This window comes from Oryctolagus cuniculus, chromosome 13 (genome assembly GCF_051225735.1).
Source record: "Oryctolagus cuniculus isolate XC-2025 breed Fujian yellow rabbit chromosome 13, ASM5122573v1, whole genome shotgun sequence".
Taxonomy (NCBI): Eukaryota; Metazoa; Chordata; class Mammalia; order Lagomorpha; family Leporidae; genus Oryctolagus; species Oryctolagus cuniculus.
In genome coordinates, this window is record NC_142879.1 from 74453469 (window position 1) to 74741826 (window position 288358).

Genomic DNA, 288358 nt, shown 5'->3' on the forward strand with positions numbered 1-288358 from the left:
CAACTGCTAAGGAAAAATGTGTTTATTCAGGCAAAAAATTGCAGGGAATACAAAGTTACATTATACTTCACCTAGAAAAATTAACCTTATTATTGTTTAAAGATTCATTCATTTGAAAGGAAAAGGGATAGGGAGAGAAGAGGAGGGGGGGAGGGAGAAAGGAGAGAGAGAGAGAGAGAGAGAGAGGGAGAGAGAGAATGAATCTTCGCTCCATTGGTTCACTCCCCAAATAGCTTGCAACAGCCAAGCCTGGGTTAGACTGAAGCCAGGGGTCAGGAGCTCCACATAGATTCCCCCATATGGATGGCAGGAATCCAAGTAATTGAGCCATCTTCTGGTGTTTTCCCAGGCACATGGAAATATTAACTTAAATGAGCACCTTAGTCTTAATTGTTAAGTGATAACTTGTGTTTGGGAAAACAGAAGTAATCCAAAATGAAAGTATCCCCATATGATTTGACTTTCTGTGCCTGGTTTATTTCACTTATTGTAATGTTCCCTAGGTAGTTGCAAAATGACAAGATTTCCTCCTTTTATAAGGTTGCTATTCAGTTTTTAAATTTGCATTTTTGGTCAATAAGTTTAAAATTATATTAAACAATTAAATTTAAAAATATATATTAGCCATCTGGTTGCTTTGTCTTTTGGGATACTTGTTCATATCTTTTTTATCTTAAAAATAGAATCTTGATATTTTATTTTTAAGTTAATATTTTATTTATTACTTTAGAGATGATAGTTTAAATTTACATGATGGTTAAATGCTTAATGCTCCACTGAATAAAGAGTTCAACAAATAAAAAATTAAAAGACCTTAGTTCAGCAGGAAAATGGACAAGGGTTATAAACAATATTTCTTACTGATTTGTGGATTTTCTTTATAGATTCTGAATGCCATTCATTTCTATGTGACATGTGTTATAATTTTAATTTTACATATTGTAATTTGTTTTTAAAATATAATATTGTAGCCTTACTAATTTTTAACTTTTTCTGTAGGAAAGTTTATTATAGCTTCGTAAGACAGACAAAACATGCACTACTGGATAGAAAAGCAAAGTAATAATAATTAAAAGAAGGCAAGAAGAAGGAGAGAATGCCAACAAATAGGCTGGATGCCATATATTACATAAAATGATGTGTTATATATAATTAATTTGGGGTAACTGAATGAATATAATGGTTAACAGGCAAATTTTTCTAGTTTCAGACTAGAAGACAAAAAATCATCTGCAGCTTCTGAGTGACAAACTTAAATAATCAGAATGCACAAAAGTTTAAAACAAGTTTGAAGACATGCAATGCAAATAAATATAAATCCATCAGACTGTAGTATTGTTATATCTAATTAGTCTTTAAGCCCAAGACCTTAATTAGGGATGGGAATACCTCCTCATCATAATTTTATGACATTAACAATGATAGTATACAGGACACATGAAATTTGTAAGGATTATACAATAGTTAAGTAGCTTCCATAGATATAAAGCAGACTTAGAATTTAAAGAAGAAATAGACAAAAGCCATTATCTATCCTCTTCTTCACCTAAGTGTTATACTTTGTCAAATGGTTCATCTGCATTTATTGAAATTATCATATGCTTCTTTTTTATCTTCTGGCTATGAAAAATTAAATTGATTTATAAATATTTTATGCTTGGATTCAATGTGTTAATCTTTTGTTTAGGATTTTAAAAATTTATTCAGAAGGGATATTGGTCTATAGTTTTATTTCTTCTATTTTAATCAGGTTTAGTTATTCTCATAAAATAAGTTTAACATAATTCTATAGTATTCTATAGTACTCCCCTATCTATAAAAATTTGTGTAAGCCTGGAACTAAATATCTCATAAATGTTTTTGCAGAATTCACCAGTAAAACCACCTAGGCCTGGACATATATTTCCCATCACATTTTGCAATGACTCTTTCTTAAAGAAAACTCAATTTCTTTAATGAGTATATTGTCCACTTAAAACATTTTATTTGAAGGGCTGGAATTGTGGGGTTAAGCTGCTGTCTACAATGCTAGAATACCAGGTGGGTGCTAGATTGTGTACCAGCTGTTCCACATCTGTTCCAGCTTCCTGCTAATATGCCTGGGAAAAGCAACGGAAGATGTGGGAGACCTAGACGAAGCTCCTAGTTCCTGGTTTCAGCCTGGCTCATCCCTGGCCATGTGGCTCCTTGAGGAGTGAACCAGTGGATATAAGATCTCTCTCTCCCTTTCTCTCTTTCTCTCTGTCTCTCTCTCTCATCCTCTCCATGTAAATCTACTTTTCTAATAAAATAAATAACAGTTAAAGAAAACCTTTTTACTTAATTTGTGTTATTTGATGATTTTTTTTAGTTTTAAAAAATTATTACCAAAAAATAGATAATATTTTTAACTTTTTAAAAAATCCTTATCTGTTGATTTGAAAGCAAAGCTTGAGAGAGAGAAAGAGAGAGAGAATCTTCCACTCACTGGTGCAATCCCCAAATGGCCACAATGGCCAGGGCAGAGCTAGGAGGGCTAGGTCAGGTCAAAGCCAGAGCTAGGAGATTCATTCAGGTCTCCCATGTGGGTACAGGGGTCCAAGGTCTTGGCCATCTTCCACTCCTTTCCCAGGTGCATTAGCAGGGAGCTGGATCAGAAGTGGAGCAGCCAGGATTCCAACTGGCACTCATGTGGGATGCTGATGCTGCAGGTGGTGGCTTAATCTGCTGTGCCACAGCATTGGCTCTGCTTTTTAACTTGTTATTGTCTAGTTTCTGTGTATTCTCCTCATATTGAAAAGTTACATTTATGTCTCTCTTATCAGTATTGTAAGAGATTTACAATTTTACTAACGTTTTTTCAAATGATCAATTTTGTTTTATTATTTTGGTCTACTGTTTGCTCTGTTTGATTCCTACTCAATTCTTTATAAGTTTTTCTTCCTTCTACTTTAGGTTAGGAATGTTTCCTAGCCTTCACTAATTTATTAATCAAAGATGTATTTATTTACTTCTTTGAAAGAGTGCGAAAGGTAGAGAGGGAAACACATGCAGAGAATCTTCCATTTGCCAGTTCACTCCCCAAATGGCTGCAATGGCAGGGACTGAGGCTGGGGTTGGGCAAGGCCAAACTAGGAGCTGGGAACTCCATCCTCATCTCCCACAGTGGGGGCAGGAATCCAAGAACTTTGGCCATCTTCTGCTTCTTTCCCAGATGCATTAACAGGAAGCTGGATTGGAAGTGGAGCCGCCAAGACTTACACAGGACTCCAGTATGGGATGCTGACATCACAAGTGGCAACTTAACCCACCGTACCACAGTACTGGACCTCACATACACCTGATTTAGAGACTGACCACTGAGTCGAGACTTTCTTCTGTTACATGATAAGCATTGAAAGAGTCAAGTTTTCTTCTGAGTTTCAATTAAGCCACATTCTACATATGCTGGCATATTATATTTTCATGATGTTTCTGTTCAAAATATTTTCTCATTTCTCTTGTGATTTCTTCTTTGACATGTATTATTTAAAAATATGCTATTTGGGGTTTTTATTAATATTTCTTCACGATGACTTTGTGTATTACTTTTTTAGTCAGATAGCATCTATAAGCATTTAATCTTTTCAAATTTATTGTGTCTTGTTTTATGCCACTCATGTAGATTAAATTGGTGAATATTTTATCTGTATAGAAAAAAATGTATATTTTGTGTTTTTTTAGTGTTTAATACACTACAATTAGGTCAAGGCATTTGACATTGTACATCCAATACTCTATATTGTCACTGACTTATCATCTTATTCTATAAATTATTTAAATGCAGGTATTAAAATATTTAACCATGAGTATACACTTTCTTACCCTTTTAAAATAATTTTTATGCTTTGTATTAACAGAGTATAGGACACCAGGATGGAGTTCCTGACTCCTAGCCTTGGCCTTCCCAACCCAAGAGTATAGAATTTCTAGAGATCACAATTTTGCCTTCATTTTGTGGTGGTTAATTTTAGTAGGTGTAGAATTTATTACTAAAAATTGTTCCCCAGAATATCAAGATGCTGATCCCTTGAATTGTTTATTTTTCTTTATTATTACAATATATCTCGGTGTAATTCTCAAACATTTATGTTTGAGAAGGTTTTTTTTTTTTTTTCAGAAATATCATGTAATATTCTCTTTCTCCTCTTCTTCTGGGATCTCAATTACATGTGTGCCAGTAAGTAACTAAAGATCTTATTATATTTTTAAACTCTTTTAGTTAGAATAGATCGTTTCTGGGGCTGACACTGTGGTGTCGTAGGTTAAGCCTCTGTCTGTGGTGTCAGCACCCCATATCAGAGCCAGTTCGAGTTAGCTCTCTTCTTATGGCCTGGGAAAGCATTAGAAAATGGCCTAAGTGCTTGGGCCCCTTCACCCACATGGAAGACCTGGAAGAAGCTCCTGGTTCCTGGCTTCAGACTGGCCCAGATCCACTTGCTGTGGCCATCTGGGTAGTGAACCAGCAGATGGAAAACCTTTCTCTCTGTCTCTTCCTCTCTCTATAACTCTACCTCTGAAATAAATAACATATATATATATATATGCACATATATATATTCTTAAAAATAATACATCATTTCCATGAATACATACTACATATTCTAAATATTCACTGAAACTAATGATTGTCTTTTCTGTTGTCTGTTTAGTGAACTTTTTATTTCAGATATTTTAATTTCATCTTGGAATTTATTTTTTGTAGGATATTCAGTTGTCTGTTGATATTCTGCCATATGTTCCATTTTTGTTACTGTATTTTTATTAATTTTTTACTAATTTTTCTGCTAATTCCAAGACTCATATTAAAATCTATTTTAATAGGCTTCATTTTCTTTGCTGACAAGGGTCATTTTTGCCTGTTTGCTTGCATGTGTAGAAAATTTTATCATATACTGAAGACTGGAGCTAATGCATTGTAAAGCTCTGAATTCTATTTTCTTCTTTTAAAAATGCTGATTTAAAGCCAGTGAGGTGGCATAGTGGTAGAGCCGCCGCCTGTAATGCTGGCATCCCGCATGGGCACCAGTTTGTGTCCAAGCTACTCCTCTTCTGATCTGGCTCTGCTAATAGCCTGGGAAAGTAGTAGAAGATGGCCCAAGTCCTTGAGCCCCTGCATCCATCTGAAATACCTGGAAAAAGCTCCTGGATCTTGGCTTCTGATGGATCAAGCTCCAGCCATTGCCTCCATATGGGGAGTGAACCAATGGATGGAAGACCTCTCTCTCCCTCTCTTTCCTCTCTGCCTCTCTGTAACTCTGCCTTTCAAATAAATAAATAAATCTTCAAAAAAAAAAAAAAAGAATGCTGGTGCTTTTTTTCTAGCAAGCAGTTCAGATGTTTGTGTTCAAACTCCTATTCTATTTCCTCTGTTTTGGCAGTAGAGAAATTCTCTAGTCTGTTGTTTAAGACTTCCAGCTTTTAATTTCTGCCCAGCCTTGGATTCTTCTTGCATTCAGAACTCAGTTTCCAATTTATAAGATGATTTTTGTGTTACTCTTTCTGTGTCTCCCTCTTTTCCTTGTTTCCTACTCTAACCACTGCCCTCAACCACATGCATACTAATTTCCACACCCTTTTCTCTTTGCTCCAAATTCTGTTACTTAGTCCATAAACCATAAGATGTCTCTTTCTGATTGAGTCATCATCACCTGATTAAGATTCGCGGGTACTCTGAGCTGGAAAACATTGTAATCTGAAATATTCCTTCATGCATTTCATTTCCTTCCAGGGTCAATCATTTCTTCTCTCTTTGTTCACTGTCAACTGCCTCCAAATAGCTCATTTTTATATTTTGTCTCGAGTTAATAATTGCTTTATGTGAGTTAACCTCGAAGAGGTTAGTCAGATACGACTCATTGTGCATTACCAGAAGTGAATCTTTCTTTTTGACAATAAATTAAAGTACCTGAGCAGGTCCCTCTCATATTCACACACAAGGCTTACTGAGTCCCTTCTTTGTTTATTCTTGGTGAGTCACACAAAGGAAGTCCCACGTAAAAATAAAAATACACATCCATTAAAATAGCAAGAAAAGAACCTATCTCAGATGGGTTTGGTCTGTCGAATTTAAATGTATGTGACAAAAGAATTGACCAAGACACATATCTAGTGAGGTCTGCCTGGCAGGTGCTGCATTATTCTAAAGGATCTGTTGATTCAGGCAACCACTGAATCGGAGGACTCATTTTCTTATACTATAAAATTTGAAGCGTTAATACACACTTTCACGCAAAAGGATACCAGGTATAGATTATTGCTGGGTTGAAAATATTTGATTTTCTTTTAGAAAACTACTAGGCAAATAGATGGTATGCCCTATAAGACAGATCATTTTATTCTGTCTTCAAAACAATTCCCCCAAAGCCCTTTCTATTGATGCATAACTGGTATTTAATACAATACTATTTGCATTTTAAATTACACTGTGTGCACTGGATATTTACTCTGATCCTAAGATGTATATTGCCTTGGGCGTGAGAGGGAGGCATTTATTCTGTGGTCATAATTAACTCAATTAAAAATATTATGTGATCTTATTTAGAAAATAAAGCCACTTTGTTAACAGCACTGTATGTGTTTTTCATCATACAGTAGAAAATTAATTCATAATTTTCTTTCAATTTTTAAAATATTTTCTACCATTTTCTTAAACCAAAGTTATACTTCCTTCAGTTATGCTATTGCTTACTGAATTGAAAGCAGAGCATTTCTCCCATTATAAACTTAAAGAATTTTATAAATTTTTTGGAATAAATCTACTTTCTGTCTCTTTGTCATAATACCTCAATAGAGTTTATAATAAAATTAATAGGTCCTAGTCTATCCTGCTGCTTCTCTTTTCCAAATAATTTTAACAGTACTCCAGTTCACTACCAAAATACTCTATGTGAACAGTACAGCTTTAGTTTATAATTATAACTCAAAATTTCCTCACTTACAACATCTTGCTAATCCAATATGATACCAATATTCATGCGATAAAACCACCTGTTGTATATATTTTGTTAAATTCTGGGAAGAATATGTTTATTGTATATGTTATGTTGTAAGACATAGCAGCAAAAATAAGCTAGAATGACAAATATATATTTAAGTGTGTGGAATAATTTTATAAATATGATAAGTTGAGTTACTTTTATAGTGATACAATAAACACTTATTATTCTATTGTTATAAAAATGTGTAACTAAAAAATAGCGATGAACTATTATATGCCAGACATATTCTACACAATATTAAGATAAAGTAAATCAGTGCAGTGCAACATCTTTGACATTTTTCCATTTATGCTGTTAATGTATAAACTAATATAAATTCAAGTCATTACCTGGAACAGGAGACTATCATATGCAATATTCCTTAATTCTAAAAATTAATTTGCAGATGTTTATGTTTACACTGAATGGAAATACATGCCGTTTGACCAGCAGTACTGGTATGGCTTTCCTATTTAACTAGTAAATAATCAGGTTTCTTTTAAGGTAAACAATTCAAACTAGTGATGTTGTGTGCTATGTCACACAAAGCTTCCTCTTTAGACAGCGAAGAATGGTTTTTGTTCTCTATAGTTAACATTTTACAGAAAAATTCACTAGAATTTTAAACATTTCACAGAAAGCAAGCATTATTTTGAGTAAGGCCATAGCATACATTTCTTGAGAAATCTTGGGTGTCAGTATGTCGACTCTGTCAGGTACACATATATTCAAGCTCATAATCATATTTTGGGAACAGACAAAATTAGAGTTCAAGTTCAAGACACAATTATAGCCTTTTCATTATCAATGGTTACAGAAAATTGTCATGTACTTGGGTCACAATAACTTCTTTTTCATTAAATGTAAAATACATACTGGACATGGTGGTTTTGGAAGCCAAAACTACAAAAAATTAAGTTAGAGTCTTTTAAAACAGGAAGTGGCTCTTCTATAATAGTTATAGAATAATGCAGAGATTGATAATAGAGAGGAAAAAGGGCCAAAATGCTTTCAGAGTTATGGTAGGCTCTGAGAAAGAAGTATGTTTGAAGTGACACTAGAAAATCAATCTAGAACTGTGGTGTGGAAGGTCTTGATAAAATTTGGGAAGGAATTTATAAATGAATTCAACAGTTCTAGGGATCTACTAAACATTGTTTGAGCTGAAAATTGACGTTGTACATTCTTGATTAAATTTAAATATTCAATCTCAGTGGTTTTGCTGTTACTAATGCCTATAAGTGAGAGTTTAACAGTATGGTATTCAATGCTTTTGATTGTAGACATAAAATTCATTGTAAAAATGCTATATTATGAACTGAAATGTGAGCAACAGAAAGCATTCATTTATGTTGAATGGGGAAAAAATGTAAAATACATTTTTTGGTCCAGTGGCTACACTAATAATAACAGATGATCAAGGAGAGTAACAGCAAGAATATTCTCTTTAAAAAATGTATAAGGTGTGCTGTCTTTTATCTGAGATATAAATCCAGTTTTCAGTCTCTTAAAACATAAGACAATCCCATTGAACTCATAGTTGAGTGACACTTTTATTGTCATCAATGATTTTCACAGTATACTTAAATAAATCCTGCAAGTGTCAAGCATTCATTCCTAATTCATGAACTAGAGACTACTAGGTGAATCCTATCATCACTTAGAAGTTTCCAATGAAATGCAACATAATGATCATTGCTAATGTTAGTGTTTTTACCTGAGCAGTTTTCTGCATCACATTTAGAATAATATTTTCCATTGCATACACAGTCTTCATAATAGATGTAAACTCTCATGTAAAAAGACTTTCACTGCTGAATTATCGGGAAATTTACCATTCAAACATTTTCACAGAATCATAAATTTAATTATTTCGTTTAATTATTGTACATTATAAATTTCAATAAGGGATTAAGTAAGCCACAGCCTTTTATTAGTTTACTTAATCACATAATTTATATATATATATTTATCAGTTATATTTTCTGCATAATCTGACATAGGAAACTGATATGTATTTCATAGAATTCACTGATAATTGAACTATGATTTTTTTGACCAACTATTCTTGTACTATGCTAAAACAGATCAATTGCTATTCTGCCTAACCTAAGATATTCTTTAGTAGGAGCATATAAAAATAACCCATATAGACACAGGACTTGTGAAGAACTTAAAGGCAGTGAAAGTAAAACATCTGACTCCACCATCTTCCTTTTTGACTCCTCATCTCTCTTCCTCCAAAAATTTGGCACAGCAATGACATTGTCCTCCCTTTATGCTGATTTTGAAAACATAAACTGACATATGCCTCTGGTTCCTAAGGCAGGCTGTACGTTATACCTCTCCTCAGATATACCCTGTGCCTACTAGGCAGCGTCCATAGGAATGGGGCTCAGGCATAGTTTTGTTGCTGTCATTGTTGTTATTGTTTTTGTCTCCTCTCTAGGTAGGCCAGCTGATAAAAACATACAGCCATGGGTTAGAAGCTCTGGTGCATACAGGGACTGAGCAAAGAAGTCGCTGTTATAGGCTTGTGGGTTTTTGTTTTCCACTTTTTTTTTTTTTTTTTTGACAGGCAGAGTGGACAGTGAGAGAGAGAGACAGAGAGAAAGGTCTTCCTTTGCCGTTGGTTCACCCTCCAATGGCCGCCGCAGCCAGCCTGCTGCGGCCAGCGCACCGCACTGATCCAATGGCGGGAGCCAGGTACTTATCCTGGTCTCTCATGAGGTGCAGGGCCCAAGCACTTGGGCCATCCTCCACTGCACTCCCTGGCCACAGCAGAGAGCTGGCCTGGAAGAGGGGCAACCCGGACAGAATCCGGCGCCCTGACCTGGACTAGAACCCAGTGTGCCGGCGCCGCAAGGTGGAGGATTAGCCTAGTGAGCCACGGCGCCCGCCAATAGGCTTGTTGATATCATTTGCATCAGCCCTTCTCCAGTGAGATGCGCATATAAATAGTTTTCCCATTGCTCGTTACCTGCCAGAACTCTAACTGCAATCGGGTATCGTTGACACCCTTGCACTGTGTGATCCAAGGTACTTATAAGGTAAGTTAATGTGAGATTTACTGTGTAGAATTTTGCAACAGAGAAGAGGAGAAGAGCCATCTTTCACATTTGAGGCAGGATGTTTAGTGATTAAGAGAGATGGTATTTAGTCCAGGCCTGATTCTTGGTATTACTTGAAATATTTTTCACTTTTTTAATTTCTGAACAGCCCTTACTTTATGTGTTAGAGGTCATGATTCACTTAAAGCACTTCGTATATAGTGCATTTTAGTCATTTTCCTGGTGATAATCACATTGTCAAGTCTATGCACATACATTCAGAGGTTCATGCACTTACCTTCTTCCTACCAATGTAGAAACTCGCTAGGATGCTATACAAAGCTTACTCCACTTTGAGTTTATTTGATAGTAATGGATACTCTTTGGAACATTCAGAATTCAGAGAATTCTAAGATCTAGCCATGTGAAACCCTCTGATTTTTCTACAACAATTCAAAAGAAAAAAAATATGCTATATCATTTTCAGTTATAATAAGGCATGACAATAACATGCTCATCACCACCACTGAGGTCACATTTATTTTTCTATCTATCCACATCTCTACCTACAGAGCTTCTGTGCAGCTCATTTAGCATCCACATGAATTGCCTGTCTCCTCTGTGAAGAAGTGACGATTGCTCCTGCCTATACTACACTGTTCATACCACAGCTGCTCTAACAGCTGGATGTGATGATAATCTCTCAAATCAGTTAGTTTATAATATAAAATTTAATGAATATACAAGAGACTAGACAAGACTATTTTCCATTATGAATGAAAGGAAAAAGCTATCTACTGCTTGAATCTAAACATAGTTTTAGGACATTCAATCAAAACCCATAATAATATGTTAAGCCAGAGTTGTGTAAACTATTGGAATGATATCTCTTCATGTTTTCTGTTCAAGGTGAGAATTTCAACCTGCCTAATATTGCTCAGATATGAACTTAGGGCAAATTAGGTCAAGAAAAAATTAAATAAATTATACAAAATTGTATAGGAAATAGTGTAGGAACTGCATGACAGTTGCCAACTTATTCAAGTTGGTTGAAAAAGAAGTTATAAAACTGAAAAATTGTGAGTAACTTGCCCATATGGCATGTCCCTAATGTGAGCTTTGGGAGTGTTCTACAGGGTTTGCATGCGATCACGGAATTTTTGACCTACTGACACCAAAGCTACTGCCTCCAGAGATATATCAACGAGTGTGGTATTTTTCCACATTTTTTTGTGTGTGTTCCATATAAATTTCTACTCTGTCTATATGACTTCGTCATCCATTATTCATCATAAGAACCTGGCAGATGCTGACTATGTGAACTCCAGAAGCTACATTCCATTATGTTTGACTGGAAAGCTGGGATATTTTATATCATCATAACAATAACTCAATTCATATGCTTTCTTGTGGGAGGCCAGCCCCAAACAAAAGTCCCATGTTAGCTTTCCTACCATAATGCCAGGATACCACCTTTAACTGAAATCCTCATTATTTGAGTCACAAAAAGCATTAAACTGCAAAGCCTGGTCATTGTCTTCTGAAGCTGCCATTGTAATATACCTGCACAGGGGAAATATACAAGAATGAGGAGATTTTTAGGAACACTGCCCGGAACCAACACATTTCTGCATAAGAAGTATCAGGGAAAGGGCAGAGAGGAAATGTAATCATTAGATTGACTAGTTTAGAAATAAGGGCAGGTGTTAAATTAATTCTTCTGTGGACTAACACAAATTGCTTCTCATTTTCCTGTCTTCATGCTTTAAACTCATCACAAATATTTTTATTTTTAATCACCAAGGTGGCTTTTGTTCTTCTAATTTTTAGATATGTAAAATTACGTATTTTTGAGAAACCTTAACAGTACTTCCATTTATTTGTAGACAATGATCATTCTAATCAATCCATAAGAGACAGGTTTAATTTATTAATTAAAAATAGCAAGTAGGGGGCAGTGGGTATTTCATCTAAGTGGTGACATTGACTGTGTCCTACATGGGAGTGCCTTAGTTTGGTGTCTGGCTTTGGCTCCTGACTCAAGCTTCCTGCTAAAGCAGACCCTGGGAAGCAGTGGTGATGGTTAAAAGAGTTGGGTCTCTGCAATCCATGTGGGAAACTTGGATTCAATTCCTGCCCAGGCCCGGCACAGCCCTGCCCTGGCCATTGCTGGCATTTGGAAGTGAACCAGCAGATGTGAGTCTTCTCTCTGTGTCTTTCTTTTTACATATAACATATTTGTAATTTACATATTTGTAAATAGTAAGTGCTGATGTGATGCAATCATGACTATTTTAATTGTTCCTTTCTGAGAAACTCAGGGGATAGATGCTAGACATAATCTTCTGGTTACTGAATAAAGGCAAAGGCTGAATATTTTTCATGCTATGACATTAGGAAACCAAGTTTTAATTACTTGCTTTTCAATGTTCATCCACTCTTAAATTCTTAGAGAAAAAAACTTGAATAAAAATATAACTCAGCTGTCTATTCTATCATATACAATTCATGAATATCAATTCCATTTTCCATAAATAGTGCTGTCTACTTATTTAAATCTGGAGAGTTGCAATGATGTTTCTGGAATCAAAACTAGTAAACAAGGAGTGCCAATGCCATGATGCAATATTTGAAAATGCAAGAACTTTAAACTGTTACCTAATAAATCTGTTTACTGTGCACAGATTTAATCATATGAAAATTTGGACAGGCTTGGGGGAAGAGAAATACCATTTATTCTACTTATGTGCTTTCAGCTTTCATGTATATCTTGTCTTTGTTTTTCCTATATAGAGCATGGGAGAAAATTTGAATGCGAAATTTTTTTCCCACATGTCTTTTGAAAGATGATAAGACTTCTTTTCTCATAACAAACATTTAGTCACTTACATTTATGTAAGGCTTGCCTCCCCTCCTCAATGGAATTCTCCTTCTTCCCTATTTCTAACTATGGCTGTTTATATGCCATATTACATTCTCTAATTTCCTTTTATCTTTTCGTTATTTTGCAATGTCTCAGCACGCGTCTTTTTAAGACAAGTTAATTTAGCAAATTACTCCAGTTTGGTTAAAGATAAAATCTTTAATTTATCCAGCCCTCCCTTTATTCTTTCTAGGATACTCTTTCCATTAATTTCATGAAACATTCTAATTCTGCAGTTTAAGGAAAGCTAATATCATCCACATACCAATGTGTGTGAGCACACACATGTATGCAGGCACTCAGATGCAGAGCTGTATGTAACCATAATTTCAAAACTAATTTTTAACTGTAATTCAGTGCATTTTTTACATATTCAAGGTTTATGAAATAGTAATAAATTTCTTTTTTAAAAAAGGTTTCTTTGGTTATTGGGGCTGGGCCAGGCCAAAGCTAGGACTAAGAGCTCCATCCAGGACTCCCATGGGGGTTGCAGGAACCCAAGTAAAGGGGGCATTGGCTGCTGCCTCCCAGGTGTATCAACAAGAAGCTGTTTTGGAAGCAGAGCTGGGACCTGATCCCAGGCCCTCTATTATTGGATGCAGTCATCCTAAGCAGTGGCTTAACTGGCTACATCACAATGCCCACTCTAGAAAGAGAATTTTAAAGTGAGAAATCAATGATCATTATTTGTGTGTTACCCTTAATCTGATTTAACACATTTACATTTTAGTAAAGCTAATCTCCAGTCTTCTCTTGAGAGACTATTTTGATACATCACAGTGAAAGGAACCACGTGCCTGAGGAATATGTGAGGAATTATTAATGAGAAATGTAAAATGAGCAGTACTGAGAACCAGGAGGCACTTGAGATAAATAAGCCATTGTTTTCATTTGTCCATTCATTAAAATATTGCACATACTTATTACAATTTAAGGTAAAGGTGCAGTTGAAAACTGATCATCAAGTTATGGAGAAGCATACGAGATACACAAAACAATATGGTATTTGCTATAGAGTACATATTGGGGAGTGACAACCTATCTGGCACAAGAGCAAAAAAAAAGGGGGACATTTAAGACAGAAACAGCTTTAAATTGCCTATTTTGTTGATTTTATACTGCTGCTGTTTTATATTTAGTTAATCATTAATATAGACATTCCCTGACAGTACAATTTGACATGCTTAAAATGATTGCATTCTCATTTGCATATGCACTATTTCTGCTTCTAAAGTAGATAACCTGGAAGAGATCGTATTTTTATCAGGTACCACATATTTCCTTTCTAAATGTGATATTTTCTTTCATGTATACATAAGCTTTTAGTTAATACTTTATAAAGAATGAATTGAAAATAATCTATCCAATACATAACTCTATTGATTCAGATCTGAATAATATCGAGAACACACAAAGTATAGAATCAATAACTAAATATTTCAAAATTGTATTTCTAGCTCATTTAAAATATTTGAGGGTCGCAATATTTGAATACCTTCTCCAATTCCCTTGCCTGTCTCTTTCCGGACTCAGTCATATTTTGTTCCCTTTAATGATGAGAGTTCTGTGCTTGAACTTCTTGATGAATTGTCAGCATTTTAGTCTTGTTTCAGGCTCTACTTTCTAGAAAGCCAAGGTCAACACAATCAGTGCCACCGGATAGAGCTTTGGAGTTGGATTACTTAGCTCCCTGAAAACAAAAACTGCCTGCATTAAGTGACATCATCATCATTATGAAGACCATGTTATTTATAACATTTATAATATGGGGAAATTGCTATTGACAACAGTAAATCTTTACAGAAACAGATGCTCCTGGGCTTATGGTGGGGTTACATCCTGATAAATGCATCGAAATTGAAAATGCATTGCTCACACCTAACCTACCAAACATCACAGCTTAACAGCACACTGCACTGCAAGTATCATGTTTCCCCTTGCGATTTTGGGACTTTCTGGGAGCTCCAGCCTCCTGTGGCTGTCCAGTATCACAAGAGTACCACAGCTCATATCACTAACCTGGGCAAACATCCAAGTTTAACAATCAAAATAACATTTTTACTAAATGTATCTTCCTTTTGCACCATTGTAAAGTAAAAAAACTTTAAGTCAAACCATCATAAGTCATAAGGGGCCATCAGTATTAGATTAAAAGATGCTCTCCATATTATTATATGTTAAAAGATGCTTTCTATATTATTCCATGTTCCTAAATCCAGAGAACACTAAATTTCCAGTGTTAGCTGTTTTCCTATGAAAAAGTTAGGAATTTTGAAACAGAAAATTTTCAAACACTAAGATCTAGGAAGGGAGCAATAGGTAGATGAACTTGATGATAGAGAACCTTGTCTATGGGATGGGACATGTTCTTTAGCACCTCCTTTCCTGGACATTGCAATGAACCTTACATTAAGCAAGTGTCCCACAATATGACACTTATGCTACCCTCACACTCCTACAGGCTGTAATCAAAGCCAGATCTCAGCGCAGCCTCAAGTGATAGGTCAAGGTAAGAGTAATCTTAATTAGTACATTCATGGTAGCATCTGGCCAAACAGGGACTGTTCGGGTCTCAGTCTTGACACTTTTAAAATGGGAAAAGAAGTAGAATATATTCAGAATCTCATTAATCAGGATTAAATATCTTAGAAAGGACTCCAGGAGGTGGCTCTCATAATTTGTTGAAGTCTGGACTTTGTGATGGGCAGGAGTACACAAAGTCCAAATGCAAAAGTTTCTATGGAAAAATGTTTATACCATACTGACTTTAATGTTTAGCTCAAGCATCCACACACAGCGAATTCCCCAGGAGTTAATAGTGTTGGGTACAAGAGTCTTGCTTGTACCGAAGTCAGTGTTCTCCGCAGGTCAGGGTTTGAGTGTGGAATGCAGCCATCAACTTTTCTCTATGTTCTCTCTAGGAAAACATGGATTCTGGAATGACTTTATAAGCAGCAATTAATCATAAGTACCAAAATGGAAATAATCACCACAGTAGGGCAGAGTGGCAACAGATCATGATTTTCCCATGAGGGAGAAATCACCAAATGGACAGCTGACTAGGGTGCCGCATGATTTACATATTTGAACAACAGTCAAGAGCAGGTTAACAGAAGGCAAATGGAAAATCATGACTGCTTTCCCAGTTGCCAAATATAAGTTGTGCCAGATACTCAGGATTCATTGATGGAAGGGTAGGGTGGGTTACCTTGAGCAAAAATGTTGTATGTATATACCATGAGTTTTTGCTAATCATTCTTAGAAAGAATTATGTAGTTCTTTGCCAAGGCAACTGCATACTGGAGAATGGGAAATATGCAGACATGATTCAAAGAATGTTGGGTATGGAGTCCCATACCCAACTTGGAGAGAGTCCCATACCCCAAATTTGGAGATTTGGGGTATCACCATGGTTGACCAGCTAGAATGGAGGTTAAGATCAAAGGGCAAATGTAATTCTGGTTTGAGTTCACTTTACAGGTCTTTGTATACAGGAGAGGAGATTAAACACATTGTATGAGTTGCATAGTGGTTAGGCTGCCACCTGTAAATGCTGCCATTCTAGTATCCCATATCGGAATGCTAGTTTGAGTTCTGGTTCCTCCGCTTCCAATCCAGCTCCCAGTTAATATGCCAGGGAAAGCAGAGAAGATGGACCAGTATTTGGGCCTCTGCTGCCCATGTGGGAGACCTGGATGGAGCTCTGGACTCCAGATTTCTGCCTGGTCAAGCCCTGCCCATCTTGGTCATTTGGGAAGTGAATCAGCTAAAGGAAGATCTCCCTCCATGTCTCACCCTCTCTCTGTGTCACTCTACATTGTTCAAATACGTTGTGCATTTTTTAAAGATTTATTTATTTATTTAAAAGGCAAAAGCACAGAGAGGGAGAGAAGGAGGGAGAGGTGGAGAGAGAGAAATCTTCCATTAGCTGGTTCACTCCTCAAATGGCCACCGTAGCTTGGGCTGGGCCCAGGCTGAAGCCAGGGGCCAGGAACTTCATCAGGCACAGGAGCCCAAGCATTTGGAGTCATCCTCTGCTGCATTCCCAGACACCTTAGCAGGAAGCTGGATGGGAAGTGGAGCAGACAAAAGTGAAACTGGTGCCCATTTGGGATTCCATTCCTGCAACATACTGTAACAGTATTTAAAGAGCAATGGATTTAGCCACTTTTTAGTCAAATAGGTGTTTTTGTTGTGGTGGTAGCTGCTTTGTTGTTGTTGTTGTTGTTGTTGTTTTGTATTTCACAAGTATTTCACATGTTCTGGTGGGTCAGAGTTATTGAGCTTGGAAAATAAAAACTCAGCATCATTTTTCATTCAATTTGACACAGAATAGACTATAACTAGTCAATGCAGACAAAACATTAGACTATCCCATATTTTTTCTATTTCATGTCATTTGTTCTGTCATTCAGTTCTTTTGGGCATTTTTAGATTGACAAGCTGAATGAGAATTAGTGCACATTCCTCTTCTTACCAGTAACAACTCTGTCACTTTCTCTTTTTAATTTCAGTCAGTTCTGACTAAGCAATGTATCAGGTTCTTCCTCTTCCAACAGTGCCATTTCCTCTCCTTCAGTCTCACTCACTCTCATTGTTATCAGGTAACCCAAGATAAAACATTTAGCCTGCACAGACTTCATAGGCAAAGTGATTCGTGTGCTAATGTTAAAGAGCAGGTGAGCTGAGGGAGGCAGGCGGATGAAGCTCACAGGAAGCCTTATCCACAGAGTCTGGTGAGTGGAAGCAGGACAGAGCTCTTCCACTGGTGGACAGTAGGTCAGAAATCAATCTTCAGGTATTGATGAAGGATGCTAGAGGATGGCAAACAGTTTTACTGGAAGGCCACAGAGGTTGACCAGAGATATAAATGCCAAAGAGAATGCTTGTGTCTTCAGTGAAAAATAAAAGTTCAGGGAAGCTATGATATGCTCATTCACATTGCCCTATAAGTATATTCCACCTTTTGTAGTTCAAAGAGCAAAAAGAATCCAACAAGGCCAGCACTTTGGCTTAGTGGGTTAAGCCTCTGCCTATGGTGTTGGGTGCCAGCTCATGTCTCAGCTGCTCCTCTTCTGATCCAGCTCTCCTCTATGGCCTGGGAAAGCACTAGAAGATGGCCCATGTCATTGGACCCCTGCACCCATGTGGGAAAACCAGAAGAAGCTCCTGGCTCCTGGCTCCTGGCTCCTGGCTTCAGACCAGCTCATCTCCGGCCGTTGTGGCCAACTGGGGAGTGAACCAATGGATGGAAGACCTTTCTCTCTAGCTCTCCATCTCTTTGTAATTCTACCTCTCAAATAAATAAATAAATAAACTAAATAAATAAATATTTAAAAAAATAGACTCCAACAAGCAGGCTGTAACATGACATAATGAATTATAGTTCAGCAGAAGCCAATCTATAAGTAGATGGCCCATGCAGTCAGTGAGAATGTGGTAGCTGGTGTATTATAAATTGAAGCCCATTGTCTTGACTGTAACCTTGAAAAGTTACCAACTGAAGCATGGATGATGTCTTCCAAAGCACGCAAACAGCAGCTTTGGCTATCCATGCCTTTATGTTGATGAGTTAAAATTCACTACCAGTCCCTAATGTATTGGGGAAAATTTTAGCAGCAATAAACCATAGTAGCTAAGCTTACCCTAAAGTCAGCACAAATGATACAAGTGCACTTACTGTGACAGATGAATTCACTGCCAATAAAGATCGCATTCTGAAGTTGGAGGCAGGCATGTAAATATGTGGGATTCCTACATTAAACAGGATTAACTATTCAGTAATTAAAGAAAAGTTGAAGGAAACATTTATTTCATTTGTAAAGAAAACATGAAAAATCAAGCATAACACAGAAAATAATACTAAGGCAAGAAATTCTTTTTAATTTCCAGGAATAGTATAATTTAGTATTATGAAACTGTCTGACAGAGATAGAACTGTGGTTTGCAATTTTAGAGAGTTGATTACAAAGTATGTTATACACTCCAAAACTAAAGTGAAGGCCATATCTCAACCACACCAAGAGGGTAAAATCAAACTTGTTTGTTATTATTTTAGAGTTACAGTGAAAATGAAATCTTTCCAACCTTTTTTTTTTTTTTTTTTTTTTTTTTTTGACAGGCAGAGTGGACAGTGAGAGAGAGAGACAGAGAGAGAAAGGTCTTCCTTTGCCATTGGTTCACCCTCCAATGGCCGCCGCTGCAGCCGGCGCACCGCGCTGATCCGATGGCAGGAGCCAGGATCCAGGTGCTTTTCCTGGTCTCCCATGGGGTGCAGGGCCCAAGCACCTGGGCCATCCTGCACTGCACTCCCTGGCCATAGCAGAGAGCTGGCCTGGAAGAGGGGCAACCGGGACAGAATCCGGCGCCCCGACCGGGACTAGAACCCGGTGTACCGGCGCCGCAAGGTGGAGGATTAGCCTATTGAGCCACGGCGCCGGCTACAAATCTTTCCAACCTTTAATTCAGCAACTACAATGATTGCTGTTTAACATTCCTAAAGTTTGAGTATATAACACATACTTTTTATGTCCATACTGAAAAAAGATTATAATCACTCAAAAATAATCAAACATTTAGAGTAATAAAACATGAAGTTCAACTGATCCTTATTTTTTGTTGTAAAATATGAGATTATTAATGACAACATTTTATAATGGTAAAACATAACACTTTATAATCCTTGAAACTTCACAACATTGCAAGTTGTATCTTCTTTAAATTTACAAAATAGTGCTAGGTAATCGCTAGCATTGTATATTGACTAATGCATAATGATAGTGAATGATCAGGACATATTGAAAGTAGAAACTTAAGACTTTGCCAGAAAATTAATACTCAAAGGAAGCTTGGCTTAACTAAAGATAAGAGATCAATACATTGCAATTAAAAATATATATTTTCATTTGTTTTGTAAACTTAGAAAACTAGTCAAGAATATTAGAAATACTGTTCTATTTAGATAATTGTCCCAATATCTGTTTTCTAGTTAATATATGTTTGCTGGTTGTTTGCCTTGGAATGCCTAGTTATCACTTGACCAAATCTTACCCATTCTTCTAAAAATCTATTAAAATATCATTTCCTTATTCGTCCATCTGCTAATTCATTCTTTACAAACTTATTGAATGACTTCTATATATCAGAACCTATATGTTACATTCAGTGAATGGGATAAAGTAGGAATTAGCTTGATGTCATGTAAATAACATTTATGTGGAGGCCTCAGACAGTTCACAGGTAAACACATGGATGTGTTCTGTAACTCCAAGTAGCCATAAGTTCCGTCATGAAAATGTACTGAGACAGGGGGTTGAGATAGGGTAGGGTCATGAGAATTATTTTAAGCAGGATGGTCACTGGGGGCCTTTCACAGGAGATGATACATACAAGGAAATGAGATCTGAGAACACATTCAAGGCCCCGAGAGGAGAAAAAGCTTTGTTCAAAGGACAGAGAAGACTTTGTGGAGAGGGTGGTGTAATCGGGTAGGGGAGTATAAAGTATGTATTTTTAAAGGTATTCAGCTTCAGATCGCACGGGGCTTTGAAGGTGAGAGTAAAGTGATTGAGTCTCATTTTAAAAGTATTTGGAAGAATTCTAAGAATTTTGAACAAATTTGTGATGAAATCTCATGTATAATATCTTTTTTTAAAAAAGATTATTCATTTATTTGAAAGGCAAAGTTCCAGAGAGGAAAGAGAGAGAGAGAGGGAGGAAGGAGGAGAGAGAGAGAGAGAGAGAGAGAGGTTAACCATCCACTGCTTCACTCCCGAAAAGACTGCAATGGTCGGAGCTGGGGCAAGCCAAATCCAGGAGCCAGGAGTTCATCGGTGTCTCCCACATGGGAGTAGGGGCCCAAGCACTTGGGCCGCCTTCTGCTGATTTTGCAGGTATGTTTGAAGGAGCTGGATCGGAAGAGGAGCATTCCAGACTGGAAACAGCGCCCATATTGGATGCCAGCTTTCCCTGCTATGCTACAGTGATAACCTCTCATGTATAATTTCAAAAATCACTGTTGCTGCTGTGGAGAGGAAAGATTGTAGGGATCAAAAATACGAAGAGGAAAATTGATAACTAGAGTGAAAGACATTTGTGGGGATACAACCATCTCTTCAGGGTCTGAGACAGAGGTGGTGTGAAGGAGTTCTATAGAAATCTCCGTAGGTGCTGTCTCTCCAGCACCGGGTGAGAAATGTGGATATTGGGGGTGAGGATATGCACACTGATGGAGGACTAATTGTGGTCATCATCTTGGTGTTGCTCAGAAAGACATAGGTGCTCATGTGAGAGCCAGCAGACCATTCTGCTTTAGGGAACTCCTATGTAATCCTGAATCTTCTTTGATCTCATTTACGGGGAGTAGGAGGCTAGGAGGAACCAAGGTGTAACAACACTCAGTACTAGAGTTGTACTTTGAACTATAACAAAGAAATAAGGGAAGAAAATGATTGCCCTCAAATTGTTCTGTGGCAGAGAACAATGCTGTTCACCAAATCTCATTGACTCTTCCTGAGAACCCAGCTAGACATTTTTGTACTGTGAATAGGGGACTGAGTTCTGTTCAGCGGAATATGGGGGACAGTTGTATATGCGACCTCCAGGCCTGGTGGTTAAAATCTACAGTGTGGCTGTCCACAGAGGAGTGTAAGACGTCATCTGTCTCCACAACAAACTGGAGTGGGCTGTCTCAGAGTCAGAAATGACCCTCTAGTATGTGACTTTACTAAGATTTGGGAGTTGCTGATTGGGAGAGACAGTCTATTCTGTGGAATGTGGAAATCTAAATCTATTCTTTTTCTTAAATATGTACATTGAAAATGACTGTTAGTTTTAATTTCTGCAGGTAATAATTAGAACAAAATGAGATAACAAATTATTAAAATCTAGAGAGTGGTAGAGGGAAGAATCTCTTTCTTTATATAACTGAGTCATTATTGTCTGTATTTGCTTAAACTGAAACATGAGAAACATGTTCAATTCTTTTAATAGCAAATTAGAGTCCTGAATTCATTCCATAAAAGTTAATTCTGGTGACTGAAATGGATAAACTAAACTTGGCCTCTTAAAAATATGACAAGTAAGAATCATTCTCTCAAAGAAAATGTCATCACTGGGGGTTTACATTTGGGGAACTATTCACTTACTCCATTTTCTTATCACTGATTACTTTATTAATTATTATATACTAATAAGCATAAACATAAATGAGTAGGAATTTCAAATGGGCACTCATTAACTTCCTCTAGACTGATTATGCAATGCCACTTTACTATATACACATGACACATGATTACATGTTCCTTTCTGCAATTTTATGTTAATTATTAAACTTAGAATTAACTACTCTGAGTAATTATTAACATATTCTATTCATTGTGACTATCATTCATATTTTTATAACAAGGCTGCATTCTAGAAAGAGAAACCTCATTACATTAAACATCATTTCTGCACTCGGGGCTGCAACTATTTAAAATATAAGGAGAAATAACTAACATATTCAAGGGCAATTTAAAAATTGCCCTAATAAAATAATAAGAAAACAAAAATTTTCATGCTTTTTCTTATTTTCAGACATTATTTTCTTGATATTGACACCACAAAAATGCAGGTAGTGATTAACATTTTTCCATAATCAAGCTGAACATTAGTTTATGATAATAGCTATGTAATGAGAAAGCTTTGTTGGATTTTCATTCTGTGATTTGTCCTGTCAAAGAAAACATTGCTTTGGATTTTTCTTCTGAACAATAAGGCAAAATTGTTTCATTAAAAGAAAATGAAGAGATATTGAAGAGTGCAAATGCAAATTATCTTAGTGTTCATAGTAACTAGCAGTATGAACAGAAACCAGTTTTTGTTTTAGGTAGTACATAGGTTTCAGGAAAAATGTATTAGGTTGAAAGATATTTTATTGATATAGAAAAATCACATCCACACCAAATAGCTCTGAGTAATATTTGTATAGAAAATGATTGCCCATAAGACATAATTATGAGTAAGAGGACAAAGTTGTAGGAAGAAAAAAAGTAGGCTCAAAATAAAGAGGGAAAACAATTAACTATCTCTTAAACTAGAATGAATTACCACTTGAGGTAGCAGGCTGCATTTTACTGTAGATAATTAAGGAGGTGATAATTTGTTGGAGGTATCATGGATGTGTAGCTACATATGCAGACTGCATGCAAACTTGAACGGGGTAACCACTGAGGTCTCTTTTACTTCTTACATTCTGAGGCTTAAAAATCAGAAAATTCTATTTTGCTTTCAATTATGTGAAAGAAATGTTAATTGTTGTCATCAAATTCATCATCAAATTGACCAGAGATGGAAATCTCTCAAGTATTTACATTGACCTGCCAGGTTTGCATGGATTTCTCTTTATCCTCAATAACCTAGTAAAGCACCATGCTATATTCTCTATTTTTTCCCAGTAATATGCTTCTTTTATTTTTGTGCCTTTATCTTAATAATATATTTAAACAAGAAACAAAGTTAATATTGAATTTTCTCATAAAATTTGCTTTCTTATTTATAGTGTTACATTATAAATAGCATTCCATTATACACAAATTAAAGACTGTGCATTACTGTATGTTCTCTTTACATAATCATTCATAATATAGTACATACAGCTCATAACTATGCAATATTTAAGCTTAGAAAAACTTGAGGAAGGAAGTACAAACTTTATCAATAAGACAATTATTTTAAAACGTTCTGAGCTTAATTCTCTGCTAGATTGTTTCACTGAAACTATTCTTTGTTAAAGAAAAATGCCCCATATGAGGGATGAGAACAACAGTTTAAGTTACCACTGGCTCCACTTAAACAAGTTAACAAATAAAAACTCCTTATTATTTATCATTGCTTTTAAATGGAGCACTACCACTGTCAAATCATTTAAACAAGTAGGTTTACTCTTCAATTCAGACACATTACATCAAAGACAGTTGGTACTTCTTTATGAAATAAAAAGTTTTCTTCAACTTTAGATTTTCCTTGTAAGCAGTTAAAGCACACATTTTGTAAGACGATGTGATCATTCCTGGTCTTAGGTTACACAATGGAGAATTTCTATTTCATCAGGGGAGAAGCAAATACAAGCACTACACACACACACACACACACACACACCATTCCCACTCAACTGCCAGAGGCCCACACATCACTAAGCATGAACTAGCACTTGTGTCTCGAGCGGTACACGAGGTTGCTGTCAGAATTTTTAAAAAAACGAATATAAAACACCCAACTTCAGTTAAAAACCCCCAAAAGCTCAGGTTCTGGAACAGCTTTCATTTGCTTCCTTTTCAGCCTGAACTGTCAGCTCACTGGGCTTTCCAGGTGGCAAATCCCACCTTTGATGGCCACTGACTATCTTGCCACCCTCACCAGGAGGAAGACTTGAAATGTGAATCTTGGCCTTCCCACCCTGGGCTGACATAGTTCCAAAGCACATGCTTTCTGTCGTGTGGCTCCAAGAAACTCCATGTTTCCTACTGGTCACAGGAATCTCTGAACTTCTCAGGGTCTGTGGGGTGGGGTCCAGGATAAAAAAGAAGAAATATATGCAGACGAGTCAGCCTCTGCAGAACATCTGTATGATCGGCGAGCAATCACTCCACCAAGCACACTGTCTTCATTGGCAAGGAAAGGTGAACTGATAAACTTGTTTTGCATAGTCTCCAACAGAGCTTGGTGAGCATCTTCAGCTTGTAAAGCGTGTCAACATTCTCTAGCCAGTATGGTGCGCACGAGATGCTCCACACATCCTGAGCTACTCACAGCTGTGCAGTAGAGATTATGAACGCCAGTATTTTCCGCCCAGCAGCCACATCCATAAAGAGCAGCCAGTGCAACTCTCCCTGGATATTCCAGACCAAGCCTCCACTAGAGACAGCAGTAGCAACGTTCCCTTCATGGTCTACAGCCACAGTACTCATTGTGTCCAAAGTGCCTGAATCATTTTCCTTTTTACTTGATTTTCATCTTTTCTTTAGCTGAATAAAATCTGTTTCTACTCTTTGTGCCAGCTCTAGTTTCCTCTTGCTTCTTTTAAATGCAGCTAAACTGAATCTTGTGTTCATTTTAGGAGGACAACAAGGTATTCTATGATCTGCTGCCCACCTATAGGCTCCTTATCCAACTAAGAAGCTGTCATAAACTTACAGCAACCGGCACACTTAAGACTAACCAAATATTTCTTCCTTAAGATCACAAGCAACTCAAAGATGTGCACTTTCATACTTCCATTCCTTGTAGCTTACAGCCAGTGCAATAAGACAGGAAGAAAAGGAAAGAAGGAAGGAAGGAAGGAAGGAAGGAAGGAAGGAAGGAAGGAAGGAAGGAAGGAAGGAAGGAAGGAAGGGAGGGAGGGAAGGAGGAGGAAGGGAGAAAGGAGGGAGGGAAGGAGGGGGAGGGAGGGAGGGAGGGAGGGAGAGGGCAGCTATATTCTCTACACTGCTTCATGAAGCTATAACATGGACACATAGGGAGATATGCTCCTTTTTTCTCTTTTCAACGAAAGAGCCATTGTTCCAAGTTTTTGGAATGAGGTCACCGGGAAGCCTTCAGCTGTTACCCTCTACAGGGATGGCCGTGGGAACAGGCAGAGAGCTTCCTTGCTGATGCTGACAGGATTTGTAGGGCCCAGTCATTTTGGCTCAGTAAGGGACATTTTACTTCCAGAGCTACTCTTACGGATTAGACACGCCAGGGTTTCTCAAGCTTGTTACTATTGACATTTTGAGCTGTATATCTGCTCTGGGGTCTATCCCATGTTTGACATCATTCCTGCCTTGTACCCACTAGATGCTAATCGCAACTAAACAGCCCCACCTGGGTCATGATAACGAAAATTTCACCCAAAGTGGGGCAAAATTGTCCACCATTGAGAACCAGTAGGCTAAAGCTGTCAAGTCAGTGAATTCGCCCACGTTCCAATCTTCCCCTGGCCCTTAATGTTGATTCCAATGCCTGCAAACTAAGCACTTCAAACACTAAACCTTGTCCAGATTCACAGAAAAATGAAAATGCTGTTTAAATCCAAACTAAATAGTCACTAGATTCTTAGGAAGGTGACTATAATTCACCTAATCTACTTGAACTCCTTGCAGAGGCTGTTAAATAAAGCAGAAATTCAAAGCTGAGCCACACTTTAGCAAGCTACTTTAAGGAATTTCTAAGTATGTAGAAATACAGGTTGATGTAAATTTAGCGGGTGGATGAATTTCTCTGCACAATTTAAAAAAAGATTTTTGTGAATTTATTTGTGGTCACATGAGGCAACAGCATAGTCAGGAAAAAGCATGGTGAAGAAAAGTTTGGGAGAGGCAGGGTTCTATGGAAAATTAAGCTAAGCAAGAATTGAGTTGGCCTTTAATTAGATTGTTGGTGTTGTCATGACATAAATAAAATTTTTCCTTCACCCTTCTATAAAAACGTAACAAATTCATAAGGAAATTGTAGGTATGGGGTGTGTGTGTGTGTGTGTGTGTGAAAATTGAGGGAAAAGGACTACATTTCACTCTATAGGCAACCTTTCAGAGATCAGCACACACAGTAAGAGGGTGTTGATCTCTAAAATGACTGTCTTCAAGAGGAGCCTTCAGTATAGTGCTCATAGGGAAATGCTTAAGTCCTCAGGCTGCCCCCAGATTTCAGGAGAGATATCAGGGAACATAGCATTCAAGGGGAATCCATATCAATTTAATTAAAATTTGAGAGGGCTGGCCACCTTTTCTGACATCCAGATTATAACAAAATATAGTGAATAATTTTATGTCGCTTCACATCTTCTAAAACATTTTGACTACAGCATCTCAACTGAGATATACCTTGTATGATAGTTTACATTTTTGTTTTTAACACAAAAATCATTGTTCAAGACCTAACCAATGGATATCCTCAGATACTTGAGTCCTGTTCCATCAATCTCCATTTTCTTTTACATGTGTTTATTTATATTTATTTCATTTTAAATGTTTTCATTTGAAATCCATAGAGGAGGGAGGAAGAGAGAGAGAGCTAGTGCTTCACACTCAGGTTCACTCCCCAAATGTCTACAGTAGCCTGGGTTAGGCCAGGTCAAAGGCAGGAACTGGTGGCTCCATCCAAGTCTTCCACGTGGGTGGTAGAGTACTTGAGCCATCATCTCCTATCTCCCAGGATTTGCATTAGCAGGAAACTGAATTGGAAATGTAGGTGGGACTTGATCCAAGGCACTTGGATATGGGATGCAGACATCGCAAACAGTGGCTTGACCTGCTGTGCCAACATGTCTATTTTCCTTACACATATTTCCATCAGAGCACTTATCCCATAAAATCAATAATTGTTATAACGTATATTTTCCTGTAATAAAATAGTAACTGATCAGAGACAAGCATTGCATTTTGCTTTGTCTCGTTAAATCCTAGGACAGTACCTAAATATATGCTAAATATGGCAGGTAATGCTGCCACCTGCAGCACTAGCATCCCTTATGGACACAGGTTTGAATCCAGGCTGCAGTGGAGAATGGCCCAAGTGCTTGGGCCCCTACACTCAGATGCAAGACCCAGATGAAACTCCTGCCTCTTGGCTTTGGCCTGGCCCAGCCCTGGATGTTTCAGCCATTCGAAGTATGAATCAGCAGATGGAAGAACTCTTTCTCTCTCTACCTTTTTTTCTTTCTTGACAGGCAGAGTTAGACAGTGAGAGGGAGAGACAGAGAGAAAGGTCTTCCTTCTGTTGGTTCACCCCCAAAATGGCTGCTACTGCCGGTGCACTGCGCTGATCCGAAGCCAGGAGCCAGGTGCTTATCCTGGTCTCCCATGCGGGTGCAGGGCCCAAGCACTTGGGCCATCCTCCACTGCACTCCCTGGCCACAGCAGAGAGCTGGACTGGAAGAGGAGAAACCGGGACAGAATCCGGCACCCCAACCAGGACTAGAACCCAGAGTGCCGGAGCAGCAGGCGGAGGATTAGCCTAGTGAGCCGGAGCACCGGCCTCTCTCTCTATCTTTGCTTCTGCCTCTCTATAACTCTCACTTTCATATAAATAGATTAATCTTTTAAAAAGTGATTTCAATCTAGTTTTTATAGATGCATTCAAAATAAAACTTATAAAATGTGTTTTATACTGTTATTCCATTACATTTGCGACTATACAGATAGTCAAAACTGAAAAAATAGGAAAGAGATGAAAAGAGAAAGACTAAAACACCTACTTATGTGCATGCTAATATATATGCATTTCTGTAAGTTTTTAAATATGCATGCTTACAATAGGATTAACCATTGAAATGTTTGGTCCTTTTAGTAGTGATAAGTAAGTGCTTCATGGTTGCAATAGTAGTTATAGACAAGAAAAATATGAACATAACTTATTTTCGTTCATGAAGATTTTGATTCCAAGTTTGCCAGTGTAGGCTTGGAAAAATGAGAAAGAAAGAATGCGTTGGAAGAAAATTTTTTTGCCTTATTAGTAACACCTCATAAAACATTGTTCTATTACTGGTGCAAAGTGACTTCCAAATATTTGTAGCATCAGATCATACCTTTCCTGTAGTTACGAGTTGCTGGCCCCAAGGTACATTTTCATGTAGTTAGTTACATGCTTTATCTTTGATCTCCAGCCAGATATTCCTCCTTTAATCACTGTGGTTTTATGTGTGGGGTAGACTGTTGTTCGGTTTCTGTCTTTATTTTATTTTATTTTATTTCTTAATTGGGGGAGGTGTGGGTCAGAGTTGGGATTACTCTTCTCTGAACTTCTTCCAAACTGTCTGGGGCTTAGATGCCTGACACTGAATTTCAGCATCCAGGTGTGGTATTCTCAGAATTTCAGAGGCTTGTCAGTCTGTGATGAGATGAAACATGTCTTCATTTGTCACTCTGCTAAGTGAACTTCTTTGGGCAAATATCACCAGACTAGAATATGTAACACCTCTGTCATGTTGATTTTCGTACAAAAGTAGAATTCAGGAGTGTGGTATATCTATGTGTTTTAAATACATCTTGCATAGTGGTTCCTTTTTGTTAAGTTGTCCATCCACTTATTGTTGTGTAAAAAATTAACCCACATCTTGGTGGCTTAAAACTGTGTTTTATCACATGATTTGTGGGTCAGGATTTGTGAAAGAGCTAAGTTGGGTGCCCATCACCAATCCACGCGATGTGCTGAGGCAGGCAGGCTGGACTACACAATTTTGAAGATGACACCTTCATGCACACATGGGATGCCAAGAGGATCCTTGGATTCTTTTTTCTTTTCCCTTTCTCCATACACTCACTTTCTCATGATTTCTCATTCTCCAGTCCTCTGTGAATGGCTTAGATTTCTAACAGCTTCAGCTGCAGAGAGAGTTTTGTTCCTTTTACCAAGAGCAATTTTAAAGAACTTCAGGGAGAGACCATTCAAGTGCCAACCCTCCAGCTTTACAGACCCTCCACACATTATGGCCAGGGATGCAGGATGCCTGTTCACATGGAAAATTCCACATCAGCCTCATCAATGGAGAAAATATTAAGTCATTGGACAAGAGGAAGGGCATCATATCTCTAATATGCCCTTTAAGGTGAAAATAGAATTTTAATATGATAAACAATCTGTTCACTTCCCTCAAGTAGCAGTACAGAAAAGGATATAAAATTTTGTGTATAAATGACAAAATTATACACATGCACCACATTCCTGCTCTATGTGGAACTCTGTTTAAAAATATGTTCTCTTTATTTATTTCACCTTTTACTTTTTCTATAGGTTTTATTATTCCATTTTTCATATGGTCATTTCCTGAGCATTTGCTTTCCAAATATAACTCATTATGCTACTTGGAGGATGGCTTGCTACAGCCTTTGAAAATGACAGTCAGGATCTAAGGTCCTGTGTGTATGGGAATCTATAACTGAATGACTTGCAGAAAGCAGGGAGGCACAATGTGTTGCACTGTCTCTCCAACAGGAACTAAACAACTCTTCCCATTTGGGGAAAACTGCAAAGAAAACTTCTGGCCTACCTGAGGTCCTGGGTAGAAAGGAGTCACCCTTAAAAGAGAGAAACCAGGGGCTGGCATTGTGGCATAGCAGGTGAAGCCACTGCCTGTAGTGCCGGCATCACCTATGGGTGCCAGTTCTAGTCCCAGCAACTCCATTTCTGATCCAGATCTCTGCTACAGCCTGAGAAAGCAGTAGAAGATGGCCCAAGTCCTTAGGCTCCTGCATCCACATGGGAGACCCAGAGGAAGCTCTTGGCTCGTCGCTTCGAACTGACCCAGCTCCGGCCATCGTGGCCATTTGGGGAGTGAACTAGTGGATGGAAAATCTCTCTCTCTCTCTCTCTCTCTCTCTCTGCTTCTCTGCCTCTCTATAACTCTGCCTTTCAAATAAATAAATAAATCGTAAAAAAATGAAATGGGAAGCTCAAGCTGGTGTGGGATCCAGTCAGATCATGTATATAAATAAATATACCATACATCAAAAAATGAATATAAGAATTCATCAGCTACTGATGCATTTCTCCTGTCAAAGATGAAGCAAATAAAAAAAATATTAGATTACACAGAAGAGACTCCTGTAAAGAGTTCTGTTTTGTGTCACATGTAGATCACACAAAAGGAAGTTTTTAGGGAGTTTCAGTAGAATCAAATCTAAATTAATAAAAGTATTTAAAAAGCCTTTAAAATAGAACTGCTTGAAGTATCTATTAAACAATCGACTAGGCACAGCCAAAGAGAAAAGGTATATTTATATACAGATTGTTTTAAGACAAATAACCTTTCTTTTCCAGATCTAAAATAAGAAATAAATGCACAGATTTAAGCCTTTACCAAACTCTAAACAAGATGAATGTAAAATAGTACACAACTGTTAAGAACAGAATGAAAGTAGAACTTCAAAAGCAAAAAGAAAAATCTTGAAACTTGGAGACAGATTTCCTATTTTTTAAAAAGAAAATACCAATTAGTTTGACTGTGATTTTAGCATCAGCAAAACATTGGGGTAATTTTTCCAAAGTGCTCAGGGGAAACTTTGGCATTATGATTTTCTGAGAATTTTGTATTGGCTGTCATTCAAATTTGAGGGGCTAATATAACAGTTTTTGCCTCTCAACCAATTTTTATTTTGAACAATTTTAAATATTCAGAAAAAATTATAAAGTTGTATAATGAACATGGTATTTTGAATAACTGAAGTCAAAATCATTAGTGGTATCTATACTATTTTTATTTTTTGCTCTATAGATTTATTGATCATCTATCTCCACATATATTCCTTCTCTAAAGCTTTTGCAGATTTCTTGCATACTCTATGACAGTTCATTGTTAACTACTTATGCATTAAATTTCCTGAAAATAACGATGTTCTCCTTCAGAGAAAAATACTGCAATCATTGTAAACCTATATATTATACAGTTAGAGGTCAAGTCTACCTCATGGTGTAATAATGTCTTTTTTAAAAGTTTATTTAAGTTATACATATTTCATTTTTCATATATATAGATTTAGGAACATGGTGATACTCCTACTCACACTCTCCTGCCCAGCTCCAACCCTCTTCCTCCTCCCTCCCACATTCCCACTCTTAAGCTTTTCAAAGATCAATTTTCAGTTTATTTAGTGATTATATAGTCAAGCCTACACTAAGTAAAAGAGTTCAACAAATAGTATGAAGAAAAAAACACTTTTTCAATGTAAGAGACAAGGGCTATAAACAATTGTTGAATCTCAAAATGTCTATTTCACTCCAATACATTACATTCCATGTACTCTATTAGTTACCTCAGATCAGGGAAAACATATGATATCTGTCTTTTTGAGACTGGCTTATTTCACTAAGTATAATGATTTCCAGTTGTATAATGATTTCCAGTTGTGTCCATCTTGTTGCAAAACAGTTTCATTTTTTTTTTTACAGCAGAGTAGTACTCCATAGTGTATATATACACCATAAATTCTTTATCCAGTCAACATTTGATGGATATCTGGGGTGATTCCATATCTTAGCTATTGTGAATTGTGCTCCAATGAAAATGGGGGTACAGATAACTCTTTCATATGCTGATTTCTTTTGGTTTGAGTAAATTCCCAGGAGTAGGATGGCTGGATCATATGGTAGGTCTGTATTTAGATTTCTGAGGTATCTCTATACTGTCTTCCATAGTGGCTACACCAGTTTACATTCCAACCAACAATGGACCAGGGTACCTTTTTCCCACATCCTCACCAGCATTGTTTCTTGTTGATTTTGGCATGAGAGCCATTCTAACTGGAATGAGATGAAACTTCACCATGGTTTTGATTTGCATTTCCCTTATGGCTAGTGATCCTGAGCATTTGAATTTCCTCTCTTGAAAAATGCCTGTTAAAGTACTTTGCCCATTTCTTAACTGGATTTTTTGTTTTGTTGTTGATTTCTTGAGCTCTTTATAGATTCTAAATGTTAATCTTTTTTCAGTTGCATAGTTTTCAAATATTTTCTCCCATTGTGTTGGTTGCCTCTTCACTTTGGCGAGTATTCCTTTGTGGTGCAGAAGCTTCTCAGCTTGATGTAATCCCATGTGTCAACTTTTGCTTTGAAAATCATAACATGACTCTTCTTTGAGCACAATAGAATCTAACTGGAAACCAACAAGTAAAGAATTACTAGGTCATATGGAAACACATGGAGACTGAACAACATGTTCCTGAATGAACAGTGGGTCATAGAAGAAATCAAAAGAGAAATCCAAAAATTTCTGGAAACAAATGAGGATGACAATACATCACATCAAAACTTATGGGATACAGTAAAAATAATGTTAAGAGGGAAGTTTATAGCAAACAGTGCCTACATGAAGAAATTGTAAAGGTACTGAATAAACAAGTTTTCAATGCATCTCAAGGACCTAGAAAAACAACAACAAACCAAACATAAAATTAGTAGGAGGGAAGAAATAATAAAATTAGAGAAGAAATCTACAAAATTGAAACAAAAAATTATGAAATATCAGTGAAATGAAGAACTGGTTTTATGAAAAAATAAATATAATTGATACACTATTGACCCTAGTAACCAAAAAAAAAAAAAAAAAAAAAGAGGCAGAAATCCAAAATCAATAAGATCAGAGATGGAAAAGGAAATGTAACAACAGATACCACAGAAGTAAAAAGAATCATCAAGAATTACTACAAAGAGCTGTATGACAATAGGTTGTGAAACCTAGAAGAAATGGATAAATTCATGGACACATGCAATCTACCAAAACCGAGTCATGAAGATATAGAAAACCTAAACAGACCAATAACCAAGAAAGAAATTGAATCGGTAATAAAGACCTTCCCAACAAATAAAAGCCCAGGGCCTGATGCCTTCACTGCTGAATTCTACAAGACTTTTAAAGAAGAATTAATTCCCATTCTTCTAAAGCTATTCAAAACAATTAAGGGAGAGAATACTTCCAAACTCCCTTTATGAAGCCTGTATCACCTTATTTCCCAAGCCAGAAGAAGATACAACAGAGAAAGAGATCTATAGACCAATAACCCTGATGAACATAGATACAAAAATCCTCAAAAAATATTAGCTAATAAAACCCAAAAATATATCAAAAAGATCATTCACCCAGACCATGTGGAATTTATCCCTGGTATGCAGGGATGGTTCAACACTCGCAATCAAACTGAAACATCAAGCTGAAGAACAAAGCCATATAGTTATCTCAATAGATGAAGAGAAAGCTTTTGATAAAATACAACATTCTTTCATGATGCAAACCTTAAGCAAATTGGGTATAGAAGGAACATTTCTCAACACAATCAAGACAATTCATGACAAATCCACATCCAGCATCCTATTGAATAGAGCAAAGCTGGAAGCATTCTCCCTAATATCAGGAACCAAATAAGGATTCTCACTCTCACCATTGCTATTTAATGTGGTCTTGTAAGTTTTAACGAGAGCCACTAGGCAAGAAAAAGAAAGCAAAGGGATACAAATCAGAAAGGAGAAAAATCAAGCTATTGCTATTTAGAGATGACATGATTATATATATGTGTGTGTGTGTGTATTCCAAAAGACTCCATCAAGAGGCTATTGGAACTCATAAAAGATTTTGCTAAAGTGGTAGAATATAAAATCAACACAGAAAAATCAGGAGCCCTTGTATACACAGACAATGTCATGGCTGAGACAGACCTTTTAGGAGCTGTCCCATTCACAATACCTCCAAAGAATTAAATACCTTGGAATAAATTTAGCCAAGGATGTCAAAGATCTCTATGATAAAAATTACAAAACACTAAAGAAAGAAATAGAAGAAGGCATTAAAAAATGGAAAAAATCTTCCATGTGCACAGATTGGAAGAATCAACATCATCAAAATGTCCATACTACCAAAAGTAATTTATAGATTCAATGCAATTGTAATCAAAATACTAACAGCATTCTTCTCAGATCTAGAAAAAATGATACTAAAATTCATATGGAGACAAAAGAGACCCTGAATTGCTAAAGCAGTCTTACACAACAAAAAAGATGTCGGAGGCACCCGCAATACCTGATTTCAAGACACACTACAAGGCAGTTACAATCAAAACAGCCTGGTACTGGCACAAAAACTGACATATAGATAAATGGAACAGAATAGAAACTCCAGAAATCAATTCATGCATCTACAACCAACTGGTGTTTGACAAAAGGCTAAAATTTATCTCTTGAGCAAGGAAATTATCTTCATCAAATGGTTCTGGGAAAACTGGATCTCCTCTTGCAAAAGTATGAAACTAGACTCATTAACTAACACCTCACACAAAAACACACTCAAAATGATCAAAGACCTAAATCTGTAACCTGACACCATCAAATTCTCAGGGCACATTGAGGAAACTGTGCAAAACATCGTCATAGGCAGACTTCTTGGAATAATGTCTTTTATAGTTGTTCAGGTCCAAGATTATCCATAGTGCAACAAAAAATATTCATTGTACTTAGTTGTCATGTCTTAATTTAGATTCCTTTAATTTAGAATTGTCCATCTCTTGGTCTTTAACCTTTAGATATGTACAGGCCAATTTATTTTAACATTGCCAATTAATGAGGATTTGTTCTATTGAAAACAACATCAATTCACTGAGAAATTTCTCATGTTTGATATAACTGTAGTTCTCAGCTGTATACCTACAATGCTGTTCAGTTAGATTGCTTCCATCTTGTGTTTGTTTTTGTTATTGTTAATGGTTTAGAGTGCTTTTTAGTTTTCCCTGTTTCATATTTATAATCTTCATTTTTCTATAGGAGAAAAATAATTATCACAACACCATCAACATATTTTCTTATTTGTGTGTTCAATTCTATAATGCACACACAAAGCTTTTGGAAATTCTACTTCTTGAACACTATCAATTGTAAACCTGGTGAGGAAAGTTTTTCCTTTACTTGTTCTATATGTTTGCTCTTCAAATATGTTCCACTGAAGGTGTTCAGCAGGAGTAATGTGTTTTGTGCTAGATTTAGTTGCTTTTTCTGTTTCCGTTGTTAATCTGATAAATATGTAATTATCAAAGAATTCTGTTTTAAGGCTTTAATTCATCATCTAAGTAAATTTCATCTTCTGAAATAGAAAAATCATTCAAGTATTAAACATTACAAAACAATATGGACATGTATTGAATCCGTATTATTCTCTTTCCTATCCTCTGCATTCCATTTTCACACAATTGTCACAGAGAACACACACATCCTTCTTTCTTCCTGAGTACACAGTATTTTGTATACATATATGCACAAAAATAAACATTTTGTCTATCTGTGTACACACAGACATATATATGTATTTCAAAATGTACATGAATGAATGGAATTAAAAGATAATACACATTTTTTTTTTTTGACAGGCAGAGCGGACAGTGAGTGAGAGAGACAGAAAGGAAGGTCTTCCTTTACCGTTGGTTCACCCTCCAATGGCTGCTGTGGCTGGCGCACTGCAGCCGACGAACTGCACTCATCCGAAGCCAGGAGCCAGGTGCTTCTCCTGGTCTCCCATGCAGGTGCAAGGCCCAAGGATTTGGGCCATTCTCCACTGCACTACTGGGCCATAGCAGACAGCTGGACTGGAAGAGGGGCAACCGGGACAGAATCCAGCGCCCCAACCGATACTAGAACCTGGTGTGCCAGTGCCGCAGGTGGAGGATTAGCCTACTGAGCCACAGCACTGGCCTGATAATACACATTTTCCATGAATTTTTTTAAGACTTAGAATATGACACACACACAAATACACACACATAGACATGTATATTTATAGATCTGTGTTGTTTCAAATATTTCTATTACAATAACAGTGTCACAAAAAATATCATGTGCAAAGTTATCCCTATTATTGGAGGTACATTTTCATGGCAGATTCTTAAAAGCAATATATCTATGTGAAAGGATAAGTTTCATGAACAAAACAGTAAAATAATAAAAAAATTAAAGAAAAATTTCTCAGAAAAAAACTTACGCTAAATCAATAGCATGGATTCATATTTCCAGTATTGTTATTTATTAACTGTGAGATGGGGGAAATTTTCTAAATCAGGTGTTTGTCAAAAAAGAAAAGAGAAGACAAGGGCAAATTGTGAGACTCAGGTTGGAAGTGATGTAAATACTAGGAGGTGAGCAAAGGTCTTACACTACGAAGATAGCAAGGCAGTTAAAATATCTAATAGCATTGCTTGCTGCTAAAAATAAAAACATAGAGATTCAGAAAGTAAAACTCACATGTGCACAGGGACAAGGTCTTTTATATTGACAAGTAGACATTCTTTGTATATGTGTTTTGTGCACCTATATTAAATGCATTGTAGCAATATAGCCTCTCAGAAATATACCCAAGTTATTGCACTTATCATAAAAACAAAAATATGGAAGACAACTTTGCAATATCACTTTAACCTTGAATAATTCATTTAAACTTTCGAATATTAAGTTCCTTATCTGAAAAATGAAAATACTCTATAATAACTCCTATCTAAAAAGATTTTTTAAGAATAAAAAGAAAGTATTAATATGTAGGACAGGGTGGCCGGCGCCGAGGCTCAATAGGCTAATCCTCCTCCTAGCGGTGCTGGCACACCGGGTTCTAGTCCTGGTCGGGGCGCCGGATTCTGTCCCGCTTGCCCCTCTTCCAGGCCAGCTCTCTGCTGTGGCCTGGGAGTGCAGTGGAGGATGGCCCAAGTTCTTGGGCCCTGCACCCCATGGGAGACCAGGAGAAGCACCTGGCTCCTGCCTTCGGATCAGCGCGGTGCTCTGGTTGCAGTGCGCCGGCCACGGCGGCCATTGGAGGGTGAACCAATGGCAAAGGAAGACCTTTCTCTCTGTCTCTCTCTCTCACTGTCCACTCTGCCTGTCAAAAAAAAAAAAATGTAGTACAGGGGCATTGTTGTGGTACAGTAGGTTAAACTATTGTCTGCAATGCCAGCATCCCATCCGGATGCTGGTTCAAGTCTGGGTTGCTCGGCTTCTGATCTAGCTCCCTGATAATGTGCTTGGGAAAGGAGAGGATGATGGCCGAAGTACTTGGGCCCCTGCATTCATGTGGGAGATCCTGGATCCTGGCTTCGGATCAGCCCAGCTTCAGCCATTGTGGCCATTTGGGGAATGAACCAACAGATCGAATATCATTCTCTCTCTCTCTCTCTCTCTCTCTGTCTGTCTTTCCCTCTTTCTCTGTAACTCTGCCTTTCAAATTAATAAATAAATCTTTTAAAAATGTAGTGTAAAATAGTCAGTACAATACAAATACTGGTGAACCCTTTTGTTATAAGCATTAAATAGTAGATACATGGACACATAAAATTTATGAGGATCATGGCATTTTACTGGTACAGGCTATTTTGCTTCCTATCTAGTCTCTACACTAAAAGTTATATCTGAGTATAGTTGGAAAAATTGAATATCTTTTTCAGGGGCCGGTGCTGTCATGCAGTGGGTTAAAGCCCCAGCCTGCAGTGCCAGCATCTCATATGGGTGCCGATTTGAGTCCCAGCTGCTTCATTTCCCATCCAGCTCCCTGCTAATGTGCCTGGAAAAGCATAGGAGGATAGCTCAAGTCCTTGGGCCCCTGCACCCATGTAGGAAACCTGGAAGAAGCTCCAGGGTTTGGATCAGCTCAGCTCTAGCCTTTGTGGACATTTGGGGAGTGAATCAGCAGATGGAAGACTTCTCTCTTTCTGTCTCTACCTCTCTGTAACTTTATCTTTCAAATAAATAAAATAAATCTTTAAAAATATTGTGTATCTTTTCAATGTGCAAAGGAGTATTTTGATTTATCTATACATTGTGAAATGGTTAAATCAAGCTTGTCAACATATCTAACATTCCTCATTCTCATCATTATTTATTGTGGGAACATTTAAAATGTGCTGTCTTAGCAATTTTTAAGTATACAACAACCAGTTGTTATTTATTGAGATTTGCTTGTCTGTTTTTTATGTATATCACCCCTCTTAACACAGCACTCCTATAAGACATGTGAATTAAAATAATTCCTTTTGTACAGATGAGATAGACATTATGGCGAGAGTAAAACAGTTCTTAGGATGTCAAGATAGTAAGCAAAAGAGATGAAATCAGCCTTGGCAGGCTGCTCAAGGGCTCCCAAATCATAGTCACAGTAATTTTCATCACCCTCTAGGATTCAGGGCTTGTGAGTTCTTGAGTGTTTCAAAATCAACTGCTTCTCTGTTGTGCAGACTGGAAGGCGTGTTCTCTGAATTCCTTTAAAACAGAGGCATAAATTCTTGTACCATTGCATCCTTAGAGTTTCTGTTAACTTATGACAATTTGATTTTATTGTTTTCTCTTTGGCTGTAACTATTTCAATTAGCAAGCTTTTTCTAGATTGTACCATTTCCTTTACTTCAAATCATAGAAAAATGGTACTATAGTCTTCGAATTACACATTTGTTATCCAAGTATCTTCCCAGTTGCTAGGGTTTCTCTCCCATTCTTTCTACTGAACAGATAGGGATCTCATTCTCATAAAGGAGTTAGTGCACTGACCCTTCTTGTGCTACAAACCTCCTGCAACTTGCAAAAGAGACGCCACAGGAGGCTTCCCTGTAGAAAGCTATAAAGTTGGTCCACCACCACACTGGTTCCCAAGGAAGAGCTTGTATATAGATGTGACTCCTCTTAACCTTTCTCCATGAACACAACTTTACATTTGGTGTGAAGTGAAGCTCCAGGGTCAGCAGGAGCTGCGTGAAGGATCCTGGGAGTATCAAGAAGTAACAGCAGTATTGAGGGTGGACAGAGGTAGAATTATCAGGAGAGGAGCTCAAGAAGCATACACCAGCTATGGCCTCCTCTTATCAAATAATCATAAATAATTAAATTGGGAAAGGGAAAATGACTATTTTTAAACAAGCACAGAAAGTGTTATTTTGGAGACTGGTAGAATGCAAGTGAGCCAGCTATTCATGTCATACCCAGGGGCTCAGACAGAACTAAATTATGCTTCAGATTAATGTATCGGTCAGTTCAAAGGTTAGACAAACAGCTGTTTCTCAAGGAGGCACACTACAAAGCTTAACTGTTCATTGGAAGGTCTGCAATGGTCTCAATGGATTCCCAAAGGAGGCACTGTTATTTGTTTCTGATTGGGAGATACCCAAAACTGACTCCACGCTACCGATGACCTTTATCGCTGGGGCACAAGGGCGAAACTCTGGAGCCAGTGTGGTTTTTACCAGTCTCTGGGAATAAAACAGAAAGAGAGAGAGGAAAAAAAAAAAAAAAAAAAAAAAAAAACACCAACCCATCCCCCACCACCATCCCCACACACAATGTGTCTTCAGTGATTGGAAGATTGTTCAGAAACCTGCAGTTTGAATGGGTGACAGAATGCTGGAGAGTCAGGAAGTCTCCTTGCTCCTTTCTACAGAGCATAAATAACTCAAAATAGGAAGCTCTTGGAGAATACTGTGTGTAGTCTGGTTTGATGTGATGCATACTTCCATAACTGCTAGTAAAGAAAAGGAAAGAAAGAAGTTGCATCTTGACTCAATATTTACCATAATTCCCTTGATGATTCTCAACTACTCTGGAGGAATAATTCTTCATATGACACAGCAAATTGAACAGGATAAAACAAAGTAAAGCTGTAAGAAAGACACAGAAAAAAGGGGAGAAAATTTAGAGTAATAGATTGGGATATAATATGTATTTGAATGTGACTTTACTTAAAGTTTTAATAAAAATAAGTTACACTTTGTGTTTCTGTGTGGGTGCAAACTGATGAAATCTTTACTTAATATATACTGAATTGATCTTCTGTATATAAAGATAATTGAAAATGAATCTTGATGTTAATGGAATGGGAGAGGGAGTGGGAGATGGGAGGGGTGTGAGTGGGAGGGAAATTATGGGGGGGAGCCATTGTAATCCATTAACTGTACTTTGAAAATTTATATTTACTAAATAAAAAATTAATAAAAATAAGTTCAGGTCTTAGAAAGATAATATAAACTCATGAAGAGATCCTGAGATAATTTCAGGACTTCCATTAATTTATTTCTCAAATATTTCCACATTCTATCCAAGAGTGATGGTGTTAGAATATACCCTTTCCATTTATAAATAAAGATATTAAAATTCATGGTTTGTATCCATGTAAAGACAAGGTGGCATTAGAAATGGTGATTTAGAAATGAGATTGGCGCTTGGGGAGAATTTGGAGTATGTTGAAGGAAAAACTTGACTGAGGATACTTCAAGTTTGGGTACAGAATAGTGTTGCCTGTGAAAGAAATAAGGGTGTGGAGAAGAAAATTGGTCTGCAAGAATGTGAGTACCAAATTAAACACACTAAGTCCAAGCAGCGTTTTCACACGCAGATGAAGATACCTGAAACTGGGAAAGTAGAAAGACCTAGTTATGTGTTGACAGTTTCACCAGAGAATCAGCAAGAAGTTAAAGGATTTCTGAAGAGCAAAGATAAGCCAATTTCAAAAGTCTACATTTGTAAAAAAAAAAAAAATCATTTTCCAAGCTGCACCTTGGACTCCACTTCCAAAGAAAACTCATGATCAAGGTTAGCTGGGTCTGGCAATGGTCATACTGGAAGATCTAGTGGTTTTCCCTGACCAGGTATAAGACAGGGTTGTTTTCAGGTTAAGACCAAGTGGTCTGAGTCGTGAAGAGTGAAAACAAAAATCGGAAATCTGCCTCATATTTCATATGTATCGATCAGCATCAGGTGACTAACAAGGTCAATGAGGTGGAAGAGCAAGCGCGATTAGGATTGACCAAGAGGAGGAAATTAGCAGAACGAGGTACGATTATGGAACAGGGTAGAAGGTAACTGGAGAGGCACTGAGTGTGGCTTTTCAGTGATTCTCTCTCCAGGTTTTTCTTATTTGTAACATAAGGCTACTTTATAGATAAAATGAAACAACATAGAAAAACCCACTCTGCATTTGTTAACTTGTCTTATATTATTTGTTCTTCTAGTGTAGTGACAAAATTCTTCCCACTGAATAAATGATCACTAAAATCTATGTAATTAATAAATTGTGTCTGTTGTAGGAGGTGGAGTGCTCTGTGCTGAGACCTTGTGCTGCCATTCAGCATTAGATTGGATTGTTGGAGCTGTGCTCTGTCTGTGTGTGACTGGTGTCAGGGAGACTGGATATCAAAAACTACACTCATGCTCTCAGAAATGCCGTCAGAAATAACACTCAGGGTTATAATATAGAGTAAAACATGAATCAGGTGCTGAAGTTAGGTGAGGTGAACCTGGACTGGGTCACGAGTGCTATACTTTTGATTCTGAATCCCTAAGAGCCAAGAAGTATGCCCTATTCCTACTTATATCCAGGATCATAAATGATACCTATCACCTTAAAGCCTTTGTTAGTTATTAGAAAAAGCCTATGATATGGTTTGATGGTGTTTCCTCAAATGAAGAGATGTATTGTTGTTGTAGTAGAAGCACAAGGGGACCAAAAGCCAGATCTTTTCTTAACACTCACATCCATGCATTCAGTCACAGATACTGACTAGATACTTACTATGTACTATACACTGTGCATATCTAGATGAGCAACATAAACAAAGTCCTTGCTATCACAGAGCTTAATTTCATGGAGAAGACATAAAGTTAATATAAAATGCAGTAAATTAAGAAAAGGTAGTTAAACTTCCTGAAGCATGGTAAAGCATTTGAGAAAAGTGAAGTTTAAGGAAAGATGAGGAGATGGTATGAGATTCACAAGGAAAAGATTTATGAAAATCAAATTTAACAGCAGTGATGAAATATTATTTTCAACAAGCATAATCAATTGATCTGGTGTTAGATCAAACAACGGGCTATGCATTTGATCAGTAGTTCCAAATCACCTGAGAACTTGTGAAACATGCAGATTCCAGAACACATCCCTGGAAATACTGATTCAGTACATTTTGATGAGGTCTCAGAGTACAGCGAATGAATACTCCTTATAGTTCTGAACTAGCTGATCCTTGTTTCTTTGAAAATGTTTGAACCACATTCACAATTGTTAAGGATCTAATTAGGAGTATGACTGCTGTACTGGTTAGGAAAATGGACATGCAGGAATTTAGGTTGATGCCTTTCAGTGCCAGAAATGGGATGCACTTGGCACTTGCTGGCCTACATGGATGCATAGCTGCTCCTGAGTTTGTTTTTCTCCTAAGTTTCAAGTACCTTCAGTGTAGACTTGAATGTTGCATATAGTACAAGATCTTAAAACTGCACTTTCTCAGCCGGCGCCACAGCTCACTAGGTTAATCCTCCGCCTTGTGGCACCAGCACACCGGGTTCTAGTCCCGGTCGGGGCACTGGATTCTGTCCCGGTTGCCCCTCTTCCAGGCCAGCTCTCTGCTGTGGCCAGGGAGTGCAGTGGAGGATGGCCCAAGTGCTTGGGCCCTGCACCCCATGGGAGACCAGGATAAGTACCTGGCTCCTGCCATTGGATCAGCGCTGTGCGCCGGCCGCAGTGCTCTGGCCACAGTGGCCATTGGAGGGTGAACCAATGGCAAAGGAAGACCTTTCTCTCTGTCTCTTTCTCTCACTATCCACTCTGCCTGTCAAAAAATAAAAATTAATAAAAATAAAAAATAAAAAAACTGCATTTTCTGAGAAACCTAAGGAAAAACACCTTCTGTTTATCCATTAATTATGCATGGGTACTTCTTAGAAAATGTTATTATAGGAAGAGAAATACAGTAAAAAGGGAAGTAAACCATGAATACCAATGTCTTTCTATTCTATTTGCTTTATATTTCCTCCAGATTAAAAAAAAGTTTTACTTTATATGTAAAATTTCATTTTACTATAGAAGTTTAAAACACTGTAGTACAGTTAATTTTAAGTTTATAAAATTTAGAAAGCCTCAACAGAAAAAAATACATATGAATTGATATCATATCTCAACTTGGTATCTATTTCCTAAAAACAGCTAGATAGTTCAGGACAAAGGAGAAACCTCTTTTGTGTTCAATATTCACTTACTTCTTTCAAAAATAAGACAATATTCAGAACGTTTTATTGGCATGACTACTATTCAATATTTTTCATTTGTAGCATCTCCAAATATATTTCTGCATTAGATGACATCGATTTGCCTTTACATGTAAGAATAATATAACCTTCTTTTAAACTCAACCAACCAAGAAAAGTGTTATCAAATCCATGTCCTATCTCCTTCAAGTAGATTGTTGTATGGCTACAAAGTCTCAGACTTTACAGGGCTCCTGAAGATATTAATGATTAACCAAAAGGAGGCACAGGATGAAACAATTTGGAGCCTTAGGACAAGGAGTCAAAGAACCCTCTCCTCATTTTCAATGAACATGGTGATAGGATTCAGAAATCTTGATAATCTTCCAAACTCTGCCCCAGTATCTTTCATGAATCTAAATGAACACAAAGACATTGTGTTCTTATCTCCTGGAGGATTTGCCCAGATTCTTGAAAAGGAAAATCTTAATCCAGCACTCAAAAATGAGTGAATGAGAACAACAGCAAGAAATTAAAAGGAGATTGTGTTACGTCACTTTGTTGCCTACCTTGACTAGCTTTAGCTTGTCAATTCCCGGATACAAGTTGATTTCAGCAAGGCAGATCAAAAGAATGGAAGACTTTCAATTTACAACCATTAAAAAAAGGAGGAGCATCATTTGTAGAACCACTTAGAGTGGGTAGATTTTTGTGCTGTTAATAGTCTGGTAGCAAATTGCATATTTTAATATTCAAGTAAAAAACTGTTTAACAGATATTAGCTTTTGGTGTGACAAAAATGTTTCAAAGTAGGGAAATATCACATTTAACAGATTTTAAACACAGCAAAAAGGTCTTAAGCCTGGGGTATGATAACACTTAACAATTTGTGACTATAGATGCCACAGAAAAGTTAAAATATGATGAAATCATCTTACATTGTAAGTGGAAATATTTTCAAAGACGTCATAGGCTATAGTTGCTTTCCTAGTCAATTTAGAAGTTTCTAAAATTCTTTAGTTATGTTAAGTGTGATTTTTTACATTGTTAAGCTAGTTGGCAGTTGAGTCCATCCTTCAATTATACAATAAACTACAAAACGTAAGAGAACTCTAGAGACCCTTAATGAGTACATTTCCTATTTATGAAACATCTAGTTTCTTCAGTCACCATACAGATTTTGACTTGAGAGTACCATAATCAGCACAGCAATGGCATCACATTCCCTTTCTAACCCAGCCTAAATCAGGAGCAGGAATTCACAGAATCCCTGCTGGTGCAGGAGACAAGGGTACTTTATGAGCAGAGCTTTCGTGGTTGCCTGTAAGTCAGGTTCTTCTTTTTCCCAGTTCATGGCTCACTTCCCAGCCCTTTCTTCTCACATTTTCCATGGCATGGTGCTAGTTCTCACTTCTGAAGGAAGAAAACAAACCAGAAGAGCCCTCTGTTCTGGATGGAAACCCTGATTGTGGAGAGTCACAATAGCTTGTCCTGCTGACCACAGTGCAGACTCTCCACTCTTTTTGCAGAGGTCTGAAGATAAAGAGAGTTTAAAATCCCAACTGCCTTCCAAATCCTGGGGATTAACGCTGTTGCTATTTGCTCTTCATGACAAGCCAGTTGGGAAGAATGGGCAGGGCCAGTCAGTGGGATAAACTCAGTAAATAGGGACGACTACTCAACTTCCCTCACCCTCACTGAGTGCAATGATGACAATGTGACTTTGATTCAAAATACTGAAGGCTTCCACCTCCTTATGTGTAACCGTAAGATGATAATAACTCTGGTAACTCAGGCATCTAAGGCAAACGTTGAGTGGTTTGTAAAAGTTCACAGAAAGACAGCAGTATCACAACCAGAATTGGAATAATTTCAGAAAATGTATTTCCTGCCCTCAGCCCTAAATAAGAAACCCTGAATTTTTAGAAAAGGTGTTAGTAAGAAGTTAGATAATGTTTTATTTTTATTTTTTACCTTTGGCATGGCACAGATGAATGGGTTAATTTATCTTAATGTAGTGCTTATTTTATGTTTTAAATAACTAGATAACCCAATGGATTGATTAAAATTCTAAAACAACAAACGATCCTATTACTGCAAGGTCCTGACTTGCTGTAAAGTCTCAGAGGTAAAAACACTTTGAGCCGACGGTGAAACTCCATCCTCTTGTACTTAGGTATGGCTCCTGGTAAGGCAGAGCATGTCTGGTGCCCTGCTGTTTGGAAATGACCCAAAGGCAGAAGTGGAAGATGAGGTTTCAGCAGGAGAGACTGAGCATCTCAGAGGATTTGCGCTGCGCTGCAGAGACGCCTGCCTGTGAGTTACGATTTCCAAAGAAGACTTAGCTGGTAGTTCTGAATCATTGCAACTGTTTAGGTCATTCACCCTGAGATGGAAGGGATCTCTGTAGTTAATATATTGTGGTAACTCTGGATGGCAACTGTGGACAATTTTAGAAGCAGGGAAATATTATGAGGAGACTTGAAAGATCTAATTCAGACATGCAAAACACATTTTCTTTGACATTCCTTTCTCCCTCTCTCTTTTCATACTTTACTTACCCCCCACCCCCACCCCCTTAACAGAATTCGTGCATTGCATGAAATAAAAGTGGGGCTGGTGTTATGGTGCAGTGGGTTAAGCTGCAGTTTGTCATGCCAACATCCCAGAACAGATCCTGGCTGCTCCCCTTCTGACCCCGCTTCCTTCTAAAGTACCTGGGAAAGCAGTAAAAGGTGGTCCAAGTACTTGGATCCTAACCACCCACATGGAAGACCAAGATGAGGATCCTGGCTTCTGGGTTTGGCCTGGCCCAGCCCAAGCTGTTGAGGACATTTGAGGAGTCAACCTGTGGATGGAATATCTCTCTCTCTCTCTCTCCTCCTGCCCCCACCTCTCTGTCTTATAAATAAACAAATAATTAAATAAATAAATATTTTTAGAAAAACTGGATCTCAATGGTTTTCTCTTCCAAATATGTGTTCCTTTTCACATATGGCTGCTGAAATTTGAGATTCCTCTGAATAAATTAAGTTATAACAGAAAAGCTTCAAAGCTGGTGGTATCTACATGTTGAAATTGATCATTTACAGACTGGCTCCTGCTGGGTGATTTTAAAGCTTTAGTACTGAGGACATTAAGTTGCATTTACAGGGACAGTGCTGGCTTGCAATTGTGAAATAAGCACTTTGAGATGAATTTGGAATTAGGTCCCTATAGGAGGTGAGGTTCTCTGGTTGCCTGAAGTATCAGTTGGAAGGGTAAAGGGAGGAAAGTTGTTATACTGTAAAGCTTGCACACAGGCCAGTGACAGAAAGAATCCTCCATGGTGGCATGGGATGAGAGCCCTGCCTTCAGCTCAAGGAGCTGCTGAAATCTGATCATCCCAAGGCCATTCCACAGGAGGCTGTCATCGCCTTGCCTCAGAGTTTGCAAAACTTAAAAGGGAAAACACTTTCACTTTCAGGGCTTTTGTAGAAGAGACAATTGCTACTTCTCATACTGAGGCATTGCAACAAGTCTCATTGTCTGATTGATTTGTAGTTTGAAGATTTTTTATTCTCTTGTTGGATCGTTCATTTCTCTAGAAATCTCTGTCTTGGGCCGGCACCATGGCTCAATAAGCTAATCCTCCGCCTTGTGGAGCCGGCACAACGGGTTCTAGTCCCAGTCGGGGCGCCGGATTCTGTCCTGGTTGCCCCTTTTCCAGGCCAGCTCTCTGCTGTGACCTGGGAGTGCAGTGGAGGATGGCCCAGGTGCTTGGGCCCTGCACCCCATGGGAGACCAGGATAAGTACTTGGTTCCTGCCTTCGGATCAGCGTGGAGCGCTGGCCACAGCGCGCCGGCCGTGGCACCCATTGGAGGGGTGAACCAACGGCAAAAGGAAGACCTTTCTCTCTGTCTCTCTCTCACTGTCCACTCTGCCTGTCAAAAAAGAAAAAAAAAAAAAGAAATCTCTGTCTTGTATACTCTTAGCACCCAAAGACTGGATCATTAGGGAGGATAAGATCTCCTGCAAGTCCTTTCATTCTGGCTGTCTTCCCTATCTGGCTCCCCTTCTTCACTCCAGCTGCTGTGTTACCAGCCCAAAGCTCCACCCGAGTTTTTTTGTGAGGGACTCACAGAAATGTTGGCCTTCAAATGTGTGTGTGTATGTAAAACGTGTATCCAGTGAGCCAGTATTTCTCAGAGGGGGCATCTTCCCCATGAGAGCACAATAAACATATTCCACAATCATACCTCTGAGAGCATTTCTTCCTTTACGTGGGTTGATTTTGAGATGGATAAAAATCTGTATTAAGAAAAGTTGCTCTAAAACTTTGTGAATATTGCTTACAATGTGCTATTTAATTCCACATTTTAAAATATTTTACTGATATAATATTTGCTTCTTCTGCAATATAAATTTTAACTGTGGGATGATGCACTGACACCAACTTTCAAAACAACATCATCGTGGGTATTAGAACTTCTACATGTACAGAAGGGATGCATTGTTGGGGATTTGAAAACAGCCAAAGCTTGTCTTTGATGTTTTAAATGTGTTAATATGCATTAGACTGTTATGGAGTAGAAGAATGAGTTGTTGGTTTGTAGTTCTTTCCTGTTTGGTGTGAGATTTAAATAAAACACTGGTTGTAGAATGCCCAGCACAGGACCTGGAATCTTACATACTCGATATTGTTCATTGAATCTGAACTTGAATGGTTTGAGATTCCAGATACAACAAACATATAACATGTAACTCAGATTGTGACTATGAAGCATGTCTAAAATACTAGAAATAGAACAAAAATGAAAAATATATTCTGTTAGTTGTCATCAATACTATATTTATGATGATAATATTCTGCCAGCTCACTTAAAAATTAGAGATGATATAAAATTTTAAATGTGATTGAATTGGATTGGATTAAATTGGAATACCCTGGCATGATCCCATCAAGGTGGCATGTACCAATGCCATCTCACTAGTCCCAGTGATCATAATGATAGGTTCACAATTGATCAAAATGATAGGTCTAAAAGTCAAAGGAATCACATAAACAAGACTAGTGTCTGCTAATACTAACTGATAGAATTAAGAAGGAGAGAATGATCCAACATGGGAAGCAGGATACACAGCAGACTCATAGAATGGCAGATGTCCTAAACAGCACTCTGGCCTCAGAATCAGCCCTTAAGGCATGCAGATCCAGCTGAAGAGCCCATGAGAGTATTTTTGACATGGAAAGCCAAGATACTCTGGAAAAAAAAAAGAGAAAAAAACAACTGAATGAAAGATCTCTGTGAGTGAGATCCCAGTGGAAAGAATGGGCCATCAAAGAAGGAGGTACTTTTCTCTGAAGGGAGGAGAGAACTTCCACTTTGACCATGACCTTGTCTAAATAAGATCAGAGTTGGTGAACTCAAAAGGCTTCCATAGCCTTGGAAACTCATGACAAATGCCTAGGGAGATTACTGACACCTTAAACAAGAGTGTCAATTTGTTAAGTCAACAACAGGAGTCACTGTGCACTTACTCCTCATGTAGGAGCTCTGTCCTTAGTGTGCTGTACATTGAGATTTAATGCTATAACTAGTACTCAAACAGTATTTTTCATTTTATGTTTCCGTGTGGGAGCAAGCTGTTGAAATCTTTACTTAATATTTAGTAAATTGATCTTCTGTATATAAAGATAATTGAAAATGAATCTTGATGTGAATGGAATGGGAGAGGGAGCGGGAGATGGGAGGGTTGTGGATGGGAAGGAAGTTATTGGGGGGGAAAAGCCACTGTAATCCATAAACTGTACTTTGGAAATTTATATTTATTAAATAAAAGTTTAAAAAATTTTAAATGTGGATCTTGAAAAAGAATAAAGAGGAAGGAGAGAGGCAGAGGGGAAAGAAGAGAAGAGAAAGAGGGATTAAAAAATAATTATGTGTGATGCTTGGCATTTGAAGGGGGAAGTATACAGCATAATAGTTTTTTAAAAAAAGCGAATGAGAGTAAGACATCTTGGGTTCAAACCTGAGCTAATACATAAGAAGTCATCGATTTGAGTCAAATAATTTAATGCTTCCAAGCCACGATGTTCTCTTCTTTGAAATGGGAATGTAATAGTACCTGCCTACTTGGGTTATTGTAAGAACAAATTAAGATAATGAGTCCATTTAACAACATTTAACTCAACAACATTTAAATCAGCAACAGTACAAAAAAGCTGTATTAAAAGATGGACAAAAGATTTCAATTTCAACTTGCAAATATATGAAAAGATTCTCAATATCACTAATCATTAGAAAAATGCAAATTAAAGCCACAATAACTGCAAAAAATCCACAGAAAATAGTAGGTTTTGGTAAGAATCTACAGAAATTGGAAAACTTTTGGCACTATAGGTCGGAAAATAAAATGTCGTAGTTGCTGTGGAAAACAGTATGTAAATCTTCAAAGAATCAAAAACAGAATTATATGAGGCTGGCACTGTGGCATAGTGGGTTAAGCCTCCATCTATAATGCCAGCATCCCATATGGGCATTGATTTGAGTCCTGGCTGCTCTGCTTTCAATGCAGCTCCATGCTAATGCACCTAGGAAAAAAGTTCCTGGCCCAGCTCTTGTCATTGCAGCAATCTGGGGAATGAACCAGCAAATGTAAGATCTCTCTCTCTCTCTCTCTCTCTCTTTTTCTTCCCTCTCTCTCTCTTCATCTCTTCATGACTTTCCATAACTCTACCTTTCAAATAAATAAATATTTTTAAAAAGTATAATTAATGTATGATCCAGAAATCCTACTTCTGGATATACACCCTAAAGAACCGAAAGCAGGATCTCACAGAGATATTTGAAAACTCACATTCATTGCAACATTACCCACTATAATCAGGGATGAAGTAATCCAAATATCAATAGATAGAAGAATTGACTTTGTCAACAAAGTATATAAATACAGTGGAATATTTGTGAGTAACATGCTGCAACATATGTAAACACTGACAATATCATGCAAAGTATAAGAAGCCAGCTTCTAAAGACCGCCCTTATAGTGTTACCTAAAGTAGTAAAACTTAAAAAAGAAAGAATGATGGTTACCCAAGCAAGGGAAAGGAATTAAGGAGTTTTTTATTCAATGAGTACAGAGTGTCAGTTTTACATAGTGCAAAACTTTTAGAGAGGTGTTGTACTGCAATATAAATACAGTTAACACTACTGAGTTGTGCACTTATGTTTTCCTTGACCACAATTAAAAGTAATAAATAAATATCAATTTATATAAATATAAACTATGAAACATTAAGAAAATTGAGAGAAGGCTTAGTTTGGCAATGAGGCATTGAAAGAAAGCATATGAGGTACAATATTTTCCAAATTAATGTTGAAAATTATTTTTACTTAAATTCCATCCCACCAGGCATTTATGAATTTTATTGCATAGTTAAATACTCAGCATGCAATTGAGTATTTTTTTTATTTTCTGAGTAGATAAAGCGCTAGTGCATATATTTCAAAGTTATATTTCCAATGATTGTATCAAACTTTCCCTATTAAAAAAATCTTTGTTAGTATTTTCTCCAAACCTTAAGGGGTTTGTTGGTTGGTTGTATTACTATTTTTTTAAATTAAGCTGATAAAAAATTATTTGGGAGAAAGCTATTACGAATATAATAAATTAATTCAAATAGGGGGAAACTTACATGTTGTACCACATGGACATATAATAGTGCTTGGTGTTTTGCAAAAGAAAGATCTTGGGATGAGAGAGATGAAAAAGTACAAAGGAAAATTCTAAAACAGGAATAAAGGATGAGAAAAAGCAAAAAGGAAGAGGTATATGGGTAAAGACAGCAACAAAAATAGATAGAGGATGATTAAGTTTCAATTAAGAAAAAAATATCCAGGAGTTGGAGATCAGATTGAGATATTACAGTATTTAAAGTAAACTCCATTGGACTGAACTAGATGCAAAAATTGAACAGAGTGTGAGGTGTTTCTTCTACTTAAGGTGGAATTATTAGATATGAATTAGAATAGTCAATTTCTGGGGAACTTCTTCACAAACTGACAGATGAAGACTTAAACTGGTTCTAGAGAAGCTAATATAATACAAATTATTTCATATCAAAATATGTGTTTTAAGCATAAAAATACAGGAATGAAGATAAAGTCAAAATATATATTTTATAAGACTTATATATATATGATTGTGACAATTAAAAAAATTGAAGGACTTATCTCCATACCCTAAGCTGTACAAATGTTTTGAGAACCACATGAATGACAGGTGGGGTCCCTGCCTACTACCAGAAAGCTTGAAACTCATCTTGGAAGCAGAAGTCCTAAGTCTCAGTTATTATTTCAGAGAGAGCACACAGTATGCCTCAGATACAGAATGAGTAAGGACAAAGATACAGTGAGGATAACACAAGTTTTCATCTCTGTGACACATTGAAATCTTTGGGAAAATACACCTGACTCTAACCATGGCTAAAAATCCAGTTCAGCTCATTTCCCACATTGGAGTGTCTGAGTTCAAATCTCATCTTCACCCCAGACTTCAGCTACCCACAGTGCATACTCTGGGCATAGTGTTGGACCTACAACTCAAGTTCCCTACCTGAGAGACCCAGATTGAGTTTCTGGCTCAGCCTCAATTGATAGATGCATTTGGGGAATGAACCAATGGGCGGGAGATCTCTGAAACTCTGTTTAATTCTCTTCTGTCTTTGTCCCTCCACCTCTCAAATGAAGGAAATAAATGAACATATTTTAAAATCAGTAGAGCAATTTTCCCCATGGCTGTATGTGTTGGCCCTGTGTCTTGTCTCTCCTTTCCTCCCTCCCTCCCTCTTCTTCATCCCACTCATTTCCTGCCTCAGAAATCTTTCTTTTATTCTGCTGTAAGAGACAGATTTAAAAAAAAAAACCATATTTTAATAAGACCATAAGTTGCATTTTTAAATCATCTTTATTTGAAGCCTCAACTGTGGCTGGGGACTTGACTTTCACTCTATTTGCTCAGAAACCTGTTGAAAAGTGGAACATACAAGGGTCTGATCTCTGAAGTCTCAGCTAGACTCCATCTTGTGAACCTGCAAAGAGAAAGATGAAGCAGAGCACTCTCTCTTTGCAATCTGAACACAACTTCCAAGGCAGATCTGTTGTAAAGCAAGCATCAGTTGTAGAAAAAAGGAACAAACAAGTTATGAAGTGAAGAAGTGAAAGAATAGGCGGTATTTTCAGAAATATTTTAACAAAACTTTAAATATTTACTGAATGGGCTGGCCCTGTCGCATAGTTGATAAAGCCACTGCTTGCAGTGTCATCATCCTATATGGACGCCAGTCAAGACTCGGCTACTCCACTTCTGATCCAGCTCTCTGCTCTGGCCTGGGAAAACAATAAAAGATGGTCCAATTTCTTGGGTCCCTGGACCCCCATTGGAGACCCAAGAGAAGTTCCTGGCTCCTAGCTTTGGATCTGCCCAGCTCTGGCCGTTGCATCCGTTCAGGGTGTGAACCAGTGGATGGAAGACTTTTCTCTCTCTCTCTGCCTCTGCCTCTCTATAACTCTGCCTTTTGGATAAAAAAATTTTATTTTTAAAAATAATTACCGAAAATATGTGGCTGAATTCTTACAGTGTTTCTTGATAACCTGCCTATATACTAAATTTATTTTTTTGTTGAAAGCATCTAAGACTCTTTTTCTCTTTTTTTTTTAACTTTTATTTAATGAATATAAATTTCCAAAGTATGGCTTATGGATTACAATGGCTTCCCCCCCATATCGTCTCTCCCACCCACATCCCTCCCCTTTCCCACTCCCTCTCCCCTTCCATTCACATGAGGATTCATTTTCGATTCTCTTTATATACAGAAGATCAGTTTAGCATACAGTAAGTAAAGATTTCAACAGATTGCTCCCACACAAACATAAAGTGAAAAATAATAGATGATTTTTTAAATGATGATGAAATCAGATCAGACCTATTGTCATGTTTAATCCCAGTGAGAGTCAAGTTGGGAATTGATAATTTCTTCTTCTTCTTCTTTTTTTTTTTTTTTTTACAGAAGATCAATTTAGTATACATTAAGTAAAGATTTCAACAGTTTGCACCCCCATAGAAACACAAAGCGAAATATATTGTTTTAGTACTCATTATAGCATTAAGTCTCAATGTACAGCACATTAAGGACAGAGGTCCTACATGAGGAGTAAGTACACAGTGACTCCTGTTGTTGACTTTACAAATTGACACTCCTGTTTATGGCATCAGTAAGCTCCCTATGCACCAGTCATGAGTTTCCAAGGCTATGGAAGCCTTTTGAGTTCACCGACTCTTATCTTGTTTAGACAAGGTCATAGTCAAAGTGGAGGTTCTCTCCTCCCTTCAGAGAAAGGTACCTCCTTCTTTGAAGACCTGTTCTTTCCACTGGGATCTCACTCACAGAGATCTTTCATTTAGGGTTTTTTTTTTTTTTTTTTTCCAGAGTGTCTTGGCTTTCCATGCCTGAAATACTCTCATGGGCTTTTCAGCCAGATCGGAATGCCTTTAGGGCTGATTCTGAGGCCAGAGTGCTGTTTAGGACATCCACCATTCTATGAGTCTGCTGAGTATCTCGCTTCCCATGTTGGATCACTCTCCCCTTTATTTATTCTATCAGTTAGCATTAGCAGGTACTAGACTTGTTTATGTGCTTCCTTTGACTCTTAGTCCTTTCATTATGATCAATTGTGAACTGAAATTGATCACTTGGACTAGTGAGATGGCATTGGTACATGCCACCTTGATGGGATCAACGGTAGACTGGATAAAGAAATTATGGGATATGTACTCTTTAGAATACTATACCACAGTAAGAAACAACAAAATCCAGTCATTTGCAACAAAATGGAGGAATCTGGAACACTTCATGCTGAGTGAAATAAGCCAGTCCCAAAGGGACAAATACCATATGTTCTCCCTGATTGGTGACAACTGAATGAACACCAAAAAGGAAACCTGTTGAAGTGAAATGGACACTACGGGAAACGGTGACTTGATCAGCATAGCCCTGACTGTTAATGAACAACTTATACATTATCCCTCTTAGTAGTTTTTTTGTCTGTTCTACTTAATATGACTGGTTTAATTCTGTAATTAATACACAGTTATTCTTAAGTGTTGGAATTTAACTGAAATGTGATCCCTGTTAAACATAAGAGTAGGAATAAGAGAGGGAAGAGATGTACAATTTGGGACATGCTCAAGCTGACTTGCCCCAAATGGTAGAGTTAGAGACTCTTTTTCTCTTACTCTTGCTTCTACAATCATTCTCAAATTCTTTCTCTTGCCCTGAGCAAAGTAATGCATCCATTAGTCAAGCTAACATCCTCAAGGCATTGCAAACACCTGAGTATTTATATATATATATATATATATATATATAAAGTATATGAGTGAAATTTACATTTTGAGACTTGGTCATTGTTTACTGCTCCTGTCTGTACTCCTGAGCAACACTGGTTTTTCTACTTACTACTTGTGGAATTATTTATTTAGTGGAGGGTTAAGCTTGTGATTGCAAAGGAAGTTGAAAACATGTCATTGTAAAAAGTAAAGGAAAAATAAGAAAGGAAAAAGGAGAGAGGGTGGGAGGACAGGATGGGAAGTATCATTACATTCTTTTTTTTTTTTTTAAAAAAGATTTATTTATTTGAAAGAGTAACACAGAGAGAGGAAAGGCAGAGAGAGAGGGAGAGGTCTTCCGTCTGCTGGTTCACTCCCCAATTGGCTGCAACAGCCAGAGCTGTGCTGATCTGAAGCCAGGAGGCAGGAGTTTATTCTGGGTCTCCCACATGGATGCAGGGGTCCAAGCACTTGGGTCATCTTCTACTGCTTTCCCAAGCCATAGCAGAGAGCTAAACCAGAGTTGGAGCAGCCAGGTCTTGAATGGCACCCATATGGGATGCAGGTTCTTCAGGCCGGGGTGTTAACCCGAAGCACCACAAGGCCGACCCTGTATCATTATGTTCTTAATATTGTATATATGAGGCCAGTGCCGCAGCTCACCAGGCTAATCCTCCACCTTGTGGCGCCGGCACACCGGGTTCTAGTCCATTCTAGTCCCGGTCGGTGTGCTGGATTCTGTCCCGGTTGCCCCTCTTCCAGGCCAGCTCTCTGCTGTGCCCAGGGAGTGCAGTGGAGGATGGCCCAAGTGCTTGGGCCCTGCACCCCATGGGAGACCAGGATAAGTACCTGGCTCCTGCCATTGGATCAGCGCTGTGCGCCGGCCGCAGTGCTCTGGCCACGGTGGCCATTGGAGGGTGAACCAATGGCAAAAGGAAGACCTTTCTCTCTGTCTCTGTCTCTCTCACTGTCCACTCTGCCTGTCAAAAAAAATATTGTATATATGAAATTCATGAAATTTCTTCCCCTTATGCATATTTCAAACATTTGTTTAAAAAGGAAAACACTGTGATTTCTTTAAGCTACCAAAAAGACCTTTATGAAGGAATCTCAGCTTATGCTTGACCATGGGACCCATTTGATGTTGGAACATCAATGGCAGTACAATGGTAATAAAAAGCTAGTAGGGCGGGCGCCGTGGCTCACTTGGCTAACCCTCCTGCAGCACCGGCATCCGGGGTTCTAGTCCCAGTTGGGGCACTGGATTCTGTCCTGGTTGCTCCTCTTCCAGTCCAACTCTCTGCTGTGGCTCAGGAAGGCAGCGGAGGATGGCCCAAAGTGCTTGGGCCCTGCACCTGCATGGGAGACCAGGAGGAAGTACCTGGCATCCGGCTTCGGATTGGCGCAGATGGCCATAGCAGCCATTGTGGGGTGAACCAACAAAAGGAAGACCTTTCTGTCTCTCTCTTTTTCACTAACTCTGCCTGTCAAAAAAAAAAAAAAAAAAAAAAAAAAAAAAAAAAAAAAAAGCTAGTTGGGGCTAGAGTTGGGGAAGAGGGATGTGGTACCCAGTCTCTCTCCAATCCCAGCTCCTGCTAATTCAGATCTTGGGAGGTATCAGGTGATGGCTCAAATTACTGATAGTGTTCATGCTACCCATGTGAGAGTCTTGCACTGAATTCCCAACTGCCTTCTGGCTTCTGGTTGGCCTAGCCTTGACTGCTTTGGGCATTTGGAGAGTGAGTCAGCAGATGGAAGATTCTCTTCCTCCCTCTCTCAAAATAAATAAATAAAATTTAGCTTGTTACACACACACAAAGGTACTTTAAAAGGTTCATGGAAGGGCCAATGTTGTAACACTAGGATTCAGCCATGTGTGATGCTTGCATCCCTATTGCAGCACCAGTTCAAGTCCAGGTTGCTCTGCTTCCAGTTCACCTCCTTGCTAATGTGCCTGGGGAAGCAGTGGAAGATGATCCAACTACTTGGGCCCCTGCCATGCAAGAAGGAGACCTGGATGGGGTTCCTGGCTCCTGGCTTTAGCTTGTACCAGTCCTGTCTACTGAAGCCATCTGAGGAGTGAACCAGATGATAAAAGTTCCATATCTTTCTTTTGTCCCACTCTTCCCTTACCCCTCCCTCCCCCTCTCCCTCCCTCTCCTTTTCCCTCTTTGTCACAACCTTTCAAATAAATGAAATAAGTCTTCCATCTGCTGCTTCGTTCCTAAAACAGTTGCAGTGGGCTGAGCTATGTCTATCTGAAGACAGGAGCTAGGAGCTTCCTCCGAGTCTCCCACGTGGGTGCAGGGGCCCAAGCACCTGGGCCATCTTCTACTGCTTTCCCAGGCCATAGCAGAGAGCTGGGATTGGAAGTAGAGCTGCTGGGACTTGAACTGGCGCCCATATGGGATGCTGGCACTGGAGACCAGCGCTTTAACCCACAGGGCCTGAAATAATTTTTTTTTAAAGTTTATGGACAATATGTATTATAAAAAATTCACACAGATTCATGAAAATTTTACAACAAAATAAACTTATCTTTTAATCATACTGCCTTTGTGGAAAACAGTATGACAATTCTTTGAAAATCTAAAAATAGAACTACCATGTGATCCAGCAATATCCCTCCTGGGTGCATTTCCAAGGGAAGTGTAATCAGTTTATGAAAGAGACATCGACAATCCTAAATTTACTGCAGCACTACTCACAATATTCAGAAAACACAAACCACCTGAGTGTCCTTCACCTGGTGAATGGGTAAAGAAAATGCAGTACATGTACACAGTGGAATGTTACGTAGCCATTAATGCATGAAATCCTGTCCTGTACACCAGCATGGATGGAACTGGAGGCCGTTATGTTAAGCAAAATAAGCCAAACACAAAAGACAATTATCACATGCCCTCATTCCTATGTGGAGTCTTAAAAAGTAAGTGGTCTCATAGAAATTAAACATGCAATTGTGGTTTCCAGATGCTGGGGTGGTAGGAGGGGAAGGAGCGACTGGGAAAGACTTTCTCAATGGATACTTGGTTATAGCTAGATAGGAGTAAGAAGTTCCGGGGCCCTACCCTATTGTACAGTTGGGTAAAGATGCATAAATGTTAATTTATTGTATTTTTCTCTATAAAAACCCTAAAAGATAGGATTTGGGGAAGTTTTCATTGTGAAGGAATGTTAAATGTTGGAAAGTGTATCTTTGTTTTTGTCTTGATTGAACATTACACAAGGTAAAATTTCTATAAAACATAGCACCCACAAAAATGTACAATTTTATGTCTGAAATATTTATTTAAAAATGATTTCACTTTTACATACAGATTTCAAGTTTTTCACACCAAAATGAAGTTATCTTTTAGTTCCTTTTTTCCACAAACTTTTTGATTTACCCTATATTCCAGCATAGGACTGATAAACACAAATCAACAGTCATTCTTTTTTTCTTTATTGTCCTATTTGCTTCATTATTACTGGGCAGATATGTTTCTGTTGACCAGGGTGCAAAAGTTGTGGAAAAGGTTAGCATAGAGGAGGCTCAAGGGACATGTTCAAGATTAACTTTTTCCAATGAATAAAATAAGCTAAATGAGCCGGCGCCACAGCTCAATAGGCTAATCCTCCACCTAGCGGCGCCGGCACACCGGATTCTAGTCCTGGTCAGGGCGCCAGATTCTTTCCAGGTTGCCCCTCTTCCAGGCCAGCTCTCTGCTGTGGCCAGGGAGTGCAGTGGAGGATGGCCCAGGTGCTTGGGCCCTGCAGCCCATGGCAGACCAGGAGAAGCACCTGGCTCCTGCCATTGGATCAGCGCGGTGCGCTGGCTGCAGCGTGCCAGCCATGGTGGCCATTGGAGGGTGAACCAATGGCAAAAGGAAGACCTTTCTCTCTGTCTCTCTCTCTCACTGTCCACTCTGCCTGTCAAAAAAAAAAAATAAGCTAAATGATAATTTGAGATTTCTTACTCCTGTGTAAGAAATAGTTACTAAAGAAAATAAATTTTTGCAATGTTAAATAATGAAAATCTGACTAGATTAAGGTATATTATAAAGCAAATAGTGACTCACATCATCTGTGCCTACATATAAAAATACAATCTCTAATATATACATATATAAGTATATATATATAATTATGTATGTGTGAAAGAGAGTGAGAAACATAAAGACACACACACACAGATATTAGGAAAGATTGCTAAAATGTTCATTTATTTGTTCCACCATCATTTATAGTGTCCTTGCTAAGTTTCCTGTACTGTGCAAAGTATCAGCTAACAAAAACTGTCAGCATAGGGTTTACATTCCAGTGAAATACACACACAATTAAAAGCCAAAGCCTAAATAATACATCTGGTAGTTAAATTGTGAAGGCTTTGAGTAAAAGAAACGAAGAGAGAAAGAGTGGGTCCTTCTGGTTGTCCTGTTAGAGAGGATGTCAGGAACGTCTTCCCTCAGAAACAGCATGCAAAGGGAGAAATAAGAGAGGCTCTCAGAGAGCAAGCCATGTGCATGGTTTAGATGATGGGAAGGCCATGCATAGAGGTCTTGGGATGTGTTTGTGCACAACTTGTCGAATTCAGGGGCAGAAGGTCAAGGGAACTGCAGCAGAGTGTTACTTGGAACGGATATTTTTATCCCTGCATACTCATAATGGGCAGGTACATTTTTTAAAATGGTGTAAATTTAATAACTGTTTTTAATCACCATAGCCCATAATTCCATTCTGTAAAGTGGCATATGACTTTTGGAGAGAAAGGAAACATTTAACAAGTAATGTTCACTGGCACACAGAGAATACACTGAAAAGAACCAGATTCAATTACCTAGTCACTTTATGTGGGTATAAAATTGGAATGTGGGTAAAACTCTAACACTGTTATCAAAACTACATGAAAAACCAAATGAGATACCTGTACCAGAATTCCTGCCTTGTCTGATGGGCTGCATGTCCATGAAAATAGGATCCTATGTTAAAAGGATACTATTGTAGATACTGAAAGATCGAAATTCAGATCGCTGTATCAGTTAAACTGCTATCTTGGGTATTACAGTGCTCTCCTAGTAATCAATGCCAAGTTAATTTCTCTCTGTGATATGTTTTTTTAAAAGATTCAATAACGTTGAGGTGTCCAAAATCACATATTGATGCTCACTTTCAACTACCTGAGAAACAGAAATGGTTGTTTTTCAAATAAAATGCTTTACACAGAGTATAATTTCACAAGTTAGAACTCAACGGAGTAACAACATATGTTTTCATTTCTTTTCAGTGTTCTTTCTGTTACACTCCAATCCCATATGTACCAACAGTAGCAACTGTCTTTTCTTCATATATCATCAAACATTTAGTGTCATGGAGTTATTAATCACACTTTGCACTTAGATAGCCTGAGTTTGAAAAGGCATTGCTTAGAATTCTATAAACAGTCATTAATCCTTCAAAAAAAAAAAAAAAAAGAAAAAGGAAGGAAGAAAAAATTTTGGGAGATCTTATGCTTTGTAATCATTTCATCCAAATTCTAAATTTTTCTGTTTCCAGAATTATGTGCATACCATTTTTTTTTCATAGGACCAAGCTTGTTCATGTTTTTGTAGCTGTAAAACCCACTGTAGCTGTAAAACCCACTGTACTTCTGATACCATCAGGCTTAACATTCAGAAGGAGGTGGATGTTTTGGCCAACCCTAGCCTTTATTGCTCTGAGGTCATCTTTCCCAGAATTTTCTCTGACCCTGGGCTCAGCTCCTCATTGCTAGATGCTCTCAGTATCCTCAGTGAGTTCCAAGCAACAGCGTCTACATATGATTTCACTTGTTCCTGTAATTATATGTTTTCCTGAAATGACATTGTACAATCGAAAATAATATTGGGCTCTAGATTTTCAAAACTATGCTCCGTGTAAACTGCTTGTTTGTTTGAAAAACAACAATTTCTGTTCCTAAAAGAATTTAGAATGAGCCCCAACATATGGTTTTGGACACCTCAACTCCATCAAATCTTTTCAATGAAACCTATTTTATTCATATTATTTTTGCACTCCCCATTAAGGTGCTCATGGTAGGTGATAAATGTGTTACTGAATAATGAATGCTATATGGCTCTAAATTTCTGAGTACAATCCAGTCCCTATTATGAATTAATTGTCTGACCTTACACAAATTCATTACATTTTTATCATTTCTTGCTAAAAATAATGGTAATAATAACACTAAAAATGCTATTTGGGGAACAGTTTTTATGTACCACATATTGTTCTGAGCCATGTATTAATTCTTAAAATTCCATAAAAATCTTATGAGGTAGATGTTTTGTTAGCCTTAATTTATAGTTGTAATAATTAAGGCCCAGAAGAATAAAATACCTTGCTTTTACTAAAACTGGTAAGTGGCAGAATTGCAAATTTGAGTCCAGGCATTTAGCTGGAAAATGTGGCCTGACTAGATACTTAAATGATGCTTCAGGGGCCGGCATTGTGGCGTAGTAAGTAAGGCCACTGCCTGAAGTGCAAGCATCCCATATGGGTGCTGGTTCATGTCCTGGCTGCTCCACTTGCAATCCAGCTCTCCTCTATGACCTGGGAAAGCAGTAGAAAATGGCCCAAGTCTTTTGGCCCCTGCAACCACATGGGAGACCCAGAAGAAGCTCCTGGCTCCTGGCTTTAGATCGATGCATCTATGGCATTTGCGGCCAACTGGGGAGTGAACCATTGGATGGAATACCTTTCTCTCTCTCTGCCTCTCCTTTCTCTGTGTAACTCTGACTTTCAAATAAATAAATAAAATCTTTTAAAAAATGACTCTTCAGTTTTTTTTTCAAAATCAATGTTGAATAACAGTGAATATGTTTTTAGGAAAAGACTTTATCCATTGATTGGATGTAGATATGCAATGTTGCCCCACCTTTCATTTATTGTATAGCTATTAACTCAGAAGATTGTTTATCTTTAACATTTATTTATAAATTGTTGATCTGATATTTAAATAAATTACTACCCATAATATATCACTGTTTAAGAAATGACATGATTTCAGTGTTGTAGAAATAATATTCATCTAATGCTCAAAGAAATTCATAGCCAAATAAAACAATGAATAGCTCCAAATTATATTTTTTCTGAGCTACCACATCATTGAGAAGATAGAAAAAGATGATTTTTAGGCAGAATTGTTCAAAGTAAAGATTTACAGTGGCTGAGTTGTTTAGTAAATAACAAGATTTTTGGTGGTTTTAAGGTAACGTTTCACTCCAAATCAATATCAAAGTCTGGTTTAAAACACAGACACTGCTAGTAGCGATAAAAAGTAAACATATTCTGTTTTATTTACTCAGACAAATCATAACACCTCTGTTTTTCAGATGACAAAACAGAGTCCCATGCATCCATAATCAATCTGTTGGTGAGAAGCAGAGCAAGATGGGACAATGGCTCTGTCAACTCAACAATTCTGTCTTCTTAAGTGTTATTTTTTTCTCAACTTGAAAATGTGGTCTTAGTTAATATATACATTTTTCTGCTAGGATCACATGTTCTGGCTTCACTTAGCTCTGGTCAGGGTAATCCACAGTAAGGAAACTCATTCATTCACTCAACATGTTATTTATGATGTACGAAATTGACAGGGACATGCAGTGTGCACAGCGAGGTCTCTGAAGTTAAGCACATCAAGTGAAAACATCACTTAGTGTCACTCACTTCAAGGGTAGATTTACTACTAAAATTTTAATTTTATAGCATTAAAACGAAGCTACTCGTTCCCCGCCCCCCTAAATCACAAGACCCAAATAAGCTTTGTTTCTAGATGTATAGTCCAAGCAGGCCAGAGGCAGAAGAATCTCGCTAAGAGAAAATACTAGTTGCTCCATGGGCATCCAGCCAATCTTGAAAATGAGTACAGCATTTTCAGTCTTCAGAATATTAAGAACAGGTCATAAGAAAAAGAAAATAGGAAGTAAGGACCGGAGGTTGAGAAGCCTGGAGTCGGTTCAGACTGTCTGAATCACTTATGTTGTGGTGGTGATTTGAGCTGACAAAATGTTATTGGAGGGATCACTCTCCTCAACACTGTTTGCTTTGGGAAGTCAGGCAGAGATTTATTATGGCTGAAAGCCTTTACAGCTGTCGGATGTAGTCCTGGGTTACGAGAGTTGAAAATATCAGCTGAAATTAATAGCATGAGTTGTGATTTTGAATATTTGCAACAGTTGCAATGGAAAAAGGAAAAAAAAAAAGGAGAGACCACAGTTTTGTTGTGCATCTATGATTACCTTGAATTGTGGAGAAAAAAGTCTTGATATATCAGGGAAAGAAAAAGGCAATACAGTATCCACTGGATATCTAAAATAGATACTTGAAAGGCTGTAATAAAGGCCTGAAAATTAATAGGATGACATCGAGATGTAAGATGTTAGATTGCGCATGCGGAATGAAACAAAAAAGACAATTCTGGAACTAATCTCTTTCCAAATAAAGTTCATCTTGTAGAGTAACTCTCACTGTAATTCATGAACATTTTTAAAATACCAAGCAACATAGATAGGTATTTTAAAGTATTAATTATAACTTTAAATCTACATATGCAATTCCTATAGTTATATTTATCCATCTATTTTTTAAAAGATTTATTTATTTTCTTGTAAGGTGTAGATAAAACAGAAAGAGGGAGGAAGAGAGTTCTTCCATCCCCTGACTCACTCCTCAGATGGCATCAATGGCTGAGATTGAGCCAGACTAAACCAGGAGTCGGGAAATCCATTTGGGTCTCCCACATGGGTGGCACCTTCTACTGTTTTTTTCAGGAACATTAGCAGGGAGTCGATCAGAAGTAGAATTGCTGGGGCTTGATGCTCTTATCCATCTATCTTTAAAACTGTAATCTCAGTCAAATGCTAAGGGAAATATCTCAAGTTTTGTTCTCATTTCTAGGTTGATAGAACTGAACACACCCTAAAGAATAAACAATTTTTTGTGAGGCTGAACTACTCATATTTAATGTTTGTTATGAATACTAATCACCAGTTATACAATGGTTTCTGAATTTGCTTTTATTTTATTATGAATTTGCTTTCATTTTATTATGAATTTGCTTTATTCTCATTCCCAGGAATAATCTCATGGATTACTTCCAGCTGAACACCTTGCTTCTGAGTGAAATCTATGTGTTGACAAGTTCTTCCATTACTTACTTAGAGGACCAGACATATAACCCAGAATATGGACACCTAGGCAAATAAGTTGTTGAAAGAATCAACACAAGCAATAAATGTGTGCCTATGCTTGTATCAACAGGAGATAGCCAGCCCATTATTAATTAAAATATTTATTTGTCCAAGTTTAAATAAATTCCAACACTTCTTGTAGACTGTGGTATGTTAATTTTAATATTGACCTGCTGATTACAGTGACCCGTACCACTATATTACGGTTGTAAACAGGAATGTTATTTGACTAATTACCATGAAAATGCCTTAAAGCTGAATATGTCTGAAGGGTGGGGGATATGAATATTTTGACTGCATTAATATCTGATTTCATCATTATGTTTTTATTCAAAATACTATTTTTCTGGAGTAATGAAATATGTCTTTCTGAACAAGCTTATATACCCTCATTACCTTGGTTACCTTCATCATTTTATTATTTTTTGTGGTTTTAATTCACTTCAGAAATAGTCTAAATAACAGCATGAAGCGCCAATGAAAATTCCAGTATAAGAGCCTGATTTGTGAATCTGAGTAATTGTAAGTGATACTTTTGACAATTATATGCTACCATATCACCTCTCTAGTTTCAAATGCTTTGTGGCTTCTAAGTGGTTTCAGGATAAGAACACATGTTGTCTGTTTTCTCCTCTCTCTAATCTCACCCCAATACCTCCCTCACGCTTCTCATTTCTGTTAATTTATCCTTCTCTTAGTTTCTTAAACAAGTTGTACCATTTGGCAGTGCCGTTACTGTGACCAAAATGTCATCTTCCCCCCTCAGAAGGCAACACAGCTTATTTTCAGAGCATTTACCTCGGGTCAAAATTACACCTGTGCCTTAGTGAGGCAACGTGACTATTTCCTTGCTAGTCCCTAAGCTCCTTAAGAACCGGAGCCATATTTGCATGGTGTCCTTTCATTGTTCCATTAGGAAGGGGCAACTGCTTGTTGTCTGAACGAATTTTACCAGTCATTTTTGCTAGCCAGACCTGTTTTATGCTTTCTCTGTATCCTGTTGAAGAGATAACATCAACTGATAAATGAAGAGATAGGACTCTTGACTGAAAGATAAAGATAGAATGAGATTCCACCTGTAGCTTAGTGGGTTACAAGCAGTAAGTTCTTGAGCTAACCAGGGTTTAGGTAGCAAATGTTATAGGCTGACCTATTTCCCACAAAATTGATATGTTTAATTTCTAACTCTGAGTTCCTCAGAATGTGACTGTAATTGGAATAAGAACTTTAAAGAGGTAATTAATAGTAAAATGAAGTCCTTAGAATAGCCTCAAATCAAGTATATTGTTCAAGCCACCCTCTCTGTATCATTGTGTTATGGCAGCCCTTGCAAACTAATATTTATGGTATGTTCTTATTTTTTGGGATACTGCAATTTAAATTTTTTGACTCTAAATGAGTTAAGCATAGCCCATCATGAGAGTGTCTTCCATCCCAGTATTGCCTCAGCAATAGTAAATGATTTTTTTTCACTCTTAAGATGGTGTAATTAGTTCTAAAAAGAGATGTTTCCAACATCAACTGTTACTACCTTAAAGTGTGCCACTACTTCAAAAATCACAATGATAATAGAGAAATAACTTTAGTTCAGTAGAATTTAGAATATACTTGTTGGGTATCTACTTGGTGCTCTGTAATACTTACTGTGCAGAATACAAGGTCAACATGACATCATCCAGTCACACAGAATTCAGAGATGTCCGTGTCATTGCAGATAATCCAGGCTCATTTCATTATGGGATAATGACCTCAGTCAATGAGGCAGACATTATTTCCATATTAGTCTACAAAATGACTCTGTTTTCTAAATTCTGAAATATGATATTGCATAGAAAACTTTTTTTTCTTACCTCAAACAACATAGATGACCTCAATTCAAATATAGGAGTAGAACATTTTTATAGAATATTTCTGAAAGTGAAGGTACTGTGGGAAGAAAGCAGATTCTTTTTCCATTTAAGCAGATGTGATTATATTCTGAGATGTTGATTGTATATCAGTGTTTCAGATTATGTTACAATAAACAATCAAATTGTTCAACATGAGAAAAATGATTTTAAAAGTTAAGGTATATCATGAAATGTTGCTCTCTGAAATGCAAAATAGTTAACATGAGAAAATGCATACAATGCATGGAGCACAGGCTATGAAACAATGTACAGTATGATGCACTTAAAAAAATAAAAACAAATAGCTATACAAAGAAAAATAAGTACAAAATCAATTGTGTCTGGGTGGTAGGATTACAGGACATTGTGTGTACGTGCACATGAGCCCTTCCGTACTGACAAGCTTTCTGGAAATAGCAAGTATATGTCATTCTATGGACATACAACATCAAATAATTTTATGGTGTGAAATCATGTTATTAATTTCAAAAAATAAAACACTAAGACTGGAAGCTCCGTGCATTTTTTCATCTTTTTTCAGGAAGAGAGGGGAGGAGGAAAGCAGTAGCCACACCTGGAGACACAAAATACAGAACTGATCCTTTCCTATCACAGGAACATCAAGCCCAGACATACTTTCAGACAATTTTCATGTAGGAATACTGCTTCAAAGCAGGAAGTTAAATTTGGCTAAATATCAGTAAAGTATCATCATGAGCATTTGAAGTTGCTCTAATTAGTATTTATTTTTCCTTTCAATACATTTAAAACCTCCAAAATTTAGACAAATAATTTTTTTGTAACATATGTGTTGGTTTCTGGAGACAACCATACAATCACTTAAAAGGACATGCATATGTGTATGTGAGGGTTCAACAGCCTGTGTATGGCTCTTTGGGGAAAAAAGCAATATACTAACAGCAATTCAATTTGAATGCCCTATACATGAACCTATCATGTGTGAGAGAAGTGAATACAGGTCAGATGGGGCACAAAATAAGCTGCTCCTTCCACCACTGAGTCATCTGAGACTTTTCCTATACCTCCAGGCAAATATGGTCATCTAGAAACACCTTCCACATTCCAGAATATAGTCAAAGTATCCTTATTCCTAATCAGAAGAAAGGTAAATTATTCCTAAGGAGAGACAGAGGAAACAAGCACTTTTTTAAAGATTTATTTATTTGAAAGGCAGTGTTACAGAGAAGCAGAGGCAGAGAGAGAGAGAGAGGGAGAGAGAGGGAAAGAAAGAGAGAGATCCTTAATCTGCTGGTCCACTTCCTAGATGGCCACAACAGCTAGAGCTGAGCTGATCTGAAACCAGGAGCCAGGGGCCTCTTCCAGGTCTCCCACATTGGTGCAGGGGCCTGAAGACTTGGGCCATCCTCCACTGTCCTCCCTGGCCACAGCAGAGAGCTGGGTTGCAAGTGGAGCAGTCAGGACTCAAACCAGCGCCCACAAGGGATGCTAGCATTGAGCATTGCAGGCGGCAGCTCCACTGACCATTTTACAGGGTCAGGCCTGGAAACAAACATTTGATAAGAATTTTTTTTTTTTTAGGAGCTGGGATCATGGTGTAGTGGGTTAAGCTGCGGCCTGTGATGCCAGCATCCCATAGGGGTATCAGTTTGATACCTGGCTGCTGCTCCACATTCAACCCAGCTCCCTGCTAATGAGCCATGGAAAGTAGCAGATGACCCTGGTGCCTGAGCCCCTGCGCCCATGTGGGACTTCTTCCAGGTATCGTCTGGCTCTTGGCTTCAGCTTGGCCTAGCCTTGGCCATTGAAACCATCTGGGGAGTAAACCAGTGGATGCAAGATCTAACTCTGGCATTCAATTCAATAAATGAATCTTTTCTGAAAAAGAATTTTCGGAGTGTCTTCCTAGGTAGTTCACATCCAGTATCTCAATAACCCCATGCAAACATACATAAGATTCTTTAGATGGATCTCTTCATGATTTAAAAAACTAGCTTACTTTGGGTGCCTGGGACAATAAATATTTTACTGAAAGACATGTAATAAATGGTATTTGACAGAGGTAAGAATAAAGGATAGAACAGGGCCGGCGCTGTGGCTCACTTGGCTAATCCTCCGCCTGCGGTTGGGGTGCCGGGTACTAGTCCCGGTTGCTCCTCTTCCAGTCCAGCTCTCTGCTGTGGCCCAGGAGGGCAGCAGAGGATGGCCCAAGTGCTTGGGTCCCTGCACCTGCATGGGAGACCAGGAAGAAGCACCCAGTTCCTGGCTTCAGGTCGGTGCAGCGCCGGCCGTGGTGGCCATTAGGGGAGTGAACCAACAGAAGGAAGACCTTTCTCTGTCTCCCTCTCACTGTCTATAACTCTCTCTTTGTCTCTCTCTTTCACTATCTAACTCTGCCTGGCAAAAAAAAATAAAAAAAAAAAAAGTATTTGCTTCCACTTAGTTTAAAGGAAAAAATGTGTTCTATTACACACTAAAACATCATACCAACACACAACACATGACAAAACTGTAATACAATGTAGTTTCATGTAATAATCAAATATTAACATTCAAGCACATGGAGGTCACCTTCTAAAAGACAAATTGGGGTTTTGTTCACAACTAATTTTGTGTAACTTTACAAAATTTTTTCACTCAACAATGTCTGACACTGAGCTTGATGTGTAGAAAGTCTGATATTTTAAAGATATTAATATACCAAGCAATATTCAAAATCTTAATTCTTTCTTATATAATATTCTCCCAAAATATGAAGGGTTTGTTTCTGTTGATTCTTGTGGTGCAGATGTGCAAAGAAGATATGAAGAATTTGAGTTGTTTCTCAAAGATCACTCAGCTACTAAAAGTGGAGATAGGCAAAAATCATTAATGGCAAGGTCTCTTTGTGAACATGCTGGATTGCTAAATTTATTTTTGTAATGTATAGGTCACATAAGTTTTTCCCTAAAGTTTGTCTATGCATTCAGGGTACGCTTTAAACAGAGGAATTTGGATTTAAAAGGCAAAGGAAGCTCAGTGTGGTTCATTCATTATGAAAAACACCCGAATATGAGATGTCAACAGGGGACATGGGATGAGGGTTACATAGGACCTGATGATGCTATCTCAGAATTTTTGTTTTGTAGATTTAAATTTAATGATAAAATATTTGTATATTAAAATCAGAGTTTAGAGTAAATATGCATATGATATTTAGCACAAAATAAATGTGGAGACGTGACTATTTCTAGATACAGCAAAGCAAAACATAAATTTTCTGACAGATTTCCTAACCAAATACCACTGCAATACTAACAGCTATGTAATAGGGAAATTTTCCTGTCAACACAGCTTCATGTTGAAGTTCCACATTAACACTCATAAGAAAAACACAGCCCAAAGCTGACAAAGTAGATGCATAGGGGATTCCCTCCACACTTTATATTACTGGGAGATGGTATTCCTTTTTGGCATGTGCTGATGGTCCATGGTCATTGGCCAGCCTTCAGTGCTAGTCATACCCAGAACATAAGGAAAACCACAACCAAACTATTTGCACTCTGTCAGTTTATTTAAAGAAACATTGAGAACAAAATATAAGTGATCCCTACAGTAACAGTGCAACATTGATTAAAAATAGTTTTCAGTTCCAGTGGGACTTGTGCATTTATGCTAAGAAACTATACGATTATTGTTGTGTTTAACTAACTGGTTTTCTTCTCAGAAGTGGTTGTCTGGCTATATTTCTTCTTCATTTTAAAGATATTGACTTACAAATGAAATAATCATCAAATTGGCATTACCTAATTAATATGATAAAAAATTTGATTACATGTAATTGCTGGGAAAATAATTTCAAATTCATGGCTGCCAACATTGAAAAATATAAAATGAGAAGTTAATAATTATCTAACTTACTAGATCCATGTTGGTAGTAATATGAGGATAATGTTAGTGATTGCTAAAGAAAAATTTGTTATTTTATTAAAATAAACCACTAAACCAGAATACTCCAATTTATTTTGTCCTGCATTTGTTAAATAAAGGGGACTCCAATTTAATCCCATCAAGGTGGCATGTACCAATGCCATCTCACCAGTCCAAGTGATCAATTTTAGTTCACAATTGATCATAATGAAAGGACTAAGAGTCAAAGGAAGCACATAAACAAGTCTAGCACCTGCTAATACTAACTGATAGAATAAATAAAGGGGAGAGTGATCCAACATGGGAAGCGAGATACTCAGCAGACTCATAGAATGGTGGATGTCCTAAACAGCACTCTGGCCTCAGAATCAGCCCTAAAGGCATTCGGATCTGGCTGAAAAGCCCATGAGAGTATTTCAGGCAAGGAAAGCCAAGACACTTTGGCAAAAAAAAAAAAAAAAAAAAAAAAAAAACTAAATGAAAGATCTCTGTGAGTGAGATCCCAGTGGAAAGAACAGGTCTTCAAAGAAGGTGGTACCTTTCTCTGAAGGGAGGAGAGAACCTCCACTTTGAATATGACCTTGTCTAAACAAGATAAGAGTCGGTGAACTCAAAAGGCTTCCATAGCCTTGGAAACTCATGACTGGTGCATAGGGAGATTACTGATGCCATAAACAGGAGTGTCAATTTGTAAAGTCAACAACAGGAGTCACTGTGTACTTACTCCTCATGTAGGAGCTCTGTCCTTAATGTGCTGTACATTGAGACTTAATGCTATAATGAGTACTCAAACAATATATTTCGCTTTGTGTTTCTATGGGGGTGCAAACTGTTGAAATCTTTACTTAATGTATACTAAACTGATCTTCTGTAAAAAAAAAGAAGAAGAAGTAATTAGCAATTCCCAACTTGACTCTCACTGGGATTAAACATGACAATAGGTCTGATCTGATTTCATCATCATTTAAAAAATCATCTATTATTTTTCACTTTATGTTTGTGTGGGAGCAATCTGTTGAAATCTTTACTTAATGTATGCTAAACTGATCTTCTGTATATAAAGAGAATCGAAAATGAATCCTCATGTGAATGGAAGGGGAGAGGGAGTGGGAAAGGGGAGGGATGCAGGTGGGAGAGACGATATGGGGGGGAAGCCATTGTAATCCATAAGCCGTACTTTGGAAATTTATATTCATTAAATAAAAGTTAAAAAAAAATAATTTGTGGAAAGCATTTGTCAAAGTGCTGGACATATTGTGAGGGCACAAAGTTAACCACAGTCATTTTACTTTAATGGAAGAAAAATTCTCGCAGGATACAATTTTAATGATATATTCCTGCTAAAATATCAGTACTAAAATATCATGCTGTGGAATTTTACATGGATATTCTCCCTACCTTTCATAACTTGCAAATACTGGGTTTCATAACTTGTTATATGTGTGTGTGTGTATACACTATATTGGAAAGACAAACCTAGACTGAAGATTAGGTGTTTATTATAGTCAATATGAACATAAAGTAAACTTTCCAACCAACCATTTCCCCTATCATAATCTACTCAATGGAACCTGCAATAAGGGTTCAGTGCACTTTTCCCATAGCAAGACACCACATAATCAATGGGGGAAAATTAGAATTTGTTCAAATTTTTGATATTTTTCACATGTATTAGCATCTAGTCCAAGGGATTTTGAAATATATATATATATACACAAACAAAAACCTCATAAATCTGCTTTCTTGCCTATTTATTTGGACTTTATTGGGGATAAAATCTGTTTCAGCTCATTTATGCAGACTTGGTTTTCGTAAGAGCTGTCTTCATTTGAATTTTTAAACATATGCCACTATATCCTTAAAAAATGACAAAGAAGAGTGTTTGTGTGCAAATGAGATCTAAATTTTTTTTAATTAGTTATTCTTGCTGTGTGTATACTTTGCTTGAAAAACAAAAGCAATATAGACCAGAGACATAGAGGGTATTTAAAATTGTTAAAAAGAAATGTCATAGATGTGATAATCTATGCCCTTTGGGGATGCCTTTCAGAAAAAGGATTCCTTCTAAAATTGCTATCTTCATCAAATTTGGGGCTTGTACCAAGCTATATCTGTGACACAACACTACGATTCATTGCTCAATAAGAAAAGTAAGAATAGAAACAGAGATTGGAGCATCCAGAGAGGACAAAAGTAGCAGATGGCTGGAATTTTCAAGCGTACCTCAAAGGAGGGGGCTGGTGCTGTGGCATAGCAGGTTAAGCCACTGCCTGCAGTGCTGGCATCCCATATGGACACTGGTTCTAGTTCCAGCTGCTCCACTTCCAATCCAGCTCTCTGCTATGGCCTGGGAAAGTAGTCAAAAATGCACCCACTTGGGAGACCCAGAAGTAGCTCCTGGCTTCCCGCTTAGGAACTGCACAGTTTCAGCTGTTGTGGCCATCTGGGGAGTAAACCAGTAGAGGGAAGACCTCTCTTTGCTTCTCTGTAACTCTGCCTTTCAGATAAATAAATAAATCTTTAAAAATAAGAGTATCTTAAAAGAGAGAAACTTAGAAAGACCATTTTGAGGTCTGTCCTTTGAAATAGAAATAGTGACGTTTCTGTAGATGAGGTGATGAATATTATCATCAAAACGAAATCTCCAGCAGTTACAGACAGAGCCAATGAGGAATATATACACTTGGAATAAAAAAAAAATACAAGTAAATCAAACTAGCCACAAGATACTCATGATCCACAGAAGATAATTCAAGATAGATCTTACTACATAAAATTGATTTTTAAAAAGTCATTGTGTTGTGGCTCACTGCACAGTGATTTTTTTAGTTAAAACACCAGTGATAAAGAAGGTGCAGACAGAGACTTGAAAAGCATGTGCATTAAGGTTTGCTTTGCTTATCAATTTATTTTTTGAATTTTGATTAACATGTAATACTTGTACATTTTTATGGGGTACAATGCAGCATTTCAGTATATTACAGAGCATAAACTTATCATACAAGGCCATTAGGCTTTCCATTTCCTTTTCTTTGTTTTTGGAGCCTACTTGCTCCTATTTTCCGGTTCTTTAGAGGGTATATTATTATATTATTATGAGCTATAGTCACCCCCACTATGTTGCAGAACCCCAAAACCTGTTACTGACTGTATTTTAGTATCCACAATCCAGCCTTCCATTCCCATTTTTACCACTCTTCCTAAGAACTTTCTAAGTTCAGATCTACTATTTTTTTAACTTCCACATATGAGATAGAAAATACAATATTTGGTTTTCTGTGTCTGGATTATTTCACTTAACATGATTTTCCCCAGTTTCACCTACTTGCTGAAAATGTCAGGAAGTGACATAAAAACAGACACATGGTCCAATGAAATAGAATAGAAATCTTAGAAGTTAATTTATGCATCCATAGCTGATGACTCTTCTACAAAGGCACCAAAAATATACACTGACAAAAGGACAGAAGGACAGTGTATTTAATAAATGATGCTGGTGGATATTATTATGCAGAAGATTGGCGCTTGACTTCCCTCTCTGTCACTCTATACAAAATTCAACTCAAATTTCATCAAAGATATAAATATAAGACCTGAAACCATGACACCAGTAGAAGAAAACATAGGGAAAACACTTCAGGATATCGCCACAGGAAGCAAAACTCTTAGATGAGACCTAAAAGCACAGCAAATAAGAATAAAAATAGAAAAATAGGATTATACCAAGCTAGGATGTGTTTGCATACAAAGAGAACAATTAACAGAATAAAGAGTCAACTGACATATTGGAGAAAATATTTGCAAGCTATTCGTATGGCAGAGGATTAACATCCAGAATATATAAAGAACTCCTAAAGTTCAACAATTTAAAAAAAAAACTAGTTAAAAATGGGCAGAGGATATGAACAGACATTTCTCAAAAGGAATACAAATGGCCAATAAAACAAAATGCTCAACTCTGAAGCCATCAAGGAATGCCAATCAAAACTACGAAAAATGAGCTATCATCTCACTCCAACTAGAATGGCTATTATCCAAAAGGCCAAAAAATACCAAATATTGGCAAAGATGTGGCACGAGAACTCATATACACCACTGGTGCAAATGTAAAGTAGTATAACCATTATGGAGACTTTTACAGAGATTCCTCAATAAGCTAAAAACAGATTGACTATATGATCCATCCATTTCACTACCAGATATAGATCCGAGATAATGAAATCAGCCTAGCAAAGAGATACCTGTACTCCTATGTTCACTGCACCACTATTCACAATATCCAGCACAGTGATGTTAACTTTCTTTTTGTCCTTAGAAATCATATGACCTCTATCAGATACAAAAACCCCGCTCACACCTGTTCCCAGATGACAGAATGACAATTACCATACATGCAATTGAGATCATCCTATGTTATTCAGCCACTGTGCACCTATTTGCTGACTCATGACTGAAGCCCATCTATGGTCACTTGTGCTATTCAAACCAGAAGAACCACTCAAATACCTGGTAGAATCATGATCTACATAAGTGATTACTATTATTATAAGCATTAACCTTCAGCATCATTAATTATACAGCAAAATGGACTGATTCAGAATTTGCTCCCTCAGAATGAAGTATTGCCATCTCCAAAATCTAAAACAGCATCACTTGCCGGTGTATATGGAATCTTGAGAAGTAGTATGAAACAACACAGAGATATTTGGTTACAGTAGGCTTAAAAATGCAGGAATGCACCTGGTAGTAGGAAAACAAGTAGCAAAACTATTCTCTGCAGTAATATAAAAGATGGAAAATGTATCTACAGCTTACGTCTAACTGAAGATAATAGAGGAAAAAATATGATCTAAAGAGAACGTTGGTTGATATACAAACTGAATTTACAAAGTAGAGAAGCTAGAGTATGTGGGATTAGAAAATAAGCCTCTTATCTACAGCCTTGTTTAGCTATTAAAATATTCTCAAATTAAATAATATTCTTGAGGTAAAGTTCAAATCCAGGGTGCTGCCAGCAAACATGCCATCAAAGTTAACATCAAATCAAGTGTGCAGCTGTAAGAGCCTTTGTCCAAACCTCAAAAAAGATTGTGAGAACTTTCTCAGCTAATCTTTGGGAAACGCTCATGCTCTCCTCAGGGCACGGTCCACAGCAGTCTGACATTCCTAAAGTAAAGATGACTTGTCTGAAACATACTGGTGGACTACTGGATTAGGCATTTAGGACATAAAATAAACCTGAATCAGGTTAATAAAAAACCCACTACGTTTTTAAGAGAGTTACATTGATGAAAGCCTGTCATCTTAAGCCAAAAGAAAATGAAATAATTCAAAGTGAAAAATGTCCTCTGATCCTGCAAGTTTCCATTGACATAAAGCTAACTGAGAATTCTACCCTGTTGGAAGCCTAAGTCCTATCTTATTGAAAAGGAATACTTTTTCCCCGGTATTCTGCAAATACTTACTTTCCTTAAGTATTTGCAAGGCCCTGAAACTGGAGGGTGCATCTTTGAGATCCTGAAAGCAATGACTGAACAAATCATTCCCTTAGACCAGTAGAAGTTAATAGAATGAGAGCCCCTAAATAGAACCAGTTCATTGTATGGGGAATTGGCAATATTTTCCTAACAGAACTTCAGAATTCTGTTAGACTAGTGATTTAATTATACCTATAAATTTTCTTAGTTTTAAATAAGAATATTTCCTTTGATTATCCATCCTACTCTTACCATTGTTGAACATATGGGGTAGAGAACTTGTCTTTTGGGTACAGAAGTTTCTGTATCAAGGGGATCCACACCCAAAAAGCTGCATCCAAAGAACTTTAACTATATCCATTTCTTATTTAGATCATAAAGATTCTCTACTTCAAGGTTGATGCTGTAATTGAATGATACATTTGTCTCTTAGGAAGAGAGAGAGATTTTTTTGCATGGGGGAAAGAGGAGGAGGAATTACTTAGTCTCAGGGCAGGGAGTCAGGGATCTTTGGAAAACTGACCATGGTAATTCCTTTTTTTAGATACATGCCATTTGGTGGTACCTTTCCTCACGGGCTCTGGGTTTGATCATGAGATTTGCTTTAGCTAATGTGTGCAAGCAGAAATGCTCTTGTTCTTTGGTGTTCTCTCTCTTGCTGCTCTGAGAACCCAATAACTACAGTGTAAAGGCATTGAACTTAGTTTGCTGCATGTTGCGAGACAATGCTCTAGCTATTCCTATCACTGCAGATGACATCATACCAATTGCCATGCATGTGAATGAAGATGGCCATCCAGCCATCAGCTCACTCACCACGCAGGTTTGGACTCAGAAATATGCCCAGTGGTGACCATCCTGGAAGGTCTAGAGAATTGTGAGCTATTTTTTGTTGTTGTTGAAGTACTAAAATTTGAAGTGGTGTATTACTCTGTAAAAGCTCATTGAAAAAATAAACACTGTTTAGTGTTACTTTATATATGAAATTGATCAAGCAAACTACTCAAAAAATGTAGATAGTTCAATTTGATTGTCTACAGTTCCATTAATCTCAGTTGCTTTATGGATATCTAATATGTGTTTTGTGATTAGGACAGCTTTCTTCATTTCCTTTTCAGATTGTAGTGTAAAAGTCAACTGATATTTATGTCTTGATTTTATATCCTGCGATTTTACTGAATTCTTATATTCGTTCTATTCTTATTTGTTCTATTCTTTCAGTTAATTTTTGCTGAGTTTAATAACTTTCTGCGTATATGACAAATGATAACTGCTGTCAAGAGGCAATAGTTTCAAGAGAGCAAAATCTATAAATGGCATCCTCTGTTATTTATAGAAATACTACAGGAGTGGGTTTTCATGTAGCAATTACGCTACTGTTGGGCCTCTCACACCCCATATTCTTTTTTTTTTTTCAAAAGATTTTATTTATTTATTTGAAGACAGAGAGAGGGAGAGACAGAGAGAGAGGTCTTCCATTCTTCTGGTTCATTCCCCAGATGTCCGTAACAGCCAGAGCTGTGCTGATCTGAAGTCAAGAGCCAGGAGCTTCTTTTGGGTCTTCCACACAGGTGCAGGGACCCAAGCACTTGGGCCATCTTCTACTGCTTTCCCAGGCCGTAGCAGAGAGCTGGATCAGAAGAGGAGCACCTGAGACTCAGACCTGTACCCATATGGGATGCTGGCATCACAGGCGGAGGCTTAGCCCACTAAGCCACAGCACCGGCCCCTCACATCCCATATTCTAAAACCTGGATGTAAGTTCTGTCTCAACTCTACCTACTAGTTTCCTGCTATTGCAGCTCTGTGAAAGGCAACAGTGATCACTTACATATTTGGATCTCTATCATTATGTGGGAATTTCAGATTGAGTTTCTGGCTCCTGGATTTGGTCTATTCCAGTCGTGGCTATTGGGGTAGTGAGTCAGCAAATGGGATCTGTCTCTCTGTCTCTCTCTCTCTATCAATCATCTTTCTTCTGTTTCTATCTCCATCTCCATCAATGTTTATAACTTTCAAATAAATGCATAAATAAAATTAAATATGTGTACATATATATTTATAAATAAGTACTCTATCACAAAGTTTTATTGTGGAGACACTTATGGTAAAGGGAGTATGGGTATGTACTATATAATTTTTATACTTAGATTTCTGTACTCTTAAGCCAATAAGTAAAAATTAGTAAGCAATAAAGAATGTGGCTATGGAAATATGTAATTTATTATAGTCCATTGGTGAATAAATATAAATTCATAGCTATTTTCTTTAAATACTTAAGTATTTAGGCAACGATTTCTTTGGTACAACACTTCAGTGCCTGGAGAAACAATACCCATACTCACATACCCATTCTCCCTTTACCATAAGTGTCTCCACAATAAAACTTTGTGATAGAGTACTTATTTATATATATGTATGCATATTTAACTTTATTTATGATTTGATGGAGATAGAGATAGAAACAGAAGAGAGATGATGGAGAGAGAGAGAGAGAGAGAGAGATTTGGCTTCACGAAAATTGAAGCCTTTTGGGACTGGTATTATGGCACAAGTTAAGCTGTCACATGTGATGCTGGCATCCCATATCAGAGCAGTGCTGGTTCAAGTCTTGGCTGCTCTGTTTCCAATCCAGTTCCCTGCTAATGTGCATGAGAATGTACTGGATGATGGTCCAAGTACGTGGGCCTCTGCCACCTGTGTGGAAGACCTGAATGGAGATCCTTGCTCCTGGCTTCAGCCTGACCCAGAATTGGCTGTTGTGGCCATTTGGGGAGTGAACCAGTGGATGGAAGATTTCTCTCTCTTTTTCTTTGACTCTCCATTCCTCTCTTCATCATTCTACCTTTCCAATAAGTAACAATTAAAAACTTTTGCACATCAAAGTACAATGTAAAAAAATGAAAAGGCAAAATATACCAGTTAGAAAGCTACTGAAGTAGTCCAGGATGGCAACAACTTGAGACTGAATCAAAACTATGGTATTGGGGATGGAGATTAAGAAGAGATTCTAGGCCGGCGCCGTGGCTCAATAGGCTAATCCTCCACCTTGCGGCGCCGGCACACCGGGTTCTAGTCCCGGTTGGGGCGCCGGATTCTGTCCCGGTTGCCCCTCTTCCAGGCCAGCTCTCTGCTATGGCCAGGGAGTGCAGTGGAGGATGGCCCAGGTGCTTGGGCCCTGCACCCCATGGGAGACCAGGAAAAGCACTTGTCTCCTGGCTCCTGCCAGGATCAGCGCGGTGCGCCGGCTGCAGCGGCGGCCATTGGAGGGTGAACCAACGGCAAAGGAAGACCTTTCTCTCTGTCTCTCTCTCTCACTGTCCACTCTGCCTGTAAAAAAAAAAAAAAAAAAAAAAAAAAAAAAAAAAAAAAAAGAAGAGATTCTAACACGTTTCTCTCATACACTACAATTAGGTGTCCAGTAACTGAATGGCATTTTCTGGCACAGATGCTTAGCTTGCCGATAGAAGCAAGGCAATGTAGGATGAATATATAGGAGTGTAAAAAGTGGACATCAGCTGTATTTGCTTGCATGCATCCATCCCTTAAGCTCATAGAATGGTACCAGGTTTGTCTCTGATGTGCTGTTCTTCCTTCTCTTGTAGATTGTAAGATAGTGGTGAATCTGATGGTCTCTTTTCCCATCCCACTTCCCTATGCCCATGGAAAAAGTGGTGGTGGTGGGAAAAACGTGCTGACCAATGAGCATATTCCCCACTTCACATTGTATTCAAGGATGGTCAGAAACAGCCTAATGAGATGCAATCCTAGAGTGTAAGCACAGTTACTGGGAAGAGGAAGCCCTGTCCTACTGGGCGATGGTTTGATAAATATTATAGTTCCTTCAGGCAAGTGTTTCTTTTGACACCCTCAAAAGCAGTAAAAGCCTAAATAAAAGCAAGCATTTGAAAAGGTATAGCCATGATCAGTATTTTTGTTGACTGCAGTATAGACATATTGTGGAACTGCTATCTTTTAATTCTGTGTACAATACTGTCAATGGGTTCTCAGATCTCAAATTTATAGTCACTGCTTTTGCTCTGGTTAAAGCTCAGTTCTGATTGTGGTATTCACTAGCCAGTAAGTGATGCAATGAAAAAGTGAAGCAATCATTCTTTTATTATTTTCATAGAAAAGTCATTTTTTTCTTCCAATCAGTTTCCCAAATTCAGACTACTGGACATTCATTACCATCTTCCTTATTTTCTCAGGTGTTCATTAGTAAAACATTTACACACACACACGTTTGCACATACGCCTGTCTCTCCAATCACGAGTTTAAGCAAAAGCAATAGCTGTTGCGTGCTGAATTGTAATCTACCACCAGAGAGCCAAATATGGATACAATATATCTGAGGAATCAATTATCTTCTGATGAGGTCAGATGCATTCAAAATGATATCATAAAATGCTTCGGTAGCAACATAAAATATTCTGTGACTATTTGAAAATTTTCCTTTCCCTTTAATATAGGTCAAAGTTGAAAATTCTTTCTATGTTCTTGTACAAGTTAGATATATTAGGATCTCAGATATCCTTTGTTGATTCATGATCTGTTGCTTTAGACAAACTTTGTTTTCCCAAAGACTCTGGAAGCTATTCTATGACTAACAAGTCTTGGTTTCATAAAATTCCTATATTAGCTGTCTGTAGTCTTCCTTTTCTTCCAAAGATTAATTTGGTTTGGGTGGGAATTTTCTGATAAAACAGATCTATCACAATCTACAAAAATAACTCAAATTATATCAAATTATGGTACCATAGTTACTGTGGGAAGTATTAACTCTCTAAGAAAGCATGGCCTTAAAACAATTTTTAAACAATTTCTTGCTTACATGATTGCTTTATGAGGAACAATTTAAGATTTATCATGCTTAATTGGTCTTCAGGGAAACATTTACTATTTTCAACATGATACACACAGGAAACCTCCCCACGCACCTCTCACTAAGACATAATGTATCCTTTGAGATTATAGATTTGGAATGAATGATGACTGATGTGCTCTATGAAAATAGCCTATTATTTATAGATGGGTGGATTTACTGCAAGAGACTCCACTTCCTACATTTGCTCCATTGCTTCAAGATAAGGTCACTTTTCAGTTATCTGCCTTGAGAATAATAATCCCTATATAACTGTTACATTTGTTATACATTATACATGTTTTCATATAATATCTATTATTCCATGTAATGTCTAAATTACTGTATAGAAAGTAGGTCATTGAAAGATACTTTTTATTATGTAAAATTATATTTATGCTTGGATTCAGCAGATGTTTTGGGCATGGGAGCAAGAGCTTCCTGGATCAGCTACATACTCAATGAATTGCCACATCGTCTCAAGTTAACAGGGTAGTTTTCAGGACAAGAGATCCTATTTTCAATCTGGTTGTGCAATTTACAAACTGTCTTACCTTGGACAAGCTACTGAATGTCTCTTATCTCAATTTCTTCAACAATAAGACAGGAATAGCTGTACCTATGGAGTAGAATTTTTGCAAAGAATAAAAATTAACACATAAAATATATAGAAAAATGTTTATTGAAGACCAAACAATGCTTGAATGTTAACTGACATTTTTTAAAGTAGTCCAATGCTATGGTAATTATTATTTTAATTTCACAGGTGAAGAAAATAAGTTTATACAGAAAGATGCAAGAAATGGTACCCTTTATCTAAATCCAAATATCCTTACTTCATCTTAAGTAGAGTTTACTTTATTTTTTTAAATATTTTTAAAATTTATTTGACAGGTAGAGTTATAGACAATGAGAGGGAGAGACAGAGAGAAAGCTCTTCCTTCCGTTGGTTCACCCCCCAAATGGCCGCTACGGCAGGAACTGCGCCGATCCGAACCCAGGAGCCAGGTGCCTTTTCCTGGTCTCCCATGTGGGTGCAGGGACCCAAGGACTTGGGCCATCCTCCACTGCCTTCCCCAGGTCACAGCAGAGAGCTGGACTGGAAGAGGAACAGCCGGGACTAGAACTGGCGCCCATATGGGATTCTGGCGCTGCAGTCCGAAGATTGACCCAAGTGAGCCACGGCACCGGCCCCGAGTTTATTTTACTTTTAATGAGGTAACAGGTGTTTTGTTTTATTATTGTTGCTGATATTTCTGTCATGCCAAAAGAAGAAAAAAAAAACTCCATTAGTGATAAATCTTGACTTGTCTTCTATACTCATTTTTTTTGAATTTTTAAAAAATTATTTATTTTACAAGTAATTTATTAATACATTAGATTCTTAAGGTCACAGTAAATGCATGATAATTACTACAACAAAATTCTCATCATTTTCATGTTAATGTGATAATATAAAGAGAATGGGTACAATTTTAAGAATACAATAAAATTTGCCTTCCTTCTTCCCTCCCTCCCCTTTTCTTCCCTCCTTCCTTCCTTATTCCTTTCTTCATTCCTTTCTTTCTTCCTTCTTGTCTCGTTTTGGCAGCACATATACTAAAATAGTAATGCTCTTAAGGTGGTTTTACTCCTTTCAAAACAAAGGTCTTTATGTGCCTTGAAAGGTGAAAAAGGAAAGACGGGGATCGGAACGTCTGAACCTGCTATTGTAACACAGACAGGGGCAAGCAGCGTCACTTTACATTCCTCTTGTCTGAAATTATCTATTTCCACTCTACAGCATCTTTGTTTGTCATTTCCCCAGTAACGTGGTTACACATAGGCCAGCTTTGTCTCTCTATCTAAAACTCTTATCATGTTACCTTTAATACTCACATACAACAACAGCAGGGTCAATAGAGCCATCTTCCTGACAGTTTGCATGAGTTCATCAGTGAGACAGAACTGTGGGAACCAATTTTCTAGGTGACCCTGAAGTCAATATGACCAATAAGGAGACTTTCATATTTCTTGAAATAAACAATTTTAATGAAGTTTGATCACTTAAACATTACAACATAAAAACTTCTGGTGAATACAATTAATAGACTATCACCAAATATTTAGAACTTGGAGAAATTCTCATATTATGATATTTGATTTCATATGCTCAGTATTCAGTATTTCTAATATAATTCAAAAGATCAGAACATCAGATTCTCAATAGTTCTCTGATCCTCATGAAAAGATATTATTGAAAAAATTTAAAATACCATCTGTTATCTGTTGATAAAGGGGCTAGATAAACATGAAGAGCTTTTATTGGGAAAAGAAAATTATTTTGAAACACTAACATAGGATTTTTCAACTTTAAATTTCAATACTTTTATGTTGTATGGCTTTGGGAATGGGGTCGTAAGAAAAGAAAATCATCCAAAGAAAATTAATTTAATTCACCTCCTCCTTTCATCCACCTTAAAAATCTGTTTACAAGGCTCTCTTTGTTGGTTTAACTTTTTTTCTTTTTTTTGTTTGTTTGTTTTTTGTTTTGACAGGCAGAGTTAGACAGTGAGAGAGAGAGAGAAAAGTCTTCCTTCCGTTGGTTCACCCCCAAAATGGCTGTTACGGCCAGCGCGCTGCGCCAATCCGAAGCCAGGAGCCAGGTGGTTCTCCTGGTCTCCCATGCGGGTGCAGGGCCCAAGCACTTGGGTCATCCTCCGCTGCCTTCTCGGGGCACAGCAGAGAGCTGGACAAGAACCAGGACAGAACCGGCGCCCAGCCAGGACTAGAACCCGGGGCGCTGGCACTGCTAGTGGAGGATTAGCCAAGTGAGCCTCAGCACCGGTGCTGTTGGTTTAACTTTAAAACTTGTGTATACAAGCACACAATCATCTTCAAGTGTGTAATCAATATATTCAGATCTTTGGACTGTAGATGTCACTGAAATCCAGAAATCAGTGTTGGTTTTGTTCATTGTTAGTGTGATCAGGAAGCAAGCACATAACCTGTAAAATTTCAACATTAATAGAATATCATATCATTCATGCAACACACACACTCTTGCCTTCCATGTTTTCTTCTAGATGGTGGGAGACAAGCATGAGAAATTGTAGCCAAGAGGACAGATCTGGTGAGCTGTGCACCTCCCCTGCCTGAGCTGCATTCACAGGGCTTCTGCAATGTCCATCTGCCTGGTGTTCAGTGAGCACGGCTACCCAGCCCATAGGTTCCTTGTTGCATTTGAAAATCTCACAAATACAGATGCCATTGATTTTGGTGTTGCTTATCATCACATTACAAGGCTACATCTTGTAACTTTAAATCTTAAATATCAAGAATTCCCCCCTACCACATTCCACAACCTCACTTCCTATTTGCTTCATAAGAGAGCTTTTATCAAAGCACAAGGAATGTAGAGGTCAAAGTGCACAAAACTTAATTTAATGCAGAATAGATAGTGAGTTTTTATAATGGCTAATTTCATGTTCATGGCTGTGCTATCATATACACTCAGCCATGTTGCGTTACTGCAAGCCATTAGAGCAGGGTGCATTTGTTTCCAAGGCTGCATAACAAACATCAGTTCTGGAAACTAGAAGTAAGAGGCCAGAGTGTCAGCAGGGTTAGTTCTTTCTGCAGTCTCTGAAGGAGAATCCATAAAACAGTGTTTTCCGAGATCTTTTCTTTTTGTACAGTCAGATTCTGGGTAATTCTCCAGTCTAGAGGGCATGATATTGGTTACCAGCTCCTAGAACCTGAAAAGAAGGGAAATGATCAGCCTGATGTTCAATTAACACCACCCCTGCTGTCAGTGGATGGGAAGGTATGTCCTTCCCCTACAAGTATACTGCAGAGTCCTTGAGTGAAACATTGTGGAGAGAAAAATCGTTACCTAATGCTGGTTAGAGAGGGTCTCTACGGCGTAACTGCTTTACCAGCCGATTCTCAATAACTCCTCATGTTTCAGCTCCATTTTGCATCCTGGTTTTTAACTCCTAAGAGTTCATGGTAGCAAATAAGGTAGGCCTCGCCCTGAGTACTTTTCCTCCGATGCTGATATTTCTTCCATGTCTTGTCTCTATTTACATTATCATTATGATGATGGTTCCACAGAGTTTATATTTATTTTTGTCATTTTGATAGAGTTTATTTTCATGTTTTAAAGTATGATGATCATTTTCATGTCTAAAACGTTTTCTACTTTTCTGTTCCTGAGTCCACAATATAATAAGAAACTGTATTTTCTTTAAAATTAGTGGAGTTCACTCTAATTACAAGATAATGGTAATTTTTTTGCTACAAATATATCCTTTCCCTTTAAGTTTTCACTGCCAGTAATATAAAAAACAATGATTTTTATACTACTTTTGTAGCTTTTTGCATGTGCTTTTTTACACATTGCAATATTTGATTCTCTTTTAACAAATTATTTGTTTATTTGAAAGGGAAAGAGAGAAGAGAGAGATAGAGTTATTTCATTTGCTGGTTCACTCTCCAAATGCCTGCCATAGACAGGGCTTGGTCAGTCCAAAATCATGAACCAGGAGTACAATCTTGGTCTCCTACATGGGTGTCATGGTTCCAACCAATTAAGCCATCACCTGTCATGCAGTAGGGCATTTTAGAATGTACTTACTTAAACAGGATTATTTGTATTTGTGACTATATAGCAATACACTGTCTTATCCCTTTTTGTAGAGAGGAGCTACTGTAAGTATTTATAATTGGCATTTCTAGCTATAACAGCTACCCTGCACATATGTACTGAGGAGATCATTTGAAAGTTTTGTGGGTACCCAAAAGGGATCACACAAATAAGACTAGTGTCTGCTAATACTAACTGATAGAATAAAAAAAAGGGAGAGAACGATCCAACATGGGAAGCGGGACACACAGCAGACACAGCTATTTAGGCAGATGTCCTAAATAGCACTCTGGCCTCAGAATCAGCTCTTAAGGCATTCGAATCTGGCTGAAGAGCCCATGAGAATATTTTTGACATGGAAAGCCAAGACACTCTGGGGAAAAAAAAAGAAGAAGACATTAATGAAAGATCTCTGCGAGTGAGATCCCTGTGGAAAGAACGGGGCCATCAAAGAAGGAGGTACCTTTCTCTGAAGGGAGGAGAGAACTTCCACTTTGACTATGACCTTGTCTAAATAAGATCGAAGTCGGTGAACTCAAAAGGCTTCCATAGCCTTGGCAACTCATGACTAGAACCTAGGTAGATTACTGACACCATAAACAAGAGTGTCAAATTGTTAAGTCAACAACAGGAGAAGTACTTACTTCTCATGTGGGATCTGTCCTTAATGTGTTGTCCAATGTGAATTAATGCTATAACTAATACTCGAACAGTATTTTACACTTTGTGTTTCTGTGTGGGTGCAAACTGATGAAATCTTTACTTAATATATACTAAATCGATCTTCTGTATATAAAGAGAATTGAAAATGAATCTTGATGTGAATGGAATGGGAGAGGGAGTGGGAGATGGGAGGGGTGAGAGTGGGAGGGAAATTACTGGGGGGGAAAGCCACTGTAATCCATAAACTGTACTTTGGAAATTTATATTTACTAAATAAAAGTAAAAAAAAAAGAGATAAGTTTATTTTGGTGTAAAGATTTTTGAAATTTATGTTTTTATGAAAATGAATTTTCTTTTTTTTAAAATATTTTATTTATTTATTTGAGAGGTAGAGTTGCAGACAGTGAGAGGGAGAGACAGAGAGAAAGGTCTTTCAATTGCTGGTTCACTCCCTAATGGTCACAAAGGCTGAAGCTGAGCCGATCTGAAGCCAGGAGCCAGGAGCTTGCTCTGGGTCTCCCATGCAGGTGCAGGGGCCCAAGCACTTAGGCTGTCTTCCACTGCTTTCCCAGGCCATAGCAGAGAGCTGGATCAGAAGAGAAGCTGGGAATTGAACTGGCACTCATATGGGATGCTGGTACTGCAGGCGGAAGATTAACCTATTGCGCCACAGTGCCAGCCCCTGAAATGCGTTTTCTACAACTGTTTTGATGACCCTCATATGCATGAATAACCATCTCATATATAAGACATATATGTGTGTATACATATATGTATGTATATATACATGTTCACACATTTTTATATCACATTCATGAGTTTCTACTGCTTAATTTTATGATGTGATAGAACTATTATAATAATGATAATAAAAACATAAATCAGATAAACTCCTTTGACACTAAGCATCACTTTTAGTGAGAGAAATAAGTGTTTATTGAAATTAAAGATGACTCTCTCGAGTACTCAAACAGTATATTTCACTTTGTGTTTCTATGGGGGTGCAAACGATTGAAATCTTTACTTAATGTACACTAAACTGATCTTCTGTAAAAAAAAAAAAAAAAAGGAAAGAAATTATCAATTCCCAACTTGACTCTCACTGGGATTAAACATGACAATAGGTCTGATCTGATTTCATCATCATTTTAAAAAAATCATCTATTATTTTTCACTTTATGTTTCTGTGTAGGAGCAAACTGTTGAAATCCTTACTTAAGGTATACTAAGCTGATCTTCTATATATTAAGATAATCGAAAATGAATCTTGATGTGAATGGAAGGGGAGAGGGAGTGGGAAAGGGGAGGGTTGTGGGTGGGAGGGACGGTATGGGGGGGGAAGCCATTGTAACCCATGAGTCGTACTTTGGAAATTTATATTCATTAAATAAAAGATAAAAAAAAATAAAAAAAGGAAAAAAAAGTTATATAAAACAAAACAAAACAAAAAGATGACTCTCTCAAGTCATGTATACATTCTGTTGTTTTTATTTCCCTTTGAATTATTTGAGTGAGTATAAGACATATTCTAGGCTATAGGTTGTTTTTCCAATTGCCAATTGTCATGTAATTTATTTGGGTGCAAAACTGTTGACATGCTGGAATGTGTAGCTATTTTAGGGTTTTCAGTCCTATGTGAGTCAATATATTATGCCAATCTTAGTCTCCTAGATAAGGATTTAAGATTTACTGTGCAAAGAGCACATTTCTAACATCACACAAATAATGTTAAAAAATTTAGTAGAGAAGAGTTCATTATAACTATTTTCTATGAGAAAATATCACAGAAAACTTTAAATGCATGAACTGCCCTAAGCTAGAGAGAAATGTGTTTGCTGTGCAATTACCCTGTAAACAATGCAGGAAACTGATGCCCAAGAAATAACTTTCCCCTGTACCTTCTTTTTCCAAACAATCCGAAGTCCAAGTTACAACTAAAGATAGTTTTATCATGTCATGTCCGAAAGTATCTTTCATATAATTATCTGATGAGTATCAAACAGATGATGTTGCATAAAAACTTGACTAACGGCAAAGTTCATAAAAGACAATCAATAATGTTGCTTGGAATTTCTCCTTAATGTGTCTGAAGAGATATGTTAGAAAGTAGAATGCAACTAATGCATTACTTAAAACATAGAAAATAGAGGCTGAGGTAGGACAAACCATGCAATGTTTCTTAGAGGAGGAAGGTTCCCACTTGTTTTTACACTTGTGTTGATGTTATATCCACTCCATTTGATCTACTTTGCCATGATAGATTTACCTTTATTGAATTTTTGAACCTAAAGATGACTTGAATCTGAAGTGACTAATGTAAATATTAGATTAATTGAATCACCAGCTACTTCAAGTTAGTTTTTTTTCCTAAGCAGATATTGAATGATGATATGATCTGGAACAAGTTCATTTATGGTGTGAAAGAGTATAAAAGAAGAGATTTTCTAAAGATGGAATAAACTTTGTTCATTTAGTTATCCCATCAGTTAACAAATCTGTAGAATGATGTCCAGAAATGCTTGTGAGTTGCCCCTGGTCACAGATTTAGTTTGAGAGAAGTCATGGTATTCCAGGTACCAGGAAAGGCTCCGAAATCACATATTAACACTTTAGCAAATGCACTTCATTCTTATCATGGTGCCCACTGTACACACAGAAATAAACCTCATTGAGATATTCTCAGATAAATCAAATGTCTATCTAGTAATTGAACCCCAATACAAACAATGACAAGGCTGTGAAATGGAAAAAATACAATTACAAGATAGCTTTATTTTATACAAAAATTAAAATTAAAACATAGTTTTTTTCATAATTTGCATTTTCCATAGACTTTTCAAAGTTCCCACATATACCATTTAATGCTTATCTTCAAAGCAGTATGTAGTTGTGACTGTAACTGATTGATAGTAGAATAACAACAATAATAATAGAAGAATAATATAATATAGCTACCATTAAATAATTATGTGAATGATTCTAAATATGATCCTTTCCTGGCATAATTATCATTTTAATGGGATGATCTTGAATACTTAAAACTACTTAGACCCTAAATTCATATGTTACATCTGGTTGTAAATCTATAATAACAGATTATTTTCAATTATTATAATTAATTCTCATTGAATAGATAGATCAATTGAGCATTTCTCCCCATGATTTATAGTAGGAGGATCTCTAATTTCAAAATAATTTAAGTTTCTTTCCCCAAATTATTGGGCCCTGAACTCAGTTCAGGTCTCCCACATGGGAGGCAGCGACCGGACTGCTTGAGCCATCTCAGGATGGGTATCAGCAGGAACCTGGAATTGGAAGCAGAGCTGGGACCCTCATCACAGACACTCTGATATGGGACACACGTGTCCCACACTACATCTTAGCCAATATGTCAAATGCCTGCCTTGGTCACTCGTCTAAAAAGAAGATCATAACTCATTACACAGAATATTTCTCCAAGTTCTAATTCCTGTCAGTCACATTTTAAATTAAAAAAGAATCCCTTTAGTTAATATCTTAGTAATATATCCCAAATTATTGTGACTTTTCACAATGTAAAGTGACAACTTACTTTTTTTCCCTATTATTTGCCCAATTTCTGCTTGTTGCACCAAGGTTCAGGCTTTGAAGTCTATACATTCCAAGTCACTGCCATTGAAACCTTTTGTGTTTTGTCTGGGAGCTTGATTCCAATAACAGAAGACTAACAAGGTCTTAAGATATTGTATTGTACAGAATTAAATGTGTACTTTTGGGCTGGAGAATTGTTAGAGTCTTGTGGTATTAAAATTTCACAGATCAACCAGTTTACAGTTTCTTTAAAACTTTGAACACACTCTACTTTTAAAGATTTATTTATTTTTTATTTATTTGAAAGACAGAGTTAGAGAGGCAGAGAGAAAGAGAAGTCTTCCATCGCTGGTTTGCTCCCCAAGAGGCTGCAATGACCAAAGCTGAGCTGATTGGAACCAGGAGCCAGGGGCTTCTTCTGGGTCTTCCACACGGGTGCGAGGGCCCAAACACTTAGGCCATCTTCTACTGCTTTCCCAGACCACAGCATAGAGCTGGATCAGAAGTGGAGCAGCTGGGACTAGAACTGGTGCCCATATGGGATGCTGGCACCGCAAACAGAGGCTTAGCCACAGCACCGGACCCCCACACTCTGCTTTTAATTGCAGTACTATTATCATAATGCTCATTATTTTGGGGGGAAGTAAAGCTCTATTCCCCTTGAAAGTTTATGACTTCTAATCATCTCTCTCCTTTATCCTTTGACCCTCTGGTATCTCTTTTAGCTCGTTCACCTCTTTAGTACACTGAAAATCATTCTGGCTAAAGAATTTCATATACACATACAGGTTTGTAGGAAAGATGTAAAAAATGGACAGAGCGGGCAACTCTGTAGCATAGCAGAGTAAGGTGCTACCTGTGATGCTGGCATCCCATATGGGCATCAATTCTGTCCCTGCTGCTCCAGTGGTAATCCAGCCTCCTGCTAATGGCTGGAAAGGCAGCTCAAGATGACCCAAGTTGATGCATCCCCGCCATTCACTTGAGAGACCTGAAGAAACTCCTGGCTTCAGGAGCCCAGCCGTGACTATTGTGGGTATTTGGGTAGTGAACCAGTGGAGGGAAGACCTCTGTTCCTTTCTATGTCTCTCTCTCTCTCTCTCTCTAACTCTGCCTCTCAAATAAATAAATAAATCTTAAAAGAAAAAAAAAATGTAGACTGTTTAATGCATCCAATGGTGGAAACATTATAATAAGGCCTTAGGACAGACCTACAAACCAGGGAATCACAAGATATTGCTTTCCTATCTCATGAATGTTTTCATCTGAAATCACATTAGTAGATACTATAGTATTAAGGTGTAAAAATATTGTACAAATACTCTAAACTTTTTTCTTAGAGGAAAATAATCAAATCTATATGTAGTTAATTAAGATTTCTGCTGCTTTCTGTCAATATGATGTTAAGATTTTTTTCTTAGAGGGTACTATGCTTCTGTAACATGTTATTACGTTATTGTTGATAAAAATACTCAGGGCTGGCATTGTGGCATAGTAGGCTAAGCCTCTGCCTGTGGTGCTGGCATCCCAGACGAGAGCCATTTCGTCCTCTTCTGATCCAGCTCTCTGCTTATGGCCTGGAAAAGCAGTGAAAGATGGTCCAAATGCTTGGGCCCCTGCATGCACGTGGGAGACCCAGAAGAAGCTCCTGGCTCCTGGCTTCAGATGGGCTTAGCCCCTGCTCTTGCAGCCATCTGGGGAGTGAACCAATGGATGGAAGACCTCTCTGTCTGTCTGTCTATAACTCTACCTCTCAAATAAATAAATAAGCTCTTTAAAAAATACTCTATTTAACATAGTAACCACTATGAAACTTCAGATATTTAAGTTTACTTTTGTAGAAACTTCTTAGTAAACATTTTTTCTGAATAGTCTTGGATAATTTTTGCAAATACTACATTTTAACCTATTTAGTTATTAGTAATTATTTAATTTTGTGTTCTGAAAAACATTAATACACAGAAGGCGTTAATTTGAATATTTAAGCTTTGATTTCATAGTAAAGCTGTCCTTGTAAATGAGTGATAGTGACTACTTCAGGCTTACTCCATCATATTCTAGTAATAGTCCCCCAGTCCCTTGTGGGTCTCTTGTCCATGAAGTTCTAACGGAACAAAATAGTTGCTCTAAGGGACTGCCTGTGAAGAGCAGGACACACAGCTGGGAGTATGGACTGGGGGGATTTGGATGCAGGAATCCCAAATAAAATGGATCACAGGCCTTATTATTTTCAAACACTTACTCCTTGTGGTTAATAAAGTACTCTGCCTTGCCAGTAGGAGTGCATTCTGTTCCTGTTTTAGGGTTTTATGTTGAAACCAAAGCAAGAAGTTTAAGCAATGAGGAATTTTGAACTTGAACTACATGAAGAATTTACTGGATACTTTATCTAGCTTTTAAATTATTACTCAGCATTTGTAGCATGTTTGAAATGCAGTCTATGTCCATAAATAGAGCTCCAAAACTGTCCTCATTCCCAGGATTTTTTTAAATGCACATAGAAGGAGTGAAATTTTAGGGGATTTGTTAAAACACAATTTTATACATATTTAAATTAAATAAATGTTATACTCTATTTATATAACATGTATATATATATAGTATAGTCTTCATCTGTGGACAAATAGGTACATATTATATACGTACCTATATATATATATATATATATGTACTATACACATAAAACACAAATATATGAAGACAAAGATCATGAACATATACTAGAGGGAATGTACTACATAAATGCTAGAAGAATGTGCCAAAGTGTTAACAGTTAATATCTTCTATTACCAGAATTAATAGTGATTTTTATTGTTTTATTGAGAGCCTGTGTATTCTAAATTTTGAGCATATGTGACTTTTTAAAATATGTAATCATATGTACACACATGTACACAGACACTACACAAATGTATAGCTTCTTCATTCAAACAACAACTTTTTTGAAAATATCAAATACCCCCTTAAAGGTTAGTCTGATGGTTTTGCATAAACACAGTAAAAGCATGTGGAACTAATTTTCATTGAACTGTATTTTGACTTAAATGTTTTTAAAGAACAAAGAGCTTTCAGGTAATTTTTGAAGTTTAAAGTTATCCCAAAACAACATTTGACTATCTAATTATAATTTTCTTTAGTATAGTAGGTGATGTGGATGAAGAACGGTATTTTTAAAAAATAGTTTTGAAATTTAACATTTTTGTGCTCTGAAACTCTTACATAATTTTCTGCAAACGTTTAAACATTATCATTTGTCACATCTGGTTAGATCACAATATGATGACAGTTAAAAGCACCAATAAAGATTGAAACACATCACTTTTTGTTATAAAATAACATTTTCATTGATTTTTAGAGATTTTCATTGATATTTAGAGTATTAGCTATTAAGTCATTCACAGTATTAAGCACCTCTGAATTGTCTGTTGTGTGCATCAATTACTGAACGTTATAGCGTTATTTTGGCCATTTATGAATCGTGGTTCCAAGTTCCGCCCTGGTCATGGCACCCTGCAAAGGTAAAGCTGCATACAAGGAGTCCACCATCACAGCTGGCAGGTGTGCCTGAGTCTTCTGTTTGGCTTGTCTTCTCCTGTTTGAAATGGAACTAAATCTGGAATTTCACATGCAGGGCGAAACTTACAAAGATAGCGGGTGTGTCTTTGTGATTTTAATTTGCCATGGCAAAAATGAAAATAAATTTATAGTCATATTATTTCTGTTGATAAAAAGAGCCAAATGATTGGAAATGTTTGTCTTCAAACAAACTTTAAACATATGCTTCTGATCACTAACTTTTAAATAAAATTGAACATTGGTCTGAGGTCACTTTCGGATATTTAAATTAGAGATGGCAGTTTTAGAAGCTGGTTTTCTTAACCAAGCTTTATTGATCTTAATGTCTAATGCTTCTTAAAACCTAGAATTTAGCCAATTTAGCTTAAGTTTGTCTATAAAGGCAGTATTTGCCTCTTGGAATGCTCGTTCCCATTTCACTGCCCGCTAATGTGCATCCTGGGAGGAGCAGGTGATGGCTCAAGTACTTGAGTCTCTGCCACCTACTTGAGAAACCTGCACTGGATTCCAGGCTCCTAGCTTTCCAAACTCAGCTTTTGCAGGCATTTGGAGAGTATAGAGAACCTCTCTCTCTCACACACACACACTTTCAAATAATTTTTTAAAAATTAATAAATCCTTCTTATAATTCTTGTCACCTGTGATAACCTTTCTATAATATGCCAATTCTCCACCTAGTCTATTGAAATGATGTCTTGCTTTCATTATCTCCAGTTTTTCCAGGAATAATCATTTTGAAATATGGTTTTCTAAGAAACAAAGTATACAACATTCAATTCAAGACAATATTCTAAAATAATATTAATATGTATTTGTAGAAATCCTGTCTTCTCTACACTCATTCTTTGTTTCTTTTTTTGCCTTATTCTAAGTTCAACTTGTAATAGGCAATTCAAAGACAAAAATGTGAATCAATTCTTCATTTCTGATATCCTTACACATCACTCATTTACTGATTGAATAATATGATTTGTTAGTATTTTAAGTATATATAGTTGTATGTACACACAACTATGCATTTATGTATATTTTTTCTGTAAAATGTTGATATCTACTTATCTATTCAGTAGAATGAAACAATAGCACTATCAAATAAGTCAATAGCTATTGAAGCACATGGATAAAAAAGGTTCAGACAATATTAGGAAGTATGTCCATAATAACTTACTTTTACATAACTTACATAATAATTTACATTTAGAAATGTAACCCTTGTCTACTCTAATTGACCTTGTAAACAAAATTAGAAAAACAATTAATAAATAATTAGTCCAAGGGCCAGCACTGTGGCATATTGGATAAAGCCGTCATGTGCAATGTGGGCATCGTTTATTGGTACTTGTTAGAATCCCAGCTGCTCTATTTCTGATTCAGCTTCCTGATGATGTGCCTGGGAAAGTAGTGGAAGATAGCCCAGTCCTTGGGCGCCTGCACCTACATGGGAGACCCAGAAAAAGCTCCGGCTCCTGGCTTTGGATTAGCTCAGCTCTAACCGTTGCAGCCACTTGGGGAGTGAATGAGTAGATGGAAGACCTTTCTCCCTGCCTCTGCCTCTGCCTCTGCCTCTCTGTAGCTCTCCCTTTCAAATAAATAAAAAAATTGTTAATCCCTACTATGCATCAGAGGATCTTCCACATGGCAATCATTTGTCATAATTAAGGAAAGTGATAAATAATGCCAAATTTTCAAAAACAGATAATTTTATAAATATACTGAGAAATATCATACTTTAAAATACATTCAAGTATTAACATTTTATATTTTTGCTTATATGCTGGTATTCTGTTCTGTGTCTATTAGCTGTTGCGACTTTAAGAAATGTATATTTTTATCTCATAATTTTGAGAGTCAAGAATCTGGGAGTGCATTAGTTGTGTTGTGATGACTCTAGTCTCTGAGGGTGTTGTAGTCAAGTTGTTGGCCAAGTTCACAGTCTTCTAAGCTTAACTGGAACTAAGAGTTCCCAGGGCTGGTGCTGTGGCTTAGCAAGTGAAGCTTCCGGCTGCAGTGCCAGCATCCCATATGGGCACTGGTTCGAGACCCGGCTGCTCCACTTCTGATCCAGCTCTCTGCTATGGCCTGGGAAAGCAGTAGAAGATGGCCCAGGTCCTTAGGCCCTTGCACCTATGTGGGAGACCCAGAAGAAGCTCCTGGCTCCTGGCTTCAGATCAGTGTAGCAACTGCCATTGCAGCCATTCTGGGGAGTGAATCAGTGAATGGAAAACCTTTCTCTCTGTCTCTGCCTCTGTGTAACTCTGCATTTCAAATAAACAAATGAATAAATAAATCTTTAAAGAAAAAAAAGCGTTCCTGTTCTAAGCTTACTTACTTGGTTCTGGGAAGGTTTGAGATCCTCACCAAACTTGCCTCTCTATGGGACTCTTGAAATGGTAGCTGACTACATCTCAGTGGAAGTGGCCTCTGAGAGAGAGCAAGAAAATTTCCAAGGTGGGAGCCACAGTGTTTTTTATACACTTATTTTGGAAATGATATGCTACCAACATCTGCTGAATTCTCTTTCTCACACAGACCAACTATGGCAAAATATGGGAGGTTGTTACACAAGACTGTGAACACCAATGGGTTGGACTGGGTGAGAGCCATCTTGGAGGTGACTACCATGTAATCTAACAAGAAACTCCCATAAGTTAGGCGGTCATGTGCTACTCATAACTATTTACTCAATTCCCAGCAACAGCTCTTTCTTCCCTTCCTTCCTTTATGATAAGACACATATGTTTTGCTTATTTAGCTATCTTTCCATGTTAGAGCTCATAGGATAGGGTCTCGGAGAAAGTATAAACTGATCTTTGAATTATAAAACATGTGAAAAGTGAAATATGAAAGATGAAATAATGTGACAAAGATGTTTAAAGGCATAATCAAAGTTTCTCGATCACATCCTGACAAGTCTTCTGGAATCTGCTACTTTATAATGATTTCTGTTTAATCTTAATAATCCCTAAATTTATTTGTGTAATATTGAATCAAGTCTGAATTAATAGCTGATTTCCTAAAGAAATTCTTACTATCATTTTTGTTTCTGGACCTCTTTTTGTTTAAATCTTGGCTTCTTATGGCATTCAAACAGGCTGATAGCAAGCACTGCTTCTGTCCCATTTTCACACCCCCCAGTTGGGTTTGTCATTTAGCACTCAACTTTGATATGCTAAATTATGTCTTCAGTTTTATCAGTGGATCTATCAGGTCAGACATTCAGCACTAAATAATACTAATGTATATCTGTATATCTATATCTTTAAAGTCATAAAAGGAAAAAGATACAAGAGGGTGGGGGAAGAAGGAGGCAGGAGATGGGAGACTGGGGGTATGGGATATATTTTTTAAGTACTTAAAATTTTAGATTTTTTTTAAGTTTTAAAGCACTTTACTCGAAACGCTCCTATTGAGTTGAAAGACAGATTTCAATCAATAGTTCGGAAAGGGTTATTGAACAGGAACACTAAAGAGCAAGAATTCTTTGGAGAAAGTATAAAATGCAGTCTTAAGTAATGAAAAAATAACTCTGTAAAAGCTTATCTGAATAATTATTTACAGTTAATATTCCAAAGACAAGAGTCTACATTTTACAGCAGGTTCAGAAAACCACAAATAATTTAAAATAGTATCAGCTTCTAAGAAATAGTAGGCAAGGAAGGGACTGTTTTCAAATTATGGAGAAGTTGGAGCATTTGTACGGTAAGACTGTGTTGTGTGTGTGCGTGTGTATTTGGGTGTGTGCGCATACATTCCGATAAAGTCTCAGTGAGAAAGAACTTGAGGGAAAATCCACTAACAAGACACATATATATTGGGGAATTGTTTTCTACATTTTTTTTTTTTGGACAGGCAGAGTTAGACAGTGAGAGAGACAGAGAGACAGAGAGACAGAGAGAAAGGTCTTCCTTTTCCATTGGTTCACCCCTCAAATGGTCACCACATCGGGCGCACTGCACTGATCCGAAGCCAGGAGCCAGGTGCTTCCTCCTGGTCTCCCATGGGGTGCAGGGCCCAAGCATTTGGTCCATCCTCCACTGCCTTCCCAGGCCACAGCAGAGAGCTGGCCTGGAAGAGGAGCAACAGGGACAGAATCAGGCACCCCAACCGGGACTAGAACCCGGGGTGCCGGCGCCACAGGCAGAAGATTCGCCCAGTGAGCCATGGTGCCGGCCAATTTTCTACAAATTCTGAGAGGAGGGGGTTAACAGAAGAAACAACACTGGGGATGCCATTACAGTAAATGAGGTAATACTATTTTGCTGGGACTGGGTAAAGGGGTGGCTTAGAAAGGATAAACTCAAGCTGGAGCCAAGTCGAAGTTAATTAACTCCAGCTACTCTGAAATTCTATTGTAGAAAAGCAAAGGCTGAAGCCAGGATTCCAACTGTACTGTCATGTAGTGAGAAGAGTTAAATCATTCGTACTTGCACATATCTTACTGTGATGAAGACTGCTCTGGCAGCAATATTGTCACCCAGCATCACATATGATGTGTAATTACTTATAATGGCTTGAAAGTACCTCGGATTAGAAAATCCAATTCAGAAATAAATTTGCAAACCTTCAAATACTTACAGAATGTGTTTTAAAAGGGCATGAAAGGTCTGAAGTGATCGAGCATAAGGTTCACTGTTATATACATTTTACCAAGTGACTTTTGAATCTTCTTCAAGAAATTTTAAGAATCATAAACAGATTCTATCTTAAACTCCCAGATTCCCAGAAGGTTAGCACTTTAAATGAATTGAAAAGATACGAGAGCCGAAGCAACATGCTGCATCACCAAACACACTTTCTGCTTTGGAACTATCCTTGCAGGGATGTGAGTCAGCTGTTCGGCACTAAAACAGAGAAGTCCTATAGAAGTGAATAATTAAAATTTATTCAGGGGAAGAAATTAATTGCACATCAAATCAACAACATTTTGAGCTCTTTTCCTGCTGAGTCTCGGTCCCCCGTGCATGACTTAGGTCTTTAATTCAAATTTCCTCACCTCGGGTATTCAATAAAATAGTGAATTCACTGCTGTGATTTAACCTATATTTCTATAAGCTGTATGTAAATAGTTCTAGAGAAAGCCATGTGAATATATGATAGGAAGACGTGCAAAGACATTGATTCAAACCAATCTGACCGTTGGATGATACCTGGAACTGCCTTATTTTCTTTAATCCCTAATAAACCTTTCTCCCACATCAGTGTTATCACACTATAGTATCATTTTTTGCCATGCACTTTTTAAATCCATGAATTGACCTTCAGCCTTTAATAAGCATCATATAGGTAAGTTTCAAGTTTCATCATTCAACTTTTCTCTATACAAATTATCCAAAGACATCGAGCTGACAAGCCAGCCTCCAGAAAAATCCTTATAATTAGAAGAGATAATTCTGATTAAAACATAATTCCTAATATTCAAAGTTTTTTCATGTTTAGCCTTCTATGGCTTCCTAAATGACTGAATAATAGTTGGTGGAAAGAAATATAAAGAAATAGTTTCAGTAAAACATCTGTAAGTTGGGATACACATTTGAAAACTGTATTACACCTTCAGAATCCATGGGGCATTTGTCCCAGGAACTCCCCAGTATATCAAAATCCTCCACAAAGCAATTTTCTAGGATTTGCATTGAGTCTATATCGAGTTGAGATGAACTGACATCTTCATAACATGAGCCTTTTTCTCCATGAATGCAGAATATTTAGTCATGTATTTACATCTCTGTTGATTTATGTCATCAGAGTTTTGTGTTTGCCTTATATAAAATTTGTCTATTAAATAGTCCTTTGGTATGCATGGGGAATCGGTTCAAGACACAAACCTTGTGGATGCCATAATCTGCAGATGCTAAGAGCTCTTATAGAAAATGGCATGGTAGTTCCACATGTGTCTATCTCTGTCTATTTTACATCTACATTGCTTATAGTATCTAATAAAATATAAATTCTGAATACACAGTTGTTATACTGTATCTTGGAGGGGAACAGTGACAAGTGATAATCTGAATATGTTCCGTGCAGATGCATTTTTCAAGTATTTTTGAGCCATGGTTGTTTGAATTAGCAGTGTGGAACTCACAGGTATGGACAGTTGACTTTTTAAGTAGATAGCAAAATGCACAGATGGATTCAAATGGCCTCTCTCACTACAATACAGTATGCATGCTGGGGTGCTCAACCTCAGTGCATAGGAGGGCAGGTGGGGCCATTCAAACCAAAGCATTACAGTGCTGATTGTGGAGGTTGACTCTCACAGATTTCTGTGTCTCGAGCATTGGGTGGTAGTTTCATTAGTATGATTATGGTTGGTTTTGGAAATAGTGGAATTCAAGAAAATGCCTCAAAGGATTCTATGGGCAACTGAGATCCCAACATACACTAAGATTAAAGAAGATTGAAGCAGAAGGGACGTGATCAACTGACATACAAATGTGCGTGCGTGCGTGCGTGCGTGTGTGCGTGTGTGTCCAACTGACTCATCCTACTTAGTAAATGTCTTTCCCCTTTTCCTTTCTGCCAACAGACTGCCAGGGACAATCGTCACTCAATAAATATTGGTTGATTTAAAGGTATATTCAAGACATTTATATCCAAAGAATTTTATCCTGTTTATTTTTCAGGGCTTTATTTGTGTAAGCATATTTATAAGAACACAGTGATTTAACATAATGTTTTATAATTTAAAATTTATCCTAAATGTTTAAGAAATCATCTTGTTGTTAAAAATAGTAAAACAATATCTAAAATGATTTCTGTGCTAACAAAATGAGAAAAAAAAATTGTGAAATATCCTAAAATGTGATCCCTTGTCACAGGCATTGAGCATTGAGAAGTAGCTGCGCTCTCTCTGGCTTCCAAAGCTGTCGGCAGACTCAGGCTGCCAGCAGACAGCAAAGGCTGTACTCAGCTTTACAGAAAAGACGATGTCGTGACCGGGGTTAGAGTTATCTCCTAAATTGGTGTAACTGAAACTCTCTCGTATTCCCAGAGTGTGCCTGCTGTCTCTCTTAATAGACTAAACATATGTGTCTTTTCAATCACTTAGGAAAAGATGTTTTGAAATAACTATAGTCATAAATGGGCCATAGATGGTTTTAACATAATATCATAATCCATTCATAACATTCTAATTGACTTTCAAATGTATCTCAGTTAGCTAAGATATTTATTTTTAATAGTATGTTATCCAATAAAGGTCATAAAAAAGATCTTGGATTTTTTTGCTCAGTGTTACAAAAATAGTATTATGATCCTCCATTTGGTTTTTCAAGAAATGATATTGTCTTTCATCTGTATAATTTAAAAAATTTATAAAGTTGTTGCTTGTATTAAATTCTTGTCATCCAAGGGAGAGAAGAATGTTATTTTTCAATGGGATTGCATGTTGTTTCACTTTAAAGTTGTGCTATGTATTTTTTCTCTACAGTAGTATTTATATTACATTGTTATTTATTATGTTCATAGCTCCCTTTAGGTGTGAAAAGGTCTACATGTGAAATTTCTGCAAAATATCACTGCCATCATTAGATGAACTGCTGTCAAATGATCAGTGTGAATTTTTTGAAAAAAAAAAAAAAAGAGGTTATTTGCTATTAGCTGATTGGGTTGATCGCTTTACTTCAGTGGTGGGTTTGGGCTAATATACTTCATCTGTGAAGTTTACTTATGGTATATTGAGATTTAGCTGGTAATGACTGTGTTTTAATATTTGTAAAACACATTGTTACAATTTATTTGATAATATCCTCCAATAGAAGAATATTCAAATGTAAGCATAATGCTAAGGTCCCCAAACACAGGCAACATTCTTTGCCATTTTTAAGCTCTAGGTTTAATGAAAAGCCATGGCCTCCCTCTAAAGGTGAGAGACACATTGTTTAAGAACCTGTTTGGTGCTAGGAAGATAGCAGTGTGCCAGTGTGCTTGGAATACTCCACTTACCCCTTTGCTTTCTTCCAGTTGAGAATCCAGAGTTCTCTGCTCCCCTTACCCACTGCTTGTTGAAGAGGGTTCGATTCATTCCCAAGAACAGAACTGCAGAGCAGACTTCAGCTATCGTAGACTCTATCTGTCCTTGAGGACATCCTTAAGGTTAAGAGGAAAAGTTAGAGATATTACAGCAGCTTAAAAAATAAGGCCACAACTAAATGTGGCTTTCAGTCTTATGCCATTAGACATTTAAGAAGTAAAGAACTTAGGAGAGATTCTAGCATTTCTATCTTTACCAAGATCCCTCAATTCTACCTCTCCCAACTTGTACATACACAAAGGACTACTTTACAATTCTTCAAAAATGTGGAATTGATTTTCTCTGTCTCCAAGAGTGTCTATTATTTGAGAAAGTGTCAGTGCTTATCTTCCTGCTATTTGGCATAATCCTGCTTTGGCTACATAATATGGGTACATTACAGAATCTTGTGTGCCCTGGAAGAATGTTTTGGAAGAAACTCTTTAGAAAGAGAGAGAGAGAGAATAATCCATTCTTATCATTAACTACGAATTCCATTCAAATATTATAAATTCAGTGCTATAAACAATCCAAAGGCCACAATTTCAACACTTGATATCCTCTCTGTATCTTGATTACCCTTCTCCAAAGTGGTTTTACCAGGATGAAAGGAATACAGGCAGTTTCAACATCACTGATCATTTTACCTACTATCCACTTTCAAACATATTAACTGTTCTTGTTTCAACAAAGACTTACTGAAAGGAATTCTGTTCTGAAATGATAAGATTTCAGTTATATGCCTATTGCACTTATCACTACTTTTTCATTTAGCCAAAAAAATGTGTCTTCAGGATTCACCAGCACATTCATTCTTTTTATTCTCTTTCCCCAAACACCCTATACACCATTCACCACTATTTTCTTCACAAAACATTCCATTTGTCTTTGTTGAGACGACTTGTGTTTTAATGCCATGATTTTTTTCTAAGAACTTCCAGATTGACTTAATAATTAAATGAATGATTCAGACCTCAGGTTATTTCTAAATGCTGTGGGTGTGTGTATGTGTGTGTGTGTGTGAATTTCTTCCAGGCCTGGTTTTGCTTCAGTCACCTGGAACTCCCCCTTTGCAGACAGGCAGGGAAACTTCTCCCCAGTCACCAACTCCAAGCCTTACTTCATTGCAGCTGTCTCTTCTCTGCTTCTCAATCATCATGGTACCTTCAGATCCACGATAAAGCTCCCTGAGTTCAAACCTGCATTCATCCCCTGGCTTCCACAAAACCACATGCATTATGGATATTATGATTGTGACCGAAACAATTTGCCGTTGTTACAAATGAATATTTGCCATGTTTCTGACTTGCAACCTTTCATCAGCCTTCACCTTCCATTTGTCTTTCTCCCTTCCCTCCTTTACATCCTATTTCATGATCCTTGAAATTAATCTTTCACCCAAACTGGTGCCATGTGCCAAACCCAACCAACCTGACATACAGTACTTAGCTGCTTCTCAAGTAAGAGGCACTCCACCAGATTCTTACTCCTTCTCATGCTTTTTAGAAGAGTCAGGATCTTACATCTCATTAGTTTATAAACTAATGAACTTTTAAATCATATGAAAGCTTTCTACAACTGGTATTTATGAAAGATTACAATTTTTTTCAGTACTTGCAAAGCAGCAGGAATAAATGTACATCATAGTCACTAATGTGGTCCTCAAGAGACTTATAGTCTAGATAAGGCTTAAGACGGCGCTCATCAGACCTTTTTTTTTTAAAGGTATATTTATTTGCTTGAAAGTCAGAGTTACACAGAGAGAGAAGGAGGTACAGAGAGAGAGAGAGAGAGAGAGAGATGTCTTCTATCTGCTGGTTCACTCCCCAGATGGCTGCAACAGCCAGAGCTGCGCCAATCTGAAGCCAGGAGCCAGGAGTCTCTTCCCAGTTTCCCATGCGGGTACAGGGGCCCAAGCATTTGGACCATCTTCTATTGTTTTCCCAGACCATAGCAGAGAAGTGGATCAGAAGTGGAGCAGCTGGGTATCGAACTGGCATCCATAAGGGATGCTGGCACTGCAGGCAGTGGCCCCACCTGCTATGCCACAGCGCCGGCCCCCTTATCAGATCTTAATGCTGATAAATACATTATTAGTTCTCCGAAGGTGTAAAAAGACAGGAGAAAGGATTTGACTTGGGCCCCTCTTTCAAAAATCAGCATTTTAAACTAATTATAATGACTTGTTTGAGTGCATACTCAGATTATCCGATGATGCTACCCCCTTACATAATGTAACTGAAGTTAAGAGAACTCATGAACAGGGGCCGGTTTTAGATCTGTAGTTAAAACACTCACATCTCATACTAGAATGCCTGGGTAGAGGTACAGCTTTACTTTTGACTCCTCCTTCCTGCCAAAGTACATGCTGGGAGGCAGCAGGTGATGGTGACTCAAATAGTTGGGTCCCTGTCAACCACATAGGAAACCTGGATTGAGATCCTGGCTTCAGTCTAGCAAAGCTATCAACATCAGGAATACCTTTCCCCTCACCTCCTTCTCTGTGTCGCTGTCTTTCAAATCAATCGATCAACCAAAAAATCTTTTAAAAAAGAAAGTGTACATTATGAAAACTACAGACTGATTTGAAATTTTTTGAACCCAAATAACCTTGTCTTTTAATTCCTTTTTCCATGAACTTTTTGAAGTCTCCTAATATGATGAAAAGAGCAATAATAGTAATAAATAAATATATAAAATAAATAGTAAAAACCAAGATGAAAATGTATGGGTTAAATGTCTGATTTATGCTGTTAAATGAGTGTTAAATGCCTCTGGTTTCAATACTAGCTCTCTATTAATTCATACCCTGGAAGGCAGCAGTGATGGCTCAAGTACTTGGGTTCACTGCTACCCATATGAGAGAGCCAGAATTGAGGTCTTGGCTCCTTGAGTTTTTACCTGATCCAACCCTGGCTGTTGTTAGCATTTGAATGAACCACTGGCTGGACTATCTCTCTCTATCTCTCTCAGTTCCTGCCTTTCTTCTGCCTCTAATCTTCCGTTTCAAAAGTAAATAAATACATATAATTTAGAGATTAATGAATACCTGGACAAGGACTTGGAGGTGTGGTAGAAAATTGTTCAGAGTATAATCATTGTGGTTGGAGTTCAGGAGCTTAATGAGAACACAGCAATAAACAGCATGTGGGTAAAACAGGACCAAGGTAATTCTTGAAACTACAAAAATTATAATTAATTTTATAAACAGTTTAACACTTTGTAAAAGCAGATGAACTGCTGAATAAAATTGTGTCTCTAAAAAAGATTTTCTAAAAATGAATTATGAATGGCCTTCTTGGACTTGATGTGGGCAAAATCTAGGAGACTTTTACAACTGGCTAATATGAGGTGTTGAGATCAAGACTACCACATGACAATGAAAACAGAAAGAAGGTGCAGATAGAGTCTACAAATAGACTTTTTAGTTCCTGGTGGCTAATGGGTTCCATAGAGTACAACTGAATCTAAATTATGATGGGAAATATAGCTGATTTACAATGATATGTTCATGCCAAATAATAAAGTTCAGTACTAGAGAACTCAGAATCATAATTTTGCCATTCTAATGTATAGGGCATTAGCAAATTCCTGGAAATTTGTTGTGAGTGATTTTTTTTTTTTCAGAACATAACTAATTAGACTATGAACTGAGACAAAACTTTACACTGATGTGAAAATATACATGCTTATGTTCTAACAACTGTGTGGATAAGATTGCTTCAGGCTAAAAGGAAACAGCAAAGTGAAGAGAAATAATGGAAGAAAATATTTGCAAATTATGAAACTAATAAAAGAATAATATCCAGGATCTATAATGAGCTCAAAAAAACTCAATAGCAATAAAACAAACAATCCAGTTAAGAAATAAATAAACAGACATTTTTCAAAAGAAGAAATTCAAATGGCCAACAGACACATCAAAAATGTTCAGGATCACTAGCCATCAGGAAAATTCAGCTCAAAACCACAATGAGGTTTCAACTCATCCCAGTTAGAATGGCTCTCATATAGAATTCAACAAACAATAAATGCTGGCAAGGCTGTGGAGGAAAAGGCACCCTAATCCAGTGTCCATGGGAATGTAAACTAGTACAGCCATTGTGGAGGCAGTATGGAGATTTCTCAGAAAGCTGAAAATATATTTACCATAAAACCCAGCAATCCCACTCCAAGGGAAACAACATCAGCTTATGAAAGAGTGATCTGTACCCACATGTTTATTGTACCTCAATTCACAATAGCTAAGACATAGAATCAACCCTGTGTCCATCAACTGATGACTGGATAAAGAAATTATGGTATTCATACACTATGGAAAACTATTAGGCTGTAAAAAATGAAATCCTGTAGTTTGCAACAAAATTGATGCAGCTGGAAACCATTTTACTCAGTGAAATAAGGCAATCCCCCAAATACAAATACTTGTATTTTCCCTGATTGTGACAACTGATAGAATACCAAAAATGTAATGTTAGGAGTGAAATTGACATTTTGAGATTCGATGATTGTTTACAGCCCTTGTATCTACTGTTGAAGAACAGTGGCTTTGTTTTTCTTCTTCTTTTTCTTCTTCTTCTCCTTCTCTTTCTTATATGTTGAACTCTTTACTTAATGCAAGGTTAATCTTATGAGTATAAAGTGAACTGAAAATAGATCATTTTAAAAATTAAGAGAGGAATTAGAAGTGGAAGGATGACATAGGTGGGATCATGGACAGTAGGGAGGATAGGGTAGGAAGTATCACTATGTTCCTGAATATTTATATATGAAATACATGAAATTTGCATACCTTAAATAAAATTAAAAACAAAAAAATTTAAAAATTAGCAGAAGAAATTCACTATGAGGACATAATTAATTTCCTTAGTGAGTATAAATACTTTTGAATTATCTAAAAATATAGAACATATGTATTTGTTGTACATGCACAATACTATACAACTATCCAAATAACCATTTTCAGACATTTTAATGATTCTATAATTTTTCACATTTAAAATACCATGGAATCCTAAGGAGGATCTCTGATTCTTATAATGAGATTCTCTTAATTAAACTATTGATGTAGTTGAAATAAAGAGACTCTCCCTAATTTGTCAGAGAGGCATTTATTAAATGTCCACATAATTTTTACAAGGAAACAGCAAAATTTCTTTTATTTCTGTGTCCTCAAGTCACATAGCACACTATTTTGCACATTTTCACATTCATGTGTTTCCTTAGATTACAAGAAAGAAAGAATATTTTCTTGTCATTAATTATTAACTGTATAGTCCTTTCATTGAGGAATTAAGTGGAGAAAGCTACTTTACCCAACGCATAGATAAAAGGAGCCAAGTATGAATTGGGATTATTCATTATCAATTTTTTGTTGTTGTTGTGGTCTGGTCTTTTTTTTGAACTTGGACTTGCTCTTACTTTACTGTAACCATATACCAACAACAGGGAGATGGCTGATAGGGGAGAGGCTAAAAAGTTCAGTCTGTCAGGAGAGGGATTCATTTCAGCCCATCAGTGTTGTTATTCTGCTAAGTGGTGACATAATCCCAAATCCACGTTCCCAAGAGATTGCCTCTCAGGGTCTCTCCCATTTGCTGACTTTACTGCAAAAGAATGCCAGCTTCTGCCATAATTGAGGAAAAAAGGTTTCAGGCCAGATTATCATTCCTGAAATGGATCACATAACATATCTAAAAGTGTTAATATAAACCCAACCTTCTGCCCAAAGATTGTCTTCTTTTAAAATGAATAGATTTTTTAAAATCTGTTTCTTTTTTATGGGCACCACCTACTGGGTTTGTCTTTTAAATTCCAAAAATTCTAATTTCCTAAAAGAAAACAATTTAGGCAAAACACCATCCTGCATGAATATTTAATATAAGAAGAAAAAAAATTAAAAACTGGGAATAACCTTTAGGACCACCCTTAAATATTATAAAATCACTAAAAATAATGGGACCAAGCTCTATATGTCCCATAGTGTTTAAAGATGACAGGAAACATTCTTAAATGGACAAGTTAAACTAAAATAGAATATACATTGAGTACTGTCCTTTCTGTAGGAAAAATGATAAACACATACATGCATATACATATGTAGCACACAAACACATCTGTGTGAATGCATATTCGTAGATTGCATAATATTAATAATAAAACTAATCATTATCACTTTTAAAGGGACTAGAGTAGATTTTAACTTTCTGAAATATTTGACTACTTCAATCTGACTTTTTATAATTTGCATTGTATCTTGCAAACAAATTTTCTTAATTTACTCATTAAATTCTATTTAATCTGTTGTGTATTCTATGCTAATTTACTTAATTTTGATGCATATTTATTAGATTTTTGCTAAGTGTCTTATGTATTTAATAAGTTCCTACCAAACACTGAGGAATGTTAGAAACAAACAGAAGTGAGGGGAGTACGTGCACAGTGACTCCTATTGTTAATTTAACAATTAACACTCATATGTATGATATCAATAATCACCCAAGGCTCTGTGCACCTACTCCCCATGCAGGATCTCTGTCCTCAACGGGTTGTACTATGCAAATTAATCTAAATCTTGTTCTCAGTTTTTTATATTGTGTGTGTGTGTGTGTGTGTGCAAATTGTTCAAATCTTTATTCAGGATAGCACTGGTCTTCTGCATATAAAGTTAACTGAAAGCGAATCTTAGTGGAGAATGGGACTGGGAATGGGAGAGGGAGGAGGTGAGTGTGGGAGGGCAGGTATGGTAGGAAGAGTCACAATATTCCTAAAGTCATACTGATGAGATTTGTACTCATTACATAACAGGTTTATAAAAACAAACAAACAAACAAACAAAAAAAAACAGAAGTGAGGGGACTGGATGCTAGGTAGTTGACACAAAACTCTTACGAAAGGCCACTATGGAGATTTAAGATCAGCCGAGGTTTGACAGTATCTTTCAGATGTTTAGGGTAGGTGATAACCCAAAGCACACTTGGCCAAGTTCTATGTTTCAAAATAAACTGTACCCATATGTTTTTTATTTATTTATATGTAATTCATTGAACCAAAAGTCTTAAAGAGTTATTTAACACATAAGGGGATTTTTATGTTATAATTATATTTGTTACCCATAATATTGTGTACAATAATGTAGAGCAAACTTATATTTTGTCATGTTAAAGATCCCAGACACATGTTCCTTCTTAAAGATTCACTATGCTTGAACTGAGCTATTGACTCGTTAAGCATCTTAAAACAGTTGAAATTTGTAGACCAATCTGGCACATTGATTACACCTGTATATTTCTTTTAAAAAATCATGATTTTTCTGTGCCTCGGTGGAAATAATAGTCAAAATACCATAATAGTATGATGATTTTAACATGAATATTTATCAAAACCAATGATAAGCTTACAAATAAAAATTAGTCCCTAGACTATAGTTTTGGTTTTTTTTTTTTGAATTTTAGATAGTACTTGAAGATACTAGTGCACTCATGTATTAACTCCAATAGTTTCCCTTTCAACATGGAAGACAGGTTTCCTAGAAATCTTAGGATTCATGAAGTTTCAGAGTTATGGACAGTTACTTATATCTAAAGTTGTCATGGCTAAAAATCCAATGAAATTTCATATTTTTCCATATGTATCTCATTATTTCTGTAGATCTCAAATGGTTATCCAGATTGGGAGATAAAACTACATTACCTTCTTCAGTTATTTAAAGGGGAGGGAGGGACATCATTAAATTCTTAGAATTGTATCCACAAACTATATTGGATCTGTTAAAAACTAATTTAAGATTAAAGTAAAAAAGTTACAAAATAAAAAATGAGAAATCATTCAGAAGACTCTTGCTTTTGTTTACTGTATATAATTAGCAAGATTTTCTCCATTTATAAATATAGACTTTGGCAATTTTTCTGTGGTTCCTGTAATATTATTTTCATATGTAACTTTGTTAATCCATCTGGTATTTATTTTACTGCATCAAAGAATGTAATAATATAATTTTATCATTTTGACTTATAACAGCAAAATATCTTGCAAGTTTTTATATTTAGTACCATAGTGAAAATGATCATCTCTGCCTTCAAAAATGCATGTTCTTTTTTCAATACTTGGCGTACTCTTCCTAATATTCTCACTTTCAGATTTATAAGATGCATGCTATGAAGATCTTTGAGATGAATTCACCACCAGATTTCTCAAATTGTCAAATGGAGGTAATACAGAAAAAAGACATCCATAGTCACTGTTGCCAACAAGTTGGTCATCCCCTCCTGATAACAATTATAGCTAACTCTTTATATGTACCAGGTCCTGGGAAAAGCAATTTGCATGGATTATTTCAATCATTATGTTAGTCCAAGCATTTGGATGCTGTTATCATTCCTAATGTACAGATAGAAACTAGTACAGAGCAATACAGTAACCTATCCAGTGCCGAACAGTCTGGCAAGGATGGGCCAGAACAACTGAATCCAGAGCCAGGACCATTAACTATGATGGTAGACCTGGTTCTGAAATGGAGAGAGCCTCTCAGATCAGTTCAACACTTAATACATCAACTACATCAGATATGATCAAACCGACTCATTCAAACCTCTTTCAAGACAGTAGCCATGACTTTATCTATAGTTAGTTCTTCCCTTGTTTCTCCATCCATAGCATATTGCACAATGGAAATGATAGTGGAGCCAACAATATTGAACTTATTTCCCTTATTTTCTTTCCTTCTTCTTTCTTCTTATATAGCCGGCTTATTTAAACTCTCCTAAGTTTAATATAGCTATAGTATACTGTTCCTCTGCAGTTGGGTGTCTCACCACTCCATACATGCATGAATGGGGGAATGGTAGGTTTTAATGAGCATGCAGGTAGAATGGGGACTGTGGCAATCAATGGGGATGGCATGAGAAGGAGGGTAATATAAAAGGTGCTGGTTGAAGTCAACTTTTTTTTCTTCTTTAGCTTTCTATTTCCTTTCTTTCCATTTTTTTTTGTTTTACTTTTTATTTATTTGTAAGGCAAAGAGACAGGGAAGGGAGTACTCCCATCTGCTGGTTTCACTCCCTGAATACCTACCACAACTGGGGCAGGGCCAGGATGAAGTCATGAACTAGGAACTCAGTCTGGGTCTCCCACAAGAGTTGCAGGGACTTAAACACATTATCCATCCCTCACAGCTTCCTAGGGTTCACAATAGCAGAAAGCTAGAATAGGGAGTGAAGCCAAGACTGGAACCCAGGAGCAATGATATGGGAGGAAAGCGTCCCAAGATGCATCTTAACTGCTGTGCCCAACACCTGCCCCAACAACTTTATGCACTTTCCCATTTTTTCTTATATAGGCAGCTCTAATAAAAAGAGAGGAGTTCATTATTTACTCAATGACTTCTATGTACCAGGCCCTCATAAAATATGCATTAACTCCAGTCATCTTTTTAAGTCCCTATATCCTCTATATGACAGAGGTCATATTATCTCCACTTTAGAGATTAAGGGATTGCAGCTCAGAGAGATGAAATAACTCATGTAGGTCATATTATTGAAAGGCAGAGAGCAGAGAAAGGGAGGGAAACAGACCTGATTCAAGAATTTCTTTTTTTTTCCTACTGTAACAGATTGACCCAGGAAATTGACCCCTGAGAAAGAAAAAAAAGAGAGAGGGAGACAATATTTTGTAGAAAATAATATTCAAGGTACATCTAAGTATTCCATTCTATATTAGAGAAGAATTGCTAATTTTAAAAATACTATTGACAACATTTTCTTAACCATTATTTTTTAAACTATGTCTATAAAAATTTGGGATTAAAGAGATTATGAAGAGAACAAGAAGTACATTTTATAGAAAGAAAGAGAGGTTTTGTGTCTTGACAACTTTTGCTAGTTGTTTAAGCCATCTCGTGCTGATCCCCTGTCTCTGAAGCTAACTCACCAAAAGGGTTTCTGAATTGAAGAGTAGAATCTTCAGTGTTTAATAAGAGTTGCCTTAATCAGGTGATACTTTGCAAGGGACGAATTTGACTTTAAATAAGATGGCTTATGGTCTATTTCCTAGCAATTTGGAAAGATTTGCACTGCACTGATAGCCCATTATGCAGTAACTATGTTTTGTTAGATACTCATTTATTTTAATGCAAGTTTGCTTTATCCTGCCAGTTTGTTGACTGTTCCTTGCTGAGTAGGTCTGTAATCTAAACTTTAAAGGAGGATTAAGCTTCATACTATTTACCTAACTAAGTATTGTCATTGTTGTCACTGTGTTATCCTCTTATATATTTGTTACCTGGGGAGGGGAAAAATCTATTTTTTATAAATGGGCCTTCCTGCTGTATTGGAATAAAAGCCTTTGTGGTGTTTTCTTTTTAAATCGTTTTATTATCTGAAACTATCTATTAAATATAGCCACAAGTTACCTTAGACTGCGATGTACTTAATCATTTTTTTTGGTGCTTGTGTATGCATAAATAAATAACTGAAGAAATCTAACATATTTCATATTTTTAATCTCTGAAATGAGTATTTAGTAGGTCAACAAAAACTAATTATAATTCTGATATCAACAATTTTGTCTATACCTCTTCAGAAATAGTATTGGTTTCAAAATCTCCTTGAAAATAACCTACACTTTTAATGAAAAAAAACCTGCTTATCTCTTCTGAATGACTTCCACACCTAAGGTAAATAGAATATATAGCTGTGCTTTGAAAACCTTTTTAATATTAATTGTTCACAAATCAGAAGATACTATAGGGATCAGTAAATATTTGACAGAGAAAAATAAGGAAATCTAATTTTATTTTGAATAATTGCCTCTCCGGAAGTTTATTCACTTCTCCTAAAATCTTAAATTCTTCCTTTATTTGAATCAAATTTTTATTCTATTTTATTATTTCCATATCATCCTTTTTAATGAAGTTTAGGCCCTCTACAGCTCCAGGAGTGAATGATGATTAGTTTTAACTTGTTGGTGTGACCGCATTTCCCTTCCAGGGATTGGTTTAGGAGGGGACAGGTGACCCAGTTTTAGAAAATGACACTTTTTGGGAGACCAGTGGAGAAATGATTCTTGGTTCAAAGAAATAGCCTTGTGTCTCTGGATGTCATTATAAGGAAATGATCCTTAGAACTTTCGCAGCCAGTTTGCCACCATGAGGCCACCAGCTTAAGGAGAAGATCCAACATGATATCGAGGAGAAAAACAGATGAAAAAAAAAAAGTTATTTCTTTGAGCTGTGCACTTGGAAACTACCTACAGGCTTCCAGTTATAAGAAATTATATACTGTCATTCAGTCATGTAAAACAAAAATTTCTGTTGCAAGCAGCTAAGCACATCCAAACTGATCTTGTTTATTCTTTGTATAAAATGCTAAACACAGACATATTGTCATAGATCTGACCCTCCAGGGCTTTAAAAAACCTACAAGTGCCAGCATGTAGAGAGAGAGGGAAAGAGAAATTAAGCAGACATAAGATAATTTCCATATGATATATACACTCTGACTATTTTCACCGAATACAAAAATGGGCTGAGTTATGCTTCACTCTTGAAGGAGGAAGAAAAAAACTCAGTTCCAAGATAGTATTTAGAAAGATTAAAAACCTCATGACTTCTCTTAACAAGAGAAACATCCCAACTCATGATATGCTACGTGCCTTTCAACACAAATGAGGTAATAGAAGCTCTAATTGTTAAGATATTTTTGTACCTCCTTGATTGTGACAGTGAGTAACTGGTACAGAGAGCAGGCAGAAAAAAAATGAAGCTGGGGGATTGGGCTTGAGCAACTGTAGGGCCAGACTATGGTCTAAAATTGAGCTGGGAACATGCTACAAATAATCTTGGTAGGACATGTAAATAACTTTAGTGTTACAAAGTAAATTAAGTGAAAGGTATTAGAGAAAAGCAATTGTAACAAATTCACGAATCTTGGAAATTTGATTCATCTACTCAAGAAATCAAAACAAAAGCTAAAAAAGACACATTTTTTAGGGGTCCAGTGATTCCAATTATGGGAATCTAGTTTAAGGAAGGAATCTGAGATGTGGTAAAAGATTAGGTACAAGGATATTTGTCATTGGATTATTTATATCAATAAGAACAGGAAATAAAGTATTAAGCAAAATGACAGTCAACTAAATTACATTGTTGCAATGAAATATTAAGAAGCAATTGAGATAATTTATTTGAATAATATTTGGTGTCACAAGAATATGCTTATAATAACTTCAATTGAGGGGAATCATCTGAAACTAAATATAAGCTGATTCTTATTTTGGGATAAAGGGAGGCAAAGGAAATACATTTACACCCCTATGAATAACCTCCATGTTCCCTCCACACACAAATACAATTAAAAAAAAAGACTAGAATTATTCAACACAGCAACAAAACTTATTTGCAGACAGTGGCCTATGGACAATTTTCCTATGCATATGCCAGTAAAGGTGGACTGCTTTTATATTAAAAAAATACCCTCTGATTTATAAGAAAAAAATACAAAAAGCTCATAGTATTATGAAAGTTAAATTTCAGGAAAAAAGATTTAATAAATAATAGTAGGATATGAACAGGAAGACAATATTGCAATCTCAGTAAATAAGCAGTGTATGGCACCAAACATAATTACAGGGTACATGTGGAAAACACTCCCAGGAAAATGAAAAGCAAGATATTACTTTGCTTTGTAAATAACAAAATCACAATAACACTAGAGAAATGTTTGACAAACATAAAATATAACACATATCTTATAAATTACATTAGTATTTAAATATCATATATAAATTACATAAAACACGTCAGGTCTATCATGTTATCTACATATATGTAAAACATAATTCTCAATATAGTTTGGTTTGTTTTTTTTAAGGGAGACAGCAATGCCTTCTGTAGTAGGGAATAACTAAATTGACAAAGGAAAAGAAGTAAAGAAACCATAAACCTAAAGCCATATATTTTGCTTTTCATTTACCAAAACTATAATACACACTCTTATTAATTCCTGATCTGCAGGAATAATGAGATTAATAGCACTAAAATCAACCCTATATAACCCAGAAATTCTCATTTTAGCTTTTCAACTTAGATAATGTAAATCTTTTTAAGAGTTCCAAAATCATGAAAGATTCTAGGGCTCTTGATGCTCACACAGTTTTTTGTTCCAGTAAACAGTGATGATTCAAGACCTGAGAAAGACTCTATCACTGCACAGTAAGTGGCACATATGAAATGTCTGGGTTTTTGTTCATTTTGTGTAAATAAAGAATGAGAAAATCCACTGCTCTGAGTCTGAGAAGGTCCTGGATTCATGTCCTATTTCTTTGTTGATTGTCAAGATCAGTTTGTATTTGACACATCAACCTTGCTGTGCCTCATTTCCTTATCTTCTAAATAGAGATTGTCTTTAATATTCTCCATCATATTTGAAGGTGTTCAACAGATATCTTGTAGAATTATGTAACCAAAAGGAACAGCAGAGCTCTAATAAAGAAGTTTATTATTTATGTCTTGTTCCTTCAAACACTCCACCTTCTGTGTCTTAGTCCATTTGCACTTCTATAGAAAAATATCTGAGACCGGGAAATTTTTAAAGAACATGTCTTTGTTTATCACAGTACTGGAGGTTGAGAAGTTTAAGTTCAAGGCACCAACAAGTTTGTTGTCTGGTCAGGGCTGCTGTCTCCTGCAATGGTGCCTTGGTACTGCATTCTCCAGAAGGTAGGAAAGTTGTGTTCTCACATGGCAGAAGGTGAAGGGCAGCCAAGTCAAATACTGCTTGAGGCTTCTTTTTTAATAGCCTTAATTCTATTCAGCAGGCAGGAGTACAGCCTTATAAACTCTCAAAGCCTTTCCTCTGGCCAATGTGAAGCAGCAGCTTAAGTAATGGCCTATGAGGATGGCATCCCATATCGGACCAGTTGGAGTCCTCGGTGCTCCACTTCGGTTCCAGCTCCTTGCTGATACTCCCAGGAAGGCAGCAGAAAATAGTCCAAGTCCTCGGCCCCTGAACCTACCTGGGAGACCTAGATGGAGTTCCAGACTCTTGACTTGGCCTGGCCCAGATCCTCCTGTTGTGGCCGTTCTGCAGTGAGCCAGTGAATGAAGCGACCTTGTTTCTCCCTGTCTGTTTCACATTTCCTTTCCAGTAAATATAACAAATCTATGGAGGGAAAAAATAAGTGTACCTCTTATTTCTATCACATGGGCAACACCAGAATTTTGGGGGAGGCCCAGACAAGCCATAGCATCTTGGAAACTCCAAATAAATATGTTGAGATACAGAAATGGATGAGTAGCTGAATAGCAATTACACATTCCTGATCAACTACAGTAAGTAAAAAATAATTGTAAGTGAATTTAGGGAAATTTCAAGAGTTGAATCAGAGAGGCCTGTTTTCATTTTATTGGGAAGAATCCATGAAGAAACAAGGAAAGTAGAGCATTTTGACTAAAGGAAAAGACTTCACTGGCAAGAACATAATGGAATTCTCAAGAGAAAAACTCACTGCATGCCATTATTCATGAGAATCTCTTATGAAACTAATTGGTAATGAAGATGTCAATAAAATGAATGAAGAAATATGTCAGTAAAAAGAACAAAGAAATGACATATTAAAGAAACTTTCTTTTATAATCTATAGGGAGAAGCTACCCAATGAGAAATGCAGTTGATTTATTTTCAAAGTAAAGAACCATGAAATCATTTTAGATTTAAGTTGACTCCTCCAAAATTAGACAAAATGGCAGAATGAAGATCTCATAAAACTTTCCAAATTAAGCTTTGTTTGATAGGGTGTAAGATTTAAGATTGTTGTAAGAATTAAATGAATGAATACAGATAAATATCCCATACATAGAACAGTACCTTGCATATAGTATTAAATAAGTATTAGCCACCTTGGTAATTATGGTCTTCGTCATTATTGCTGTTGCTTTCATATTTGGTCAGAAACATATCCAGATTGATTTCTCTAAATGTCCAACAAAATTAATAGCAGAGTACAAAAATATTGTAAAATTATTTACATTGCAAGCTGCATAAAATTTTTCCTGTGCATAAACTGTTGAGAGGAAATGGCTTAAAGTCTAAATGAGCTTCATTATTATCTCGTAAACACACAGAAATTATTTAGATGTTACATTATCATTGGCTGCATTTCATTGAAAGAAATTACGAATGACTAATTGACCAAAAAATTGTATATGGGTGAAATGGTCACTTATATATTCAATTATTGTTTATAGCCATTGTCTTTATTCCACTAAACTAAGGTCTTTTTGCTTTTTATTTGTAAAAGTTCTTATTTGGTGAAGTATTGAGTCTTTTTACTGTAATGTAGATTTAAAATTTGCTACCTCAAAAACTAAAAAAAACCAAAAAAGAATGAAAGAAAGAAGGAGGATTGGAGAGAAGGATTGGGAGTAATATCATCATGTTCTTAGACTTGTAGCTACAAATCACATTGAATCTGTTAAAATTAATTAAAATTAAAGTTCAAAATAAAAACCAAAAAGGAGCACCAAGAAAGATTACTAACAGCTTGCTGGCAAACAAATGCACTCTGTGATGTTTTCAGTTACATGACTCCACTTCCTTTTGAATAGACCACTTTTTTGTCCACCAGATAACTCAATTCAAAGTAAAACGTGCAGGAAGCCTCTGACATGTCATGGCAAAAGCATGTGTAACATTTTTTTTTGCTGATCAAGATGAAACAAAAGTCAAACTACTAATTTTTGAGTTTCATTCATTAATGTCCAAACTCTGTATCTAGGAGATAAGCCATTCTTCCTAGTGAACTTTGTGGGGAGAGCACCGAAGTCATCTCAAATCCATGCTCGAAGCTTAAACATCTTCCTACACAACTGAACTTTAATTTCTAAGAATCAAACTCCTGCTTGCAAGTACCTAAGAAATATGAATCACTTTTCAATTCACTGAATGACACAGATTTCGAAGTGTTCAAGACATCGTGTTCAAGCAATAACAAGTCACTTTCACATTTTAGAAAGCAACCATCCCACTGAAACAAACAGAGGGAGTGAGCCCATCACTTCCTCTCTGCTTTCAGTATGAGTGAAATCAAGTCACACACAATGGCTTCTGGGTCTTAAAGAAAATTCTAACTAATTTCCTACATGAAACAAAACTTTCAGGAAATAATTTGTACTTTTTATACTTTCTAATAGGCTTTCCTAAACTGAAACTGTCTTCTTAATTGGTAAGATCAGGAATATTTTTTAAAATGTAAAATTCAGAAGTTCTTCTACTTAAACAGTTTTAACATTTTTTCTTTGAATGAACCTTAAGAAATGATGTTTAAAAGACTCCAAATATTTAGTAGAGGAAAAGAAAAATAAATGAATACTTGTTAAGTATTAGCTCTGTAGTATGGGCTTGATTGTATGACTTACAGGGTTTTTTTTTCCAGTTTAAATTTTAACTTTTCCTTGGCAATTATATATATATGAATTATCATAAATATAAATGCTGTTTCAAAATATATTTGTACAACATTGAAAAATGCTAATTTTTGACATTTAAAATATCCAAAAAGGACATTTTTCCTCTGATTTCTCACTGAGTATTTTATTTACTTTTCCCTTTCAATTCACATTGTTGAAACACTCCATATTGCTTTTATGCTAATTCTATTTTTACATTACAGGGTTTGAAAGCAGTCTGTGGCATTTATGCAGTCAACATGAAGATGTGAACGAGGAAGAAATGCTAAGTGACATGAAAAGTGCCCCAGAAGGAGGTAGGTAATTCTATGAAGAAAAGATGACAGCGACTTCACAGAAATGGCACCAAGGACGTGTCACCTGGTAACAGCCACACAGCATTAGGGATAGAAAAGCTCTCAGTCATCAACAACTAACAATTTTTAACAGAGATTGTAGTCTACACTGTTATCATGAAAACTCATGACATATTTGGGAATCAATCCAACTTTTAATCTCTAATTTTATACTCAGTATTCTTTCAATTTTTTTTTTGATTAATACATTGGGATGGAGAGCTTTCTATGCCCTTCTCTCTCTTTTTTTTTTTAAGATTTTATTTATTTAACAGGCAGAGTTACAGATAGAGAGATGAAGTGAAAGAGAGAGGTCTTCCATTTGCTGTTTCACTCCCCAAAATGGCCACAATCGCCTGGAGCTGGACCAATCCAAAGCAGGAGCCAGGAGCTTCTTTGGGAGCTCTCATGTGGGTGTAGGGCCCAAGCACTTGGGCTATCCTCTCCTGCTTTCCCAGGCCACAGCACAGAGCTAGATTGGAAGAGGAGCAGCCAGGACAAAAACTGGCATCCACAAGGAATGCTAGAGCCACAGGCAGAGGCTTAGTCTACTACGCCAGAGTGCTGGCTCCTCTAGGTCCTTCTTAACATGCTCACCGACACTGGAGCTGCTGAATATAACGAACAGTGGCAAAGGTGCACATGATTTGATTTGGGCATCAGGTCAAATTGCCACCTCTACGGTGACAATGCAGAGGTCACAATACGTATATCAAGGCTCAGGGCTTTATGCACAGTGCTCTTATTCTACTTCCTTTGTGGGGTTTGTTATAAGAGAAATAAAAACTTTCATAGTCACATACACAGGATGAACTAAAGACTTGGGCCTACTGTTTCTACTAAACAGTAGGAAGTCTCTGTAATCTCACCCCATAACCACAAATTCAGAGTGAAATAACAGAAAGTCCACTCTACCTAAACTTTCAGATAGCAACCTAGGTTTTATGTCTCTTTTTTCCTTTTTTTAAAATTTTATTTATATAAAGGGAATAAATTTCATGTATTTCATAAATACAGTTTTGAGAACATAACGGTACTTCCCATCCTACCCTACTGCATCCCTCGCTACCACCCTTTCTCTTCCTTCCTTTCTTATTTAAAAAAAAAAAATTTTGCAGCTTATATATTTAAAAAATAAACAGTATATTTTAAGACCAACCAGTACTGTTAAACATTTTCACAGGATTCTAGAGCAGGAAGAGAATCTGGTAATTCTCTGACTTTGCAAATGAGGAAAATGTAACCTCAGGGGGTGATCTGACTTACACAGGGTCACATCAGGAATCAATTAGATACCTGAAAAAGATCTACCTGACTTCAAACCCTACCTTTTGACGGCTTCTACAGTTATCTAAATGCTTAAATAAGTCACCTCTAAAAATATAGTGTGTTGTTTTTACAGGCACAAGAACTGAACCTAAACTACTGAGTTTCATTGAAAATGAGCACTTATCTGACATTTGAATTATCTTTAGGATTTTATTTATTTATTTATTTATTTATTACAGGCAGAGTGGACAGTGAGAGAGAGAGAGACAGAGAAAGGTCTTCCTTTGCCATTGGTTCACCCTCCAATGGCCGCCGCAGCTGGCGCACTGCGCTGATCCAATGGCAGGAGCCAGGTACTTCTCCTGGTCTCCCATGTGGTGCAGGGCCCAAGCACTTGGGCCATCATCCACTGCACTCCCTGGCCACAGCAGAGGGCTGGCCTGGAAGAGGGGCAACTGGGACAGAATCCGGCGCCCGGACCGGGACTAGAACCCGGTGTGCCGGTGCCGATAGGTGGAGGATTAGCCTGTTGAGCCACGGTGCCAGCCTTATCTTTAGGATTCTATCTCTAGTGCATTTTAAAAGAAAAGCATGGGGCCAGTGCTGTGACGTAGTAGGTAAAGCAGTTGCCTGCAGTGCCAGCATCCCATATGGGTGCTGGTTTGAGTCCTGGCTGCTTCACTTCTGATCCAGCTCACTGCTATGTCCTGGGAAAGCAGTAGAGGATGGCCCACTTCCTTGGGCTCCTGTGCCCACATGGAAGAACTGGAGGAAGCTCCTGGCTCCTGGCTCCTGCTTCGGATTGGCACAACTCCAGCCCTTGCAGCCAACTGGGGAATGAACCAGCGAATGGAAGACCTCTCTCTCTCTCTCTCTCTCTCTCTGCCTCTCCTTCTCTCTCTGTATTAACTCTGACTTTCAAATGAATTAAAAAATCTAAAAAAAAAAAAAGCAGAATTTTAGAATATAAGCAAGAAGCTTTGTTCTTCTCTATGCCTTAAGAGGAGTGATACAATGTAAGCTCTGTGGAATAAAATATTCTCAATAGTCTACTCAAGCTTCACATCTTTGTTTAATAAATAGATTTTTTAAAATTCTGGAGCAACAGTTTTTTGTTGTTGTTTTAGGATAATAAGGCTGTATTTTCTACTTGCCTTATGAAGATAATTTTAAAGTCCATACAAAAATATAGCCATAAACTGAAAACTAGCCATATTTATATTTTTGTCCTGTTTAAATCCTTTGGTATTTATCTTTAGGAAGACTTTCTGAAAGAAGTGGGAAGAAATGATTGGATGATGGCAGAAGTTTACTGAAGTCAAGCTCAGCTTTGCCAGGCAATAAACATGTAAGTAAATAATAAGATCTCTTATTCGTGAAACTTACCTTCAACCAGAGGGAGACAGACTACAAAAAAATAGGTATAATAAAGAAGTAAAATAAATATATATTATATCCAAAGAAATAAATGCAATGGGGAAAATACTGTGTAGGATCAAAGGAACTCATGTTTTGAGAATAGAGAGCAGGTTCCAGTTTGAAATAAAGAGCTTGAACTAGGTCTCATTGCAAAGAACACATTTAAACAAACAATTGGAGGATATGAGGGAGTTTGAAATTCAGATATCTGGGAGAACAGCCAGAATAGTAGTCATAAATCCATTACGTGCTTGACATATTTGAGAACTAACAAGTAGGTTTGCATGGCTGAAGAAGAAAGAAAAGGGGACAGTGTAATGGGAGGTGAGGTAAAGTTAATAAGATCCAGATTATGTAAGAGCATCTAAGTTATTGTAAAGCTTTTGATTCTTCCTCTGGATGAAATGAACAGGCTATGGAATATTTTGTCCAGAGAAGTGACAAGTTTATAATATTGTTGTAGATCTCTGTTGAAATTAAGGTGTTTTGGGAGAGGTTGCAACCAGACAGGCAGGTTAGCAGGCTATTGCAGTAGTCTTAGGACAGACCAGAAAGTAGCAATGAAAGTGGTAGGATGTTAGATTATGGTTGCATGCTGAAAGCAGACAATATGGCCAGCTGCTATGTCAGATGAGGAAGTGAGACAAAGAGAAGAGTCAATGATATCCCAAGATTTTTGCTCTGCACAGCAAGGGAAGATGGACATTTCATCACATGACATAAGAGAGGATGGGAATGAAAAGAGTTTGTGAAAGAAGTCAAAACTGACTTTGAGTATGGCGTGTTTGAAGGACATATTTTCAAAGGGAAATATGGAGTCTTGAGTTTGGGAAATAGATCAGCTGTGCAGTTAGACTTGTAGGACGTGAAGGCATAGAGCTGCTAATTAAAGTCACAGAATAGGTTAAGATTGCTTACAAAAGGGAGTGAAGACTGAGAGAAAAGAGATCCAGGGACCAAAACTTGGATCACTGTTTTTGAGAGAAAAAAGGAGTCAGATGCAGGATATGAGAAGGAGTAATCAGTGAGGTAGGAGAAAACATGGAAGGGTGGTTTGTCTTGGGAGTGGTGTAAAGAAGTAGGTCAAGGAGATGTAAATGGTCAGTCATTTCAAATGACGCTAAGCAACTGAGAAACTGTGAGAACGAAGTAAGCATTGCTTTAGCAAAGTAATTGTTTTTAGTGTGATATTACTTATGCATCTCATTTTGTCCATAACAGTCCAAATTGATGTCTATCACCATCAAAAATATATTCACTTGGGTTTAAGAGAATGAGAAAAAAGGTTATGTGGACACTAAATCTAGTGTTGGAGGCCTGAATGTTGACATTGAGGATTTTCATGAAAAACAGATAGGGGATTTGACTGCTTTGTTGCCAGGTTCAGAAGCTACATGCCCTTGATATGGCCCACACTCTGTATTATTCTGAATGATGCTTCACACTTAAATGAAAACTACTTAAGAAGTGCAAGATGGAAGGATGATTTGGAAGTGATAGCTTCAGTTTTGAAGAATCAGTAGATATCTAAGTGAATTTACACAAATCGAGTTTCAATGGAAGTGGGCTAGAGGGAAGAATTAAGTGGTGCAGTGTGTTAAGCCTCAATTTGCAATGCCAGCATCCCATATCAGCATACTGGTTGGAGTCCTGGCTGTTCAGCTTCTGATCCAGTTCCCTGTTATGTGCCTGGGAAGAACCAGGGACTTGAGTCCCTCCCTGCCATATGGGAGACCAGGATGGAGATATGGTCTCATGGCTTCGAACTGACCTCATCACAGCCATTTGGGTGGCCATTTGGGAAGTGAAGAAGCAAATGGAAGATATCTGTTTGTCTTTCAAATAAATAAATAAATCTCCAACAAAATTTTAGAGTGTAAAAAGGATGAAGGGTGTTTTTTGTTTTGCTTTGTTTTTGGTAGACTTGGTAGAATTTGCAAGCTGAGGTACAGGAATAGGTAGAAAGAGAATAGGTAATAATTTTGGATAAAAGGCATTTTTAAATTTTTTTAAAGATTTATTTTATTTATTTGAAAGACAGAATTACAGGCCAGCGCCGCAGCTCACTACGCTAATCCTCTGCCTTGCAGCGCCGGCACACCGGGTTCTAGTCCCGGTCGGGGCGCCGGATTCTGTCCCGCTTGCCCCTCTTCCAGGCCAGCTCTCTGCTGTGGCCAGGGAGTGCAGTGGAGGATGGCCTAGGTGCTTGGGCCCTGCACCCCATGGGAGACCAGGATAAGTACCTGGCTCCTGCCTTCGGATCAGCGCGGTGCGCTGGTCGCAGCGCGCCAGCCACGGCGGCCATTGGAGGGTGAACCAACGGCAAAGGAAGACCTTTCTCTCTGTCTCTCTCTCTCACTATTCACTCTGCCTGTCAAAAAAAAAAAAAAAAAGACAGAATTACAGAGAGAGGGAGAGGGAGAGGGAGAGGGAGAGAGAGAGAGAGAGAGGTCTTCTATCTGCTGGTTCACTCCCCAGATGGCTGCAACAGCTGGAGCAGTGCCCATCTTCTGGGTCTCCCACAGGGTGCAGGGGCCCAAGGACTTGGGCCATTTTCAACTGCTTTCCCAGGCCACAGCAGAGAGCTGGATTGGAAGAGGAACAGCCGGGACTAGAACCGGCGCTAATATGGGATGCAGGTGCTAAAGGCCAGGGCTTTAATTTGCTGCACCACAGCGCCAGCCCCAACAAAGGCATTTTTAATGAAATAATAACTCTCAGAAATGGTGATTAGTGCAGTTTGGAGATTTGAGATTTGGCAAATGTGTGAATAAATGTAGCTCAAATTTCTCAAAATTTGAAAATGACATTACATGAAGCAAATCAAATATTTTACAATCAGCTTCTATGTATAGAAGAATATACTTATTCCCAACTTATACTTTTATGAGTAGTAGATGTAAGAAAACATGCAACTGACCAGTGTTTCTGTGGCTTTGTGAAACTACATTTGAAGTGACTTCCAGCCTGTTACTTAATCCCCTTGTATAAAGTTGGTCTTTTCCAGTTACTTTGCACACTTCCATTGATTAGCCTGCAATAAGTATTTCACTAAAAATATTCCTCCTCAGAGAACTCAGAACTATAGAAATATTTTACTTTCTAATGATATTGTCACATTTCTCTGGAAAATTTACCATTCACTGTCAGCAATGAATACTTCATCATTTTCCTTTCTTGGTAAACTCTTCAAATCATCTCTTTCCCAGTATTTCTTGTACTCCAACCTCAGATACTGATAACTTTGCTTTGAGTTTTTGGGAAAGCAAGATGGATAGAAATCAGCTGACCAGACTCCAACTGCAACACCTACAACAGGATTCACATCTGCTCCTCTCCTCTCTAATGTCTCTGGGCAATCTGAATCCACTCTAACTGAGATTCTTGAAGAATCTTGGGTCGTTTTTCTTGTGCATATCTTTTCAGTTTGGGTCATTTTTCTTGTGTATGTCTTTTCAGCTTCTTCCAAATTATTCTGGTTGTCATTCAAAGTATTCAATACTGTTACAATTTTTTTTAAAAGGTGCTCAATCTCTTCCATTTTTCTATTTCTATGCTTTCTCCAAATATTAGAATGTTTCCACTTGTAGTATAGAAACTGCACAAGTTTCCCTGAAATTTAGGAGTTTAAAATGCCATCATTTATTATTTCACAACTTCTGTGAATCAGCAATCTGGTGAAGCTTAGCTGGGAAACTGTGATCCAAGGTCTTTCAAGAAGTTGCATTTAGGCTGTAAATGGGGCTGCAGTCTCATCTGCAGACCCATCTGAGGGGAGCCATCTGTTAAGCTCATGTTTATGATTGAGACTAGAGTTTCTCTCAGCTGGTGATTGGATCCCCCATTTTTGCTCTGTCATCTGGACCTCTCTATGTGGTAGCTAATAAGAAGAGTAAGCTGAACAGCAAGAAAGGGCAAACAAGAGAGAAGTTGGTCCTTTATAACCCAATCACAGAAGTGACATTCCATCACTTTTCCATATTCTATTTATTGGAAGCAAACCACTAGGTCCAGCTGATTCCCATGAACATGAATTCCAGAAAGCAGGAGGTCAATGGGAGCCATTAGGGAAGTTGCCAAGAATACCACAGGGCTTTAATCCTTTTCTAATTCTATCTTCTCTCTACTTTAGCAATGCTATTTATTGCTCTTGTCATCATATTACACATATTCTAAATCTCTCCAAATTCACTTTGACAGGTTAGGCCTCTTTTTTGACCTGTACCTTTCTTGATTTGTTATCTGCATTTAGCATTATCACAAGGTCTAAAAATTAATGTATTTCAAACAAAATATTTTGTTTTGCATTCCAATACACTCTGAATACATTTTTTTTTCTATAAACATTTTATATATTGTTAAAATGACACATCCCTCTGCCTAGTCTCTCAGGCCACACAACAGAAAATTGTTCCTTATATTCCCCTCTTCCTCACCTACTTCATCGCTCATTCCATCACTAAACTCCACCAACTACCTCTTGGATAACTAAACAGGCCTTTCAGTATGTCTGCTTCCATTCTTGCACAGCTGCTGTCCATTTCTACCAGCAAATACATCAATCATTCAATAATGTAAATAAGAGCTTGTCTCATCCCTTTTTCAAGCTATCAACGGCTTACCATTTCTCTGCATACTCTTGCTTTGTCCAGCCTCTCTCTATGTCACCAATCTTATCTCAGCTTTCTTTCTGAGTTCCAACCATACCTGGACTTCTTTTAGCTCCTGTTTTCCTCTCTGCTTAGAAGATTGTCCTCACAGGTCTCTGCCTGACCAGCTCCTAGCCACCCCTCAGAGATGTCTTCTAAGACCACCCCATCTTACACATATTCTGAATGCTGTCTTTTTCCTTCAGAGCTCTTATAATTTGTAAACTCCAGATAAGGACAGACTAAGTCTATGTTATCCACTGGCTATCAACACTTAGCTAGCTCCCTGCTCAACACATAGCTGTCTGTAGATAACTGGTAAAAAGAGTAGAACTAACAGCCAGAGAGGGAAACCAAAAATCCTGACAACATTTTCTTTCAGACTTTTCAATTTGCCTTCTCCAGTCATGACTATTCTTAATTTAGTCCTTCAATATTGATTTTAAAAATGCATGTTGCTCATTTTGTCATTAAACTTTTATTTGAAAAGATGTTGAGAAAATTCCTAAAGATTACAATTTACTAACGTTTATTGAAGTTATGAGGAGTTACCTTCAGGTCAGCATTGTGGTACAGTGGGTAAAGCTGCCACCTGTGGTACTGATATCCCATTTGGGCACCAGTGTGTATTAGGGCTGCTCCACTTCAGATCCAGCTCCCTACTAATGGCCTGGAGAAAGCAGCGGAAGATGGCCCAAGTTCTTGGGAACCTGCTACACCTGTGCGGGAGACCCAGGTGAGGCTCATGGTTCCTGGCTTCAGCTTGGCCCAGCCCTGGAAGTTGTGGCCATCTGGGGAGTAGTGAACCAGCAGATGAAAGATTTCTCTCTCTCTCTCTCTCTCTCTCTCTCTCTCTCTCATCTCCGTCTCTCTTTCCTTCTCACTCTGTAACTCTTTCAAAACCAATAAACAAGTTATTTTTTACATTAAGAATTACCTTGATAATGATGACATCCAGACTTACCTTTCCTGGGAGGGCATAAAATTGAACATGAGGACTGATTGTTTTATAATTTCTTTTTGAAGATTATTTCAGAGGCTGAGGAACTGGTTGCTGGAAAAACATCTTTTTTGGGGAGGGGGCATGAAAACTTTCAGATTTCCTTACTGATAATAGCCCTGTTGTATGTGTACTACAAAATACAGCTATAGGAAAGCCCACTTGACACCCACATTGAGACTGCCCTTCTCTTCTAGCTAATATTTTTGTTCTTTGGAGCCGGCGCCGTGGCTCAATAGGCTAATCCTCCACCTTGCGGCGCCGGCACACCGGGTTCTAGTCCCGGTTGGGGTGCCGGATTCTGTCCCGGTTGCCCCTCTTCCAGGCCAGCTCTCTGCTATGGCCAGGGAGTGCAGTGGAGGATGGCCCAGGTGCTTGGGCCCTGCACCCCATGGGAGACCAGGAAAAGCACCTGGCTCCTGGCTCCTGCCAGGATCAGCGCGGTGCGCCGGCTGCAGCGGCGGCCATTGGAGGGTGAACCAACGGCAAAAGGAAGACCTTTCTCTCTCTGTCTCTCTCTCTCACTGTCCACTCTGCCTGTCAAAAAAAAAAAAAAAAATTTTTGTTCTTTGAAGCACTTGAGAAAAGAATAACCCTGAAATGAATCAGGATACCAGTGATATTCAAGCTATTGTTGAATAAAGCCAATAAAAAGTGCTACATTGGTGTGAAAAGCTGGAACCATATTTAATGAATAATAAAACCACAGAATACACATAAACAGAAAGGAAAAACTTAACCCTTTGGTACCCAGGAACATCTTCTGATAAGTGTGTGATGCATGTGTGTGGGTGAGGTGTGAAGTGTTATAGGAAGTGTTAAGTAAAATGTGTGAAAGTAATCTTCTGCCAAGTTAAGTTCTCTCTTGGTGCTTTTAGGAAAGAACTGCACTGTAGAGGGGATTAATGAATCTCTATTATCTTATATGAAGTTGTTCTTTGAATATTTTATATTATTCTAGAAGAAAATATATTCTTTCCAAGCCTTATAACTATTTCAAGTCTCTACCCTGTTTCCAAGAATATTAGTCCACTGACTACAACTAGGCTAGGTTACTCATTTGAAGTTAATAGTGTCTTCTAATAATTTAAAATAGATATATAAGAATATGTGATGAAAGAAGAGAAATTTAGGGAAACTATGGGGAGGGGGAGCTGGATTTAAGTACAAGGAAAAGAACATTAGCAAGAATGTGGAAAGAGGGTATGGGAGAAAGAGAAACCAAATACCATCTCTACTTTTTGAAAACTATGGTTTAACAATGCAGTTTATATTATATTGTAGTAAGGTATTTCTCCACATCGTTACATCCCACATACTTTCTTATTGTGTATGAGTGAGAAATTGCCATCCACCTCTGTGAAAAATCTTGCTTTTGATTCTAAGTGAAGCTCAATTAGTCTAGAAAACAGGAAACTCAATAGGATTACAAGTGCGTCTCCTTATTTTTAATCTCAGTGTGACAGACTATTAGTATTATTTTGCATTGTGATGCATATTTATTTTACATCTGGTCACAGTAAACCTCAGACCCAGCCCACAGCCAGCTGAGTGCATCACAGCTATGAGCAGCTGGAGACAAAGGAAGCTCATCTACTCTGATGCTGATGGCCCCTCTGGGTAGAAAGCAGAGCCACTTCACAGGGAAGCTAGAAAGTGCAGTCATTCTGAGCCGAGGTTCTGTGAGAGTCACAGGCATGGGAGAAACACAGCTTGGGAATGGACAATGGGCACAGGCTGGGAAGCTGAGCTGTCTAAGGGACCTCAAAGTGGCTTCTGAAGCAAAGCAATGGATGTGTGGAGCTGCTCTGTGTCCCCCCATGTAAATCTTTCACTGATGATTGACATCACTTGCCAGTGACATTCAATGATCATCACAATATAGGGTTGGGTGTTTCATGCAGCAGGTAAGTCACTGCTTAGGATGCCCACATCCTAAGTGGAGTGCCTAGTTTGCATCCTGGCTTCTCCATTTCTAAATCCAGCTTCCTGCTAATGGCATCCTGTGAAGCAGCAGATGGTATCTCTAGTACTTTGGTCCGTGTCACACAAGTGAGAGGTGGGAAGATGGAGTCTGGGCTCCTGGTTATAGCTTGACCCAGAGCTAAGAGGATCTAGATTGATCCGGCATTTAAGAATGCTTTTAAACCTGTAAATAACACTTGTCTTTACTTACCACAGCTCTTTCAAATATTTATTTTTAGTGTCATATGGGAAGATGATGAAAACTTCTATTTGATGCTCAGTAGCACCTTCTTTTCTAAGATTTATTTTCATTTATTTTGAGTTAGAGTTACAGAAAGAGCAGAAAGAGTTACAGACAGAAAGAGATAGAGAGAAGTCTTCCATCCACTGGTTCACTCCCCAGATGGTCGCAAAAGCCAGCGCCGGATCAGCAAAATGACACAATTACACAGAAAATTACACAATTACACAACAAAATTACTCCAATCGACAACTGATCTTGTTTCACAGAATCTGGGATAATGCAGAGCCTAACTCTGTACAGATTTGCCTTTCTATCAACTTGAAAGAAATATTTTATCTGCATGACAATATACCAGTTTAAACCAAGTCATAGAGAGGAAGCTAAACCTATTAACCTAAACTTGAATTGAAACAGTCATTCTGGAAAGTAATTCTATGTATGGAAATTGATCTTGAGGAAAAAAGTTGAATTGTATAAAAAGGGATATACACAAATGTAACCACCACAATTTTATAAATCAGATAAATAGATATTACAGATGGTTATAATAGACAGAAGTTTAAATTTGTCACCAAGGCCTGTCAAGTTTTTTTTTAATAATACAGAAAAAAGATCATCATTTGAGCAGCATAGATAAAAACCAAAGACACACATGAAAACATATGACAAAAACTAACAAGTGATGTCAGTGAAGTTACTGGAAAACTTACGGTAAGCAGTGATGATATGCGTTATCTGATTGAAATTTAGCCAAGTGCACCCAGTTTAGACTAACAGTACTGTGAAGAGAAATGGCATGTTGGTGTATGTGTTACTGCTTTAGCAGGGCTCTTGGCAAGTTTGGCTTCAGCCTTACTCAGACACAGCATCCTATCAGCTTGCGTCCTTTGACATTCCTTTGCAGCTGCTCATGTTACTGGCATTGCACACATGACTTCTAACTTTGCTCCGACAACATCACCACCTGTAGTTGTTTCATTTAACTGATGGTTATAGTGCTTATGATTTATGTTTGGATATTATTTTCCATTTCTTGCCTTTTCTGAAAGTCAAAATAAAGAAAAATTGAATTTCTTATTATGAAATAGAACAGAGAGGCAGAAAACTACCCCAAATGTTTGCAGCCTACTGTGAAATTACATGGCAAATACCTTGTAACCACAAACCAGTTCGGGAAGTACATCTTAGCCGGCAACCCCAGAAACCCACTCATCCAACCTATCCCTATCATCATCCCTCCTCTTAATTGCTTCTCAACTGTTGTAGTGAATATTTTCTTGCATTTCAAACAGATTTGACACCCAAGTGCTTTTAACTATATTCTATAGTTTTTTGGTGTGTTATGGTCAAGTGTATTTTTATGTTCAGATTTCTTCTCCAGCCCTTTCTTTTTCTTTCCTGTTAACTATCTTTACATCATTTTATCTGCAAAATTTGCCTTAGTGTGGATGGCAATTGAAATAATTCCTCCAGTAGGACAATATGATTGGTAGGCTGTATTTCCCCCTTTTGATGCCTGGATTCAGAGGCTTGATCACACTCAAATGTTCTTTTATGAAGATTGTATAGATAAATTTTTTTTCTTTCATTTGGAGGTATAAAATATTTGATTGCCCCTGGTTTAGTGATTTTAGTAGTGTTTGTGAGGAGTTCATCAGTATTTGCATCTGTGTTAGATCATACTGATTGTCTGAAATTCATCTTCAATATTACCTAAGTTCCTACATACTGCCAAAATTATGCTTGCACCCTCTTTAATTGAATGTGAATTTTCTTGGAATATTAAACTGTGATTCAGATTTTCTTCCCTTGTGTTCTTAAATGCATTCTCCATTTATTTTCTGGTGTAAATTTTTGCTGCCAAACAATCAGATTATTGTCTACTTTTCTTTCTTTTAAATCACTTGTCACTTTTTTCCCAAGAGAGTTTTTCCTTTGATGTTCAAAAATTTCCCTAGACTGTATTTTCCTCTTTATCACTTTTGCTTTACATTCTGAGGTTTGGAATATTTTCAAAGAAAAGTTTTCTTTAATTACAACTTTAAATATTCATTCTGTTTTCTAATTAGCTTTTTTCTTCAGGGATTCTTGTTACCTATGTGTTTAGTTCTACTTTGCCTAGTTTCTTTTTTTTTCCCCCTTCAAATCACTTTCATGTTTTTTCTTGAATTTTTATTTAAATTTTATGTTACTAACTATGGAGTCTACCTGTTCTTCTATGCCTTTTGTTTCATCCTTTCAGAAGTTACTATTTTAGGGACCAGAGCTGTGGCATAGCGGGTAAAACCGCCGCCACCTGCAGTGCTGACATCCCATATAGGCGCCGATTCAAGTCCCGGCTGCTCCATGTCCCATCCAGCTCTCTGCTGTGGCCTGAGAAAGCAGTAGAAGATGGTCCAGGTCCTTGGGCCCTTGCACCCATGTGGGAGACCTGGAGGAGGCTCCTGGCTCCTGTCTTTGGATCAGCTCAGCTCCGGCCATTTGGGGAGTGAACCAGCAGATGGAAGACCGCTCTCTGTCTCTCTGCCTCTGCTTCTCTGTAGCTCTGCCCTTCAAACAAATAAATAAAACCTTAAGAAAAAAAAGAAGTTGCTGTTTTATAATTCTAAAAGTGTTCCCACATAATTTCTTTTTTTTTCACATAATTTCTGAGATTTGCTATTTTCATGTCTCTTATTTTAATATCTTCTGCTTACTTTGAAATAGTAGGTCATGCTTTTGATCTATTTTATGAGCATATGTTTCCATTGTTTTTTAGAATGTGATTTTGCTGTTAATTCTCCGTGTCTTTTTTAAAATAACTTTTCACAAGAGAGATTTGTCTTTAATGTTTTTCCGTTGTATGTGAAACTAATGTCCCTGCACTTTAACCAGAGGGTGTGGTCTAGTAGAGAGTTTCTAACTTCACAGAGCTCCCTTTTGGTTGTTTTTATGTAGCATAAAATGCCCACCATGCTTTTTGAGATCTCCTATCCCTTTAACTCACTGCTTTTGTCTGGACTGTTTCTTGGCTTTGTCTACATGGTACCTATTCTGCCCACTGTGGATCCCACTTGGGGCAGTCTCCCCTCACTGTGGAGTCATGTTCTGGGCGAGCAGTGTTAGTTATCTTTAAGAGATCTCAGTGGCTAGATTCCCCTGCCCCTTCAGACCTCATGACACAACCATTGCACTCACATTGCTTGTTGGTCAAAATTCTCCCCATTTCAGTTGCTAACATCAGATTAGTACATCATGCTTTCAATAAATGACATTTAGTTCCTCTTTTGTTTTTTTGTTCTCAGGCACATCACTCTGTATTACCCTGTATTTGTTCTTCACAGTCTAAAACCATGAGCTGTTGTGATTACTGATTTTTTTGACATGCATGTTTCCAGGTTCATAGGGATATCTCATAATTTTTTTAAAAAAATACTGTTCATAGTATTTTGGTCTTACTATCTAGTTGCCTGTGTGATTTTATGTGGATATCAAGGAGATTCAAGTGTTTGCTGTCATTATCATTTCTTTTCAAAATACATTACAATTCCTATCAGAAGGAAATGAATGCAAGGCAACATAACACATAACTCTTGAAAATCACTGACTTGTTCGGTTGTGCCACTTTTAACATTTTTGTTGTAGAGTCCACAGCAAGCAATCCAAAAATCAGACTTAAGACAGTCCTTTCATATTGATTATGTTATAGAAAATTATAGTCAAGGTGCTACAAGGGGGTATTACAACTCTTCTCTGCTGAGCCTTGAGAGTGACAAAGATTCATGATCAGAAAAGTCATTTAGTATTTATCATAAATATAGCATTTGCTATATACAGGTCTTCAATAAATCCGCTGTTACTAGTAAATGATAGCTCTAATTGCCACAATAGAATACACTACCTTTATGAATATTGAAGGAAAAATACTTCCTCAGTGGTATGATGGGTTATTGCCGGCTAACAAAACCAAGAAACTAAATGTAAACTAGGGACAATTTCTACTTATAGTCAATGACAGTTTAGGAATAAGAAGAAAAATTCTAAATCCCCCTTTCACCTGGAGACAATATTTCATCTGTTATGATTATTTTCTATAATTTTGCTTTAATATATATTTTCCTAAAATATATTAGCCTTATGAGAGAGAGACAGAAGAGCAAGCAAGTGAGCAAGAGAGAAACCGGGAAACTAGGAATTGTGGTAGTGGTATATATTTCCAGCTTCCTACAAATGATTCCTCAGTTCATCCGTCCCAATTAATAAAAGGAAACTTAAAAAGTTCGAGGAAAATTTGAGTTAAAAAATGTTTACTTTTTTGGAAAAATTATTTTGAATCTCCACATAATTTTTAGCAAGCATTTTCCGTGATCTTTTTGACTACACCACATATGCCTGGTTTCAAAAATATTTTTGAACTGAAATAGTATTTTACTTCTATTTTCCATTACTTTTGGAAGTCCTCATGGACTATCTTAATCTTCCTTTGTCTCCTGTTCAAACTATTTGGTAATTTTTATATTGGTGCCCTTCTTGAAGACTTGCCTTTTATAACCCAATTTCCACAAAGAAGTAATTTTTAAAAGTTCAGTCATAGCTTGTGATTTGACTACTTAAAACCCTCCAATAATATTCCATTGCTTGTAATTTTATATACAGATTTTCTGTATGACTTAGAAGAAACACATCTTTAACTCCTGATGACTACTGTGCTTCCACAGATAAATGGTTTTCCATATTCTTTTGCCCATCAAAGATATTCTTAAACATAGAAAGCCTTTCTAAATTTGTCCTCTTCCAATCATTCTGTTTTTCTTCAAAGTACTTGCCACTATTACAATCACTTTATCTACTTGTTTACTTATTATTATCTGCTTCTTGTAAGCTTCCTGAGGAAGGGATCAGTATAGTTTTTCTCCTTTACTCTGGTTTGAAGTGTGCCTATCATATCATATAAATACTTAATCACCATAAGCTAAGAGAGGGACTAAGAGAGGAAGGAGGAGGTAGAGCAGAAGTGTGGGCAGGAGGAAGGGTAGGGTGGCAAGCATCAGTATGTTCCTAAACCTGTATATGTGAAATACATGAAATTTGTATACCACAAATAAAAAAAAAGAAAAAAAAACTTAGCAAACAAATGAGGAAATTTGAGTCTGTCCTAAGTTTATAAGGCTATCAGTTGGATAATTCTACTACCAGGCAAGTTGCAGGATAACTTAAATTGACACTGGCCATCAGAGCAAAATATAAATAAAAATAATGCTTTGGTTTGGATTTAGAGATGCTTGACTAATAGGAGCCTTTTAAGTAATGGTAGTTCTGCACTTCTTTAATTTATCAGATGCTGTTTACATGAGTTGCCACAAGCTAGGTCAGTGAATTTATTGCTTCCAATTTTCCTCATTTCAGTGGTCGGATGTTATTAACAGTAGAAAGAAAGGAAATAGAAGAGTAGAGAGAAGAAGTAAAAGGAAGTGTATTGGCCAACACCATGGTGCAGCGGGTTAAAGCCCTGGCTTGCATCTCTGGCATCCCATATGGGTGCCGGTTCGAGTCCGGCTGCTCCACTCTGATCCAGCTCTCTGCTATGGCCTGGGAGAGCAGTGGAAGATGGCCCAAGTCCTTGGGATCTGCATCCACATGGGAGACCCGGAAGAAGCTCCTGGCTCCTGGCTTCAGATCAGCTCAGTTCTGGCCATTGAGGTCATTTGAGGAGTGAGCCTGCGGATGGAAGACCTCTCTCTGGCTCTACCTCTCTCTGTAACTCTGTCTTTCAAATAAATAAGTAAATCTTAAAAAAAAAAAAAAAAGGTTAATGGGAAAGTTGAATTAAAAGATAAATTTATTGACCGCTGCCGCCTCCTTCTTCTGCCACTCATGGTGCGGACCTGGTACCTCTTTTGTGAAGCGGCAGCTGAGGAGACCCCGGCGCTCGCCATGGCCGACGAAAAGCCCAAGGAAGGAGTCAAGACTGAGAACAACGATCATATTAATTTGAAGGTGGCGGGGCAGGATGGTTCTGTGGTGCAGTTTAAGATTAAGAGGCATACACCACTTAGTAAACTAATGAAAGCCTATTGTGAACGACAGGGTTTGTCAATGAGGCAGATCAGATTCCGATTTGACGGGCAGCCAATCAATGAATCAGACACACCTGCACAGTTGGAAATGGAGGACGAAGATACGATTGATGTGTTCCAGCAGCAGATGGGCGGTGTCTACTGAAAAGGGAACCCGCTGCTTTTCTCCAGAACTCTGTCCTTCAGACCAAGAACACATTTTCAGCCAGAAAACTGCGACTGGGTTCCACCACACCCTGACTACTGCAGCATAGTCTCTATTCTTTCATTTCCCCTCCCCATTCCTTTATTGTACATAAAGTAACTGGTGTATGTGCACAAGCATATTGCATTTTTTCTTTTCTTTCTCTCCTTTTTTTTTTAAAACTAAATGGCCAATGGTATGTTTTGATTGACATCAAATGGAGATGGAATGGGGAAAAATCCTGGTTCTGTGAAAATACCCCTTTTCTCCATGAGTGGCATGCTCATTCAGCTCTTCTCTTTATATTCCAGTAAGTTATTTTGCTCTCACTGTTTTAACAAAAAAAACCAACAACATAAAAATCCTTGCATACCTTGTTTGATTGGAGAATTTTAATGTTTTTCATTTATCATTGTAAAACCAAGGACAATTTTATAACTTTTTTGTATGTAGCTGTTACATGTAGGGCAATCTGCCTTTAAGTAGGGGTAAATTACTCTTAAAAAAATGAATCCTAGATAGTTTTCCCTTCAAGTCAAGCGTCTTGTTGTTTAAATAAACTTCTTGTTTAAAATGAAAAAAAAAAGATAAATTTATTAAAAAAAAAAACACGAAAGTGTAAAAGAACAGGAGACCTGACTGCAAAACTAAGAAGAAAGGAAAAATGGCGAATGGGGAGTGCCCACCCTCCACTCTGGCAGGCTGAGCGTCTGCCTTGAGGTAATGTCACTTCACAGATGAGACATAGTTGAAGCTGAATTCTCTCTGTGACTAACCTACTGAGGAGACATCTCTGTGGGCTGAGTCACTATTACTAATCAACTTGATTTTTTTTATTTTACAAGCCATTATATTTTCTGACTCAAAATTTTCTCAGCCAAATTGATTGTACCAGAGAGTTCCTTCATGAACTCAATAGAAAAGATGTGTGGGAGTACCCCTAGCTAATTTAAGTACAGTATGTGGAATTTTATCATTCTCGTTTTTTCTCAAACCATACCAGGGGCTGATGAAGGAAATCTGCATTGATCTCAGACATATATATGTATTTTAATACATGAGAACTATATCTGTAAGAGAATTAATGTCCCAGATATTATTGCAAACTCAACACAGACAATTACTGAACTTACCAGTTGTGGCTAATGGTACTTTTTAAAGCAATGATTTCTTCTGATTCATCCACAGGGTAAATGACTAGGTCATGCTCACATGATGTTCAATGAAAATCCTAATCAATTAAAATAATGATAAGAAAATAATGATCTATCTGATTTTTGAACTCTCTTTAAGAACTGTAACATGTAAATAGATTGTTTAACTGAAATTAAATCAACTGTTTAATATTCACGCAAATTAAATGGTCTTGAGGAATTGTGTGACTTTGCAAAATGCTTTCTGAAAAGCTCGGCATGTGATGAACTGATAAGATTTCGAGCAGAATGGGTTAATGCACTAGATGGCACTAATTGTATGCCTTTTATGTATTATAAAATCAAATTTACTGTGAAAAAAAGAACGTACCTTGCACTTGAAATGTCTTTATCAGGTATACTTTATGAAATTTCTTTGATATGTTATTTGTAATTTCTCATTACTGTGTTTCAGATCATCAGAAAAAAAGAATTAATTATAGGCACTTTGATATTAAAGGAATTTCAAATTGAAAAATATAATTCCATGATTTTTTTTAACCTAAAGAAACTAATTTACTCCAGGCAAGATGCAAAAGTATTTTAGTACAGAAGGATTAAGCGATCAGTTCAAGTGAAAAGTTCTATACCAATTACATGGTTTTCCATGGACTTTGCTTATCAAAAAGATTAAAGTCTTAGAAAATAAATAAATTCTTCAGATTTTTTAAACAAAGTATAAACTTTAAAGTGTGAAAGAAATTCTGTGCTTTGCAAAATTCTTTCCTTGTGACTTTTAATACACAAATTGGTAAAAAAAAATAGAGAATAAAATTTTGTTATTTAAAGAACAAAGTAAGAATATAAATGAGACAATTTTCAAAATAAGCAGTTTCCAATCAGGTTACTTTCAGTTTAGGGACACAGTCTAATAAGTATTGTATTTAAATATAAAGAAGGAAAAATCATTAAGATAGTTAATGTACACCTACTTTAAAATGAATAAAATGTTGATATTAGTGTCAACTAGATTATGAACCCACTAATTTTATTCAAATTTTGATATAATTTTAGCTTTCTTTTTAAAATATTTTTAAAAATTTACTTGGAAGGCAGAGCTACAGAGAAAGAGCAAGAAGACAATAGGAGAGAGAGAGGTCTTTCATTTGCTGGTTCACTCTCCAAATAGCCAGGCTGCAGTAACCAAGGCCAGGCCAAGGTAAAAAGTCAGGAGCCTGAAAAATTGCATCTGGATCACCCACATGGGTGTCAGGGGCCCAAGTACTAGGGCTATCTTCTGCTACCCTCCCAGGTATCTTACCAGGGAGGTAAATTAGAAGTGGAGCACACAAACTAGATTGGAAATGGAGCACCCATATTGGATGCCAACATTTCAAGTGGTGGTTTCACCTGCTGCACCACAACACTGGACTCCAATGTTCTTTTAGTCCAAAGGAAGTAGTATTGGTTCAGGGTGTGATTTCCTTATCTAAACTGAACATTGTTATAGCGAATAGAAATGCCTAGTGGTAGCCAATGTGTCAGTTACTTCAATTGAGGAGTGAGTGAGGAGTTTCCTTTAATTCTAGACAGCAAAAAATCTGTAAATTAGTTAGTTGATAGAAACCAAATACATACAATGGGATAGAATATCTGAAATCCCAAAGAATTCAGACTAAAACACACACAAGTAAAATATCATCATTTAGTTTCTTATAGACAGTGGTAAAACCTGTAGCTTCATATATACTCTTCTTTCCCATATGTAGAAAAATGGATAGGCAGAATGGGGAGGACTCTCGGGATGTTCTAATGTCTCATCCTTAATTTGTGTATTAGTTATGACTGTGATCAGAAGACAAAACAGCACATTTATCTGTACACTTAGGTACATTTCATGGTATGTATATTGTATTGCAATAAAATGTTTTTAAAATACCTGTAAAAATGATTTTTGGGGTGAGTGTTGTGGGAAAGCTGGTTAGGCTGCCACTTGCATTGGTAACATCCAATATCAGAGCACTGGTTTGAGTACCAGCGTCTCTCCTTCCTGACTAGGTTCCTGATAATGTGCCTGGAAGGCAGTAGATGATGGCCTATGTACTTGGGCCCCTGCCATCCACATGGGAGACCTGGGTGGAGTTCTGAGCTTCAAGCTTCAGCCTAGCTCCAGCTTTTGCAACCATTTGGGGAGAGAACCAGTAGATGGAAGATCTCTTTCTTTCTCTCTTTTCTTCTCTCTCTGTCACTCTGCCTTTCAAATAAATAAAAATAATTCTTTAAAAATTATTTTCAGTTGGGGTGACAATGGGTTAGTCGTAGAAAAGAAAAGATACATAGTGATACAGATTCCAGGGCAGGGTGATGGAGGTGGTGAAGTGGAGGAAATAGAGGATAATGCAGATGAGCACTTACCCTAATCTTTGTGAATCAGAAGTCTCATTGATAGGTTACTCTGACTCTGAACAGTGTTGCTTCTGAATGAACCATGCCGTTCATGTGAGGCTTATGTATTAGTCTGTTTTTTGTTGCTATAACAACATGGCTGAGTACTTTATTTTGAAATGGTTTATTTAATATCAGTTTTTGAAAGCCCAAACATCATGGTGCTGGCTCTGGCCAGGGCCCTGGTGGATGCATCAACTCCTGGCAGGTGGTGTCCCAGCAGGGGTGCAAGCAAGGGACAGATCCTGTGATGACATAGGAAGCCAGGGAGTGGGGAGAGGTCTATATTGGTTTTTATAACAACTCTTCCTCTCTTTGTTTTAAAGATGGTCTAAAAATTTTGAGAGGCAGCAGGAGAGGTGACGGGGAGAGAGAGAGAGCATTCCCAACTGCTCTTTAATTCCCCAAATGCTCTCAACAGCCAGAGCTGGGTCAAGGCTAAAGCTGGGATCTGGCACTTCAATCCAATTCCCTATGTTAGTGGCAGGAGCCCAGTCACTTGAGCTATCACTGCTGCCTCCCAGAATCTGAATTAGCAGGAAGAAAGAATTGGGAACTTGAGCCAGGACTCAAACCCAAGTACCCCAATATGAGAACAGGCACCTTCACTGGCATCTTAACCACTAGACCAAACACGCGCCCCTACTCTCTTGAGAACTAACAAGGGTCCCATGAAAACTACCTTAATCTCTCCCAAAGGTAACTCTCCCAGTGACATCCCACTAGAGTCCACCTTTCCATGTTCTACCACCTCTCACATAAGCACAGAAAGGATGACACAGCTGTACCATATCCGTACCATAGCAAGTGCTGTTTTCGTTAAAAATCAAGTTAATAAGGTAAATGCAAAAATAAATCATCCCTCCTATACTTCCTCACTTCCTTGCTTGCTGACTCTCTCTCTCTCTCTCTCTCTCTCTCTAATTACTCAATTATCAATTTTTATTTAGAGTTTGGGCAGATATGGGAATTTCAGCACACTGAAAATGTACTTAACAAAATTTATTCTTGTATGAGGGTTACAGAAATGATGGAAGAAGTTTTGAAAGGTACTCTAGGTTTGAATGCTACCTAGAAAATCCCTTCAATACTCAGAAAACACTCTCTATGACCATTTCCTTTCTCACACTACCATGAACCAGCTTCTCTTTGTCCACAGTGAAGTCGAAGTTAATGTCCCAAAATGCACAATGAAGACCTAAACCTTATCAATTTTATCTCATTTTAATATTGTTCTTTTAGTTTTATCATCTTATAGAAATAAAAATGATTTATAACATCTATAAGCTCATTGATATGACTTTGAATGCATTTAAATGTGAGAATCTATCTTCTGAGACTTTAATCTTTCTGATAAGCATATAAGCATTTCATTTTTAAGTAACAACAACAACAACACATGCACATATTTCTCTATTAGAGCAAGATGATAAATAAAAAGAAGAGAAAACTTCCCCAGGTAGTTTTAGATCACCGTGGCTTATACATAAAGATCACATTACTTTTTATAAGCAACCTCAGAGTAATGCTGCAAAGATAGCTTTGTTAAACATTGTTTTATGCCTTTGTCAAACCACTGGTTAAGAATGTTAATGATCTGTGTGTGTGTGTGTGTGTTTTTTTTGTAATTTTTATGATCTGTGATTACTTTAAAATTTACTGTATATGAGTGAAATAATCATTTTTACATTCAATTATTGTTTATAACCCTTGCCTATATTTTCCCTAAACTAGGAACTTTTTGCTTTTTACTTGTTAAACTTATTTGGTGAAACAGTAAGCCAATTTACTGAAATGTAAAATGAAAATAAGTTATCTCTAAGAAAGAACGAGAGAAAGAAAGAGAGCGAGAGGGAGAAAGAGGGAGGGAGGAAGGGGATATCACATTTTTAGAACTGTAACTACAAACTATATGAAATCTATTACAAACTAACTAAAATAATAAATAAACGAAAGCTCAGATTCTAACGTGCTGGATTCCCCTCCTCAGTGGAACCATATAATTCAGGTGAACATCACTGCCCATTTCCTTTGATTTACTGCCCTTATAGGGTTGTCATACAGTGTGTGTGTGTGTGTGTGTATAGATAGATAGATAGATAGATAGATAGATAGATAGATAGATTTTAAAAGTAAATATATTTACTGGGCACTGTGGCGAGTGGGCTAAGCCTCCACATGAAGTGCCAGCACCCCATATGGATGCTGGTTTGTGTCCCAGTAGCTCCTCTTCCAATCCAGCTCTCTGCGATGGCCTGGGAAAGCAGTAGCAGATGACTCAAATCCTTGGGCCCCAGCACCCACATGGGAGACCTGGAAGAAGCTCCTGGCACCTGGCTTTGGATCAGCTCAGCTCTGGCCATTGCAGTTATCTGGGGAGTGAACCAGTGAATGGAAGACAACCTCTCTTTCTCTTTCTCCTGCTCTCTGTCTGTAACTCTACCTCTCAAATAAATAAATAAAATCCTAAAAAAAAACTAACAGAGCTATTATCTGCTGTACAAACACTCACATAATATGGATCCACATGGGGTAAATTCAGAATTCCTTATTAGTTTCTCAAAACTTGTCTCAACTCTATACAAGGTAATGCTCCGTTGTGTAGCTTTGCTTTTGTTGCCTGTGCTTTTGGGGTCCTATCCAATCACTCATCACCCAACCAATATCCTGAAGTGCTTATCCTATGTTTTCTTCTAGCAGTTTCATAGATTCCAGTCTTACATGTAGCTCTTTGATCCATCTTGTGTTGATTTTTGTATATGGTGAAAGGTAAGGATCTAATTTAATTCCACATAAATATGTGCAATTTTCCTAGCACCATTTACTGAAAAGATGATCCTTTCTCCACTATATGTTTTGGCACTTTTGTCAAAATCAGCTGGCTGTGTGTACATGGATCAATTTCTGAGCCTCTATTCTGTTCCTTTGGTCTATGTGCTGGTTTTTATGCAGGTACCATACTGTTTTAATTACTATGGGTTTGTAATTAATTAGTTATACACAACACAGGGCTGTTCTTAGATCTAAGAGATCAAAAAAAGAGAATCATGTCTGAAACGTTATATACTTTAGACACTTAAAATTATTTTTGTCAGCACTAAATTATGTATCACGAGTAAGGAATGAAATGGCTGACACCACAAAACTGTCTGTAGTGACTTTTATAAACTTTGCTTTATGTCACTAAGAAATATTTCAGAGCTCTTCAGGAATATTGAGGGGTAGTGCATTTGAAAAATAGGAATTCAGCAAAAGTACATTATTACCTCCTAATGCATACAGCATTATTAGTATAAAGCTGATAAGGAAACATTGCTACCTTGTCAGCTAAGCCTGATCACCCAAGCAAATAAGGTTAGGGTGTCATTGACAGGTGAATCATTTAGAAACTATTGTTGCTTCAGTATTTTAAGTTATTGAGCACTTTTTAAAAAAGTAGCCTAAATCTTTATCTTTTGATTAGAACTTTTATTAGCAACATGATCAACCACTCTGAAGAAATCATCCAATGACAACTTTGTAATATACCCCAAATTTCAAATTAGTAAAGCCAATTTACCAAGAACTTGCTTTAGTAAATAGAAAGAGTCAGAATTAATAAGAAACTGGCAAGTGTAGGGGTGGATACTCTCAGTACAGCAGAACCAAAAGTTGAGGGAACTCCTGATTCTCATGGGATGTTTGGCTCTGTCCTACAAAACTGGACGAAATTATTCAGTCCCTGATCACCAGCAAAATTGCTATCTCACTATTCATTTAGGCAATAAATGGAATTCTGGTGAAAATCCAATGTTAAATATAAGCTCTATGGGCGTATAATTTCACTCATGCATCAGTAGTTTCTTTCATATCATGCTTGTTATCAGAATCAGATATAAAATCATCAGTACATTTTATGGGACTATTTGAAGAGATTAATATTTTACTTCATTGAAAAGTTAGAAAATGATGGGATAACTGCTGCTCCATAAAATGGCATCAAATTTTAATTATCGAATATGTTTTTGAACACATAGAAAATGATTTTTTAAAGACAGAGTTATAGAGAGACAGAGACAGAGAAAGAGCAGTCTTCCATCCGCTGGTGCACTCCCCAGTTGGCAGCAACCAGCGGAGCTGGGCCGATCCAAAGCCAGGAACCAGGAGCTGCTTCTGGTCTCCCACATAGGTGCAAGGGCCCAAGCACTTGGGCCATCTTCCACTGCTTTCCCAGGCCTTAACAGAGAGCTGGATTGGAAGTAGAGCAGCAGGGATGCGAACCAGTGCTCATATGGGATGCCAGTACTATAGGCTGTGGCTTTACCCACCACGTCCTGGAAAATGATTTTTTTTAAAGTAATATGAAGGGTCTGGTATCATAAAGCATCAGGTTGAGCCATGACTTGCCATGCCAACAATGCCAGCATCCTGTATTGAGAACTGGTTTGAGTCTGGGCTGTCCCACTTCCACTCTAGCCTCCTGCTAATGCCCCTGGGAAAGCAGCAGATGATGACCAACATATTTGGGCCCCTGCCATCCACGTGGGAAGTCTGGATGGAGCTCTGGATTCCTGGCCATGCCATGACCCAGCTTGTCATTGCAGCCATTTGGGGAATGAAGCAGCAGAAGGAAGATCTCTTCCTGTCACTCTCATATTTCTTTCTCTGTGTTTCCCTCTCTCTGTGGGTCTTTGCTGTCTCTATTAGTCTGCCTGTCAGGATAAAGTAAATACCTAAGAAAGATAATAAGAATAAGAAAACACATCTATACCTCTTTACATGTGGTTTAATACAATTTAGGAAAATAAATAGATATCTATACATAATATTGATTAAAAACTAGTGGATTAATGTAGGAGAATGTGTTTCCCTTTATGTACTTTTGGAGTTGGTTTTACATGAAGCATGTATCATTTAGGTAATAAAATCAATAAAATCATTTTTGTTGTAAAAGGATAAAATGTTCTCATTAATTGTATCTGTACATTTTGATATCTTTATTATTTTAATTTTAAATTATGTTAGGTATTCTGTTAATTATTTTATCATATCAGTATCACATTTTGAAATGTCATATTATAAATATGATTGGGTAACAGAATAAACTACTCAGCTAAAGCATTGCTTGGGGAAGTGTTTAGCCTAGAGGTTGAGATACCAGTGAAGATATTGTCCCAGGTCACAGTGCCCAGGTTTGATATTTGGCTCTGGCTCCTGAGTCTAGCTTCAGACCCTTAAAGGAAGCAATGAATGGCTCAAGTAGCTGGGTCCCTGCCACCAATGTGGGAGACCTGGGTTGGGATCCTTAGTCCCAGCTGTTAGGTCTTGCCCAGTCCTGGAGGTTAAGCATCAATCTTTCTCCTCTCCCTCCCCCTTCTTTTCTTTATCTCCCTCTCTCCCTGTCTTCTATTCTCTCTCTGTTTCACAAATAAATAAACACACAAATAACTTTTTCAAGAAATGCTGCTACTTGCCACATTGCCCTCACTGCTGGGCAAGTAGATAGTTACATAATTTATTTTGTGGGATCATAAGGCATTTCCAACTTCCCTTCTTGGAAATAGAAGGGAAGGAGGCAGTGTGCACTTCACGACTGACCTATCACTTGCTGACTTCTACAATATGTCAGAGTCAAGTCCAGATATTTGAGCTGTGCACTGTCTAGGGCCTGGACATGATCCTCTCATGTGTGTTTATCTCGTCTTCTCAAATAAAATGTAGTTTTTAAGCAGTTTCCGTATCCAAATGACATGCCCATCGTGGGATGAAGCAACTTGTTAATTTAATGAAAGTATTACTATTTCAGGCTTTCCCCATGGTATTTTATTTACATATATTTGCCATGCAGAAACACATGATGGGAGAACACACCTTGCAACACTCTTTCCTAACTTTTTCCGCATGTGGTCCCCATCTCCTGGCTTCCTTCTCCTTTCTTTCACCCCTGCCATTAAAAGTCCCTCTGAGAAATGAGGAGACTTAATCACAAACGCTCTGTAGAATATATAGGGAAACACTTATTCATCATTATATCTCTCATCCTAGCCTGTGTCCTTACTTCCACCATCACTTCCCTAGCATCCATTCTTAACAGAGAAGCCAGAGTGAGCCGCTAAACCAAGGCTGTTTTAGAAATAAAATTTTATTACAACAGAGCCACACTCATTCATTTACATGTCATCGATGGCTGTTGTCACATAACTTTGGCTGAGCTGAGTAATTGCAGCAGTGACCACATTGACCACAAAGCCTGTGTGTCTACTGGTTCTTCACACAAAACAAAAGGTTTTTCAATCCTGCCTTAAACATAAGTCATGATTGAGTACCTCTTTTGCTCACAACCTTACAGTGGCCCCCTATGCTCCTGAGAGTAAACTTTGAAGTTCTTGAAGTGGCCTCCCAGGACTGGTGTGAAACTGTCTTACATATGTAAGCTCATGTTCTCCTCTTTCTTAATCCACTCCAGCCATAAAGAGCTCCTCAAACACACAAAGAAAGCCCTGATGGCTGTCCAGACTTCTTCTCCTGTGCTGTTCTGCCTATCTGCAATATTCCTCTCCTATATTTCTGTTTGCATGGTTAACTCACGAATACGGTGAATAAAAAACATCTGGACACAAATTCATAACTACTTCCTGAGGCCAACTAATTACACTATCTGGGGAAAACAAATAACTAAAGCAGTGCTCTACTTTTCTTATCTATTAAGCAAAATGGAGATGTTGGGTTTCTTTTCAGTCCTTGTGTTCTTGGACTTTCTGATTATCAGACAAATGCAAAGTCAATATAATTTCAGATGCATTTTTGGGCATCTGAATCTATTTTACTGACTGTAACTATGAGGAAGAAAGAATAAGTCCAAATAAAATGATTGTTTTAATAAGTATACAATCTCATTTCTCAATGTATATTAATAGCCTGCATGTTTATTTCAGTTGCATGTGTGTATTTGGAAACTGATCATTTATATTGATGAAGAAAAACAAATATTTACCTGGTGGAAGCAAGACTGGTCAAATACATATTCATTCAAATATTTCTACAGGCTGCTTGCCACTTACTTGATTTCATTTGCCTTTGGTTGGTTGATGAAATTTTTTTTAAAACTAAGTTAAAAAACCTCTTTTGAAAAATACCCTAATTTTCTGCATAAAGGCATTCATTTACATATTTTAATCCACACGCTCATTTTATATCTTTAATTAAAGAGAACATAATATATACTCTTGGATATTCTCTAAGGCCATGCTTTATTCATCAAATTAGCAAAATGTTTATTATATGAAGATCCTTTATTATATCAGTGACAATCTAGATATTTTGCATTCATTAAAAAAATCACTAGGACAGTGTTTTGTTGGAAAATAAATTGGCAAGTTTGCTCCAAAATGAACAGAACATCTCTCAGTTTAACAAGAGAGTGGACCGTTTAGGAAATGCCCTTTGTTTCTTCCTTAGTTGAGGCTCTTTATAATTTTGTTAAAATATTAATGTTATCATTAAATTGGAAAGGACCCTAGAGCAGCCTATATGTTGTTATTAATTATTCAGATCAAGGGATTCTGACCCAGGCATTCAGTGTGACTGATGTAAGTTCACATAATTAGCTAGTGCTGGGGAAGAACTAGAATTCAGAAATTCTGTGGTCAGGTCAAAATCTGTCCTGGCTTTTAAATGGACTGCATAGAAGACATAAAATTAGTAGATAAATTTATGTTTTGTGTTCTCTGTATAAGACTAGTTGCAAAGAATCATAAGTTAGAAATACAAAAAGCTTTCTGAAAAGTATTCTTCACAACTTTGTATTTATTCTTCCCTACAGGATTAGTAAATGTCTGTATCTGTTTGCTTCTGATTTAGAGTGTTGACCTAATTCAAAACCTAGATGGAAATATAGTCTTCAAAAATCCACATTTTCAATGATGGTCACAGATTGCAATGTGAAATGGCCATTAAACAATGGTGGTGTGGGGTAAGCATTTGCTCTAAAGATTAGGTTGCCACTTGGGATGTCCATATGCCATGTTGGAGTGCCCGGGTTCAAGTTCTGGCTCTATTCCTAATTCCAGCTTCCTGATAGTGCACACTTTGAGAGGGAGCAGTGATGATTGAAATAGTTGGACCCCTGCCACCCATGTGGAAGACCTGGATTGAATTTCTGGTTCTGAGCTTTTGCCTGGCACAGCCCCTCCTCTTGCACGTAAGTCTGTCTCTTTTTCCTCTGTCTCCATCTTCCTCTCTAATAAATAAAAATAAAAAAGATGATGTTACTAAAGGCATGGAGAAGATGGGAAACCTTAATGCTATCGTGACCAAGACAAACTGGACATGTTTGCTGTTGCTAATGTAGACTGCTCTGACTAGGAGAGGCAGTTGACCTTGTATTGGTAATACATCCATATCTTAGCCAAAACTCTAAAAATTTACCTGTTTTACTGCTTTAAACTTCATTGTGATCAAAATAATTTCTAGTAAACCATTGGAGCAGGTACTTTCCTGGGGATTTCTGCTGCAAATATGTTTAGAACCAGCGATGTTTCAATGTTCCTCATAAAATCTCCCACTCCTTAACTTCATGTCACTCAATAACCTCACATTTCATAGTTCCATTACTTCCAAGAATTTATTTCTCTCTCAATTTAAAAAAAAAACAGGCATACTAAAGAATGAAGAAGCATAAAGCCTAGATCCTTAGCAAGGAAACTCTATAAATCTAGTTTCCTTCAACTTGCTGTGAACTATTGTAGAGTGTGATTATCTACATATTACTCTCATCTGAACCAAATTCCAAAATACATAGTTTGGGGGGAAAAAAGCCATTTGGCAAAACCCATTTACTTATGAAAAGTGATTGTGGTCAGACATATTTAGCTTATATTACTGGCATTCATCTTGAAGTTCTGTAAATATTTATAGTGAATTTAAATGCATGTAAATACTGTATACTGTTTCAACCATTTAATGGGATTCATTTATAGGACATGAAAAAAATGACCTTAGCTTCCACATTTCAAAGGACTGAAGCTATCCTTCATTTACTTTCAAATGTGGATGTTTTGGAATAGGAAGGTCCAAGTGGAAAGAAAATGTGTGTATGCTTCTGTGCAGAATGTGCTTTCAATACACACTTTCAGATGTAGGTATGTAAATGGGACACAAAACTGGGAAACTGGAATCTGGATTTACACAGTTTTCCTCTCTTTGGCATTTTAATAGGAAAAACATATTAAATTTTGGGAACATACAATTGTCCAATTATTCACTTCATTTTACCTGTACGAAATAGTCCTGAGGATTACATTCAAACACACAGACACACAACATATGTGTATGTTCATTCTTAAACAAAATGTAACAAATTTGTGATCACTAATTTGAGAAATATTTTACTTAGAAAATTAGTCATATTTGGTTAACATATGATAACTTTTAAAAAATATTTATTTTATTTAATTGTAAGGCAGAGAAAGAGGAGAGAGAGAGAGAGAGACATTGATTTCCTATTGGCTGGGTCAATTCTCACCTGTCCAAAAGAGAAAGACCTTTGGGCCAGGCCAAAGCCAGTAGCCAATCCAGGTCTCCCATGCTGGTGTCAGTGTCCCAAGTCCTTGAACCAGTAGCTACTGCTTTCCAGGGCGTGCATAAGCAGGAAGCTGGAATGAGAGTGGAGCCTAGACTCAAATCCAGACACTCCAATATGGGATGTGGGGAACCAAGAGGCATCTCAAACTCTGTGCTAAACACCTGCTCCATGACAGTCTTTTAAATCCAAGCTTTATGATCCCAGTTTTCTTAATATATGTTCTAGATAATCAAATACATAATACATATATATACACATAGATTTTTATAAAACAAAAGTATAAATTTTATAAAATAACTAGAAATACCAAGTTGAGTGGGTTACTTCATGTAGCAACAAAAATATTATACTTAGTGTAGGACTGTTGAATAAAGTGTATTTATTTACATTGTATTTCTGAATTCTCATGAAAAAATATCCAATGAGTATAATTAAATTCATATATGAATCAGCAAGGGAAATCTAAATAGACTAAATGGAAGATTACAAATCTAGGAAATAGTAACATGGATATTAATGCTGATTTTCAAGTTCCATGGATAGTCCATTTCTGACCTACTACTTGATACTCCAAAGCATTCCAAGTGAAAGATTTGGAGGATAATAAAAATATAAATTTGACAAATTTTTGTATGGATGATGTAGAAGATATTCAACAGAGAAAAAAATGTTGATATATCCTATAAACAAGGTCACACACTAACTGTGTATCTAAATAAGATACAGAAAATCTGATGTCAAATTGCTCAAAATTTATAGGAGAACTAATAAGTCTACAATTAATTACAGTACTACAGACTAACGCTTGCAAAATATCATCATAAATCAAGTAAATACATGCAGATAAGGTTATATTAATTCATCTGGTAAAAAAAGAAATAAGTTGAGATGCTGAGACTATAAAATTTCTAGAGAACAGATAAAATTTGGATTAAGAAGGAAGGATCTACATATAACATTAACATGATTACTAGGTTGAGCTATTTAAGCAGTTTTTGTAATTAAATTACCCAGTTACTTCATAAGGTGTAGGAACTGAGTTAATATTCTGCATCAGAACCTCTTTTACTTTTTTGTAGATAGAGTTGAAACAGTTCTTTATTGCACTGAATGTAAATTACCTTTGCAAAGCCTCTAATGTTGTGTTTTGCATTCCAAGTTCTGTCCCTTGCAAGACTGGTGTGTGAGAGAGACAGCGTGTGTTTGTCTGTTTCTCTGTGTGTGTGTGTGTGTGTGTGTGTATGTAAATGCTATTAAAAGAACCACAGCAGTTCTTTCTAATCTAATCTAAACTTTGTTCCAATATCTACCATTCTCCATTAGCAAATCGATTACTTTCACTTTTATAGTTAGTAGAATGCATATTTTGGAGCTCATGACCTGAAACTCACTTAAAAAATATCTTCACTTCAAAATATTTGGATACTCCATGTCTACAAAAGGCCAAGCTAAGTTTACATGGTTTGCCAGCACAGCAGGGGGTCCCAATGGGCACTGTGGGTGGCTACTAACACTTTCCAACATGCACAAGATGGACTCTGCTCTTGTCTGTGGCTCCAGACATCCACAACAGTGCCTTTTCTCTGTCAATCCTGTTGTGCCAAGTTAGTACTGCAAGCCACTATTTATTTTAAAAAGTTGATAATGACCCCAGTCATGGGGAGTGCTTTCCAATGATGAATACCCTTGAAAAATGCCATTTCCCCGAGTTGCCGTTTTTGTCTTCCATATTGCATAATAGCAAACATATTCTAGAGAAAGAAATGTATAGGTGTTTGTAACATATGTCACTCAATGTTTCCATTCCCATCGTGGTGTGGAATGTTTAACTTCTAAACTCTAAGTGCTTAATGACTACTGGTTATTTTCTCTTCTCAGCAAACATTACCTGTCCCAGTTACAGTTCATGGAATCCTGCCTATATAATAAACAGTAATAGCTGAATGCCCCTAAGGTATTCTCCTTTTCTTGGTTGAACAGATAATTTCTGTTACTTTTCTCCTAAAAGATAATATGATGTTTTATTTGGAAACCAATGCTGCCAAATTTAGACTAATAAAACTTTTAATTGCATTTAATATTCTATAATAATTCCTCTTAATGAGGTATGTCTTATGTCAGTGTTCTTCCCCAACCCCACCATCAAAATTCCCTGAGTTTCAAATTGAAGTACTATTTGACAGAATGCTATATTAATGGAGGGAAGATTATCCTTCAGGAAATAGAATTTCTAAACAAGACTGGGGAGAAATTACAAATAGTAGAACCAGGGAAGAATGTATATCTAGATTTTAATACAATTTTTGATTGTACTGGTTTTATAATTAAGTAAGCTGTGCACACATATCTCATTTTATAACACAAAAATGTGCTATATATTGTGATTAATAATCATTCCAATATCCATACTTTTGAATAAAAAATGTATTTCTGATTTTGGAAATTTCCAGTATGCTCTTTCAGTAAAGGAGGTAATTTCATTATGTTAAGGATGCATGTTAACATTTTATTACCTAAAATATCCCCCTTCTCCCTGAAAGCAATGTTTGGCATGCCTGGGGCACCCACAGCCCACATCAGAGAGCCTGCATTTGAGTCCTGTCTCCTGCTCCTGACTGCAGGTTTCTGCCAATGCCCACCCTGGGAGAAAGCAGGTGATGGCTCAGGCACATGAGTTTCTGCCACACATGTGGGAGAACTAGACTGAGTTGCTAACTCCTGCCTTTGGCCTGGCCACCCCCAGGCATTTGTGCATTTAGGGAGTAGACCAGCAGGTGGAGAGTTTCTCCCTGCCTCCCAGCTCCAGGCCCTCCCATGTAAGAAGAGAAAAAACAACAACAACAACAACAACAAAACACAAATATTTGCTTTTTTGAAAATTTCCCCACATGGAAAAATATTTATTTTATACATATTTAAATGGAATATTTTATTTATCTGTTAAACAACAATTTAAATAGTGCTAAAAACTAAAAGTGGACTTCTTTAGTCCCTCTTGGTGTGGCTAGTTTAGAACATGGTATTTAGTCACATCCTACTCTACTGTGTTAAAACAGAACCGTGTCCTACATTTTTAGGGTTAAGAAAATACAATTCCTCAAATTCCCAGAAAAACAAGATACTGGCTCATAAATTCAAATGCATTTATTTGTCTAAAATATCCTCAAGGGCATTTTATGATTATAGATGTACTAACAAAATTGGTGAGCAAATTAAGATAAGAAGGGGGCTATCTGGGGGCAGGAGTTTGGTGCAGCAGCTAAAACACTGCTTAGGACACCCACAGGTGCCTGGGTTACAGTTCTGGCTCTGTTTAGATTCCAGCTTCCTGCTGATTCACAACCTGGGTGATAGCAGGTGATGGCTCAAGTACTGGGCTCCCTGCCACACACATGGGAGACCTGGATTGAGTTTTGAGTTCTGAGCTCCCGGCTTTGGCCTGACCTAGCTTAGCCGCTGCAGGCATTTGGGGATGAAGCAGCAGTTGGACATTTTCTCTCTCTCTCTCAAATATAAATAAATAAACAAACAAAAATCTATTTTTCAAATAGAAAAGGATTGTCTGATAAATTTTAACTGATGTGCAGGGAAATGTGCGGCATCTAAAATAATCATAATGAGTAGAAGCTTTATCTGGGAACATGCTTGGGATTTAATCATTAAAATGGAGGGAGCTTTGCTTTAAAAGAGACTTTGAGTTTCAGTTGAGATAAAACAAATATACACCTATTCCCTTCTTGAAAACAACTTTCTTAAACACAGCCTTTCTTAATTCAGGCCTAAGGTTTGCCCTAAGTAGGAGGCTGCTCCTAACTGTCCCCTCCACCCTTTAGAGGTTTGCTCATCGCTGATGACAGCCACTGATGAGAGATAATGTCCAAGCAAAGGCGGTCCCTAAAAGCATAGCTGATGAAACGTGAAGCATGCACTTCCGTGAAGGGGGCTATGTACTAAAGGGCATACGAAATGTTCACTGCAGTAGCTGTTTTTTTTTTTTTTTTTTTAACACATTATGTGATATCAAGTGTAGAAGGATTAATGCAGACTTTTTGGTATGTCATGCACATTTTTGATTGCAGTGATTAGAACCATGAGTAACTGACCCCAAACAAAGCATTAGGAAGAAAAACAGAGCTTACCCTTTGACATTTCAGCTGTTTTTGAAGTTTCTATGCTTTCGCTGTGGCATGACCATCTTCTAAATATTTTTCAGGAGTCTGAACCATTTCCACCAAAAAAATCACACACATACTGCAAATATTCAGGGTTCTAGTTTCTTTTTTTTTTTTTTTTTTGACAGGCAGAGTGGATAGTAAGAGAGAGAGACAGAGAGAAAGGTCTTCCTTTTCCATTGGTTCACCCTCCAATGGCCGCCACAGCTGGCGCGCTGCAGCTGGCGCACTGCGCTGATCCGAAGGCAGGAGCCAGGTACTTATCCTGGTCTCCCATGGGGTGCAGGGCCCAGGTACTTGGGCCATCCTCCACTGCACTCCCAGGCCACAGCAGAGAGCTGGCCTGGAAGGGGGGCAACCGGGAGAGAATCCAGCACCCCGACCGGGACTAGAACCCGGTGTGCCGGCGCCACAAGGCGGAGGATTAGCCTAGTGAGCCACGAGCCGGCCAGGGTTCTAGTTTCATATATTCAACTATGTAATTCTCTTGGCTTAAAAAAATTTTATATGAAAAATTCACCTGTCAGTAAAACACCAAAACGGATTTTGCAAAGAAAACACATTGCTTGATATTGTATTCTCCAATGATGTTTTGAAATAAGATGTCACAAAGATATTTTATTATAACAAAATGATTGAAAATAATTTTTGTAAGAAATATAATTATTTTGTTCTCATATAATATATATAAAATAATTAACACTATATAAATATAATATGTCATATTATTTTTATTACTTAGTTTGAATTTCACAAAAAGAATTTCAAGATTCATATATATGGACACATTAATTAATCTACTTTTTAAAAATATTCATTTATTTGAAAGGCAGAGTGACATAGAGAAGAGTAGAGGCAGAGAAGGAAAGAGAGACTGAGGGAGAGAGAAAGCAAGAAGAGAGAGAGAGAGAGAGAGAGAAATCTTCTATTCACTCCCCAAATGCCTACAACAGCTGGATCTGGGCCAGGCCTAAGTCAGGATACAGAAACTCCATGCTATATGCATGTTTCTTGTAAGGGTGACAGGAACCCAAGTAGGTGATAAGCCTTCACCAGCACATTTGCAGGAACCTGGATTGAAAGCAGAGGCACAATTCAATCCCAAGACTCTAATATGCCTGTTGCATCACAATACCTACTCCTACTTTTTTGTGTGGGTGACCATACTTTTTCTTCATTATCAAGGAATGATATATGGAAACCCTATTTAGAGTTCTACAATTACTGCTCATTAGAAACAAATATTAAACTGAGTAAATTTATGATTTGGAAGTATTTGGTGTAATTGGTTAGAGGAAAAGTATATAATTAGCTGAATATAAGAAAAACTAGGACACTTTGTTTTAAAATTCTAACAATTGTGTTTATTTCTTCAAGCACGTTGATTTGGGATTATATTGAAATTACAGAGTATAACTCTGAATGATTGTGCTACTTTATGGAAAATGAATCATACATGGGGAAGAATTAGAGAGTAAGGAATCCACTTGAAGAGGTACTAGGTGATATCTGAAAGTATTTTGGACTAGGTGAAGATATAGATGGATATTGGCAATATCCATAAAATTTAACAATTCATTGGAAAAAGAAACTGAGGAGGGCTGTATTTTTACTTGAATACCTGGGTTTTTCCAGTGTCTCTTGTTCTGAGACAAGAAAGATTAAATAATGAGGAAATTTTAGGACACAAAATGAGAAAATCAAGAATTTCATTTTGGACATGGTAAGTCATACACCTGCTAAATTCAGATTAGGTTCTCTGATAGCAGAATGTTAAGACAGAGATTCTTATTAAATGCATAATGAAGAAAACAATTTCAGGAGGCATCCCTAAGAGAGTGAGGGGAAGATAGGAAAGTCAAGCAGATGAGCAAATGTGTGTTTTCAGCTAGAGTTGAGCTTCTGAAGGATCCCAGGAGCAGCTTTAATGCATGACATGTGCCCAACCCCCTCCCTTGGCCCAGTCAGCCTTGTCATAAGGGAGGAAGTGGGAGGGTGGAAACAATGGAGGGAGGGTAGAGTGGGGAGCATCATTAGATTATTAAAAATATGAAATACATTAAAACTCTTCCCTTTACATAAATAAAAGAGAAGCAACTAAAAATAAATCAAATGGTGGAAAGTACTTGGGGCTGGTGTTGCGGTATGGTGAGTAAAGCCACTGACTGAAGTGCTGGCATCCCATATGTACACCGGTTCATGACCCAGCTACTCCACTTCCCATTCAGCTTCCTGTCAATGGCCTAGGGAAAGCCACAGAGGACGGCCCAAGGGTTTGGACCCCTGCCACCCATGTAAGAGACTCATGGGAAGTTCCCTGCCTTTCTTCAGCCTGACCTTGTGGTCATCTGGGAATTTTTCCCAATGCTGGGAAAAATCTCTCACATCTCTTTCTCTGTAATTCTGACTTTTAAGATAAAAAATTAATCTTTTTAATGATTTATTTATTTATTTGAAAGGCAGAGTTAGAGAGAGGATGACAGAGAGAGAGAGAGAAAGAGAGACGGAGAGAGGTCTTCCATCCCCTGCTTCACTCCCCAAATGGCCACAAAGGCAGAAGCTAGGCTGATCCAAAGCCACGAGCCAGGAGCTTCTTCCAGGTCTCCCACGTGGCTGCAGGGGCCCAAGTGCTTGGGTCATCTTCTGCTGCTTTCCCAGGCCATCTCAGAGAGCTGGATTGTAAGTGGAGCAGCCAGGGCTCGAACTGGTACCCATATGGGATGACAGCGCTGCAGCCAGTGGCTTTACCTGCTGTGTCACAGTGCTGTCCCCAATAAATAAATCTTTAAAAGAAAAAAGAAAATTCTTGCCTCAGAACTGAGGATTAATCAGTAATAGACTGAACAGGTTCTGGACCCACTTAACAAATCATAAAATGCAAGCTCTAAAATGACAAACTTAGCAAGTGACAAAATCACCAAGCAAACTCAGGAATATTTACAGGAGTGTAAAATAGCATGCACACAAAAGGGTAAAGTTCACAAGATAAAAGTGAACTGAATAGAACTTAGAGAGAGGGAAATTACAATATCAGACATAAAAATTTCACTTTCTGATATTAGTCGGAATTTTAATACAGAAAACTGGTGAACTTGAAGACACAGTAATAGAAAGTTGATAAAATGAAATATGGATAAAATAATGAGATTTTTTAACTTTTATTTAATAAATATAAATTCCCAAAGTACAGATTATGGACTACAATGGCTCCCCGCCCCCCAACCCCATAACCTCCCTTCTACCTGCGGCACCAGCACACTGGGTTCTAGTCCCGGTCAGGGCACCAGATTCTGTCCTGGTTGCCCCTCTTCCAGGCCAGCTCTCTGCTGTGGCCCGGGAGTGCAGTGGAGGATGGCCCAAGTGCTTGGGCCCTGCACCCTATGGGAGACCAGGATAAGCACCTGGCTCCTGGCTTCGGATCAGCGCTGTGCGCCAGCCGCAGCATGCCGGCCACAGCGGCCATTGGAGGGTGAACCAATGGAAAAGGAAGACCTTTCTCTCTGTCTCTCTCTCTCACTGTCCACTCTGCCTGTCAAAAAAAATTCATTTTCAATTATCTTTATATATAGAAGGTCAATTTAGTGTATATTAAGTAAAGATTTCAACAGTTTGCACCCACACAGAAACATAAAGTGTAAAATACTGTCTGAGTTCTAGTTATAGCATTAATTCACATTGAACTACACATTAAAGACAGAGATCCTACATGAGGAGTAAGTGCACAGTGACTCCTGTTGTTGACTTAACAATTTGACACTGTTGTTTATGGTGTCAGTAATCTCCCTAGGCTCTAGTCATGAGTTGCCAAGGCTATGGAAGCCTTTTGAGTTCACCGACTTCGATCTTATTTAGACAAGGTCATAGTCAAAGTGGAAGTTCTCTCCTCCCTTCAGAGAAAGGTACCTCCTTCTTTGATGGCCCCATTCTTTCCACTGGGATCTCACTCACAGAGATCTTTCATTTAGGTCCTCTTTTTTTTTTGCCCGAGTGTCTTGGCTTTCCATGTCTAAAATACTCTCATGGGCTCTTCAGCTAGATCCGAATGCCTTAAGGGCTGATTCTGAGGCCAGAGTGCTCTTTAGGGCATCTGACATTCTATGAGTCTGCTGTGTATCCCACTTCCCATGTTGGATCATTCTCTCCTTCTTAATACTATCAGTTGGCATTAGCAGACACTAGTCTTGTTTATGTGATCTCTTTGACTCTTAGACCTATCATTATGATCAATTGTGAACTGAAATTGATCACTTGGACTAGTGAGATGGCATTAATACATGCAACCTTGATGGGATTGAATTGGAATCCCCTGGCACGTTTCTAACTCTACCATTTGAGGCAAGTCAGATTGAGCATGTCCCAAATTATACATCTCCTCCCTCTCTTATTCCCACTCTTATATTTAACAGAGATCACTTTCCAATTAAATTTAAACACATTACAGAGTTCAACCAATAGTACTAAGTAGAATGAAAAAAAAAAGGACTCACAAATGGCCAAGAGGTATATGAAAAAAAATGGGCAAATTCAGGCTACAGTTATTGCTCAGTTTATTTACTCTTTTTTTTTTTTTTTTTTGACAGGCAGAGTGGACAGTGAGAGAGAGACAGAGAGAAAGGTCTTCCTTTGCCATTGGTTCACCCTCCAATGGCCGCCGCGGCAGGCACGCTGTGCCAATCCGATGGCAGGAACCATGTACTTATCCTGGTCTCCCATGGGGTGCAGGACCCAAGCACTTGGGCCATCCTCCACTGCACTCCCGGGCCACAGCAGAGAGCTGGCCTGGAAGAGGGGCAACTGGGACAGAATCCGGCATCCCGACCGGGACTAGAACCCGATGTGCCGGCGCTGCAAGGCGGAGGATTAGCCTAGTGAGCCGCAGCGCCGGCCTATTTACTCTTTCTTAACCCATTATCTCATCAACTATCTTAATTATATGAATTTGTAACCCATAAAGCTAAGTTTAAGTTCTTAGCATGCACTCAGGCACATCTACAAAACTTTACCACTGCCTTTTATATTGTCACCTTAATATGTTCACCCTCCTGTTCCTACTACAAAGCTGTGCTAGGACGATGATGGAAGAGTGCCAGAGAGAATAATGAGGCAATTGGGAGATTGTGACTTGGAAAGAAAGTTGTCCAGATAGTTTGATCAGGGAAAGCTTCCAAAGCAAAGACATTTTAGCAGAAATGCTAATGCAGGGAGAGAGGAATCTATGAGGAAATCTGGAAGGAGAATGAAGGAGAACCTTTAAAGAGGTAAGAGCAGGTGCAAAGATCGTGAGGTATCAGCTTGTATTAGTTACCAGTGAGCTGGAGTCTGAAGCAGGTGATAAGAAATGATGAGGGAGAGGAAGGCAGTGCTAGATGGTGTTTGCATTTCTAGAACTTTTTGACTCTAAGTATGAATGGAAGTCGTTATAAGACTTAGAGCAGGATAGGAAGCTAATATTTATGCTTAAAAATGTACCCTTGCGGCTCTGTGAATAATAACCCACAAGTACAGGGAGACCAGTTCCTTTGAGCTTCTCTATACCAAGCGGTGGTTCAAAGTTCAAAATTTCCCCTCTAGGAAAAAATTTACAGAACTTATTCTGAGAAGTTATCCCCTTACAAAATTTTTTTATTTATTCTGTTCTGTTGATTAGCACTCTGGGACATTTTCTTGTAACTTGCATGCATGAATGACAAAACTTGGTATTTTAGCATGTATAGACTTCATTGATCTAAAAGATACCCTTGATTTAAACAAATAATTAAATAAAAGCCAAACAAATGAAAAGGAAGGAAATTGCAGTATTTGATTAAAAAAATAAGGCAATTGTAAAGTCACTTTGTATTTAATCCCTCTCTAACATTCTCTTAAAAAGATTGTACATAATCAAAAGTAATTATTTATTAAATAAAAAGCCTCCACTGCTGGTTTTCTGCTTTCCTTACCATGTACTCTTTCCACCTTTAACTACAGTTCTCTTTCAATTGCTATTACATATTTCCAGAGATTGTCACATTTTTACATTTGTATTGAGATATAATTAATAAATAAAATCTCACATACTTAAGATATACTTTGATATAAGTAGGCATTGTGAGAGAGCCAGCATAGTCAAGATCGTGAGCACATTCATCACCTCATATCATTACCATTTTCTTACATTTTTTTACAAGGAAAATACTTTAAAATCTAACATCTGAGACAGTGCCTAGTGTGATAGACAAGTATTGTTCCCTGACATCACACTGTTGTACACTAGTTCTCCAGACTTCACTTATCTTGCAAAACTGAGCATTTGCACTCCTTAACTCGCATCTTCCCGTTTGCCCCTCCCCCCCAGATACTGGCAACCAATTTTACTCTCTGCTTCTATGAATTCGACTGTTTCAGATTCCAAACATTAAGTGAGGCCATGCAGTGTTTGTCTTTCTGTGACTGGTGTGTTTCCCATTGCATAAAGTCCTCCAGCTTCATCTGATTTCATAAATGTCAAGATTTTGTTCTTTTATTTAAGACCAAATGATATTCCACTGCATACGCCACCTTTTCTTTCTTCATTTGTCTGTCACTGAATATTTACCTTGTTTTTATATCTACCATTATTAAAATGTTGCAATAAACATGGGATTACAGATATCCCTTGGAGATACTGATTTCCTTTCCTTTGGATATGTACCTGGAAGTGGGATTTTTGGTTCATAAGGTAGTTTTCTTTTTAATTTTTGGAATGGACTTCCATTCTGTATTCCATAGTAGATATACCAATTTACACTCTGACTGATGTTTTCTAACTCTGTACCCTTGGCAATCCTTGCTATCTTTTGTCTTTTTGATACTAGTTATTCAACAGGTGTGAGGTGATCTCTCATTTTGTTTGAATTTCCCAGATAATAATATTGAAAAAATCCACTTAGTTGTTTGTCCATTTTTTGAATTGCATGTTTTTTTTTTGTTTGTTTTGTTTTTTTTGCTATTGAGGTATAAGGATTCCATATGCGTTTTGAATAATAATCCCTTATCAGATACGGGGTTAAAATATTTTTGTTGATTATTTCCTTTGATGCACAGATTTTTAGTTTTATGCAATCCCAGTTGTCATTTTTTGCCCTATGCTTTTCATATTTTATCCAAGAAATCACTTCCCAAACCAATATGAAGAAGACTTTCCCTTACAATTTCTTCTAATAGCTTTATGGTTTTTGTTTGTATGTTTATGTCCTTAATCCACTTGGAGTTGATTGTCTTATATGGCATAAGATTTAATTTTATTTTTCTATATATATTCAGTTTTCTCAATATCTCTTATTAAAGAGAATCTCCCTTCCCTATTGTATATACCTGGTGCATTTATTGAACATAATTTGATGATGTATTTTCTCAGTTTATTTCTGGGCCCTGTATTCCGTTCCATCATCTATATGTCTCTTTATTGTACTAGCACCATTATAGTCTCATTATGGTAGTTTTGTACTATATTTTAAAGTCAGGAAGTGTTGTGTCTCCATCTTGGTCTCTACTCAAGATAGCCTGGATATATGCGATCTTTTGTTAGTTCCATATTAGTTTAAACTTGCCATTTTCTATTTCTATAAAGAATGCCATGGGGGGTTTGATTGCGATTGCACTGAAGCTCTAGATTGCTTTAAGTATTATGTACATTTTAGCAATATCAATTATTTAAGTCCATAAAATGGGAGTCTTTCCATTTATCTATATTTTCTCTAATTTCTTTCATCAGTATTTTAAAATGTTCAGTGTACAAATATTTTGCCTCTATTATTTTCATGGATTGAAATAAGATTTTTTTAATCCTATTCCATAAGGGCCTACTTACAAACATGTGTTTTTTACATTAATCAATTGTTTTATTTTCATCAACCTAGTGATTTTTCTGCCGATTTTGATAATAAATCCTGTATTTTAGTTTCAATCTTCTTCTTCTTGTCTTTCAAAATTCAAAGAATCATTATTTCACCTTTGCTGTTGTAAGAGATTGATATGCTTATAAATACCTTGTCTTAACCTTTCTATAATACTATGAATATCCGACATTATTTTCCATCTCATCTTTACCTCCTGCTTTTAAGGTGTCGAGGTTACTGTGTTGTTATATTTTGCATTCTTGACAAGCTAACCTTTAAGCTTATACTCTCAATGGGAGAACTTTTCATGTTTACCATGCAGTTGCATAAATAGTAAAATGTATTCTCTTTTTGCTACCTAACTATGTATTTAGCACTTGTGATTCCTTCTGGTTTTATATTTTCCTGGTTAAATACTAAGTAAAGAACTTTCACTCAGATACTAACCTCCTGGATTTGGTCATTTATTTTTTAGGATGCTCTTTAACCCTGTTTTTTATTGCTTTGGATTTTTTGGTTGTTTGTTTTTCTTTCTAAGCAGTCCTTCAGCAGTATGATTCAATCATTTCAGGGATTTTTAGTTTTTAATGTCTGCTAGAAAAGTAGTGTATCTTTATTATCTTCTTGAAACTAAGAGTAAGGGAGTTGAATTTCTAAGTTTAGTCACAGAATCTGTGATGTGCACCTCATTAGGGTTGTCAGATTCTCCAGAAATGGCTCTAACACTCCAAAGATTTCTAGTTGTAAACATTCTAGAAGCTCAAATGAGAGACTTGGGAGCTCATGTCTTACTGAACTGGATTACTTCTTTTTCAGTAGGATACTTTCAGTAATTGCCCCTTTGTTTGTATTAGGAGAAATTTTTTCTCACAATCTTCCTAAAGGGCAACCTTCTTTTTTTAAAAAAAAAAAAAAAAGATTTACTTATTTATTTGAAAGTCAGAGTTACACAGAGAGAAGGAGAGGCGGTGGGGGGGCGGAGAGGGAGAGAGAAAGGTCTTCCATCCGCTGGCTCACTCCACAGATGGCAGCAACAGCCAGAGCTGCGCCCATCTGAAGCCAGGAGCCAGGAGCTTTTTGCAGTCTCCCATGCAGGTGCAGGGGCCCAAGGACTTGGGCCATCTTCTACTGCTTTCCCAGGCCATAGCGGAGAGCTGGATCAGAAGAGAAGCAGCCAAGACTCAAACCGGTGGCCATATGGGATGCCAGCACTGCAGGTGGTGACTTTACTTGCTATGCCACAGCACCAGCCCAAGAGCAACCTTCTTATTTAAATTTTTTCTAAGATCTATCTATCTATCTATCTATCTAAGAGGTAGAGTTACAGACAGTGAGAAGGAGAGAAAAAGAGAAAGGTATCCATCTGCTGGTTTACTCCCCATATGGCCACAACAGCCAGAGCTGCGCAGATCCAAAGCCAGGACCCAGAAGCTTCTTCCAGGTCTCCTGCATGGGTGCAGGGGCTTAAACACTTGGGCCACCTTCTACTGCTTTCCCAGGCCATAGCAGAGAGCTGAATTGGAAGTGGAGCAGCTGGGACTCAAACCAGCACCCATATGGGATGCCAGCAAGGCAGGTGGCAGCTTTACCTGCAATACCACAGTGCCAGCCCCTTACTTGTTTCTTAAGGAATAAGAAATGTTTCCAACTTGACAGAGAGGTGGAGGAGTTCTGGAGGGTTTATACATTCCTCCAGTGTAGTTTCAAGTACTCTTCTGTGCTTGAAGCACCCTCTTACTTCATTCTTGGTCTAGAGGTAGCCAGCACAATATAATTCAGATATTTGTGGATTTGGAAACATCACTGGGCTTCATTCTCAATGTCCTCTGTTGCAAATGTAGAATCCAGCTCCATTTTGTGTATTTTGCCTTCAAAATCATTTTCCAAGTCTCCCCATTCTCATGTATTCGTATTGCTAAAATGAAAAAAATAGAAACCACTTTCTGTGATAGATTTGATAATGCCTCCCCTACCCAAAGTAGTCAGTGTCCTCAGTCCTAACCTCAAGAATTTGTGAATATGTTGAATGGCAAAAGGTACTTTGCAAGTCTAATTTAACTATCTTGTGATGGGAGATTAAAATTCTGAATTATTCAAATTGGAAAAAATTAAAATCACAATTCTTTGTAAGTGTAGAGCCATTTGGGGCTATAGTTAGAAGTGTGAGAACAGAAGAGGTATTATAGAGATATAATATTGTCAGCATTCAAGATAAAAGAAGGGAACCAGACTATTTCCAGATTCTAGAAAAAAACAAGAAAAAGGATTTTCTTTCACCCTTCACAGAGAAACACCACCCTGCTGGCACCTTGACATTAGCAGCGTGTGACCTGTATTGGATTTCTAGCAAAAGACTGCATGGTCATGAGTTCATGTTGCTATAAACCACTGAGTTTGTGATAATTTGTTATAGCAGCAATAGGAAACTCATACACTGTTGTTTCATTGGGATTTGGAAGTGGTGCAAAGGTGGATTCACTCTTAGTTCCCATCCTTAGATATAAATAAGTATTAGCAGTTTCTTGTGCATCCTTGCAGAAATATGCTAAATCAATGCAAACAGAGATAGCCAATGTAGCATATTCATTTTTCACACATATTACAGATATTCTTATCTTCTGAGCTATTTTTACTTATCAGTATTTGTTAGAACATATTCCATAGCAGCATTTAATTTTCACATTTTTTCTAACTTTAGATATGTGTTTATTATAACTTATTCAACCGATGTCTATTGATTCACATGTATTTTGTTGGCAAGCTTTTGTGATTTTAATAGTGAAATAAAGAGAATTGTAATACTTATACATATTATGAAATATACATTAGACAAATTAGAAAGGAATAGCTGGATTAAAAGATAAACACATCTGTAATTTTATAAAAATCAGGTTTTTTAACAAGTGGATCTATAATTCTAGATACATTAAAATAATAGCAATACAAAATAAAATGATGAAAGCCAAAAGAAAATATATGAAGGTATAAATATAAAGCCAGATCTCTCCTAAATCCTCTTTCTGTTGCCTCAAGATTTAATAATTAAACATCAAAGATATAGTTGTAAAATTTATCACTTTAAGAAACTTAAAAAATTCACTATAGAGTATAAATAAGCAGACTATGTAGATTGTTTCTAAACTAAAGAGAAAAGAAAGAATTGGGAAGATGATTGGATTATAGTAGCCACACATTCATTGTCAATGTTGAAGACCTTGTGCTTATTGTAAAAAATAATTATACTCTTCCATTGTACTAAAAAAGATGAATCTGATGTACATTTTTAACTCTCATGTTCCTTAAATGTCCAGTCTTTGACATCAGCTGAATGTAGGGAACATTTTTAAATACAGTGGTTGGGTTCCACAGTCTGCCTGCTTTCAAAAAAAATTTTATTTATTTATCAAAGACAGAGATAGACAAAGAGAGAGAAAGAGAGACAGAGACGGAGACATCGAGTGAGTGAAAAAGAACAAGATAGAGAAGTCCATCCATTGTTTTACTTCCCAAATGCCTGCAATAGCCAGACTACATCAAGCCAAGGCCAGGAACCAAGAAGTCAATCTTGTTTTCCCCCATGGGTGTCAAGAACCCAGTAACGTGAGCCATCACCTTGTGCTACACATGATTTGCATTAGCAGGGAGCTAGTATCAGCAGTGGATCCAGGACTTGAACTCAGGCAGCCAGCCTGATGTGGGATATGGGCTTTCTAACTGGTGGCTTAACTGTCCGGCCAGTCACTCACCCCTCCTTTAATTGGCTTGCTTTCTCTTAATTTGTGACCTTGAGACATCATTTTTAGTGCATATCATCTTTATCTAATATGCAATTACCAGTCCATTGAAAATGATCCTCAATACTCATTTGATTTTCACAAATGTATGAAAAATAAAAGTATTATCATTTGTTTATTGCCCTAGTATACATATTAAAGTATGTACGAAATGAATGTTTTTTAAAAAAAAATCTGATTAGGGTTATACAAAACTTTTATAAGTTTTCTACTCCAACATTTGTCCCTATCTGTCTGGGTACCTTCCTATAGCTTTCTTTAAACTTTGCCAAAGAAAATACATACACTTCCCTGCAGTGAAAGCATTAAAGTTCCCATACAGAAACCCATTCCCATGGAACCCAAATAAAAACATAAAGAAGACTGTTGGTAGACTAAATACATTTCAAGTCTTCTCTGGATTTCTATTTAAACACACAGTCTGATTTTTACTCAGTTGACTCTCTTCTCTATTAAGCCCAGGGCGCAAGGACCAGGACTCACTTTTATGGCTTTGCAATAGCAATGATGACAGCTAAGGCTAAACAGGCCCACATTAGGTCCAGCAGTGCCAACAGACACACGTTGCACAGATTATTTGGTTAGAATACCAACAAATGAATCCCAACAGAATCTTTCTTAGTACCAGCACCTGAGTCATAATGGACATTCAGTAATTGTTTGTTGCATTATGACCCAGTGATTCTTCAATTTATTACATATTCAGTGATCTGAGCCTAAAGAGGCTGAGAGGTTAACTAACAAAATGGGAAGTTCAACTCGAGTTCTTTTTTCAAACCTTTCTTTGTGTGGATTCTGGTACTTGGGGTGTAGAGTTAGGGTCCTGTAGTTATTAACATATAAAAGTTCGACTGTATTTTTAATAGTTACCTAGCATATTAAACTGAATTTGCTTTGATGTACTCTTATCTCATTTTTTATTAAGATGGATTTTGCATGAGTCAACTTAAGATATTATGTGAAAAATAACCTTGAAAGTGAACGAATGTTAAGCACAAAGTGATCATTTAAAGCCACACCAAAATAATTCCTAAAGAGAATGTAGTTTGGGAAAGAAGTTTGTTTTTATTTTCATTTTTCCCTCAATTCTAGAGCCTTAAATGGTGGTTGAATGTATAGGTTACTTATTAGTGTTGGGAATGAGGGATGATCTAATTATTCCATGAAATTAAAACCACATGACACATAATTCAATAAATCATGCATGGGATATTGGGCACTCAAGATGAGACAGATTTGTTGTGTAAAAAGTAACAGGGGGTGAACCAATGGAAAAAGGAAGACCATTCTCTCTGTGTCTCTATCACTGCCACTCTGCCTGTCAAAAAAACAAAAAAAAAAAAAAAAAAAAAAAAACAAGCAGCAGGAGAAAAACAAAAAAGAAGAAGTAACACAGAAATTAATGAATCTCAGGAAATTGAGGGACTTTTTTCAGGGCAAACTACAAACTTCCCTCAGCCAAGAAGTAAGCCAGTATTTATATTTATGTGTTCTCACTGGTGTATTTTTGGAGTATGACAAGGAACATTATATAAGGGAGCAGGGAACTGCATGATCCTAGGAAAAGAGAAGTACCATTCCAGAAGAATGAAAAGTTGTACCTTGCACTGATGCTTTCTTTTGTACATGCAATTCACAGCTAAATATAAACAGGACTGTAAGAATTGTTGAGGAACTTCCTAGTGCTCAGAAAGCAGATGACACATCAATGCAACATTTAACTGAATGCAAACCCTGAAATACTAGCCATGTTTTCAGGAATCCCTCATGTCTATGGGAAGCATGATGTGCCTTAAATATATTGAAGGAATTCTGAAATTCTCTCTCTTCTAATGTCTTCAAAGAATTCAAAATCATTTGAAACAAAAACAGCCTTACATCAGTGGAAAGTAATACAAAAATTTATTTCTAGTTTAGAAATACATATACATTTATATTATAAAGGTAGTTAATTTAGTGAAGATTTATTAAAGCTGGTTTTCTACCCAAATACTTCACATACTTTATCCAAGACTCATAATAGCAAAAACTGAAGTTAATGTCAGGAACTTTTTGGTTCTCTGTTCATCTCTCCTTGATCTACCACCTATTTAGATCAAAATTCCAGCAGTCAAATGGCAATAGTGAAGGTATATCTTTGCCTGGATGTTGTCACAAAGTTTGAATGACAGTTCTCCAAATGTAACCCTAATCCAGTCAAGAGCTTTGCCAAACCTGATCTCTCTATGACTTTTAATCACCATTAAAATAATTATCTATTTAGGTCTCGAAGTGTAAACGTGGGCCTCTCTGAAAATTTGAACATTGAGAAGAGACGACCATAAAGCGGAAAGGTAGAAGGTAGAAAAAGTCAGTTTGTGTGCAGAAGAAAAGTGGTGATAGCTTGGATTGGGTAAGTAGCCAAGAAGTGTGTGATGGTGTAGTTTTATATACAAAGTGTAATCTGGATTTCTCTGAGGATTTCATTCCCCATCGTTGTTGACTTCATGAGGATTTCCCTCCACATAATCAAACAGCTCCCAAGCATCACATTTCATAGATTTGACATTGGAAGGGCTGAATTTTTACTTCCAATTAGAAAATGTCGTGGAAATCTGTAATTGGTCCAGAGCATGTCATATCGTTCTATTATAATGGCATGTCCTAAGCATAATAGGACATAAGTCTCTGAATTCCCAAATCCTCCATGACAGGAGACTTTATAGAGATATCACTGGTAAAACTCATTTATTTTGGTAGAACCTTTCAAAAATCACTTGGACCACTTTTCAGTCTGTCACCACATAAGAGCCCATAAATTTTTCAGCTCACAAGCCTTGGAGGGACCAATTAAATAGAATTTTCCAAATGTAATTTTATAAAGAAATTGGGTGAGGAGTAGCCGAGCTCTCTATTTCATTCTGCTCCTCTTCTGCTTATGAAAGAAAAGCTATTTCATATGATAGAGGGAGGATATCAAAGACTAGACCAAAATTGTGACTGCAAATAAGTTGTATAGTTCATTCATATGCTAATCTGCACTGAAGTGTTCGAGATGTAAAAATCTAAACCTAGTTACTCTTCTATAGCATATCTATGTCTTGTTCACTAAGGTATTACCAGCACCAAGTCCCATACCTGGCACATCACATCAAAGCAATGAATCTTTTTTTGAATGGGTAAATGAGACTTACCACACTGGGAAATCATGAATTTTCAATTTGCTCCCTTGTACGCCACTCTTTGGCAAAGATCATAACTCCTAAGCCTGGTGAATGGCGGGGGGGGGGGGGTATGGAGGGAAGGAAATGAACGTATCACCTCTTTAGAAGTCTCTTTTAGCGCTCTTAGAATGATTTCAGTTTAGTATCCATTTTCTCACCAAATGAAAATTATGTGCTTGAAAAGGACAAGGATAGGAAAAATAATTTCCTAGGCTTTGTTTCTTTCGGATGTCATTTTACAGCCATTAATGATTGCTGCATATACACTAGTTTCAAACACAGATACTTCCTTCAGAAAGTGTGTGAAATAGTTTTGGACCAAGGAACAAATGCATGTAAATTCCAGTTATGACAAAAAGTGATAAAATGCTATTTTAGAAAAAACAGAAATCTTTCAAAGGAACCTGATATGCCACAAACACTCATCTGCTCTTGGGAGAAGTAAACACAGACCCTCACGCTCCGGAGAGCATTTGGTACATAGTACGGACTGAACTGTTTCTAGCCACCCCAAATTATATGTTGAAGAACTAAGCCCCAGTACTGCAGAATGGGACTGTGTTTGGAGATAAGGCTTTTAGTGAAGCGATGAGGTGAAATGGAGTCATTAGGGCCCAGCATATGGCGGAGCAGTTAAGTTGCTGCATGGGATGCACAGATGCCCTTCATTTGAGTTCATATCTGCTCCCCATTTCAGCCTCCTAACAATGTGTGCACTCTGGGAGGCAGCAGGTGACAGCTCAAGTGATTAGGTGGCTGCCATCCACGCGTGGCACTCAGATTGAGTTCCTAGTTTTTGGCTTCAGCCTGACACAATCCTGTCTGTTGCAGTTATTTGAGGAATAAACCAGCAACTGGGAGATCTCTGCCAATCTGTCTCTTTCTCTTTGACTTTTCAAATAAGTAAAAACAATTTAATTAAATTTTTAGTATGAGATCATTGGAGTGGACCATAATCCAAATTGACAGGTATCTCTATAAGCAGAGGAAATTTAGATACAGACATGCATAAAGGAAAAATACCATGTGACCATGAAGATGGTCATTTATGAGCCAAAGGAAGAGGTTGTGGAAGAAAACACCCCTGCAAAACTATGGCTATGTGTTTTCAGCCTCTACAAATGAAAAAATTATTTTTTGTTTTTTAAGCCACCTTCTCAGTGATGCTTTTTATAGTTACCCTAGCAAACAATACAAAACAAGATAGACTTTGTTCAGGGTGAGATTTAGCTGCAACGAAGTGGCAGAGCATACATGGTCTTCTGAACATGGTTATCTCTCAGAGATGTGTATTTGGCAACCATGGATGATTGCCTGTGCCTTAGAAAAGGCTCTGAGAATGAGAACCCACACTCAATACACAGGAGAAAAAGCTGTAGGGGAGGGAGGGGGGGCAATATTTAGACAAACCTAGGATATTGAGACTTCTCTGAGATCCAGGATCTAGAGGTCGATTTAAGCTGCTTCTTTTGAACTCAGTAGCAGCCTTCTAAGAAAACCCTTTGTGTCAAGCCTCTCTGTAGCTCATAGTGTGAGAAGACTGAAAATTTGGCCAGTTGACCTTCTGTAAGACATAGATTCTTTGGTGGAATTAATGTAAAGATTAATGACTGATAAAGTGTGTTCCCAAAGAATGGCTACCACTAAATAATGGAAGGGATATCCACTTGTAAATTACAATTTCACTGGAATGTGAAGAAATGTGTAGCCTTCTTTACCTCCCCCAAATATGTTAGTATTTTATATACATATATACTTACCCTAATGAGTCACCAATGTAAACACACCTTGCATTTAGAATTTACCTCTACATTGTATTAATATTACACAAGCAAAGGCAAAAGAGAAATGGAAGTGATGCAGTTACATCGTAACCTCCCTAGTGACTCCAATTACAAGTCTAGATCACTGAAGAACTACCTGCTCTGAGGAGAAGGAGGAACTGGTGGTCACTTGGGAATTCACATATACCTGAATCTAATCTAAAGGGAGATGGCAAATATAATTTCACACTTGCACATTACTGAGGAAGTAGGTCAGCATCAAAGCCTGGCTCAGCATTAGGCAATTCATTGGCAAGATTCTCTCACAGCTTGGCCCCTTACCTGCTGCCATCTGGTTTAGGTTTCACAATCACCTGCTTCTTAGGCAGTGCAGGTTAGGCAGCCCTGAAAAACTGTGAGAAAACTGCCCGAACCTGTGGGGTTTTTCCACTGGAAACTTCTGAACCTGGCATAGTAGGTGGAATGCACTAGCATTTTCATGTGGCAACGTGACCTAAAAAGACTCAGAGGCAGATAGTTTGGGTACATATGCCTAAGGACTTTAGACAAATACATTACATAACATTAAAATGATGCTCATCTGATTTCCAGTTAATAACGAGAACAATGAAAGATGCTTATGTTGCATAAGCAACTGAATACCAGGGTAGAGTCCATTTTCAAAGGCTAATGATTATTTAGTCAACTGTCATATATTTCTAATATGTTTCACAAAGAAAATAGGAGTGTGTCTAAAAAGCTATACAATTTCTGGGAAAATGATCAATATACCAATTTTTGTTAGTATGATGAACTATGAATTTTTACAGCTTTTATTCATGAGATATGCACCTTTGGCCATACCATGAATAGGTGAGCAATACGTCTTTGATCATGTTCATTATCCTATTTATAAATTGCTGGATTCGGGGCCAGTGCTGTGGCTTAGTGGGTAAAGCTGCCACCTGCAGTGCCGGCATCCCATATGGGCGCCAGTTTGAATCCCAGCTACTCCATTTCCAATCTAGCTCTCTGCTATGGCCTGGGAAAGCAGTAGAAGGTGGCCCAAGTCCTTGGGTCCCTGCACCCATGTGGGAGACCCAGAAGAAGCTCCTGGCTCCTGGCTTTGGATCAGCGCAACTCTGGCCATTGTGGCCATCTGGGGAGTGAACCAGCTGATGGAAGGCCTCTCTCTCTGCCTCTCCTTCTCTCTCTGTTTAACTCTGGCTCAAGTAAATAAATAAATCTTCAAAAAAAAAATAAATTGCTGGATTCAAATTGCTAGTATTCTCTCAAATATCTTTGCATTTATCTTCATGAGTGATACTAGTTTGTAATTATATTCTTTTAATCACATTGTCAAATTTGGAATAACAGTTATCCTAGCTTTCTGAAGTAAGTTGCAAAGTCATTCAAGTTTATGTTGAATTTGTAGTAATTCCTAACTAAATATTTGATAGAATTCTTCATTCAAGGCTTTTGGGCCTGGAGATTTTATTATAAGATTTTATTTGAATTCAGATTTTCTGTCTCTTATTTGGTAAGATGTATTTTGAAAGAAGTTGATTATTTTTGCAGGCTGTTGCTGTCAATTACATTAAGATTTGCATATTACCTGTATGACCTGTAATGATGCTTCTCTATGAATGCTGATATTGTACTATCTTTCCTTTTCTTGACTAATCTACCTCAGGATTTATCAATTTATCTTTAAAAAAATGTTTAAGATTTTTTTGGCTGTCTCTTTTCCATTTTATTGATTTACACTTTTATATTTCTTATTTTATTTCTTCTATTTATTGCAAATATCCTATTTTTCCAGCATTAATTACAAATGGAAGCTTTAATCATTGATTTTTAACTTTTTACCTTTTCTACTATAAGTATTTAAAACTCAAATTACTCTCTTATCCCCAATGTTATTGTATTCTATCATTTTCAATATCTTGAGTTTCATGATCATTGAGGTAAAATATTTTCAATGTCTATTGTGATACTTTATTTGGCCAATGAATTACTTAGAAGTAATTTCATTAATTTCTTCAATTGTTTTTGTTTTTGTGTTTTTGTGTTTTTTTGTGTTTTTTTTTTTTTTTTTTTTTTTTTTTTTTTTTTTTTGACAGGCAGAGTTAGTGAGAGAGAGAGACAGAGAATAAGGTCTTCATTCCATTGGTTCACCCCGAAATGGCCAATCCGAAGCCAGGAGCCAGGTGCTTCCTCTTGGTCTCCCATGCAGGTGCAGGGCTCAAGCACTTGGGTCAACCTCCATTGCCTTCCCGGGCGACAGTAGAGAGCTGGACTGGAAGAGGAGCAACCGGGACAGAACTGGCGCCCCAACCAGGACTAGAACCTGGTGTACTGGTGCCACAGGCAGAGGATTAGCCTAGTGAGCCACGGTGCTGGCCATCAATCTGCTGTTAATACCATTCAAATTTAACCTCTTAAATATATTTTCATAATTCTAAGTTTTCCATTTTATTTCTACTTTATAGTTTCTAAATTTCTTCTAAAAGTATCCATCACATCGCCACTGTATTGGTCAAGTCTTTTTAATCAAACAGGGTGTAAACTCTAATATACGTCCCTTTCTCTAGGTCAATCAGCAGTTGCTAGCTCCACTCTACTTTGGAGTCCCAAATTCCTTTTCTGAGTCCTAAAACATAATAATAAGTTTATGTTGTATTTCTAAAAAAAAAAATTTTTAAGGGGAGAGCAAGGTCACCCACCATGTGGAAGCTGAGACGCGGGAGCCACCAGGGCCGCTGGAACTGCCGAACCCGCTGGACCCGCAGGAGCCGCAGAGTCTGCACGCCAACGCTGGAAGGGGAGGTGAGCTAAAAACCTCTCGGTAACCTGAGACATTGGCGGGGAGAGGCAGAAAAAACCTGCAGAGAACGAGGCCTGAAGCCCCATTGGGGAAAGTTCACCAGGCTGGCTGGAGGAGAGGAAAAATCGAATAAATAAGGGGAACCTGCAGAGACAATTAGCCTCTCTCTCCACTCACCTTACAAAGCTGAGCAAGACAAAGGGCAGGCGCCATTTTGCATATGTAAAGTGGGTGCCCCTCATTAGCCAAGCAGAAAAACCTGACTCTGGTAAGCAAAGGAATACCCACAGGGGCCACATTTCATACATCAACTACTCTCAATTCCACTCAGCTGTGTGGAATTACTTCCCAACTGAGTCAAAAAAAGAAAGAGAGAGAGAGAGAGAGAGAGAGAGAGCGAGCAAGAGAACAATCAGGGTGAATCACCTTTGGCACACCCTTAACCCTGTAGAACCAGGGCTCTCTGGCCACACCCATCACAGCCTCTAAGGATCCATCAAAAGCAGACAGTCCTCTTAATCTAAAGTCACAGTATAATGAGAAAAAAGAATATCTCTAATGTGACAAACAAACGCAAAAGCCGAGGTAACAAGAACAAGGAAGACACTATGACACCCCCAAATGAAATAGACACCCCAATTCAAGATTATGAAGATGATGAGATAGAAGAAATGCAAGAAGCGGATCTCAAAAATTGGTATTTCTATTTTTTTTTTTTAAAAAGATTTACCTATTTATTTGAGAGGCAGAGATACAGAGATAGGGAGGGATGAGAGAAAGATCTTCCACACTCTTATTTTTTTTTCTTTTTTTTTTTAACTTTTATTTAATGAATATAAATTTCCAAAGTACGATTTATGGATTACAATGGCTTCCCCCCATACCGTCCCTCCCACCCACAACCCTCCCCTTTCCCACTCCCTCTCCCCTTCCATTCACATCAAGATTCATTTTCGATTATCTTAATATACAGAAGATCAGCTTAGTATACATTAAGTAAGGATTTCAACAGTTTGCTCCCACACAGAAACATAAAGTGAAAAATAATAGATGATTTTTTTTAAAATGATGATGAAATCAGATCAGACCTATTGTCATGTTTAATCCCAGTGAGAGTCAAGTTGGGAGTTGATAATTTCTTTTCTTTTTTTTTTTTTTTACAGAGGATCAGTTTAGTATGCATTAAGTAAAGATTTCAACAGTTTGCACGCCCATAGAAACACAAAGTGAAATATATTGTTTGAGTACTCGTTATAGCATTAAATCTCAATGCACAGCACATTAAGGACAGAGATCCTACATGAGGAGTAAGTGCACAGTGACTCCTGTTGTTGACTTTACCAATTGACACTCCTGTCTATGGCATCAGTAATCTCCCTATGCTCCAGTCATGAGTTTCCAAGGCTATGGAAGCCCTCTGAGTTCTCCGACTCTTATCTTGTTTAGACAAGGTCATAGTCAAAGTGGAGGTTCTCTCCTCCCTTCAGAGAAAGGTACCTCCTTCTGTGAAGACCTGTTCTTTCCACTGAGATCTCACTCACAGAGATCTTTTGCCAGAGTGTCTTGGCTTTCCATGCCTGAAATACTCTCATGGGCTTTTCAGCCAGATCCGAGTGCCTTTAGGGCTGATTCTGAGGCCAGAGTGCTATTTAGGACATCTGCCATTCTATGAGTCTGCTGAGTATCTCACTTCCCATGTTGGATCACTCTCCCCTTTATTTATTCTATCGGTTAGTGTTAGCAGGTACTAGACTTGTTTATGTGCTCCCTTTGACTCTTAGTCCTTTCATTATGATCAATTGTGAACTGAAATTGATCACTTGGACTAGTGAGATGGCATTGGTACATGCCACCTTGATGGGATTAAATTGGAGTCCCCTGGTATGTTTCTAACTCTACCATTTGGGGCAAGTCAGCTTGAGCATGTCCCAAATTATATATCTCTTCCCTCTCTTATTCCTACTCTTATGTTTAACAGGGATCACATTTCAGTTAAATTTCAACACTTAAGAATAACTGTGTATTAATTACAGAATTAAACCAGTCATATTAAGTAGAACAGACAAAAAAACTACTAAGAGGGATAATGTATTAAGTTGTTCATTAACAGTCAGGGCTATGCTGATCAAGTCACCGTTTCCCATAGTGTCCATTCCACTTCAACAGGTTTCCTTTTTGGTGTTCAGTCAGTTGTCACCGATCAGGGAGAACATATGGTATTTGTCCCTTTGGGACTGGCCCATTTCACTCAGCATGATGTGTTCCAGATTCCTCCATTCTGTTGCAAATGACCGGACTTCGTTGTTTCCCACTGCGGCATAGTATTCTAAAGAGTACATATTCCATAATTTCTTTATCCAGTCTACCGTTGATGGGCATTCAGGTTGGTTCCAGGTCCTAGCTATTGTGAATTGAGCTGCAGCAAACATCAGGCTGCAGACCGCTTTTTTGTTTGCCAACTTAAACTCCCTTGGGTAAATTCCAAGGAGTGGGATGGCCGGGTCGAACGGTAGGGTTATCTTCAGGTTTCTGAGGGATCTCCAGACTGACTTCCATAGTGGCTTGACCAGTTTGCATTCCCACCAACAGTGGGTTAGTGTCCCTTTTTCCCCACATCCTCGCCAGCATCTGTTGTTGGTAGATTTCTGAATGTGAGCCATTCCAACCGGGGTGAGGTGAAACCTCATTGTGGTTTTGATTTGCATTTCCCTGATTGCTAATGACCTTGAACATTTTTTCATGTGCCTGTTGGCCATTTGGATTTCCTCTTTTGAAAAATGTCTACTGAGGTCCTTGGCCCATCTCTTAGGTGGGTTGTTGGTTTTGTTTTTGTGGAGTTTCTTGATCTCTTTGTAGATTCTGGTTATTAACCCTTTATCTGTTGCATAGTTTGCAAATATTTTTTCCCATTCTGTCGGTTGTCTCCTCACTCTCCTGACTGTTTCTTTTGCAGTACAGAAACTTCTCAATTTGATGCAATCCCAATAGTTAATTTTGGCTTTGACTGCCTGTGCCTCCCGGGTCTTTTCCAGAAACTCTTTGCCTGTGCCAATATCTTGAAGGGTTTCTCCAATGTTCTCTAATAACTTGATAGTGTCAGGTCGTAGATTTAGGTCTTTAATCCATGTTGAGTGGATTTTTGTGTAAGGTGTAAGGTAGGGGTCTTGCTTCATGCTTCTGCATGTGGAAATCCAATTTTCCCAGCACCATTTATTGAATAGACTGTCCTTGCTCCAGGAATTAGTTTTAGATCCTTGATCAAATATAAGTTGGCTGTAGATGTTTGGGTTGATTTCTGGTGTTTCAATTCTGTTCCATTGGTCTATCCATCTGTTTCTGTACCAGTACCATGCTGTTTTGATTACAACTTCCCTGTAGTATGTCCTGAAATCTGGTATTGTGATGCCTCCGGCTTTGTTTTTGTTGTACAAGATTGCCTCAGCTATTCGAGGTCTCCTGTGCCTCCATATAAATTTCAGCACCAATTTTTCCAGATCTGAGAAGAAGGTCTTCAGTATCTTGATTGGTATTGCATTGAATTTATAAATTGCTTTTGGGAGAATGGACATTTTGATGATGTTGATTCTTCCAATCCATGAGCATGGAAGATTCTTCCATTTCTTGGTATCCTCTTCTATTTCTTTCTTTAAGGTTTTGTAATTTTCATCGTAGAGATCTTTAACGTCCTTGGTTAAGTTTATTCCAAGGTATTTGATTGTTTTTGTAGCTATTGTGAATGGGATTGATCTTAGAAGTTCTTCCTCAGCCATGGCATTTTCTGTGCACACAAAGGCTGTTGATTTTTGTGCACTGATTTTATACCCTGCCACTTTGCCAAAATCTTCTATGAGTTCCAATAGTCTCTTAGTAGAGTTCTTTGGGTCCCCTAAATAAAGAATCATGTCATCTGCAAAGAGGGATAGTTTGAGTTCTTCCTTCCCAATTTGTATCCCTTTAATTTCTTTTTCTTGCCTAATAGCTCTGGCTAGAACCTCCAGAACCATATTGAATAGCAGTGGTGAGAGTGGACATCCCTGTCTGGTCCCAGATCTCAGTGGAAATGCTTCCAACTTTTCCCCATTCAATAAGATGTTGGCTGTGGGTTTTTCATAGATTGCTTTGATTGTATTGAGGAATGTTCCCTCCAAACCCAGTTTGCTTAGAGTTTTCATCATGAACGGATGTTGTATTTTATCAGATGCTTTCTCGGCATCTATTGAGATAATCATATGGTTTTTCTTCTGCAGTCTGTGAATGTGGTGCATCACATTGATTGTCCTGTGCACATTAAACCATCCCTGCATACCAGGGATAAATCCCACTTGGTCTGGGTGGATGATCTTTCTGATGTGTTGTTGCATTCTATTGGCGAGAATTTTATTGAGGATTTTTGCATCTATGTTCATCAGGGATATTGGTCTGCAATTCTTTCAGTGCTGCATCTTCTTCCAGCCCAGGAATTAAGGTGATGCTGGCTTCATAGAAAGAACTTGGGAGAACTCCCTCTTCTTCGATTGTTCTGAATAGTTTGAGAAGAATTGGAGTTAGTTCTTTAAATGTCTGATAGAATTCAGCAGTGAATCCATCTGGTCCTGGGCTTTTCTTTGTTGGGAGGGCCTTTATTACTGTCTCAATTTCTGTCTCAGTCATGGGTCTTCCTAGGTTTTCGATGTCTTCCTGGTTCAATCCAGGTATGTTGCATGTGTCCAGGAATGTATCCATTTCTGATAGGTTTCCCTGTTTGCTGGCATACAAGTCCCTGTAGTAATTTCTGATGATTCTTTTTATTTCTGTGGTGTCTGTTGTTACATTTCCCCCTTCATCTCTGATTTTATTGATTTGGGTCTTTTCTCTTCTTTTTTTAGTTAGTTGGGCCAATGGGGTGTCAATTTTGTTTATTTTTTCAAAAAACCAGCTCCTCGTTTGGCTGATTTTTTGGAATGTTTTTCTTGATTCAATCCTGTTGATTTCTTCGCTGATTTTAATTATTTCTCTTCTCCTACTAGATTTGGGTCTGGTTTGCTGTAGGTTTTCCAGATCCCCGAGGTGATCTGAAAGCTCATCTATTTGGTGCCTTTCCAATTTCTTGATGTAGGCCCCTATTGATATAAACTTCCCTCTTAACACTGCCCTTGCTGCATCCCATAAGTTTTGGTATGTTGTGCTGTTATCCCCATTTACTTCCAGAAAGTTTTTGATTTCTCTTTTGATTTCTTCTATGACCCATTGTTCATTCAGGAGCATGCTGTTCAATCTCCATGTGTTTGCATATGCTCCAGGGATTCCTGAGTTGCTAATTTCCAACTTCATTCCTTTATGGTCTGAGAAGCTGCATGGTATGATTCCAATTCTTTTGAATTTGCTGAGACTTGCTTTATGGCCCAGTATGTGGTCAATCCTAGAGAAGGTTCCATGTACTGCTGAGAAGAATGTAAAATCTTTAGCTGTAGGATTGAAAGTTCTGTATATATCTGTTAGATCCATTTGGGCCACAGTGTCATTTAAATCTACTGTATCCCCATTGATCTTCTGTCCTATTGATTTGTCTATTTCTGAGAGTGGAGCATTGAAGTCCCCCAGTACTATTGTATTGGGGTCCAAGTCTCCCTTTAAGTCTGTTAACAAATCTTCTAGATAAACCGGTGCCCTGTAGTTAGGTTGCATACACATTGATAATTGTTATATCTTCCTGTTGAATTGATCCCTTAATCACCATGTAGTGTCCCTCTTTGTCTCTCTTAATGGTTTTTGTGGTAAAGTTTATGGTGTCTGATATTAAGATGGCTACGCCCGCTCTTTTTTCATTTCTGTTGGCATGGTACGTCCCCTTCCAGCTCTTCACCCTCAGTCTGCATGGATCTTTGTTGGAAAGATGTGTTTCTTGCAAGCAGCAAATAGATGGGTTCTGTTCCTTAACCCAATCAGCCAATCGGTGTCTTTTAACTGGACAGTTCAGGCCATTCACGTTCAATGTGACTAATGATAAGTGGTAACTTTGCCCTGCCATTTGCCAAAGATAAGTTCTAATATATGCTTTGAATTCCCTGTGATCTTTTGCTGTGAGCTTTCCTTCCTTGGTTTCCTTCCTTTACCTTCTTTCATATTGATGACCGTGTTTCTTTGTTTCTGTGTGTAACACATCTTTAAGCATCTTTTGCAGGGCTGGACGAGTGGCAACAAATTCTTTCAATTTCTGTTTGTTATGAAAAGTCTTTATTTCACCTTCATTCACAAATGATAGCTTTGCAGGATATAATATTCTGGGCTGGCAGTTGTTCTCTCTTAGTACCCGGGCCATATCTCGCCATTCCCTCCTAGCTTGTAGAGTCTCCGATGAGAAGTCAGCCATGAGTCCGATTGGAGATCCTCTGAGAGTAATCCGACGTTTCTCTCTTGCACATTTTAGGATCTTTTCTTTATGTTTCACTGTGGAGAGTTTAATTACAACGTGTCGTGGTGAGGATCTCTTTTGGTCATGTTTATTAGGGGTTCTGTGAGCTTCCTGTACTAGGATGTCTCTATCCTTCTCCAAACCTGGGAAATTTTCTGCTAATATCTCACTAAAAAGGCCTTCTAATCCTTTCTCCCTCTCCATGCCTTCAGGAACTCCTAGAACTCGAATGTTGGGTTTTTTAATAGTATCCTGAAGATTCCCGACAATATGTTTTAGATTTCTAATTTCCTCTTCTTTTCTTTGGTTTGACTGTATCCTTTCCTGTTCTCTCTCTTCTAAGTCCGATATTCTCTCTTCTGCTTCTCCCATTCTGTTTGTAAGGCTCTCTATTGTGTTTTTCATTTGATCTATTGAATTCTTCACTTCAGTCACTATCCCAGTTTCCTGCTGTACCAGTTGTTTCGTTTCACCCTGATTCCTCCTCAACACTTCATTTTCACGAGAGAGATTTTCCATCCTGTCCATCAAGGATTTCTGTAGTTCAAGAATTTGTTTTTGAGAACCTCTCAATGTTCCCATCAATTTTTTGAGATCCGCTTCCTGCATTTCCCCCATGTCATCATCCTCATAATCTTGAATTGGGGTGTCTCCTTCACTTGAGGGCTTCATGGTGACTTCCTTGTCTTTATTACCTTGGTTTTTGCATTTGTTATTTAGCATATTGGAGATATTTGGTTTCTTCACTGTGGTGCTTTTTCTTGTTATACTATGACTCTAGACCAAGTGGACTATCCGCTTTTGATGGAGCTTTAGGGCTTGAGATGGGTGTGGCCTGAGAGCTCTGCTTGGTGTGCCAAAGGTGACACTCCCAGGTTAGGCGTGGTAAACCTCTCTCTCTCTCTCTCTCTCTTTTTTTTTGATTCAAAAGGGAAGTTATTCTGCACAGCTGAACGAAGTTGCAGGTAGTTAGCAGGCAAATGATATACCCGCAGGAGCCAGAGATCGGAAGCTCTTTCCCAAGGACCACACAGGGAATCTGTTCTGCCCTCAGAGTGGGCTCAAATTCTCCTTCAGTCTCCCACTGGGTTGCCAAAGTTACGGAATTGTAGCGTCTCTGGAGAGTGCTCACGTGAATTCTGTGAGTTCTCTCCCCCACCGTCTCTTTTTTCACAGTCTCAGTTCAGTAGCACCACAAATTTACTAGGTCCTAATCTCCTGTTAATTTGCCCTGCCCAGAGTCAGGTTTTTCTGCTAGGCTCAGGGCCGGTGCAAACCTGAGGTCGCTCTGCTTATGACGTATGTCCAAGATGGCGCCTGCTCTTTGTCTTGCTCGCCCTTGAGAGGTGAGCGGAGAGAGAGAAACCCGTGTCTGTACCAGTCACCTTTTTTTTTTCCTCTCTCTCTCTTCCAGTTAGCCTGGTGAAGTTCCCCCCGCCCCGGGGGGGTCGTTCCCCCTAGTCTCCTCTCTCTGCTTGCCTGCTGGTGTCTCGGGTTATTGAGGTTCGGCTCACCTCGCGTTCCAGCCCTGGTGTGTTGAGTCTGCCGCTGGTGTCCCGAACTGTGGGCTCCCACGCTCTCCATGCAGGTCCGCTCCCCTTCCAGCACTGATGTGTGGACTCGGAGCCCTGGACATCCCAAGTCTCCCCGCTGTTGTCTGTGTGGCACGCACTCCCCTTCAAGCACTTGCGCGCAGACCCTGCAGCTTGCGCAGCTCGGTCCCGCGGCTCGGCTTCCGCGGCTCGGTCCCGCGGCTCGGTCCCGTGGCTCGGCTTCCACGCGGTGGGCGACCCTGTTCTCCCAGTAGGTCCTCCAACTCACGGCCACTGGATCCAGAAGAGTTTCCTCTGCAATATTTTCCTGGTTCTTTTACCACACTTTTATTTATTCCCCAAATGGCCACAGTGGCCAGAGCTGAGCCCATCCAAAACTAGGAGCCAAGCTTTTCTATCCGGTCTTGCAGTGGAATGAGAAGGCCATGCCAAGATGGCTGCTGATAACAGAGCCTACCTGACAACTGGCTGTGATTGGATGGCTTCAGAAACTGCTTGGGAACAGGCTGTGATTGGTTAGGGCATAGAATGCCCCTTGACTGTATTGGCTGCTGTACCAACTGAAATAAACAAGTCTGCAGGCTGCTTGCCTCTGGCCTGCTTTCACCCTGCTCCCAGGGTCTGTGTGGTGACTCCGTGCCTCTTGCCCCTACCACACTTCTCCTCTCAGAACGAATCTATTTCAACAGGTTCTTCCAGGTGGGTGAACCAAGCACTTGAGACATTTTTCACTGCTTTCTAAGGCCGTAAGCAGGGAGCAGTGGATTTGACAGGACTCCAACCAGCAACCATATGAGATGCCAGTGCTGCAGGCAGAGGCTTAGCCTACTATGCCATAGCACCAGCCCCTGATTTCTAATCTTATGCATTGAAGATTATGGTATGTTCTCTAAAGAAAACTCATACTCATCAATGTGTTATTAAAAATTGATTTATTTTGGTTTGCAAAGCACCAAGGAAGCTTTTCAAGTAAATCTGATAAAAGCATGCAGAATATTCCTATTTTATTTCTTTCTCTGGTATATTTTAACTATGACCTAAAGGCAGTTATTTAACTAATATTTAACTAAATTTAACATTCCTTGTGGGAATGTCTTATGTGTAAAGAAGGAGTGTTGTATAGGAAGTAGAGACAATTTCAAAATTCTTTTTTTTTTCAAATTTCTATGCTAGTGTATTGAAACACAGCCCTAAATTTAGAGTTCTTACAGAAACTGACCTTGAAATTGGCTATCTATTCATAAAATTACTTGAATAGTATACAATGAAATAAAATAGCTTAGGACTATTTCAATATGAATTAGAGAATTTATACTTTATATCTTCATACTCTATTTTATATTCAAGAACAGAGTTTTCTAAAGTGAATTCTGTAAAGCACCATTTTCTTAAAATAACAGACTGAGAATTTATTATGTTCTATGTACTGTTCCAAACATTTTATAAATATTAACTCATTTCACCCTCAAAACAAACTGATGAGGTAATGATGATCAGACCAACTCTACAAATGAGGGAAGTAAGTCACAGAGTGCTTGCATAATTTTCACATCAAAACACTAATAGGGGCAGCGCCTTGGCTCACTTGGTTAATCCTCTGCCTGCGGAGCTGGCATCCCATATGGGTGCCGGTTCTAGTCCTGGTTGCCCCTCTTCCAGTCCAGCTCTCTGCTGTGGCCCGGGAAGGCAGTGGAGGATGGCCCAAGTGCTTGGGCCCTGTACCCCACGGGAGACCAGGAGAAGCACCTGGCTCCTGGCTTTGGATTGGCACAGCACACTGGCTGTAGCAGCCATTTGGGGAGTGAACCAATGGACAGAAGACCTTTCTCTCTGTCTCTCTCTCTCACTGTTTAACTCTATCTGTCAAAAAAAAAAAAAAAAAAAAAAAAAAAAAAAAAAAAAAAAAAAAAAACACTGATAAATGAGAGCAAAAAGTTAAATCCTTGCAGTTGGGCTCCAGAGCGTGAGTTCCCCTTCCCCTTCTCTTCATTTCTTCTGACAAATGCAAAAGGCATACTTCAGAAAAATCCTTTTCTGGGCCAATTTCTGACTTTCTAAATAGAAAGATAATCAACAATAATGCTGATAGTAATAACAAACCGAGATATTTGGGTCTTAAAAATATACTTTAGGGGCCATCATTGTGGCATAGTGGATAAATCCCTCACCTGTGTCACCAGCATTCCATATAGGCACTGGTTCCAGTCCTGGCTGCTCCACTTCCAATGCAGCTCTATGCCATGGCCTGGGAAAAAGCAGCAGAAGATGGCCCAAGTGCTTTGGCCCCTGCACCCAGGTGGGAGACCTGGAAGAAGTTCCTGGCTCCTGGCTTAGGCTTGGTCCAGCCCCAGGCGGTTAGGGCCATTTGGGAAGTGAACCAGTAAATAGAAGATCTCTCTCTCTCTCCCCTTCCCTCTCTCTGTCTAACTCAGCCTTTCAAATAAATAAATAAAAATTTTATTTGATTGGCAGAGTTACAGAGAGAGAGGTGGGGTGGGAGAGGTAGACGGAGATCTTCCATCTGCTGGTTCATTCCTGATCTAATGCCAGGAGCTTCTTCCAGGTCTCCCATGTGGGTGCAGGGGCCAAGCACTTAAGCCACCCTCTGCCACTCCCAGGCTTATTAGCAGGGAGCTGGATCTGAAGAACATGCAGGACTCAAACTCATGCCCATATGGGATGCTAGTGCCGTAAGAAGTGGCTTAACCTGCTATGCCACAGCACCAGCCCCAATAAATAAATCTTAAAAAAGATTACTTTAAGGACACGAACATCAACAAATTAGAAACAGTAAAACAAGATCATATTTTAATCAGTTAAAAATCCAAAATGATTGCTTTAAAATTCCTTAATATTGTGGTAAAATAATTTACAAAAATATTTTATTTAGTAATAAAAGTGTTATTACTACATGTATTGAATAGAGATGAAGTAGAGAATTCCTCTGGGATCCTTGACTTTAATCTCCAGGAAACAATAAATTATTACCTCGTTTTGCAAATTAGGCAATGAAAACTCCAAGGAGACAGACTTTCATTCGTTGCTGTTTTACCTAGTGTGACTAATGGAATCTTTCCACTGCTAGATTGGAGAGACAGAACAATTGATGCACATTTTTTATGGTTTTAGATTGTTTTCTTTAGATAGGTAAATAGCTAATCCTATTTCCCATATTAATGCACTAAAACTCAATTTCATTGTTTAGCTTAGTGGTGAAATTACAAAGCAGCATCAAGTTTATCACTCAAGGGACTGGTGTTGCAGTGCAGAGAGTGAAGCCACCTTGTAAGACTGGCATCCGGTACTGAAATGCTGGGTCCAGTCCTGGCTAATCTGCTTCTGATCAGGATTCCCACATGTGTCTGGGAAAGGCAGAGGAAGATTGCCCAAATGCTTGGGTCCTTGCCACTCATGTAGAGACCAAGATGGAGTTCCTGTCTCCTGGCCTGACCGAACCTTGGCTGTTGCAGCCAGTAAATGAAATCAACCTCTATATTTCTTTCTCTCTCTCTCTCTCTCTATCCTCGCACCTCCCCTCAGTGCCTTTCAAGTAAATAAATACATCTTTTTAAAAAAAATCATCACTCAAGCTAAGTGGGACAGTTGGAGAGACCACATTTTTAGAGCCAGGGATCTCCCTGTATACACGTGACCTCTCTTCTAATAAAAATGTTTTCTGCAATGACTTACAAACTTCATAGGATTTTTCCATTTTTTGTATTAAAGTCACTTTATTTATGTCTTTGAGAGAAGAGTAGAAAGACAGACAGAAGGTAGAGCTCCCATCCTCTGGTTCACTCTCCAAATACCTGTGTAAACTAGAACCAGGCCAAGCTGAAGTCAGGAGCTTTGAAACTGAATCCAAATCATCCATATAGGTGGCAGGAAGCCATTATTGAGCATCACCGATGCCACTCAGGGTGTGTTTTAGCAGGAATAGCAGGGGCTTGGCCAGGTGTCAAAACCATGGGGTACTCCGATATAGGGCACAGCTAGGCTAAACAAGCACCTTGCATTTTTTCTTAGTTCTGAGATAGTGATAGATTATATTCATTAAATGTCTGGTTTTGAATCTGCCTCACAAATCTGAGACATATTTTGTTGTGACATATAATCCTTGTACACGTGGTTGGATCCAATTTGCTAAAATTTTGCTTGTATCTATGTTCATGAGAGAATGAGAAGTTTTCATTTCTTGTAGGGCCTTTGACTGGTTTTGGTATTAGGTAATGTTGGCCTCATAGAATGACTTGGGAAATATACCTTCTGCCTCTGTCTTCTGGAAGCAGTTGTAGAAAAAAAAAAAAAAAAAGGATTCTTTATTCCCTTGGTGATATTTACCATCAATCCCATATGGACCTATTGTTTCCATTTTGGATTGGTTAATAACTATTGATTCAATATCCTTATTAGCCTAGTAAGATTGTCAATTTCTGTATGAGTTTTAGCTATTATATCCCTGAAATGATTAGTACAGATCATCCAGATTTTCAAATTTATGGGTATAGAATTATTCGTAATATTCCACTTCTATCCTTTTAATGTCCATAGGATCTGGAGTGATGGCCTTTCTCATTCTGAATCTAGTAATTTACATCTTCCCCCTTTTATATTCTTAGCCTATCTATGGGCTTTTAATTTTGTTGATCTTTTCAAAGAACAAGTTTTTGTTTTTGTTGATTTTCTCTGTTGATTCCTTGTTTTCAATTTCATTTTTCCATTCTTATTTTTATCACCATCTTTCTGCTTAGTTTCAATTTAATTTGCTTGTCATTTTCTGGTTTTCTAAGGTGGAAGCTTAGATTACCTTCTTTTTTTAACATATGAGAATGTATTCAATACTATAAATTTCACTCTAAGCATTATTTTCCCTACATTGCAGAAGCTTTGACAAGTTGTGTTTTCATTTTCACATAGTTCAACATATTTTTAAAGGTGTCATCCATGAAAAATTTGTTGGCCTTCCCACTGTAGAACAGCATCCTACTTAGAAAGTTGGGCTTTGCTTAAATATGAATGTGCTTCTTATTTGTCAAAAGAAATAACAAGGGTAGGATGAGAAAGAGAGGAGAGAGAGAAAAGAAACAGAAGGAGAAAGGGGATGGGAGGATTTCACTTATCACACTGTGCATCTGCATCTCCGAAAGTCATAGGTTGTGTACCAGTTCATCCTAAAGGACTGGTTGGCAAATAATCAGAAATCTTGTAAGCACTGTTAAACAATGGCAGATTGAAATCAGTTCTAGTATACTACTTGGCAAGTGCTAAAAATCAGGCCCTTTGTTTGAAGAATCAATGTTTTAGTAGTTTATGTACCTGCCATCACCAGGAGAATAGATAGAACCATAGTTTATCACAGCAAGGTACCACAGAGTGGTTAAAAATGAATAAAATAGAACTTCCATGTAAATATAGAAATAGCACAAAAATGTGATTTTAGACAACAATGTGATGTAATACAACTTGTAAACACAATTTTACATATAAGAAAGCTAACATACAATCTATGTAATATGGATTATAGCAGCATCAGGACATGTATGTTAATCATATATATTACCTCCAGGGATGTTTCAGGGATATTATGCAGTAGTTTCAATTCTATCTTTACTTTTCAAAAAAAATTGGATAAAGTGCGACAATTAAGCATTTTAAAGTTGAGTAGTTTTTAAAGCATTGAGTTTTCTAATGATATATCTCCCTATTTTAAATGTCACATAATACAGGTGTAGAAAATGCTCATTTTAAATACTTGGTGTAAGTTACCATTCCTCAAAAAATCAACTTATATAGTTAATTATGTTCATAATAAAATATAATCATAATATTAATAATTATAGTTTTTTAAATTATAGACAAAATTGTAGAGTAGTAGAGATGGAAGAGAACTAACACATTATTCAGGAGAAATTCTTTGTTTTTAGATGTTGAAAGTAAATCCCAAAAGGAAAATGGACACACTCATAGATTGGCAGTCTACATAGGAAAACACATTATATTTTAATTGTTGCATCTGATTGATGTAAGGAAACAATGATAAATCTTTGACTTAGTTACTAAGGAATTTTCTGTTTACATCTCCAATGTAAAAGACTGTAACTTACTTTTGGTTCTCATTCCACACCTATCAGAGAATAAGCATTGAATTTTGGGTACTATTTCTTACTACTCACTACACTACAACCTGTAAAGTGAAGTAAAGATACATAGAATCAGACTTTGTCTTCTGTGTATATTAAAAAGGTAGATATAAATAGTCCTACATATTGATGACTTCCAAGAAGGCAGGTGGATCTTGGAGAGAAAAAATACACTAGGAGAAAATGAGAATTTTATTCAATCCTTAAATCTTTGATAAATGATTTTTGATTGTTGATCATGCCTGATCAACGGCTTCTTCTCTTGCTGAAATTAGCTGAAAGTACACTTTGGATAATATTTAGGGAATTTTTTGCCCTTTCATTAAACCAAAAAGCATAAAAATAGTTTACAGTAGAGGTAGACTTAGGAACTATTTTCTGAGTTTTTTTCATTTTAGCTCTGGCTATCACTCCTATGCAGTCATTCACAGTCATTCACATCAATAGGTTGATTTCACTATTTTTAAAACATGTGATTTTACAACAATACAATACCAGTGTAAAATAAAAACAACATGGCATTGAAAATGAAGAATTGGAAAATGAAAGATGCTGATTTTTCAATATCTTTGTGATTCTTTCAATTAGACAGTTCCTTGTAAATGAGTCATGTACAGTTATTCAGTAAGAAATCATGACATATTTTGTCATTTTGAAAATTTATTTTATGGTTGACACTTATTGAAAAGCTACTCTTAAGCTTCTCTTGGTCACATTTCATTGAGAACTTCTTGCCTGTATTATACTGCAAGTAACTAACTACTCCAAACTAAGGTTGCATTCCTCTAATAGAGTGATGCATAAACAGAATTTGGAACATAAGGATAGGATTTTTGTATGAGATGTTTGTATACTAAGAGGAAAAAAATCCATTGATTGTAAACTCATGAAATATTATTATTTTTAAGAATTGTAGGTAACTAAATCTAAGATTAAAGAAAGTTAACTGAATATAATCCCAATGAACTTGAAAAAAAAAAACTGGATAGGAAGAACACGAAGCAAATGACAATTTATGAAACTGAAAAGCAAAATGTATTCATTTCCATGCCTCTTTTCTGACCACAATGAAATGAAGCTGGAAATTAACAACTTAAGAATCTCTAGAAAATATACAAACACATGCAGACTGAGCAACATGTGTCTGAATGAACAGTGAGTCATAGAACACATTCAAAGAAATCAATCAATTCTTGGAAATAACTGAAGATGATAATGCAACATAACAAAACTTATGGGATACAGCAAAAGCAGTGTTAAGAGGGAAGTTTATATTGGTGCCTACATCAAGAAATTGGAAAGGCATCAAATAAATGAACTATCAATGCATCTCAAGGACCTAGAAAAACAAAAAGAGATGGATAGACCAATGGAGCAGAATAGAAACTCCAAAAATCAATCTACACATATATAGCCAACTGATCATTGACAAAGGAGCTAAAATTAATCCTTGGAGAAAGGACAGCCTCTTCAACAAATGGTGCTGGAAAATTTGGATCTCTGTGTGCTGAAGTATTAAACAAGTCCCCTACCTTACACCTCATACAAAAAACTAAAAATGGATCAATTATCTAAATCTACAACCTGATACCATCAAATTCCTAGAGGTGAACATTGGGGAAACTTGGAAAGACATTGACATAGACAAAGACTTCTTGGAAAAAAATCTCAGAAGCACAGGCAATCAGAGCCAAAATCAACAAATGGGATTACCTCAAGCTGAGAAGCTTCTGCACTGCGAAGGAAACACTCAGGAAAGTGAAGAGGCAAATGATAGAATGGAAGAAAACATTTGCAAGCCATGAAACTGATGAAGAATTAATATCCAGAATATATAAGGAGCTCAAGAAACTCAACAATTACAAAACAATCAAGTTAAGAAATGGACAAGGGATTTGAACAGACATTTTTCAAAAGATGAAACTCAAATGGGCAACAGAAAGTTGAAAAAAAATGTTCAGGATCACTAGCCATCAGTAAAATGCAAATCAAAACCAAAACAAAGTTTCACCTCACCCCAGTTAGAATGGCTCTCATACAGAAAATGACAAACAATAAATGCTGGTAAAGATGTGGCAAAAAGGGTACCCTAATCCACTGATGGTAGAAATCTAAACTGGTACAGCCACTGTGGAAGACAGTATGCAGATATCTCAGAAATTTGAATGTAGACCTACCATATGACCCAGCAATCCTACTCCTATGAATTTCCGCAAAGGAAATGAAATCAGCATATGAGAGAGTTATTTGTACCATTATGTTTATTACAGCTCAATTCACAATAGCTAAAATATGGAATCAACCCAGATGTCCATCAACTGATGACTGGATAAAGAAATTATGGTGCATATACACACTGTGGAATAATACTCAGCCTTGAAAATGAATGAAATTTTGTCTTTTGCAACAAAATGGATGTGACCAGAAACCATTTCACTTAGTGAAATAAGCCAGTTCCAAAAAGGCAAATATCATGTTTTCCCTGATCTGTGATAGCTAATAGAGTATCAAAACTATGTGGGTGCAAACTGTTGAAATCTTTACTTAATATATGCTAAACTGATCTTCTGTATATAAAGAGAATTGAAAATGAATCTTGATGTGAATGGAAGGGGGGAGGGAGAGGGAAAGGGGAGGTTGCGGGTGGGAGGGAAGTTATGGGGGGGGGGAAGCCATTGTAATCCATAAGCTGTGCTTTGGAAATTTATATTCATTAAATAAAAGTTAAAAAAAAAGAACTGTAATGTATAGGAATCGGGCTAGTGCCGTGGCTCACTTGGTTAATCCTCCACCTGCTGCACTGGCATCCCATATGGGCTCTGGGTTCTAGTCCCGGTTGCTCCTCATCCAGTCTGGCTCTCTGCTACAGCCCAGGAAAACAGTGGAGGATGGCCCAAGTGCTTGGGCCCTGCACCTTCCTGGGAGACCAAGAAGAAGCACCTGGCTCCTGGCTTCAGATCGGCACAGCACTGGCTGTAGCGGCCATTTGGGGAGTGAACCAACGGAAGGAAGACCTTTCTCTGTCTCTCTCTGTCTATAACTCTACCTGTCAAATTTAAAAAAATGTAATGTATAGGAATGAAATTTACATTTTGAGGTTCAATGATTGTTTACAGCCCTTGTCTGTACTATTGAGGAACGGTATTTTGTTTTCCTTCTTGCTATTTGTTGAACTCTTTACCTAGTGTAGGGTTAATCTTATTAGTATAAAATAAACTGAAAGTAGATGATTGTAAAACTTAAGTGATCAAATAAGAGAGGAAAGAGGAGGAAAGGTCAGAGCATGGGGCAGAAGGGGAAGGAGGAGAAGTATCACTATGCTCCTAAATCTCCATATATGAAATACATGAAAGTTATTTATCTTAAATAAAAAATTATAATAAATAATTCATTACTAAGAAGTTAATGCACTTTGTTGGGTTTTACTATCATAATGATATGGTGAGATAGGTAAAATTATTCCCGCTTCTGAAGTAAGAGACTTAAAACTAAATGAATCTGATTATATTCATAATTTTTAGTATCCTCTCTAATGTTAAGAAATAATAATAGCAGAATCTAAGTAAATTCTAAGTACTTCCTTTCCACATATCACATTCCCTTCTTCCCAAATAAAGGGGCTTTGTGACTGAATATCCTTAAATATGTACTCCATAAATGCAGACAGGTGTCAAAAGTGTTTGTGCATGTGGAGTTAAAAGTTTATTTTAAGAGATAAAATTTCTTTTTACATGTGTTTTTGTCCTATTTGTAATATATCTGAAGCTAAACATAGAATATCTGTCCCACTGTTATGATACCAGAGGTGAATAAAATATTCACTAGGTTTCTCTCACAGCCCTGAGGAAAAAAATATACTCTCTCTGATACCACCCTTTACCTCATCCTCAGACATTTTTGTCTCATCCTCATTCTCAAATTGTCTTTGTCTTACTTGTGCATTCTTTAATCAGATATCATTACAATTAGTTTAGTTACTGATGTGCAAAAAAAAACCCCACATTTTAAAAAAAAATCTGAAGCCATTGTAATCCATTAACTATACTTTGAAAATTTATATTTACTAAATAAAAAATAAATTAAAAAAATCTGAACCACCCAGGAAATGGGTTTTGCAATTCACCTTATAATAACAATGAAAAACTTTTATAACAAAATAAGTTACCTGGAAATTTTTTAAAAAATCCAACATACATTTACTCAGAAGTGACTAATATATGAATTATAACAAGGTTGATCTGTACAAATTTGAGGTAGTTTTTAAATGCATAAAAATTTCAGTAAACAATTCCAATTCCTGACCCTAAACAATGTCATTTTGATCACTGTCAAGATTTCCACTTTCTTTCTGATGCTTTATGTCTTCACCATGGCACAGGTTCAGTAAATATTTATGTATAATTATATTATTTGCATGGTGGTAAAACCATACCACATCAGAGTACATCAAAACAGGAAAAAGATATCTTTGTAATTTTACTAAAGAGTAGAAATATATTGATAACTAATCACACTTTATTAACACAAGAATTTTATCTTATTCCATAACACCTAGAACAGCCTCTGGCATAAAGTAAGTGCTCAATATGTTAATGGTAAGGAATTCTGAGAAAGATAGTAAATTGTGCTTTATGAAAATCTATGTCTCATGACTTTAACCATTCTACTGAATCCAACAGGAATCTTTCAGAATGTTACCAGGTTGATGGGCTACAGTTTTTTACTCCTGCAATAAAAAAAGAGTTCTAAACAATCTCTGGTATAATAAAAGAAAAGGCAATATCTAAATTAAGAGACTGTACAACATTTTTAAAACTAAAATTTAAAAATGCACATACTTATTCATATGCTTAATATAGATATGTTTTACATATATAAACACCTATAAAGAAGTATTTTATAATATTTATTAAGATAATTTTATATATGTATATGTACATATATCAATAATATATATATAAATATATGTATTAGAACAGTAGTTCTAGGTAGTAGAGTTCTACATATTTGTATTTTTCTTTTTTGGGTGGGTGCATTTGTGACAGTTAATGCTCTATTTTTGAGCAAAGAAAACAAAAATTAGTAGTGAAAAAGTCTAGGTAAAATGACAAAATGCTACATACATTTCAGACAACAATTCCTTGTCTCCTTGGCTCAACTATTTTTCCAATGCCTTCAACATATGCAGGAGATGCTATGTGGGAAAAAAAAGCTTTACATATGGAAATTTGAGCATTTAATGTCCAGTTATAAGATTTCCTACAGTATTTGTATTTTTTATCTCTTTGCTATACTTGATTTTTTTAAGTTTCTCTTTTACTCTCTACATAAATAAACCATAGAGATAGGTATACAAAAAAGTCCTTCTATCACATAATTTATGGACATATTTATTTACTTGTTTGTAAGTAAATACATAAGAACAAATGCTTATATTTGTTGTGCAGGTGTTACATACATACATGAATCATTTTAAATTGTCCTTTGTTTAAGTTAAAATAGTCAAATATTGACAACTTCATGTGGTCTGATTACTATAGCACAGATGCTTTTCCACAGGCTTTGTGTGCAGTTGACACTATTTCCTCTTCCTTATGTATCATGAAGCTATATGAATACATGCTGAGCTGTTCAGAATAATAAAACGAATAGTGTTTGATTTTGTAGTTTAGGTAATTCAATCAGTTGATACACTATACCATCCAGCCAGTCAGTTTCTCCAAAACCAGTCAGCAAATATAGGTTATTAATTACAAAGGAAAGTGAGTAATGGGTAATGGTTTTTCCTTTTTCCATGTAAGGTTCATTTCTCTCATAACAACCTCTTTATCATGCCATAGTCTCTCAAAATACACATGTTTACCTCTCTCCATTATATGCAAATCTCAACCCTCCTACCAACTCTTATAGTTTCTATAAGAAGTGAAAGTTTAGGGAAAAAAAAGTTGTCTGGTTAGTAATTTTGCACATTATTAGGGGATTTTTTTTTCAAAACCAAGTTAAAACATTTGGATGAAGGCAATTTTATTAGGATAAATGGAATTCTTAAGACATTTTAATGGTTACATTTCTTATCTTTTATCTTCCTAAGTGTTTTGTATAAATTATGCATCTTGTTTATATTTATGCAGATCTCCCTACCTCTCATGCTGGTCACCCTGTTATTCCACACACAATCAAGCATAATTCTCCTTTGTGGTACCTGCCACACTATAATAATTAAGTGCTTATGAAATTTTTTGCAATTCCTCCACATAATAAGCCTACTGGAAGAACATATGTATTCATAAAGGTACTTATTCACTGATTATGAATTATTATTTGTTTCTGTAACACAAAACCTGCCACAGGCCCAGGCACAATATAGATGCTTGTGCTTTTTGACTACATGTCTAAATGACTGGATTAATATAGTATAATTAAAAATGTAAAATCTCTATGATTCTCTCTGAAGGCAGGAGATGGACACATTATGGCTCTATTTTGGCTTAAACAATAAATGTGACATTTGGAAGCTCCTGTTGAAACTCACTAATGCCACTTATCTGTCTGATAATGTGTAACATGACAATAAATGTCTCTTCATTATAGACTTCTTTTCGTGAAAAAAGCCACAAAATAGAACCTATATGATATTATACAATCAGTAAGGGAATTAAATGATATTATGACAGATGCCAAATTTCTTTTTCAGAGAAAAGTGTACATAAATGGTTAACAATCACTGGGGAAAGGGACAGCCTTACTCATATCAAAGAAATTCAAATTGTAGCCTCAAATTGCCATTTTTACTTGTCAGATTGGCAAAGGTTAAATTGGTTGATACTATCTAGTTTTGGTAAGGATGTGGTGCAACGTTTACACCCATTTTTGATGGCAACATGAATTAGCACAACTTTTAAGTGGAATTGGCCATCTTTTAATATTTAAAACTTTCTACTCAATGACTCAGCAATCACACTTCTAGGCATTTATCTTCTAAATATATTCATATAAGTGGCAGGTGATATATATATATGTGTGTATATGTATATATGCCATGTTTAAAATTTATTTTATTTATTTGAAAGGTGGAGAAACAGAGACAAGTGTGGCTCTCCCATCTATAGGTTCTTCTGTCTGAAATACCTATAATACCTGTTGCTGGACCAGGCCACAGCCAGGACCTGGAATTACTGGCTACCTGCCAGGTGTGCATTAGTACCCAAATGGAATTAGTAGCAGAGTCAACACTTGAACCCATGAACTCTGATACATCATGCAGGTATCACAAGTGGAGTCTTTATTGTGATGCCAAAAGCTCACCCCAATGTGCCAGTGTATTCACTGTAACGGTCCATAGCATGGAAGGAAAAAATAAAACAACCAAGCTGTCATCACTTTTTTAACTTTTAAGAAAAGTACACAAAGGTTTCCCGTTAGGGGAACCCATTTACTCTCATTTATATTTAAGAGAGAATGGAAAATAGAGATCTTTTCTCCCCCTGAATTTTCTGTATATCCACGTCCCTTATATTTATATACCCTGTAGTATTTATTATTATAGATAACATTTTATTCTTTATTGAATCTTTTTTCAGATCATAAAATTAATTCCTATTTAAGAAAATGTCTAAAACAAGAGAACTGTAATAGGTTTCCAGTTCAATTTAAAGTGAGAATCTTCTGATATCGTCTTCTGGTTTGAATATAATTTTCACAGCTCAAGCATATACTCTAGTAATCCTAGAAGGAGCTGTGCAAATCTTTCTGACATCCTCTCTCATCCAGGTAAAGTTTCAGGAAAACACACATGATTCATACATTTCTGTGTAATCTGTGCTTTTGTCAAAAGGTTGCCATGACTCATTTATGACTTTCCATAGTTTTAAAGCTAGTGTTTTTAACCATAGAAAATCTACTTCATGGTCCTATTCTGATGCCTCTTGAGTCAATAATACACTCTCTAGTTTATGTATGAATAGTTTTGCAGAAATAAAACCAAGCACAGTTGTCCCTTGCTATAGCTCCACAAAACAATCTGTACAAAGGAAGAAAGTTCATAAAATCAAGTGAGAGCATTTAAATGAATGTACTTTTATTTTGATGTCACAGACATCATTTCATTTTTATAATGATTTTTTTAAAGATTTTATTTTTTTATTTGAAAGGTAGAATTACAGACAGAAGAAAGGAGAGACAGAGAGAAAGTTCTTCCATCCGCTGGTTCACTCCCAAAATGGCCGCAACAGCCAGAGCTGCGCCAATCCAAAGCCAGGAGACAGAAGCTTCTTCCAGGTCTCCCAAGCAGGTGCAGGGGCCCAAGGACTTGGACCATCCTCTATTGTTTTTCTAGGCCATAGCAGAGAGCTGGATGGGAAGAAGGATACTCATGACTAGAATCAGCATCCATATGGGATGCTGGTGCCGCAGGCAGATTAACCTACACAGAGCAGGCCCCAACATCATTTCATCTTTATGACTTCCTGTAAGATAACCTACAACTCAAAGATAAAGTAGCTACAAGATAGGACAAGGTGAGGATCTGAACCCAAACCCATACAATTACAGACAACCCTAAAATGTCTACTTTCCCATATAGTGCTAACTTAATTCAGCTAAACATCTGTTAATATTTTAGCTTATCCTACATATTCAGAACCAAATCTTAGGGACAGGATTGTAGGAGACAAATATTTTGTCTTTCAATTATTAAACAGTAGGCCCTGGCATGAACAATATTCAGGATGTTTCCAAACTATCATTTTCACCAATAGTTTTGTCCTTCTTCCATATAAAATTTATAAAAAAGCAATAAAATCAGTCCTCTCCAGCAACTGCAATAATAATCCATGTTTGACTAAATCGGTGTTATCTGCATTTTTATAAACCATTATTCTCTAGAAGGATCCCTTTAAATTATTTAACTTCTCTTTGACTATAAAGAAGGGTCCATTTGTTTCCACAATTCAGAACATATCAGGAGCCTGATTCCTTGATACGTGTGTGTTTAATATTTATTTATTAAAGGCAGAGATACACACAGAGAGAGGGAGAGAGACAGAGAGATTTTCCATTTAATGGTTCACTCCTCAAATGGTCATGATAGCCAGGTTGAAGCCAGAAATAAGGAGTTTGTTTGGGTCTCCCATGTGGGTGCAAGGGTCCAAGCACTTGGGCCATCTTCTGCTTCTTTCCCAAATGCATTAGCAGGGAGCTAGATCAGAAGCAGGGGAGCTGGGACTCAAATCGGTGCCCATTTGGGATATCAGCACTGAAGACAGTGGCTTAACTTGCTGTGCCACAGGGCCAGTCTCTTAAGATATATTTTTGATTTTCCTCATTTTTCTTTTGAGAACTCCTTTAGTTTCCTTTTGATATCAGTCTACATAAGAAGAATAGTAATACTTTTTAAAAAGGATGCTACATAAACTTTGAGATAATCCAGCTGTTTCCATTACTGAATATCTTTATGTCTCTTGAAAAGCAACAAAAAATCTCTTAAACATATATCACATTTGTATCATAACAGTTGTTTAAAAGTCAGGTTATAATTTCCTAAAAATTATTTAACCCATAAGATCAGACCCAGGAAAATATGTTTGTAACATAAACAATGTTAGAGGATAACTCCATGGAGAAAGAACTTCAACCGTGTGTGTGCTGTGAGATACTGTTTTGTCATCTTAGTTTACTAATTTTCTTTTTATCTTCTGTTGTGTTGTTTCTCCGAAGTGACTATATTTGTTAAAGAGGAAATTGGGTGCGGTTATTTGTGCAGTTTCTATCTTTAATAAGCTTTTAAGTAAGTATCTATCTTCATTGCCTCAAACATTGTACTTCTAGGTTCTGGAAATCTTGTTTGTAAAGAAAAATTTAAAAATGTTAACATCTAAGAAACTGAAATTAATTACAACCTCATAAATGAAGCAAATTGAGTTCATAAAATGCATGCTGTGGATATTTCCTGAGAGATTTGTAGGAACCCAGCTTGCTTTATGGAAGTTGTGTACGAAGAACTTCATTTGGAGGTTGAATACTTTGTTTATGATGCCACTTAGGACCCAAATTTATTGAACTAAGATTTCTCACAGGGCCTGGGGAAAAAAAAGAATGGATAATTAAATTATCTAGTTACTACTCCTTACTAATTACTTCAGAACACATTTTTACTAAAAGGAGTCCACCCAAAATTGTTTGTAGATGCAAGTGTTAACAAATTAAAAAAACATATGTAGAGGTGTGTATCACTACACGGCAGTCTTGAACTGTCATGGCAGGCATTTTGTTGAATTACTAAGTTTGTGAGGTCAGCAATTAAGTTCTCAGATAAAACTCCAAGAAAACATTTGTCAATCAAAAATTCATAAAATGCAAAAATTCAGCCATTACCAAGTAGAAACGTTGAAGTGTTCATGTTCAATAAGTATCTCGAGAAAGCCAGTTATAATCGTGATGGTGTTAAATCAAATTGAAGATCTTGAAATTTGAATGTACATTTGTTGAACAGAACAAATAAATCTAATTTAATTAATGAGGAAAATTAAAAAGATGCATCTCTTACAATTAATAGTCCCTTCATTCTTTTCCTGGTTCTTCCTCCTTCCTCTTAAATCCAAACATTTCCTGAGGATCTGTTCTTGGGACCACCCTTTACACCTGCTCCGTATACCAAGGTGCTGTCATCCGTGTTTCTGAGTTCAACTAACATCTCAGAACATCATAGTCCCAGTTCAAGATCTTTACCCTTTTTTGATTCCACATTTCTAAAATGTTTATTGAAAAAAACGTATATATAAAATAGAGAGAGAGATCATGATCTATTCTTCAAATGTGGTCATTAATTTTAATTTTTAAAATCAATTCTAATAGAAATTATCCATTAACTAGACACTATTTATTATAAACTCCTTACGTGCATCATCTTGTTTAGTTTTTACCATGAAAAAGAAAGGATATGTTTGATTCTAATTTTACAGAAATAGTAAGAGAAACTTAAGGATGGTAAAAGTTTCCAGAGAGTCTCAATGAGAGCTGGAAACTAGAATTTCAACCTGAGGTGTTTCTGACTCCAAAGATTCTGTGTTGTCCACCACTAGACCGCATTAAATCACCATTGTCACCTATATTTGAAGTACCTTAATGTTACTGTTTCCAATTATTTTATTTGTTACACTAAATATACATTTTTGAGACCCATGAGCATATTACTATGCTCTGTGTGTGTGTGCATAAGTATGTATGTTTTTTGTCCTCTTTTTATAAAATTTGCCTAGTACCTTGCAGAGTTATAAGACTTAGGTTGGAAAGCAAAGATGCATGTTGAGTAAAGTCAATTTTTTAAGTTAAATTAATAGTATTTTTTCAAGTTTTATTTAATAAATATAAATTTCCAAAGTATAACTTTCAAGTTATAGCGGCTTTTCTCCCCACAACCTTCCTCCCACCCGCAACCATCCCATCTCCCACTCCCTCACCCATCCCATTTTTCATCAAGATTCATTTTCAATTATCTTTATATACAGAAGATCAACTTAGTATATACTAAGTAAAGATTTCAACAGTTTATACCCAACACAGATACACAAAGTATAAAGTACTGATTGAGTACTAGTTTTACCATTAATTCGCATAGTACAACACAGTAAGGACAGAGGTGCTACATGAGTAGTAGGTGCACAGTGACTCCCGTTGTTGATTTAACAATTGATACTCTTATTTATGACGTCAATACTCTCCCAAGGTTCTTGTCATGAGCTTCCAAGGCTATGGAAGCCTCTTAAGTTCACAAAACTCCAATCTTATTTAGACAAGGCCATAGTCAAAGTGGAAGTTCTCTCCTCCCCTCAGAGAAAGGTACCTCCTTCTTTGATGTCCCGTTCTTTCCGCTGGGATCTCACTCACAGAAATCTTTGATTAAGGTCACTTTTTTTTTTGCCACAGTGTCTTGGATTTCCATGCCTGAGAAACTCTCATGGGCTTTTTAGCCAGATCCGAATGTCTTAAGGGCTGATTCTGAGGTCAGAGTGCTGTTTAGGACATCTGCCATTCTATGAGTCTTCTGGGTAGTCTGCTTCCCATGTTGGATCATTCTCTCCTTTTCAATTCTATCAGTATTCACAGACACTAGTTTTGTTTATGTGATCCCTTTGACACTTAATCCCATCATTTTGATCAATTATAAGCTTAAACTGATCACTTTGACTAGTGAGATGGCATTGGTACATGCCACCTTGATGGGATTGAATTGGAATCCCCTGGCACTTTTCTAGGTCTACCATTAGGGTTAAGTCCAAGTGAGCATGTGCCAAACTGTACATCTCTTCCCTCTCTTATTCCCACTCTTATATTTAACAGGGATCACTTTTCAGTTAAATTTAAATGACTAAGAATAATTGTGTGTAATAAAAGAGTTCAACCAAAGGTATTAATAGAACAAAAAAATATGGAAAGGAATAAAATAGTAAGTTGTTCCTCAACAGTCAGGACAAGGGCTGATCAATCATTGTTTCTCATGGTGTCCATTTCACATCTACAGATTTCCTTTCAGGTGCTCAGTTAGTTGTCACAGATCAGGGAGAGCATATGATATTTGTGCGTTTGGGACTGGCTTATTTCACTCAGCATGATGTTTTCCAAATTCCTCCATTTTGTTGCAAATGACTAGATTTCTTTTTTTTTTTTTTTTTACTGCTGTATAGTATTCTATAGAGTACATATCCCATAATTTCTTTATCCAGTCTTCTGTTGATGGGCATTTAGGTTGATTCCAGGTCTTAGCTATTGTGAATTGAGCTGCAATAAACATTGAGGTGCAGACAGCTCTTTTATTTGACAATTTAATTTCCTTTGGATAAATTCCAAGGAGTGGGAAAGCTGGGTCATGTGGTAGGGCTATATTCAGGTTTCTGAGGAATCCCCAAACTGGCTTCCATAGTGGCTGTACCAGTTTGCATTCCCACCAACAGTGGATTAGTGGTCCTTTTTCCCCACATCCTCCTCACCATCTTTTGTTAGTTGATTTCTGTATGAGAGCCATTCTACCCTGGTGAGGTGAAACCTCAATGTGGTTTTGATTTGCATTTTCCTGATGGCTAGTGATCCGGAACATTTTTTCATGTGTCTGTTGGCCTCCTCTTTTGAAAAATGTCTGTTTAAGTGGATGAATGAAAGAATGGAAATGGATGAACACATATTCAATAGAACAGAACATTCAAAGGAGCCTAAATGTATCAAATTGTTGACTACCATAAAAGTAAACTTATGCAAATAAAAAGAATGAATCACTTATTATTTGTTGAACACAGTCCTTCATGGCAAGGACTGTGCTGAATCTGTGCTCACCTGTAAATATATCTTGCCTAGCAGAAAAATTTCTGCCCATTTCAAATACAAAAGAGTAATAAACTGTAAGATAGGTAAGCTGCCACTTAACATCTCTATCAAAGTAATATATTTAACTTTCAACGCTAAAAATGCAAACACACCTTTAACTTCCAAGATCAATTATACCTATAGAAGGAGGCTTGCTGGGAACAGCATTCTGTCTTGTCAAGAACTCCTTATCATCAAAGAAGAATAACCACTCTAATTATTTTTTTTCCACTTTTTTGGTTTGTTTTCTAATTGGATCATTCATTACTCCCTAGAATTCAAATCAGCATCAGATTTATAGTAGAAGGCTATTGAAATATTGATTTGGTTTTAGAAACGTCAAGCTTGGCAGGTAAGCTGTCTTACTGCCAGGGGGAAATGTGTTTGCTTTAGTAAACTTGTTGCGAAAGACTGAAACGTAATGAATAAGCAATTTGCATCTGTATCAGGCAGGCAGAGAACTTTTAAAAATTTATATGGTCTCTTTAGCATCCTCTGATTCCAAATTCTTTGAATTAAAGTAGCAACCTGAACTGCAATATCTGAATCCTAGTTATAAAAGCTCTGACATGACTTTACTCTTTTATGTAGGCCAAGTGTGTCACTAAATCATACAAGTTGTCCTTATTGGGAAAGACTATTTTTTTGTTATGGTTGGACATAGATTAGACATGATTCTGCAAATCTGAGCCCTATAGTTAACTAAACATGCTATATCATTGCTCTGTGTATCACAGTTTAGCTGTCCATAGTTCATGAATAACAGACTCATCTGTCATTCTGCACATCTCAGGGTCCTGGAATGAATATGTTTTTGAAAGCATCATCATCTGTACTTTTAAAATATATTTTGCCTTGAGAAATCATTGCATTAATCTTATACACAGATGTTTCTCTAAAATAAACACAAAAAAATTACTCTTTTTTCCAATGAGTTCATAAGAAAAATGGGATGATAAAGAGAAAAGGGGGAAGAGGCAGGGAATTATGTAAATGAGAACAATGCCAAATATCTGTAAGTATTTTGGCATACAGGAAACTATTTTCTAAAATTCCATCACTTGCTTGTATCAAGACCTTTCTTTACCCTCTAGAGTAAAGTGGAATTAAAGGTAAGTTTATTTTAGTGCCAAAAGTTCTTGAAATCCATACTTAGTTTTTTTGTTTTCATAATACACATTTTCCAATGAAATGAGCTTTTGAAGTATACTCCCGTATTGTGTGCAGGGCGGGGGGGTCTCCCTCATGCTCGATGACTGAGAATGAGTTATTGGAAACCACAAGAGGGCTTCTAGCCACCCTCTCTGCTCATAATATTTATGTAAGTGAACAGAGATTTGTTGACCTCACCCATTTGCACATTTAGGAAATAGAAGGGGGTTTCCTGGGAAAATACCCTTCCAAAGCCTGCCTAGTATGTTATGCTTTTCTTTCACATAATCAGGGGCCAGGATGTAAACCACGTTGGAATGCCTTGGTATGGCCACGTTCTCTGCTACTGACAGGATTGAGAAGGTCACTAATTTCAGAGTGGTATGCTGCAAATTTTCTCCTCCAGATTCAATGAAGAGAAACATAGCAGCTCAATTGCAATGCTTATATTTGTTGTTATTTCCCTCCTCTCCACTGAAGACAGTTTGTAAAATGTTTTCATGAGGATGTTGGATCAGCATCAGGTTTTTAGTGCTGGTAGCCGAGTACTTAGCCAGCACTTCAGAACAAATGCTGCATGTGCTCTCCCTTGTATGCTTCGATCTGATGATTCAAAAAAGGAACTTTTTAATCACCCTGTTGATCAGCTATTTTAATGTTTTATCAGTATGTAAAACTATGCTTTCTCTAAGAGAATATCTTCAGAGTTAAGAGGCCAAGACTCTAGATTTAGCACTGGAAAAATTAGTTCTGGGCTTCTGGTTCTTCCCACGGTTTGCAAATTTTAAAAAATGCCTTTGCACTTAATGAAACAACTTACATTGCTCTTCAAGACGACTCAAGATTTCAGCTCTCCAGGCCCCTGGCAATGCAGTGTAAGTACCACATGCAGTCCTTCTAAACTCTAGCAAATACTTTTCCTTCGGGATTAAAATCTTGGAGGCTCTCCATTGAAAGTTTCCTATCCACTCAAAATGGTATTTTTTACAAAAGCTAAAATGGTAATTGAATGTTTTCTTCCTATTTTCTTGTGAAATTCTTTGAAAAATTTGAAATATCTACATTCATGGGAATCATAAATCAACAAATGGCACAATGTTAAAATTCATGTGATTCATTTAAAGTTATAATTAGGGGTTTTTATGGTGGTACTACTGTGGAAATATCATTCTCATAAAGCAAATAAGTTCACAGTCCTTGACCAGAGACTAGGGGTAATAATGAGGGGTTTCCGAATTTTCCCTTATAATATTCACAAAGATTAGAGCTGTAATTCCAAATGCAAAGGCTCACGTTGTTCAGTTTCTTCCTCAAAGACGCAGTGGAAAAGGAGAGCATATCAGAATCTACCACTGGTAGAGGAGAGGGAACATCAAGTTGATTTCATCTTACATGGACATGTTTGCTTTGGTTTAGATTCTCAGAATGACAATGGAAAAAGAATGAAAGAAACAAAGTACATTCAAAATCCTTTTCTTTTTGCAAATTAGAAAGTGTTTTTTGGATAATTTAATCGTTTCAAAACACAATAGTTCACTAGTGTATTATTTGTAATCATATAACATGAGTTGGGACTTTAAGGATAAAATACACTTTGTAGTGGCTGGAATTCCAGATGCTACCCAGAAATCCTGTTTTGTGCAGAAGCAAGTAATTATTGTGAATATCCAATGGAAACTGTAAAGTAGTTTCATTGAAAAGAGAGAAAAATAGATGTTATTATTTATGAGTGTTCCTGCCGAAGCCATTCAACTTTCTGAAACTGCTTTCCCATAAGGCAACCGAAGCAATTTTCGCTTCTCGGAGGACATTACACACTGTTTGGCAAATGGCTAAGCACTTGGCAAACATTTTACTTTATATTGACTGATCATTGTACAAAAATAATATATTGACCTTTTTTGTTAAAATGGTATGATATTTCTGATTGATATTAACCATGATTTTAGAAGTGTAGAAATGAGGAAGAAATAAATGTTGGCAGAAGGAAATGTGTCTTGATCACTCATAATTTAGATGATATTTATAGCCCACAGCTTCTCTGAAGGAGTTAAATTTGTCTTATACCATCCTCATTGTTGTCTTGAACAAGTCGATGTTCTCATGAAAGTCCCTTGGGGGCCCAAAGAAGTGGCTGGAGATGAGTTTTCCACGGAGGTTTCATCAACGTAAAATCTTTCATGGTATTTCAGTTGGTGTAAAATCCGTAAAGAGAATTTCCACCCAATCTAAATCCTTCCAAAGAGCCCATCCACTGTCTGTTTCTGGGCATTACCGGGTTTTGTGTTTGCCTTGCATTCTACAATGTAGAACTGCATCCTCACTATATCTCAGCATGTGTGATTCTCCTACAGCCAAAGAGCTGCAGCTCTTACTGTATCAGTGAGAAAACAGAATCTCAAGTGACTTACCCAATAACAAATAATATGTGCGTGCCTGAGATGCACCCTAGATCTTGATGCAACCTTCATAGTCTCTTCACCTGCAGACTGATAAAGTTGTTTCATTTTTCTCAACTTTTGGCTTTTGGCTGTCTTAAAAGGACCCAATCTGCCATTAAACAAGTTTATATGGCTGCTTTCAATGATCCTAAGCCCTTGATACTCTAAATTAGGAAATAATTGCCATGAATGATGTTTCATTACTTTCATTTTTTAAAAGTCTGTTAAAGAGGAAGTTTTTCTAAATTTTTTATAAAAGCTAAAAGGAAGTATGACAGAATCAGGCAGCTCTCTATTCTTTCATTATAAAATACTTGAATATAATTTACCCTTGAGGAGATTAAGCATTATATATCAACATGGCATCAAAGGAATATGCGACCTCAGAGCAGAACCATTTTAGGGCTTAGTTTCTTTGGCTATAAAGTGAAGATGAAGAGGTATACGTCTGTACAAATGTGCCCAGCTATGTGATTTTGACAACACTTGACCATCGCAAGTATACTCCGCACCGATTGAAATGAATTATATCAGATTTTTTGCTTCCCTACCCATAATCTTAATTATTTTTACATTGTGCCCTTATATCTAACATTGCAATTTGTAGAAAGTAATTAAGGAAAAGATGAATTACATTGATAAATAATTACATAAATAAATAAGCATCTCAAACTGATCCAGTCTTTGTGGTCACAAAAAAGGGATTCTTTAAAAAATGGTCTCACTATTATCACGTGTTTACTATATCTCAATCTGAATTTGTGCACCAGAAGTTTTAAAAAATAATCAAACTATTTTAAATCTCTTAACTTCATTTCTTTAATTGATGAATATTTCCTTGAATATATAATCTACCCCCCAATAAATGCCTCTACTTAGCTTCTAGCAGTCAGCTATATTGATATAAGGCTATTTAACAATATTTACCAGATTGAAAAATAGAAATTGTAGAATTAGAGGTTATACCCAGAATCAATAAAATTCATTTCAAGCAAATATCACAAATTTACCTTCAACTTTCTGTGCTGGAAAAAACCGCTGCATTTTCTGCCAACCTCCATTTTTTCTCTATTCTGGATGATGAACAGGAGAGGTTCAACTCTGCTCCAAGTTTCCTAAGTTCATTCAGTTTTATTAAACAGTCAGAGTTTATCGAATTGTGTTAAATTACTCTCTGGGTATTTATAGCTATTTTAACACATTTACATCTGAAGAAACTCCTTCAGAATGAGCCATTTTGTCCAAATTAAAAGAGAAACAAAATTAGTTTCTAAAATCATTCACTTAAAGAAACACTGTACTTACAAAACTTAAGTTTTAAAAGCTGCTTATTATTCTAAGAAAATATCAGCTCCATTTAATTTCCATCACAGTACTCAGGAAAAGAAGAAGGGGGCTTCAAAAGAACTGAAACTTTTTTTTTTATGATTAGGGAACTTTAGACAGTGTTTGACAATTCAGGGTGATGACTACTTCCAGTGAATTGATGACTACGCTGGCAAATTTGATAAATGAACATTCTTGACTTTTAACTGGGGACACGTTCACAGATGTGATGTTTTTCCAGCCTCCTTATGGATAATTTAAAAATAAAATTTAGTCAATGAGTTGTGCAGAAAAAAAAAATACCTTCGGTATTTTAGGATTTCCCCTTTCCAAATCATTGCGCTGCTCACAACAGGAGTTTTCTTTATTAAAACCCCAGTGGAGCGATTCATTTAGGAATTACAAAACAGGGGGCTTAAGGAGCAGCAAAATGACATAGTGGAAATTGTCAGCTGTTGTCCCCTTGTATTCTAGAAGTTCAGAGGCAGACATTTCCTGGTTTAGTGCTGCCCACAGATCTCCCATAGAAATTCAGAAGTTCTGAACGCAGTAGGTATATCAAAAGGAGTCTACAGCCCCTGAGAGTGGGTTAGTTTAATAGTGCTGACTTTTACATTCTTTTCTGCAAAACAGTTAGCTCTCTTGGCCAAAATTAATTCACCTCATTTTTTGTTGTGGGAATAAGTCTCAGAAAGAGAATTCTTCTTCAGCTGATAGCAAAAAAGAATGGAAAATCAGTTATGCGGGAGAGGAAACAGTTCAAAGAAATACATGTTAAAACTGTCTTTAAAGCTGTGACTAGCAATAGCTTCACTTGGATTAAATCTTAGAGTCCATCCTTCCTTGAGTAAATCAAAACTTCATAGGTTAAAAATTAACACTTAACTGAAAGTTATGAAGGTACTGCTTAAGTTTTAAGTTAAACTGTCTCTGGCTAAACAAAAGCTTTGGGCATTTAGCTATGAGAATCCCCTAGTGAAAATATGCAATAGTGCACTGAGTGTGGGACAGACGATTCACTCTCAGCATATTCACACTAGGCCTACCAAGTTCTTAAATCGAATTATTTACCTGGGAAACCAGCTCACTTTGCTATCTGCATGACACTGTCCCACGTGTTAATGGTAGAATGGCATGAGGGTATCATCTCAATTTTAAAGGAGTATTTAAAAAATTGTATTTTAGCTTTCATTGGTTTTTAGCAGATTCAATGTGATTTGTAGATACAATTCTAAGAACAAAATGACATTCCCTTCCTCCATCCTTTCCTCACTCCTCCCTCCCAATCTCATTCCTTCTTATTTCCCTCTGTCCCTTTTTTTTTTTTTTAGTTTTTGAGATAACATATTTTAACTTGCATTACAATTGAAAGGCTTAACACCTCACTGAATAAAAAGCTTGAGAAGGGAAAAGTAAAAAGACCCTAGTTTAGGTGGAATGCAGACAATGGCTATAAACAATAATTGAATGGAAAAATGACCAATTCACCTATGTACAGTAAATTTGAAAGTAATCACGGGTCATTAAAACTATAGTAGTATAACATTCTTAACCACTGATTTGACAAAGGTATAAAAGAAAGGAATATTTCTTAACCTTTCAATACAATTATTTAAACTGCAAGTTCTACATTTGCAAAAAGATCATTTAAATACTGTGGTGAGCAATCAAATATATCAGGTAAGAAATCCATTTTACAGATGATAGCTAAAGTTCTGTGATGAAGAACACTTACAACAGGACAGCTGATGCACCTGAGAAGACTGCATTTAAACCAAAAGGCAAATGGATACTTCAGAGGCTACGTCAACAGCTAGTAAATTAAAATGCTTGCAATAAAAACATCCAAAATGACTTTCATGATTGCTCTGTGTTCTTGGTCACTCACGTTTCTGAACACTGGGTGTGTATTTCAAGTCTAATCAGAGCTAAGCTCCACTGAGATATTTGGAGACAAACTTGGATATTTTGAGATAAATGAAGAGGTGTTTCTTTACTTATCTATATCTATACAATAAAAATGAGATTTTAAAGTAGTATTTATTGTTTTAAAAAAGGAATCAAATACAAGAAAAAAGAGAATAAAATAGCAATGTTAGAAAAACAGCAGCCCATAAGTACAAATGTGAAAATTGCATTCCTTAGATCTGTAACAAATATAAAATATGAAAGTAAAGGTTGTCAATTAAAAGCAAATGCTGTGATACAACTGACGGTGATTCATTACTTTTGTTTACATTATTGATATTACAACATATATATAAAATCTTACATAATTATGTTTATTTATGTTTTGTATTACACTTGTGAAAATCAGATTCACATTGTCCTTTTAAGAGATGAAAACAGGAAGACAGTATAAGGGCAACGTTTAACAATTTTGGCTCTAACTGTATTATAATTACATTTGTTTTTCCAGGGTGTGCCAGGTGTATAACGTTTGTTACTTCTATTCTTGGGAGCTCATATGTGTTTTCACGCAGAATGAAATACAATGCCTCCGTTTGCCTGACCCTAAATAAGTCAGCTAGTCAATGACAAACCTTGTGATAAAAACAATCACTGTAGGGAAAAGCCTACACAAGTCCTGCTGTAATAGAGAGAATGTTTTTTTTAAGATTTATTTATATATTTTTTATTTTATTTTATTTTTTTGGACAGGCAGAGTGGACGGTGAGAAAGAGAGACAAAGAGAGAGGTCTTCCTTTTTTCCATTGGTTCACCCTCCAATGGCCGCTGCAGCTGGCGTGCTGCGGCCAGCGCACCACGCTGATCCAAAGCCAAGAGCCAGGTGCTTCTCCTGGTCTCCCATGTGGGTGCAGAGCCCATGGACCTGGGCCATACTCCACTGCACTCCCAGGCCACAGCAGATAGCTGGACTGGAAGAGGGGCAACCGGGACAGAATCCAGTGCCCCGACCGGGACTAGAACCAGGTGTGCCAGCGCCACAGGCGGAGGATTAGCCTATAGAGCTGCGGCGCCGGCCAACTAAAATGTTTAATAGAGAAAACCACCATCAAAAAATATAAACTAACTTACACTAGAATATTAACAGTGAAAGTCTGAGCAAACAAGAACAATGGAAATTGGCAAAGTAAACATTTAAAAGATGTAGCACTGAAAAAGATTCTGATAACCTACTTTTGTTTATATTTAATGAATGCATTTTTACATAGATACTTTAGGAATACAGTGGTTCTTTGCCCCATTCCCCCCACCCCACTCCCATCCCACCTCCCATTACCTCTCCCATCTCCTTATTCATTATGGGTCATTTTTATTATGACTTTATATACAGAGAACCAACTCCATGCTAATCACGGATTTTAACAATTTGCCCCCACGCCCACACACAACATATAGAGTACAGTTTGGGGACAGAATTTGCAGTCGATTCTCATATTGCAATTCAACAGGGACAGAGGTCCTACCTGGGGAGCAAGTTGTTCCTTAAACAAGTAACACTCTTTTTTATGACGTCAGTGATCATCTGAGGCTCTTGTTGTGGGCTGCCAGGGCTATGGGGGCCTTTTGTGACCATATACTCCATCAGTATTTGGACACAGCCATAAGCAAAGTGGATGTTCTCCTCTCCCTTCAGAGAAGAGTACATCCTTCTTTGATGACCCTTCCTTTCCTCTGAGGTCTCCCAGAGACCCTCCGTGTAGGGTTTTGTTTTGTTTTTTTGTTTGTTTGTTTGTTTGTTTTTTCACAGAGTCTTGTCTTCTCATGCATGAGATGCTCTTGCAGGCCTTTCAGCCCGACCAGGAAGCCTCAACTCTACAGTCAAAAGACACAGACTAGCTGGATGGATTAAAAAAAGAAAACCCATCTATCTGTTGCCTTCAGGAATCACACCTCACCAGCAAAGATAACCTACTTCTTACAACCTCGCCTTTGAGACTCTGAGAATGTCATTTAGGGATATAAATCTATAGTAACTTAAGAGTGTTCCTGATTCAGGAAGCCAGTGCTTTTTCTGGTTCGGGCATCACTGTCAGAAATTCCAGAAAGACTATGTTATAGAAAATTGGTAGCATATTTAAGTTGATATTCTTACCACAAAGATTAGAATTATTCCTATAATTACTTGCTTATTTGATAATATTGAAATTCTAATTGAAGTGATTACTAAAACCTAAAAGGAAAAATAGGCATAAATAAGAATCCTAAAGTTACCTACCATTCCAGTTTAACAGCATGGTCTAAATACATGATGATAATATTTTAAATGTATTGACTGTGACATTTATCTGCTATAACTATTTACTGATTCTTACAGACCTTATCTACATAATGTCCCATTTCTGCATTTTTGGAAACAGGTGAGCATGTTAATGAGCTTTAAAGCTGATACCTCTATGTGACCATCCATTTAGATGCAAACTGAAATCAGAACTCATAATAAAATGGCTTTTTTTTCATTTGTAGGTTTTGCATTGTGTGGGATTTTGTGAAATATCCTGTTGCCAAGACAGTAAAATCTCATGAGACATATTAAATATATTTGACATGCTCTATACACATTGCCAGTTCCCCAAATATCTGGGTATGACATGAAACACTACCATAACTCCACTGATGAGCTGTAGTCATGTAGCTCAGATATGTTGCTCCCCAGAAGCTCCTATACATTCCTCCAGTTGCATGTTTAATAATCAAAGTAGCACCCACTTGATATAAAGTTAGGTATCATCAGATTTCAATGCTTTGAGCAAAGAGAGAATCTGAAACTACTTATTTAGACGTAAATTAATTTCCAAATTTCTAATGGCTTTCTAAGCCCACATATCTGAAGATGGTGAAAATATAAAAATACATGGAAAATGTTAGGAAGAAAATATAGACACACTACTTATTTTCTGTGGTCACACATTTTCTTCTTCCTTCATTTATCCTCTTTTTCTTTCTTTAAAATATGTTTGAATATTTCTTATATTGTTTTCAAATTCTAGAAGAATAAAATATTTATGTTGTTTGATAACAACTTAAATAGCTAACATATGGTTCTACGTGCTGGTTGGAGATTTTTAAATACGTATATTATTTATTTATTTGAGAGGAGAGAGTAAAAGAGGGAGCGAGCACGCTCCCATCCACTGATTTACTCTCCAAGACTACCCATAATGGTGTCAAAAATAGAAATCAGGAACCCAGTCCAGGTCTCCCACATGGATGGCAGAGACCCATACCCTTGAACCATCCCTGCTGCCTCTGATGGTCTGCATTAGCAGGGAGATGCAATCCAGAGCCTGGGCTAGGTGTTGAACCCAGGCACTCCAATGTGGTGCATGGATGTCCTATCCACTAGACCGAATGCTTTTAGATACTCAATGATACTTTTAAGTATTATGGTTTTCCCTACAATGTTTAAATCTAATATAGATGTATTCTCCTAAAAGGAGTGACTTGCTTTTAATTGGGGATGTGGGCTGCAACTGAGAATCAATTGCCAGAATCTACTTCTTTCATGAAAATAATGTACTATAAAATGCAGCACAATGAAATGATAGTTATTAAAAGGAGATTTAATAATTGAGCATACCATTGATCCTGGAAGGCAAATTTCCTTCTAAATAGCAATGTGGCTAAGAACACTTCTCAAGTAAATTAAAATCAAATAGAATCTCAAGAAACATAAATAAAAATACCATTTAACCAAATAATTTATGAAACAGTAAAGGAGAGGATCAACATAGCATGAATAATAGATGCAGAATTTGGACCAAAACCCTACTACCTGATCTATCAAATACAGGTTTTAGAAAAATCCATGTTTAGTACCAGTATCTGTGCTTGTTCTCTCTCTTTTTCATAGTAAAACATATCCTAGGGAAATAGTTGCTTGTTTGAACTTTCTGGCTGTTTATAGACTAGGAGAAAAAGATGTGCACTAAATAGTTGGGTTTAATATACACATTATTTGAAGTTAAGCTTATTTAGTTTATTTGGTTTATCTGAAGATATTGTCATAGTTCTTATAACATGACATAGTCCTAAAATTCACAGCCATAAACTAATGAGAAAACTGCACTCAAGGCCAGGATTTCTCACTAATTTGACTCTTTAGAGAATTCTTATCCTACTTCCCTGTGGATATTTTAACAGCTAGAATGACACCTGTATGTGGATTTACCATAGAATTCTTTTTACAATGCACCTTGTTACTTGTGAATGAAGGTTTCCTATTATCTTTTAAGCTCTGAAGTGAATTTTATTTTAAATGTTCTTTGGAAGTCTTTTGTTTTAATTGAATACACATACTCATAGATTTATTCAAACAATACTAAACAGCAAAAACACAAAACTTTCAAAGATTCATGAGCTTAAAGTAATGCTCTTGTGCTTGATTATTGCCTATAACTATTCAAATAATGTGATGTTAGAGCTTCTTTAAGACTTTATTTTAGGAAATGAATCATAGTTTCAATGTTATTCTTTAGTGCTATAGATAAGTTATTGGAAATGCAACTATTTGTATATACAAGCACAAGATTATCTCTTTAGCACTTAGATACAAGCCTAAAATTACCCTTTTAAAATAAAAATATAAAATAAAATTTAAAAAGTACTGGTGATATTCAAATAATTATTATTGGGGGTTAATGCAAATTCTAGAAATTGCCTGATACTATGCTGTCCACAACTGTAGATCAAGGTGGGAAAAGCTGAGCAGAGCAGAACAGATGAGATATTTTTCAAATATTGAAACAGCACTGATTTCAAAGAGGAAAAGTACCCAGCCTCTGTGCCTCATTTGAAGCAAAATAAACAAATCTGAGAATCAAAGCCAATGTACTTGGCCCCGCTACATAGCAGGAAGTAGAAACCTGGTTGACAGTGTCATACAGTAACAGCTATGTGTGTCTCTCAACTTTTGCTTTGAGGGCTGAGTGGTAAGATGCCACAACTTTTTTTCAAACTTCCCTTATAGAGCACAGATTAGACTTAAAAAAAAAATCTAGAATCTTAGTACATGATCACATATAATCATTGCATAATGAAAAAAAAAGATTAAAATTTGTGATCTTGATAAAAATTAATACTTTGTAAAAGCTGAGTGAAAAGGGTCAGTAAGCAGGGTTAACATTTTCACAAAAAATTTTAAATCATTATTTTAATGAAGAGAAAATATTTTTTAAGTTTTATTTCCATCTACTTGAAAAACAGAGTGTCTCTCTCCACGCACACACACACACACACACACACACATGATCTTCCATGCACTGGTTTACTCTCCAAATACCAAATCAGCAAAGGACAGGCCTGGTGAAAGGCCAGGATCCCAAGACTCTATCACACCTGGTGTCTCCTGTATGAATGACAGGGGCCCAGGTACTTGAGCCATTTTCTGTTGCCTCCCAGGATTCATTAGTGGGAAGCTGCATTGGAAGTGGAACAGCCAGGACTTGAACCACACATTCCAATATGAGATGCCAGCATCCAGAATGGCATCTTAACCTGCTGTGCCAGAACTCTCATCCCTTTATTTCCAAGTTCTGGTTATTCCCAACATTCAGAAATAACCAGAGAATATCACCCATCAAAATAGATTGCACAGGAGATTATTTAAAGAGACAGATTTTACGACTGTCTAGTAGAAAAAGTTGGCATTTCATTTAATAATTAAGACACCTGCATCCTATTTCAGAACGCCTTGGATCTGGTCCCTGACTGAAGTTTCCTAATGCAGACCATAGGAGGCAGTGGTGATGGCTCAAGCTAACTGGGTTCCTGCTGTCCAGGTACAAGATTCAGATTCATTTTACAGGTCCCAGTTGTGGCCTGGCCCAGCCTCTGCTGTTGAGGGGATATGGGTTGTGACATTCAGATGGAAGAGCACTTTGTGTCTGTCTCTCTGTCTCTCTCTTTCTCTCTACATCTCACATTTCGAGTACAGTGAAAAAATTCTTTTTAAAAAATTGCTGATATTATTTGAGGAGGTAGAACAAGAGGAATGGAAGGGTTCTCCAAAAAGAGAGTAGTCTGGCGTTAAACATTTTCACTTGTTGATTCACTCTTGGTTTCTTTTCTCGGCCATTCTTTCAATGACATATTTTACAAAATATAAACTGTATGAAGACTACAGGCCACTTTTCTAAGCATTAGAGAATTTCAAAGCATGGACTGCTTTTAAGACAAGAAATTTAGAAATGGCCCCACAAAATAAGCTGGCTTAGCAAATAGTTCACCATCAGCATGTCCAAGTTTTGTGAAGGTGGATTTTCTCCTAAATCCAATGGTACCATTATTCTAATTCCTTCACATCCACATCCCCCCCCCCCTTTTTTTTGACAGGCAGAGTGGACAGTGAAAGAGAGAGAGACAGAGAGAAAGGTCTTCCTTTTTCCGTTGGTTTACCCCTCAATGGCCGCCATGGCCGGCACGCTGCGGCCAGCGCACCACGCTGATCCAAAGCCAGGAGCCAGGTGCTTCTCCTGGTCTCCCATGGGGTGTAGGGCCCAAGTACTTGGGCCATCCCCCACTGCCTTCCTGGGCCACAGCAGAGGGCTGGACTGGAAGAGGGGCAACCGGGACAGACTCCTTTGCCCCGACCGGGACTAGAACCTGGTGTGCCAGCGCCACAGGTGGAGGATTAGCCTATTGAGCTGTGGTGTCGGCCCACGTCCACATCCTAATAGGGACTTGTTGAAGATCCTTCACACACACAGACTGTTTTTTTCTTCTCTGGTTGCGTTTACTAGGAACACCTGAACATCTTGGTAATTCTTTCTGGATGTTACTTCAAAGAGCATCATCTGCTTTCTTTGCATGAACCTGTGACTGACTTATAAAGACTTGGGAAATAATACTCTGACTTTCCTTCTAGCATTTAATAGTCTGAGCCTGGGAAACAACCAAGGACCTGAGATTTTTGAAAGATTTATTTATTTGAAAAGCAGTGTTAAAAAAGAGAGAGAGAGAGAAAGAGTGCTTCTATCCCTTGGTCCAAGCCCAAATGGCTGCAATTGTGGGGGTTGGTCTGAGCCAAAACCCAGGGCCTGGAATTTCCAGCTAAGTCTCAAACATGGGTAGCAGGGGCCCAGGTGTCCGGCCACCTCTCACTGCTGGATGGGAAGTGGAGTAGCTGGGATGCAAACCTGTGCTCATGGCGATGTCAGAGTCACAAGCAGTGGCTTAACCCATGGGACCCAATGGCAGCCCTAGAATCTGAGATTTTAATGGGGTTTGATGTTGGTCTACGTGTTGGAGATGGTTGTCAGTCCCTCTTTGGTTACAGAACTCCTTGCTCCCTTAAAGGGATATTGTTGGTTGGACAAGATATTACATTTCAACACATGACGATTTATTTTATGAGAAGTGTGTAGTCTGGCAATAATCACGTTTTAAAATCCTTTATCTGGAGTGCTAAGAATTCCTGAGAAGCCTCTCTTGAGTAACTGAATGTAGAGTAATCCCACATATAGCAAAATGTAGACAAGGAATCTAGAAGGCTCACCGCAGCATCTCCATGATTCATGGCACATGCAACTTATGAGTGGCTTCGGTGATCCAAATATGTTTTGCTGGGTGAAAGCAGACTTGGTGGTCACAGACACAAGGGAATGTAAAGTGTCACAGACCTGACACAGCACTGAGAAAAACAAGAAGAGGGGAGGAGGACAAGTTACTGTAGACAGGAAGGGGGTTTGGTAAAGTTAAAAGCCCAGGATGGAGGTGAGCATGGTTGTGCTTCTTTCACTGTGGTCTCTTCTGTAGTGTGAATAGTGGCTAATAATAAGAACTTGTACTTCAGAGCATGCAGCTTGTGCCAGACACTGTTCTAAGTGCTTTACAAGTGTTAACTTTGGTAACCTCCACAATAGGGAGTGAGTGCTGATGTTAGCTCTAACTCACAAATAAAATAAATTGAAATAGAGTTTTGTAATATCAGTGCAAAGTTACTGAAACACAAGATGAGCCCATGGGTTCTTGGACTCACCCAAACCAGCAAGTGCAGAAACAAGATTCAAATCCACAGTGTCATGCTCAAATTTGTTCTCAGCCCCAGTCATCTACTGCTTCATTAGCATACCTGACAGCTACCTTGGAAGACATTAAAGGTCTAGTTTTATGTAAGTAGATTTTCATCATTACTTTTCATTTTTTCCCAACTTTCTACATCTCTGAACTGTCTTTTTGTGCAAATCAAGTGGCCACCATCATTCACAATCCTAGTGACTTCAGAAAATGAGACAATATTTTTAAAAATTGTTTGTAAGAAGAATCTGTAATTGGGAACCCTAAAGATGTCCTTAAGTGTGACTTTGAAGTAAATAGCACTGTATTCCTTTACCCTAAGGATTACTAGTATTTTGAAAATATTTCCTGCTGATTATTTTACCATTTAGTCAGTTATGACCATAAACATGTAACATATATTATGTTTCTAGTTGATGTTAAATCATAAAAAGTTTCCACAACCTGTCTCTTCCAGCATTTGACTGCAGATTGAATTTATCACATTCATTCACTCCTTGACAGGTTAGCACTTATTGTTTGTTAGTTACTGTTTGGAAGAGGAGTGGGTCTACAACACAGTTTCTATCTTCACGGGGTTGAACCTTCAGGGAGCTCAATGACCATTTCACTAAAGACAACTTGATTATTTCATCATCGGTCTCTCTGTGTTGATTAATATTAACAGGGTTTCATTTTTAAGCTATTTTTTTTCTTAAGAAAATAAAGTGGAATAAAATTACTCCACTTGCTATTTTATTGCTAAGAAATAAATATTGAGGGTTTTTTAGACTTGGTCCACTAGAAAGGGAAGCTTTCCAATTTTAAATAAACTGTAGAATTAACAACAATAGGATTAGTCTAAAGTTTCTACTGACTGCCAAAGGCTGGTTTTTTTATTTTAACTTTTATTTAATGAATATAAATTTCCAAAGTACAGCTTATGGATTACAATGGCTTCCCCCCCCCCAATAACTTCCAAAGGTTTAGAGTACACGTGTTTATGTTCAAAACTAGTCAAGATTAAAAGAAAATTTATTTGAAACTGCATTTAGTGCAGTCAAATTTTTCACCTTTAATGTTCCATGTTACTAAAATGGTTGCTCCAAAGATGTATCCTTTTACAATACCTCATTTAGGCTCTGCCTAAACCCTAAACTCTAAATATTCTGAGTTTTTACTTTAATTAGAATAAATTGGGTTGAATGAAATAATAAAAGCAATTTCTGAGAAAGAATTTTTGAATATCAAAGTAGCAATAAAAAATTTCAGAGTTTAATTACCAATGAACAATGAAACTGATTCAGAAATTCAGTAAATGTAAATAATTTATTAAGATTCAAATATGCTGCATCCAGCAAAAAAAAGATATATTTATTTCTTTAGATATCCTCAATAATTTAATTTTATCCCAGAGAAGAAAGGGGCATATTTCTTATTTTAAAAAAAATTTAAAAATGTTTACATAGAAAACAGCCACTTTACATTTAATATGATCTTAAAATCATTGGCCTCCATGGTAACCAAATATCTCAGTCCAATACTCTTTTTTATGCAAAACACCTGATTAAAATTATTGAAAGAAGACATCTTAAGTCAAGAAGAAATTCTCATGTCAATAGTGAAATATTCTTCTTTATATTCTTTATAAGAGATGAGTCATTGAATTACTTTAATCTCTCCTAATGTCTCCCATCAAAGAATGAGTTGGTTATATACAACAAGCAAGAATTTGTAAAGCAAATCTGTTGATTATAGTGTTGATTTCAATTATTTTCCTTTTAACTGGTATGTTCATATTCATCCTCAAATGCTTTTGTACAGACTGAATGCAATTTTCAATGTGTATGTACGTATTTCATTACATGATTACGGTATCTGGCCTGTCATGTTCTTTCTCAGTGGACTTTTGTAAAGTTTAACTCCCAGTAAGCAGTTGAGTATCTGTTATATACACACATCCCCATATACATATTCCTGTAGGGATATATATATATTCATAGCCAGTACCAAGACATTTTAATGTTTTATTGATGTTTATATATATTAATATATTCACAGAAATATTACATGAATTAGAAAACAAGTGTTAACCATATAGATGTATTGATTTGTAAGCAAAATGAAGCCCATGGAGTGCTTTGGTTGACTTCAAGATTATTCATACTATCTGGGTATGTGTTGTGGAGCAATGCACTAGGCCACAATGGAGAATGCCTGTATCCCATATCTCAGTGCCTGAAGGCCATGGATGATAGTCCAATTACTGGGATCCTGCCGCTGGCCTGGGAGAACAGGATAAAGTTCCTGGCTCCTCATTTCAATCTGGCCTAGTACTGGTTGTTGTGGACGTGTGGTGCACGAACTTGCAGAAGGAAGGTCTCCTCTCTCTCTCTCTCTCTCTCTGCCTTTCAAATAGGTAAAACCAAAAAAAAAAAAATTAAAAACTGTTCATTCTATTACATAATATGCAGCCTCTTCTTTTTCACCTCATCCTTGTACATACTTTTATAAATTATTTGACAACAAAATAACAGATTTCAGTTGAGCATAGCTAAGTGGTGAATGAAGAAGATGCGATACTAGTAACTATAGAACACATATCCATAATTTGCAATCTTACACACTCATTGTATAAAAACTAGAGATCCTGAGGTTGGTCTCCCACATGTTAGATGAAAGATCAAATAGGGAACATACAGATAAATGTGTCAGAAAGCGAGACATGTGGCTTAGCTAGAAAAGACTTCAAATGGCAAATATTTGGTGAAGGAAAACATGTTTGTGGGAACTAAGCAAAATGCACTGTAATCTGGGTAGCAGTTGATTTGAGAAGTTTTTCACTTTCTGGTTTGCTGGAGGCCTTTCTCCTCCTCACTTTCCATTGCCCTGGGGTTGATCTTTGTGTGTAGTTATCCTTCTTTGAGTTCCTTTGAAATGCTTAGATGGTTCCAAAAGACAAGCTTTGCAGTATATTCAAAACAAAAATGAAAACTAGATCTGTTAAGTTTACATCCCGAGAGAAATAGGAAGGAGAGAAGGATGGGAGGGAGAGGAGATAAAGGAGAGGCAAGTGGTCTCTGCTCATCTGCAGGTACCTAAGCCATTTTTACATTGTGAAAAGTATTTCTCAGTTGTCTTCTCTAGAAGTTTGTTGCATGAATCTCTGAGGATATCTGTTTGAACAGTCATTTGAAATATGAATTTGTTCTTCATTCCAAAAAAATTCTAAAAAACAATGACTGAAATTTAAAGCAATGCTTTATGATCATTGGGACTGTATGCCAGTGATTAGTTAGAGGACAGCAAAATGAAAGAAACCCCAAGACTCCCCTGATACACATACACACACACACATGCACGCATGCACACACACATTTGTGGATTGCTATAGCAGAGTCTAGTGGAGTAATTGCCATTAGATATATTTCTTAATTATCAGAGGCCATACAATAGGAAATTTAATCTCCAGGTATCTTTAATGTAATTTTTCAAGATTATTTATTTATTTATTTAAAAGGTAAAGTTAGAGAGAGGCAGAGGAGGGAGGGAGAGAAATAGAGGGGGACAGAAATAGAGAGAGAGAGGTCTTCCATCCACTGGTTCACTCTCCAAATGGCTGCAACAGCCAGAGCTGGGCCCATCTGAAGCCAGGATGCAGGAGTTTCTTCCAGGTCTCCCTCGTAGATGCAGGGGCCCAAGCACTCGGGCCATCTTCTACTGCTTTCCCAGGCACATTAGCAAGGAGCTGGAATGGAAGTGGAACAGCCAGGACTGGAATAGACGCCCATATGGGATGCAGGCCCTGCAGGTGGCAACTTTACCCACTATGCCACAGTGCCAGGCCCCTCCAGTTTTTTTTTTTTTAACATTTATTTATTCATTTAAGAGTCAGAGTTAGAGAGAGTTCCACCTGCTAGTTCACTCCCAGATGGCTGCAACTGGAGCTGGGCCAATCTGAAGCCAGGAGCCAGGAGCCTCTAGCCCCCTCGGGTATCTCCCCCATGAATACAGAGGCCCAAGTGCTTGGGCCATCTTTCACTGTTTTTCCAGACCATCAGCAGGGGGCTGGATCCTAAGTGGAACAGCCAGGACTCATGTGATGCAGGTGTTGCAGGCAGAGGCCTAATCTACTGTGCCACAGCTCCAGCCCTTGATCTCTGGTTTTTTGTTTCCTTGTAGCAGTAATGTTCAGGTAGTTTTGCTTAAACATTTGAATATATGTGTGACATCTTTTTATCCACATAATTTATTTACTCTCTAATTGTAAAGCAATTTTAGTGTAAGTTAAGAAGTGTTTGCAAGCTACTAATCTAACAAAGGATTCATATCCATAACAAAGTAACAACGAAAATCAGCCAATGCAGTTAAAAAATGGGCAAAGGGCAAAATAAAGCTTCTCAAAGGAAGAAATAAAAATGACCAACAAATATATTTAAAAATGCTCAGTATCACTACCCATAAGGGGGATGCAAACCAAAGCCACAATGTCAGAATGGCTATTATCAAAAAGCCAGAGAGCAATAAATTCTAGTGAGTATATGGAGAAAGAGGAGGTCTTAGAAACTTTCGGTGGGGACCTAAATTGGTGCAGTCACTGTGGAAGATAGTATGGCAATTTCTTAGAGTATTAGAAATACGATCCCGATATCCAGATATTAGAGGTATAGCCAAAAGACATGATCTCACTGTAAAAGAGACAGCTGCTCCTCCATGTTTATATAACACACTTCACAGTAGCCAAAATATTGAAGCAACCAAGGTGTCAATCATCAGATTAATGTATAATGGATAATGAAAATGTGGTACATACACAATGGAATATTAGCTATAAAAAAAGAATGACACTATCATTTACAGCAAAAAGGTTGGAACTGGAGCACCTCATGGTGAGTGAAATAAGGCAGACACAGAAAGATGAATACTGTGTGTTATCCCTCCATTGCAGGAAATAAAGTTAAAAATAGAAAATAGGAACTGGCATTGTTGTGCAATGGACTAAACTAACACCTGAGTCTCTGGTATCCCATATGAGCACTGGTTGGAACCCTGGCCCCACTTCCAGTTCAGCTCTTTGCTAATTTGTCTGGGAAAGCAGTAAAAGGTGGTGCAAGTGCTTGGGCCCCTGACTCCAATAGAGCAGAGTGGGGGGGACTGTGTGGAGTTCCAGACTCCTGGCTTTAGCCTGTTCCAACACCACCACTGCAGTCATTTGTGGAGTGAACTAGCAGATGGACAATTCTTTCTCTCTCTCTCTCTTTCTCTCTCTCTCTCCCCCATCTCTCTCTCTGTGTAACTGTGCCTTTCAAATAAATAAGTAAATCTTTCCAAAAAAAAGTACCTGTGAATACCAATTTTGCTGCAAATAGTGTTTTGTCAAATGTGTTTTAAATCTTTGTCAAACAAGATAGGGATTATACACTACTGTGGTTTTCATGACTTGTGATTATGAGTGATGTTGAACATCCTCTCATTTGATCATCGTTAATGGCCCTTGCCTGTTTTCTTACTTGGCTATGGTCTTCTTGTTTTATTTGCTGAACTCTTTATTTAGCGAGCCATAATATATATCAAAATTATGTTATCTCAAAAAATAAAATATTAAGTTGAAAAAAGATCTTTCTCTGTTTCTTTCAAATAAATTGAAAATAAATTTTAATTAAAAGTGAATAAAAGAGGTATACTGATCCTGTAATTATAAATTCAACTAGGAAAGCCCTCATTCATTTTCCCCTTAATAGATTTTGAAACAAATTAATACAAATAAAAGAAAAAAACTATTAAGTGTGTACTAAGAGGTAGAGGGCACAATGCACTCTGTCCTTCTAGTGTGACAAATGGAACATGTATGAAGTTCTCAACTGGGACCTTGTGTGATCTACTTAATGTCTCTCAAGATGAGTTCATTTTCTGTAAGAGACCATAATTCCCATCTCTCAATAAAATTATTTGTATCAAACTAGAGGAAGTGTCTAACACATAGGGTAAGTGCTACATAGGTACCCCCTGGAGAAACCTTTTATTTAAGGTATGCAAACTTCAATTATTTCATAAATACAACTTTAGGAACATAGTGAATCTTCCCACCCTACCTACCATCCCACCCACACTTGCCTTTTGACACTCTCCTAACCACTACTTTGAACGTACAACAGGTAATCCACCTGTTGATTGACTGATTTGTTTTAATCACTTGACAGAGGATGGAGTTGTATATAAGAATTTGTGAATGTTTGGGGGACAGAGTAACTCCTTTTAGCAAACTCTCAGCAAAATATACGATCAACAAATTGGCAAAAAGTTCCAGGTTTGGGATGGCACAAAAAGTGATTAATATCTATTTCAAGCAATTTGTTGACCACATATCTCCTTCTCTTTCACTAATGCTATAAGATGAGTGTACTATGACAATTTTGGGTATCGAACTATGAAAAAAAAGTGCCTCCAAAGGGCTTTAAGGGATTCTCATTTCTAGGGGCTACCTGAGTGCCAATCTATCAAATTTTGCCTCAAAATTCAAGAAAGACCAGCTTTGTGACTTATCAGTAGGGCTGCAGAAGGAAATGAGAGATTTTGTTTCAAAGTTTTAAAAGCATACAAGTTGCTTCTGGAGTAAAGTATAACAGAAGTTGGAAAATATTATCCTGAAATGCATTTGGTCATATATCTTTTTTTTTTTTTCTTGACAGGCAGAGTGGACAGTGAGAGAGAGAGAGAGACAGAGAGAAAGGTCTTCCTTTTTGCCGTTGGTTCACCCTCCAATGTGCTGATCTGAAGGCAGGAGCCAGGTGCTTCTCCTGGTCTCCCATGGGGTGCAGGGCCCAAGCACTTGGGCCATCCTCCACTGCACTCCTGGGCCATAGCAGAGAGCTGGCCTGGAAGAGGGGCAACCGGGACAGAATCCGGCGCCCCGACCGGGACTAGAACCCGGTGTGCCGGCGCCGCAAAGCAGAGAATTAGCCTATTGAGCCACGGCGCCAGCCCCATTTGGTCATATATCTTTCTGGGTTCTAGTTTCAGGCAAGGGCCCCAAATGTATTAGTACCATTGAAGAAAGTATCAGTTGTCAAGAAGTACATTTGGGCCGGCGCCGCGGCTCACTTGGCTAATCCTCTGCCTGTGGAGCCGGCACACCGGGTTCTAGTCCCAGTTGGGGCGCCGGATTCTGTCCCGGTTGCCCCTCTTCCAGGCCAGCTCTCTGCTGTGGCCCAGGAAGGCAGTGGAGGATGGCCCAAGTCCTTGGGCCCTGCACCCACATGGGAGACCAGAAGGAAGCACCTGGCTCCTGGCTTCGGATAGGTGCAGTGCGCCGGCTGTAGCGGCTATTTGGGGGGTGAACTAACGGAAGGAAGACCTTTCTCTCTGTCTCTCTCTCTCTCACTGTCTACTCTGCCTGTCAAAAAAAAAAAAAAAAAAAAAAAAAAAAGAAGTACATTTGAGGAAGCTGGTTTTGCATTGGGAATCACATAAGGAAAAAGATTCATGGACACTAATTTTCAGAGAGGTTTAGTATTTCTAAGTGGTAATGGATCATATTTACAATAACTCAAGTTACTTACTTGAAGAACTCTAATGAAGGGGAGCTACTATAATCTGAATAGCAAACAGCAATGTCTTCCCAATTTTGGTAAATTTTTTGTTATGAATCACTAGTCCTTTAGACAGGTTTTTCTTTTCCAATTGTTCTCAAGTAGTTCTCATAGTCCTGTAGAACTTGGTATTTTCTTGAGTTTGTTATTTTTTTCTTATGTGAGAAGCTTTTTGATGTCCATTACTGATTGAGGTCAGTTTTCACTAGACAAAGTTATAAAATGACTGATGAACACAAAGCTGAAACATGATTAGATTGACCTGCAGTAGTGGCCACTTTTTTTAAAATTAAGCCCAAGACAAAAATATCTTGTAAAAGACAGAGCTTTCCTACTACACTGTCTTACAATGAGCTTCCAATCAAGTAAAATCACCACATTTTGCGTTTTTTTCCACAAATAGTACTGTGAAATGATCTTTTAATTCTGAATTTGTCATTTCTTCAGTTGATTACATGTAATTAGTTGTTATAGCTTGTTTCATTCATTTTATATTAAAATTCAATCAAACAGATCCAATTTTTAAAATTTTAATGTTTTTCCTTGAAATAGTTTTCCAGGGCTATCCAGAAAAAGATTCTTCCTAGAGATTATAATTTACAACTTATAAATGAAGGGTTAATATATTTCTAAGGGAAAATAGGTAACATGATGTATAGAAATTCCAGGCCTTACAAACTTTGAAAAATTACATGTTTTAAAGTTATAAAGTTTTCGGGTACTTGGGGTTCAGTAGAAAGCCTCAGTCATACTTTGCCCTAAGCAAGCCTTAATTTTTAATTATTCATAATAAATCCAGGCATATTTAATCCATAGATTTCATGATTCATTTACACTTCAATCACTGGGTTGTTATTTTTGAAGACTCATTTGATATCTATAAACCCTTTGAGCCTTTAAAATATGCTTATAAAACTCAATCCCTCCCCATACACATATACACATATGTATGTCATTTGAAATTAGATCATTATATTTTGCCCAGGGGAAAAAAATTAAATGCTTATATTTAGGGTGTGGTCTTAACCTTTTTATTACACTTAGTTAGATATTGTACTAAAAATCAGTCCTATCTGAATACCTTGTTATAAAAGAATATTAAGCTTAAATATTTTAAATAATTTTAGTGATTCATTTGAGTAATCCAAAAAAAATGAGGCAAAGATTTACAGGAGAGTTTGTAAGCTTGCATCTCCTTTCATATATCAACTTCATTATAGAAGCATCACAAAAGTCCATCCTTAGTACTTCTCTGTTTCCTGATATTTAAACCAAAATATCCAATTGCCTGCTGCATTTGTCCAATTGAGTGTTAATTTATAGTATGACCTGATAGAGAACCCATTTGCTTCCATCATCATTCTCTCCCTCTCACAAAGAATCTTTTACTCCATCCCCCAAATTTTTATCCTTTCCATGATTCTAACTCTATAAATACTATCAATGGATTCATCCTGCTGCCCACATAAACATGTAGCAGAGTTATCAGACAGAGGAAGGGAAATTGCTACTTCTCATTTTGGATATCACCTAGGTTTTGAAATCTTAGGAATTCTGGTTTCTAAGTACTTTTGTAATGCACCCAAATTTGTTCACATTTTCCTGCCATTTGAGTTCAAACATTCATGTCTGAATTACCTGAAGAGTTGCCTCATTTTTCTCTGTTTCTTATCTTAATCTCCTATAGTCCATTTTCTCCAGAGCTGTCCAAATAATCTTTCAACAACATAAATCTAATCTAGACACTCCTCAGCTCCAAGTATTCCAATGGCTTTTATTCACCTCAGAGGAAATCAAAATCCTCAACATGGCTCGCAACAGTCTCCATGGTCTCTGCTCAGCTTAACTGACCACTATCTCTTGCTGTACATCATGGAACCCCAGGTTCAATTTCCACATTTCTCCTCCAGTCTTCTCAAAACCTGTTCCTTTTGTGCAGAGTATGTTTTTTTCTCTTACTTCACTAGACTTACTTTCACTGGTTTATCCCAAAGAGTGAATACGTTGAGAGGACAGAGATGGAAAGAAGGAAAATGGGGAAAGAAGGAAAGAAAGAGGAATGAAGACAGTTACTATGGGAGTGGGAAGACAAGCTTTATTTTTAATCAATCCAAAAAATGACTGTCCTCTGAATAATTTTAGTGTCAATTATCATTTTTGTAATGGACAATAAATGGTGAATATCTAAATGGGGGAGTGATTGGAACATATTTATTCCAGTATCAATTCAACACATAAAGTTTAGTTTAATTGCTTAATCTGAATAATAAGAATCTTAAAATTTGATTGAAACCTTTCACTGACAATGAATAAACTCAAAAGTGATAATGTATATAATTTCTTAAATATTTATTTGTTTGAAAGGCAGAGTTACAGAGAGATAGATGTAGAGGTAGAGGTAGAGGTAGAAATAGAGGTAGAGGTAGAGGTAGAGATAGAGGTAGAGATAGAGATAGATAGAAAGGAGAGAGAGAGAGAGGAGATACATAGAGAGAAAGATCGTCCATCTACTGGTTCACTCTCCAAATGGCCTCAATGGCTGGAGCTGGGAGGGTCTGAAGTCAGGAGCCAGGAGTTTCTTCCAGGTCTCCCATTTGGGTGCAGGGGCCCAAGCACTTGGGCCTCTTCCATTGCTTTCCCAGGAGCATCAGCAGAGACTTGGATCAAAAGTGGAGCAGTGGGGACTTGGACCCACACCCACATGGGATGCTATGCCTCAGCTCCAGCCCCAGTGTGTGTAATTTTATAAAATTATTTTAGTGCACTGTAAGTAAGAATTTATAATTCTACCTGGCTCCACTCCTGGGAATTGGTGATTATAAATGCCTATAAAATGGACAGATACAGCTATTTCAATTCCCAAAGGAATGGACCAAACTCTAAATTTGAAAATAAAGATGAAAGAGATTTCAGGATGTATTTATGACAGAAATTGTCTAAATATTGCATCAAACTTTCCTAAATACTCATGAAGATATTAATTGGAGTTTTGAAAACTATGTATCTTAAAACTGATGAATAAGGTGAGCATTGTGGCATAGAATATTAAGCTGCAACTCGGGGTGCCCACATCCAATATCAGGGTGCCTCGTACAAACACTGGTTACTCTATACTTCTGATCCAGTTTCCTGTTAATGAGCTTAGGAGGAGCAGATGATGGCTCACTTGAGTTCTTGCTTTCTTGTGAAAGACTTAGATGGAATTCTGGCTCCTGAATTTGACCTGGCCCCAAATCAATCATTCTGGTATTTGTGGAGTAAATCAGCAAGTGCATAATCTCTCTCTCTCTCTCTCTCTCTCTCTCTCTCTCTCTCTCTCTGTCTCCCACACCCCCCTACACTCTGTCATTCTTTCAAATAAATAAATACATCTTTAAAAATAAATAAAATGAAAATTTATAGGCATGTAGCCTTTTCTGGTGTATGGATACATTAATGAAATTTCTCAGGAAACAGAAGGTTATTTATCAATAACCTCTTAGGAAGGGCTTCTAGGACAATGACAAACCAGAATGATTCCAAAAGTAATGAATTAACTCATATATTTTCGATCATTGTTACCAGCTTCCTATCGTTAAGCTTTACCAATACAAGTTTCCAATTTGTGTATTTGAGTGAAACTTAAAAATAGTTTCAAATCTTATTTTACCTACTTTAAAGAGATTCTTTTCAAAGAAAAAACTGATATGCTGCAACCCTGTCTCGACTCCTCTTCCCAGATGCTCCTTTCCAGCATGAAGCAGCCAGAGTGATCATCGCCTGGTTCCCACTAACAGACGTTAGGGTTTCCACCAGGAGGAGGGAATGTGAGGCGTTAATAGTCAGGGGATCCCAGTGGAATTTGGGGTGTGAAATATTTGCTTCCTTCACCAAGAACTAACAGGCTGCACTCCTTCCTTCTGAATCTCCAAATTTACCAGGAGAATAGCAAAGGAGCTTGTCCAGAGCTCACAGTTTATTGTGAAAAAAAAGTTACCTACCCCACCCTTAGCAGGCCAGGCAGGATGGAAAATTGTAAGTGAGGTCTTTTGGTGGTTTTTGTCCCTGCCTGGTAACTGAATGCCAATCTAATCAGCAAGTTTTTTTTTTTTAATTCTTCCTTTGAAATTGCACTTAAAGCTGACTGCCACCAGTCCCCTTTGGGTTTTCCTCTCTTGGATGCTCCCTCCATGCCGCTCTGGCTGGAGGTTTTTGATTCTAATAAACACTTTTAAATCTCTTTGCCATTCTCTTGGAAATTCTTCCATGTGAGTCAAATAACCGAGGTAAGGATAATTTCTCCACTGCCATTTTCCCGTAACAATATTTTAAATTAAATCTTATTAAATTATTTATGAGGTAGTGTTTAAATGGTTTCAGTCATGTCCTATCAACTTTATTTTTGATCTGATCACAACTAGAAAAACCTTTATCACAATAAAGTTAATATTTTACTGTGTTATCATATAGTTACTGTTAGTAAAGTGCTACCGTCTTCCTAAGCCCAGCCTGGGTTACTGAAGTCAGTTGACCAAATGTCCCAATCACAAGTGTCAGTTCCACCCCACTCTAGTGGGATTTGCTGCTCCCACTTCCTTACCTCTGCTAAGTTCTCTAAGACCTGTTCTCCCAGTACAGGCTATTTTTCAGGGAGGCAGCTTATCAGGTTTCCCTCACCTGACAATGAAGCTTTTCCCTTAAAAAAAGAAAAAGAAAAAACAGATAAAAATGGGCTTATTTTTAAAAAGATTAGTATTTTGGAGTAATTATCTAGATTACTGGCATTGTCATTATAGGGATATTTGCTTCTCATCTCATTGTCAAGTCTTAAGTAGACATTTCAGTAATATACAGAAAAAGTCATTTTCCCTCTCTACAAGACCAATGGGAAAAAAAGCGTTCTCCCAATATCATCATCTAGTACTAGAATTATATGTCAAGAAAATCTTTTTTTTTTTTTTTCAGTAGCATAAATCACTCTAGACACAAATAGCTCTTTGAAGCAAGTGACTGGAGACTGAGGTTGAGCTTGTCAGATACTGTCTGTCAGTCTCACAGCAGAAAGTTGTAATTCACAGCTCAGATCTGCAGGAAACAGGTTCAGAAACATGCTGGTCAGTGGAATTATTGTCTCCCTATTATATCTGCTTCCTGGGAGATCCCCAGGAACAGTCATTTGAAACATCCCCTGATTGCATCTTCACTAGTAGTCCCTTGACTCATGTGGGAATACCCCCAGGGACTCCCCACAAGAGGGGAATGAAGAGGGGCCCATTAGTCTAATGGTCAAGCCTGGAATCATGGCCTCATCAGCACTTCCCTTAAAGTTCTCTTATGTTATAGATGTGTTTACTTATTTGAAAGGCAGGTCAACAAAGAGACAAGGAAATGAGTGAGAAAAAGATCTTCCATCACGGATTCCCTCACCAAATGGCCTGGCTGCAATAACCAGGTCTAGGCCAGGCTGAAACTAGGAGCCAGGAACTCCATTATGGTTTCCTACATAGGTGGCAAGGATCCAAGGACTGGGCCATCTTCCACTGCCATCTTAAGCCCATTAACAAGAAGCTGGATGAAAAGCAGAGTAGTCAGGACTTGAACTGGCACTCTGGTATGTGATGGTCGCAAGTGGGAGCTTAACTCCCTGCATCACAACGTCAGTCCCCCTCCCTTCAAGTTCTATCTCCCAAGAGCCATGGCATCCACATACGTTTTCAAACTTATCCTTTGCACTGGAAATCTGTTTCACTGGAAGCATCATCATGCCTGTTAGCCACTGCTACCTTCTTTTCTATATCTGGATTCCACCCAAAGTTTTGAAGAACATTACATGGTGGGGAGGGACATCCAACCAATGTTGGACTTTGGAAAAGGCAAAGAAAAAGCACAAGGGTGGGCTGGAAACAAAGGGACCTCTGCTCCCAGTAGAATATCCAGTATTTACTTATGAAGTAACTAAAATAACGAAGGTATTAAAAATAAATTCACCCATCAGAATGAACTAATTTGTATATACACAACAATCCATAGAGTCAATTATTGTACTTGTAGTTGTGATTTCCTTATGAATTTTAAAGAAAAGGCTACATTACGTGGTACTCATCTCACTTTGACAGAAAGTGATAGTAACATTTTTTGTTCTAACAATGATATTTTGAAAATAAAATGAACCACTAATCATACATTTACAAATGGTTGTAAACCAGGACTTTTTCCCCTAAATTGGAAAATATGTTCACTGTAACTCTGCCTGCTGTAGAAAACAGAAGTGATTTGAGAGCAAAGTGGTATTTTTGGAAGGAGGAGTTTTTGGGCTGGATTGCCATTGTTCTTATTTAACTGTGATTCATTTGTACAATAAAATGGAGCCAATTCTCTTTACTTGTGGCTCTACAAAGTTCTACATTTATGTTCTTTAAAATTCCCGTAAACACTGGATTAACAAACTGAACCATTGCTCCCAATGGAAAAGAGCACAAATTGAGAAAAATGTGACACTAAGACTGCAGAAAGGACACTTGCTTGCAGCATGAAAGATGAAACCAGAACAAGACAGGATGTCGCCTTGTTCAACTTCAGCTGGGAACATGAACTTAAGGTCACTCAAATTTTTTTTGCAGCTCTGCAGACATCAATGAATAAGCATAAAAGGGCTGTGACTACTGATTCTGGGGTAATAATAAATTTTAGTAGAGGCTGCAAATTTGCAAATAAAGATTTGTGAATGATAAGGATTAACTGCACTCAATCAATCCTAAACTCTGATGCACATTTTCCTTTAAACTAGGTTCACCAGGTAGAGTCCAGAAGTGTTTAGAGACAGATCTAAAACGTAGAACCAGTGAACTCAGGAGACACAGATAAAAGATGACAGTCTAAATTGCTTTCCCATCGGTAATGGGTGAATGATGTGGGTCCTCCAAATCCTCACCATATTTGGGCTTGTCACTATTGGTCATTCTGGTTGGTGTGTAGGGATCTCTCCCTATGGCTTTGATTTGTGCACCCTTAAGTATTAAGAGTTCTGAAGCTTCTTTAATAATTAAACACACAACTACCAAATGATTCAGCAATTGTACCCATGAGTATTTATTCCAGGGAAATAAAAACTGAGGTTCACAAAACATCTGTACTTTAGCATCAGGGCATCTTTATTTGTAATTGTCTAGAACTGGAACAAATTCAGATGACCTTCAGTGGGTAAATGGCTAACAAAGTGTACATATCCATCGATTACTACCCTCAACAATGAAAAAGAATAAACTGTTGATGGATTCAACAACCTTGATGAATATCCAGAGAATTTTGTTTAATCAAAAAAAAAAAAAAAAACCTGAGGACTTTAGATTAGGTACTGTAACTGTATGTGAAATGACTGTATCTACAAATAAGATCACATTCTGAGGTACTGTAGGTTAAGATTTCAACATATGGATTTTAAAGGAACACAATTCAACCACAAACAGATTCCCTCTACCCCTCTAACACAGTGGATATGGTAGACAAAGCAGCAATAGGTTTGCAAATGAGATGAGTCTAAGATGAATGGTAGATTATCTTCAACCATATCCAGATAAGCAGTCACTTTGGCCTAATTTAATCCAAATCAAGAGAATTAAAAGTAAAACTCTGAATGCACTATAATTGTAAAATATTATGATTAACTTCATAGCTAAATTTTTTGTTGATAATAGAAATAAAGATTTTCTAAAAATTGTGTTATTTCCTTTCTAAGTATTTTGATAATACCTTGTGAATTTTTCAACTCTAAGTGTAGATTTGAGTGATCAAAATTCTTGATTATTTCACTTGAAATGTTTTAAGCAAAAATTGTAATTTATTCCAGAAGTATTGATATAATTATATTATTAGAATTACCCCCAAAATTATTTATTTTAGGAAAGTCAAACATATTAAGAAATAAAAATAAACTTGAGAATGTTTGCTAAAACAATGTTTTTCACTATGAGCACATTATATAAATCTGTACATATTAAGATTTTGGAGAAGTTTATACATCTATTCTTAAGTAAAGTTGTCTATTTTATAGATAAATAACAAACAGCCAAAAAAAAATCCAAATCAGAGGTTTAAACCCATGTAGACCAATGAGTTAATGGACGTCAGGGTTTTTCCCCTACTTTTGAAGCAGATATGCTGACATCCTGTATACATATCCTGAAATGATTATTCAAAGTGCAAATTAATGTCATACCCCACACATGCAAACCTCCACTGACTTTGGTTCTTTTGCCCTCTCACTCCTGTGTACATCAAAGCCACTCTGTAATGGGAGTAATGGAACTTTGGTACCTAGGGAAGGTGAACGAACATTTCTACAGAATACTGCTTGTTAACTATGCAAAGAGTAAAAATGGGTGGGTGGCTTCAAACATAAGTAGGGGGAAAAACACATTCTGAGAAGTCAGAGGGTTTGGTCCCCATTTGGAAAGACAGGAGCTATTTTTAGATGTAAAGAGGATGTGGTGGTTAGCATGAAGCCTAAAGCCAAGTAAATCCAAATACTGCACATTTCAATATAAAAATACACTGTGATACATTACCATGTTACCATGACATAGGTAAGCAAAATAAATCATTTTCCATTTTTTAACCTGAAAATATCTTTCAAGTGAAGATGGAAAAATGAAGGACGTTATTGAGTAGTTACAGAAAAAAGATGACAGCATTTTATTATTTTATTGATAAAAAGACATTAAATATGTGAAACATTAAGAGTGACTTCCTAAGGGAAGTATATGTTTTGAATACTGAGAGTGATAACTCCCAAATGCCAGTCAAGCAGATACAATAGGGGTAGATTGACTTTGTTTTGAGTCTTAATTATTACCAAATATTCCACTAACTCCGAGATTTCTTATTTTCATAGATGAGATTCCGGAGCTTTGGGCTCAAGTAAATTGCTTTCTTACAACTGTCACAACACAGCTGAAGAAATTTCCTTTTGGTTCTTCACCCATAACCTGGCAGGAGTGTATTCCTGGCCTTTGATTACATGTGTCTCATTCTTCTCTCATCCTCTCCCACCTACTAAGCAATTTAAGATCACAACCTTACCCTGTTACAGTTTCAGTTCATTTTTAGCAGGTTTCAGTTGAAAAATTAAAAACGAAGGTATATTTTGAAACACTTGCAGACAAAAGAAACAGAAGAAACTAAAGAAGTAATCCGAACATCTGCAAAAGATAACTCGATTTTGATTTTCCGAATACTATTTACTCTTCACTGAGCCTTTGCTTTCTGTAATTCTTTACCTCCCATGGTGTTAGGAGAATTAAATGACATTAGATGGAAAAAGCCTGGTGAATGGCAGAAATAATACCACGATTATCATTTGTGAACATGGGGTTACTGCTGTTAGTCAATGACATTTCTCTGATTCTGATTAGCTCATCGTAAATTATAGGTTAAAAATCGTACAAGAACAAAGTAATGTTAATGGTTTACTAAATTAATGTTGCCCACATCTTCAACTGATGAAGATCTGTTTTGTCAGAAAAAGGTTAATCAAATCCACAAACTCACTTGGCAACAATTTTCAATGAGGCAGAATCCTTTTCCTTATAACCACTTGTGAAACTAGATAGTCACCATAGTCATCAAGATGTGAATGCAATATCATTTTTTTTTTTGGACATGCAGAGTTAGACAGTGAGAGAGAGAGACAGAGAGAAAAGTTTTCCTTTTTCCTTTGGTTCACCCCCAAATAGCCACCGGGCCGCCGCTGCGTAGATCCGAAGCCAGGATTAGCCTATTGAGCCGCAGCACAGGCCTGCAATATCATTTTGTGATAATATCTAGTTAACTGATTATCAAAACTGGAGGTGCAAGTCTTTTTTAATTTGCAGTTTAACTTAATACCCTACAATGAAATACCATATATCTTTTTTCTGAAGCATTTTAAAAACTTAGGAAAATAGAAAAATATTGTGTTTATTACATAGAGATTGGATCACCCTCAAAACAACTATGTCAAAAACATCTAGCCTGAGTCTGACTTTCTCCATTTGATGTAGAGTATAAAGAAAAAAAATCGCTGATCCTTACTATTTGTTAAAGATACTTTCTTGTGGGGCAGTTATTGTGGGGCAGCACATTAAACCACTGCCAGCATCTCATATAGGTGCCAATTCCAAAACTGACTTCTCTACTTCCACTCCAGCTCCTGCTATTGCACCTGGGAAAGCAACAGAGGATGACCTGAGTACCTGGACCCCAGAACCCAGGTGGGATACCTGGATGGAGTTCCAGGCTCCTGGCTTTGTCTTGGTCCACCCCCAATCATACAGCCATTTAGGGAGTAACCAGAGGGTAGAAGGTGTCTCTCTATATCTTTTCCTCTTTCTAACTCTGCCTTTCAAATAGATAAATAAATATATCCTTTTTTTTTTTAAAAAAAAGGGATAGCTTCTTTGCTAATTATTTTGTTAAGAATAAACTGTGTTAGATTTTTATACTGTGTTAGCCTGTTTCTACTAACACAGAATGTATAATCTAGCACAAATGTTTTAATTCAGTCTCAATCTCTCTCTCCACAGTAGGAAGATGTCTAAATTTATAAAACCTAAAAGAGAACTTCTCTGTTACACTCTTCATAGAGATGTTGGCCTTGTATCCAGGATTTTGGGAACCAAAGATTATCATTTACTTAAAGCAATGACTTCCTTCACATTCTTTCTTTTAGGATCCAGAGAAGTACCTGAATCCTATTCTGCCATAGCAAAAGAAGAGTGTGAAGAGACATTTAGGGTGTTTCTCTTTGAAGAAAGCCATTGAAGGAAATGGGGAAATTTTTGATAAAGATTCTGTTGTCCTAGATTATAAATTCCCTGAGAAGGTTAACAGATATTTTATTTGCCATTAAAACCACGTGATTTAAAGAGGAGAGTGGACAAATAGTAAGGAAAAATGACTCAGAATTAAAATTTAGGATTAAAGAGAAAGGACTCTAATTAAAGAGAAATTGCGTTGATGTAAATTTAATTGGAAAAGTAAGAAAAGAATCTGTCATCAACCAATAGTTGTAAACACTATGATACAGACAACAAACTTCTGAGAGTAGAATTCTTGACTATTCTGTTTTTGGACCACTGTAGTAGTTTCTTAACAACTTTTCTTATGTTCTTAAAAGTCTGCAAGTGCTTCTACTTCTAAAGTATGTACCAAGATGAGTGGTTTGTTATTGTCGCTAATTTGTCATTGCAGTCACTGAAGTAAGTGAATCACTAAGCCCCACAACCCAAGAAAATGGTAATACTTTTCTTAAATATTTTTATTACAACTCTTACCAACCTTCAATATTATCATTGGACTATTTTGCTCCATGTTGTAACAGTTCCATGCTGACTGGATGAAGAACGATTCTTGGAGAACATTTATAGACAACTAATTAGAGATGAGACATAGTTCATTTAACTGTCATTTGACTAATAAGGCAAATTCCTGAGAAGTGGAGCTCTGATTTAGACCAGATATAAAGGACAATCAAGAGTATTATCCCTCAATATCAAGTTGATATTAAATTTTATTCTTAACTTGAGTATAAATTGATAGCATTTGAAATTTGGACCCTTGTGCCACACAAAGATTTGGGCATTTTTAAGAAATGAATAATTTCCTAATATTTGAAAAGGATACCTTCTCTCGTAAGTGATAAATTGAATTATCATATTTTTCAAAATTTTCTTAGAATACTTTGTAAAGATAACTTGTCACAATACACTTTAAAGCTATTATTATAATTTGTTTGGCTCACTTCTCCCAATAAATTGGCTTGTGGACTAAGAGACACCATTATCTAACCACTCTTTGCCTTTGTTTACCTTCAGAAAAGATACTTCTAGTTTACAAACCGCTCTGACAGTCTTCCCTGGAACATTCTTTATAAAGTGCAAAGCGTTCTCATTTGCATTTTCTACTGTTGGTGTGAGGTGTCCAGGTATTGAGTTTACAGTGGTAATATGAACTAAGTTCTTTTTTACACTCCTGGGAGACACTCAGTCATGAAGCGGCACAGAGTGACTCCAATGGAATAAAACAGAGTTATCAGGATACTCTGTCTGGGGCATTCTAATGACTCTGTTGGTGACAGCTTGTCTAGTGGCTGGTGGTATTAAAAAAGAGCACTTTTTCTACGGGAAATTGTTGTGCTGGCATTGCTTTCATGTGATCTGCCAAGGCATACACCTTGTTAAATTGAGTCACTTCACATTTCACTACAGACAAAAGTACCTTGGAAAATGGTACCTGGGAGTCTCACTGCATCGGTACTTTATTTTATTCTGGAGAGGAAAATTTAATCACTTAAAATAGGTATTCATGTCCTCCATCCAAAGAAAACCAGGAAGAACCTATTTATATACTTTAGCTTAAGTGTGGCCAGATCTTTTCTCTTCCCACTTCACTCTTCACAAAGCAAATCTTTTTCAAAGTGATAGTAGTAGATAGCTAGCCAGGATATAATCATTACTACCAGTTCACAAATGCCGTGCTCAACAGACAAACTTGACAAGTGATGAGGTACCAGACTGTGAATTTTGGAGGGAGTATTATTATTAGGAACAAAAACTTTAATGGGCTACTATTTTTGCATGAAACACAATAAAATTCCATTCAATTAGGATGTAGTAACACATTTTAATCCTAGCTGAGGTTCAAAACATCTTATTTTGTTTTTGATAATTGCCCATTTTGTTATGCTATATGGAGAATGAAAGGAATTCTAGATTTTAATCAGAACTACAAATGACAAATATCTTTAAAAAGCCTTAATTTTTTTTTGTTATTCTGGTGATTTGATCAACAGGAAAAGCACATAGATTTGGAATTCTCAAAAAATCCATGTTTAATAAATCTCATCTGTAGCAGTTCTGAGAAAAGTTCATTTCTGAATTATTTTTATAACAATGAGATTGGGTAATAAATCCTATGTCTACATACATTTACAAATAGAAAAAATAATAAAAGAAAATATCAGAGAAAGAGAGATGGAAAGAGAAAGAAATTGATACTGGTTATGGTATATGCCAAGATGTTAAATATTACTCCTGGATGTGGTTAATCTGAAAAAAAAATAGATGCGTAATATCTGTCCAGTTAAACCTGACAGCACAATTACCAAAAAGCTGACATGGAAGGGAGCAATACCTGGAAGCCAGCACAAGGTAATCTTTCCCCTTGGCCTAGAAGAGAAGTGGGAGAAACACAGCCTAGCCTACTGAACACAATCAAACTCCTATTTTTAAAAGCACTCTGGAAAGATTTGCTACTATTTTCAAAAAAATGTAATCAAAATACTAGGGAAAACATTATAAAATCACCTTAACTGCATAAAGAAACGTTAGCTTTATGTTTCTTTACTCATTCTTCATTTCTTTCTTTCATTGCCATCTGTTTAAAAGGAACAAACTGTTGACCTGTCCCTGGGCAAGAAATTGTAGCCGCTTCAGCAGCGCCAGTTTAAGAAAACTGTGAAGAGCAGAGGGAATAGAGAATCATGTTGAACATAATTCCTTGGACTCACTCAGAAAGATGTCCTTTATTTGGGCAAAAGTTAGCCAAAAATATCCATTAATATATCAGAGAGAATTATTCTGAGTATGTTCCTCTCCGACGCCAGTAGATGACCTTGTTGCCTGCCAGAAAGGAGATGTATTGACGAGGGTGGGAAAGTGGAGGATGCATGAATAAAATGCATGAGGATCCAAATACATCTATGGCATATTCTGTATTCCTGAGTAAATGCTAATATTAATTGAAAACTCAATAGAGGAGAGTTAGGATGAGCACAGGAGTAAGTCAATTTGAATAATATGTACAAGGGGGAAAAAAACAAATAGAAAAGGAATAAGTCACCAATAAAAAACCTAATTTTAGTTTAGCCATCCAATTCCAAGTATTAGCTTAAAATTAAACTATTCCTAGGAATATTGAGTATATTGTAAGTAAGTGTTTTGACTTTTCAGTTTAAGAGGTCAAAATCCATTTTATTCATTCATTCATTCATTCATTCATTCAGAATCTATGTTAGAATTCTTCTCTTAACATGCTATTTTACTTTGGTTTATTTTAGTAGACAATGGCACTGATGTTCAAAGTGTTTCTTATCATTTGGCATATCTTTTATTATCATAATTTTTACACCTAAAATGTTTCTTCTTAAATTGGAGTTTTCACTTAGAGTGTTAGTTCAACATTGTGATAAAATCACCTAACTTAGGAGTAATACTATTATGACATTTAATGTTAATTTGATATCCTAACACAAGCTCTCATGTTTTGAAAATAAGGGGTGAAACACATATTTCGGTAACTTTCTGTTCATTTTCAAACCCACTATAATTAGAGAGCTGCCTTGAAGCTGTACATGTTGAATGCTGTGATACCTGGATATAAGCAAATTTTAGCACCCAGTGTAGAGGACAAAGGGAGAATGAACAAAGTAAACTCTTAGCAGCTGATGTCAGATAGAACATTCTTTTCCTGCCTCAGTTGACTCTAGACTGCACACACACACACACACACACTCACCAAAAAAGACAGTGTTAGAATTATACTCTAGGAATCAGTGTTGTGGCTCAACAGCTTAAGCCACTGCTTGTAATGGGAGATCTCGGAATATTCATAAAACAGAACACTTGCTCAAATGTTTTAAAGTGACAGCAGCTGTTTTGTGTGTGTGTGTGTGTGTGTGTGAGTGGGTGGGTGTGTGTGGATGCCACCATTAATCTGAGGCATCATCTACTTCTTACTTTGGAAAACACTGCTAGGAAGAAAACTAGACTCTAACCAAGGTTCCCCACTTATTGTCAGTGTAGAATATGGCCAAACCAGTACTTACAGTGTGTTAAGTCACAGAGCTCTTAATTAAATAGTGTGCACCTTTGGAATTCATGTGATCATGATAAGTAGGAACAGAATTATAGTAGAATGAGATGTATCTTATAATGGCAGTGTTAAAAAAAATATAGGAAACTAGAGAAGATGTGGAGAGGGAGGAAGGAAGGAAGTATAAGAGTACTTTAAAAGTTCTTGGAAAATGGAGTTTAAAAGTGTGTTTAGGGGCTGGTTTGGAGGCATAGTGGGTAAAGCCACCTCTTGCAGTACTGATGTTCCACATGGGCACAGGTTCTTCTCTCAGCAACTCTAATTCTAATTCAATTCCCTGCTGATGCAGCTGGAAAAGCAGCTGAAGATGACCCTAGTACTTTTGTCCCGTCACCCATGAGGGAGGTTTGCATGGGGTTTCAGGTTCCTGCCTTTGGCCTGGCCCAGTCCCAGCCATTGTAGTCATTTGGGGAGCGGGGGTGGGGGGGAGAACCAGCAGATGGAAGATTTCTCTCTCTCTTTCAGTACAAATCTGCCATTCAGATAGATAAATCTTTTTTTTAACTTTTATTTAATGAATATAAATTTCCAAAGTACGACTTATGGATTACAATGGCTTCCCCCCATACCGTCCCTCCCACCCACAACCCTCCCCTTTCCCACTCCCTCTCCCCTTCCATTCACATCAAGATCCATTTTCGATTATCTTAATATACAGAAGATCAGCTTAGTATACATTAAATAAGGATTTCAACAGTTTGCTCCCACACAGAAACATAAAGTGAAAAATAATAGATGATTTTTTTTAAATGATGATGAAATCAGATCAGACCTATTGTCATGTTTAATCCCAGTGAGAGTCAAGTTGGGAATTGATAATTTCTTTTTTTTTTTTTTACAGAAGATCAGTTTAGTATGCATTAAGTAAAGATTTCAACAGTTTGCACCCCCATAGAAACACAAAGTGAAATATATTGTTTGAGTACTCGTTATAGCATTAAATCTCAATGCACAGCACATTAAGGACAGAGATCCTACATGAGGAGTAAGTGCACAGTGACTCCTGTTGTTGACTTTACCAATTGGCACTCCTGTCTATGGCATCAGTAATCTCCCTATGCTCCAGTCATGAGTTTCCAAGGCTATGGAAGCCCTCTGAGTTCTCCGACTCTTATCTTGTTTAGACAAGGTCATAGTCAAAGTGGAGGTTCTCTCCTCCCTTCAGAGAAAGGTACCTCCTTCTTTGAAGACCTGTTCTTTCCACTGAGATCTCACTCACAGAGATCTTTTGCCAGAGAGTCTTGGCTTTCCATGCCTGAAATACTCTCATGGGCTTTTCAGCCAGATCGGAATGCCTTTAGGGCTGATTCTGAGGCCAGAGTGCTATTTAGGACATCTGCCATTCTATGAGTCTGCTGAGTATCTCACTTCCCATGTTGGGTCACTCTCCCCTTTATTTATTCTATCGGTTAGTGTTAGCAGATACTAGACTTGTTTATGTGCTCCCTTTGACTCTTAGTCCTTTCATTATGATCAATTGTGAACTGAAATTGATCACTTGGACTAGTGAAATGGCATTGGTACATGCCATCTTGATGGGATTGAATTGGAATCCCCTGGTATGTTTCTAACTCTACCATTTGGGGCAAGTCAGCTTGAGCATGTCCCAAATTATACATCTCTTCCCTCTCTTATTCCCACTCTTATGTTTAACAGGGATCACATTTCAGTTAATTTTTAACACTTAAGAATAACTGTGTATTAATTACAGAATTAAACCAGTCATATTAAGTAGAACAGACAAAAAAACTACTAAGAGGGATAATGTATTAAGTTGTTCATTAACAGTCAGGGCTATGCTGATCAAGTCACCGTTTCCCATAGTGTCCATTTCACTTCAGGAGGTTTCCTTTTTGGTGTTCAGTCAGTTGTCACCAATCAGGGAGAACATATAGTATTTGTCCCTTTGGGACTGGCTTATTTCACTCAACATGATGTGTTCCAGATTCCTCCATTTTGTTGCAAATGACTGGATTTCGTTGTTTCTTACTGCGGTATAGTATTCTAAAGAGTACATATTCCATAATTTCTTTATCCAGTCTACCGTTGATGGGCATTTAGGTTGGTTCCAGGTCTTAGCTATTGTGAATTGAGCTGCAATAAACATTAGGGTGCAGAACGCTTTTTTGTTTGCCAATTTAAATTCCTTTGGGTAAATTCCAAGGAGTGGGATGGCTGGGTCGAACGGTAGGGTTATCTTCAGGTTTCTGAGGAATCTCCAGACTGACTTCCATAGTGGCTTGACCAGTTTGCATTCCCACCAACAGTGGGTTAGTGTCCCTTTTTCCCCACATCCTCGCCAGCATCTCTTGTTGGTAGATTTCTGTATGTGAGCCATTCTAACCAGGGTGAGGTGAAACCTCATTGTGGTTTTGATTTGCATTTCCCTGATTGCTAATGACCTTGAACATTTTTTCATGTGCCTGTTGGCCATTTGGATTTCCTCTTTTGAAAAATGTCTATTGAGGTCCTTGGCCCATCTCTTAAGTGGGTTGTTGGTTTTGTTTTTGTGGAGTTTCTTGATCTCTTTGTAGATTCTGGTTATTAACCCTTTATCTGTTGCATAGTTTGCAAATATTTTTTCCCATTCTGTCGGTTGTCTCTTCACTCTCCTGACTGTTTCTTTTGCAGTACAGAAACTTCTCAATTTGATGCAATCCCAATAGTTGATTTTGGCTTTGACTGCCTGTGCCTCCCGGGTCTTTTCCAGAAATTCTTTGCCTGTGCCAATATCTTGTAGGGTTTCTCCAATGTTCTCTAGTAACTTGATGGTGTCAGGTCGTAGATTTAGGTCTTTAATCCATGTTGAGTGGATTTTTGTGTAAGGTGTAAGGTAGGGGTCTTGCTTCATGATTCTGCACATGGAAATCCAATTTTCCCAGCACTATTTATTGAATAGACTGTCCTTGCTCCAGGAATTAGTTTTAGATCCTTGATCAAATATAAGTTGGCTGTAGATGTTTGGGTTGATTTCTGGTGTTTCAATTCTGACCCCAATTTATTGGCATGTTTTCAGGTTGTACAATGTGTTAATAGATTACTGTGTTTCTGCACGCACAAACAACGTGGCTTTCTGTCTTGGCTTTTGTTCTTTTTCAGCCCCACCCCCCCTTTTTTTTAAGCAATTGCCTTCTTAATCAAGTAAACTAAGAATACTTATGTAAGTAGAGCATTGCCTGCATGTGATCTATTTGCCTCTTTGTAGGCTGCGAATGACAGAAAAAGTAGCCTAATCCAAGGACAGCATCACCCCATAGCCCTCTGAGTCGTGTTCCTGCCCCCCGCACCCCAGTGGTTATTCTTCTATGTGAAAGCTGCCTCCGAGGCTGCCTGGAAGCTGAGCAGCTTTACTCAGTGTGAACACAGGGTCTTATTTCATGGAACTTCCTTTAGCGAACTCATTTGGCACACCTGGGATGCACTAGTCACTGTGCAAAGAGCCACACATGAAGAAAACCTAAAACAAAAGCAAGTGCAGCAAAGATCTTCTCTTCTAGCAGTACATAAACTCATGAAGACAGACACACAAACATGAAAGCTCACAGCTAACGAACTGAACCTGCTCACTAGCTGCAGTCATGAGCAAGCCACTGTATTTCTCCACATAGCAGCTTCTCTATTTGCAAAAGGGAGGTGATAGCAATGGCTGTCTTGTGTGGTCGTTGTGACAATTTGACACCCTCATGCAATTAGCACATTTTCTGGCATGGGGTTGCCTCTTAATAGTGATGTGATGAGCGTTCAATAATGCCCCTGTCACTACAAGGGCAAAGATATGCTGAGATTACCTCTGGAAGGTCTTGGAATATACTGCTATGTAACTTGTAAAGCATGATTAGAAATGCATACACACACACACACAAAAATAAAACACAAAACTTTGCTTTGTTGAGAAAGAAACCATTATTCTCATGAATTAAACTTTCTCTTAATCTGTAGAGGGACCAGGATTATTCAGAGTGCAGTATTATTAGCATCCTCAAAGACCCAGAGTCCTCAGATGATGCTGATACACCTTTTTGTCATTGGCTTCTACTTGCAGGTGCCTTCCCTACCATTCAATCATTTGCGATAGTTAGGAAGATAAATGAAGTCAAGAAAAGCACAGAACAATATTGTAGTTTTTTCATCTGTCTCACTTCTTCCTCCACTTCAAAGTCGATTTGACAACTGCATTTATTTCACATTACAATTGCTACAGGTTAATAATATTGTTTTATCGGGAAACATTTATCTTGAGGGAGAAAGTTAACCTAACACAGCAGATAACTTATCCAAGGACAAATAAAAAGGGGCTGTGTCTAGAGGGTAATGCTAATGCCTGGCATGCTATAAAAATAAATGAAATCTGATTAACACTCTTGGAGGAAAGAATAAGTCAGACTTTCTATAAAATATTATTTTCCTGATTGGACCGGTTCCATTTTTTGTCAGCTTAAAACATTGTATTAAAGATGAGATGACTTTAAAACTGTGACAGATATCTCAAACCCTATGATTATAAATGGTGTTACAGGCTTGTAATCCTGAGGGTTTAGTCTAAAGTATTTTTTTTCTCATCAATTGAAAGAGAAACTCACCAGGAATTCAGAAGATTTTAATTAAAGTTGCTAAAAAAATTTAATGGGAATTTTAAAGGCCAGCTCACTAAGTATATTTTTATAATAAATTTAATTTATCAAAAAATTTCATAGCAAATTTTGTGATGCCAAAAAGCCTACATATGCAATATATATGTATGTATTATATATGTATGTATATTCATGGAAGCATTATTATTAATTACCCTGCTTTTGCTAATTCACAAACCATTCTCAGCTACATTCAAGTATGTATTATAAAACCTATTATCTAAAAAATGGTAACAACTGATTTTTAATGGAGAAAAATAGGCCACAAAGGGTTGGAGAGTGTTGCCTTAACTATAAAACTAATTTCTTTTTTAAAAAACTAGTTTATTAATGCAGTAAGTGAAATCAGCTTGGATCACAGTTAAGCAAAAATGCACCAGGACATGATTTATTTTGAATTGGACAGCTGAAACACAGCCAATATAAAATAGCTCACTCTTGTTTTTCTATAAAGTTGCCTGCAGCACCTCTTAGAATGTGTTACACAACTCAGCAGCACCAAATCTGAACAATGAAGAAGACAGTGTGAAAGAGCCGGGATTGCAGTGAAAATAAATAAATAAGTATAAATACATAAAAAAGAAAGAAAAAGACAAGTAGATGAGTTGTTTATAGTACCACAGATGGTTTCAGTAATACATCTATAATGACAATAGCTTCTGTTTATCCAAAACCTCTCTTTATGAAGTTTAATGTTTTTAAAGATTTATTTATTTATTTGAAAGGCTGAGTTACAGAGAGGCAGAGGCAGAAAGAGAGAGAGAGAAGAGAGAGGTTTCCATCTGCTGGTTCAATCTTCAATTGGCCACAATGACCGGAGCTGTGCCAATCTAAAGCCAGGAGCCAGGAGCTTCTTCCAGGTCTCCCACGCAGGTGCAGGGGCCCAAGGAATTGGACCATCTTCCACTGCTATATAGCAGAGAGCTGGATCAGAAGTGAAGCACTTGGGCCATCTTCCTCTGCCTTCTGATTAGCATCAGTAGGGAGCTGCCTTGGAAGCAGAGCAGCTGGAACTCAGTGTCCCTCTGATAGGAGATGCGGGCATCGCAGTCAGCTTAACACACTGCATCACTATGCCTGTCTCTCAGTGTGTTTTCAAAATATGATTCTGTTAATTCAAAGTGCATCCCTGTGATTAGGGAGGGCATAAGTTTAATTAACTTTTTTATTTTATGGATGAGAAGACCCACAAATGTCCTCTGTTGATAAGTATTGCAATGTGCTGGATCCAATATCCTTTCCCACTGCTTAGTAAGGTATAGGTAAGTCAGCAGTAGATCTCATCTGCTCACCAAAGAGATGCCTAAAAAGGGGCTGCTGAAGGGAGAACAAAGAACATTATTACAGACATTGGATATTTTGGTACCAGTTTATAGCTTCAACTAAATTTTCAATGCAATTTTCTAATGCAAAAGTTGAAAATTTTGCATTGAACAATTTCAAAAGCAGTATTGTGTGAAAAGAATCAAGATATTAATGATTTTTAATGAATAAAGTTTGTTTATTTTAAAGGCAGAAACATGGAGAAAGGGAAGGAGAGGGAGAGGGAGAGAAAAATATTGGATCTGCCAGTACACTCCCCAAATGTCTGCAACAGCTGGGGCTGATCCAGGCTGAAGCTAGCTCCTCCAGACACCAACATGGGTAGCAAGGAGCCAAGCACTGGAGCCATGATCTGCAGCCCCTGGGGAATGCATTAGCAGGAAGCTGAATCGTAGGAGGAGGCAGGACTGGATCACAGGCCTTTGATAGGGGATGCAGGCATCCTAAGCAGTGACTTTATCTGCGGCGCCACAATGCCTGCCCCAATATGATTTAATGTGCAGAAATCAACAAAGAATAGTTATATCATTATAAAACCCAAATTCTATCTATTTAATGTGGCACACATATTGAAAACCATTTTGTTTATTAATACTTCAACAGACTGAAGTTTCTTAAGAGAAAAAGAAAAGGATGAGATGAATTCAGAAGAAAGAGAGCAAAAGCCCCAAGAGTGTCTAGCCACTCAGGTAATTTGTACACTGGATCCATTTAACAAATACTCTACTTTGTACCAGGCATTCAATAAAATCACTGCATTAAGATTTAAGTGTTTTTTCCTAAAACTTTTATTTTATTCTTGACATTTAATAATCATACATATTGATGGTGTATAATGTGATGTTGTTTTTTCCAGAAAGATTTATTTTATTTATTTGAAAGACAGAGTTACAAAGAGAGGCAGAGGCAGAGAGACAGATCTTCCATCCACTGATTCACTCTCCAAATGGCCACAATGCCGGAGCTGGGCAGATCAGAAGCCAGGAGACAGGAGCTTTTTCTGGGTCTCTCACATAGGCGCAGGGGCCCAAGGAGTTGGGCCATCTTCTTTCCCAGGCCATATCAAAGAGCTAGATCAGAAGTGGAGCAACCGGGACTCAAACCAGCACCCATAAGGGATGCCATCACCACAGGCCAGGGCTTTAATCCACTGTGCCACAGCACCAGCCACTGTGATGTTTCAATACATGTATGCAACACAGAGAGCACCTTTATGAAATTTATAGTCTGAGGTGTGATATGACATTTTGCCAATAGAATGATTCATGCACACAGAAGCTTAACAACTCTCATTCCAAACATCTGGAATGGTGTGTCAATTGCATTTCTCATTTTAATAAACTGTCTTATAATAAGGTTAGGAGACTAAGTATTCAGTTCCAAGCAACATTAAAGAACTGCCTCAACCCAAGATACCTTCCATTTGATGTTCTGTCAGGAAGACACACTACAGCATTGGTGAAAGCAAAGTTACCAATGAATAGTTACTCTCATTTTAAAACATGATTTCAATTCTGTGACAAATATAAAATTATTCTATTAAATGTTCTGAGATAAGGTTCTGCCCATTTCTGTGTCATCTCAACATGGTGGCATACTTGGAGAAAGGTGAAATGTTATACAAGAAAATCGCATCAGTGTATTGGTGACCCTTTCTACCAAGATCCCCACAACTTTTTTCATTGTTGAACTTGGTAGGGCTATTGTAGAAGTTCATAGTATCTACTTTAAGATTTTGTTGGTTTGGAAACTGCTTTTTGGCAACAGTGTAATAGAAAAACTAAATGAAGAGTAAGGAGATGGGTAGTTTACAGTTAATGACTAATTAGGAAGCGGAATCCATGTGATAATTTGAAATAGTAGTTTAGGCCAGGGAATTGGTGGCAACTTGCTTGGAAACCTACAGAGTCACCAAAGATGAGGAAGTGGGGACCAGAGCTGACCAAAGCAACCAGTGCTCATCAACTCTAGGCTGGATGGACAGAAGAACATGGTGTTAGTGGAGGCAGGAGATTCAGGGTTTTCCAGAGGGGAAGAGAGAGGATATTCCAGGCTAGCTTCATGGACAAGGCATGGACTCCATCACATTGTCATTGGAAGCCAAGAGGAAGAGATGTGTATTCCAGTATGCCCTTTTTCCATACTCCCATGTCCTACCACCAGTCTCTCACCAGACACTGCCAGCTGGACATCAGTTGATCTATGGGATCCAGTCTTAGGGGGAAGGAGCCCTTCTGTGATGCTCAGAAGAGCACAGAAAATGCGGACCATGCATTGAAGGCATTAAAACCAGTCTTACCCCTAGAAAGCCTGGCACTACCCCAGAAAGAGTCAGAACTATTCTTCATTTAAAAAAATGCTTATTTATTTTTATTTATTTGAAAGAGAGGAATTGGGGAAAGAGAATGACAGAAAGAGAGAGAGAGAGAGAGAGAGAGAGAGAGAGAGATTGAGAGAAATGAAATTTAGAGGCAGACAGAGATCTTCCATCTGCTGGTTCACTCCCTAAATGTCCATTACAGTCTTTTTCAGGGCAGGGCCATGCTGAAGCCTAGAGCCTGGAACTCAATCCAGTCCCCCATGCGGGTGACAAGGACTCAACCTCTTGAGTCACCCCTGTTGCTTCCCAGAGTTTGGACTGACAGGAAAGCAGAATCTAAAGCAGAGCTGGGACTTGTACCAGGCACTCTGATACGGGATGCAGGCATCCTGGTTGGAGTCCTAAGGGCTGCACCAAACACCAGCCCACCCCACTCTTCAGCAGAAACATCTATAGAGAAATAAGCAGAGTGACTGAAATATTCTTCAGAAATATTTTAAGAGAGGTGCCGTGGACAGAGGTGGGGAAGGAAGGGGCTGTGTGTGCAATCTGCACTCTCCTCTCAATTTCACTGTGCATCTAAAACTGCTCTAAAAATCATCTACTAAAATATTATTTTGAAAACTGACAAACACTCTTAAAATTAAGTGGTTCAGAAAAAAAAAATCGAAGATGAGATGAATAGGTAAAACATCCACAGATTTTTACAGCACAAAGAGCCATGTAAAAGCTGTATATTTTTTAAAAATATTAAAATTGGAGGATAAACAAAGATAAACCTCTCCCTATATCTTCTTCACTGAAACAAAATTTTGTTTATAAACAGTATGGAGATATAAATTAAGAAAAAGACACTACCTCTGGGGTAGGCATGAAAGCAAATTTTAATACATGGAGATACATAGGTTGTTTCTAGATGGCGACACTCAATATAACATAATTTTCTTTACAAACGAATGCATATTAATACACTTCTGGAATAAAATTCCAATAGTGGTATTATTTTTATCTTTTAATTTAGTTTAGTTTAATTAGTGGAATTTGCATAACTTTTATGAATTGTCAGAAACACAGGAGAATAGCTAAGTCATTGAATGTTCATAGCACAGAAATATATTTATGTTTATATTAAATGAGAAAGGGCAGGATACCAACTTGTATCCTAAATGTGCATGAATTTGTGTGTGTGTGTGTGTATAGGTTTGTGTATAAACAAATTATACATAAAGATGAATAGAAGAAAAACTTCAAATATATAATCATCTTTTTTTTTTTTTTTTTTGACAGGCAGAGTGGACAGTGAGAGAGAGAGACAGAGAGAAAGGTCTTCCTTTGCCGTTGGTTCACCCTCCAATGGCCACCGCTGCAGCCGGCGCACCGCGCTGATCCGATGGCAGGAGCCAGGATCCAGGTGCTTTTCCTGGTCTCCCATGGGGTGCAGGGCCCAAGCACTTGGGCCATCCTCCACTGCACTCCCGGGACATAGCAGAGAGCTGGCCTGGAAGAAGGGCAACCGGGACAGAATCCGGCGCCCCGACCGGGACTAGAACCTGGTGTGCCGGCGCCGCAAGGTGGAGGATTAGCCTATTGAGCCACGGCGCCGGCCATAATCATCTTTAATATTATTTGCTACTGGACAATTTGCTTTCTCCTGCTGACCACATCTAGCCAAATTGCATGTACTATATTATGATTTAAATAGATTTGGAACACATTCTTAGATGGTATTTATTGAATCCTTAATATGTAAGACAGCAATCTGAATCGTTTGATACTGGGCCAGCATTGTTGTGGAATGGGTTAAGCTGCCCACGAAGCAATGGTATCCCCTATCATCACAGGACTGATTCATGCCCTAGATGCTCTGCTTCTGATCCAGCTTTCTGCTGATGTGCCTAGGAAGTTCAGTAGTTGATGGCCCTAGCACCTTGGGCCCTGCCGCCAATGTGGGAGACCTGTATGGAGCCCCTGACTCCTGGCTTCCATGGTGTCCTGTCCTGTTTTTTTAGGGGGAGTGAACCAGATCTCTCTCTCTCTCTCTCTCTCTCTTTGTCTTCCACACCTCCCTGAAGTTGGTCTTTTAAATAAATAAATATTTAAATCATTTAATGTGAGCTAACCAATTTAACCCTCTCAACAAATTAACAAGTATAATCTCCCCTCTGCTTCTTACTGGAATTATAAAGCTGAAACCTAGGAAGGGTTAGCAACTTGCAGAAGATTACAGAATTTCTAAATGGCAGAATCAGGCTTGGTCCCAGAGGGCCAACTCCACCACCCAGGATCCCAAACACTAGTATAGTCCTGCCCCAATTAATAGATGCCAGCACATTGATTAAGAAATCTCAGCTCTTAAAAGGTTCTATAAACTACATCTTTCATCTTTGCCCACAATAACTCAATTGGCTATGTAAAATAGTTTGCCAGCCACGCACTATTCTTGTCTGATTTGTAGAGTCTTCAAACACTACTTATTCAGCATTAGAAGTCAGTCATTTTTCCCAGTCTAGGTGTGCTTGCACCCTCCTGCCTGTTCCTGGGCTGCCTGGAGCTATCACCCTTGCTTCCAGAAAGTTGAGTCATTTGTGTGCTGTAGACTGTGAAATCAGAGACAGTGCGTTTCTATGGGAACCGGCTTTACTTCATCCAAGAGGGCAGTGAAGAGTAATTTGTGAATGTTACAGAGTGAAGAAAAAGTTAGCCACACATCACATCCTCAGCTGGAAACACCATTTCTTTCACTTTCGTTTTCCCCTTCAGAAACTTCTTTTAAACCTATGTAGCTGAAGGAATTGCAACATCTTCACCTGATAAACGGAATGAACTCTCTCTCTATGCACCTTTCCAACATCTAGCACCAAGGAACAATTTCTCCTCTAAGAATACATAGAGATACATTTTCCTATCTTCCTCAGCCCCAGAAGTGTAAGTTACAGCACTGGAATGTACAGAGCATTGGTTTAACAGCAGGGTTTTGAATCTCTGAGGATGAATGAGAATAAGAGGTAATAATGGATAATTAGGAAAATCACTATTATTATTTTTCCTTATTTCTGAATATCTATGCATTCTTAGTTGCCTGATCCCACATGATATTCAAGAGTTGTGGAAAAAAAATTTAAACCCTAATTTCATGTTTTTCTGTTCACTGTTTGGTCTTTAAAATAACATTGTCAGCAGTGATTTCCTTATATTTGAAATATTTTCAACCCAACTTTGATAAGTAGTTTAGGATTTGTTATGTCTGCTATAGAAACTGATGCCAGATAGGAGGCAACAGATGATGGCTCAAGTACGTGGGTCACTGCCAGCCATGTGTGAGAGTCTGTTGGCGTTCCTGGCTCCTGGCTTCTGCGGGCATCTGAGGAGCAGCAGATGGAAGGTATGTCTGTATCTGTGCCTTTCAAATAAAACAAATGTTCTTACAGAGGAAAGTAAAAGTAATATTTCTCAAGGAAGAATTTTTTCCTACTGTCCTTCCCTAAATTTTATTTAATTTGGTATAACAACATTTAAGACTATGGATGAATAAATCATGTCATCATTATGAAATGAAATATAGTATTATATACATTTTTCTCAAAAAATCAATAAATTGTTCCTTATATCAGGAAAACACTAACAATATTAGTTACAATGATAAAATTCACTTTCCAGTAAAATGGAATTTTGCAAATCATTTGGAAATTTTACTGTTTCTTTTCATTTTTTTTAGAAAGAGCATCCAAGAGAGACAGTGAGGGAGAGAGGGGAGGGAGAGGGGAGAGGGGTGATATCGAGAGCTTCTATTTGCTGGTCCACTTCTCAAATGCCCCAATAACCAGGGCTGAACTAATCTGAAGCTGGGAGCCAGAAACCCAATCTGAGTCTCCCACATGGGTTCAGGGGCCTAAGGACTTGAGCCATCACCTTTTACCTCCCAGGGTATACATAAGCAGGAAGCTGGAATAGGATGCAGAACCAGAGACTTGAACCCAGGCACTACCATATGGGATGTGGACACCCCAAGTAGTGATGTAACTTCTGTGCCAAATGTGAACTCTAAAAATTTTGCAAAACTTTTACCTAGCACCATGGGCTTAACAGATACTCATAGTTATAAAGTTTTCTCATTACATTTTTGAGAAAATGTGATTTGGGGATATGTGTAATCATTTGGAATATTGATGCTATCTTCAAGTGGCTTAATACTTAATATTATAAAATTATGCAAGTGTAATAGAACTATTTAAAGTTGAATATAGACCAAAGAATTTTAGCACAATAGAATGATTTCATATACGGCACTGTAGTTAACTTCTGAGAACCTATAGCTTATCTAGTTTGAATATTGTATCAAAGAATAATATCCATAATCATCTGAAGCCTCATAGTAAAATATTCTTTCCTTTATCCAGTTGCATACTTGTAATCAGAACAAGTTACAGAGAAATCTTATTTACTCTTCTGTGACCTGACTTTCTGCTAATGTTCTGGGAAGGTAATGGTTGGGCCCCTGCTACTCCTGTGGGAAACCAGGTCGGATATTTTGATCTAAACAATGTATCTCAACATAATGAAGAGAAGAAAATATAAAAGTTCAACTGTCCTGCATTAAAATTGACATTAAAGAGGTTTCCTCAAATGTAAAGTAATTCTTCTCATGGAATATTTTATGTTTCAAAAATAATAATGTTAATTAATATTATTATACATTAATAATGTTTGATAATTTCTATGACAAATATGCTATTTACATTAGCATTTAGTTGAATTATTATTGCTAATATTCAATAAATTAATTATATATTTTAAGTTCTCAGTATGAAGTTCTGCAAAGGAGTTCTGAAACAAAAAATTTTAGCACTGCCATCATCATCCCTGTTGTGTCCATGTCTGGGTTCTGGGATGTCTTCATTTCCAAACAGATTCATTCATAAGTGATCATATCCAACTCTGTGACTTTAAGTGCCATTTCTAATGTGACACCTTACAAACTCATGTGTCTAACCTTGGCTTTATCCTTGAACTCCAAATTCATGTAACTGTCCATGATCATTTCTACTTGGATAGCTAATACACATTGCAAAATGACCATTGTTCAAAACTTGACTTACTGGTATTTCACTTGAGATTTGTTGCTTTATCATTTTTCTCTATTTCAGCCATGAAAACTCCAATATTCAATTGCTGTGTCAAAAATTTTGTCTTCAGTCATGATTTCTGTATTATTTTATATGATGTACCTAGTGTATCAGTAGATCTTACAAGACAGCATCGCCTCCTTCACTATGACCCTACTCGAAGACAGTATATTCTCATGTTTGATAATTTCCTTTTTTTATAATTTATTTATTTATTTTGGAGGTGGAGAAAAGACAGAGAGAAAGGTCTTCCATTCACTGGTTCACTCACCAAATGACTGCAATGGCCAAAACTGAGCTTATCCGAAGGAAGGAGCCAGGAGCTTCTTCTGGGTCTCCTATGTGGGTGCAGGGGTCCAAGCACTTGGGCCATCATCTACTCTTTTCCCAGGCTATAAAAGAGAGCTGGATATAAAGACAAACAGGCAGGACATGAACTAGCACCCATATGGGATGTTGGCACCACAGGCAGAGGCTTAGCTTACTACGGCAGAGTACCAGCCCCAATAATTTAATTAATCTCTGATGTGATCTCCCTTTCTCCACATGATCAACCCTTGATCAGTAAGGACAGTCTAAATTATACTGTAGGTACAAATATTGCCAAAGGTCTGCTTCTCATGAAATTGTATAATGTTTCTTATCCTACATGGCCATCCAAGTCAGCTGGAAATTCTCCTTGATGTCTCCTCATTCTGAAATCTAAGCTTCGGGAGCAGCTATAATGCCATCAAATATTAGTCTTCAAAGAAAAGAGATAGGTTTACTCACAACAGAGTAAACCAGCCAGCAGAAAAGTGACAGGCATGACTACTGTTCTCAAATTCTTGGTCAAAATTAGTCACCTTGCTCTACTCAAACACATGGAAGCCAAGGTCAACCATTTTTGCATGTGCCATTTTGATGAATAGAATAAGAATAAGATATTCTAGTTTTAAATTAAAGAAAGGAATAATGTATTGTCCCTTGGCCATAAATAAATAATCTTCAAATAATTTTAAATTCCGCCTTCAATGTATTAATACATTGTGATTAGTTTTTTAATGATTTTATGTACTTATTTGAGAGGTAGAGTTACAGACGCACAGAGAGAGACGCAAAACGGAAAGGTCTTCCATCTATTGGTTCACTCCTCAGATGGCCATAACAGCTGGAGCTGAACCTATCAGAAGCCAGGAGCCAGGGATTTCTTCTGGGTCTACCACGTGGGTACAGAGGCCCAAGCACTTGGGCCATCTTCCACTGAGAAAGCAAAGCTTTCCACTGCTTCTCAGCTGCTTCCACTGCTTTCTCAGTGCAAGATGGCAAAGAGCTGGATCCGAAGAGGAGCAGCTGGGATACGAACTGGCGTCCATATGGGATGCTGGTATCACGGGGGGAAATAGCCTACTACACCTCAGCACCAGACCCATGGGTAGTTTATTCTCTTGTTCTAAGAAATCTGATATCTTTTGAACATATATCTTATGCTCAGTCATAGAGTAACATATTTTCTTAAATGTGTAGAATACCAAAAATCTAGCTGAACCCTACTGAAAGCAAATGCTATATCATTTTTGGGAATTTAGAATTAATTTAACATTTTATAATTCCATGGAAAGTTTGTAACACTTTAATTTTTATTGAGTTCACATGAAGCTTGTTTAAAGAATATATATCACAAAATGCACCTATTATGAGTACTTGGTTTAATGATTTTTAGTAAATGAATGTAATTGTGTAGTCACCAGCACAATCCCATCTGAGAACACTTTTATAACCTTAGGAAGTTTCATAGAACCCTTGGCAGTCATTATCTGCTCCTACTCCTAGCTCTACGCAGTCACTGATCATCTTTCTGTCTCTATAATACTGCTTCTTATGAGAATTTTAATATCTTGCAATCCCTGTGCATACAAAGACAAAATAGAGGATCCTTAAAAGTTATCAACATATTTCAGAGCACAAGTAGAGTTGTCCTTAATATCAACTGAGGGCAAAATAAAGAGAAATAAATTCACCTAGACGGAATTGCATCAAGCTAGGAAAGAACTTTCTTACCACAAGGGATATCATTATATGATTAAGAAAATATCATGAAAAAGGTCAGTTATTCTTCAAGAAATAGTTAAAAATCATCATCTGCAGAATTAAGACTCCTTCAATTTCTTAACATTCAGTGTATAATATTCAAACATTTTCCATACAAGGTATATGGCTGAAATTGTTGTCAGGCCTACAGCTACTATGCCTTGTTGAATTTACACCTGCTGCCACACAGAACCTTAGCACTACTATTCCCCAAATCTTGAAATGAATGGATGAATTCAAAACATGTTTCAGTATACTAAATTATTCCCCACACTAATTTGATAACATAGTTTCCTTTATAGGAAAGAAATATTTAAAAAATATTTATTTTATTTCTTTGAAAAGCAGAGTGACAGAAATAGGGACAGGAGAGACAGAGAAAGAGATCTTCCATCCTCTAGTTCACCTTCAGTGGCCACAATGGCCAGGACTGGGTCAGGTAAAAGTTGGGAGCCAAGACCATCATCCACGTATCCATATGTGGCTGCCAGGGGTCTAGCATTTGAGCCAACATCTGCTATTTTACCTGGCTCATCAGCAGGGAGCACATCAGAAGTGGAGCAGCAAAGATTGAAATTGGCACTCAGATCTGAGATGTCTGAGATGTCTCTGACGCAGGTGGTGACTTAAACATCTGCACCACAGTACTGGTTTCTATAGTAACTAAATCTTTTGAGCATCAGGTACTTTAATGGTAGAATATCTTTTACCAATAGTTCCTCCTTTAAACATTATATTGCGTTACAGATGCATGGACCATAATGTATTCCTTCATGTGTATAATCATCTCAAAGCATAAAAAATAGATTTATACAGGAAATGTGAATTCTTATTTTTGGATTATTGCTTTAATGAATGTAGAATCAGACTGGAGGGGCCAGAAGTAAAGAGGTAAGAAAGTGGGGCTGGCGCTGCGGCTCACTAGGCTAATCCTCTGCCTTGCGGCGCCGGCACACCGGGTTCTAGTCCCGGTCGGGGCTCCGGATTCTGTCCCAGTTGCCCCCCTTCCAGGCCAGCTCTCTGCTGTGGCCCAGGAGTGCAGTGGAGGATGGCCCAAGTGCTTGGGCCCTGCACCCCATGGGAGACCAGGAGAAGTACCTGGCTCCTGCCATCGGATCAGCGCGGTGCGCCGGCCGCAGTGCACCGGCCGAGGTGGCCATTGGAGGGTGAACCAACGGCGAAGGAAGACCTTTCTCTCTGTCTCTCTCTCTCACTGTCCACTCTGCCTGTCAAAAAAAAAAAAAAGGTAAGAAAGTAAATTTCTTTAAAATAAATTTATTATAATCTTTTAATCCTTAGGGTATCTCGTTAATGGGTATTTGTAAAATCAATCTACTTACACTGAGAACAAGAACAGGGCTGAAGTCTTTTAGAAAAATTAATTGATTAACAATTGATTCTTTTTATAACAAAAAATTTAGTACTTTATTTCTTTTTTCAAATCATGCAAACTCAAATGAGATAAATTTGAGAAGAGATGACAATTTTTTACAGGAAAATATATAGCCAATGGAACAGAAAAGTTTGCATCAAATAAAATAGTCAAGGGGTCCATAGCACACGTGAGATATTGGATGAAGACGTCACCTATGACTGAAGAGTCATCTATCTTAAAGCCTGACACGCTCATGGTGAGCTGGTGCCAAGGCAAATGCAAGCAGAACTATAGCCTGGAAATACTTAAACATATTATTTGAATTCTCAGAGGTATCATTTTTACTTAAAGTAAACATTGGCATGCAAAGCCAATAGTCTGAGTAATCCGGTCTTGAAGTGTAACTTTATTTGTTATGGGGATTTGCTCAGGGAAGAGAAGGAGAAAAAATAAACCCAACCCTTCTTCATCTAGTGCAGAGAGAAAATAGCTGTTTCTGCAACACTGGAGACATTATTTGAGACCATGTAAGTGACACTGCTTCAAGCTACTTTAACAATTCACAACTAAAATTTGACTTAATTGTTTTTAGTGAGATGTTCTGTTGGCACAGGCATCTGGGGTGATTACTGTTTGTGTCTTTATTAGCAGATGGATACTAATCTCTTCCAGTGAGAATCCCATGCTACAAGACAAGTGGGTCAGAGTTTCTCTGATGAATCTCCTCTCTGGAAGCACGAGCATTGATCAGCCACTCATAGTCCAAGTGTTACCAAATTGGAGTCCAGAATTGAAGAGGTTGACAGACACTCTGCAATTTGCAAATGAAGTTATTTGTGAATGTGTGTATATCTTACCTGCTTTGGCATGAAGTTTCCTAATTTTAATATGATCCATACAGTTTTCACCCAAAGTTATTTATATATATTTTATACCTCTACTCCTGTTCTGAATGAGATGTCACTCAGATCTCCCTGTCGCCTTTGGAACAAGCCATCATAACTAACTGTTTGGGCAGTTCTCTTGGTTTTCTTCCATGTCCAAGTTCTTCTCCATTCACATTACAGTACTGGAATGCCCTGTTATAAGGAGAACAGGGGACATGGACGTTTGCTTTTCCATTACAGACATGTTATAAAGCATTCCTGAAAATATTCTATTCATTTTTATAAAGATTATTTATTTGAAAGGCAGAGTTACTGGTGGTAGGAGACACACACACACACACACACACACACACACGGAGAGAGAGATGGAGGGGGAGAGAGAGAGAAAGAGAGAAACCTTTCATCCGCTGGTTCACTCCTCACATGGTTGCAATGTCTTGAGCTGGGACATTCTGAAACTGGGAGCCAGGAGCTTCTTCTGGGTCTCCCACATGGGTGCAGAGGTCTTAAAACTTAGGTCATCTTCTACTGCTTTCCCACCATTAGCAGGGAGCTGGGTTGGAAGAGGAGCAGCTGGGAATTGAACTGTTGTCCATGAGGGGATGCCAGTGCCATAGGCTGCAGCTTTACCCTCTATGCCACCACACCAGCCCCTCTATGCATTTTTTTACTGACTATATTCCTTTAACAATTTTTCAAGCAATTTGGAGCAATCAATCTTAAATTTGCTACCTGGTTATCTTTAAATTGTCTGATAACTTCTTTTTAAGCTCTTTCAATGTTTTTTAAATTATTATTATTATCTCCCAACTTTAAGATTGCAAGTTTCCTAGACTTCAATCCTGACGTCTCTTCTCTTTTCTGCCTATAGTTTGTATCTATATATCCTGTCTAGATCATGGTTTTTAGTGTTGTCTCCATTGTAGGGACCTTTATTAAACTGGCAGCTCAGACATCTACCCTAAACCGAATAACTCAAATGCCATTGTTTGTTGATATTGTCACAGACATCTAAAAATCATTCTTCCAATACTGTAACTCTTTTTCTACTCTCCATAGACAAACTCTTCAATCTTTGTTGAGAACTCTCTTTCTCTCATCTCCAGATCGAATACATCAGCAAATCATAATAGGTAGTTTCAAAATACACCCCAAATATGAACCCTCTTCACACCTCCAAATGGCCAACATTTCTTGCCAGGTCTCCCAATGGAACCCAGTCTCTTGAACCATCACCATTGCCTCCCAATGTTTGCATTAGCATGAAGATGGAGTCAGGCACCACACAAAAACAATCCAGTGTGGGACATGTAGGTCTTAACTACTACTGCAAATGCCTGCCCACTGAAGAAATTTTTTAAGATCAACCTGGGGTAACCATTTTTTATGTTTTTAATGTGCTGCTCTAAAAATAGAATGTATTTGGTATCAATCATAGAGGTTTGATTCAGAATATATTTCCTTGAATTCAAAAAGACATTCTTTAATGTGCAATTTAACAAAATTTTCCATTAAACATGCTTCTATTCAATCTTCAGTTGCAGAAGCAGATTAGAGAAGATAAGTGCCTCTAAAATGGAAAGAATTCTGATAATAGAACTTCTGGCAATGTCTCATTCCTATTGTCCATGCTACTGCTACTTTTTGCATTTAGCTGTTGGATGTAACCTAAGCACACATACAAAGGACGCTTTTGCATCATTCCAAGGATGGAGTAAACAAGTTGCCGAAGGTGTAGTAGATCAAGACCTCTCAGCTCCTATATGATACGGATTCCATCAGTAAGGCACAGAGAGTATCTTATTCTGATATTGTGCAGTAGTAATCTGGCCTAACTTTTTCGTCATTGCTTAACACTGAAAATATAAGGCAGTGACTAGCATATCCTAGTATTGACTTTACACAAGATCAATGATGTAAAGGCTCAAAAACTTGTCCTTTGGCTCAGAATGTTTGAGATTTATCCCATGTAAAATTTATGATGTGTTCTCAGTATATTACTTTTTCTGTCTGAACATCAAGTTCATCATATATTCTTTACTATAAAAATCAAAAGAGAAATATACATATTGTTTGTAAATGATAAATCATTATATGTATATGCTAGTCATAATTGTCATTTTCATTTTTTAAGAGTAAAAATTAAATTGTTTTAAGAATATAGTTATAAATCAAAATTTGTTCCTTCACATTATTCTTTATAGTCTAGACAACATAACTTTTAAATAATTTCATTGCCTGCACTTGCTATGTCATCCATAGGAGATCCCATATTCTGATCCCTAACTACTGGCCTAGAAAGAATTTTCAAGCAGAAAATTAGGTAAGTATAATATGTCTTGTTTTAGTGAAACAAAGCTCACTCCTGATAGCAAGTACTTTAATTTAATGTACTCACAAATTATATCCAATCATTTATTATACATTATTTGCTTCAAATTGACATAACAGGTACCCATTTGTCTTTTTTCCTTGTAAAGTTTAACATTAGTCAATTTGTAGCTCTCTGACACTTTTTACATTGCCCATTATGTCTTAGAGATTATTAAAGGATAGTCTGCAAATATATTTGCAAGTTTTTAAAGTGTATTAAAATCTTTAAAATGGAGGGCATTTTTATCATTTGGAATTTTAATCCAGTATTAGCACAGAGTAGGCTAACAGCTACTATAACTTGAGAATCCAGTACCTTCCATTTTCAAATTTTTAGTTTCAGAGTATATTTTTTTTTTGTTATCTTCCTTCTTGATTTAATTCTTACAAGCTTTGCCTTCTTATGTATTCCTCTTAGGGTGTTTATTCTTCTGTCTCCCCTACATGCGCTCTTCAAAACTGAGTTCTCTGTGCAGCTACCTGAGTCTCTGTACATTTGTTTTATCTTTGTCGTTTACTCCCTGTGGTCACAAAGATATCCTCAAGATCATGCTCCCTGCCACATTTAAAGCTACTCTTTTCTGTGCTGAGACTCTAGGCTGCAGTGGGTTTTCTTCTACCCTATGTCATGTGTTCTTCCTGGTCTTGACAAGTTGTATTGTCCCTGGCTATGAATCAGATGACCATTAGCTACAACCCATACAGGCATGCAAACCATTTGTCACAGCATCTATGCACCCAGTGGCTGTCTTCTCATGAAGTGTATACTCAGCATTCCCCATTTTCATGCAGCTCAGCATCGGCATCTGTAATTTTTAATTGCTGGAAAGTTCTGCAGAAGGCTTTCTTTATCCCTTTTGGAGATAAAATCGTGTCTCTTGCAAACTCGTATATCCTGTATTCTATGCTGGCCAATGATGTCCTGAGATTTCCTCATAAGTTCCTGGGACTTCAGAGTTAAAGGCTGCCTTAGGACAATGCAAGTACAATACAGAGAATTATTTCATTGAGGTTGAATATTCCCCCTCCTAAGCAATACATCATCATCCTCAATATATAATTGCAGGATTCGTTGAGAGAAGTTATAAATAAAGAAAACTTTTTCTTCCCTTCCGTAGTCTTTTAAAAGCAAAATAGCATTGGGTTAAAAGCACTGCAGGCCTTAAAAAATAGATAAAGTCAAATCAGAATTTTAATGACTGATTTTATACTGAGCTGTTACTCAGAATTAGAGCAAGAGTACTGAAGTTTTGTGTTCTTTTGTTTTCCCAGGTGCTAGCAATCCCTCAGGCTTAACTGGCTCCGTGTTTACTCCATCCTTTAGCTCATTAATAATGACAGTAAATAAAACCCAACCTAGGAAGCCAGTTCTTTTAATCTGACATGTACTCAAGAAACAGTCACGCCTCAAAATGAAGAAACACCTGCAGCCGGAACTCCCTAAATTTCCCATAGACTAACTTAGTTCTTTAGCAACCCAATTTATTTTTATTTCATTGGCAAACAAAGCCACAGGTTGCAATTCCCTGCACTGTGTCAGTGCTACCAACTCTCACTCTGCTTTCTGCTTGGTCTTTCCATATGAATGCATTTTACCTTATTTTTTTCTTTAAATGTGCTTAACACAAAGAATATATTTTAGGAAAAAAGAAAACAATTGGATCATTTGAAAAATAACAAAAATCACTTATAAACCACCTTCCAAAGAAAATTGAATATATCAATATAGTACATATTGCAATAAATTTTTCTATGCATAGAATTACAAATATATCTTACAAATTTTTAGTTTATTTGCCCAAATGATAATAGTCTGAATATTTTTACATTTTTATTAAGAAATAAGAAACTACAGGTTACAATAGCCAAATAATCACCAATCACTCAATTCAGATATATATTATCAATACCAAAATGAGAAACAAACGGAATAGCCCACCAAGAGCAATAAATTATGATGACCATAAAGTCATCTTGTCCTTGGAACCTTGTCCCGGGTTCCATGTCTATAGATTAAACCAACTACAATAGAAAATATTTGGGAAAAAATTGCTTCCATACTGTACATTTGCAGAATTTTTTTCTTGTTATTATTCCCTAAACAATACAACACAACTACTATTCCCATGGTATTTCCATAGTAGTAGGTACTACAAGTAATCTAGAGATGAATAAAAGTGTATGGGATGATGTGTGCAGCTTACATTCAAATATGAGCCATTTTGGCTAAGACTTGATTTTAGAATCCTCAGGAGAACCTGGAACTAATCCTCCATGGATTGCAATGGATGACTGTATAACCTGAAATATCATTGATTATGTATAGTAAAAATAAATTAGAACTGTATCAATTCAGTGGAGAGATTTGCACAATTCATTTTAGTGAGCAAAGGTAAGAGTCAGAAGAACATCCATAAACAGAAAAGTGTTTTTGGAAAATTGAGTCCCACACACGTGTGAACCTGTGTTTGTGTGTGTGTGTGTGTATGTGTGAGTTTTCTTGCTGCCTTGGACTTGTTTCCCAGAATTCCTGTCTGAAAAGACTGGGGAATTCCTAGCCCTTCTGTGAGATTGTGAGCCTTCACTAATTCTGCAACTCTGGAACGTGCCCTTCAGGTTATGGTGAATCTACAGTACCAGGGAATAGCAAAAGTTCCTGGGGTGGCAAGATTTTATTTCTTTAACTTCCAATCACACACAGCAATCCTGAAAATGAGATTTGTGGCATCTTTTCCAGACCCAAATCCAAAGGCAGCCATCAGTCTTCCACTGCAGGCATTAACAGGGTGTTACAAAGCTATCTACTCATGTTTCCTCTTACTGATGACCACTATCTGGAGGTGCTGAATTTCTGTTTGTACAAAATAAATGTTCAATACACAATTATTGAAGGACGTTATGTGACTTAGTCCATGCAAAGCAACCCAGAAATTCCTCAATATTTTGTGCAATGTGAATAAATTTATTCTACATGGACCCAATAAACTACATTTATTGTGATAAGAAAAAAGTAATCTGATTTAACTGTACAAACTGTATCAGAATTGCTTTAAAATCTATGCTATGTTGATGCTTCCAAAGTTAATGGAGATTTTATATATTTCTTTTTTTCTTTTTGTCACTTATTTCCTTTTTTTCAGAGGCATCAAATACCTGTTCACACATCATCATCTCTCATGAAAATTCCTCATTGTATTTTGTTGAAATCCTTATGAATGATACATACTTCATGTGAAACTCAACATAAGTCTGACTTGTTTTACTTATTTTAATATTCAGTGCTTTTTTACATTTAACATAAGGACATTTTCTCTATAAAAAGTATTTATTTATTTTTAGTTTTAACTGATTCAACATAGTTCATAAAGTTCTAAGAATACCATCCTATTTCCTTTCTCATTCCCTCCTCTTCTCTCCCTTCTTTCCCTCCCTTCCTCCCTCCCTTCTTTCTTTAGTTTCCAGGAGAAAACCTATTCTAAATTTATATTATAGTCAAAATCTTAATGCTTCATCAAATCAGAAGTTTAACAAGTAAAAAGCAAAAAGACCCCAGTTTAGTGGGGATATAGGCATGTGATACAAACAATAACTGAATGGAACCTTGACCATTTCACCCATGTACGGTAAATTTTAAAGTAATCACAGATCATTAAAACTATAGTATTATAACATTCTTAGCCTTTGGTATGACAAAGGTATAAAACAAAGAGTTACACAACTATATTTGCAGCAACACTGTTACACACAGGCTTTTCTTTCTTCCTTTCTTTTTATTATTTTTTTAAAAATATTAGCTCCCACACAAAAATTGGAAAATTTATTTTTAATTACATTTTTCATTTATATATAATTAGTAATGAAATAGTGAATCCTCATTTATATTCCTTGCACTTCATTGGAAAGTCAGGGTGAAGATTTGTAAATTAGATAGTATTTATTTGATTCATTCTTTAAAAAATTTGTATTAATATAAGGAGAAAATATTTCTTGATTTCAAAGAAACAATTCTAAGAAAGAAGGATACATCCATCCATCCATCTCTCCCTCCTTACTTCCTCTTTCCTTTCTTTCTTCTTTTTTCTATTAATTTTTGAAATAGCATATTTTCAATTTCCTTTATAATCACAGGCCAAATATTCCATTATATATTGTGTTCAACAAGTAAAAAGTACAAAGACCATTATTCTTTATGCTTCCCAAATGTAAATTGCTCCCTGGTGTTATGGAAATATATCTGAAGGTTTTAAGATTTATGAGAGTTGCACAGATTCTCTTCTTTATTTTTAAGATTTTACTTATTTATTTGAAAGGCAGAGTGACAGAGAGGTGGGGAGGGGGGAGAGAGAGAGAGAGAGTCGGTCTTGCATCTTCTGGTTCACTGAAGGAAACAAATTCATAAGCGACTAACATGGGCTGAGCAAAACTCCTTTTCCCCATATTAGCCCCCAGAAGGAACACTCAGTAGTACATTTGTGACTATCTCATGAGTCATCTGACTGAGCATCAGATGGAGAAGCACTGTTAATAGCCTGACAGTTTTAGTTGGAAAATCATCCTAACTCATATATTTTAAGGACATTTAATTATATTTGATTTGATGATAGAAAAAATAATTGCGATCAGAGTTATTCTGTGACCTCAAGTGGCAGTGTCTTCTGATATATTGTTATCTAATTATTATATTGTTACATTAGCTTTTCAGATGACTGAGTTTCACTAAAAACTTTCCAGGGGTACTTCAAAGGGTTATAAACTTTTAATCAACTCATAGGGATCTTCTTAGACACTCTAAAGTTGAGAATTGTTGCCCAAAGTAAAATAAATATTTGAATAGAAATCACCAGAAATACATGTTTCTTAACTCTCATTTGTAATAGTATATATGGGACTGGAAATAAAAAGACTAAGACAACAAATTCTTTAATATTGACTGATTATTATGAGTTTATTTTCCTGTGGCTCAAATTTTCCAGGTGAATACATACTTTCTGCCAATTTAAAACATTTTAGATGGGAACATGATATAAGAAATAGATTCAGAATGGGATTTTAACCTCACTAGATTCACAGGAAGAATAGAACATGGACTAATAGCCATTATCAAACTTTGTCTCAATTATAATTCACTTTTTCTGTAATTCTATCTTCTTTTGGATTCTTTATTTTTTGCTTGTAGCAGCCTTCTAAAATCAATAATAATTCTTATTTCACTAAAACTTTATTTTAATGCTGTGATAAATCTGGAGAATTAAATTACAAATATAAATACTAAAATACGATTCATACATTTATTTTCTATAGATAAGATGTAAAACCAGCTTCTCAGACAGGTTCCAAATACACTTTGAAATATCTGGAATAGCCAAAGCCATGAGAAAAAGAGATATTTTTTGACATTAACCGACTGTGTGTGTGTCTGCTCTTTTGTGAAGGAAATTCTATATTCAAAAGAACACATCCATAAGGTTAATCAAGATAGAAGAAAGTCATAATACTCTGTTTAACATAAAAACATGTAATGAACATATTGAATTCCAATACCTAGCTGGGGAGACTGAAAACAAATCTATATTTTAAAAATGATACAATGGCTTGCAATGAAGATTGACAAATAGAAGACAAATGGATGGCTGAGGCTCCAACACAACTGAAATTCATACATTTCAATCTGTTTAAAGACTGACATTGATTACTGAATTCTTGAGTGTTATGGTAGTGGATGCCATTGTGTAAGTAAGAACTGATGCGGGTCAAGCAAATCTTGTAGCTTGAACATTTTTTTCCCTAAGTTTCATTAGGATTTTTTTTAATGTTTATATACAAATCAGCTGCCCATACATCCAACAAAACTAAACAAAAGAGTTTCAATAGGTCACAAAGTGTCTACTGGGACCACTAAGTTGGTTAAAGAAAACTGTTAGAAATTATTTTGTCTGCTTAAGGTTCTGCCATGGTTCCCAATAACTGGAATTTTCAATGGTTGTTAAAGAATCATTAAAATGGCCATTTCTTCATCAATTAGAATCTTGCTGGCAGATTGTCTGACATTTCTTGAACCAGATTTAATTTGTCATACATTGTTCCCAGAAGGTGAGATGAGATTACAGGGACCTGTGTGTTAGTGGAGAGATGTATTTTACACTTACTGCTCATGGTCTCTTTCTAGTAATTTAAATATAAAGGCATGATCTTGATTAGTTAATCTTCCTACATCAGCATTTTCAGATGGTAGTTCATGAAATTCTCACTACAATTAAAAATGCAATTAAAATGGATTATCTAAATCAAAGTCAATCTTTAATTACTGCATACTATCTAGATCTTTATTTCATGATAGAACAGATAAAATTCTAACAATTGCAGTGCTAATGCCTTCATTATTAAAAACATAATAATACCAGTCTTTTGAGGTTCATCTCATTTCCTATCAGTTCCTTTTCAGATTGTCATCGAGAAGTTTGCTTCCTTTACAACTGTGCCTACTTAGTCCTGAACAGATTTGTCTATGCTTCTCCTGAGAGAAATGAAATTATACAAAGTTCATCTAATTAATCCAAGTCCTTTCATATATAAAGAATGAGTGCTTCAATATTGAACTTTACCCAGTTCGTATTTACTTTTCTTTCTTTATCTTCTATTGTTATCTCTTGAAAAATAATGAAGAAATTTTTTAAAAAGAAAGGGAATCCTTGGTAACTCCACTCACTGCCACAGTGAGGCTTCATTTTTCAAGCTGTGTCTTGTTTTCTACACTGTGCATCACCTCACAAGCGAATTCTTTTTCCCAGGAGTGTTACTAAAGGATAATGAAACAAATACTTTTGGATTTGAAGTTCAAATGGCCCTCCTTTCACTGTTCAATGCCATGTCATTGTTATGTAACCATGAAGAAGTTCCCAGAGATATATGAACCTCTGTTTATCATTGTAATAGGAAGATGACAAAATACTATCTCAGGTATTGTTGTGAAATGGCTATATTTTCAAGTTTTGGTTGTTGTTTTTTAAAGTTTATTGATTTTCATTGACTTGAAAGGAAAAATGTCAGAGGGAGAGAGGGAGAGAGGAAGAGAGGGAGAGGGAGAGAGAGAGAGAGAGAGATCTCTTCCACCAGTCAGTTCACTCCCCAAATGCCCACAGTAGCCAGGCCTGGGCCAGGCAGAAGCAAGGAGGCTGGACCTCTGACTTGGTTCCTATGTGGGTGGCAGGAGACCAAGCACTTAAGCCACCATTTGCCACCTCCCCAAATGCATTAGCAGAAGCCTTGGAAGGAGAGTAGCAGGGGTGCTGTCACCATCAGCAGTGGTTTAACCCACTGCACACAATGCCTGTCCCTGTTGCAAAATTTGCAATGATCTTATGAAGTTCCTATTACATAGTAGATAATCAACAGAGTGGCTGCTTTTATTATATCATAAACATTGTCCATATTATTATGCAGACTTTTTAAAGATGAGATGTTAACTCACACATATGTAAATATTATACAATCAGAAAATCATAATTGATAGACTCAGAGAATGAAGATGTTTTACCAATCTCTCAATATTCACATATGTAATAGTGTTTACTTACTATTTCAGAGCACCTAATATCTGATATTAAATGCATATAATCATGAAATGTCTTTATGAAACATCTAATGGGAGTTATGGCATCAATCTTTGCACAAAGGCAAAAAGTCAAAATAATCTTTACCCTCGGCCAATTTAAACTCTATCCAACATTAATGCACATTGAGTTATTAAGGGATTAAAAATAATAGTTAATAAATTAGCTAAGTACTATCATAGCTTTTACTAAAGTCTAAATGCTTTGTGGGGATAAAGAGCAGAGAAATAATTTCCAGACCTGCCCTGCATATCAGTGAAAACCATGACTGTGCCATGAAAAAGGAAAAGCTACTGAACAATTATAAAATTCTGTAGCATCCAATTACAAGAAAGGCAGGAAAATGTCATAAACATAATCAGAATGAAAAATGTAAACTACTGTAAAGACCATTGAGAAAACTGATCTAGTTCATGTGCCAAGAAAAACCTAGCAGTAATCAAAGGGTAGGATATTGATCTAATGGTTAAAGACTTCAAAATGTTGCAAAGACTGCCGGCGCCGCGGCTCACTAGGCTAATCCTCTGCCTAGCGGCGCCGGCACACCGGGTTCTAGTCCCGGTCGGGGTGCCGGATTCTGTCCCGGTTGCCCCTCTTCCAGGCCAGCCCTCTGCTGTGGCCAGGGAGTGCAGTGGAGGATGGCCCAGGTGCTTGGGCCCTGCACCCCATGGGAGACCAGGAAAAGCACCTGGCTCCTGGCTCCTGCCATCGGATCAGCGCGGTGCGCCGGCCGCGGCAGCCATTGGAGGGTGAACCAACAGCAAAAGGAAGACCTTTCTCTCTGTCTCTCTCTCTCACTGTCCACTCTGCCTGTCAAAAAAAAAAAAATGTTGCAAAGACTAATATAAACACAGAGAATCAAGTGTAGAATGCACAGGTTAAAAACAATCATTAGGACATATCAGTAGTGAGACTCTCCAGTGTACAAAAGGATAACATTGACCTGGTCCAAGGTTATGATGCCAGTGAATTAATGTCTAGTTTTTCCTGGATTGAGTGGAGAATATTTATCTTCTTCACATTGCAGTTCTCAATAGCCAATTTTACTTAAGTTGAAGAAATAAGTTTATAATTGCCATTCCTATTACTGTGGAAGAAAAATAGATTTTCAGAGATGTATTTAGATTTAGTTTTTATACTTTTCCTGAAGATTAAATATTATAAAATTCCAATAGTCACATATATTTTTAATGTCACTAAATGATATACAAATACAAAGTTCACTATTGAGTCTCTTGAGTTCATTAAGAAAGGGAAGAAGCAAAACACAACCGCAAATAATAAATGAGACAATGTAACAGGGTCTTTGAACAGATGTGACATCTGAGAGCTCAAAACAAAAAGGATTTGTAGAATTTTTAGAATTTAGATTTTTAGAACATTTTACAATTTTGGTAGCATTCATTAAGAACAATCTTTGAAATAATTCCCTTTTTGTTTCAATCTACTGGTTAAAAAAAAGAAATTTCAGAAATAAAAAAAGTGGCCCATAGTCGATGCTTAAATTTCTGATCTTTAATTTATTTCCAGAGATTATCAAAATAAAAGTAATATTACTAAAATGCATATAATAGTACTCAGTATTGATTTCTGAAATGCAGAAATAATAAAATAATTTTTTTTATTTTGAAATGACTCAAATGCTATTCCTATTTTTCTCTAGTTTACTTAAGTGATCTAATTTTATTTTGCTCCATAGTCTACTCTCTTAGTCAGCTTTTCATTACTATAACAAAATATATGAAGCAGACTATCTTTAAAAGAAAAGTGGTTCTGGAGGTTCACAGTCCAAGGTAAAGCACATGCCATTGGTTCTGTTTCTGGTGATGCTATTCTTGCCCACAGAGTCCCATAATGGCACATGTTTGTCTACATCTTTCCTGACAAAGACTCCAGAATTCCATCATGGGTGCCTTGCCCTATGACCTCATAAAATCTAATCACCTCCAAAATCCTCACCATTAAACCCCATAATTGGGTTTAATTTCAACACTCAGTACAATCAACTTAAGACTTTAAGAACTGAACTATGAGGCCAGGGCTGTGGCTCACTAGGATAATCCTCCGCCTGTGGTGTCGGCACTCTGGGTTCTAGTCCCAGTTGGGGCGCCAGATTCTGTCCCAGTTGCTCCTCTTCCAGTCCAGCTCTCTGCTGTGGCCAGGGAGTGCAGTGGAGGATGGCCCAAGTGCTTGGGCCCTGCACCCGCATGGGAGACCAGGAGAAGCACCTGGCTCCTGGCTTCGAATCGGCATTCGATTGGGGACTGAACCAATGAAAGGAAGACCTTTCTCTCTGTCTCTCTCTCTCTCTCTCTCTCTCTCACTAACTGCCTGTCAAAAAAAAAAAAAAAAAAAAACAAAAAACTGAACTATGTAAATTCAGTGGCCCTACATATTTACGCCAGAGCAACTACTGCACCCTATGTCAATGTTTCTAGAAACATCTTATGGGATAATTTTTTCTTTTCTGATCCAACTACATTTCCATTAATAGCATTTTACTTGAATAATGTAATAGTGAATTATAGCCCAACTCTTAAATAATAGTTTCATTAAAATGTGCATGCTTCCTATTGCAGGATTTCTTGGGGACTTCAATAGACAAAGAAGGACAATAAATCTTACCCAAACCTGTTATTTTATGATACTCTGTGGCATGATCTAATAAAACAGCCAGCATAATTTTCTAATTCCAAAAAATGAGCTTTTAATTTATGTATAACATTTCCTTAGGATGCTTATGTTATAAGCTTGATGGCTTATGAATATGAATAAAATTAGAAAATATCTATGTCATCCGTTCTTTTGTAAGTTGCTCCACTCAGATATTTCAGTTGAGGTAACAAGAAGCTGATAGAGATCTATCCAATCTGCTATTTCTTAATAAAATTTTAAAAGAAGTCTTCCTAAAACAGTTTTTACCAGGAAACTAGTCTTTTTAATAAAAAATTAATCATTTACTTTATAAGTAAATGCTTCATCTTAAAATAAGCATGGTGTGTGTTGGCCTTAGTATTGCAAATTTGCTAAGTACTCTCTGCTACTGTCCCCACTTTTTGCATTTAATTTATTTTTACATATTTGAAAGGTAAAAAGATACAGAAGCAGACATGTAGACACAGAGAACTTCCATCCTATAAGTCACTCCCTGTTTGGAGCGAAATACCTAAAGGTTCAGTGAGAAACCTGGAACTCCATGCAGGTCTCCGATTTGGACGAAAGGGGCACAACTATTTGAGCATCCACCTTTTGTCTCCCAGGGTGCTCCTGAGAAAGAAGCTGGACAGAGAGCAGAGCTGTTACTCAGGTAAGGGATACGGCCATTCCATGCAGTGGTTTAGCTGACATGCCAAACACCTACCCTGTACCCACATTTTTTAAATATCTATTTATGTTTTTTGAAAGGCAGAATTGCACAGATTGGGAGAATCTTTCTCTCTCTCTCTCTCTCTCTCTCTCTCTCTCTCTCTCATACACACACACACACACACACACACACAGATCTTCCATCTGCTGGTTCACTCCCCAAATGGCCACAATGGTCAGAGTAGGACAGATCAAAGCCAAGAGCTTCATCTGAGTCTCATGTGGGGCATAAGGACTTGGCCCATCTTCTGTTGCTTTCCCAAATGTATCAGCAGGGAGGTGGATTGGAAGTGGAGCAGCCAGTGCTCAATATGGGATGTAGGCATCACAGGTGGTGGCATAACACACTATATACCACAACACCACTCCACACTTTTTAAGAAAACTTCAATAATAAATAGTATTGATCCTAGATATTAAACTTTTTTAAGATTTATTTATTCATTTGAGAGACAGAGTTACAGAGAGAGAGAGAGAGAGATAGAGAGAGGTCTTCCATCCACTGGTTCACTCCCCAAATGGCCAAAAAGGCTGGAGATGGGCTGCTCTGAAGCCAGGGGCCAGGAGCTTCTTCCAGGTCTCCCACATGGGTACAGGGGCCCAAGCACTTGGGCCATCTTCTTCTGCTTTCCCAGGTCATTAGCAGAGAGCTGGACTGGATGAGGAGCAGCCAAGACACAAACCAGCACCCATTATGGGTGCTGGTGCCAAAGACAGAGGCTTAACTTACTATGCCATTGCACTGGCCCCTAGATGTTAAATTTGTAGTTCAAATATTTTTAGGTAATGATGCTTAGTGAGTTGGTTTAAAGTGAGAGTGCAATTTCCACAATTTGTTTCTAGTAGGATTTCAGCTTGCTATGCGCATCCTCTTATACAAAGTAGGCACTTTCTGGCTTCCACTGTCCAATACTTGAGACAACTTAAGCCTCAGAAGAAATCGTATTCTTATTTGTTCCTCCCCTTCTTGATTTCAAACCTTCTGCACTGACTTTGCTATTGCTCCCATTATTCCTGTGTACTCTTTAGTACCAGGTTCTAGAAAGGCTGAACCTCATGGGAATGATAAATATTTTCCGAATTGTTTCTTTCACTGTAAACCTATTGATTTGTTGGAAAAAAAACCAGAAATTCAATTTCTTTATCACTTTCACCAATAATCGAAACTAGTCTCAATATTTGCCTAGCTACTGGATAATTCTCTTCCCTGTAGATCACTGCACTACTGTCTTCCTCATAAACGAGTGACAATAAAATTTATTCCCAAAGGAGGACTTTTGAAAATGAAAGGGAGGGGCCAGCGCTGTGGCATAGTGGGTAAAGCTGCCACCTGCAGTGCTGGCGTCACATATGGGTGTTGGTTTGAGTCTCGGCTGCTCCACTTCTGACCCAGCTCTCTGCTATGGCCTGGGAAAGCAGTAGAAGATGGCTCAAGTCCTTGGGCCCCTGCACACTTGCATGGGAGACCTGTAGGAGTCTCCTGACTCCTGGATTTGTATGGGTGCATCTCCGGCCATTGCAGCCATCTGGGGAGTGAACCATCAGATGGAAGACCTCTCTCTCTACCTCTGCCTCTCTAACTCTTTCAAATAAATAAATAAATATTTTAAAAAAGAAATAAAATGAAAGGAAGTAATAATGAGGTTGCTGAATGTTGGACTATGAAGATAATTCACCCTGGGAAATAACTATAAACCAGAACTATTCCAGGAAACCTGAGACATTACAACATTCTACTTTAAATACATACACACTTGACAATAAAGTTATTTAATATTAAGAATATGGTCTTGTTGTAAATTAAAGACCTCAGAAATCCAGGATAAGCTCAGGTTTGCTTAAAAAATTATTTATTTACTGGAGAGACAGAAACATAGGGGGATCTCCCATCACCACTGATTTATTCCCCAAATGTCAGGCAATATCTGGGACAGGGTCAGGACAAAGACAGGATCCAAGTACACATTCTAGTTCTCCCACATGGGGAGAAAGAACTCAAATACTTGAGCCTTTATATATGGCTTGTATTAGCAGGAAATGAATCAAGAACTCACTATGGAAGCCAGTGCTGTGCCATTGTGGGTAAAGCTGTAGTCGCCAGTGTCGGCATCCCATATGGGCACCGATTCTAGTCTCCACTGCTCCACTTCCAATTCAGCTCTTTGCTATAGCCTGGGAAAGCAGTAGAAGATGGCCCAAGTCCTTAGGCCCCTGCACCCATGTAGGAGGCCTGGAGGAAGCTCCTGGCTCCTGGCTTTGGACTGGTGCAGCTCCAGCCATTGCGGCTGATTGGGGAACGAATCAGCGGATGAAAGATTCTCTCTCCCTCTCTGCCTCTCCTTCTCCCTCTGTGTAACTCTGACTTTCAAATAAATAAATAGATCTTTAAAAAAGAACTCACTATACTAAACATATATTCTAAAATCAGATTTTCAATAAGGATACATGGTAAACTCAGAAAAATTTTAGCAAGAATAGATTGTGTTTGCTACCCCATTGCTCCTTTCTCAGCTCTCTGTTGTAGTTTCTTAAATAAACTTTATCCCCATCAGGTAGCTGTCCACTTGAAAAAAAATACCCATGCACTCACCCGAGAATTGTAGTGTAATAAAACACACAGATTTTCCACAATTTCATAATCTAGTAGTTTTGAGGGAATGTAGAAGTTTTAGAACTTGTGAGTTTACTCATGTCTTTGAGAGATGTCAAAGACTGGCTATATCTGAATCAATAGTGGATTATCTTCTCACAACATAGAATAGATGCCTGGAAGCTAAGCTTACCATAAACTAAGAGCATTACGTTTTCAGACTCTTTGCTGTTACCCATGTAGCAGAAATAAAACAATCTACTTTTAGATGCTGCATTTTAATGGTAAACAAAAGACCTTCCATTTACTTCCCATATGGCCAACCATACATCATAGCTCATCACCGTATTAGCAGTTGTCCTATTTTAATTGTGGTGTGCCTGAGGCTACATGATGCATATTGCATCTAGACTGAATCTAGAAAGAAAGACTTTAATGCTCTTGAAGTTGTCTTTCTGACAGCAAAAACATTTGTTTCCAATTTCCTGTATCTACCTGAAAGATTTTTCTTTTTGCTACCATTGCAAAACATGAAATCTGTTACATAAGATTAGATAGCTCTTTTGGCAGAATGGGAAAACTATAAAGTTATATGCTTAAATACATGAAGTCAAAAGAAAGAGGATGTGGAATCAACCTGTGATTGTTTCATGCAAAAATCAACCCCAATTGATGTGCTTGATAAAAAAAAAGTGTTAAATGCAACATAATGGAGTCATTAGAACAATGTTTTTGTCCTGGTCATTTGTGACATCTGCCTATTATTGCTCATATTCTTTTGTACACTTCCATGGATTGGATTGTATGATTGAAATTACTCTTACCTAGTTCATATTTTGAATTGAATTTTCAGGGTTATATGAGTTAGGAAATCAATATAGCATTGATAGTACTATATTTGCATATTTCCCTTCATCTCAATTTTCAACTAAATTGCTTGGTACATTCAGGTCAAGGTTAGCTAAATTTCAGGATTAGTAGAATTTATACGCAGAGTGTGGTCAGCTCAATTTTGAGATTAGTAGAATTTATATCCAGAGTCCTGAATATCAACCCATCTTTAAGATTAAACATTCTCCTTGCTTTATTTTCTGTCTACAGTATTCTTTGAATATTTTTAGAGACATTAATGTCTTCATATTTACATATAAAAGCTTTCTGTGTTTTAAAGAAAAAAATATAAAGTGATTTAAAAATCTGTGTATTTCATGTGATTTGTTTATATGTTGCCTGAAATCAAATGTACATAAATTTTTTCAGATTCTTCCAGTTGAAATCCTAGGTAAAATACCTGAATTTGGGTGGGAAAGGGGAGATGCAAAATTACCGTTGTGCATTTAAGTGAAAAGATAAATAAATGGAAGAACTTTGAAAGAATTATTTATCATATCACATTTAGTCTTAAGTTAAACACAGACTCTCTTTAATGTCATAGACTCACTATCAGTGATATGCAAATTGGATTTTAGGGAAAAATGCTATTTACTCCTCTGGGAAAAAGCATTGTCCTAAAAGTTTTCAAATGTACATGTTTGTAAACAAATAACATTTACATTTTTTGGCTTTAGGTGAGGTTTTACAATTCAGGTTTGCTTGCTTGGAATATGAAGATTCTAATCATCTTTTTTATCTACACTCTGTCTGGAGAATGTCACCAAGTTTCATTGCTTCAACAACAACCTGTTGTTGAAACCTAGAATTTTATGAGATCTTCAAAAAGTTCATAGAAAACACAGGTTATAAAATGCATGGATTTCAAAATTTGGAACATTTGGGTGGTAGGGACTCAAATACTAGGGTCATCTTGTGCTACTTTTCCCAGGCCATCAGAACGGAGCTGGATCAGAAGTGCAGCAGCCGGGGCACGAACTGGTGCCCTTTTGGGGTGCAGCATTGCAAGAGGTAGCTTTACCTGCTATGTAATAATGCTGACTCCCCTCCTTTATCTTTTGAAAATATCTTCATATATCCATGAAGCCTGCCTGGTCAATATTTTTACCAGTAACTGCCTACAATGAGACTCCAAAAGGGCTTCACAAACCTGACAAGCTAACACTGAGTCCTGAAGGCTTCACCTCATTCATCTCATTAACAGGGCACCACCATCTGTCCAGATGCTTAGGCAAAAGTTGAGAAATAATCTCATTGTGTCTTTTGTCTTCTTCACCAATCCTTTCACTGATGTTCTCTTTCACTTGAAACATGTACCCCAAACCAATATTCCTCTCCATCTTAGCAAAATCTATTCAAAATCACCATCTTTCTTAAGTAGCAGAATAGTTTCCTCATTGGTCTGTGTAATATTCTTCTAGTTCTTATTATGCACTAGCAGCAAGATTACACTTCTTATAGTATAGAAAAATTATTTTGGTCTCCTGTTAAAATAGGAGAAATAAAACCTACTTGCGGCCAGCGCCGCGGCTCGCTAGACTAATCCTCCTTCTTGCGGCGCCGGCACACCGGGTTCTAGTCCCGGTCGGGGTGCTGGATTCTGTCCTGGTTGCCCCTCTTCCAGGCCAGCTCTCTGCTGTGGCCAGGGAGTGCAGTGGAGGATGGCCCAAGTGCTTGGGCCCTGAACCCCATGGGAGACCAGGAGAAGTACCTGGCTCCTGCCATCGGATCAGTGCCGTGTGCTGGCCGCGGCAGCCATTGGAGGGTGAACCAATGGCAAAGGAGGACCTTTCTCTCTGTCTCTCTCTCTCACTGTCCACTCTACCTGTCAAAAAAACAAACAAACAAACAAACAAACAAAAAAACCTACTTGCTGGTGAAATCCAGCCAATAGAGAAACAAATGGAGATATTGTTAAAACTTTGTTGATTGTCACTAAGTAGGTCTAAATATGCATTTAAATGAATCTAAAGAATAGAGTATCAGTGCTATAAACTTCACAAACTAAGTCAAAGTATGGCATGCATTGGTATAGGTAAAATTATAGACAGAGTAAAGATAGATATGTGACATGCTACAGATGGGAAAAGAAACTCAGAGAGGATTAATTTATTACTATCTTTCATAGCAAAGTCTCATTTTATACTATTGATCCATCCATACATCATCCTCAGTAAGGGAAACTTGAACATTAGCAGATAGCAGGGCAGTAAAAACAAAATTATATGATAATTTTAAAACATGTTGGTACAAGACAGGAATTTCTCAAAGAATGAAAACTCAATGAAGCACAAAGAAGTTGATCTGAAGAGGTTCTTACAAGTCAAATCTTTTAAAATTTTGAACATAAAAATAACATCGTGGCATTGTTGTCTACTGTATAAAACAGTAACTTATGATTCAACGTGATGGTTCATCAACAGACACAAATATATACATATATATAATGGGAAAAGCAAGAAGGCTTTTTGCTACAATAGAATACCAACTAATAAATGAAGAAGAAAAGCACTATTTTCCTGTACTTATAGTAATTACTGGCAAATAGAACATATATAACAATTGTGTGTCAGGGACGGCATTGTGGTGCAGTAGGTTAAAGCTGTCGCCTGCAGTGCTGTTATCCCAAATGGGTGCTGGTTCTAGTCCTGGCTGCTCCTCTTCCAATCCAGCTCTCTGCTATGGCCTGGGAAAACAGTGAAAGATGGCCCAAGTCCTTGGGACCCTGCATCCACGTTGGGGACCCAGAAGAAGCTCCTGGCTCCTGGCTTCGGATTGGCAAAGCTCCGGCTGTTGCGGCCATCTGGGAAGTGAACCAGTGGATGGAAGACCTCTCTCTCTGTCTCTACCTCTTTCTGTAACTCTGTCTTTCAAATAAATAAAATAAATCTTAAAATAACTAAAAAATAAATAAATAAATATTGTGTGTTATGAGGGAGTGGGAATCACTTTCAGTTCCAAAAATTAGAAAATTTTCATTGAGCAATTTCTAATCTAAATACAATAAATCTAGAAATCAATAGTAATACTTTAAAGATAAAAATAAAGGAGAAATGACGCATTGATATAGAAAAGAAAAAGATAAAAAGAAGAAGAAGAAATGCACTGTTTGGTTCTTGTCCCCCTGGCCCAAAGTATATAGTGATTCTGGAGTTCGTTTTAATATTTTCCATCTCTCCAGAATCACAGTTCTGCTCTCCTTATTATCCAATACCTAAAATGAATTGCTTAATGTTATGCCAATTGTTGCTTTTTTAGGGAAAAATAAATTTCCAGTAACAGATGCTGTTCCATGGCCAATGGAAGTCACTGATTTATCTGAAATACATTTTAATTGCATTTATAAAAGCTATCCTACTTCAAACATGAATTGGAAAATGGACCCATGTGGTCTTATTTTATCTCCCTTCCCTCATATAGCCAAAATATATTCACCATGTGAAATCTTAATGATGATTCTAAAATTATCATAATAAATAGGTATCATGTAAATAAGTAACAATATCAATCCTATAGCAACAATAAAGAACAAGAAGTACAAATAAAAGAGAAATACTATTATATGTAAGTTCACATGATCACCCTTTTCTTTGCTAAGTGTGTATGAATTAGTACTATTTTGCTTACCTGTTTTTGTGTTTGTTTAAAAAAAAACTATTTTAAGATTTATCTATTTGTTTGAAAGTCAGAGAGAGAGAGAGAGAGACAGACCCATCTGAGTCAGGTATCCATCTGAGTCTCCCCCAGGGGTGGCAGGGACTCGAGCGTTTGTTCCATCATCTGCTAATTTCCAGGCATGTTATCAGGGAGCTGGATCAGATCTGGAGTAGCTGGGACTCAAACAAGCTGATATGAAGAATGGGCATCCCAAGCAGCAGCTTAACCTGCTACATATCAACATTGATCCTGTTATTATTTTCCTTATTCCTAAATCCTTCTCACTGCCAAGTACAACTTCAACTTACTAAATAAAATCAACAACTCCTTGACATATCTACATGAGATCTCTGATTCAAAATAGGATATAATGCAGAAATTATTTTGATATGTAATTTTGCACTATTTTATGTTGTATAAACATGTTTTTAATTAGACAGATTAATTGTAGATTCACATATTTATAAGAAATAACATATAGACAGTCCAGTGGTCATGTCATTGTACATTTATATCTAGACAAATACGCCATCTGGAAAATTTATTTTCAGACCTGTATGAATTGTAGGTTTCTTTTTTTTCTTCTGGCTCTATCGCACTAACTAGAACTTCCATCAGTGTTGGATAAGAGTGGTATAGCCTACATCCTTGATTTTCCTCTCAAGGGGAAAGTCTTAGGTCTTTCATTATTAGGCCTAAAGTTAACTTTAGGTTTATGTTAGCTTGTGGTTATTCCTTATCAAGTAATGAAGTTCCCTCCATTTCTGTTCTTGAGTTTTTACTACGTGTAGACCAATTATTGCATTGATTGATATGCTTGGGTGAGCATTCTTCTTTAGCATGTTAATATGGATAGCATTGATAGATTTTCAAATACATGTCCATGGATCACTTATATATAAACATCACTTGATCACAGTGTATGCTTCTTCTTATATGCTTCTAAATGGTTTGCTTATAGGTTGTTAAGCACTTTTGCTTCCATATTAATGTGAGATTTTATCTTTTTTTTTTTGTACTATGTTTGTCTGATTTATTTTTGGAATGGCATGTTTGTTCTGTTTTCCTTATTTCCGTTTTATTTTCTTATATTCCTATGTGTGGGGAGCAACTGGGAGCAACTCGGACTAGACTAAGTTACTGGAATTAAGACTTATTCTATGCATCTGCTCTCCCACAATATGGCGCTGGGAGAGGAGGAAACAGCTTCTACACAGCTGCCTCCAGTTCAACCAATAAACAGCAGGACTTGCTCCTGATTGGAGGAGAGCAGCGTACTCGGCGTGTGGGTAGCAGAGTTGGGATTGGTGGAAGAGGACTATAAAGGAGGAGAGAGACAACATGCACCAGGAACATCTATCTGAAGGAACACCTGTGCAGCCCCCGAGAGAGCCGGCCGGCGGTATGCCGCTCCCCCGCGGAAGTGGGGAAAGCGGCAGGGGGAACCGCCCTTCCACGGAGGTGGAAGGGACGGTAGCCAACCCGGGAAGAACCAGTAGCAAACCCGGGGAGGGCCGTGCAGACAAAAGAACAGCTCAGGGTCCTGTGCCGTTCCTCCATGAAGAGGGGGAGCGACACTATGAATTACTAGAACATGTTTAATATTCATTTTTATAGTTAGCACTTTTATTTTTAGCATTCAAATCTTACCTACTCAAGTGGAATATAAAAAACATATGGGAGTCAGCTGTTGTGGCATGGCAGGTTAAGTCACCCTTTGGGATGTCCACATCCCATAACTGAGTGCTGGTTTAAGTCCTAGATGCTCGGTTTGTGATACAACTTCCTGCTAATATGTCCTGGGAGACAGCAGATAATAGCTCAAATTCTTGGGCCCCTGTCACCCACACAGGAGAACAGATGGTTTTCAGGGCTCCTGTGTTCAGTTGTGGGCATTTCTCTCTTAGTCTCTACCTTCCAAGTAGATGAAGGGTAAACAAACACTTTTTTAAAAATAACACTCTTTGGCATCCCTTTGCCCTATTCAATTTATTATATAACTGTCTTGGATGGTTTCTCTACATTAATTTGTACCACATCAGTGTTATAATATTTTTGCTTCAATTGTCAAAAATATTTTAGAAAATTTGAAAAAGAAGATCTAATGATTTACTCATGATTTTGGTCGTCACCCTTCTTCATTCCAGGTATCATTTCCTTCTTTTGTGATTTTCTCTCTGTTTAGGTACTTAGCTCTAGTCATTCGTTTGGGGTGAAGGAAGTCTTTAGATTTATGGTTAATTCCCAAAAATTCCATTACTTTTTCTTCATCTGAGTCTTGATTTTTGATTCATTACTGAATTTTTACTAGATGTGGTTTTCTGATTTAATGGTCCTTTTCTTTCAAAACTTGAAAACTGCTGTCTCACTCTTCTGGCCCTTTGGTTACTCAAAAGAAATCTTTTGTCACTTTAATTGTTTTCCTCCCTTTATAAAGTGTTGGATCTTTCTTAATGTTTTCCAGACTTTCTTTTTTTTTAGTTTTAATTTTGACTATGCTGTTTCTTGTGCTGGATTTCCTTGGGTTTATCATGATTGAGACTTGCTTAACTTCTTTTTAAAGTTGGGAGCTAATATTTCTTGACAAATTTGGGATGTGTTCAGCAGTCATTTCTTCAAATATTTTTAAAACTTTATTTTTATCCTCTTATTTCAGGACTCCAAGGAAATAAGTGATAAAGTTTTGTTATAATCCCTCATATCCCTAAGACTTTGTTAAATGTTTTTTTGATATTTTCTCCCTGTTCTTCAGATTGGGTAAGTTCTCTTGTTCTATTTTTTGAGTTCATGAATTCTTTCCTCTGCTTCCTCCATTCTGCTATTGAACACCACTCCTGGTTTTATTTAGTTATTCTATTTTTTCCAAATTTCTCCTTTGTTCTTTATATCTTCAACTGCATTGCTGAGGCTTTCTATTACTGCTTATTTTTGACAAGACACACTTTTGTCACTTAAGTGTGTTTTGTAATCACTCATTGAAGATTTTATGTAATTATAAAACATATAACATCTATTATTAAAACTATATTATATTATAATATATATTTTATATAATATATATTTTATATATATAGTTTATATTATAAAACTATAACATCTTTTGTGGATAATTCTAATGGCTCTGTCATTTTGATGTTGGCATCTACTGATTGAATGTTTAAAATCTTTTGGGTTTTTGATATGATGAATGGCTTTTTATTGAAGTTCAGAAATTTGGGGTTTTATGTTATGTGGCTCTGGATCTTGTATAAACCTATTTTTGCTGGCTTCCATTGATAGCAATCCATAGGGGAGGAGGCATACCTCCTCATTATCACCAACTGTGTGTGAAAGTCCCCTTTCAGCTTCTGTTGACACTTCATTATTGCTAGGCAATGCAGGTCATCTAGGGCCTCAGTGAGATTCCTCCCACACCCTTCTAGCCAATAGGGTTACATTGTTACCCTATCTAAATCCACTGACTCAAGTTGAGATAATAATCACTTGCTAATGAGGAAAGAAATAACTCTTTCCCTGACATTTTTGGACCACACCTCAGAGGGGAATTGGAGTAATGCACTAGCATCTGGGCTTCCAGTTGTGGTATGTCAGGAAGGAACACATTGTTTTAATTTTGCCTGGTATAGAGCAAATATCTATACGTCTTATCTCCTGCCAGGCTGCGGCTTTCCTGGGTTTTTGAATATAGAAAGACGATTTTTGTCGTGGCTTTCTAATATGCATCCCTTGATGTTTCCAGGTTTCTGGCTTCTTCAGCTCTTCTGAGGCAAAGTAAAGCTAAGGAAGTTACCAATGTTATTCTTCACTTATCCAAGTTGCTGGCCAATCTTCCCTCTTCTGCCTTTCAGGGTCTTCTAAGCTTGTTTTATACATAGCTTTTGGTTTTACTCGTCAAAGTAAGAGGAAAAAGTAGATGCACTTCATATTCCTCAGAATATAAATTCATGTTTTAAATGAATAGAAAATTATTTATTTGAGAGAGAGAAAGTGCAAGAACTCCCATTTGCTGGTTCATTCCCAAAATGCCCATAAATAACTGAAACTCAGCTGAATCAAAGCCAGGAGCTGTGAACTCAATCCAGGTCTCCCACTTGGGAGACAGGGACCCAATCAGTCATGAAATCACTGAGAAATCAGATATCATTGCTGCATTGCAGGGTCCTTATTAATAGGAAGTTCAACTCCTTATTAACAGGAATCAGATTTCAAACCCAAGTATTCTAATATGGAATATGGGTGTCTTAGCCACTAAGGCCAAATTTCAACCCCATATATTCTTACTATAATTGTATGAAAACTCCTTTACCTACTAATATTATGTATGGTAGTAAGCAAGTTTTAAAATTAAACATACTTGTTTAATCATATTTTATAGTAATTCTAGGAAAGTTAGAGCCACCAAAGGCAATTTCAAGATTTGGGGGTTGAACATGTGGAAGAATGGGTTTGCCATAATTAACATTAAAAAAAATTGGAGGACCTACGTATGGAAATCAATAATTTATTTTTTAATTTTTTAAATTGGAAAGGAATTTGAGACATTCAAGTATCAATGCTTCATGCTCTCAGATAAGGGAGATGGAATTTGTGGAATAAAGGTTGAAATTTGGTGCTTTTTAAAATTAAGAATTCAGAAGAAGAGACTAAAAGATGCAACCAGAGAAGCATCAAAAATTATGATGACTAATAAGGCAAGTAAAAAACAAAGTGGATAGATAATGAGGAGCAAATGAAATGATGTTGATAATTCCTTAGGATGAAATAATGATTTGATGAGGCTTATTAGAGAATAGATGAAGAGGAATCATAATCAAGAAGTATGAACAGTGTTACCATGTAATGAAAGATAAGCAAAGAGGAGTAGTACCTGGTAGAGGAAATGTTACTAATAGAAGTTTTTTGGGTTTGGGTAGAAGAAATAATAGCATTTTTATGTTATGATGGAAATCATATTGTAAAGAAGATGGTATGTAGAAAAGAAAATAGAAATTGCTAAATGATCTCCATTTCCATAAAAAATATATTATGTTGTGCCAAGATAGTGGCTTTGGCCAGAACACATAGCTATCAGTGATAATGGACAAATATACGAAGTTTTTTGATGTAGATGATGGCAGGTAGGCACAGCTCCTATTGGAGATTTCCTCTTTGACTTGTTTCTCTTACCTCAGAAAAGTGTGAAACAAGGACACTGGTGATAGTGAAGATAGTGGAGAGGTTTTAGATGTTTAGAGAGAATAATAATGAAAAGGATATTTGATGAAGGAGAAAATAAATAAATAAATAACCAGACACTTCAAGTAAAATCACCAATATAGCATAAATGGTTCTCTTAGAGTTCAAAATCATAAATTTAAATAAGACCAGACAACATAATTTGTTTTGTTTCTGAAGTTACTAATTGTCAAAAACTTTCTTTTTATTGAGTCATATTCTACCTCATCTATTTTTCCTACTTCTGTTGTCTGCAATTACACAGAAAATGCTTAATTTTTTGTCTCATTTCAATACAGAAGATTGTTGGGTATTGTTATTATAAGCCACCTCATGTCTACTTTTCTCTAGAGTAACCTTACATATTGTTCTGAGTTACATATTGTTCTTAGATAGTAACCTTACATATTATTCTTAGACCCTTCATTTCTCTCCAGATAAGCTTCATTTCTCTCCAGATAAGCATCCTAGGATATAATGCATATCCTAAGGTACAGATCCAGCTGTTCAAACCTCCTCATTGTGTATAGGAACCTGATTTTTCTAGTCTGTAACCATGAAGACCCCTATTGTGGTGTAGGTGAATACTGTATGTGCAAATACAGGAATTTGTTTTTCAAGTAAGGGTAGCGTTCCCCACCATGATTTTCTATGCTTCAGTCTGGGAAATTAACTAGCTACTCCTACAAATAAAAGCCACTAGGATTTCATTGGAATACAGAGAAAAGTACATTCCACTGAATCTCAACAGATCTGGGTTCTGACCTCAGATCAATTCAATCCAGTACATAGATTTGAAGAAGTAGTTTTCCTGTCCTACATCTCCCTACCTCTGCTTCTGTGTCATCTGAAAATAGACTTTCCTATGATCTTTTCCAACTGTAAAATTCCATGATTCTTTCTGTCACTTCAACTTTTCACATAGATGTCCTAATAATAGACAAGTATAAGCAGAATTGACTCTAGAAGAATATATTGGTTTTTTCTTCACCTTGGAGTTACAATGAATTGCTTTAGTAAAGCCCCTCTCTTCTCATAGCATGTTTCTTTGAACATGACAGCATGTAGAGACAGTTTTCATTTCTAATAGGTCTAGTTTCATAGCATGGGTGAACATGAATCTGTCCTTAAATGGCTTTTACAGACTGTTGAAAATTTTTCTGTACTCTAACTTGCCAAAACTTGTGACTACACTTCTGCAGAAATTACAGTTTCATTTTGCATAATTCTCTGTTTAGAAGTAAGCATCAAATGTAACCCAAGAATTAAGAGGAAATCTAAGTGTAAGAATTGATGGCAATTTCCTACAATACTCAAATAATATCTATAAATTTCTAAAGTAAATAAAATAATATTTATCATTCTAGCAGATTCCTTACAAAGGAAAGAAGGGCATTCTAACTTTTTAGAAGATAATAGATGTATAGTTGCAATTTCATTTTGTGCTAGCCAACAAGCACACACAATTCCACACTATAAAAGTTCTTAGCATCTTTTTTTTTAAATGTGATCAGATAAAAGAGAAGATATAGGTCAAGTTCTCTAGTCAAGAATGAGTACTGTGTTTAATAATTCACAGAAATTTGAAAAATTTACTAATTAATTCATGAAATTTATCATATGGTGACATTTTTCTTTTTTTTTTAACTTTTATTTAATGAATATAAATTTCCAAAGCACAGCTTATGGATTACAATGGCTTCCCCCCCATAACGTCCCTCCCACCCACAACCCTCCCCTTTCCCACTCCCTCTCCCCTTCCATTCACATCAAGATTCATTTTCGATTATCTTAATATACAGAAGATCAGCTTAGTATACATTAAGTAAGGATTTCAACAGTTTGCTCCCACACAGAAACATAAAGTGAAAAATAATAGATGATTTTTTTTAAATGATGATGAAATCAGAGCAGACCTATTGTCATGTTTAATCCCAGTGAAGTCAAGTTGGGAGTTGATAATTTCTTTTTTCTTTTTTTTTTTTTTTACAGAGGATCACTTTAGTATGCATTAAGTAAAGATTTCAACAGTTTGCACCCCCATAGAAACACAAAGTGAAATATATTGTTTGAGTACTCGTTATAGCATTAAATCTCAATGCACAGCACATTAAGGACAGAGATCCTACATGAGGAGTAAGTGCACAGTGACTCCTGTTGTTGACTTTACCAATTGACACTCCTGTCTATAGCATCAGTAATCTCCCTATGCTCCAGTCATGAGTTTCCAAGGCTATGGAAGCCCTCTGAGTTCTCCGATTCTTATCTTGTTTAGACAAGGTCATAGTCAAAGTGGAGGTTCTCTCCTCCCTTCAGAGAAAGGTACCACCTTCTTTGAAGACCTGTTCTTTCCACTGAGATCTCACTCACAGAGATCTTTTGCCAGAGTGTCTTGGCTTTCCATGCCTGAAATACTCTCATGGGCTTTTCAGCCAGATCTGAATGCCTTTAGGGCTGATTCTGAGGCCAGAGTGCTATTTAGGACATCTGCCATTCTATGAGTCTGCTGAGTATCTCACTTCCCATGTTTTTTCAATCTCTACATTTTCCCAAAGGGTAGAAAGGGAAGCACTCTGCTACAATCCACTTAAGTTCTGGAATTTTATGTGTTGGTTCAGTTTGATATTAATGATTTGAGTAGTGCCAATAAAGACTGATGGCCTAGTATGATCCGCATTTGTTATGTCCATGTGTTAAAACAAAGCACTGCACCCCATACAAATGTACAAATCAAAAAACTTAAATACAATCTTTTTTACAGAAAATTGAGTGCATTAATAGTCATATTTATATGGGTGGATAAAATATAACTTCTCTCTGACATTCAATTATCTCATTTGTATTTTAATAATTTCTTAGTTTTCTTGATTTCTATTTGTTTTTCAGTTGTGATACATGCCCTGTAAGATGGTTGGGTAAATCATCACCCTAATATGACCATGTTTAAAAGTATGATGTTTTTCTCTGTCATGATAGTTGCAATTTTAAATTCTTATGTGTGATAACCAAAATATTCTAGGAATGTAAATGTTTTCATCATTTGTTATAGTCTAATATTCATTTATTCAATCATATTTTGTACAGTAGCATCCTGAATTTTAAAGTAATATGCAAATATAAAATGCTACTTTTTGGATATTTTCATTTATCTTTGACAGGTTTCTCCCAAAAAAAGGAGCATAATGAAAAACTTGATCAAATACACATACACACATTTGTATACATATACACCCACACGTCCATACCAACATGCCCTTGTATACACATTTACCTATATATGTTCATTTTATGTGATAAAGTTTGATTTCTCTTTCATTCTGCCTCGTTAACGTCTGAGATTTCAGAAAAGGGAAGTTTTGTAAACATCACAGAGCTGTTGACACATTCCTACTCTGTGAATATTTCCTCTCCAGTGCTCTCTTATCAACTGAGCATATCTTCTAGCACATCATTGTCCACTTCGTATCTCTTACTTCACCTTTAATTAATACTTTTTTAAAAAAGCATATGTAAAAATGAGTTTGTAGACAATCCACATGAAGCATCTCCAACCCATGTATCCAGAGACATGAGGTGGAAATCTGAGACAAGTTTGAATCCCAGATCTAATTTGTCACCATGTCCAGTAGAAATATCTCTCTAAGAAATTCATGTCTCTTCTTCTCCCCAATCAATCTGAATTTCCACCCCAATCTAAGTAACATCAACTTTCCTTTGGACTGTTTCAAATTTTCTCTAATGACTCACTGGTATTCTCCATTAATCCTTCCCATCTTTTTTTTAAAGATTTTTTTTTTTGAAAGGCAAAGTTACAGAGAGGGAGAGGCAGAAAGAGAGAGAGAGAGAGAGAAAGAGGGAAAGAGAGAGAGAGAGAGAGAGGTCTTCCATCCACTGGTTCACTCCCCATATGGCTGCAGTGGTCAGAACTGCACCAATCCGAAGCCAGGAGCCAGGAGCTTCTTCTGGGTCTCCCACGTGGGTGCAGGGGCCCAAGGACTTGGGTCATCTTCTACTGCTTTCCCAGGCCTTAGCAGAGAGCTGGATCAGAAGTGGAGCAGCTGGAAGTCAAACCAGTCCCATATAGGATACCAGCACTGCAGGCAGAGGCTTTACCCACTATATCACAGCATAGGCCCCTACTTTACATTTTAAATTGAGAGAAAATACAATCGCAAATGTTTCACAGGATGAAAAGTCAAGGACAAAAACAAGTACAACAAAAACAGTCTATGTTTGCAAACATTGTTTATATATTTGAAAAGATTCAGTGCTTTTTAAGTTAACAAGGGTCATATCAAAACATAAATATCTTATGCATCTATGACTAAAAGTATTTTAACAGGGCCAATTCTGGCTCCATAAACCAAGCTAATTCCACCAGTTTTGCCCTATGAAAATGTTGCAATTAATAGCTAATGTTGGGCCGGCGCCGCGGCTCACTTGGCTAATCCTCCGCCTGCGGTGCCGGCACTCTGGGTTCAAGTCCCGGTTGGGGCGCCGGTTCTGTCCCAGTTGCTCCTCTTCCAGGCCAGCTCTCTGCTGTGGCCCAGGAAGGCAGTGGAGGATGGCCCCAAGTGCTTGGGTCCCTGCACCCGCATGGGAGACCAGGAGAAGCACCTGGCTCCTGGCTTTGGATCAGTGCACCGGCCGCAGCGGCCATTGTTGGGGAGAACCAACAGAAAAGGAAGACCTTCCTCTCTGTCTCTCTCTCTCACTGTCCACTCTGCCTGTCAAAAAAAAAAAAAAAATAGCTAATGTTGTCTTGAAAAAAATGAAAGAAAGAGAACAGGCAAAAAGCCATACTTTTATTAGAGTCTTCACAGAAGTAACAGAGCTTCCCCACGACAGCTGTCGATTCTTAGTGGACTGATGCTTTTCTGTTTATTGTGTTACTAGTACCAGAGCAAAATCTCTTCATCAGAGAAGTGGGTTTTACAAGATTTTATGTGTGCTTAAAATCTGATATTCAGTAGTAGTAATAATATGCAGGATATAACTGGTAGGAAAATAAAATCCATGTAGTATCTCTGCAGGAAAATCAGTCACTATCTTGAAAACTTTTAAAGTTGTATATATATATAATATATATATATATATATATATATATTAAGACCCATGATTTCCACTTTAGGGACTAGTTATCTTAAAACTATTTCATAACATAAGCAAAGTTACATGCGTTTTCATTTTACCATAGTTCAGAAAAGCATATTTTTGATTTTTTAAGTGACAAAAAGACAGACAGCGCTCCCATTTGTTGGTTCACTCCTCCACATACCAACAAATTCAGGGCTGGATCAGGCTGAAACTGAGAGTGGGGAACTTAATCTAGGTCTCCCACAGGGTGAGCGATCCACCCACTTGAGCCATCACCTGCTGCTGCCTCTTGGGGTGTGCATTGTGGGAAAGCTGGAGTCAGGGGTTGAACACAGGACCAGGGTATAGGATGTGGGTGTCCCCAGTGGCATCTTAACCACCAGAAGTCCCCACTTTGACTTCATTAAACATGTGCTGGGAAATAAATTACATATGTGTTTCATATCTTTTATAACAGGACTCTGTTGATCTATAGCCTATACTAATTCTTACTAACTCAGATTAAATCCCAAATATAAGCCACAAGCAGGTCCTCTTTCATTATCCTCCAAACCACATCAGGAGCCCAGCTTGCTCTCTCATTATCATCATAGTCCAGGCCACTGGGGCCTCTTCCCACATCCCCTGCAAGAGCATCCTACTTGATTTCTTTGCCTCTCCCTGAGCCTTGCTATAGCAAAATCTGAGTGCACACAGCAGCCAGAATGTTCTCTTAGAAAAATATGAATGAAAATATGCCACTCTGTGACCCCTTATAACACTGAGGACAAACGCCAAATTCATTTACCTGGAATTCAAATCCTATGCATTTTGACATCGACTAATCTCTCCAACTGTTTAAATAACAGTCTCCCTAAACCAAACCCTCCTTCTTCGTATTCTGGCTTTCTAAAGCCTTAGGACATTCTTCTCAATGTTCCCTCTGTCTGAGAACCTACTTGAGTCTCACAATGAAGAAGTGTCAGCACTGTCAATAACTAATTTCTTCTCTCTCCACCTCCAAACCTTATAATTAAAATATTCTACATTCAAAGATGCTTTCTGTACCACCAAAACCAAAGAAACCTCTCAACTATTCCCTATTGTATCACTAGACATTATTTCACTGTCTTGCACAAATCAAGATCCAATATGTTCATGTTTGTATGCTTTTATATTTCATTTAACTCCTCACTGGAATACAAGCATCATGAGAGCAGTTAGCATTTGCTTTTCTAGGTATCTGTAATGTCTTAAATAGTGGCTAGTATGGGGAGCAAGCGTATTATGGTCAATGCTGGAGAAAGAAAGGAACACACTGATTAGTTAAGAATGTTGTGGTTAGTGTTTATGTGTAAACATGAGCTTTATGGTTAAATGTAAATAAGCCTGCAAGTCGCTTGTATTGGATTATCTCATCTTTGAAAAGAATGCACGTATATGTTTGTGAGCATGTGCATGTATGTGTATGTGAGAATAAAGAGGAAGAAAAAGAGAAAGAAAAGGAAAAGTAGAAACATACATAAATTATACATTGAAATGGGACCAAAGGCTATCCTTAAGAGAACATCATCTTTATTTTCTTCTTTAAACTTCACTATACTTTTTTTTTTTTTTTTTTTTTTTTTGACAAGCAGAGTGGACAGTGAGAGAGAGAGACAGAGAGAAAGGTCTTCCTTTTGCCGTTGGCTCACCCTCCAATGACCGCCACGGCCGGCGCACCGCGCTGATCCAATGGCAGGAGCCAGGTGCTTCTCCTGGTCTCCCATGGGGTGCAGGGCCCAAGCACCTGGGCCATCCTCCACTGCACTCCCTGGCCACAGCAGAGAGCTGGCCTGGAAGAGGGGCAACCGGGACAGAATCCGACGCCCTGACCGGGACTAGAACCCGGTGTGCCGGCGCCGCTAGGCGGAGGATTAGCCTATTTAGAGCCGCAGCGCCAGCCAAACTTCACTATACTTGTAATTTGGGCAGACTGGAATTTCAGAAAAGTGTTTTAATTATGTTAATAATTTCAAAAACTGAATTTTAACTAAAAGCATATTTACAACTAAATTATTTCTGGTCCCAACATAACATTTTCCCCCAGGTATTCATTAAAAATATTCATTGGATCATGTGGTCACTGCTCAGTCTAGAATGCAAACACCCATACCGATGCCACTACCTGCACACACATTCACACATCAGAGCCTTATTTCTCAATAAATATTTGGAAAAGTGAATTACAGGAGTTGGCATTGTGTTGCATGGGTTAAGCGGCTGCCTGCAGTGCTGGCGTCACTTATGGATGTTGGTTCGCGTCCCGGGTGCTCTTCCTCAGATATAGCTTTCAGCTAACATCCCTGGGAAAGCAACAAAAGATGTTGGTTCATGTTCTTGGGTCCTTGACACCTGTGCAGGGCACTCAGAAGAAGCTCCTGACTCCTCGCTTTGGCTTGGTCCAGCCCTGGCTGTTGCAGCCATTTGGGGAGTTAACAAGCAGATGGAAGATTCTCTCTCTCTCTTTCTCTTTCTCTCCCCCCACCCTATGACTTGTTCTTCAAACAAATAAACAAATCTTTAAAAAAAAGGATCACATATTTATACTTCAAAGTATTGGTTTAGTATATTGCACAATGGATTCCATGAAATAATTTCTCACAAAATAATGCTTGATTTGAGGTACTTTAATTTCCATTCAATCCTTTCTCAACTTGCAAAACGTTCATTTTATACAATTTAGATATTACTTACTAAGCTAAATATTATAGATACGCCACTTCTTAATGGTTAAGATAGAGAGTTGGTATCTTTTAGTCATGGTATTATGTAGTTTGCCATCAATCACCATGAAAAACAGAAAAATTATTTAACAGAGTGTATTGCCACTGGGAAAAATACATGCTAACTCTATGGTAGCCATAAGAAAAACATTTAAAATCAACACAAAAAATATGATATTAGACAGTAGTTAGGATATTTTGAACTCAAAATAAACTGAAATTCTTTACCTCACAAGTAAACTACTGGTCCAAAATCCATAGCATCAAACAATTTTTCAAATGAGAAACAACAGTGAATATTCATTTGAAAATAAAGACAGAATTTAAGCAGGTAGGATTTAATTAACCAAGCTGGAACATAGCCAGACCTCTTCAGCTAACATCTCTGCTCATTAACAGATAACATTATTCCTGCCCTGCTAAACCCAATGTCAGGAACAGAAAACATCCTTGCTTCCCTTCCTCATTGGTAAATATCCAAAATTAAATAGGATATTAAAATGCAAGCATTTCAAATTTTAAAAATGTGTTTCTCTGTAAAAGAGGTATAGTCCCTTTTAAACTGTTACCACTGGGAAGAATGTATGTGTCAATGAAATAAAGCAGTTTGATGGCACACACTCCAGTGGACTTACCTTGTTGTGCCTAATAAGTTCTTGTTCACCTTCCTTTTCCAAATTGCATGCCATTTTTTAAGGAAGTGGTTCTTCTCTGGCCCTTTAAATAATGTACTTACATAGAATCCAAGCTGAATGGCTTCCTAGGATATTTCAAAGTCATATGGAAGAGTGATATTTTTCTCCTTGAGGGTGCATCTGTGAAAATGTGGCCTTCACAGATCTGCTGGTGTCTATTCTGTCCTCATGAAGCTACTGATCATAAAGGCTGATGCAGACATAAACGAGCAGCTGAAACAGTACTGGATATCCAGAGTCCAGATGGGTCTTCAAAGGTGTGGGTCCATCCCCTAAGACTCCAGAGCATGGGGCTGGCGTTGTGGCGGAGACAGGAAAGCCCCTGCCTGCAACGACAGACAATATAGTGCAGATTTGAGTCTCAGCTGCTGCAGTTCTGATCCAGCTCCCTGCTAATGTCCTGGGAAAGCAACAGAAGCACTTGGGCTCCTGACATCTATATGGGAGAGCCAGAAGAAACTCTTGGGTATTGGAGCCAGTGTTGTGACGTAGCAGGGAAAGCCTGCCGCCTGCAGTGCCAGCATCCCATATGGGAGCCGGTTCAAGTCTCGGTTGCTCCACTTCCGATCAGCTCTCTGCTGTGGCCTGGGAAAGCAGTGGAGAATGGCCCAAGTACTTGGGTCCCTGTACCCACATGGGAGACCCAGAAGAAGCTCCTGGCCTGGCTTCAGATAG

The 288358-nt window shown here is 37.3% G+C and overlaps 1 protein-coding gene and 2 pseudogenes across 10 annotated transcripts; 1 reads left to right on the top strand and 2 right to left on the bottom strand.

The window, feature by feature from the left end:
• Nucleotides 1-24299: 24299 nt before the first annotated feature.
• On the bottom strand, nucleotides 24300-76136 carry LOC103351025 (threonine aspartase 1-like; annotated as a pseudogene).
• A 6510-nt stretch (nucleotides 76137-82646) lies between these two features.
• On the bottom strand, nucleotides 82647-171207 carry LOC149122674 (uncharacterized). 9 transcript variants are annotated; one of them, XR_016219753.1, is made up of 4 exons: nucleotides 170826-171167; nucleotides 147252-147381; nucleotides 135305-135402; nucleotides 128518-128973 (listed from the first exon to the last, which is right to left on the bottom strand). XR_016219753.1 is itself a non-coding variant. In XM_089312344.1 (3 exons), the coding sequence occupies exons 1-3, from the start codon at nucleotides 171010-171012 to the stop codon at nucleotides 83865-83867; spliced, it is 348 nt and encodes a 115-aa protein (XP_089168470.1). In that variant the 5' UTR covers nucleotides 171013-171143; the 3' UTR covers nucleotides 83522-83864. The 9 variants fall into 9 exon arrangements, 1 of the variants encoding a protein (XP_089168470.1); XR_016219755.1 differs by lacking the exons at nucleotides 128518-128973; nucleotides 135305-135402; nucleotides 147252-147381; nucleotides 170826-171167 and adding exons at nucleotides 82647-83881; nucleotides 100522-100665; nucleotides 125275-125453; XM_089312344.1 differs by lacking the exons at nucleotides 128518-128973; nucleotides 135305-135402; nucleotides 147252-147381 and adding exons at nucleotides 83522-83881; nucleotides 100522-100665 and having other exon boundaries at nucleotides 170826-171143.
• Nucleotides 133790-134752, top strand: LOC100342981 (small ubiquitin-related modifier 2 pseudogene; annotated as a pseudogene). The gene has a single exon (XR_016219757.1). The product of XR_016219757.1 is annotated as a small ubiquitin-related modifier 2 pseudogene (transcript).
• Nucleotides 171208-288358: the final 117151 nt, after the last annotated feature.

Coding starts and splice junctions, on each gene's coding strand:
- LOC149122674 (XM_089312344.1), bottom strand. CDS start 171,012: ATGGGGCTTCAGGCCTCGTTCTCTGCAGGTTTTTTCTGCCTCTCCCCG. Junction 100,666..170,825: donor CGCGTCTCAGCTTCCACATG/GTGGGTGACCTT, acceptor CTTAACCTTAAG/GATGTCCTCAAGGACAGATA.